The sequence below is a fragment of the Microcaecilia unicolor genome, chromosome 6 (assembly GCF_901765095.1).
Source record: "Microcaecilia unicolor chromosome 6, aMicUni1.1, whole genome shotgun sequence".
Classification (NCBI taxonomy): Eukaryota; Metazoa; Chordata; class Amphibia; order Gymnophiona; family Siphonopidae; genus Microcaecilia; species Microcaecilia unicolor.
Window position 1 is genome coordinate 122,578,009 of NC_044036.1, and position 288,358 is coordinate 122,866,366.

The 288,358-nt window shown below is 42.3% G+C and overlaps 1 protein-coding gene and 1 long non-coding RNA gene across 2 annotated transcripts; one reads left to right on the top strand and one right to left on the bottom strand.

Annotated features, from left to right (window-relative positions):
- Positions 1-15,921: 15,921 nt before the first annotated feature.
- LOC115472744 lies at positions 15,922-149,586 on the top strand. The gene is made up of 3 exons (XR_003942554.1): positions 15,922-15,991; positions 120,056-120,226; positions 149,363-149,586. It is a non-coding gene; the product is annotated as an uncharacterized LOC115472744 (long non-coding RNA).
- A 40,291-nt stretch (positions 149,587-189,877) lies between these two features.
- Positions 189,878-201,826, bottom strand: PTGS2 (prostaglandin-endoperoxide synthase 2). Its single transcript, XM_030205935.1, has 10 exons — positions 201,649-201,826; positions 199,052-199,168; positions 198,795-198,938; positions 198,530-198,673; positions 197,941-198,122; positions 194,820-194,903; positions 194,353-194,599; positions 192,839-193,125; positions 191,696-191,843; positions 189,878-190,794 (listed from the first exon to the last, which is right to left on the bottom strand). The coding sequence occupies exons 1-10, from the start codon at positions 201,722-201,724 to the stop codon at positions 190,385-190,387; spliced, it is 1,839 nt and encodes a 612-aa protein (XP_030061795.1). The 5' UTR covers positions 201,725-201,826; the 3' UTR covers positions 189,878-190,384.
- Between the last annotated feature and the right edge of the window lie 86,532 nt (positions 201,827-288,358).

The window sequence follows — 288,358 nt, forward strand, 5'->3', positions numbered from 1 at the left end:
ATGTGTAAACGATTACTCCCGTTAAAAGTGACTTCATCTTTTCAAACATCAACCTTTTAATTTGGCTATCTCCCGCTGAATATTGCTGGATAGCCGATTATGGGACATTTAACTGGCCAGGTGCCAATCCTGGCCAGCTAAATGCTTTTGAATATCGGGGGGGGGGGGGGGGGTGTTTTAATGTGCACCTTATAGTAAATCTTATTGTAAGCACTATGGGAATAGAGAAATGCTTGCCGTATCTGAAATGTAACTCACCTTGAGCTATCAATGAAAAAAGCACAAGCTTGATCCAGATACAAACTGATGAAGGGGGTTATTTACTAATAATTAATGCATGCTAATGGTATAAAGGGGATGGAACTCCTCTCACATGAGGAAAGACTAAAGAGGTTAGGGCTCTTCAGCTTGGAAAAGAAACGGATGAGGGGAGATATGATTGAGGTCTACAAAATCCTGAGTGGTGTAGAGCAAGTAGAAGTAAATCTATTTTTTACTTGTTCCAAAAGTACAAAGACTAGGGGACACTCAAGGAAATTACATGGAAATACTTTTAAAACAAATAGGAGGAAATATTTTTTCACTCAATGAATAGTTAAGCTCTGGAACTCTTTGCCAGAGGAGGTGGTAACAGCGGTTAGTGTATCTGGGTTTAAAAAAAGTTTGGACAAACCTTGGAGTGTTGCCATGATTTGGGTTTCTGCCAGGTACTTGTGACCTGGCCTGGCCACTGTTTGGAAAACAGGATACTGAGCTAGATGGACCATTGGTCTGACCCAGTATGGCTACTCTTGTTCTATGTTCTTATTGATGCATACTGTCTGCCGCAGTGTCTATAGGAATAAAATAGTGCAGGATGACACCATTAGTGTGGATGTGAAGGGTAATCCTATAAAGGATACTCAAGTTGGGAGATGGTTATGGCACCTATTTAAAGCTTATTCTATAGAGAAAAGTAGGCATCTAAGTTTCTTTATAGAGTAATGGCTCAAATGTCTGAAAATATGTGCACTTTAAGGTGCGATCCTAATGGTGTAAACGCTTGCACCGTGATAAAAATGAGGGCCTATGTTCTGGCACACTCACCGGCACAGTATACACCATCAAATCATGGCACAGACGTTTACCACAAGTTCCATAAAAGTTCATTTACATGTGTAAGTGAACATGTGTGCAAAAATGACTAAAATACTGCCATTTATGTGCCTCCCTGCAACCTAAATCTAGGTGGCTCTTTATACAATTACTCCCTAAGTGTGAGTAAATGCTCCCCCATTAGAATTATATTTCCTGAAATTGAAGGCTCAATGCAATATTGTCTATGGAGATCATGAAGGAGAAGATTTTTATATTGCTCATACAACTGTAAAGTTCGCAGGAAATTTTTTTACCACACACTTTGTACCGAGTTTCAAAGAGAAAATATACATGTATTGTCACTTTACAAATTGCCTAAGGAAAATGTCCCTACAGAAACTTGCACCTCTTTTGTCTTTGATTATTCTAGCCAAGACAACACCAGTATTTTTGGCATGTTGTAATCAGGCCTTGAATCCTGCTTTCCTGGAAAGGCTTTTGCTAAATGTAGTAGGAACGCACAAAAGTCTCTGGTAAGGCCCCATTTAGAGTACTGTGTGTAATTCTAGAGACTGCATCTACAGAAGGGTATAAACAGGATGGAGTCGGTCCAGATGGTGGCTATAAAACTGGTCAGCAGTCTCTGTCATAAAACAGACAGGGACAGGTTTATGAACCTCAACATGTATACATTGGAAGAGAAGTGGGAGAGAGGGGATATGATAGAGATGTGTAAATACCTCAGTGGCATTCATGTACATGAGGTGAGCCTTTTTCAAATGAAGGAAAACTCTGAAATGAGAGGGCATACAATGAGGTTAAGAGGAAATAGACTTAGGAGGAAACTAAGAAAATAATCTTTCACAGAAAGGGTGATGGATTGCTCTAGGTTCCGGAAGGTGTCCAAGGGAAGATAAGATTTCACTCGTTTCAAAATCCACATTATGTTGAACGTTTTTTTAGTGATGGATTTAGCATGGTTTTCGAATGATAGATGGTTATCATAACCATTCACTCAAACTAAGGGGCCCTTTTACTAAGCCTCAGTAGAGGTACCACGCAGGTAGCATGCGCCAAACCCCTACTGCATGGGTGCCCAGTGGTAGTTCCGAAGTTAGCACATGCAAGTTCTCACGGTAGAAAATAATTTTCTATTTTCTACTGCAGGGGGCATTCCTGGTGGTAATCAGCAGCATGGACACATTGCCGCGCGCTGCCCAATTACCGCATGAGTAGCGCACGAGCCCTTACCGCCTTCTAAATAGGTGGCGGTAAGGGCTCAGGCAGTGAGTAACCACGTGCTAATTTTAATATTAGTGCACAGCCATTTACTGCCCCATTTTTTAAAAAAAGGCCTTTTTCCCTCCACAGTAAAAAATGGCTCAGAATACGCCAATTTCACATGCCAAAACCAGTGCAGGCCACAATTTACCGTGGCTTAGTAAAAGTGCTCCTCAGTGAAGAACAGAGATTGAGAGACTGAGAGAGGGAGAGAAGGGAAAAGGGAGAATGGGAGGGTCAGAATAAGATAATAACAAATAATAGACAGAATAGGAAGTTACTACAGTAAAGGAGGGAGAAGCCAGAGAAACTACCGCCAAGTCCTCGCCATTATATTGTGGAGTTAAATGCTTGTTTGAAAAACCAGGCTTTTAATGCTTTCTTAAAGCTTTTGAATGTAGACATTTTCCTGCACCCTGGTACATAGTTTAAAGAGACTATTTCCATGTGTTATCATGTCTGAACCAATGAAAGCCATTTCAAATTTAAGGGCCCTGTTTACTAAGGTGTGCTAGCATTTTTAGCACGAGCTAATGCTAGAGACATCCATAGCAAGGCTTAGTAAACAGGGCCCTACGTGTTGTAATGAAAGGGCAAGGGAAGAAAGCACAGAGAGCTTATTTTAAATCCCTCACATCCAGCCTATTGCCACTTATTACATAGAGATTAATCAATTTCCTATTTTGCAAACCACTCAGAATGTGTAAATAATATTGTGCTAGATGGTGAACTGCATAAATTAACAAACATGTAAAAAGAAATACAAGCTACTACGGCTGAAATAATGGGGAAGGGGGAGGGGTAGAATTTGAGTCATCTCCACAATTTTTCAATTTTGTTTTAAAAATAAAGCAACTTGTGGTCTGAGGATTAGGCAAAGAGTTTTGACTCATCTTGCTCAGTATTACCACTTTTTAGGTAATTTGTTGCATAAACAGGAAGTTTACTTTTCACTCACACTAACTTTCTCTTTGGAAATTTCCCTTTTTTGAGTGAGGCACTACTTTTTACCTCAGATGCCATGATTCAGCATATTCATAATATTTTGTGGCATGCTGGAAAACAGTCCTCAAAAAGTGATGTTCTACAGGAAGGGATGAGATGCTTATTAGTTAATCAATGTGTAATTAAGCTCTGGGATTCATTGCCAGGGAATGTGGTAAAAGCAGTTAGCTTAGCAGGATTTAAAAAAGGTTTAGCTATCTTCCTAAAAGAAAAGTCCACAAGCCATTATTAAGATGGACTTGGGAAAATCCACTGCTTATTTCTAGGATAAGCAGCATAGTAACATAGTAACATAGTAGATGACGGCAGAAAAAGACCTGCATGGTCCATCCAGTCTGCCCAAGACAAACTCATATGTGTATACCTTACCTTGAATTTGTACCTGTCCTTTTCAGGGCACAGACCATATAAGTCTGCCCAGCAGTATTTCCTGCCTCCCAACCACCAGTCCCGCCTCCCATCACCGGTTCTGGTACAGACCCTATAAGTCTGCCCTCCCCTATCCTTGCCTTCCAACCACCACCCCCTCTTCCCCCCACCTGCTCCGCCACCCAATTTTAGCTAAGCTTCTGAGGATCCATTCCTTCTGCACAGGATTCCTCTATGCATATCCCACGCATGTTTGAACTCCGTTACCGTTTTCATCTCCACCACCTCCCGCGGGAGGGCATTCCAAGTGTCTACCACCCTCTCCGTGAAAAAAATACTTCCTGACATCTTTCCTGAGTCTGCCCCCCTTCAATCTCATTTCATGTCCTCTCGTTCTACCGCCTTCCCATCTCCGGAAAAGATTCGTTTGCGGATTAATACCTTTCAAATATTTGAACGTCTGTATCATATCACCCCTGTTCCTCCTTTCCTCCAGGGTGTACATGTTCAGGTCAGCAAGCCTCTCTTCATACGTCTTGGAACGTAAATCCCATACCATCCTTGTAGCTTTTCTTTGCACCGCTTCCATTTTTTAACATCCTTCGCAAGATACGGCCTCCAAAACTGAACACAATACTCCAGGTGGGGCCTCACCAACGTCTTATACAGGGGCATTAAAACCTCCTTTCTTCTGCTGGTCACTCCTCTCTCTATACAGCCTAGCAATCTTCTAGCTACGGCCACCGCCTTGTCACACTGTTTCGTTGCCTTCAGGTCCTCAGATACTATCACCCCAAGATCCCTCTCCCCGTCCGTGCCTATCAGACTCTCCCCGCCTAACACATACGTCTCCCTTGGATTTCTACTCCCTAAGTGCATCACTTTGCATTTCTTCGCATTGAATTTTAATTGACAAACGTTAGACCATTCTTCTAGCTTCTTCAGATCGTTTTTCATGTTTTCCACTCCCTCCGGGGTGTCCACTCTGTTGGAAATCTTGGTGTCATCCGCAAAAAGGCAAACTTTACCTTGTAACCCTTCGGCAATGTCACTCACAAATATATTGAACAGAATCGGCCCCAGCACCGATCCCTGAGGCACTCCACTACTCACCTTTCCCTCCTCCGAGCGAACTCCATTCACCACCACCACCCTCTGGCGTCTGTCCGTCAACCAGTTCCTAATCCAGTTCACCACTTCGGGTCCTATCTTCAGCCCGTCTAGTTTATTTAAGAGCCTCCTGTGGGGAACCGTGTCAAAAGCCTTGCTGAAATCTAAGTAGATGACGCCCATAGCACGTCCTTGATTTAATTCTCCTGTCACCCAGTCAAAGAATTCAATGAGATTCGTTTGGCATGATTTCCCTTTGGTGAAACCATGTTGTCTCCGATCTTGCAACTTATTGTATTGTACTGTTTTGGGATCTTGCCAGGTACTTGTGACTTGGATTGGCCCCTGTTGGAAATAGGATACTGGGCTTGATGGACCTTCAGTCTGTCCAAGTATAGCAGCACTTATGTTCTTATGTAAATTCTAGCTTCGCATCTACATTATCACAAAATACTGTGGAGTCAGTATTCAAACACACTTCTGTTGGAAAACAGTGCTGTATGCATGCAAATGTGAATTTTTAAAAACTGGCCACCTGCTATACAGGGAAAAAAACACTAAATTCTATAAATAGTGCTGAAAAATCTGGGCTGAAACGCTATTCTCTAAACGGCTTATGCTGGGATCCAAGATTATCTTTAGTCGCGAGGATTTACAGCAACTGAACCCTGGTATAAATCCTCATGCCTAAATTGGATGTGGATCCCAGGAGTGGCCTAGTGGTTAGGGTGGTGGACTTTGGTCCTGGGGAACTGAGTTCAAATCCCACTTCAGGCACAGGCAGCTCCTTGTGACTCTGGGCAAGTCACTTAACCCTCCATTGCCCCATGTAAGCCACATTGAGCCTGCCATGAGTGGGAAAGCATGGGGTACAAATGTAACAAAATAAAAAACCACTTGTAAACTGAAGAAATGCCCCAATCCACCCATGATTCTCCCATAGTTGCACCCCTTTTTTGGACCCACACGTATATTTTACATGCAGATCCTAGCATGTATAAATCCAAATGAAGTCCAATTAGCATTGATGATTGTTGAACATGAAGAGACAGTCCCTGCTCGACAGAGCTTACAATCTAATTAGGACAGACAAACAAGAGACAAGGGAATATTAAAGTGAGGATGATAAAATAAGGGTTCTGAACAAGTGAATAAGGGTTAGGAGTTAAAAGCAGCATCAAAAAGGTGGGCTTTTAGCTTAGATTTGAAGACGGCCAGAGATGGAGCTTGACGTACCGGCTCATGAAGTCTATTCCAGGCATATGGTGCAGCAAGATAAAAGGAACGAAGCAAGTTGCAGTAGTCTAAACAAGAGGTGATAAGAGTGTGGATAAGGGTTTTGGTAGTGTGCTCAGAAAGGAAGGGATGAATTTGATGATATTATAGAGAAAGAAATGACAGGTTTTAGCAGTATGTTGGATATGTGCAGAGAAAGAGAGCAATGAGTCAAAGATGACCCCAAGGTTATGAGCTGCTAATGAGGTGGGCTTCAGACCTGGGTACAGAACAGAGACAGTTTTTGTGTCCCTTCTTGATGATTTGTGCAGAAACCGTGACAGGAGATCTGCCTCGATGCTACTATTGCTGGATTTCTCAGCAGCCTTTGACACTGTGGATCATAGTATTATGGTTAAAATACTGACAGAAACAACAGAACATCATTACCTTGGGCACTGAATTGTGGGGTGCCTCAGAGATCCGTACTGTTTTATTTAATATCTACCTCAAACCTCTGGTCGATGGACACAGAATTCTACATCTATGCTGATGATGTGCAACTACTCGTATCATTGAACCAGATTTACCCACAATTCTGAGTAAACTGACTGCATGCCTAACCTCAACTTAGGTATAACAAACAACAACAAACTCTGCCTGAACCCAAGCAAAACAGAGATTCTTTGGGTACCAAACACAAGTGGACAAATACCTGACTTCAAAATATCTTTTGGGAAATATGAACTCCCCTGAAATCACAGGTCAGGAATCTTGGGATACTGCTAGACTCATCACTCACTCTGATCCTGCAAATTCAAACCACCTTTAAAAATTGTCTCTCTTGCCTACAGTAACTACGAAATCTCTCTCCATATGTTGAAAAGACGAGTCTGACCACAGTGATCCATGCTATGATAACATCACGACTAGACTACTGTAATGCCCTGTACACTGGTCAAACCAAAAAGAGTTTGCATTAGCTCCAACTAATTCAGAATGCTGCAGCACAACTGATAGAAGGCTGCAAATGGCACGGCCACATCACACCCTTCCTGCAAAAGCTACACTGGCTACCAGTACCTTACAGTGCTAAATTGAAAATTCTATGTTTGATTTTCAAGGGCCTCAGACAAAATGGGCCAGAGTACTTAAAGAATAAGCTATCCTTTACATACCTTAAGACCTCTAAGGCAGTGGCGTAGGAAGGGGGGGAGACGGTGGGGCGGTCCGCCCCGGGTGCATGCCGCTGGGGGGGGGGGGGGGGGGGGTCGGCTCCGCTGGTTCTCTGCCCTCTGCCCCGGAACAGGTTACTTCCTGTTCCGGGGCAGAGAGAGCAGGGAACCAGCGGAGCTGACACAGCTCCCAGAGACGTGCACTCGGGGGCGGATCGGCCCTCTTGCCCACCCCTCGCTTCCTAATTCAATGTAAGAATGCGCTCCGGGGGGGGGGGGGGGGGGAGGGTGCACTCCAGAGGGGGGAGGGTGTGCACCGAGGGGGGCGCAGCGGCGACCCGCCCCGGGTGTCAGCCACCCTTGCTACGGCACTGCTCTAAGGTCCTCTCAGGGATCTGCACTAACTGTTCCCTCATAAAGAGAAATTGTACAATGTGATACCCGCCAACGAGCCTTCTCAGGAGTAGCCTCCACACTTTGGAATTTACTCCCATAGGGGCTAAGTATAACTCAAGACTATCTCTACCTCAGGAAGCATGTGAAAACCTGGCTCTTCTCCCAAGTCTTTAATACATGGGGTGACTGACTATGCACTCATTCTGTGCCTAGATTAGCTTGCTACACACACTGTAACTTAGATCAGTTCCTTATATCTTGATTAACTTGTCTTAAGTTTAGCCACCCATCTATTTATCCCAGCTGACTCTGTATCACACATCTTGTCCCCATCTATATATCTGAAGCTGGTCCCTCAGCTATATGGTAAGCTGTATTGCAGAAAAGTATTAGCATCATATCTATGTTATCTGAATGTTCTAAAGTGTGCTTATTAGATGTTTCATTAGTATTATGCTAACATCATATCTTTGTTATTTGAATTTCAGGGCTATTAAACGTGTATATTTTTGATACTGTTTCATGGTAGTCCTATTATTAGCTCTCAATTTGCTGTTTTCAAGTTTACCTCATTTATGTTTATACTTTGTCATTTTACTATTGTTAAGCTGTAAACAAAATTGTAAGTTTTATATTTAAACTGCACTTGCTGTACATTATATTGGGTGAATCTCTGCATAAAGGTGGTTAATAAATCCCACTAAATAAATAAAAGCAGGTCTCAGCGGTTTACAGACTTTAAAAAAATTGTAAACGTAAAGAATAAAGAACTATAGTTTTGGATAGTAAAGATAAATAAATGTTCAAGCACTAGAGAGGATAAATTACCCCTTTATTTTGACCATTGTGGAATCCAAAACTCGTTTCCTTTTTACTCTTAGCAGGTGATATGTACAGGGAATCAAAGTAAACTTGCTGGCTGAGAGCTGGAGAAGTCGCCCCTGAAAACGAATCCAATAGCCATGCTTTTGGACCATCAGGGGTTGCCATGTTTGTGGCAGCTACATTCTTTCCCTCCATCATAACTTTAAGCTCAGGCACATCACCTATATGTCATACCGAAGCCATGGACAGGACTCGTGGGCCTGGGTGGCATAAAGTTGCTGGTCAGTCTGATCTAGACCCAATGTGACTTGCTTGGGCTTGTAAATCTGCTTTAGTTTTGAGAAATCAGAATTAGAAGTTCATGCATACAGAGGGATAAAAGTGGGACTGGAACAGGCTGAGCAGCTGAAACATAGCCAGTTGGTAAACCTAGAAAAAAGATTCCTGAACCTCAGAGCTATAGCCAAGCCACAAGAAATCAGAAAGGCACTCGGAGGGATTTCTCGTGGGTGGGCAGCTGTTTCCAGGAAAGTTTGCTAGCGATGTAAATGAGCTCTGAATCAAAGCTTCACAAAAAATTTAGATGCCTTATTACTAAACCTTAGTGTACGCTAATGGAAGTAGCATACTCTAGATGCTAAAATGCTTCTTACAGGCAGGGCCGCTGAGAGACTAGGCCAGGCTTGGGGCAAGGGTGCTCTGCCTCCACGCCGCTGCCGCCCCGTCGCTCCCCCCGCCGCTGCCGCCCCCTGTCACTCTCCCTGCCGCTGCAGTCCTCTGTTTCACCTGCCTGCCTCCATGGCTCAGGGCCCCCTGCATTCAAAGCGGCAGTCATAGATCGCCTCCCTTCGGGCCTTCCCTCCCTGTGTCCCGCCCTCGTCTGATGTAACTTCCGGTTTCTGTGAGGGCGGGACACAGGGAGGGAAGGCCCGAAGGGAGGCGATCTGTGACTGCTGCTTCGAATGCAGGGAACCCGAAGCTGAGGAGGCAGGCAGGTGAGACTGGGGACTGCAGCGCCGGCGGCCTGGCCCGGGCCCGGAGAATTTTGTCCCCCCTGCCCCCCACTCTCGGCGGCCCTGCTTACAGGTATAAAATGGGCTTCTTAGAATTTACTATACTCAAATTCCATTAGTGCACGGTAAGCTTTAGTAAAAGGGCCACTTAGCTAGGGGCCCATTTTCACTGCATTCTGCAGTAAAGAATTGCACTGCCTCAGTTCATTAATTCAGAATTTCAATAAAAGTGTAGAGCACTGAGATCCGATGAGGTGCATTTGTTGATTGTTCCCTCTATTATCAATTTCCATCTGGCAGAGACAAGAATGGATATTTCGTTTGCAGGTCCTGAGAGATGGAATCAACTCCAGGGCAGTGGCGTACCTAGGGTAGTTGACACCCGGGGCCGGTCATTTTTTAACACCCCCCCCCCCCCCCCAAATCCAGTACTAGGCATACTGAGAATACAAAACACTCAGGACCTATAGAGCAATTCTACCATACCATAAGCAGTAATTTCTACGAGTCACACAAGGAAAAGGAAAGCATCTTAAACACTACAGTGAGCACTAGAACATCAATTCACCTATTGTAAAACGAAAACAGACAGATTAGTACAGATCGTCGATCCTGCACAATCAATGCCAACCGAAAGCCATGTCTTTTTCACAAACACAGATACACCCTAATCCACTATAGAATAAGTAATCATAAACTTTCTATTTAGACAAAAATTAAACTGAACCCCCGATGCCAGACTCTGCATACAATGCAACACCACAGAAACAGAAAATGTCCCCTAGTACTGTGCAAAATATAAAGACAGCAGATATAAATTTGAAAAAACTAACAAATACCAATCACCACTTTACAAATTAACAAATAGAAATAAAACAAATACAGAAAATAAAATAATTCCATTTTACTGGACTAATACATTTAGCTTCCAGAGGCCAAAATCTCCTTCCTCAGGTCAGTACAGTATAGTGCTGTTACAGTATCTTATCCTGACCTGAGGAAGGGGGTTTTGTTCTCTGAAAGTTGTCAAAATGTATTAAAATTAGTCCAATAAAAAGATTACCTTATTTACATGTTCTATTTATAAACAACACAGCTACAATACTATATCCTAAAGCAAAATAATAAAAATATATATTTACAGTTTGTTGTCTCTCTGGTTCCTGCTTTTCTCATCTTCTTTTCACTGTCTTCCTTCCATCCAGGATCTGTCTTTGCTCTCTCTCTGCCATCCAGTGTCTGCCCTCTCTAATGTCCCTTCCATCCACTGTCTGCCCTCTCTCTCCCTTCCATCCACCATTTGCCCCAGTCTGCCCTCTTTCTCTCTCCCCCTTCCACCCACCATCTGCCCTTTCTCTCTGCCCCTTCAATCCGTCTGCCCTCCCTCTCCCATCCATCCAGGGTCTGCCCTCCCTCACGCTCCCCACTTCCATCCAGGGTCTGTTGTCCCCTCTCTCTGCCCCCCCTTTTCAGCCCCCAGTTCCACCTGCCCCTAGTTCCAGCCCCAGCCCACATCTCCCACCTGCCCCCCTTTTCAGCCCCATTATCCCACCAGTCCCCAGCCCTTTTCTCCCATCAGTTCTGAGCTTCAGCCCCCAGCCACTTCTCCTTGTCCCCTTTTCAGCCCCTCGTTTCAACCCCAGCCCTTTTCTCTCACCAGTCCTGAGCTTCAGCCCCAGCCAGTTCTCCCTGTCCCCTTTAAAGCCCCCAGTTTCAGCCCCTGCCCCGTTTCAGCCCACAGTTCCAGCACTAGCCCCCTTATCCCAAATACCCTCCTTTTCAGCCCCCAGTTCCAGCCCCCTTCATCCACCACATGCTTTGCATCCCCCCTTTTCAGCCCCAGACCATTCTCCCACCTGCCCCAGGCATGGACCCATTCTCCCTCCTGCCCCCTTGTCAGACCCCAGTTCCAGCTTCAGACCCCTTCTCCCCTCTGAGCACCCCCACCCCTCCCCAATCCCCTTCTCCCCTCTGAGCACCCCTCTCAGCTCCCCCACCTCTCCCCAGTTCCCTTCTCCCCTCTGAGAACCCCTCTCAGCTCCCCCACCCCTCCCCAGTTCCCTTCTCCCTTCTGAGAACCCCTCTAAGCTCCCCCCACCCCTCTCCAGTTCCTTTCTCCCCTCTGCGAACCCCTCTGAGCTCCCCCACCCTCCCCAGTTCCCTTCTCCCTTCTGAGAACCCCTCTGAGCTCGCCCCACCCCTCCCCAGTTCCCTTTTCCCCCTCTGCGAACCCCTCTGAGCTCCCCCACCCCTCCCCAGTTCCCTTCTCCCCTCTGCAAACCCCTCTGAGCTCCCCCACCCCTCCCCAAATTCCCTTCTCCCCTCTGCGAACCCCTCTGAGCTCCCCCCCCCCTCCCCAGTTCCCTTCTCCCATCTGCGAACCCCTCTGAGCTCCCCCACCCCTCCCCAGTTCCCTTCTCCCCTCTGTGAACCCCTCTCAGCTCCCCCACCCCTCCCCAAATTCCCTTCTCCCCTCTGCGAACCCCTCCCCCACCCCTCCCCAGTTCCCTTCTTCCCTCTGAGAACCCCTCTCAGCTCCCCCACCCCTCCCCAATTCCCTTCTCCCCTCTGCGAACCCCTCTGAGCTCCCCCGCCCCTCCCCAAATTCCCTTCTCCCCTCTGCGAACCCCTCTGAGCTCCCCCACCCCTCCCCAGTTCCCTTCTCCCTTCTGAGAACCCCTCTCAGCTCCCCCCACCCCTCCCCAATTTCCTTCTCCCCTCTGAGTTCCCCCACCTCCTTCTCCCATCTGAGCCCCCCCCCCTCCGTGGAGAGCGACAGAGCCCTCTTCTCCTGCCACCACCCTGCGTTTTTTTTAAAATCCATGCAGCGACGCAGGCAGTGCCTCCTGTCTGCCCTGCTGTGTGCTTTGAAAAAAGAAAATCGCTTTGCTGGCGTCGGGCCGGCCTTCTCTCGCTACCTATGTCCCGCCCTCGAGGAAATAGGAAGTTACCTCAAAAGTGGGCGGGACATAGCGAGAGAAGGCCGGCCCGACGCCAGCGAAGCGATTTTCTTTTTTCAAAGCACACAGCAGGGCAGACACGAGGCGCTGCCTGCGTCCCTCGCTGAATGGGTTTTTTTAAAAAACGCAGGGTGGTGGCAGGAGACGGCGGAGCACCCCCCCACCCGCCGACACCTGGGGTGGACCGCCCCCACCGCCCTCCCCTTGGTACGCCACTGCTCCAGGGAACCTAAGACTGATGTCTGATACATTTAGGAACAGATTCAGTAAATGGCACCGAAAAAGAGGCACTATGAAAAACCAGCACTCAGCGCTATTCTATAAAGGGTGCTCCAGGGTGATCTCAGGAATAATGTCAAGAAGTATTTTTTGACAGAGAGGGTGGTGGATAGATTTGGATGGGACAGAGTGGAGCTTCAATGACAACTTCAGAAGTTTTACAACACAGCCAGCGCCGGGAGAACGTCTACTGAAAATGGCATTGACAAATCAAGATCAGGTATACATATGAAGTATCACATCATACCTTACACTGAGTTTATATTGTTGTATGGACTGGATGGACCATACAGGGTTTATCTGCCATCATCTACTATGCTACTATGACTAGTACCTTGGGGGATTCCCATATCCAATTTTGGATATGAGGACTTATGCCAGCTGAAACCTGGTGTAAACTCTGGCGTGCAACTCGGGTGTGTATCACCCAAATTCTATAACACTGAGCGTAAGTCTTTGAAATGCCCCTGATCTGCTCATGCCCCCTATAGCCATGCCCCCTTTAGGCTTGTGCACGAGAGGATTAGGGCACAGATTATAGAATTGTGCGCAGTCAGATCTGCGCGCAAATCCAAATTGGAGGAAATTAATGTCAATAATTGAATGCTAACAGCTTGTTAACTGCGTGTGGATCTCAGGATCACACATACATTTGGATGCCTAGCTGTGGGTGCCTTTTACAGACTCCAGGAGTTAGTTTTAAAATCCTGCTTAAAACTTTGTTATTTATGCAAGCATATAGTATAGATGTTTATAGAACTGCAGTTGGTTACGAAGGGTCCCTTTTACTAAGCCTCGTAGGCGCCTACACGCGACCAACGTGTGCCAAAATGGACTTACCGCCCGACTACCGCATGGCTCTTGTGGTAATTTCAATTTTGGCATGCATCTGATACACGCATCTGAAAAATGGAATAACCAGTAAATTTTGGGAGGAAGATCTAAGAGTGCGAGCAGGACTATAAGGACTATAAGCTTTAGGATGTATTATAAGTTAGTGGAGAAGTATTTTTTTTACTTGTACTTGTTATTGTAATATGTAGTTTTTGAATGTTTTTTAATGATTGTGAATATTATTTGTATCCTCTTTTAGACATAAGTGAGTTCTAAATGTGATGCATAAATAAATAAATAAATAAATAAGGGGCCCTTTTACCAAGTTTTGCTACAAAATGGCCAACGCTGTTGTTATCACGTGTGTTTTCTGCATGCTGTGGCCTCTTTCGCAACTGGCAAAAACATACTACTTCTAGAATTTGACATGTCCAGTGCTTTCGATATGGTAGATCATAGTATTCTACTACATCTCCTTGAATACTTCGGAATCGGAGGTAACGTTCTTAATTGGTTCAAGGGATTCCTAACCACAAGATCTTACCAAGTGACATCTAACTCGACTACATCCGCCACACGGACACCTGAATGTGGAGTTCCACAGGGATTCCCCCCTCTCGCCGACTCTATTCAACTTAATGATGATACCCTTGGTTAAACTACTATCTAACCAACACCTCAACCCATACATATACGCAGACGACGTAACGATCTGCATCCCATTCAAACAAGATTTACAGGAAATCTCCAGCGACATTAACCAGAGTCTTAATATCATGCACTCATGGGCGGATGCATTCAAACTGAAACTTAATGCAGAAAAAACCCAATGCTTAATACTTACCTCTCAACACAATACGAGCAAATTCACCACCATAAACACACCAAATTTAACACTCCCTATCTCGGACACCCTAAAAATTCTTGGAGCAACTATCGATCATCATCTAACACTTGAGAGTCATACGAAAAACACAACCAAAACGATGTTCCACTCAATGTGGAAATTAAAAAGAGGAAAACATTTTTTCCCAATGACAGTCTTCCGTAACCTGGTACAATCAATGATGCTCAGTCACCTAGACTACTGTAATGCACTATACGCTGGATGCAAAGAACAGACAATCAAGAAACTTCAGACAGCCCAGAACACTGCAGCCAGACTTATATTCGGAAAAGCAAAATATGAAAGTGCCGAACTGCTACGAGAAACGTTACACTGGCTCCCACTCAAAGAACGCATCACATTTAAGATTTGCACTCTAGTTCATAAAATCATCCATGAAGATGCCCCAGCCTATATGTCAGACCTGATAGAATTACCGACTAGGAATGCCAAAAGATCAGCCCGTACATTCCTTAATCTTCATCTCCCAAGCTGCAAAGGTCTAAAATACAAACTTACGCATGCAGCAAACTTTACCTAACTGAGTGCCAAGCTATGGAACGCACTGCCGCACAACCTAAGAAAAATCTACGAACTAACAAACTTCCGAATATCATTGAAGACCCATCTTTTTAACAAGGCATACCACAAAGAACAACATATATAAATGCGTGCGTCTCCTCTACCTTTACACAGACCTATTTTTATAATATCTGTTTGTTCTAAACTTCTACTATGTTACTCAAAATCTCTATGTAACAATATGTAATTATTTTATAATATCTGCTTGTTTTAAACTTCTACTATGTTACTCTAATTCTCCATGTAACAATAAGTAACTATGTTCTAATCCAATACCACCAAGAATGATACATTGTAAGCCACTTTGAACCTGCAAAGAGGTGGGAAAATGTGGGAAACAAATGCAATAAATAAATAAATAAAAAATAAATAAATATGGTTTGTATGAAGGAGAAAACGCATTCGTTAGCTGCTGTCTGCCAGTTGTAAACTCTAAGCACCACTTCAAAAACAGCTGCTCATCTTGAATTTATTAAATCATATGTTCCAGAGACTAGACGGAAGGGAATTCCTTTCCTTTCTGGCATCATAAAAGATCTAATTTATTTTCTTATGCTGAATGAGCGTTGCCTGCGCATAAGTGTCGTCAGTGCTCTCTGTGTAGCACTGAGGCTGAGTCACAGCTTTGTCAAAAACAAAATTTGGATTTTCTTTGCACGCACCACAGCTTAAATTGTTTTAAGGCATTTTTGTTCACAGCAACCCGTGATGGTGTTACAAAACACAGGAATTCTATTGAAAAAAATCTTTAAACAAAACAATCATAACCCTGGAGGCCATGTGATTTCACAATCCAAATCAAATAATAATAACAAAATCCTAGTTGTCCTTTCCTCCTCAAGTGAACCTTTAGAGCAACATTTCCTCTCTTCTTTCAGTTTAAGGTCAGTAACGGCAGCCCTTTTCCAAGTGCAATCACAAGGGCAGGAGCGAGGGAGCTTTGTTTCTGCCCCAACGACCCCACTAGGACCACCAGGGACACAGGTAGGCCCAGGGGGTCTACCTAGGCCTTAGTGGGGGTTGAGGGGTAAGGGGGCTTGTTCAAGGGGGTAGGGAGGTGCTTTAATGCTTTTGGGCTGGGGGAGGAGGGAGGGGGAGAAGGGAGGGGGAGAAGGGAGGGGGAAATTTCAGGACCATGAGGGGGATAGGGAGGGCTTTTAAAGATAAAAATAGTTATGTGGGTTCCAGCTGATATTCAGTGCCAGGCCTCATATAACTAAGCAGGTAAAGTTAGGACAGCATTTGAGCTGTCCTAAATCCACCCACTTAGCTATCTGGGTACTGGCACTGAATATTATCAGCACCCACATAACCCCCAGATCCTTCCCAACGCCACCCCAGTGCTTCCCCTGACCTGCACATTTTTTTGTTGGGTGATCTATCTGTCTGTCTGGCACTGTCTGATTAAGTGCCATTGAATATCCCCACTTAGAAAGTGGTACGCGATTCTTAAATCATTGAGGGGTCCTTTTACAAAGTTGTGGTAAAAGGGAGCCTGTGCTGGCATTGGCGTGTGTTTTTAATACGTGCCGAGGCCCCTTTTTACGGTAGCAGGTAAAAGGCAGGTTTTAAAGAAGAAATGGAGTGTGGTAGCCGTGTTAGTCCACTCTTAAGGTTAGAATATCAATGATATGCTTTGATGTCCCCATGCATACTTCCTACCCACCCCCCTCCTCCCACCCTGTCAGACTGTCATAGTAATGCTTGAATGTTTTCACTTATATACACTGTCAGCTAGCACATTTGCTTATTTCCGATCTGAGGAAGAAGGGCAACCTTCGAAAGCTAATCAAGAAATGTATTAAGTTATGTCCAATAAAAAAGGTATCATCTTATTTTCTTTTCCATGTTTTATTTTGTTTGATTTCTATTGATAAAGAAGAAATGGAAATGCAGTAAGTGAAGCAGTTGCCGTGAGCCCATTTTGGGTGGGAGCACTTACCGCCACCCATTGAGGTGGTGATAAGGGCTTTCAAGCTACCCTGGCAGTAACCAGGCAGTGTGCGGCATTGCCGGATTACCGCCGGGTACACACCAGCGCTACAAAAATAAAAATATTTTAGTAGCGCTAGAAATGGCGTGCACTGAGGGTGGGAAGTACCACCGGGCTACCGCTGCTTTGTAAAAGGGCCCCTTAGAATATCGGCTGGTTAATGCCTATTTTCTATAGCACGCAGCTACAAGGGGGGGGGGGGCATGGACATAGGAGGGTCTGGCTGAATCAGGGCATTTAGGTGCACTAATTTACACCAGCCATTGACAAGTGCTCATGACTGAATTTAGTACTAAAATGCCAACTCATGCTGGTATTCTATTACGGCAAGTACATGCATAACTGTTGATATAGAATTTGCACATAGTGCCCCATATTTTAGCACCTAACTAAGCAACCTTTATAAAATTCCTCCTTTGTGTGCTACTGTCCCTGGTCTTTAATGGTATCCTACCCTTATAAACCCATGATTAAGAGAAAATTAAAGTATAAGCTGCCTGCTTTGGGTGAAGGGTTGCAATGGCTCACTGCTAATTAAAGGTTAAGATACTTACATAAGTACATAAGTAATGCCATACTGGGAAAAGACCTAAGGCCCATCAAGCCCAGCATCCTGTCCCCGACAGCGGCCAATCCAGGCCAAGGGCACCTGGAAGCTTCCCAAACGTACAAACATTCTATATATGTTATTCCCGAAATTGTGGATTTTTCCCAAGTCCACTATGTTTCTATGGCATTTAACATCAAGATGGTTCAGCAAATGGTTTCCCTAGGGGTATGGCGGAAACACTGGAGCAAGATAGGTCATAAAGGCCCCCTTTTACAAAGCTATGCTAGCGGCTGCCACACAGCAATGCTGAAACAGCCCATTCAATGTGAATGGGCTGTGTCAGCATTACCATACCAGCAGCTGATAGTGCAGCTTTCTAAAAGGGGGTCAAAGTTAGGAAATTACTAATTTTTGCTATTTTATAGAACTTAGCAAACCATTGACCATACGCATCCATCAACAAGAAAAACAGTGCTGAAAGTTTGTCAAAACCAACTAAAAGTTCAGACTTACAAGTTCTGACCATGACACCCTTTTTTAATTGAACACAGTCTTTTCATACGTGATTAAAAGGTATAAGTTTAATAATTCTATGTTTCTTGAGATACAGTAATGTGTACAATAGAATGTCGGCTGCCTACATTTTGGCTATTATAAATGTAGAACATCTAAATTTTTCTACAGAGTATTAGTTTTACTTCTACCAAAAGAACCCTGTAGATTATCGTTTATCGTTTATTTATTTACTATACTGTTACTTATTGCATTGGCAACGCAGAATGGTTTACATTGTAAAAATATACATTTAGAACACAACATACAAACTAAGAAATCCAGTAATTGATAGGAAAGCACAGCAAAACAGAAACATTCATACTAAAGAAGTGAGTGGACAAAATAGAATAACATTCATACTAAAAACCAAGATTATAATGCTGCATATTGAAATAACACATCCATTATGTCTGTTTTTTCCCTTTATCCTGCGATGTTTTCAAAACGTACTCTGGAAAAAGTATGTTTTTAAGGCTTAACGGAAGCGGGTATATGATTCTTCTAATCTATTTACTTTTGGGAGGCAGTTCCAGAGTGTGGGAGATAAGAAAAAGAAAGCTGATGCTCATGTAGATTCCCATCTAGCCCTCAAGGGTGATGGAATTACTAATCTATTACCTGTAAGCGACCGGAGTGTACGTGTCGGTGAGCATGGTATGGTGAGATTGGCTAAATATGATGGAGTTGATAAGTGTAATGCTTTATATGTCAGAATGAGGATCTCAAATTTTATTCTGACTTCAACCGGAAGCCAGTGAAGATGGTATAAGAGCGATGTAATCCTGTCATACTTTGAGGCCCGACAGATAACACGGGCAGCCGTGTTTTGAATCATTTGTAGACGTTTTAAATTGACCTTAGTGAGCCCTGCATAAATGACATTGCAGTAGTCAAGACGTGTTATGATATAGGCATTTGTTAGTGTACACAAGGAGTCTTTGTCTATCGAGTTTCTGATTGAACGCAATTTCCGTAAATGATAAAAAGATTATTTTACTACATCAGATATTCTTTCGTTAAAGGATAATGCAGAGTCAATAATTACACCTAAGTATTTGAAAGATTGTACCATAATTATCTGCTTACCAAACAGAGTAGGTATTAAAGATGGTATTGATCCATGACCAGTTATCCAAGATGCTATTGTCTTATCAGGATTTAATACTAAATGGTGCTTTGTAAGCCAAGTGGCCACCTCATCAAGGCAGTTTTGAATTGGTATCAAATCTATGTTCAATGGCTGCACTAATGAATAAGAAGACAGTCATTCGCATATGAATACGAGTTAATACCCAGAGACTGGATAAGTAGCGAAAGCGGACTGATATATAGATTAAACAATATTGGAGATAGAACTGATCCTTGTGGTACCCCATAGGAAATGGGGTGGGATTTTGAACAACTTTGAATGAACGGTTACTGAGAAAAGATGAAAAACTATTATAGATTGTGCCAGAGATACCAATTTCTTTCAAACGATTGAGTAGTAGATCATGTTCTATTAGATCAAATGCAGTGGACAGATCAAGTGAGATAATCAATGCAATCTAACCTTGTTCCAGTTTAGAATGTACTTCACTTAGAAGGGAAGTCAGAACCGTCTCTGTACTATGGCCTTTCCTAAAACCTGATTGTCTTGGATGTAATACGTTTTTTGATTCTACGTAAGATTGTAACTGTGTAAGCACAACCGTTTTCCAATATTTTGGATAAGAATGGAAGATTTGAAACTGGACGATAATTACTTGGGGAGTATGGATCGAGTGAGGATTTCTTAAGATTTGGCTTTACCAGATTACAATATAAGTTGCTCATAGGCTCTTAGTATTCATAATTTATCTAAAAAACAAAAGGAGGAAAAGACCTCAAAAGACCCAGGTGCTCAAGTGAACTTGTCACTGACATACTTTCAGCACTCAATGGGCCATTATGTCATCAATGGCCAAAAACCTCCTAAAAAACAAAAAACAAAAAACTATATATATAGAGCACTCCATTTAAGTGCACGTTGGATAAGCGCATGCTCTGTTTAACTGCATGCCGTACTTTGGTCCCATTTTCGGCACCATCAATTTCTATGGGGACAAACTTCGGTTTAGCACACCCCTGATAAGTGCAAGATTCGCTTATATGCATGGTTTAAGACCGCTCCTCTGCAGGAAAGACTCCGCATAAGCGTGCGCATGGAATATGGAAGCCGATTAGCGCGTGACAACCAACGAGATTTCAAATTTCCCACCCTTTAACTGTCACAGGCAGAATAAGCGAAAGAATGTTGTTAGAGTGTACACTGGGGTTGTCGTTGCGGTGGAACTGTAAGACTTTAACACTGGCTGAATGAATAGAAGTTCTTAAAAAATTAGAAAACAAACAAAGTCAAGCATCAATTGCTAAAGAATATGGTGTCAATCCCAGTCAAATTTCACGTGTCTTGAAGCAGAAAAACCAGCTTCTGGAAGACTGGCAAAACAATACAAATCCACAACGGAAATTGAAATGAAACGGGCAAGAAAAGCTGAGGAGGTAGAAGATGCTCTTCAGTGGTTTTCTCGAGTCAGAAGCAGACAGTTTGCTGTCAGTGGTCCACTGCTTATGGAGAAAGCTAACCAGCTAGCTGAAAGTCTTGGACTAACTGAATTCAAAGCCATTGTTGAATGGTTGGAAACAACATAAAATTCAAGAAACAGCATGGTGAGAAACAAGATGCTGATGACTTTGGTGCTGAAAATTGAGTTGTTTCAGTTAGTCCTACCATCTTGAACGAGTTTGCACCTCGTCACATTTTCAATGCTGATGAAAACGGTCTCTACTGGCGAGCGATTCCTGATGGAACACTTGCATTCAAACATGCCGAAACTACTGGAGGTAAAACGTCGAAGGACCGACTGATGATCCACTTTTGCTGCAATATGGATGAGAGTGAGAAGTTGGAACCCCTCATCACTGGAAAGAGCAAACAGCCCCGTTGCTTCAAGAAAGTTAAGTGACTTCCTGTGTCATATGAGGCTAACACAAATTCATGGATGACTGGGGAAATTTGGAAGCAGTGGCTAAAGAAGTTAGACACTAGAATGCGAGCACAAAAGCGTCAGATTTTGTTGCTTTGTGATAATTGTGCCGCACACAGGGATGATGTTAGGCTGTCTAACATCAAGGTGGTCTTCCTGCCACCAAACACTACCTCTCTGATCCAACCTATGGATCAGGGCATAATAGCCAATTTCAAACAACATTATCGGGCTCTTGTGCTACGTCGTCTGATGAGCATTATGGATGTCCAGACTGGCAAGGATAAACGTGCTGTTGAACTGGCTCGTAATCTATCACTGTTGGATTCCCTACATATGCAGAAAGAAGCTTAGAATCATGTTACACAGGCAACCATTGTGAACTGCTACAAGCGGGCAAGCTTTGTTAAGGATGTGGAGAGGGATGAAACAGATGCAGCTGTTGCAAACGCGTCAGATGAACAGGTTATTGACATCCCAGCCGGTGTTACTGAAGAGGAGTTTCATCGCTACGTAACTGTTGATTACGATCTACAAACAGCTGACGACAGCACTGATGTTGAGATATGCCCCTACACGCAGGCAACAACGGCTGATGATGAAACAGATGATGAAATGAGCAGCGAGGCACATGCTGATGAAATTCAACAACCTCCTCCTGTCACTTTTACAAGAGCAGTGGAGAGTCTCAACACCATGGAGGCCTGTCTGGAGGCCACTGGATGTCAGTGCTATGACAGTTTTTACCGTCTGGCAAACGTAGTCTATGGAACTCACAGACCCAATAGTGTACAGAGAGCTATAACTGATTACTTCAAGTAAGCCTAACGTCAGTTAACGGAGACTGTATACTGTACGTATAATAATAAACAGTACTGTACATATGTTTATCAGATGTCAAGCTTCTTTGGGTCACAACGGTTAAGTGCACGCTCCGGTTAACGACATGCATTTCTTTGGTCCCAGACCCTTGCACAAGCAAAACAAAAATAAAAATCAAATAACTATTTTAGAGTGACAGCTTCTTATTTAATTCAGCTTTGAAAAACTCCCAATAGGGACCTATTTTACCCTCTGGTTTTTGTCAAGGGTGATAATAGAAACGCTTTGTCCTCTTACTTAGGTGCTGCAATTATGCCAGTTAAACCCAGAATTATTTTGAAATGACTTTGGTTAGCATTAAAAATGTTACATGGCCTAGGTCTTTCTTATATGATTGATGTTAGCTTTATCTCTTTGGCAAGTGGGCGGGCTGTTAAAATCTCAGAATTTATATCTTCCTTCTCCAAATAACTTTTTCAGGAAGACTATTTTTGACAGAATTATTACTTATTGAGCACCTTATCATTGGAATGCACTTCCAGACAATAAAATACTATTAATAACTCTTTTGCCCTTCACAGAACTTTAAAAACATGGTTATTCCACAGATTTCTTCAGCGACGAAAGCTTCAATAACATACTATATCAAGGACTGATTGCGTCTGGACTTTGTTTTTTTAGTTCTAATCATCTTTATTGATTTTCCATAACAATATAAGCAAATAGAAAACATGAATGAGAACAAGATCAATGTGGAGGGAATTAACATCATTATCATCATATAGACTAATAGCCTAGGCATGTTACAGGAATAGGTATAGTAGATGCTTCCTATAATGCCACCAAGCCTTCTGAGGTAGAGCAAAAAGCGTTAAGAAGTTCCCAAACCTGAAGAAAACTATTGATGTGATTGGCTCTCTGAGCTAGGCAAGTCTCATATTTGTATATAAGTTAAACAGAGTTCCACCAAAATGTGCAAGAGACCTTGAAGTTATCCTTCCATTCACTTAATACAGTTTCAAATCTGTTGTTATTTGTACTATGGAGTGTACTAGAATTAGATTTGTTTGTATTACACTGTACTCTGTCTTGACCTTGTAAGTTTAAGCAGATTAAAAATGCACTCACTCTCTGCCCCCCCCCCCTCAGACATACTCCGCTGTGAAAAAAAAAAATATTTTAGTGCATTGAATTAATTGAGGATATCCTGAAAACCTTGACTGGCTGGGTGAGTCCCAAGGACTGGGTTGAAAGATAGGCAGGATTGGTCTTCTATGACAGTGTTTCCCAAGTCCAGTCCTGGAGTACCCCTTTGCAATCAGGTTTTCAGGATATCCACAATGACTATGCATGAACTTGATTTGCATACACCGCCTCCATTATATGCAAATCTATTTCATGCATATTCATTTTGGATATCCTGAAAACCTGACTGCAAAAGGGTACTCCAGGACTGGAGTTGGGAAACACTGTTCTATGAGAGGCAAGGCAATACAGCTGTAGTAGCATGGTCATGTCCCATCTGAGTCAGCCTCTTGAAGCAGGGGTGTAGTTAGGTGGGGTCACGGGGGCATGGACCCCCACAGATTTAGCCCTGGCCCCTCTACTTTTGACCCCCCCGCTGTCACTTTCAACCCCCCTCCCGCTGCCGCTGACCCTTCTCTGCTGCCACCAGGTACATTTGCTGGCGGGGGTCCCCAACCCCCACCAGCTGAAGTCTTCTTCAGCGCTGGCCTCTGGCCAGAAACAGATCAGCGAACACGCCAGAGACTGGCGCTGAAGAAGACTTCGGCTGGCGGGGGTTGGGGACCCCGCCAGCAAAGGCACCTGGTGGTGGCGGCAACAGGGGAGGGTCGGCGGCGGCAGGGGTTGAAAGTGGTTGGGGGAGGGCCATTGGTGACGGGGGGATCAAAAGTGGCGGGGGGGGGGTCGTTGGTGGGCTAAACTGTGCCCCCCACCTCGGGCTCTGGACCCCCTCCCACCAAGGTCTGGCTACGCCCCTGTCTTGAAGATGCAGGAATTAGAGGATCAGAGGCACTGGAATTGCTACTGGTCCATGATCCTTAGTGCCTGTAAGGGGGCTGACTTGGATGTCTTAGACCAGTAAAGGTCTCAGTCTTCCTGTTGATGTTTGGTGGACAATTATTTATTCTTCCTTTCCCCCAGTCCCTTTAAAGTTCATAAATGTAGGGGCTGGTTGAAAACTGGTTTACATAATTTCTGTTCAGCAGCCTGAAACATAAACACTTGTGTATCTTTAGTTAGGACTATGTATATTTATTGCCAGCAGCCAGTCTCTCACTAGGCATGACTTGCTCCAAGCAAAGAAGGAATGAATTAAAAGTCCTCAACCAAGGGCACATGAAAGAACTTATATGTTGCATCAGCTCTATGTATGTGCTCCGTGGGTGAAGCTTTGGCCAATTAAGATGCCAGGTTTCACAGCGAACAAAAACTGAAGCATGACTAGACAGAATTCAAAAAATGAAAATAATAAAAATAAAACGTGAATGTGATGTGCTCAGAACCACTACATGACTTATATAAACGTGAAAAAAATATCACATCTGCCAGTCGTTGTCATCCACCATTGGACATCGTAAGTCCTTCTTATCTCGGTTATTAAGAATTATAATGTTCTAGTAGTCACTGACAATCCAATTCCCAAAAGTCTCTAACAAGTTCACTAATGAAAGGACTTATCTGTGAAATAACTGTCACACGATGTCAAACTCCACACTGATCATATCTTCCTTCTTCAAAAGTATTAATCCATAAAGGTACAAGAAATATCAAGAAAATTAGAGGTAGAGAAATAGCTAATACATATCAGGTATGCAAAATGTAGGATAAAGTATAGCGTTAAATAATAACCAAATAAAGTAACCATTAGACTAACTTAATACATTTTTTGATTAGCTTTCAAAGGTAATTCCTGGCACCAAATTTGGATGAATATCTCCGGTGTCCTATAACACTGTGTGCAAATTTTAGGAATGCCCATGATCCGTCCATGCACCCCCCATGTTCATGTTCGCTTTTGGGTTACACACTATGGGATTTGGGAGCATATTGTTATAGAATAGCATGTAGCAAGATGTGTGCGCAAATTCAAATTAGTGCCAACTGGCACCCAATTATTGAATGTAGCCAATCTAGTTGGGTGCACATCTTGAATCGGCACCCAAATATCAGTGCCCATTTTTGGATACCATATATAAACCCCGGGGGGATAATTGATAATGTAAAACTTACCACACTTTAGTAAAAGGGCCATTAGGTTGATCTCCTAGTTTGCCTAATGGTTAAACTGGAGTCATCTGGATACCCTTTGAATAATTGCTTTAGACTGGCCAATTGGAAGAGTTCCCGACAGGGATATGGTATATCTTTTTGACCACTATTGATTGGTTTGTGCACCCCTGAAGCAGCCTTAGGACAAAACATAGCCACGCTGGGTTTTATTTTGTGTTTGATTTTTTAAATTAATTAATATTAAAAGTTTTTATGTATTTATGGTGGTTACATTTTTGAACAGGTAGTAAATGAAATTGCCCTAATTGCTCAAGTGTCAATGCTCAGTACGTACCATGCATTAACTGCAATATTCAGTCCATGCCCATTTTCCACTCATATCCCGCCAAGTTCCTGTGCTCTAACACAGCATTCAACATGTCAGTTACTGCGCTCATGTGCTAACAGTGTGTGTTACTGAGGGGCCCTTTTACAAAGGCGCTTAAGGCCCTATGCACATCCATGTACAGTGGTGGAAATAAGTATTTGATCCCTTGCTGATTTTGTAAGTTTGCCCACTGACAAAGACATGAGCAGCCCATAATTGAAGGGTAGGTTATTGGTAACAGTGAGAGATAGCACATCACAAATTAAATCCGGAAAATCACATTGTGGAAAGTATATGAATTTATTTGCATTCTGCAGAGGGAAATAAGTATTTAATCCCTCTGGCAAACAAGACCTAATACTTGGTGGCAAAACCCTTGTTGGCAAGCACAGCGGTCAGACGTCTTCTGTAGTTGATGATGAGGTTTGCACACATGTCAGGAGGAATTTTGGTCCACTCCTCTTTGCAGATCATCTCTAAATCATTAAGAGTTCTGGGCTGTCGCTTGGCAACTCGCAGCTTCAGCTCCCTCCTTAAGTTTTCAATGGGATTAAGGTCTGGTGACTGGCTAGGCCACTCCATGACCCTAATGTGCTTCTTCCTGAGCCACTCCTTTGTTGCCTTGGCTGTATGTTTTGGGTCATTGTCGTGCTGGAAGACCCAGCCACGACCCATTTTTAAGGCCCTGGCGGAGGGAAGGAGGTTGTCACTCAGAATTGTACGGTACATGGCCCCATCCATTCTCCCATTGATGTGGTGAAGTAGTCCTGTGCCCTTAGCAGAGAAACACCCCCAAAACATAACATTTCCACCTCCATGCTTGACAGTGGGGACGGTGTTCTTTGGGTCATAGGCAGCATTTCTCTTCCTCCAAACACGGCGAGTTGAGTTCATGCCAAAGAGCTCAATTTTTGTCTCATCTGACCACAGCACCTTCTCCCAATCACTCTCGGCATCATCCAGGTGTTCACTGGCAAACTTCAGACGGGCCGTCACATGTGCCTTCCGGAGCAGGGGGACCTTGCGGGCACTGCAGGATTGCAATCCGTTATGTCGTAATGTGTTACCAATGGTTTTCGTGGTGACAGTGGTCCCAGCTGCCTTGAGATCATTGACAAGTTCCCCCCTTGTAGTTGTAGGCTGATTTCTAACCTTCCTCATGATCAAGGATACCCCACGAGGTGAGATTTTGCGTGGAGCCCCAGATCTTTGTCGATTGACAGTCATTTTGTACTTTTTCCATTTTCTTATTATGGCACCAACAGTTGTCTCCTTCTCGCCCAGCGTCTTACTGATGGTTTTGTAGCCCATTCCAGCCTTGTGCAGGTGTATGATCTTGTCCCTGACATCCTTAGACAGCTCCTTGCTCTTGGCCATTTTGTAGAGGTTAGAGTCTGACTGATTCACTGAGTCTGTGGACAGGTGTCTTTCATACAGGTGACCATTGCCGACAGCTGTCTGTCATGCAGGTAACGAGTTGATTTGGAGCATCTACCTGGTCTGTAGGGGCCAGATCTCTTACTGGTTGGTGGGGGATCAAATACTTATTTCCCTCTGCAGAATGCAAATAAATTCATATACTTTCCACAATGTGATTTTCCGGATTTAATTTGTGATGTGCTATCTCTCACTGTTACCAATAACCTACCCTTCAATTATGGGCTGCTCATGTCTTTGTCAGTGGGCAAACTTACAAAATCAGCAAGGGATCAAATACTTATTTCCACCACTGTAGATACCCGCTAATGCATGCCTTGGTCGTTAATTCTGAATTTTCTATTTTCTACTACAGGGGCGTCCCCAGCAGTAATCGGCAGTTTGCACAAGCTAGATGGTTACCGTGTGGGTAATACATGAACCCTAACCGCTAAGTCAATGGGTGGTGTTAAGGGCTCAGGCCATAAATAGACACACATTGGTTTTCATTTTGCCTCATGTCCATTTCCCGGCCCAATCCCCCCTTTTTTTCCAGATGTGGTGGAGAAATGGTCCAGCGCGCGTCCAATACATGCGCCCACACTACTGCAGGACACTTTTTGGCGCGCCTTTGGAAAAGGGCCCCTTAGCATATTAAGAGCAGTATTTTAGAAAGGATGTGCAAATTGGAATTGAGTTGTCCAGTTCGGGACATCTTAAATTCTGCTAATATTTTAGAACAGGATCTGCCCATGGTAAAATAGATGCTTCAGTAGCAGTTACGTATGGCAGGAGTATCTATTTCAGAAAAAAAGACATCTTAAATATCAACAGTCACAACATGGCAAAATAAACATGTATTTGCTGGTATTTCAGAACAGGAAAGCTGGTGTACACAGAAGAAACAAGGTCATCGCAGACTTGAGAACACTCAGGAAAACAGCGAAGATGACTCAAGAAATGCACAGACAATGCTCCAAAGGCTCTAAAAGTTTGTTGTTCAACAACCAAGATGCGATACAGCTGTGTTTTGGTCAAATAGGCCTGCCTCAGGAATTTCCTATGATTGTCTGCAGATTCCCAAAGGAATCTGACTGTATAATCCACTGTAAAAAATGTCTGTCACGAATAAAAGTCTTGGCAGGACGCACTGCATGCCAAGGAAAACAATATACTTTCTAAAATTCATTCTCAAGACTTTGAGTACCTGCAGACAATCATAGAAGACTCGTGAGACAGGCCTACTTGGCCAAAACACAGCTGTGTCGAGTCTTGGTTGTTGAACAATGCCTTTGGAGCATCGTCTGTGTATTTCTTTGAGTCATCTTCGCTGTTTTCCTGGGTATTTCAGAACATACACGTGTATGCTAGGCAATTAAGGGCCCCGTTTACTAAGCCATGCTGTAGGTGTGCTAGCGTTTTTAGTGTGCGCTAACGCTAGAGATAACCATATATTCCTATGGGTGTCTCTAGAATTAACACATGCTAAAAACGCTAGAGCATCTTAGTAAATAGGGCCCTAAGAAACATACATATCTATGTTTTCCAACATTGTCACAGAGCTCACTAAACTTGGCTGGCATTACATTTTTTGAGGGGGGCAGGAAGGGGACAAGAAACAATGGCGGGTTAAGAGAGGAACTCCTCTAATCCCTCCAGTGGATCACTACACAAAACAGGCACTTTTCTGAAACCCAGATAACCTGGGGAGCTGGTGTAGATCTTGGCGTCCATCTTTTTGGAAATAGACGTGCATTCCTTTTTTGAAATGGAGACTAGAAACATAGAAAGATAGAAAAATGAAGGCAAATAAGACCATATGGCCTATCCAGTTTGTCCATCCATGCCATCTACTATCCCTTTCTTTCACCAAAGTTCCTATATACCTGTCTCAAGCTTTTGAATTCAGCTACAGTTTTTGTCTCCACCACCTCCACCAGGAGTCCATTCACCATCCTTTCCATGAAGAAGTATTTCCTTAGGTTACTTCTGAGTCTGTCCCCTTTCACCTTCCTCATATGCCCCCTTATTCTACAGTTTCCTTTCAATTTAAACACTCAGCTCCTGATGCATTTATCCCATCGAGGTATTTAAACATGTCTCTCCTCTCCCGCCCTTCTTCCAAAGTATACATATTGAAATCTTAAGTCTGTCCCCATAAACGTTTTGCCGAAGACTGCTGACCATTTTAGTAGCCCCCTCTGGACCAGCTCTAAACTGTTTATATCTTTTTGAAGGTGCGTTCTCCAGAATTGTATATAATATTCTAAATGAGGTCTCACCAGAGTCTTATACAGAGATACCGTCGCCTCCTTTTCCCTAGTGGCCATTCCACTTGCTGTGCACCCAAGCATCATTCTAGCTTTCACCGTCGCTTTTTCTACCTATTTGACCACCTTAAGATCATCACACCCAATTCCTGACCCTCTTTTGTGCACAAAAGAACTGCATTGTTCCCTTGGGTTTTTGCAGCCCATATGTATGATCCTGCATTTTTTAGCCTTAAATCTTAGCTGCCAAAATCTGGTTCATTCTTCAAGCTTTGCTAGGTCCTTCTTCATGTTATCCACACCATCAAAGGTGTCTACACTCTAGCAGATTTTGGTGCCATTTGCAAAGAGGCAAAATTGACCAGACAACCCTTCAGCGATATCACTTACAAAAATGTTAAAAAAACGGCCCAAGAACTGAACCTTGCAGCACAACACTGGTAATATCCCCTTCCTTAGAGTGACCTCCATTTACTATTACCCTTTGTAGCCTTCCACTCAACCGGTTCCTAACCCAGTCAGTCAGTTTAGGGCCTATACCAAGGGCACTCAGCTTATTTATTAGTCATCTATGCGGAACCATTGCAACGATTGTACTAAAGTACACAATATCTAGCGCTCTACCTCTGTCCAACTCACTGGTCACCCAGTTAAAGAAATTAATCAAATTTATCTAACAAGACCTGCCTCTAGCGAAACCATGCTGCTTCGGGTCCTGCAATCCATTGGATTTCAGCAACTTAACTATTCTTTGTTTTAAAAGTGTTTCTATTAATTTACTTACCAACAGTGGCATAACTACATGGAGCCACGGGGGCCTGGGTTCCCTCAAATTTCCTCTGGGTCCCTGATTTTCCTGGTGGGGGTCCCCAACTCCCACCAGCTGAAACCTTGTCCGGTGCCGCCGCATTGCCTGCCCCGCTCTTCCTTCCCCCTAATGTCCTGCATGCTCCTGTTAGTGAAATTGAGCAGTTTCACTTAAAGGAGCGTACAGGACGGGAGGGGAAAGAGAGAGCAGGGCAGGCAACATGGCGGCGCTGGAGACCAGCGCTGGACAAGGCTTCTGCTGGTGGGTGATGGGGACCCCTGCCACCTAAGATACTTGCTGCAGCAGTGGGTGGGGAGCGGTAAAATAACATCTCATAACATTAGACCACGATGATAATTATAAACCTTAGAGAAGTATATCTCAGCTTTGTAAAACTGGGATTTGATATTTTTCTCTGCAAATTTCCCCAGTGACTTACAGGGAATGTGAAGGATAAAAGTGGATTCAATAAAAACAGAGTTTATTTCTCTTTCATGTCTTCTTTCATGTTTCTATTTATGCAAGTTTTGGGAATTGACTTGTGGACAAAATCTGAACACACATGGAAACCATTTCACTACATCCTGGAGTAGTTTTCCACATGCTGGAGAGAACGGGGAGTGAAGCCAGATTGATTCAGAACTGAATACTGTATTCACTAGTCCAGGGCCTGTGTGTGAAAACAGGAGCAGACATAATATTTTTTCAACAACCTTTGCATTTCACGTTATAATATGTTCAACTGGTCCCCTTCTTAACCTAAAAAATAGCACATCAGAAAGAAACAGACATTTGTTTATGAGCCAGTGCAAAGCCTTTGATCAAATTTTATTCTCAGTTTCACAATGGACTTCTGCGATGTGGACAGTTGTACCTTATGAGGGGAGTTCAATTAGTAAATAATCTCTCTCTCCCTTCCACTGAAAAACATAAACAGAACTATGAGGTCCTTTTACTAAGGTGCGCTGACAATGGGCTGCGCTATTGTAGGTGCATGTTTTGGGCGCATGCAGATCCATTTTTCAGCGCGCCTGTAAAAAAGGTCTTTTTAAAATTTTTGACGAACACGGACGTGCAGCAAAATAAAAATTGGCACGCGTCCATTTGGGATCTGAGACCTTACCACCAGCCATTGACCTAGTGGTAAGGTCTCTCTCATTAACAGTGCAGTAATCGCCTGCGCAAGACAAGTCAGAGTTACCGCCCGATTTTCGCTGTGCGCCAGAAAATAAAATATATTTTCTGCTGCGCGTAGCTGACGCGTGTCAAAAATAAAATTACTGCATAGACCACGGGGTAGCCAGGTGGTAACTCTGAATTGACACGTGTTGGGCACGCTTAGGAACCTATTCGGCTTAGCAAAAGGATCCCTATATATTCTCCACACCCTATATATTCTCCACACCAGACATCACCGCGGAGACCCAGGCCAAGGTATCGGCCTGCTTATCCGACATTGCTGCAAGGATGTCCAACCGCCACCTGAAACTGAACATGTCCAACACCGAGCTTATCGTCTTTCCACCAAAACCCACTTCTCCTCTTCCTCCACTCTCTATCTCAGTTGATGGCACCCTCATCCTCCCCGTTTCATCTGCCCGCAACCTCGGAGTCATCTTCGACTCCTCCCTCTCCTTCTCTGCGCATATCCAGCAGATAGCCAAGTCCTGTCGCTTCTTTCTCTTTAACATCAGCAAAATTCGCCCTTTCCTCTCTGAGCACACCACCCGTACTCTCGTCCACGCTCTCATTACCTCTCGCCTTGACTACTGCAACCTACTCCTTACTGGCCTCCCACTTAGCCATCTATCCCCCTTTCAATCTGTTCAGAACTCTGCTGCACGTCTTATATTCCGCCTGAACCGATATACTCATATCACCCCTCTTCTCAGGTCACTTCACTGGCTTCCAATCAGATACCGCATACAGTTCAAGCTTCTCCTTCTTACCTACAAATGCACTCAGTCTGCAGCCCTTCATTACCTCTTTTCCCTCATTTCCCCTTACGTTCCCGCCCGTAACCTCTGCTCACAGGACAAATCCCTCCTCTCAGTACCCTTCTCCACCACCACCAACTCCAGGCTCCGCTCATTCTGCCTCGCCTCACCCTATGCTTGGAATCAACTTCCTGAGCCCATACGCCAAGCCCCCTCCCTACCCATCTTCAAATCCTTGCTCAAAGCCCACCTCTTCAATGTTGCTTTTGGCACCTAACCTTTATACCTTTCAGGAAATGTAGACTGCCCCTATTTGACTGACTGTACATTTGTCCTTTAGATTGTAAGCTCCTTTGAGCAGGGACTGTCCTTCTATGTTAAATTGTACAGCGCTGCATAACCCTAGTAGCTCTTGAAGATGCAGGAATTAGAGGATCAGAGGCATTGGAATTGCTACTGGTCCATGATCCTTAGTGCCTGTAAGGGGGCTGACTTGGATGTCTTAGACCAGTAAAGGTCTCAGTCTTCCTGTTGATGTTTGGTGGGCAATTATTTATTCTTCCCTTCCCCCAGTCCCTTTAAAGTTCATAAATGTAGGGGCTGGTTGAAAGTAGTTAAAGGAGGGGTGCCAGTTATCTTTTTTAGCTTTAAAATTCTTATTCCTTAAAAGGGCAGTACCTAAAAAATAGAAAAAAAAGGAAGATTGTTTTTTGTTTGTAAAGATCAGAGATCATGAAACTAAACCCAGATTCATTTAGAGGCCATAGAATTTCTGACAGTGATTGGTGATGGCTGGGCTTGAATCTGGGTTTCATTTTTTATAGGGTCTTTATGTTCCAACCCCCAGCTGTTCACTAGCAGATGTAACCAGTTCAACGTCTTTACCAACAGAGCTGCAACTGAACTGCAACTTGCCCTTTTTTAAACTCTGGATTTGCTTTTCTAACTTATGAACTTTGGGAAGTTTTCCCTAATTACAGTATCAAGTTTCAAGTTAGCTGAAAAGAAAAATATCCAGGATTGCAGTTCCTTTCCTCTTTCCTCACCAATAATAATGAGCGAAAATAACATCATAATGTTGAGTGTACGTGATACAGTATTGCTACGTGCAATTTGGAGCAAATTGACATCTGCTTGGTCTGTGAGCATAGTTTATACATCATAAAACTGAGTGACTTGTGAAGGAAGTAAATTGTGGGCTGGGTTTTTGGTCTCTTTTATCCTAGCAGAGCTGGGCAGAAATTGTCAAAGAATTAAAGCTCCAGAAGCATGTACTTGTACGATGGTTTTCTTCTGGCAGCAGACTTCTTTCTTATACCCTAGCTCCAGATTCAATATAGTTGCGTGAGCAAATCTGTACTTGCTCTGATTTGCGTGCAGCTGGAGTGCAGCCAGATGGCAAATTTAAGGTGGGCCTGAGCCCAAAGAGAGTGGGTCCAAAAACTCATCTCTTCCCCACCTTCCGGGGCCCCCCTCCAGTGCTTTTCCCGCCCTCCTCGGGCCTCCCCTCCGATGCTCTCCCAGCTTTCATCGGACCCCTATGGTTCTCTTCCCCCCAATCAAACCAAAAGAAGTACTTGAGCTGGCGGGGATCTGCAAGCAGCACCCAGCCGAAGACTTTCTCCCAGCAGAAAGAACATTTAAACCCTGCACAGCCGGTGGCAGTGTTTCAGAGCCACAGACATGGCCAGCCTCTGCACATGTGCGCAAACTGAGCATGCAAGAGGAATGGGGCAGCAGTGGCTCAGCAACACCGCTGGCTGCACAGGATGTTAAGTGTTCTTTCTGCTCGGAGGACATCTGCTGGTGGGGCTTGCAGACCCCCGCCAGCCATGCCTACGGAGCACTGATTTCAGGTGGGCATGACCCCCAAGGCCCACCCAGACCCGTGTGCAACTCAACTGGTTAAGAAGCCAATCAACACTGATAATTGGACATTAACAAGCAATTATCGGCACTAATTGGCACTAATTAGAATTTATGTGCACTACTTGCTAAACGTATTCTATAAAGTAGTCCATATAAATTCTACCGTGCGAATCTCAAAAGGGGGCATGGCCATGGGAGGAGTATGGGTGGGCCATGGGTGTTCTGAAAATTTATGCACAGTGCTATGGTAACCTATTCTGCATCTAACGTTAGGCACGGGCATTTACACCAGTTTTCCATCGGTGTAAATGGCTGTGTCTAAATTTTAGTTGCATGGATGGTGCTATGTGTATTCTTTGAACTGCACTTAACGTTTAGGCGCGGTTTATAGAATATGCGTAGGTGCATTTTCCATCTGCTTTGATTTTTTCATCACCAAATATAGAATCTGGCCCCTGATGGATAATATTCAGCACTGTTTTAGACTCTGGCTCCCATGGGCTGAATTAGACTTGAATATTCAGTGCTGGCCCATTTGGGCATGAAACCCAGCGCTATATGCTATTCTACAAATGGCGCTCAACTTGAAGCAGAGAATGCAATACAAGCTTCAACACAGGGATGGTTGAACAAAATACCTTGACCAACACGGGACTGTGTTTCAGTGGGAAAACCCGCCTGCCTCAGGGGTCAAAGAATACACTGCTGGTAGGACAAGGTAGTTTATGATGCTTGAAGTGAAGTTATCCTGATATAATTACATGTGATAGGATCACACGGATGTGAAAACACTAGATAAAAGTCACCTTGGCGCTAAAATTCACCATTGCTTCAGTATCTTATCACATTTAATTACATCAGGATAACTTCACTTCAAGCACTATAAACTACCTTGTCCTACCAGCAGTGTATTCTTTGACCCCTGAGGCAGGCGGGTTTTCCCGCTGAAACACGACTCCATGTCAGGTGTCTGTTTAGTGCCAATAAAGGTTGTTTTGTTCAACCCTCCCTGCGTTGAAGCTCATATTGCATTCTCTACTCTTCTGCTTTCCTTGCACTTTACTTAGAGGTGTTTTCATGTTCATTGTGGGCCCAACTTGGAGCGCCATTTATTTTATTTTTGTTACATTTGTTCCCCGCACTTTCCCACTCATGGCAGGCTCAATGCGGCTTACATGGGGCAATGGAGGGTTAAGTGACTTGCCCAGAGTCACAAGGAGCTGCCTGTGCCTGAAGTGGGAATTGAACTCAGTTCCCCAGGACCAAAGTCCACCACCCTAACCACTAGGCCACTCCTCATTTAGAGAATAGCATTCAATTTTTTTGGTGCCCATTTACAGAATCTGTCCCTTTCTGATCCTACTTGCCTTGGATAGTTATCCTGGCACTAAATATTGGAGATATGGAGATAACTTCTGGCCCTGCCTCTGCTCGGTCCCTGGACCACCCCAGCACTAACCAGTTAGTGCTGTGGCGGTCACACATAATATTCAACAGCACTATCCAGTTAAATGCCACTGAATATTATGTGGGGAGCCAGTCGGCAGGAGTCAACCAGGCAGGAACTGCTCCTGCATAGTATATTCTATCAGTCTGACATTGGGAAAGACTTCAGATTAACTATCCAACTTATTTTCGATGGAGAAGGGTGGCCATCTTCCGACACAAATCAGGAGATGGGCGCCCTTCTCCTAAGGGCGGCCAAATCGGTATAATCGAAAGCTGATTTTGGCCATCCTCAACGGCTTTCCGTCGCAGGGACGGCCAAAGTTCAAGGGGGCGTGTCGGCAGTGTACTGAAGGTGGGATGGGGCATGGTTAAGAGATGGCCGTCCTCAGCTGATAATGGAAAAAAGAAGGGCGGCCCTGACGAGCATTTGGCTGACTTTACTTGGCCCCTTTTTGTTCACGACCAAGCCTTGTAAAGGTGCCTGAACTGACCAAATGACCACTGGAGGGAATCGGGGATCACCTCCCCCTACTCCCCCAGTGGTCACCATCCCCCTCCCACTAAAAAAAAAAAATTAAAAACATTTTTTGCCAGCCTCTATGCCAGCCTCAAATGTCATACCCAGCTCCATCACAGTACTATGCAGGTACCTGGAGCAGTTTTTAGTGGGTACTCCAGTGCACTTCAGGCAGGCAGACCCAGGCCCATCCACCCCACCTGTTACACTTGTGGTGGTAAATGGGAGCCCTCCAAAACCCAGCAGAAACCTACTGTACCCATATGCAGGTGCTCCCTTTACCCTTTAAGGGCTATGGTACTGTTGTACAGTTGTGGGGAGTGGGTTTTGGGGGGGGGGTTGGGGGGCTCAGCACCCAAGGTTAGGGAGCTATGCACCTGGGAGCAATTTGTGAAGTCCACTGCAGTGCCCCCTAGGGTGCCCGGTTGGTGTCCTGGCATGTGAGGGGGGATCAGTGCACTATGAATGCTGGCTCCTCCCAAGACCAAATGGCTTGGATTTGGTCGTTTTTGAGATGGCCGGCCTCGGTTTCCATTATCGGCGAAAATCGAGGCTGGCCATCTCTAAGTCTGGCATTCTCAATATTTCGGTCGCCCGAAATGTTGAGATTTGACCGGCTCCGACCGTATTATTGAAATGAAAGATGGATGCCCATCTTGTTCAATAATACGATTGGCTCCGCCCCTTCCTGGGGCCGTCCCCGGAGATGAGCGACCTTAGAGATGGGCACCCCCATTCGATTATGCCCCTCTATATTATAAAGGATAATTCATGAACAGCATGGGTGCAATTCTACAACTGGGTGCCTTTATTTTTGGTGCCCTGATGCTGCATGGTGGGAGCCTATTCTGTAATGGCATCTGGGTTTTAAAATATTCTGCAGTTGCAAGAATCCACCATTGCAAGAATGATAAGAAACAGATGAGACATTGTGCAATATCATCCCAATATGCAGTATTGTCACGTCCATTTTTAATAGGCACAATTGTAAAACAAGTATTGTACATAAACCTGATTGCAGGCGGCCGTGTTTTGGCTAGCAAGACGTCATCAGTGGTCCTGTGGCACGCTGTATTAAATATATACAATGAAGTGGGATTGTACAAAAACAGACAATATGATAAGAACCTGCACTAGCACCACAAGAACCAATCCCAAATTATTGGGACAATACAATAGTGAGATGACAAAATCTCATTTGAGAGTCTAAGCCCAACATTTCACCTTTACATTTCCTCCTGAACCTGTTTTGTGGGTTTCTCCTGGGCTGTTTCTTCTCCTTGTTTCATGTGTTCTAGTCATCTCTCTGTTGTACCATCCCAATAATTCGGGATCAGTTCTTGTGGTGCATGTGCAGGTTCTTATCATATTGTGTGTTTTTTGTACAATCCCAATTCATTGTGTATTATTTGTTACATTTGTATCCCACATTTTCCCACCTTTTTGCAGGCTCAATGTGGCTTACATATAACCGTTAACGGCGTTAGCCGATTCCGTCTGAACAAATGCATGGTATGAATGAATACAAGTGATATTGTGGTAGAATGAGGTACATGTATGGTAGGTACAATTGGGGGGAACTTAGAGAGGGAAAGGGGGAAGAAGAGGCAGGTAATGTCCATTATGGTCTTTGGTTACATTGTGTCGCAAGTGTCCAGGTATTTTTATGTTGGGTTGGTGGGGTATGCTCTTCTGAACAGGTCTGTCTTTAGTGCTTTCTGAAAATGTAGGTGGTCGAGCGTAGTTTTTACTGCTTTTGGCAATGCATTCCATAGTTGTGCGCATAGTTGTCGTAAATAATTTTATGAACAGTCATTAGCTTGATAGCTGAAACACGGCCTGTGTGGGGTCTGCCTTCAATCAAGTTTATGTACAATTTGGGATTGAGTGCCTGTTAATAAAGGACTTGTCAATATTGCTCTGGGACTATCTGTCTGGTCATTTTCACTCTTTGTGTTTTCCATTGGCACTCTGTGGGCTAACTGCATGAGCCCAGGGCTCCTCACCTAGAATCTATATTGATGGTCTGAATATGTGCTCTGTATGATTGTTTTTTCCTATTATTTTTATGGAGCTCACTTCACTCTTTTATTTGATTTTAATTGTATTTTATATATTGTAAACCACCTTGAATTGCTCCATGAATAAGACGGTATATTAAGACTGAATAAACAACGAACAATACTATTCATTAAGCAATTAGCAGGAATTACTAGAAGTGAATCTGTACTGTCAAATGACATCATTTGTGTTGATTAATTTTTTAATTTAGTTGAAGCTACTTCTTATCTTTAGGGAATTCATTTTCAAAATGCAAATGCTTCTAAAAGTGTCTGACAGCAAACGCAATAGGAATTTCCAGCTGAATGTTTACAACCAGTGAAGGCTTCATTTTATCATGTTGTCCAAGTTTTGCAAAACTCACACATCTTATCAAAGATGCTGATAGCATGAACATGCATGGTAGCTGTTTTGTCACGAAACTGAACAGTCTGTCCATGAAAACCTTTAACAGAGGAAGCTCACAATCTATCTGATTTTTTTTTTGGTTCACAGTGGTCAAAGGAACTCTATCTCAATATGCTGAGTAATGTTAACCAGTTTGGGTGATTCAGTCAATCAATTTGCTTGATCAATGGCATCATCTGAGACCATGGTGGAATTATTTGGCAATAATGATGCATACCAATGGTAATGTTTCATGGCAAATAATGGTTATAAGAACTGTTAATAAGTTAGTTCATATTTTAACATTTATTCTTTTTATTTTTATACACACATTGGAGGAGTAGCCTTTTGGTTCGAGCAGTGGTTCTCAATCCAGTCCTCGGGGCACATCCAGCCAGTCAGGTTTTCAGGCTATCTACAATGAATATGCTTGAAACAATGAAACAAATTTAATATCCTTTTCATGTGATATAAAGATGATGAGATAAAATATGATATATGTAGATACCTAGCAAGTGCCGCATCTCAAAAAAGATATAGTGGAATTAGAAAAGGTGCAGAGAAGGGCGACGAAAATGATAAAGGGGATGGGACGACTTCCCTATGAGGAAAGGCTAAAGCGGCTAGGGCTCTTCAGCTTGGAGAAAAGACAGCTGAGGGGAGATATGATAGATGTCTATAAAATAATGAGTGGAGTGGAACGGGTAGACGTGAAGCTTCTGTTTACGCTTTCCAAAAATACTAGGACTAGGGGGCATGCGATGAAGCTACAAAGTAGTAAATTTAAAATGAATCGGAGAAACTTTTTCTTCACTCAACATGTAATTAAACTCTGGAATTTGTTGCCAGAGAATGTGGTAAAGGCAGTTAGCTTAGCAGAGTTTAAAAAAGGTTTGGACGGCTTTCTAAAGAAAAGTCCATAGACCACTATTAAATTGGACTTGGGGAAAATCCACTGTTTCTGGGATAAGCAGTATAAAATGTTTTGTACTTTTTTGGGATCTTGCCAGGTACTTGTGACCTGGATTGGCCACTGTTGGAAACAGGATGCTGGGCTTGATGGACCATTGGTCTTTCCCAGTATGGCAATACTTATGTACTTATGTAGGTGCATCTGGTATCTATCTATCTATCTAAAGACAGCCCATAGGTTAGCTGTGGGCATGATAACACTGGCTTTGCTACTGTAGTAAATTCATTTAGATTGGTGGTGGGGTATGGGAAAAAAGAATTTAAAGAAAATAATACTAAGGGAGGGTAAAAGTAGGCTAGTGCAGTGGTTCCCAAACCTGGTCCTGGAGGCACCCAGTTAGTCAGGTTTTTAAGCTATCCACAATGAATATGCTTGAGACTGATTTGCATATTTTGCCTTCTTGGCGTGCTAATCTATCTTATGCACAGTCATTGATGATATCCTGAAAAACCAACTGGCTGGGTGTTCCCTGAGGACTGGGTTGAAAACCACTGGGTTGATAGGGAAGCCCAGTTCAAATCCCACTGCTGTTCCTTGTTTTCTTGGGCAAATCTCTTAACCTTCCATTACCCCAGGTACAAAAATTAGATTGTAAACCCTCTGAGGACATGGAAATACCTACTGTAGCTGAATGTAACTGACCTGGAGCTAGTACTGAAAAAGGTGTGAGCTAAAACCAAATACATTTTTTAAAAAGCTTACTTATTACATGACTGGCAGTAAATGAAAAATGTTGGTTTCTGCAAATCTGATCAGATGGAATGCATATTATTTCAAGCTTTTATGGGAAGAATTCTGTATTTTCTTTTTTTGTTTTGGGGAAAAAGGAGGGTATTGGCTGCAACTAGCTACAGGGAGGCAATTCAATGCACTCAAGTTGTTTACTGCACTGTTAGCAGATTGCTCAAGCATATTTGTGAAAGGAAAACACAACCCACGCATATTGGTCACATTATCTATATAACATATATCACGTTTTTATGACCCAGTTTACTAGTCATCTGATAATACTTACAAGTGATAAAACTAATGTTATCTGCTACTAATGTAATAATGGTGGTGGGGGGGAGGGAGGGAAGGAGTAATAAGCAAAACTGTTGACATTGGTGCAAACTGCAAAAACTAGACTATTTTAGGGGAGAAAGCTAGTGGTTAGTGAAGCAGGGAAGGCAAAGTTCAAATTCGGCTTCTCTCACTGATATTTCTTGTCATCTTGGACAAGCTATTTAGAGGTGAATTCTATATATGGTGCTGAAAAAAAATCAGTGCTGAAAAAAGCGCTATGCCCGGGAATGGAATCTAACTTTAGACATGGCCATTTGCACCATTTGAAATGTGGTGCAAATGCACACGCTTAAATTAGGTGTGCATTCCTCCTTAGTCTATAACAATGTGCATAAATGCTAGGATTGCCCCCCGTTCCACCTTTGACCCTCCCATTTCTGTGCCCCCTTTTTTAAATCAAACCTAAATTTATGTGCACAAATTCCAATTAAATCTAATGAGTACCAATATTAGCTTGTTAAAAAGCCAATTATTGTGTGTTAATTAGCTCATTATTTAATTAAATTTCACATGCCCAAATTTGCACATGCAATTTTTGGCGACTTTTACAGAATTAGGCGGTTAATCCTCCATTGCCTCAGGTGCAAAACATAGAGGCCTATTTATGAAAGGCCTTCTCCCATAATTCTATAAAGGGAGTGCTTAATTGGAGCCCATGCTATAAAGGAAAGTAGGTGCCATAGAGCTGGTGTAAATGCTTGACCTAGGGCAGGGGTAGGCAACTCCGGTCCTCGAGATCCGCAGGCAGGTCAGGTTTTCAGGTTATCCACAATGAATATGCAGGAGATTTGCAAGCATTGCCTCCATGGTATGCAAATCTATCTCATGCATAATCATTGTGGATATCCTGAAAACCTGACCTGCCAGTGGCTCTCGAGGACCGGAGTTGCCTACCCCTGACCTAGGGGGTCTTTTCTGAAGCTGTGGTAGCATTTTTAGCTTACGGTAAAAATCAGCTGGCGGTAAACAATGAGACACCCATAGGAATATAATGGGCATCTCAGCATTTACCGCCAACTGATTTCTATTGCGAGCTAAAAATGTTACCGCAGCTTAAGAAAAGACCCCCCCTAGATTGCTAATAAAAAGTATGTATAGAATGCTATAACTTACATGAGTAACTGTGTGCCCCATCCATGCTCTGTCCAGACTCTACCTATATGTACACCCACCTTCAAACCATGTGCCATTGCATTTAGGAGCCATTTATAGAATAGCACATAGCTGGAGTATTGGCATTTATACATATATGTACACAAATGTGACCATCTCTGGGAAAAGGAGACAAAAAATGAGGCTTTTAAGAATTCTGTTACAGCAAAGAATTTGTAATTCATTAGCTCAAACCCCATTCTTTTATGTGAAAAAACAAAAAAGCTACAGAAGTTCAAAAGTGTAATTTTTGCAGACTGCCTATGAAACCATGACAGCTGCAGGACGTCAGAAACAGAAGGAAGCCTTTTGTGAGAAGAAGAGAACCTCAGCTGGCAGGGGTTGGGTTCCCCCGCCAGCAAAGGCAGGCGATGGCGATGGCGACGGCGGGTTGGTGGCAGGAGGGGGTCGGGTGGGTCATCAGCAGGGGGGTCCAGGGCCAAATCTACGGGGGCCCAGGCCCCCCTGGTCCCACATAGCTACGCCACTGATTCTCATTAATCAAAACCAATTTGTGGGCAGTGTTATAGAATACCAAGAGATGTGCACCCAAATTTGGTGCTGGGAATTACACCTGGTTTCCGCAGGGATAAGTCCTGGGACCCAAATTTGTGTGTCAAAATTGGCATCAATGCTATTCTTATCATAGGAGCTCATCCTCGAATGCCCATTGTATATTAGCATTGATCACTGATTTAAAGTGCTGTTTATTGAATTTAGCCCTGTGTGTCTATGAGGAATGTGGTTAGTAAAGACAGCTCTTAGTGGGACTTTTACTAATCCATGGGCGTCTCAGTGTTTACCACCAGTTGATTTCTACCATGAGCTAAAAACGCTACTGTAGCTTAGTAAAAGACTCCCTTAAATTCTAAACCCTCTTGGGAGGGAAATAGTTAGTATACTGGTTTATAAGTTGCCTTTACCTCAGGTTTGGAAATATGAGTAATCAAATCCAAACTTTGTGGGAAGTTTTTTACCATCAGGGTTTACACTAACATTCAAACCACAAGTCCACACTGGCTTTCACACCGATTGCTACACTGGAAAACTTGTACACAGATATTATATTTGCCTCTTCTGTGTATAATTTTTCCATTTGAAAATTCACATGAAGGTTTGATTATCCAGAACTCTGTACTGGGTCTCCACCTCGATCTAGGCCAGCACAACTTCTTTCCTTTGCTGGTAAAGATACATGATTTTATATCAGCAGGTCAAATACAGTTTTACCCACGGAAGAGGCTTTGATTATTGCACTACCCATTTTTATCTCTTTTTTTTAAATCAAGAAGATAATTGATTTTTGCTGTTATTTAATTTTGCTATATTCTCATTTGGAGTCTGTTTCATGACAGCTATAAGCACCAAACCAGGAATTTCATCTCCTTGTTTAATGACCATTTGCAAAAATACATAAAACATACAAAAATTATCTATCTATCTATCTATCTATCTATCTATCTATCTATCTATCTATCTATCTATCTATCTAGACCGGCCACCCAGAAATGCCAAAAGATCTGCCTGCACTTTTCTTAATGTACACTTCCCCAGCTGTAAAGGATTAAAATACAGACTAACACATGCGACTAGCTTTTCCTACATGAGCACGCAGCTGTGGAATGCACTACCAACTCACTTGAAAACAATTAACAAAATTACTAACTTTCGCAAATCTCTGAAAACCTGTCTCTTCAACAATGCCTACCATAACTAACTATAACACATCACCACTCCACCCTTATTCTGACTGTCTTCTTCCTTTAACTGTTTGATCAGCTTTCTTGTCATCCTTAATATCTTTGTAACACCAACTGTATCTTTTTATCCTGGAATGGCGATGCCATAACAGGTCTTTGTACGCCACATTGAGCCTGCAAATAGGTGGGAAAATGTGGCCTACAAGTGCAATAAATAAGTAAATAAATAAATACATAAATAAATAAATAAATAAATACCCAGTGTACCTGAATGTAACTCACCTTGAGCTACTACTGAAAAAGGTGTGAGCAAAATCTAAATAAATAAAATAAAAATATCTATCTATCTATCTATCTATCTCTGCTCAATATTCAGCCCATGGCAATCAGAGTTTTTATAAATGCTGACCACTGTGGGCTGGATTGTGTCCAGTAATGAATGCCAGGCCTAACCTCAGCGCCAGTATTGAATATCTGGGCTTGACCGGCTGCCAAAAGTTATCAGGGTGGTGGCTGAAATTGAATGCTGGTACCTGGATATCTATCCAGGCAAGGATAGGCCTCCTGTGTTGCCATTTGCTCCATTTTTAATTTCCTCTGAGTCTGATCATGATCCTTCCAAATACTCTTTAGAACACAGAGAAAATACAGCAGTGTTGTTCTGCCCATACCTTCTCACCAAGTCTCTCTTAGGCAGGAGTGAGTACGAGGTAAACCAAATGATACCATTACTTCAAAGATGAGGAATATAAAATCTCCACTTTCCCTTCTTGCCTCCCTTGCTGAAGCATATGAGAACAGAAGAAAGAGTTGATATTGAGTGGGTGCTATATTCCCAGTAGAGAGAGTATGTGCCAAAGGGATGAGGGTGGAATGAAAATGAAGAGGGCGGATGTGCATTCATTTGAAACAATATGGGAGATGCTCATTTCCCATGTTATTTAATGTGGGGTTAATAATCAGCGTGGTTACACCTGCTCACTTAAATCACACTGAGTGGGCCAGCCGTTGATATTTATCAGCACTTAACTGGGCAGTGCCACTAAATATCGTCTCTATTGGCCCGGGTTGAATCCAGACAGTACTGTGGCAGTCCAGGGATGGAGTAAATGAGGAGTCAGTATTTATGTGGAAAGGGCCATATTCAATGCTGGTGCCTGCATAGGTAAGTGGCCAGACTGGAATACACAAAAGGCTGTCCTATTTTTGGATGTTTACCTATGTGAGTGCTGGCACTGAATATTGGCACCTGCAGAGCTAATCTGACCGGTTATCTAGTCCTTCTGGATCTCCTTTCAAGCCCCCTGATTCTGATTCTCCCCTCCTGCCTGATACTTCTTCCAAAACCCCATTTCTAATCCTCCTTGATCCTTCTTTCAAACCCTCTACTTCTGATCCTCCCTTCCTGCCCAAATCTTCTTCTAAATCTTCCCCATGTCCAATCCCCCTTCTGCACAATCCTTCTTCCAACCCCCCTCCATTTACCCATTTACAATTCCCCCTTCTGCCCAATCCTTATTCCAACCCCGGCGGGAGGGGGGTCTTCGGCGGGGGAGAGGGGGGGGGCAAAGTTGGTGGCGGGGGGGGGGTCAAAGTTGTTGGTGGTGGGGATTCAGCAATGGTGGGGGGGTCAGCGGCGCCGGGGGGAGCTAAAATGTGCCCCCTCACCTCGGGCTCTGGACCCCCCCGCGCCGAAGTCTGGCTACGCCGCTGCCACCACCCCCAGAAATTACCTAAAGGTGATCCTTGGTGGTCTAGTGGGACAGGAAAGGAACAGTGCCTCACCATTCCTGCCCAATCTGGCTCCAGGATCAAAAATGGTAAGCCCTTATATAGAAGGCAAACCCTTAGCAGTAGTAAAGCAAGACTTCTGCTAGGGGACAGTGCTGCCATTTTTGAACCTAGTGCCAGGTGGAACAGGAGCAGTGGAGGAGCACTCTTGCCCATTTCCACTTACCACCAGGGATCATCTCTAGGAAAGTCCTAGGGGTGGTGGGGGAAGGGTTGGATTGTGACGGGGGATGGGGAGTCAGGGTGGATCAGAAATTGATGTATTTAGAAAAAGGATTAGGCTGGAGGGATGGGAAATTGGGGGGGGGGGGGGTTGGAAGCAGGATTGGGCAGGAGGAGGGCTTGGAATCGGGTAGAAGAGATTCGGGGAATTGGAGAGATCGGGAACAGCAAGGGGGGGCATACTGAATATCAGCTGGGAACTGGATAAGTGCTAGCAGCTAGATCCTGGCTGGTTATGCCCAGATATTCAATGCCAGTGTCCAGACATGGCCCAGCGTTGAACATTTGGTCTAATTAACTGCCAGCGATCTGCACTTTAAAAAACAAAGACCTCCACTGGCAGAATATTGCTCCCATTATTTTTAACTGAAATGACAGGCAAACAAATCCCAAATTTCAGGTTTTTTCCTGTGTTGTTACTAGCGTGCATTATTTCACAATAGTGAGCATTATTTTACAATAAGAATGTTATTTTTCCCAACTTCTATCACATGTTGAAGTCAGTCTGAAATTACATACTTGACAATCTGGTTTCAGAGCAGGGTTTAATACCGAGATGGTTTTGATGTTTTTGCAAAGAAGAGAGACCAAAATGATAGAGGGGATGGAACTCCTCTCATGAGGAAAGGCTAAAGAGGTTAGGGCTCTTCAGCTTGGAAAAGAGATGGCTGAGGGGAGATATGATTGAGGTCTACAAAATGACCCCCAGAGACTCTGAAGCACAAAACTTTCTGCCAGGGGCGTAGCTACGGGTGGGCCTGGCTGGGCCCAGACCCACCCAATTTCAGCCCATGCCCGCCCAGCGCCAGCCCCAGCTCCCATTGCCGGCCACTGCTGCTTTTCCTGTTGAGCAGCAGGGCCGGCGCTACAAAAAGAAGAAGCGCTAACGCTAAGGACAAAAAAATGTTTTAAAAAAAAAAAAAGCGCGGCACCGGCAGGCACTGTCTAGGCAGCCTTGAGGCATTGGCTGCTAGCTCGCAGGCTCCTCCCGTCTCCTACGTCACTGCCCCTGGAGCGACGCAGGGGCAGTAACGTAAGAGACTGGAGGAGCCTGCAGAGCTAGCAGCCAATGCCTCAAGGCTGCCTAGACAGTGCCTGCCGGTGCCGCATTTTTTTTTTTAAACATTTTTCGTCCTTAGCGTTAGCGCGTCTTCTTTTGTAGCGCCGGCCCTATTGCTCAATAGGAAAAGCAGCAGTGGCCGGCAATGGGAGCTGGGGCTGGTGCTGGCATGCAGGGCGGGCCTCGAGGAAAAGAGAAAAGAGGGAAAACATGGAAGGATGGGGAGAAAGAGGGAAAACAGATGGAAGGATGGGGAGAAAAGAGGGAAAACAGATGGAAGGATGGCAGAGAATGAGGGAAAACATGGAAGGATGGGGAGAAAGAGGGAAAACATGGAAGGATGGGGAGAAAGAGGGAAAACAGATGGAAGGATGGGGAGAAAAGAGGGAAAACAGATGGAAGGATGGCAGAGAATGAGGGAAAACATGGAAGGATGGGGAGAAAGAGGGAAAACAGATGGAAGGATGGGGAGAAAAGAGGGAAAACGGAAGGGTGGGAGAGAAAGAGGGAAAACAGATGGAAGGATGGGGAGAGAAAGAGGGAAAATGGATGGATGGGGAGAGAGACTCTGGATGGAAGGATGGGGAGAGAAAGAGGGGAGATGGATGAAAGGATGCAGAGAGAAAGGGGAGAGACTGGAAGGATGTGGAGAGAGAAGGGACACTGAACAGAAAAGGGTAGAGAGATACAGAGACACTGGTTAGAAAGAGGGAGAGAGAGACATTAGATGGAAGGATCAGGAGAGAGGGTAGATAGATGGAAGGATGGGGAGAGAAAGATGGAAGGGTAGGGAGAAAGAGGTGACACTGGATGGAAGGATGCAGAAAGAAAGAGGGGAGACTACTGGAAGGATGGGGAGAGAGAGGGGAGACTGGAAGGATGGGGAGAGAAAGAGGAGAGCTGCTGGATGGAAAAGGGGAGTAGTGAAAGACTGGAGAATAAGAGGAAGGGGCATGGGGAGAACAAGGGTGAGAAAAAGATGAAAAGCCATAAGTAGATGAAGGAAATTAAAGAATGGATAGTAAGAATGAATTAAATCAGGACAGAGAGAGAGAGAGAGGCAGAAAAATATTGAAGAAAGCAAAGAAAAAGGAGAGAAAAATGACAAATAGCCAGGAAAACCTGGCAGAAGAGTTAAGCGAATATGAAGGAAAGCAGAATCTAGAGACTGGGAGCGACACAATGAGAAAAAGTAAATGGCCATACAAGAAAGGTAAAGAAAATAATTTTATTTTTAATTTAGGATAAAGTAATATGGTACCTGTGTTAATGAAGTTTCAGAGACCAATACTTCCTTCCTTAGGTCAGGTGAGGATACCGTAACAGCATTATACTGACCTGAGGCAGGAGGTTTTGGCCTCTGAAAGCTCACTGAAAAGGGTGTTAGGCTATTAAATAAATTTTCTGAAATCTGATGCACTGAAAAGCAGCACTTTACCCTGTGTGACAAATGGATCTGATTAGTGTGACTAAATTTTGCTGGGGGAGGGGGTAGAGAGAAAATTTTGTGCCCACCCACTTTGGGTTCAGGCCCATCCAAAATTGGCAGTCTGGCTACGCCACTGCTTTCTGCAGCCTGAAAACCATAAGGGGATATTCGGCAGGAAGGTTCTCTTTCCTCTGCAGCCTCCTTTGTACATGTCTCCCCCTGAAGGGTATATCACTTGCTTTTTATGCAGCAAAAGCCATGGTAGATATATTGTCCCCCAACCTCAGAGGTCCTAGACAAGCTAAGGAACCAATCAGCTTATACCTGGATATGTGCGTGCATGCCGGGGGCCAGTAAGTGGCCTATCCCCAAGTAAGTGCTGGCATCTGCCATCACTGTTTTTCATACATATTCATAGTTAAACAGTTATTCTATCACACAATAATGAGTACTAACTGGCTTGCACCATAAACGGTTAGTGGTGACATTCATCAACAAACGTTTGGAACAGTGGCCATCTGGATTTTGATCGGCATCACCTTGGGGACATTTATGGGGACATATTTGGACAGGTATCTGGATATTTATAAAAAATATATTTTTGTCTGATTAAAAATCCTAGCTTATTTTTGCCTGGTTATTTTTTATCTAGGTATGACAAAAAGCAGCTTATCAGGGTTTTTAAAAAGTCTGGATAATTTCCTAAAAGAGTCCATTACCCATTATTAAGATGGACTTGGGAAAATCCACTGCTTATTTCTACGATAAGAAGCATAAAATCTGTGTTACTCTTTTGGGATCTTGCCAGGTACTTGTGACCTGGATTGGCCACTGTTGGAAACAGGATGCTGGGTTTGATGGATCTTTAGTCTGTCCCAGTATGGCAACGCTTACATTCTTATGTTCTTATGTACTGCTCACTGGTTTTGAAAATTAATTTGTCCGTGTTTATCACATGTTTTTGTGAATTTTGTTATCTTTTCTTTTTCTCCACCTCCTCCAAGCATCATCCACCTTTTTTGTAGGATACAATCTGAAGCAATGTGTAGAAAGAGTAGCAGAAAAGGGAAATGAAATCTTACCAGAGGAAGTAGACACTGATTTTTCCTCTCTGCATAAGTTAAATACTCTTCCCTTACATAACTGCCTTTGACACAATGAGTTACACTAAAAATAGCTTTAATTTGCATACTGATCAATATATCAACTACAGACTTTCCCTGGGAAACATAGCATATCCTTATTTGCAGTGCATCCATTTTTTAATGCATTGGTTTATGCGTAAATACATTTGAGCTCATGGAAAAAGTATGGACTGACTGCATAATTTCTCCCTCACACGGTCTGTGTCTGAAGGAGTGCTCAAGCTTTTGTGCAACACTAATGATAACCATCATTACGCAATGCTGCAAGAGTTTATAAACTGACCTATTCCTGGACTTTCTCAAGCACTGCAAAAGCCGATAACTGACAGATGATCAAAACCCCGCGCTGTTCCAAACAGCGCTCCAAAAATAGCGCTGGAACAACGTTATTAGACCTAAGATCAGAGATAATTGCTTGCAAATTTAAGCACGCAATTATCTCTGATCATGGGGTAGAAGTGCGGGAGAATTGTGCCTGTGCATGCGCTCAGCACAATCCTCCCGCACTTGTTTGACAGGTCTGGGCTGTCAAAAGCCCAAACCTGTCAAACACAGGGGCTGGAGCTCTATGGGACCACCAGGCCTGAACTACCCCTGCCCCGAGCAACGGGGGCTGGAGGTCCAGCGGACCTCTGGTCCCCCCGACAATCCCCCCCAGGTTTAGGAAGGGCTGTAGATCTGGTGGGTCTCCAGCCCCCCTAACTCCCCCAGCAAAGGGTCCCTGGTGGCCTAGTGGGTGACCAACCAGCCCCCCCCCAGCAACAGGGGGGCTGGAGGTTCGCTGGACCTCCGGTCCCCCCCCCCCGATGATCTCCCCCAGGTTCAGGGAGGGCTGGAGATCCAGTGGGTCTCCAGCCACCCCTAGTCCCCCAGCAAGGGGTCTCTAGTGGTACAGTCCCAACTACCTTGTGCGTTGGAGGAGAAACTCCCTTATATGGTGTATAGCCCCGCCCAGCGCATCACAGGATACACTGGGCAGGGCTGGGTGCCGCCATTTTGCGGCGTCACAGGAAGAGGAGGGAGGTAGGCTACCCTCCCTCCTCCAACGCACAAGGTAGTTGGGACTGTACCACTAGAGACCCCTTGCTGGGGGACTAGGGGTGGCTGGAGACCCACTGGATCTCCAGCCCTCCATGAACCTGGGGGAGATCATCGGGGGGGGGGACCGGAGGTCCAGCGAACCTCCAGCCCCCCTGTTGCTGGGGGGGGGGGGCTGGAGACCCACCGGATCTCCAGCTCTCCCTGAACCTGGTGGGGGGGGATCATCGGGGGGGACTGGAGGTCCAGCGGACTTCCAGCCCCCCTCTCGCTGGGGGGGGGTTGGTTGGTCACCCACTAGGCCACCAGGGACCCACCGGATCTCCAGCCCTCCCTGAAACTGGGGGGGGGGGGGTGGGATCGTCGGGGGGACTGGAGGTCCGCCGGACCTCCAGCCCTCTGTCGCTGGCAGGTTTGCTGTTGGGGGGAATGGGGGCCTGCCAGCATGCAAATGCATGCTGGACAGGGCTCACCATTCCTCCCCAATGATCTGCAAACCCTAACACCAGCTTGGAGCTGGCGTAAGGTTTGCCGCAGCCAGTGACCCAATCTTTGACGCGCTGGTGGCTGATCATTGGGGATGAATATGTTTGGCCCTGTTTAGCATGCATTTACATGCTAGTTGCGTTCAGAGCCCTCGAGCGCATTGTTTCACGCGCTTGAGGGCTCTGATCATGGGGTGTTAGGAAATGCTGGTGCAAGTATGGTGCTAACAGCCTCTAGTGCTGGCGTTTGCTTCTGACCATCCCCCTGTAAGGGCGATGAATGGTAAAAGGAATATCTTGATAAATAGCTTCTCATTAGGTTTTCCAGACAGACAAAGAGCCAACTTACTCTGTATCATACATGCCAGAACAGAATGATTTGGACCTGATTAATGTGAGAAAAGTGTTATTATTGAATCACTTATAAGTTCAACTAATTCAGTGCATGTATATCAGTTCCACTGTCAAGTAATCAGCCAAGGGACAGGCAGGAGACATAGAGGGGCATAATCGATCGAAAACGTCTATCTCCATGGGCGTTTATCTCCGAGAACGGGTCCATGAAGGGGCGGACTGAACCGTATTTTCGCAAAAAACAGACGTCCATATTTTATTCGACAATTTGTGAGCTGGGCGTTTTTGTCTTTCAGCGATAATGGAAAATGAAAGCGCCCAGCTCAAAAACGAATAAATCCAAGGCATTTGTTCGTGGGAGGGGCCAGGAGTCGTAGTGCACTGGTCCCCCTCGCATGCCAGGACACCAACCGGGCACCCTAGGAGGCACTTTTACAAAAACAAAAAAAAAGGTAAAAGAGCTCCCAGGTGCATAGCACCCTTCCCTTGTGTGTTGAGCCCCACAAATCCCCCTCAAAACCCACTGCCCACAAGTCTACACCATTACTATAGCCCTAAGGGGTGAAGGGGGGCACCTACATGTGGGTACAGTGGGCTTGGGGGGGTTGGACGACTAAGCATTAAGCAGCACAATTGTAACAGGTAGGGAGGGATGGGCCTGGGTCCACCTGCCTGAAGTCCACTGCACCCCCTAACAACTGCTCCAGGGACCTGCATACTGCTGCCAGGGAGGTGGGTATGACATTTGAGGGTGAAAATAAAAAGTTGTGAAACATCATTTTTTGTGGTGGGAGGGGGTTAGTGACCACTGGGGGAGTCAGGGGAGGTCATCCCCGATTCCCTCGGGTGGTAATCTGGTCATTTAAGGCACTTTTTGGGGCCTTATTCATGAAAAAACAGGGTCCAGGAAAAGTGCCCTAAATTCTAGCTACAAACGCATACTTTTTTCCATTATCGGCGAAAGGCGTCCATCTCTCCTCGGCCGATAGCCACGCCCCAGTTCCACCTTCACCACGCCTCCGACACGCCCCCGTCAACTTTGTACGCTTCCGCGATGGAGTGCAGTTGAAAACGTCCAAAATCGCCTTTCCATTATACCGATTTATTCGTTTTTGTGAGATAAACGTCTATCTCCCGATTTGGGTCGCAATATAGGCGTTTTTCTTTTTCAATTATAAGCTGGATAGTCAGGCAAATTTTGGGGGATATTTAGTTTGATCCTTCTGAAAATTATTACAGTCCATAATATTTTTGTAATGCCCCTGTGCCCAATCAGATTGCTGGGACATCCCTGGTTTGGGACTAACCTGGTGTGAGTTCCTAGTGGTGTCTGTCAATCCTTGAAAATTTGATGCCTGGTGCTTCCACCAATGAAACAAGGATGTTAGCATCCCCTCCTTCCCTCCAGGAAACCAAGAACAACAGTTGTGACAGTGAACAGAGCTGCTGGCAATACTGTATTTATAAGTTTTTATTAAATTATGCAACTAGAGGTTCATAAAAAGTACTAACATTGCACTTAAATTGTTCCAACATGAACCCCCCTGAAGCCTAAATATTCAAAAAACAGAAAGAATCCACTATGTATTTCTACAGAGTATCAGATAACCTTTTAGATAATTGGCATGTAATCCCTAAACAGCATTACCGTCTCAATATAGGGTAGAACCTCTTGTTTTCTTCATGCTCCATAACAAGTATTGTCTCCCTTTTCCCTTCCCCCTGTACACCACATCTCATTCATGTGATGTGAAGGAGTATGACGAGATTGATAGATGATGTCAGTCAGATAGGGTTAGATTCTATGTATATGTCACATCTAAAAAATCGGTGCAAAAAAAAAAAAAAGGCCTAGCTGTATTCTATAAACTTCGCCTAAATTTAGGCATGGTTTATAGAATAAGCCTAAATTTACGAGTGATTTATAGAATATGCCTAGCACTCAGTTCCTGTGACTAAATCTAGTCATGGCTATTTACGCCAAGTAAAACCTAGTATAAATGCCGATGCCTAAATTATGTGCCGAACAGGCATATTCTATAACACTGCATGTAACTCCAAGGAATGCCCATGACCCACCCATGCCCCTCCTATGACCACATCCCCTTTTCAGATCCATGTCTTAGAATTTACGCGCATCACTTTATAGAATACACTTAGACAGTTATGTTTGTAAATTCTAATTAATGCCAATTAGTGTCAATAATTGTTTGTTAAGTCCAATTATCTGCGCTGATTAGCTTGCTAAGATAATTAAGTTGTGCTTGCAAATTCAGACTATGACCGGATTTTCATGTGCACCTTTAGTTGCCATATATAGAATCTGGGGGATGGGGGATCTGCCATGTTTGGCCTCACTTCTTTGGTATTCTTTTAGGTCCCAAAGCTCTGCTTCTGCCACTAGATTTTCTTCTTTTGGGGTGAGGGTGGGGGGGGGGGGGGCAGTTGATGTCTCTCAGTTTTTTGGCTTTTCTCCTCCTGGAGAGGGTGGGGTGAAGAGGGGTTTCATACTCTGTGGTCTCTCAGCTACTGCTCTTTCTGGGGCCAACAGACTGCCACATCTCAGCTGCAGGGTCCCAGTCCTCCTGGAATGATGATGCTCCATCACCAGACTTCTAATGCTGTTTACACTTTGGGAGGGGTTTCTGTCTTTAGGGTTTGTAGCTTTGTCTGGGGTCTGGCTTGCCAGATTTGCTCAGTGATTTTAGTCTCTACCCAGTTATTTAGATTTTCCCAGTTAGAAGGAAATCCTCTTTCCCCAGCTACAAGACAAACAGCTAGGCATGAGGAAGCAGACAGATAGAAAGAGAGAGAGAGAGAGAGAGAGAATACAAACCTTTCCCTCCTGTCTAGTCTTTGTTACAATTAATAAAATGGTTGGATTTTTCCCAGAAACATCGCTAACTATCTTCTCTAAAATGAGCAAGAGCATGTGCATGCTCCTATTTGTTTCTCTTATTGTGGAATACAATTCATTCAGTTTATAGGTCAATGGGAGGGAGGAAAAGGCAGAGAGGTGCCACAGTTAAGACATCAGTGATATATGGGGCAACAGAAAGATAGGGAAGCACAGACATAGATCAGGAAAGGAGAAGAGACAGAGTGGGAACATAGGAGGAGAAGGAGTAGATTACAGCAGAAAGAGCATGAAGTGGAACGGGATGGACAAATAGGAGTCTCTACTCTTTCCCTTTCCTCCCCCATAACTGTCCAGCATCTCTCCTATAGTCCAGCATCCCATTTCCCCCCTACTTGGTTGTCATGGATCTCTTGTTTCTCCTCCTATCCCTTTTTGGTGTGTCAGTTCCGCGGCAGGAGGAGCAGCAGCAGGAACAAATGGGCAGCTGAATAATAAGGAAGTTCAGGTCTTCAGTGTATGCACACACACTGCAGATCCCTCTTTTTTCTTTGTCTTATGCTATGACTTTTTCCTTTGTTTCCTTTCTATTTATGAATAACTTGACATGCCTTTTCTATAATTTGTTTTTATTTGGACTCTCTGAAAGGTGGTATATTAAACTCATTAAACATAAACAAAAGGGACAGGGCAGAGTTGAATGATGAAGGAAAGAGAGTAAGGGAAGGATGAGCTGCAAGAGGTAGAGGAGAAATGCAGATGGGACACAGCTGGAGGGAGATACAGAATGATATAAGAAGTATAGAGTACAGGGATGCAGGAGAGATGGGGCGAGAGATTTGACAAATGAGACTCAAAGGGAGAGGGAGAAGGAATAAGGAGGGTCAGAGATAGTATAAGGGAGATAGAGAAGAATAGATAGCTGGGTGGAGGTGAGAGGGGAGGAAAGACTGAGATGGGATGATGGAGGAAGATGATGAGAGAGGAAAAATAAAATATTTAAAGTGCTAATAGAAGAAAGGCAGAAAGGAGAGACATGAGGTGAAGTGACAGAGAAGAGAAATAATGTTAGCTGGGTGGGCAGAGACAGTGAGAAAAAGTAGTCATACAAAGAAAAGCAAAATCAAAAGAAAACAGGAAGAGGATTTACATGAAGCCAGAAAACAAAAGGAGAGGAAAGGAGACAGTATGATGTGGGGAAAAAGACAAAGAAGGCACCAAATGTATAGAACAGCTGCATTTATGCGTGTGATGGGTGCCATGAATGGGCAGTTACGTGTATAAGTGTGAGGTGCTATTCTGTAAACTTGATGTGTATGTTGCTTAGCGTGTAACCACAAGTGGGCCATACCTATGGGTGAGCATGGGCGTGTTATGCGCATTCTGCTTAGCAGCACACACAACTCGTAGAATATTATCAGTTGTGCTCATTGTAAGATGCACATAGGTGCATCAACTTAAGGCAGTCATTGACCTGGCATAAGTGATCACACCTAAATTTTGATGCGCCAAATCAGATTAGTGTTAATACTCTTAACACTAATCTGATTTCCCTCACAGAATCGGTGCTGAATGTGCCCTTTATAGCACCTTAATTTAGACACTACTGTATAGAATTGCACCCAAAGGGAGTTTTTAAAATTTGTAACTCAGATATCTAATTATGTAACATTGGAAGTTTCTGACATTGACACTTCCTGTGATCTTGGTCAAATGCAAGGGGATGGGACTTGATATTCTGCCTTTCTGTGGTTACTGTCAAAGCAGTTTACACACTATATACAGGTGCTTACTTTGTACCTGGGGCAATAGAGGATTCAATGATTTCCCCAGAGTCACAGGGAGCTGCAGTGGGAATTAAGCATAGTTCCCTAGGGCTCTCAAGCTACTCCTCCTTTCCTCCACTCTCCCACTTACCCTCCACTCATCCTCTACAAAAAGATTTTTTTCCTTGCTTGTGTATGGGAAACTGCTTAGTAAATAGAGCTCTTTATATGGAGGAAAGGAAGGTGAGTAGTGGAGCGCTTCAAGGGTCTGTGCTGGGTCCAATTCTATTTACTATATTTGTGAGCTACATTGCTGAAGGGTTAGAAGGAAAAGTTTGCCTCTTTGCAGATGACATGAAGATAGCCAATAGAGTGGATACCCTGGAGGGAGTTGAAACCATGAGAAGGGATCGTCATAAGTTGGATGAATAGTCAAGGGTCTGGCAGTTAAAATTTAACAGGAAAGAATGTATGCATGAGATAATGGTTTGATCACTGCACTTTTGCACTCACCAATGCCGGATTTGGGACAGACACTGTTTTGAAGAAGTACACCACCTGCATTGAATATCAGCCTGATAACATCACCATGCAAGATAACTGACATTAGATCTGATTTTCAGCATTTCTATGGACAGCTTTTCAAAATTGGGTAGGCAGGCAGGGTGGTGCTATGATGTGTAGTAACAAGTGTCTGATTTGTTGCTGAGGCTTAATCTTTTAGCATGAGGCATGGCGTCACTTATATACTGAGCACATACAATATATTAATTATATAAGTTTGATTATTTGGGATATCAGGGTTTAAGGGAAAAACATTCGAGTTAAAATTTAATGCCAAGAAGTATAGAGTGATACACTTGGGGTGCAAATATACAAGTAACCTACGTCAGAAGGAGGCGGGCCTAGGCCAGGGAAGAAGAGACGTCATGGAGACTCTGCGACCAACACAACAGATCTTCCTGCCCGTGCAGCACTTCAGAAAGAGGTGAGAGGCGCTGCTCGGGTCGGTAATAGGGAGGGGGGTCTCGGTGGAGGGGGGGAGCGGCGTAGTCGACCTCAGGGGGGGCAGCGGGGGCGAGGCACAGGGCGGAAGAATGACGGGAGGCGGAGTTAGCTTTGCAAAACACAAGAACAGGAAGGGAGGGGGACCGGGGCTGCTAGAATTTCGCTTTCTCATGTGTGTGTGTGTGTGGGGGGGGGGGGAGTGGCAGACAGTGGGGAGCAGCGGGGGGGGGGGGCATGGCCGTCCATACAGGACGCTCCTGATGAGCGCCCTTGCCCCCTCCCGATCCTTTTTTAATTTTTTTTATTTGATGTGTTTTCTGACGTCCTTTGGACCAATCACAGCGCTTTTAGCTCTGCTAATGCGCTGGGATTGGCTCAAAATTTCACTTTACGATTTTTCCTGGCACAGAGCTGTCCTAACGAGAGGTCCAGACCTCTCGTTAGATTTCCTGCCTTTTTCCTGCGTAAAGGCAATCGGAAAAGGTTAGTGCATCTTGTTTCAATGGGGTTTTTACACTAATTGCTCATCTCCATTCCGTTTTCATTAGCTGCTAGCTTCCTCGGTAAAAGCCCTTTGATGCATGCAACGGATCAAATTTTCCTCGTTGGAGGGTCATTAAAGGCTCATTAAGCTTTAGTGTATCTGCCTCATAGTATTTTTTCACCAAGAGGGTGGTAGATATCTGGAATGCCCTCCCATGGGAGGTGGTAGAGATGCAAATGGTAATGGAACTAGAAAATGCATGGGATAAACACAAGGAATCCTGTTTAGAAGGAATGGGTCCAAAGAAGCTTAGCAGAGATTAGGTAGGAAAGCCAGTGCTGGGCAGACTTCTATGGTCTGTGTCCTGATCACTGCTGAATAGATTTGGATGGGTTGGAGTGGAGCTTTTCAGGGGCTTTGACAACAACTTCAGACATTTTTGAACAAGGCCAGTGCCGAGCAGACTTCTACGGTCTATGCCCTAAAAATGGCAAGGAACAATCAAAATCAGGTATACATATGAAGTATTGTATCATACAATACATAATGAGTTTATCTTGTTGGGCAGACTGCATGGACCATACAGGTCTTTATCTGCCGTCATTTACTATGTTACTATATATCCTGTTGCCTCAAGTAACCACAGAATGTATACTCCCTCGGGCATGAACCTGTTGTGTCTGAATACTTATCACCATTGTACAGCACTCATACACCCAAGGGTTCTATAAAATACATCTCACTATTATTATTTCATCCATACTAGACAAGAAAGTGCATTTAGAGTTTCTTCCAGGTGCTGGTGTGAACCAATTGGTGCACCCCAGCTCCTCACTCTTGGCCCATTGCTGTGCCAGCTCTCCACTGCTGTTCTGTTCCTTACTGCCATACTGGTCAGCCACAGATCAATCTATAGGCAGCATCAGGATCCCAATCTCTACCATGCCACAAACCCACCTCCTCCTGTTCCTGGACATTCTTCCAAAGCAAGGGGAGGGACAGGGCCATATGGCAGTCCAGAATCCTGGAATTCAGGCTACTGCCTGGTGTATTTCTGTGGAGCTAAGCAAATGGGCTCTCAGAAGTGGGGTGGAGGTGGGCACATGTCAGCAGCAGTGGAGACCAATAAGAAACACCAGCAGCAGAATGGGGGAAATGAAGGAGGGGCATCATCAATAATTGATCTGGCAAGGGAGGAGATACCAAATTTCAAAGTTGCTCATGATGACAGTTACATACATTGAGTGACACTTGATACAGTCATACTGGTGGGCCACCTATTTTATCTCTCCCCTCCTTTTTTTTGTTTTTTTACTTCATGCGTTGTAAACCACTTATTTTAATTTTATTGTCTGTATATCAAATAAAGATGAAATATGAACTAACTACAGCTATATAAAAAGACCCTCGCTGAGGAAGGGGTTGTGAAGGAAGGCACATACTGTAAGTTTGCTGTGATCCAGCCTGAACATGGAAACTATCCAGCTGTGTTACTTAACCAGGGTAATTTTCAGTGTTAACCTTTAGTGCCACTTGAACAGGAAGTGTACTATTTCTCAAGTCATTTTCTCAAAATATACACAATTACAGACCTTAATATTTATATAAATAATCCACAAAGTTAAAAAATAATGTTTGCTGTAAACTCGTCATAGCACAGCTCGACAATTCAAAGTTGTAGTTAGTGCATTTCAATGAGAATTGGATGAAAACGATCCTTACAAATCAAGAAAAAAATATAACAAAGTCCCTGGAACTGATAAGAGGGAGCAGTGCTTTACATCTCAGTGGGATGCAGGACCTAGTGCAAGGGTTATCAGTGGTGGATAGGGGTATGCATTCTTTAGTGCGCATTCAGTCCATTAACAAATCTTAAAATATTTAGTGCATGATAAATCAATTTTGTGCACCTAACCTAGAAATTAATGCATGTTACGTCAATTGGTACATATTAAAACTTTTTTTTATTACAATGAATATGTGAAATGAAAAGTGTTTGAAAATCGGGTGGGGGAAATCCCCAGGAATGGAAAATGCTTGTCCTGTGCATATCCTTTGTGGTGGAGCCACTGGTGTTCTGCCTCCATATTCATGGACGCAGGGCAAATTGTTATGTATATTTAGTACGAATATAATTTGTATTTAATTGTATTGTCTATGTAATAGCACTGTGTACTTGGGCTCCCCTCCCCCCTCCATAGTTTGCAGTACCTTATGATTAACTCCGTGTGAGCTTTCCCTATTGGCAGTTAGCTCCTAGCTAGGGCCAGCACTCCCTCTCTGCCCCTGCGGGTTGTGGGAGGGGCTCCTGTCTGCTTTAATTGCTTGGGGCCACCCTAATGCTGTTATTTAGTGGCACTTAACTGGGAGGTACAGTGGGCAGAGTTGGGGAGGAGCTAGTAGTTATGTGGGTGCTGGCAATATTCAGTGCCAGTACCCGCATATCTAACCGGGTGAATTTAATTCACCCGGTTAGCTATGTGGGCCCTGGTTGAATATTGGCTGGTACCCGCATAACTTTTGAAATTGTGTTCAGCCCCTTTCATCCTCCTCCCACTGACTCAAAATAGCCCTTTCCTTCTGATCCCCCTTTCCCCTGGCAAGGACAGAATACCCTCCTTCTCTCCCAGTCATGATAGCCACCCAACCAGGCCTACCAAAGATCCCTGGTGGTCCAGTGGGGGAGTGGGGATGAGATTGCGGCAGTCATTTTGTTGTAGCAGCTGCTAGTAGTAGGAATAAGTGGGGTTCACTCTTGCCCCCATTACTCCCACTGGACCTCCAGAGAGTTCCAGTAGGCCCGGGGGAGGGGTCTATCGTGACTAGGGGTGGGAGGCGACTGTTTGGTTGTGGGGGAGGGGGATTAGAAGGGGGATGCTTTTGAAGGGGTGGGAAGGGGATCAGAATGGCTGAACCGAATATCTAGGGGTCATTTAGCCAGTGACCACTGCCGGTTGAATATTGGTCAGATAAATTTCTTGCATATTATGAGAAAGGGGAAACATGGGAAAAACTGGGAATAAGTTGAAATATATACACTGAAGGCATGACACTATGGTGTCATTCATAAACTAAGGCATGTTTGTGAGGAACTCAGTTGAAACCGCCATGGCAAAGTGTGTCTCGTTAGGTTTGCAGTGGATGTGTGAGTAGTTGACTGGGCATAGTGTGCATAGTGACTGAAGGTATATGTAAGGTGCATATGTGTGTGTAAATCCATGGTATGATGTACACAACTGTTTCCATGGGGAGAGATCAGTTGTTAATATATGAAGATGTGAGGGTGGGATGTCAGAGGGCAGGGGAAATATATGACTGTGTGTTACGAGTTTGTATGAATGTGTTGGAGCAGGGTGTGTGCATGTTAGCAACATGTATTACAGCAGAGTATGCCCATGGTGGCAGTGTGCTTCGGGGATGTAAGTGTGTGTCTGATGCACAAGATTATATCGAAAGCAATTCTAAAAGTAAATAAATATAAAATGTACTTTTGTAACAGGGTGTTAGGCTATGAAAATGTTTTGTTGCAACTCTTAAACGTATGTTTGACATGACCCTAGTTAAAAGTGTTTCAATGATATGAATACTATGGAGTCCATATTCTGTGGGAGTTAACCAGATAGGAGTGGGTCCAGCACAGATATTCAGTGGCAATTAAAAGGAAAGTACTACTGAATATCTACTCTGACTGCATCAGCACTAAGGGCCAGATTCTATATAAAGCATCTTAAATGTAGACACGTCAGAATAAGGCACATAGCACTATTCTATAAACTGTGTCTACAGTAATACACAGTTTATAGAGTAGCAGATATACCATGGGGACGTGTGTACATTTAGGTGCGGCCATTTATGCCACGTGGTGTAAATGCCCGCGATTAAATGTATGCGCATTCCCCCTATTTCTATAACAATGTGCGTAAATGTGATTGACACCCCTGACATGCCCACACTTCTCCCATGGCTACATCCCCTTTTCAGCTACGTGCATTGGAATTTACACATGCCTCTTTTTAGAATACGCCTAAATTCCAATTATTGATGATAATTGGGTGTTAGCTGATTATGATAACTAACTGGCTCATTACTCAATTGAGTAGCACATGTAAATTGACTACACACACAATTTAACATATGCTACTCACGGCACCTTATATAGAATCTGGCCCTAACTGGCAAGTGCCGAGGTGTCTGGGTGCTAATTTAGGGTAGAGCTGGAAGATATATATAGGCATCACTGTTATTTAGCACCAGTGCTTGGATAACTAGTTTATCCAAATATCAACTCTGATTATCGGCGGCACACATAAGTACATAAGTAATGCCACACTGAGAAAGACCAAGGGTCCATAGAGCCCAGCATCCTGTCCACGACAGTGGCCAATCCAGGCCAAGGCACCTGGCAAGCTTCCCAAACGTACAAACATTCTATACATGTTATTCCTGGAATTGTGGATTTTTCCCAAGTCCATTTAGTAGTGGTTTATGGACTTGTCCTTTAGGAAACCGTCTAACCCCTTTTAAAACTCTGCTAAGCTAACCGCCTTCACCACATTCTCTGGCAACGAATTCCAGAGTTTAATTATGCGTTGGGTGAAGAAATATTTTCTCCGATTTGTTTTAAATTTACTACACTGTAGTTTCATCGCATGCCCCCTAGTCCTAGTATTTTTGGAAAGCGTGAACAGATGCTTCACATCCACCTGTTCCACTCCACTCATTATTTTATACACCTCTATCATGTCTCCCCTCAGCCGTCTCTTCTCCAAGCTGAAAAGCCCTAGCCTCCTTAGTCTTTCTTCATAGGGAAGTCGTCCCATCCCCGCTATCATTTTAGTCGCCCTTCGCTGCACCTTTCCCAATTCTACTATATCTTTCTTGAGATGCGGCGACCAGAATTGAACACAATATTCAAGGTGCAGTCGCACCATGGAGCGATACAACGGCATTTTAACATCCTCACACCTGTTTTCCATACCTTTCCTAATAATACCCAACATTCTATTCGCTTTCCTAGCCGCAGCAGCACACTGAGCAGAAGGTTTCAGTGTATTATCGACGACGACACCCAGATCCCTTTCTTGGTCCGTAACTCCTAACGTGGAACCTTGCATGACGTAGCTATAATTCGGGTTCTTTTTTCCCACATGCATCACCTTGCACTTGCTCACATTAAATGTCATCTGCCATTTAGCCGCCCAGTCTCCCAGTCTCGTAAGGTCCTCTTGTAATTTTTCACAATCCTGTCGCGAGTTAACGACTTTGAATAACTTTGTGTCATCAGCAAATTTAATTACCTCGCTTGTTACTCCCATCTCTAAATCATTTATAAATATATTAAAAAGCAGCAGTCATAGCACAGACCCCTGAGGAACCCCACTAACTACCTTTCTCCATTGTGAATACTGCCCATTTAAGCCCACTCTCTGTTTCCTATCCTTCAACCAGTTTTTAATCCACAATAGGACATTTCCTTCTATCCCATGACCCTCCAATTTCCTCTGTAGCCTTTCATGAGGTACCTTGTCAAACGCCTTTTGAAAATCCAGATACACAATATCAACCGGCTCCCCTTTGTCCACATGTTTGTTTACTCCTTCAAAGAATTGAAGTAAATTGGTCAGGCAAGATTTCCCCACACAAAAGCCGCGCTGACTTGGTCTCAGTAATCCATGTCCTTGGATGTGCTCTGTAATTTTGTTCTTTATAATAGCCTCTACCATTTTCCCCGGCACCGACGTCAGACTCACCGGTCTATAATTCCTGGATCTCCCCTGGAACCTTTTTTGAAAATTGGCGTTACGTTGGCCACCCTCCAATCTTCCGGTACCACACTCGATTTTAAGGATAAATTGCATATCACTAACAGTAGCTCCGCAAGCTCATTTTTCAGTTCTATCAGTACTCTAGGATGAATACCATCTGGTCCAGGAGATTTGCTACTCTTCATTTTGCTGAACTGCCCCATTACATCCTCCAGGTTTACCGTGAAGTCAGTAAGTTTCTCTGACTCGTCCGCTTGAAATGCCATTTCCGACACCGGTATCCCACCCAAACTTTCCTTGGTAAAGACCGAAGCAAAGAATTCATTCAATCTCTCCGCTATGTCTTTGTCTTCCTTGATTGTCCCTTTTACCCCTCGGTCATCCAGTGGCCCAACTGATTCTTTTGCCGGCTTCCTGCTTTTATAAAAAAAAAAATTTTTACTATGTTTTTTTGCCTCTAATGCTATCTTTTTTTCGTAATCCCTCTTGGCCTTCTTTATCTGCACCTTGCATTTGCTTTGACACTCCTTATGTTTCTTCTTGTTATTTTTAGACGATTCCTTCTTCCATTTTCTGAAGGCATTTCTTTTAGCCCTAATAGCTTCCTTCACCTTTTGGACTTCCGTCTTTCTTTTCTAATTAGTGGAATATGTTTGGCCTGGGCCTCCAGGATGGTATTTTTGAACAGCGTCCACACCTTTTGTACAGTTTTTTTTTTCACCATTCTTTTCATTTTATCATAGTTTCCTTTTTTAAAGTTAAACACTAACATATTTGACTTCCTGTGTATAGTTACTTCAAGATTGATATCAAAACTGATCATATTATGATCACTGTTATCAAGCGGCCCCAGTACCATAATGTCCCTCACCAGATCATGCACTGCCAGTTTCTAGGTTTGGCCCAACAGTGAATATCTGGGTCTAAATCAGCCTTGGGCTAAATCAGCCATGGGCTGATCAGAAGCCCCGTGCTGTTCCAAACAGTGCTCTAAAAATAGCAGCGGAACAGCACAGGGCTATTCCACCCCTATGATCAGAGCTAATTGCATGCAACTATAGGCACACAATTAGCTCTGATCATAAGGGGAAAGTGCAGGAAGTATTGTGCCTGAGCACACGATCAGGCACAAACCTCCCACACTAGTTTGACATATTTGCCTCTAGCTCCCGCATTTGCTTTTGATCACCGGGGCCCAGTGTTTCAAAAAAAAAAAAAATGCTGAGTGCCAGTATTGATAGGTATATAGTTTGTACCTTGAGGTATTTTATTTTACACAAGAGGAAAATAACTTTCATTATTTGTATATTGTATTAACATGTATCTACTGTTAATTGTATTGGTTCAGATATTATTCAGAAAATAGTTTTAGGAACATATTTACTTATGCCTATGTTTACTAAGGTGCGCTTTAGGCATGTTAGCATTTTTAACGCATGTAAATGGTTTTATACGCATTAAACATTAACACGCCCATAGAAATGTATAGGCAAGTTAGCAATTAACGCACCTAAACTTTAAAGGCACGTTAGAAAAGTTAACGCACCTTAGTAAACATACCCCTTAATGTCTTCTGATGCCGATTCAAACAATATCAAAAATATCATTAATAAATACTGGCCATTGTTAGGGATTATGCCTGGGTTTGAGGATAGACCTAGATTTGCTTTCTCACGGGGTCGCAATGTAGGAGAGCGTTTAAATACCCATTACACTACAAATATCAAAGAGCAAGGTCATTTCAGATGTAAGGGGTTCCCTCTTCCCTTCCTTAATCGCTACACATTACTAACTGTATCTGATATGCTGATATGACAATGTTAACAAATCTATGTAAGCCACATTGAGCCTGCAAATAGGTGGGGGAATGTGGGATACAAATGCAATAAAATAAATAAATAAACTACATGGATTCCTATCCCTAATCAACCTAATAAGAAATACTATCTTCAAAGCAGAACAGACTTTGACTCTGATATGGTTATTTATGGTATCACTTGCCCATGTGGGAAGTGGTACATTGGTCAGACGGTGAAAAAAATGAAGCACTGCCTGGCGCAACATCTTAGCAATATTAGACTATGTAAATCAGAAGCTCCCATAGTAGAGCATTGGCTGTCTGAAAAACATGAGGTTTCTTCACTGCAGTTCGTGGTTCTTCACCAATTTGACAGGTCCAATGTAGGAAATATATTACATAAAACGATGAACAGGAAGCAAAGAATGATTTATGAATGGGACACAGTATACCCTGGTGGTCTCAATAAGGAAGTGGAGTGGGCTGGGTTGTGAGTTCGTAGCATTGATTGGCAGCTCTTGTTCTCCCCTGCAAGATAAAATAAGAGCGCATGCGCTGGCGTTTTCAGCAGCAGCGCCATTTTCCAGGACACCTGTGTGGTCAATTCTGTGCAAGCAGCCATTATAGGGATAACAGGTATGCATTTTAAGAAATTGAAAAAATTATTATAAAAATGTATTTAGAAGAGAGTATGGTTTAGCTAGTATTTGTATCTATCTTATTACAGTTAAACCTCTGAAGAAGCCAACAGGAGAAACGCTTTGCAGGCGTTGGGTTTGATGTACGTTAATAAGTAGGTGCTGGCTACAGTTAAGGTCTACCATTCAGAACAGCAGTGGAGATCATTAATTTGTAAGGATTACAGCTATCCAAGGAAGGACTGTGGTATTTGTCATCAGAGGTTGTTACAGCCCACCGGAGGTTGGCGGGGCGAGATCTGAAGAATTATTTGAAAGAGTTTCGCTGGAAGGAATTTTCTTGAAGAATCTCTCTGAGGACGTTTTTGCACACGGGATATTGGTTATAATATCTAAAGACATTTCATGAGACTTTAGAAACTCTGGAGTCTCCAAAGAACTTGAGTTCCAACTAAAGTCAATATTCATGTGTATATATATAGAGAGCTCATTATTGGGTTCTATTCAGAAAGTATCCAGTTCTAAACTTGGTATCATGTGACTCAAAGAGTATTAGTTAAGGAATAAGTGGAGTGAATGGATGGAAGAATGAATTTGTATAATAGATACATGAACATCTGATACTAGTTATATTTGAAAGTATACATATCAATAAAGTAATTTGTGTAATACACTTAAATGATTAGCCGTCATGTGATTGGAGGAGTGGCCTAGTGGTTAGGGTGGTGGACTTTGGTCCTGAGGAACTGAGTTCAATTCCCGGCACAGGCAGCTCCTTGTGACTGTGGGCAAGTCACTTAACCCTCCATTGCCTGCCGCATTGAGCCTGCCATGAGTGGGAAAGCACGGGGTACAAATGTAACTAAAATAAATTAAATATCAGACATCTGGTTCTGCCTGGATTGGAATACGGAGATCTCGAGTTAGTTAAATATGTAAATTCATTATAAATATCCTGAAAACTTAAATGATTTGGTCACAAAATTATGATGGTCTTAGCTTAGGAAATGACTGTTTAAACTACAGGTTTCCACATTTGGCAGGAAAGCCCTGTGGTTAGGGCTGTCTCACAAGTCAATTAATGATTTTGCAAGCTCTGAAGTAAATTCCTACACTGACCTGAGCGAATATCTGATAGTAGCTGCTTAGACTTATGTAGCAAGAACACATACAAATGCTGGTATTCTAGTCATATAAGTGAGGAAATGATCATTTTTTGGCTACCTGTTATTCTATTTATTTATTTTATTGCATTTGTATCCCACATTTTCCCACCTATTTGCGGGCTCAGTGTGGCTTACAATACATTGTAAATAATGGAAATGCAGTTTGTTACAATCAGTTATGGATTCCATTGTGAGAAGTTAAGCGAGACAAAGTCAAGGTGTCGTTAGGGAATAGGTCAAGGAAAAGAACAATGGAACAATGGAAAGAGACAACTGGAAATTGGTAGGGTGATAAAACCTTAACAAAAGAACATTCGGTATAACATTTTCTGTGAGTGAAGGTTTAAGTGTGATAAGATTACGGGGGATTAGAGTTCAGAAAAGAATGTATTGGTGTATTTCTGGAATAGTGAGTGTGGACTTCATGTGTATTGCTCCTTGCAGTAAATTTTATCGAAGAGATGAGTCTTCAGTAGTTTGCGGAAGTTGGTTAGTTCGTGGATTGTTTTCAAGTTGCGTGGTAGTATATTCCAGAATTGCGTGCTTAAATAAGAAAAGGTTGATGCGTGCAGCGTCTTGTATTTTATGCCTTTGCAGTTAGGGAAGTGGAGGTTAAGAAAAGTTCGAGATGATCTTTTAGCGTTCCTGGGTGGTAGGTCTATTAAGTCAGACATGTAGGCTGGAGCTTCACCGTGGATAATTTTGTGGACTAATGTGCATATCTTAAAGGTAATGCGTTCCTTGAGTGGGAGCCAGTGCAGCTTCTCTCATAAGGGTTTAGCACTTTTGTATTTTGGTTTTCCGAAGATGAGTCTGGCTGCAGTGTTCTGGGCTGTTTGAAGTCTTCTTAGTATTTGCTCTTTACAACCTGCGTATAGTGAATTGCAGTAATCCAGATGGCTGAGGACGAGGGATTGCACTAGGTTGTGGAAGACGGATCTTGGGAAGTATTGTCTTATTCTTTTCAGTTTCCACATGCAATAGAACATCTTTTTGGTTGTGTTGTTTGCATGGGTTTCGAGTGTTAGATGGCGGTCGATAGTGACTCCAAGGATTTTTAAAGTTTCTGAGATTGGAAGGTTTAGTTTTGGTGTGTTTAAGGTTGTATATTCATTCGTGTTGTATTGGGAGGTGAGTATTAGGCATTGAGTTTTTTCCGCGTTTAGTTTCAGTCGAAATGCATCTGCCCAGGTGTTCATGATGTGTAAACTTTGGTTGATTTCATTGAATATTTCTTTGATATCTTGTAAGTACACATCAGAATTTAATGGTGTGTATTTTGGAATGAGACAAAGCTATGACCCATCTCTCAGGGGAAAGTATGACACAGGCCTTTAGATAATGGCACTAAATCTAGGAGGAAGCACATCTTAAATAAAAGGCCCCAGGATTCAGATTTCCCTGTTATTATTCACTGATCGGCCACATGGACCACTCAAAGCACATAGAGTAAGACAGATGAAGTGCAAGAACAAAATGTTAACAGAAGTAAAGTTTAGGTCAGAATTACAAGTCTCTAATATAAGCACTGAAGATAATAAAATAAAATCAGATGGAATAACACCCCCCCCCCCCCGCCACAGGCAAAGAGCAACCTGAAAAGCTCAGCTGTTAGTGATCACAGACCTTAAATTATAAGTTATATGATCTCAATCTGTTAGTATTGGTTCATTTCCTCTCTCTAGAGATGGGGGTAACTTGTGAGGTAATCAAATTTGCTGATGACACAAAGTTATTCAAAGTAGTCAAATCGCGGGAAGATTGTGAAAAACTATAGGAGGATCTTACGAGACTGGGCGTTTAAATGGCAGATGACGTTTAATGTGAACAAGTGCAAAGTGATGCACAAACCCAAACTATAACTACGTCATGCAAGGTTCAGCGTTGGGAGTCACGGACTGAGAAAGGGATCTAGGTGTCGACATTGATGATACGTTGAAAACTTCTGCTCAATGTGCTGCTGCGGCTAGGAAAGCAAATAGAATGTTCGGTATCATTAGGAAAGGAATTGAAAACAAAAATAAGGATATTATTTTGCAGTTGTATCGCTCCATGGTGCGACCGCACCTTGAGTATTGTGTTCAATTCTGGTCGCTGCACCTCAAAAAAGACATAGTGAAATTGGAAAAGGTGCAGAGAAGGGCGACAAAGATGATACAGGGGATGGGACGATTTCCCTATCAGGATAGGCTGACGAGGCTGGGGCTCTTCAGCTTGGAGAAAAGGTGACTGAGGGGAGATATGATAGAGGTCTATAAGATAATGAGTGGAATGGAACGGGTCGATGTCGAGCATCTGTTTACGCTTTCCAAAAATACTAGGACAAGGGGGGCATGCGATGAAGTTGCAGTGTGGTAAATTTAAAATGAATCGGAGGAAATGTTTCTTCACTCAACGCATAGGGAATTTGCTGCCGGAAAAGGTGGTTAAGGCAGTTAACTTAGCGGACTTCAAAAAAGGGTTGGACGGCTTCTTGGAGGAAAAAGCCATAGAATGTTATTGAATGGACGAGGGAATAATACAGTATTTCTAGAATGGGCGGCACAAATTGCTTGTTCTTTTGGCCGCTGTCGATGACAGGGTACTGGGCTCGATGGACTCTTGGTCTGTCCCAGCATGGCGATGCTTATGTACTTACGTACTTATCAGTGCATGCTGTGGTCCTTGAGACATTGATCTCTTGATGCTCATGTTGCTTATGCCTCACAAATACTGGAAAATGCGCTAACAGTATTGGTACATTGGCATAAGACCCCAGAGGCTTTAGGTCAGGCATATAGATTGGGGGAGGTGCACTGTTGGAGGGGTTGTGGGAAACGGGGCACTTACTTACATATGTGGTGGGGTTGTCCTTTACTCCGGGAATATTGGAAAGATGTTATTTGATATGTTCACCAATTACTGGAATATAATATGTCTATCTAGGTGGAAACAGTACTATTGAATGCTCCTATGGAGAGCCTTGAGGTTCACCGGGACAAATTGCTGCTGTTGGCATTTACTGCAGCCCAAGTGGTTATTGCGCAACAGTGGAAGCAGCAGCAACCACCTACACTCTGTCATACGAGGTTACAGCTGGCTCTGCGAGCAATTTCGCCTCACAGCGCTTCAAAATAGGACATGGTATCACTATCAAAGTATGTGGAGGTATTACTTGGAACTGGAGAAGGTTGGAGTGTGCAGCCATTCGTACTTCTATCTTTGCGTTCTGTATATACTTGTGTTTTTGCTACTACATGTTCTCGAAGTTATTGTTTATTATGCTATGGCTTATGAGAGCTGGGAGTGTGTACTTGAGGTGTGGAAGAGGATGGGGTTTGAGGGTAGGCGGGACGGTGTTCATGATGACGGGACTGATTGCGAATGTTGAAAGAGGGGTGGCAGTGTGGGGGTGGGGTACCGGGTGTGGGACATTGTCTATGTGTTTATTTCAGTGCAGTGCAAAGGTGATGAAGAGCATACTTTGCTTCTTTATTGGTGTATTATGATGTTCCTTAAACTTAAATAAAGAGTTACAGGCCTGCGATGCACTGGTTATATTGTGGCAGGGGCTTTAACTGCCATAATTAACTGCCACTTACCCACAGAGAATCCCTTTGAAAATTATCCTCTGTATTCTTATCATACTATTTATCTACACTTTTTTTTTTTAATTATTTATTTATTGATTTTTCATTACATTTATATCATAAACATAAATTGGAATTACAAAAGTCTAATTTTCATAGACATGTATCAGAAGAGGAAAAAAAAAAAGAAAAGGAAAAAACAATATATTATATTAGACCACAATGTTCTATCACATTATATAACGCCCAAAAAGTGCTAAATTTAACTCAGTTCTTGGAAAACTCAATGGAGGTTATCACAGAGAGGACGACATTGCTGGTAGCTTTTGCTCTGGAACTGGACCGCAATAATATCTTTAGGTTGTTTTTCCGCCATATTTCCACACCTTTTCTGGGTTCGAAAATTCATGTTTTTCCTGATCTCTCCCGAGAGACACAAAGAAGAAGAAAAGATTTTCTACTATTAAAAGCAAGAGTCCTACAATTAGGTGGGACCTTTACTCTTAAGTTTCCATGTAAATGTCATATTTCCTTACAATCCACTAATTATATTTTTTTCGAACCTGGAAAACTTAAAATATTTATAGCTAGTAAGGAGTAGTCTGGCGTTAACTTGAACTGTATTTATCGGCTGCCCCGACTTGAGTCCTTGCCCTTTCCTGATTAAGATTTATTTGTATTTTGGTAGATTGAGGTGGGATACCACTTCATTTTTGGTGTTTATACATGTACCTACAGTGGTGGAAATAAGTATTTGATCCCTTGCTGATTTTGTAAGTTTGCCCACTGACAAAGACATGAGCAGCCCATAATTGAAGGGTAGGTTATTGGTAACAGTGAGAGATAGCACATCACAAATTAAATCCGGAAAATCACATTGTGGAAAGTATATGAATTTATTTGCATTCTGCAGAGGGAAATAAGTATTTGATCCCCCACCAACCAGTAAGAGATCTGGCCCCTACAGACCAGGTAGATGCTCCAAATCAACTCGTTACCTGCATGACAGACAGCTGTCGGCAATGGTCACCTGTATGAAAGACACCTGTCCACAGACTCAGTGAATCAGTCAGACTCTAACCTCTACAAAATGGCCAAGAGCAAGGAGCTGTCTAAGGATGTCAGGGACAAGATCATACACCTGCACAAGGCTGGAATGGGCTACAAAACCATCAGTAAGACGCTGGGCGAGAAGGAGACAACTGTTGGTGCCATAGTAAGAAAATGGAAGAAGTACAAAATGACTGTCAATCGACAAAGATCTGGGGCTCCACGCAAAATCTCACCTCGTGGGGTATCCTTGATCATGAGGAAGGTTAGAAATCAGCCTACAACTACAAGGGGGGAACTTGTCAATGATCTCAAGGCAGCTGGGACCACTGTCACCACGAAAACCATTGGTAACACATTACGACATAACGGATTGCAATCCTGCAGTGCCCGCAAGGTCCCCCTGCTCCGGAAGGCACATGTGACGGCCCGTCTGAAGTTTGCCAGTGAACACCTGGATGATGCCGAGAGTGATTGGGAGAAGGTGCTGTGGTCAGATGAGACAAAAATTGAGCTCTTTGGCATGAACTCAACTCGCCGTGTTTGGAGGAAGAGAAATGCTGCCTATGACCCAAAGAACACCGTCCCCACTGTCAAGCATGGAGGTGGAAATGTTATGTTTTGGGGGTGTTTCTCTGCTAAGGGCACAGGACTACTTCACCGCATCAATGGGAGAATGGATGGGGCCATGTACCGTACAATTCTGAGTGACAACCTCCTTCCCTCCGCCAGGGCCTTAAAAATGGGTCGTGGCTGGGTCTTCCAGCACGACAATGACCCAAAACATACAGCCAAGGCAACAAAGGAGTGGCTCAGGAAAAAGCACATTAGGGTCATGGAGTGGCCTAGCCAGTCACCAGACCTTAATCCCATTGAAAACTTATGGAGGGAGCTGAAGCTGCGAGTTGCCAAGCGACAGCCCAGAACTCTTAATGATTTAGAGATGATCTGCAAAGAGGAGTGGACCAAAATTCCTCCTGACATGTGTGCAAACCTCATCATCAACTACAGAAGACGTCTGACCGCTGTGCTTGCCAACAAGGGTTTTGCCACCAAGTATTAGGTCTTGTTTGCCAGAGGGATTAAATACTTATTTCCCTCTGCAGAATGCAAATAAATTCATATACTTTCCACAATGTGATTTTCCGGATTTAATTTGTGATGTGCTATCTCTCACTGTTACCAATAACCTACCCTTCAATTATGGGCTGCTCATGTCTTTGTCAGTGGGCAAACTTACAAAATCAGCAAGGGATCAAATACTTATTTCCACCACTGTATATCTTGGATCAATTATCTACACTTTTTCTGGATATTTTTTAAAAATCAGTTTTGGATTAGAATCCCCTAAATACCATCCTGTATGAAATACTTGGACAAAACTGCATTCTTTTTCCTTATTTCTGCTAACAGAGCTCCGCTACATTTGATGTTTCTTTCTGGCAATTTGAAATCTTGCAATGTATCCTACAATGAATAAGGGGACATTTTACTAAACTGCATTAAGCTCTTAACACAGGAAAAAAGACTTACTGCAAAACACGTTAAAACATTTTGAGGTAATTTGCCTAATGGTACATGCTAATTGTGTGCTATTCATTTTTTTTACATTGTTTGGGAGGGGGCACTTCATGGGCAGGGAATGAGTATGGAAGCTTTATCCAGTTAGTGCACACTAAGGCAAGGCTGCTGAGAGATGGTGCCACCCCCCCCCCACTCGCGCCACTGCTGCTGCCCCCTACTTGGGCTGCCACCACTGATGCTGTGCTCCCCCTCAGACTGGTTGTCTGTCTTCTCTCCTGCTGCGCTCATCGGCCGGGACTGTGTGCCATCGGCCGTGACTGAGTTAATGCATTAACTCTGAGTGCTCTCTGCTGCCAAAGATCCTTCTTGCTATGGTGCCAATGGAAACAGGAAGTAGTCACAGTCAGGAGGAGGCGGGACAAGTGAGGCAGGAAGAAGGACCTGCAGCGGCAGAGAAGACAACATGTTAACGTGATAACCCGTGAACAGGAGACCAATGAATGCCACCTTCTTCTGCCTGCTTAGCTATCTGCACCAGCGCCACCACCGGAAGCCTTGCCGATGCAGGGCAGCACTGGGTCCCCTTTGGAGGCCCAGGCCTGAGGGAATCTTACCCCTGCCCCCTCTTCTTGGCAACCCTGCACTAAGGACTAGATTTAGTAAATGGCACCCAAATTTGAGCACCGAAATAAATGTGCATTGAGTTCTAATCTATAAACGTGACATTTATGGAATAGCAGGAGGTGCTGGGATCTGCACCCAACTTTGGGCATGAGGATTTACAGAAACTGAAACCTGGTACAAATCCTTGAGTGTAAGTTAGGTGCAGATCCCTCAAATTCTATCATACTGTGCACATCCTTAGTGAATGCCCCTGATCTGCCCATGCTCCTCCCATGACCAAGGCCCCTTTTCAGTTATGCGCTAAAAGATTTGCATATACATCTTTATAGAATAGCACTTAGCAAGATGCATGCAGAAATTCAAATAGTTGACAAGTAGTGCCAATAATTGTTAGTACTCGATTATTTGCATTAATTGGCTCGTTCGTCAATTAAATTGCTCACGCAAAGTAGGCTCATGTCTAAATTTGCATGTGCAATTTTTAGCACCATTTATAGAATTTAGAGGTAACTGGATAATGTTGGCTTAATGCTGGAGCACTTAGTACTGCCTAATAAGGAGTTGGAAAGTGCTCCCATGTTAATATTTTTGCAGATCTCATGCCTCTAATGGAAAACTAGTGCAGGACCTGCAAAAATAAAAAAAGAAAAATGTTGTATTTTAGGGCACAGTAGAAATGGGCTTACCCCCAAATTCTATATATCGTGACTTAATTTCCACATGGAAATCAAAGCATATTCTATAACAATGCACGTAACTTAATTGGTTAAATAGCTAATCAACTCTGTTAATTGAATGTTGAAAGGCAATTAGCACAAATTGGCAATAATTAAGATTTAAGTGCACAACTCGCCAAGTGTATTCTGTAATGTGGTGCGCGTAAATTCCAAGTCACATAGTTGAAAAGGGGCCATGGTTATGGGCATGAAATGGGCAGGTCTTGGGTGTTTTAAAAAACTATATGCATTATTATACAATACACCCACTCTTCACTTAATTTAGGTGTCAGGATTTACGCCAAGTAAAACATGGCCTCAATGGACGTGACCAAATTTGGTCACGTGGAGAGGTGCTTGGCGTATTTTATATACCATGTAGAAATTTAAGCCTATTCTATAAAATTTAGGCATACTTTATAGAATACACTTAGGTGTATTTTTTTACTGTGCGGGTTTTTCAGGTGCCATATATAGAATCTAGTCCTTACTGCATAGGAATGTCCAGTGTTAAAATGCACTAAGCTCATTTCTTAGCCCATCTTAGTAAGAGAGTCCCTAAGTGAAAATTAGAGTTATATAAAGTTAGATTAAAATTCTGTTTCAGGTTGTTCCCATACTTTTTGCATAGTCAAGAGCTTCCCAAATCTGTTTTAGTAACCCCATAACCAGTTGGGTTTTTAAGATAGATTTACAAGCATTGGAGATCCACTGTATTGAAATTAGCTCATGTATATGAATTGTAAATATCCTGAAAACCTAAATCACCGTGGGGTCACTAGGAGAGGTTTGGGAAGTCCTGGTTTGGTCATGACATTATGATGGTCTTTGCTTTGGAAATGACAACTGGTTTCTACATTCAGAAGGAAGAACCTGAGGTTTTTTGGTTAGACCCTATTACAGAACTCCGTCAATGATTTTGCAAGCTCTGAAGTAAATTCCTACAATGAACTGAGCAAGTATCTGAAATGATCTGTTTTTTTAGAAGGTTACCTGACAATAAGAAAATAAATATAATGACACAGTATTGTGTTAATTTACAGTTACTGAGTTTGGGACTGAATGCACTTTTGGAGGTTAATTCAGAAGAACATAAGAATAGCCATACTGGGTCCGATCGATGATCTAACTACCCCTATATCCTGCTTCTAACAATGGCCATTCCAGGTCACAAGTACCTGGCAGAAACCCAAATAGTAGCAACATTCCATGTAGAACCCAAAGAACAGCAAAATTCTGGAATCCTAAAAAGTAACAAGATTCTACGCAGAATCTCAAAGAGTAGCAACATTCCATGCTACCAATCCCAGGGCAAGCAGTGGCTTCCACCGTGTCTATCTATCTCTAATGAGCTGCCTAGATTTAGGTGGCAATACCACATTCAAATGCTGGCATTCTAGTCATTTATATGTGTAAATGTCCACATGTGTGCATAAATAACTTTTTTCAACTACAGTATATGCTATTCTGTAAGCATGCACCAGAATTCAATGACTTGTGCTTTGGAGATAAGTGTTCATATAGGTGAAGTGTGGGTGGGATTCACATTTATGCACATAATCTTATGTATAATTGTAAAGTGAATCTTGGTACAATTGATACAGCAGTGTACAGGTTTCTTTTATATACTACAACTCTGGATTATATCAGACTCCTGATGCAGACCAGACAGCGAAAACACGGCCATATCAAATGTTTTCTGAAGTGAATAAAGGTTGCTGTACGTGATTGATGGCTTCTTCTTCTTTTTTAAATCATCTCTACTGTGTCTTTTTGTGCTATTTATACAGACACCAAATTACCCAGTTCCAGGTTGGAGATTTTGGGACTTTCCTGGATTTCTGGCCATCCCATCCTAGTGTACTATGGTACTTGCAGCACTGATTTTAATAAACAGGATTGGGCACTACAAATCCCACACTGCTTTGTGATGTAAGTTCAAAACCAGGACTGTCCCAAATCTCCAGTCTGGAACTGGGTAACTTGGCATCTCTGTAGTTACCAGTTTCAAACAAATGCTAATTCACTTCTTTTGTGGGCCTTATATCACAGGCTCCATATACATATTTTTGAATAATTATAGTTAGAAGTACATTTTCTATGTGCCAAGAATACTATATTTACAGTTTTAAGGAAATAGGCCTAATGTAATACATTTTCTTCACTAATTTTTACAAGCTAACACTGCTTTTGTCAGGTCAAAACCAAATACGAAACTCGGAGCAACAGGCAATAATACTCGGACTTACAAATGAAACAGACAATATATTGCAACCTCAGCTCTTAGTTTTATACAATAAAGTAGGGGAGGAGAAGGAATGAAGACTGGGATAGAGAATAGGAACAGGAGAAGAGAAGACAAGTAAGGTTTGGAGGTCTTAGACAGGGATATAAGTGTGGGAAAAGGAGGTTCTGGGATCTTAGTGGAATCTAGAGACAGTAGAGGAGAGGGAGGTATCTCTCTCTTGATTCCCATTCTCGGCTCTCGTCCCAATATTCATTTTCTCTGTCTCTCCCAGTGGTGTGCTGGAGCAGGCTCTCACAGGTTCGCAAGAATTTTTAAGAATTGTTAAGTTTTTAAGAATTTTGGGAGCCGGTTGTTAAAGTAGGGCCCTCCATGTCTACTTTAACAACTGGCTCACAAAATGTGGGCTTGGGCCCCCTGCTGAATTATCTTTTACTTTGCTGATGGGGATGCTGAGCCCTGCCAGCCAAGTAAATAGAATACTGCTGCTCCCCGTCCCTTGTTTCCAGCTCTGGGCAGCAGGCTGGGACTTCTTGAGCATGTGAGAAAGAGCCTGTTGTTAAAAATTTACCAGCACACCCCTGGTCTCACCCTCCAAAAGTACACACTCCCCTGTGTACAAACCTTGTCCACTCACACAGGGGAGTGTGTACTATTGTAATTTGGTTCACTATAATATGGAGGGCCTTTCTAAGGGAAGTGGGAAGGTATTGGGCATGAATATGTCTATGGTGTAGTCGAGGGTTTGTGCATTTGTATACTTAAACATGTGCAATTAAGAAAATCTATCAATATATGTGCCACCATTGACAAAAGATTCGCAGCACTTTTTGAGCGTTATATAATGTGATAGAACATGTGTATACTATAACTATAATAATGATGTGTACTGTAGGCAAGTACTCGTGTAAAAAGATAATGAGCTATTAGGTTTAACAACTGTATGAGATATTGGGTTTAAGAACTGGAATAACTGGTGGACTTGTCTATTGTCATAGTATGTACATACTTCATTAGAAACACCTAATGTGCAGTGATGGTTCCTCTGATTCTACCACATATTCCCTTGGGGATGTCATGGTAAGAAAGGATAGAACTGAGCAGATTAAAAAATATTTTATGTATATGTTCATTTAATATTGAGTATATATTAGTGAAATAGAATATCCAGGGTCAGCACCAATTCTGGCATTTATATGGGCTTCCTTCCACAGTCTGAATATCGGGCCCAAACTGTTTCATGGCCATAAGATCCGTATTGTCCTTGATATTTCTCGTGAAACCCAGAAGCGCAGAAAGCAGTTTTTGTTTCTATATCCTGAGTTCTTCAAAGGGGACCCATTTTTTTTCTTCCCATGTAATTCTATTATAAATTATCAGTCAACAAAGTATATATTTTGGAAATCTTCTCATTTGATTTCTTTTGTGGTTACAAAAGATGGGAGACTCCCTCCAGTTGAGGGAACCACATAAGGAGGTGATGGAATTGATGTTTTTCTCTGATCATGCTTCTCTAATTTCTTTTCTTTTTTTCTTTCCTTCCATTACTGTATTGGAATCCATATCTATCTATCTATCTATCTATCTATCTATCTATCTATCTATCTATCTATCTATTTGTGACATTTATATTCCACATTATCCCAAACAAGTTTGAGTTCAATGTGGCTTACAATAAACAGTATGTGACACATAACAAAGAATAATGCATAAGAAAGTAATTTCTTGTAAGAATCCAAATTTACAATACAATATCATAAACATACTGGCATCTATCTATCTGTCTATCTATTTATCTATCTATAGCTATAAGAATTCAATTTAAATTTCTTTGTTTAGTAATTTCCTGTTGGAGAAAGAAGGGAATTTTTCTTTCTCCTAAATTTCTTATTTGGCTTTGCTGTACAAGTGTTTTCCTTGGTTTCTAATTGATAACGCTATAAATAAAAAAAAGAAAAGAAAAGAAAAGTAACCAGAGACATGCTCTTTACAGGAAATGCTATAGTAATTAATTTTATTTGCATATGTGAAGAAATCATTACAACACTCTGTGCAAATAATGATATGCAATAAGTTATGGGGAAATACAGATGCTACTAACGCTCTCGGAAACAGCAGATGTTATTTAACATACAGGTCAATCATTTCACACTAGTAGTCCAGAAGGATGGAGAGAATAGATATTAACAATGTAAAGGAGATTCACATATATGTCATTCTCAAAGCCAAAGTTCAGGATGTCTATATAGCACAATTACAGTAACCATGTAAGTCTGGCAAGGATTTATTGTTCATAAATCTTGTTTTATTCACATGAAAAACCTCAAAAAATTACCCCATGGGCAACATGCCTTGAAATATGCACATTGGCGTAAGCATGTTCAGAGATGACTAAGTGGAGTGTAACGGGTAGAGGTGAATCGCTTGTTCATTCTTTTCAAAAATACTAGGACAAAATATTTCTTCACTCAGGGCTAGATTCTATATACGGCACCTGAAAATTTCACGCAGAAAAAAAATGCCTAGATGTATTCTGTAAAGTACTCCTAAATTTTATAGAATAGGCTTAAATTTCCCTCTGTACCCCTACTTGTCCTGTCCAGCATTTCCCTTCTGTTTCCTTCAGTGTCTTCTGTTCCACCTGTTTTACAGCATCACCCTTCTGTGTCCCCATCATTCCCTTTCCAGCATCACCCCTCTGGGTGCCTACCTCACCCCTTTTCTAGCATATCCCCTCTATGTCCACATCTTGCTTCATTTCTAGCATCTGTAGCCGTTCTCTGTTTCTATCCCCCCCCCCCCCATGTTCACAATCTGCACTCTGAATCAGTGACGTAGCTAGGGTAGTTGACACCCGGGGCCGGTCATTTTTTAACACCCCCCTCCAAAATCCAGTACTAGGCATACCGAGAATACAAAACACTCAGGATCTCTAGAACAATTTTACCATACCATAAGCAGTCATTTCTACGAGTCACATAAGGAAAAGGAAAGCATCTTAAACACTACAGTGAGCACTAGAACATCAATTCACCTATAGTAAAACGTAACCAGACAGAATAGTACAGATCGTCGATCCTGCACAGTCAATGCCAACTGAAAGCCGTGTCTTTTTCACAAACACAGATAAACCCTAAACCACTATAGAATAAGTAATCAAACTTTCTATTTAGACAAAAATTAAACTGAACCCCCAAGAGGCCAGACTGAGCATACAATGCAACACCACAGAAACAGAAAATAAAATACCACCATTTTATTGGACTAATACATTTAGCTTTCAGAGACCAAAACCTCCTTCCTCAGATCAGAACAGTATAGTGATTTTACAATATCCTATCCTGGCCTGAGGAAGGGGGTTTTGTTCTCCGAAAGTTAGTCAAAATATACTAAAATTAGTCCAATAAAGATTACCTTATTTCCATGTTCTATTTATTAACACAGCTACAATACTACTTTATCCTAAAGCAAAAAAATAAAAATATATATTTTACTTGCAGTTTGTTGTCTCTGGTTTCTGCTTTCCTCATCTTCTTTTCACTGTCTTCCTTCCATCCAGCATCTGCCTTCTCTCTCTCTCCCTGCCATCCAGTGTCTGCCCTCTCTCTCCTGTCCCCTCCATCCAAAGTCTGCCCTCTCTCCCTGCCCCTTCCATCTAGGATCTGCCCTCTCTCCATGTGCATCTCCTTCCTTTGTCTTTCCTTCCCTCCATCCTTGTCCAACATTTCTCCTCTCTTCTCTCTTCCATCCATGTGCATTTCCTTCCTGACTTTCCTCCCCTCCATCCATCCATGTCCAACTACTCTCCATTCTTCCCTGCCGTCTCCTCCATCCACCCATATCCTTCAAATTTCCTCTCTCCCCTGCCCCCATTCATCCATCCATATCCAGCAATCTCCATCTATGTCCAGGAACTCTCCATTCTCTCCTGCCATCTCCTCCATCCACCCATATCCTTCAAATTTCCTCTCTCCCCTGCCCCCATTCATTCATCCACATCCAGCAAATTTCCTCTCTCCCCTGCCCCCTCCATCCATCCACCAGCAATTCTCCTCTCTCCCCTGCCCTCCCCTCCAGTGATCTCTTCTCTCCCCATGCCCTCCCCTCCCATCCATGTCCAGCGATTCTCCCTGCCCTCCCTCAGCTCCCCCACAGCCCTCCTCTCCGTTCCTTCCTGCCCTCCCCTCCATCCATCCACCCACATCCAGCAATTCTCCTCCCCTGCACTCCCCTCCAGCAATCTGTTCTCTCCCCCTGCTCTCCCCTCCCATCCATGTCCAGCATTCTCCTCTCTCCCCTGCCCTCTCTGTTCCTTCCTTCCCGCCCATGGCAGCCCTCCTCCTCCTCTCTGCCCCCCCCCGTATCATAACCCTTTACTTCCCGTGGTGGCAGCGGCGTCAGTTCCGTTACGAAGAAGGCACTGCAGGCTCCCTTCCAGCTTCAGCTTCTCCCTTCGCTCTTCACACAGTGAGTGTCCCGCCTTCACGGAAACAGGAAATGCGTCATCGCGAAGGTGGGACACTCACTGTGTGAAGAGCGAAGGGAGAAGCTGAAGCCGGAAGGGAGCCTGCAGTTTTCTTCGTACGTAACTGATGTCGCTGCCACTACGGGAAGTAAAAGGTTATGATACGGGGGGGGGGGGGGGGGGGGAGAGGAGGAGGAGGGCTGCCGAGGGCGGGAAGGAAGGAGAAAGATGGTTCTATGAGGCGCCCATGGGGGGGGGGGCGGATTTTGGGTGCGGGGGGGGGGTGCCTGGAAGCTGCGGGAGCGGCGGAGCACCCCCCCTTGTGCTGACACCCGGGGCGGACCACCCCCTCCGCCCCCCCTTGCTACACCACTGCTCTGAATCCTTATCTCCCCCCACCACTTTTTCAGCACTGCTCCTCTGTATCTCTATCTCACCTCCCCCTTTTCAGCATTGCCCTCCTCTATGTGCCTATCTACCCCCTTTTACCCTATCTCCCCTTTTTCAGCATTGCCCCTCTCTGTGTACTTATCTACCCCCTTTCAGCATTGCCCAATTTCCCCCTTCCATTTTTCAGCATTGCCATCCTCTGTGTGCTTATCTAGCTCCTTTCAGCATTGCCTCCCCATGTCCCTATCTCCCCTTCCTTTTTTCAGCATTGCCTCTCTCTGTGTTCCTATCTACCCCCTTCAGCATTGCCCCTTGTGTCTATATTGTCCCTCTCTTTCAACATCCTCTTCCTCTGTGTCCCTATCTCAACCCCCATTGAGTGGAGGAGTGGCCTAGTGGTTAGGGTGGTGGACTTTGGTCCTGAGGAACTGAGTTCCATTCCCAGCACAGGCAGCTCCTTGTGACTCTGGGCAAGTCACTTAACCCTCCATTGCCTGCCGCATTGAGCCTGCCATGAGTGGGAAACTGCAGGGTACAAATGTAACAAAAATAAATAAATTTTTAGCTTTACCCTCCTCTGTATGCCTATATACTCCCCTTTTTCAACATTGTTCCCCTCTGTGTGCCTGTTCTCTTCCTTTTTTCAGCATTACCTGTCTTTGTGTACCTATCTACCTCCACAGAAGCCATTTTATTCTGAGATGGATGCACAGAAATATGCCACAGGATACAGGGCTTTGCTAATTCTCTGTTGGTTCACCTTTAGATGTTATTTTGAAGTCATGTTGTTTGAGTTGGACCTAGAAAGGCTCACCTGTCCAGGAAGAACCGAGGCCAATGTTCACTTTTGGGCAGACATGTTCAAAAATGTCTAGTTAGCTTGACAATCTCCTTGAAGGGAGATCATGTCAACCCAGATAAGCTAATGAGAGTAATGAAATGGAGCAATGCAAGGTTCTGAAAAGATGGCTGAAAAGTGAAGCCACTGGAAGTAACCAATGGTAAGCTGACAAGATGTCAGAATAAACTTTCCTCCCTGGAAGTTCACTAGAACTCTCCTTGGATGGTTTATGGCCACATCATCATCACAGGTCTCAGAACACACAAGGGTACAGGGGTGGAGCTTTATATTGAGGTCCATAATCAAAGTTTGCTGAGATCTTGTGTGCTGGTGAGTAGATGGGGGAAGAAAGTCTCATTGACTGACTTTCCTGCATTCAGGGAAAAGCAGGTAAGTTCTCATTCCTGTGTGTTGGGCTTGCCTTTGTCATTTTACTGAGAGTAAACAGGCAAGTAGGGAGATAATTAGCTAAATAAACAATCAGTATGGAGACACTAGTGTTCTCTTTAATTTGGCTAGGATTGACTCTGCAAATGATTAACTTATTCTTTAAATGTAGCTAAAAAGAAAGCATGATCTCTTCCTAAATGATGTCTGAATAAAAGAGCTTAATTTTCAGAGAATAGTTTCTATATATCACCTCTCGGTTAAAGCATAGCTTTGGGAGAGCTAAACATATCATAGGCACTTTTCCCATAACAAGCATTTTTTTTTTGTTATATTTGTACCCTGTGCTTTCCCACTTATGGCAGGCTCAATGCGGCTTACATGGGGCAATGGAGGGTTAAGTGACTTGCCCAGAGTCACAAGGAGCTGCCTGTGCCTGAAGTGGGAATTGAACTCAGTTCCTCAGGACCAAAGTCCACCACCCTAACCACTAGGCCACTCCTCCCCTCCATGTCCCTATCTACCCCCTTTCCGCATTGCCCACATCTGTGTCCCTATCTACCCCCTTTCAACATCCCCCAGAGCCCTATCTCCGGAGAGGAATGCGTTGCCCCCTAGTCAGGGCTTTTTTTGAGGGGGTACTTGGGGATACTGAGTACCAGCACCTTTTCCATTGTCTGCTAAAATGGACCCATGGTCCCCAAGTTTTAATGAAAGAGCTCAGGCTCTACACACCAGTTCTACCTTGTCATACATTCTGTGACTGGTTGCAGGAGGCCTGGCTATTGTGAAGGGGGGGGGGGGCTGGCTATTGTGGGGTGGGTCCCTCAGTGATCACCCCACCCCTGGAAGATGGCCTGGCATTTGAGTAATGGCACCCTTTTCACTAGAAAAAACACACTGCCCCTAGTCCACTACTGGGCCCCCCAAATTGCAGGGTTGGCTACACCCAGAGAGAGAGAGAGAGAGAGAGAGAGAGAGACCATTGTAAAAAATTTACCAGCACACCACTGGCTAAGCACTTTACTTTAGGCCTGCTATATGTATAGATACTGGGGGGAGGGGGCAGAATTTTACATATATATTTAGCAGTGCTAACTATGGGGCCCTTTTACGAAGGTGCGTAGGCACCTACGTGCGTACAACACACATCAAATTGGAACTACTGCTCGGCTCGGCCAGTAATTCTAATATTGGCGCGCATCCAAAACGCGTAGCAGAAAATAATTTCTATTTTCTACTGCATGGCACTAACCTGGCGGTAATCGGCATTGTACGAATGCTGACGATTACCGTCTGGTCAACGCGTGAAACCTTACCGCTAAGTCAATGGGTGGTGGTAAGGTCTCAGGCCCAAAATAGACATGTGCCAATTTTTATTTTGAAACTCCAAAACCACAGCTTCACACTCACTGTGTATAGCAATGGATATAGGAACCAGTACCACTCTGAATTGAGTAAGAAACAATCAATATATAAAGTGGAGAAAAAAGGGAATTCAGTAATGCCACCCAGCCAGCCCAAGATCATCAGACTATAAGGCATGAGACCGACGCAGCATCATTTGACCCAAAAAACTCCACACTTAGTTGAATGTCCAAAAACATCAAAGTTGAACCAGTGCCTATATCCAAAGTAATGAGATCACAGAATCATTCGATCTCTCAAAATATAACTCACATGTTACAAGTTAGTGCTCTAATGACGCTACCGATCACTTACCAATTTTTATTTTGCCATACATCCATTTTTGGCCCCCCAAAAGGCCTTTTTTGCCTGCATGCTGAAAAATTGACCTGTGCGCGTCCAGTACGTGTGCCTACACCAGCGCAGGCCATTTTTCAGCACGCCTTAGTAAAAGGGCCCCCCATATATGTGTAACGTAATTAGGGCCTTCATTTTATAAACCCTATTCCCATTTGATATGTGCATAAACTGTTATCTTGCATAAAACCTCAAATAACAAAAGATGTTGTCACTTGCAGTTACCCCTTCTCCATCCTGGCAACTTGACCACTCTTACAGCTGGAAAGTTCTTATTCATCTATAGTAACCTTTGATTAATATCAAACAATGATGCAAACCCTTTTCAGTTCTACTAAAGTGACATTTGATTTTCACACTATTTAAAGCCACAGTGATAACTCATCTTTTCTTGGACACAGAATGAATCTGTCTCTCATTCATGAATAGTCATGGTCAGTAGCTACTTTCATTACAGAAGGTGTCAGAAAGGTTTCCATTTTGTGTTTTCAAGCCTTTATGTTTAATTTCCTTTTAAAAATAAATGAACAGGTCTTCTGTTATTTATGTGAGGTCAGAGTTTTTGTCTAAGAGCAGCACAGGTGACTAGCTTTTCACTGTTAATAGCACAAAGTTCTGAATGATGCAAATCACCTAATATAGCTCTAGATTTACTAAACCAAGTTGCCATGCTAATATATACAAATGCACGTTAATGCATTGTATATAATGAGATGTATGATGTATAATATGCTTGAATTCATTTTAGCACATGGTAATATGGTAGCACCTTTTATTAAATTAAACCTATGATTTAGTTTGGTTATTTCAATACGGGCCAAATTCTATAAATAGTGCCTTAAAAATCGGTGCCAAAAAACCATACACTTAGTCTGATTCTATAAACTACTCCTAAAGTTAGGAGTAGTTAATAGAATATGCTCATGTGTCGTTCTTGTGCCTAAAATTTAGACACACCCATTTAGGCCACCTAAAACCAGGCCTAAATACTTGTGCCTAAGTTAGGCATAGGTTCCATAATAGCGCACATAGGTTTCTGAAACGCTTACAACTCTTCAATTTTTTATTTATTTATTTATTTGTAGCATTTGTATCCCACATTTCCCCACCTATTTGCAGGCTCAATGTGGCTTACATTTGCCGTAATGGCGATTGCCATTCCGGACTACAAATATGCACATGGTTTTACAATCAAGTGTGTACAAACATGGTGAAAGAATACAGTGTGATCTTGCGTATATATTAGTACATGGTTTTACAATCAAGTGCGTACATACATGGTAGAAGAATACATTGTGATCTTGTGTAGGTGTCGGCATTGTATAGTTGCTCAGGTGAGGACATTAGGGTGAGAGTATTAGTGTATGGTGGTAAGGTTAGTCGGCATTTTGTGGTTGCTTAGTAGTTGATATTAGATTAGAAGTGGTATTATTTGTTCATTAAGGTCATTGAGTTTGCTCGGTCGCATGATTGGGGTCAGACCAATCTTAATCTTCATTCTTATTGTTTGGTAATTAGGACGGTTGTTTGTTGTATGCCTTCTTGAATAAGTCAGTTTTCAGTAGTTTTCGAAAGATGGTTACCTCTTGCGTTGTCTTTATGGTCTTCGGAAGCGCATTCCATAGCTGCGTGCAAATGTAGGAGAAGCTGGTTGCGAAGGTGGACTTGTATTTTAATCCTTTGCATTTGGGGTAATGGAGGTTGAGGAACGTACATGCTGATCTTTTTGTGTTCCTAGCAGGCAGGTCTATAAGGTCTGTCATGTAGGCCGGAGCATCCCATGTATAATTTTGTGGACCATGGTACATATTTTGAACGCAATTCTTTCTTTTAGAGGAAGCCAGTGTAGTTTTTCTCTTAGGGGTTTGGCGCTTTCGTATTTTGCTTTCCCGAATATGAGTCTAGCTGCTGTATTTTGGGCTGTTTGCAGCTTCTTAATGATTTGTTCTTTACAACCTGCGTAAATTGCGTTACAATAGTCTAAGTGGCTCAGCACCATTGATTGTACTAGGTTGCGGAATATGTCCCTTGGGAAGTAAGGTTTGATTCTTTTAAGTTTCCACATGGCGAAGAACATTTTCTTTGTTGTATTTTTCGCATGGTCTTCTAGTGTGAGATTACGGTCAATCGTAACTCCCAGAATTTTCAGGCTGTCAGAGACCGGGAGAGTATAGTTTAGAGTGTTTATAGTATTGTTTTTATTTGAGTTGTATTGTGAAGATAAGATGAGACATTGTGTCTTTTCTGCGTTTAGTTTCAATTGAAGTGCATCCGCCCATGAATTCATTATTTGGAGGCTATGTTGGATTTCTTTTGTAATTTCTGTTAGGTCATGCTTGAATGGGATATATATCATGACATCATCTGCATAGATGTACGGGTTAAGGCCTTGGTTGGATAGTGATTTAGCTAGAGGTGTCATCATTAGGTTGAATAAGGTTGGTGACAACGGTGATCCTTGTGGAACTCCACATTCTGGTGTCCATGGTATTGACGTTTTTGAATTTGAGATCACTTGGTAGGTTCTAGCTTCTAGGAATCCTTGGAACCATTTTAGTACGTTTCCTCCAATCCCAAAGTAGTCTAGGATGTTCGAGAGTATTTGGTGGCTGACCATGTCAAACGTGCTGGACATGTCGAATTGAAGGAGCAGCACACTGTGTCCAGTTGCTATTAGTTGTTTGAATTTGGTTATGAGGGTAGTTATCACTGTTTCCGTACTATGGTTGGATCGGAATCCTGATTGTGATTCATGTAGTATTTTGAATTTGTCTAAATAGTTGGTAAGTTGTTGTGTTACCATACTTTCCATTATTTTGACAATCAGGGGGATGGATGCCACTGGTCGATAATTGGTCGTGTCGTTTAATTTTTTCTTTAGGTCTTTGGGTATAGGTGTGAGTAATATGTTTCCTTTGTCTTTGGGAAAGAGTCCATGTTGTAGCATGTAATTCAGGTGTGTTGTGAGTTCTGTTATGAAGTGTTTGGGGGCGGACCTTACTAGATAGCTAGGACAAGTGTCCAATTTGGAGTGGGTTTTGGAAAATTTGTTGATTGCTTGAGAAATAGTGTTTTCGGTTAATAGATCAAAGCTATTCCAAATTCTATCCGCTGGGTATTCGCTGGGGGTTGGGTCCATGCAGTCCATAAATTTTTCGTGGTCAGTGGTGTTGAGTGGTAATGTGGACCGTAATTTTATAATTTTCTTGTTGAAGTACTTGGCAAGGTCATCTGATGATGGGATGTCTGTGCTGGTTGTTGTAATTGGTGTAGTGTCTATTAGTTTATTTATGATTTGGTATAGCTTGTGTGCGTCTTTGTAGTTAGGTCCTATTTTGGTTCTATAGTATGCTATTTTGATTTGCTTTATTGTGTATTTGTATTTTCTTTGTTGTTGTTTCCATTCATTTAGTGTCTGTTTTCTTTTCTTCCACATCCGTTCAAGTCTTCTAACCTGTGTTTTTAATGTTTTTAGTTCTTCATTGAACCATGGTATTGAGTTTTTTCTTCGTGTGGTCTTTTGTTGTAATGGTGCAATTTTGTCTAGTGTGTTCTTACATCTGTTGTCCCAGTTTTGAAGGAAGTGTTTAGAGTCTGTCTGCGTTGTCCATTCATCACTGTATATCTTTTGCCAGAATGTCGTAGGGTCAATTTGGCCTCTCGACATATAGGTTGTGGGTTCTTGTTTGGGTTGTGTACCTTTTTTCCGCCATTGTAAGTTAAAGTTTAATTTGTAGTGATCTGACCATGGTATCTCTGTCCACTTTGTGTCTGATATTGTGATATTTAAGTCTGAGGATAATTTGTATGTGATAAGATCAATTGTGTGTCCTTTTTCGTGGGTGGCTTGCATACTGGGCCATTTAAGGTCCCATAACTGGAGGAAGTCTGCATTCACGTGCATTGGTTGCGTTATGGTCTTCTAGGTGTATATTTATCTCTCCGGTTATTATTATATTGGCATTAGATACACAGGTATTCGTTATGAAATCCGTAAATTGCGACTGACTTTCTTTCCAGTTGCCAGGTGGTCTGTGGAATAGGATAATATTTAGGTTGTCAATCAGATCTATGTGGTTGATCCTAATTGAGGCAATTTCGAGTATCGGTGTTATAGACTCGGCAGTTGTTGTTACCGTAAAGTGAGATCTATAGTGCTATTCCTCCTCCTCTCTTTTCTTTCCTTGTCCAGTGGATGATTTTAAAGTCTGGGGGACAAAGTTCGAGTATTATGGGATCTTTTTGGTCGTGGATCCAGGTCTCGCTGATGATTAGTAGGTCGAGTTTTTCTATGGTGATCCAGTCTGTTATGTTAATTGTTTTGCTAACTATAGATCTGGCGTTTGTGTATCCCACTTGGATTTGTTTGTATGGGTCTGTTTTTGGTGTTGTGTGGATTTTTATTAGTTGACGTTCCTTTGTTTTGGTTGTGCCTGTGGTTCCCTTCTGTTGTTGTTGTCCGCTTGTTGTTGTTTTTTCCTTGTTCAGGTATTTGTCAGGTTGGTGTGTTATTTTGTTTCCTGTCGGCCTGCTGTGGGTGTGTAGTATGGGTATCATGTTATTATCTAAGAGTGGAGTGTTTGGGGTGTTGTGATGTGGTATTAAGGTTATTAGGAACAGTAATACTGCAGAATATTGTGATGTTGCAAAGTACTTATCTGGCATTTCAGTTCAGGATAATTTAGAGCTACTGTGCTTAATGATGTTATATAGTGCTAAACAATCATGATGTTATATAATACTAAGCAATCAATTATAGTTCCAGTTCAGGCTGCGATGCAGTATAAAGATGTTATGTAATACTAAGTAGAGGAGGAGTGGCCTAGTGGTTAGGGTGGTGGACTTTGGTCCTGGGGAACTGAGGAACTGAGTTCAATTCCCACTTCAGGCACAGGCAGCTCCTTGTGATGCTGGGCAAGTCACTTAACCCTCCATTGCCCCATGTAAGCCACATTGAGCCTGCCATGAGTGGGAAATCATGGGGTACAAATGTAACAAAAAAAAAATTTCAGGTATCTCAGTTCTGCGATGCAGTGTAAGCAACTACCGGTCAGTATGATTCAATGTTGCAAGACGTGTTGTTATTGTTAGAAACAATTTCAGTCTAATGCAGTGCAAGCAGTAAACATTCAGTATTATTCAATGTTGCAGGACTTGTTGTTGTTGTTAGAAACCAGTTTCAGTCTGATACACATGTCCACTCCCCTTTTTGGCTTCACGTATTAGAATTTACATGCACTGCGTTAAGAATATAACTAGAAAGTTGTGTGCATAAATTCTAGTTAAAGCCAATTAGTGCTGCAGGTTGGATGTTAAGTACCAATTATCGGTGCTGATTGGCTTGTTAGTGCGCGTAACCTAAGGCTCCATTTAGGGGTGAGTATCTAATTAGGTCTGATTCTTCCTCTACTGGTTGACTCAAATGTCTGAATATCCCTAATTGTTAATTATTGTTAAACAAGTATTTATTGTTTCAGATTTTCTCAATCTCAATTATTCTAAAGTTTGCAGGAAGCAATGATGTATTGACTAAAAGATGGCCATTGTATTATAGGTGATGATCTCACAAGGCTTAGATAGACATTAATCTCAACTAGAGACAAAAGGTTAACATGGCAATGGATGATGTGTGCTACCCGTCGAGGGTCAAAATAGTCTGCATTTTACCTAGAATTCCTATTGTTGATAGTCTGCTAGCAAAGTGTTTTTCTTTGTAAGTGTCACTGGTACTATAGAATTAGGTGAAACATGCTGGTGTCATCTTTCTCGCTAATCACCTCTGCTTTCACCATCACAAACGTGTTTCCTTTTATCTGACACAATAACATCCTATGAAAAGTAGCAAGAGGGCTGGGCAGACTCTCAACCTAGAATTAGTTCTGGTTTTACCACTTTACACTGCATTCATTGTGGAACATTTCAGGATGAGAAGTTCTAGAATGATAAGGGATTGAAAAATAAAATAACAAACCCCAAACAAAAGTGACAATAGACCGACTTTAGCTGGAAAATATGAAGGTGAGGATGTTTCACACATTCTGTTTTTCTGGAATAGAGATTACAGTTGCTGAATCACTTTTGTTTTCTTCAGTGTGTACAAAGAGTTCTCCTTTGTACTGAAAACCACCAGAGCTGCTCAAAGATAGATAGAGCGAGATAATGGCCAATACAGATAATAGAGGCCATCTATTCCAACAAGCTTCTTTGCATCTCTGATTTTTAACTTTACTTCTGTGCAATTAAGGATCCTTTATTTTTACTCTGTCCTTTCTTGAATTACATTACTGATGCAAAGGTTAATATTATAACAGGATTTCCTAACTTGTGCGCTTGGAATGCAAAGAAGTAATATAAAGGAAAAGTAAGCGTAAACTTTCCCTTTTACCCATGGGAAGAACATGCACACATGCATGTGCAAATTTCCAGTCTAATTTTATGCTTTTAGGCAGTATTTTATAAATTACATACATAAGTGCAAACTCCACCAAAATCCTGCTCCCAGCAATGCCTCTGGCCAGGTTAAACATATGTGCCTACAGGGTATATGTGAATACATATAGGCCCCAGTATCAAACTACCTCTATAGAAATGAGATCACCTCCTTTTTTCTACTTCATTCACAAATTTTATTCCCCTGTCTATATCATTCCATTGGGTTGGTTTCCACAGTTTCCAAGCTGTCTGCCCTGTTGCAAGCCTGCAGGATAGCATAGTAGCGTGTTACTCTCTTCTCTGAGGAGAAAACCAGTAAGAAGATGCTGTCCAAAGCAAAAGAGATGAAGAACCATACATCCTTTTAAAAGTTTATTGATGTCAAAAGGCAAAATGGAATCCTTCCACTCAGCAACAGAGTCACTATCTAAGCACCACTTGACATGAAAACATATATGAAATCCTTTAAGTTTTTGTTTTTTATATCATTCATTTTCTAATTGTGTCCATCCCATGCCTTAATTCTGCCACCGTTTTTTTACCACCACCTCCCTCAGGAGGTCATTCCACCACCACTCTCTCCATGAAAAAGAATTTTCTGACTGTACTCCTAAGTCTATCACTCCGCAACCTCAATTCATGTCTTCTAGTTTTACCACTTTCCCTTCTCTGGAAAATATTTGTTTCTATATTAATACCTTTCAAGTATTTAGACGTCTGTTTCATATCTCCCCGGCCCTTTTTCTCCTCTAGGGTATACATAGAGGAGAGGAGGGACAGGGGAGATATGATACTTTATATGTTCATCGATAAGTACACACATTAGCCCTAAAACCTTTGTGAGAAGGTTTAAAAGTAAGAGCCTAGTTTTTCTGGAATAATTTTTCAAAGGAGAAATACATTTATAGCTTTGCTTTGAACATCTGACAGAATCTACACAGACAGAATTATGAGTATACTAGTAAAAGAGGCCCGTTTCAGAGCAAATGAAACGGGCGCTAGCAAGGTTTTCGTCGCCACCCCCTCCCTCCCTGGCCAACCCCTTCGTTGTTCTGCCATTGCTCCGCCCCCAATGTCATGACATTTGACGCGAGGGCGGGGCCCGGAGCAATTTCCCCCCCGCCTCCCTGCCTCCCTCCCTGCCAACCCCTTTCGTTGTTCTGCCATTGCTCCGCCCTCGAGGGCGGGGCCCGGAGCGATTTTGGTGGCTTCACCACCACGAACCTTCGAACCTTTTTGAAGGAAGTCAGGGCTTGGCTTCACTGACGTCAGTGTCCTCAGAACGTTGAGGGTGAGTTTTATTATAGTAGATATTTTACTTATGCATGCAAACAGAACAGCATCCAAATCCTAATAAAGTGGTGTGGTACCCATGTTAATCCACTTGGGGATAGTAAACCTCTTGAACAATCAATCATCAGAGCATTTGATCTCTGAACTGTCTAAAGGACTTTAATTTTGTCCTTGCAGCAAACTAGATGAAATTGAACTATACTCAGACCTTGAAGAATTCTTTAGAAAACTCTGTGCTTGAAAGTACATTTCCACTAAAGAGAGACTCCCAACAGACTGGAATATAATTTTAAACACAAGAACACATATTTCACCCCACATGATGGGCAAAACAAGAAACTAGACGACTACATAGAAAACTTCAGACAGAGTGAAATCACAACTTTCCAACAAATAAAAGAAAATTTTGTACAACCTTTCTCCACCAGAATTAGCTGCCATAAAAATCCCCACAAAATAACCAAAATATTGTAGTCAAACCTGCAGACAAAGGAGGCTCTGTAGTGATTATGGACACAAAAATACATCGAACAAGGACAAAGATAGCTCTTAGACAACGCATACAGGAAACTGACGAAGAACCCACTCAGGATTATACAAAACAGTTTAAAAATCTTATCAAAACACTTCCAAAGCAAGCACAGCCCTATCTAAAAAAACCTCATTCCAAACCATCTTTCTGAGGGCACATTCTACATGCTACCTAAAATCTATAAACTTGGAAACCCTGGCAGACCAATCATACCTGGTGTTGGCACACTTACAGAGGACATATAGAGGGGATTCTTAAACCCATCATGCACCCATCATGCACACTTACAGAGGACTTACAGAGGGGATTCTTAAACCCATCATGCACAAGACAAACAGCTTCTTACAGGACACCACAGACAAATGAAAGAATATCAAGCAACTACCAGCAGGTGCTCATTTGGTCACAATGAATCACTATACAGCAACATTCACCATGCAGGTGACATAGCTGCATGTGATAAATTCCTAATAAAATCCACCCTGGACCACCAATACTCACCAAAAACTATTACAAAATTAATCAATTTCATTCTAACTCACATCTATTTCTGCTTTAACAATAATATCTTTTAATACTTAACATCCTACAATCAAATTCAAAATTGACTACTCCTCAGAAAAAGTCAACTTTCTAGACACCACAGTTTCCATCAGCAATGGCTATATACAAACACCTATATACAGGAAACCTACGGACAGATGCAGCTACCTCCACAACTCTATTTTCCACCCTTTACATACAAAAAAAATCCAATATACACAGCCAAGCCATACAATACCATCGTATCTGCTGTGACCCAAGAGACAAACACCTCAAAATCCTGGCTGATTCCTCCAAACAAAAAGGCTACAACCCCAAATTAATCTCCAAGAATATTGCCTCTTCCCTTTAAATACCCAGAGAGAACCCATTGCAGTACAAAGAAAAGAAAACCACAGAGAGAATCCCCTTTGAAGTGACATAAAATCCAGAGCTAGAAATATTGAGAAGAATCATAAAAGATCTACAGCCACTACTCTAGGAGGATGGATCACTGAAAAAGATATTCCTAGCTCCACCAGTGCTGGTCTTCCAATAGCCACCTAATTTAAAATACAAATTAGTGAAAAGCAAGCTCCCAATACACGCTCAAAAAGAAGAGCATGGCACACATCCCTGCAACATACCAAGCTGCAAACTGTACCAATATATTTCACAGGATCCTAGTCACTCATATGGGAAAAACACTCAGCATAAGGGGATCCTTCACAAGCACATCTTCAAATGTGGTATATATCATTCAATGCAAAAAGTGTGAAGAAAGGTGCTATATTGGAGAAACAAGCCAGATACTAAAGATGAGAATAAATTTACATAAACATCATATTAAACATCAAAATGCCAACCAGGATGTCACCTCTTTGGGACGGCACTTTACAAAACCAGAACACTGAATCAATGATTTTACGGTGAGAATACTAAAAGGAAATTTTAAGATAACCCAGGAATGTAAGACCTTTGATTTCCAAATGCTGAAATATTTTGACATCAACCAGACAGGACTCAACAACTCTCCCTGTTTCTCACCTAACCCACTCCACCCTCTTTCTGTGAAACTGTCATTGGAATGCTTTTGTGTTTCACTTATATATTCTGATATTTGTCAAGATTTGCTCATTTCTCATCTGAAGAAAAAGGTTTACCTTTGAAAGTTAATCAAAAAATGTATTGTTATTCCAATAAAAAAGGTATCATCTTATCTTCTTTTCTCTGTTTTGTTTCAAATCCTAATAATAAATGAGTAAAAAAAACAGAGAATGTTAGAGACAGAATCTTCATTTTAAAAAGCCTTTCATGGCCATGTTCCAATAAAAATGGCTGCATCAAGGGTAATAAATAGGTCTAACACATGAGTAATATAACTCACCTTCCAAAAATAATGTCTTCTCCAATAAACAATACTGTTACAGAACGCCTAGCACTCACCTGGTGCTAACCCTTCAGTCACTTAGAGGGTCTGCCCTCAACACTGCTCAGGTCTGCTTGCATCTGCTGCTCGTGCTCTACACTGGCATCCTCCTCCCACCGACTGGGTCCCGCTTGCCTCTGGGTGAGTCTCCCACTCTCAAGTTATTCCCCGGTGATTTCTAGGATACTGGAGCCACACTCCTAGAAAGCACCCACAGACCCAAAACACAACCCACCAGGATTCTTAATCAGTCCAGAACAAGCAGAGCTAATAAACAAATTGGTTTATTATCATAAAAAAGTGAACTGAGAAAAAATGAGAAAATCAGCAAGCAATAACAGGTAACTGAAGCAAGGATCAACATTAAACTGTCTAAACACTTTGTTACTACCTGGGTAGCACTAGGGGAGTTTCAGGAAATTAACTGTTCACAAGTCTTGAACAGAGTCTCAGGACAGAGATGTTTCTCCTCTGTACCCCCAAGCTGAGACTAAGACTGGCTAGATTTGAACTCTAGGGTCAATCAGAGCCTAGGGCACCAGCTTTGAAAGTATCTGGTCAATGGTACTGCCTTTCAACATGCCTAATTTGGAAAAGAAAAAGTCACGTAACATCTTTAAAACTCAACAAATGCCTTCTGCTGGTCATTTAGGAGAAATACACTATCATGAAATAATATAGTTCACAGGCTTAGGAACCCACTGTTTCGTCAAAAATATCATCAAACACCGATAAACTGCAGGACAGTTCTATTCAAGATTCTGCCTCCAATCTAGACTCTGTTTTAGATTCTATTGTGCTGGTCTGTTTTCTTTTTAGAAAGAGAACTAGTCTCCTTCTGTGGTTTTCATGTATGCAGTTATAAAACTACCACTAAAATAATTATTTATGTATCTCTACCCTACTATGGGATCACTGGCAAATACTGAACATTCTAAAATGATACCATCATTCCTTAGCCCAACCACCTTGACAAAGTGGAACTACCAGTATTATCCTACATGAGCGAACAGCTGTAAGGGTTGGAGGAGGTTTATGATAACTTAAAAATATGTTGATGTAACATTCATCACAAATCTTATTTTGTGTAGAGCTATTAAGATAAGTTTTACTTTCCTCTTATGTTGAAAGAACCTGAAAACATTTTCAGGTTTTTCAAATCTGTTATTGAACAACATAAAGGCAAATTTATTTATGGGAAAATCTTGAATCCTGGAGACACCTAAACTGGACTTCTTTTCAAATCAATATTTCTCTTTGGAGTTTTTGGATCTGTTTGGGTTGGGATTCCCTAGATTTGCTATGGAAAATCTGATGGATATCCCCAGGAACCTGAAATGAATATTATATATATAATTGATAGCTGAATGATTTGTAAATTGATTTGAGGAACTAAAAATGAGTCAATCCCTAAATAAAACAAATAATTACATAATACCATTGTTATAATTCATGAGTGGCTTAATTTAATCAGCAGTTAGGCCCTAACTTCTTCAAGGTGAATATGTCACACCAAAATCCCAAGTTGTTCAATTTAAGAAGTAGCATATTCACGTTATGCAATCAACATACACTTACTGAGAGGTTGTACAGTTTCATTTTATATTTGTGTGGGTGATATATCTCGTAGTTTTAAATAGCTCAATAACCTTGATCTTGGCAAGTGCCTACTCTGGGGATGCAACATTATCAGGCTTGCATTTCCTCATCTTCAGCTTTTATTGCTTAATAAATTCATTAAGGGGCTCATTTTCAAAAGAGAAAAATGATCAAAAAGTGGCAATAATCTGCATTTGGACATTTTTCTCACAAAAATATCCAAACTGCTATTTTTGAAACCAATTTTTAAACATTTTTCTATGAAGTCCCTCAGAAGTCAAATCACTAGGGGGCGTGGTGGCATCTGGGCGTTCCTAACACTTGGATGTTTTTCTGCCATAATGGAACAAAGCAAAAACATCCAGGGCTATAAGTTGGACGTTTTAGTCTAGACCTGTTTTATTAACAAATAAGACACAAAAAAGTGCCCTAAATGACCACTGGAGGGAATCAGGGATGACCTCCCCTTACTTCCCCAGTGGTCACTAATCCCTCCCAGCCCCCCCAAAATGTGATTAAAAACATTACTTGCCAGCCTTTATGCCAGTCTCAGATGTTATATTCAGGTCCATTAAAGAAGCGTGCAGATCCCTGGAGTAGTCTAGTGGTGAGTGCAGTGCACTGCAGACAGGTGGACACAGGCCCATACCTCCGTAACTTGTTACACTTGCGGTGGAAACTGTGAGCCCTGCAAAACTCACCAGAAGCCCACTGTACCCACATATAGATAAACCAAGCTTAATTGAGCAAAACATCTGTAGATATATAATGCTTGTTCATTTCTGCTTGTTTTTTTTACAAAACACCCAAGAATATAATTTTGGCATATTACAGATTGTATATAAGTTCTTTTTATATTTACCCTAAATGTTTACTATTTTTGGGCTTCTTTTACAAAGCCACACTAGCGATTTCACAGTAAATGGGGGAGGGGGGGGAAGCCCATTCAATTTCTATGGCCTTCCTCTCATTTACTGAGCAGGAATTGCTAGCGTGGCTTTGTAAAAGAGGCCCTTATGTATTTATGAGCCCATATTGTTATTAATTTATCTGTTATTGTTGTCATTATTATTACGGATAGCGCTCAGCTATTTAAGCAAGAAGAAAGATTTACTGACTAGTTTGTTAACCTAAGTGTTAAGAAAGAGTTGACTATCAAATTCCACACCTAATATTTTTGAGACTGAATCAAGGCCTTTTCTGATTCTTGGACTCTATCCTGCTTATAATCGAACGAGAAAAACGCCCAAGTTCCGACCTAAATCGGGAGATGGACGTTTATCTCACAAAAACGAATAAAGCGGTATAATCGAAAGCCGATTTTTGGACGTTTTCAACTGCACTCCGTCACGGATGCGGACAAAGTTGATGGGGGCGTGTCAGAGGTGTGGCGAAGGCGGAACTGGGGCGTGGTTATCTGCCGAACAAAGATGGGCGCATGTCACTGATAATGGGAAAAAAGTATGCGTTTTTAGCTAGAATTTAGGACACTTTTCCTGGACCCTGTTTTTTCACGAATAAGGCCCCAAAAAGTGCCCTAAATGACCAGATGACCCCTGGAGGGAATCGGGGATGACCTCACCTGACTCCCCCAGTGGTCACTAACCCCCTCCCACCACAAAAAATGATGTTTCACAACTTTTTATTTTCACCCTCAAATGTCATACCCAGCTCCCTGGCAGCAGTATGCAGGTCACTGGAGGAGTTGTTAGGGGGTGCAGTGGACTTCAGGCAGGTGGACCCAGGCCCATCCCCCCTACCTGTTACAATTGTGCTGCTTAATGCTTATTAGTCGTCCAACCCCCCCAAACCCACGGTACCCACATGTAGGTGCCCCCTTCACCCCTTAGGGCTATAGTAATGGTGTAGACTTGTGGGCAGTGGGTTTTGAGGGGGATTTGGGGGGGCTCAACACACAAGGGAAGGGTGCTATGCACCTGGGAGCTCTTTTACCTTTTTTTTTGGTTTTGTAAAAGTGCCCCCTAGGGTGCCCGGTTGATGTCCTGGCATGTGAGGGGGACCAGTGCACTACGAATCCTGGCCCCTCCCACGAATAAATGTCTTGGATTTATTCGTTTTTGAGCTGGGCGCTTTCATTTTCCATTATCGCTGAAAAACAAAAACGCCCAGCTCACACATTGTTAAATAAAACATGGGCGTCTATTTTTTCCCAAAATACGGTTCGGTCCGCCCCTTCACGGACCCGTTCTCGGAGATAAACGCCCATGGAGATAGGCGTTTTCGTTCAATTATGCCCCTCTATGTGTGGCAGCTTTCTAGTTCAGGCTCTCTTGATGTATTATCATTGAGAAGTGTTTGTTAGATTTATATGTGATTTTGCAATTTTATGAAAGTTTTTATTATGTAGGTCACTTAGTGATAGACGGGATATAAATTTTAAAAATAAGATAAATAACTAAATACGCTTAATCATCAATTAACAAGAAAAAGTGAAAAAGGAATTGTATACTACCAAAGCTAGAATTCGGGAAACATTTTCTATAGAACTGTTGTGGAGATTCCCTCCCCCCAGGGAAGGACTGATTTTAAAGACTAACTAATGGTTAGAGCAGTGGGCTGGAAATTAGAAGGGCCCAAGTTCAAATCTCACAGCAGCTCCTTGTGACCTTGGGCAAGTCAATTTGTGGTCCTTTTACTAAGCGGCGGTAAAAAGTGGCCTGAGGTAGTGCAAGCACATCTTTTGGGTGTGCACTGGGCCATTTTTTTTTTACTGCATCTAGGAAAAAGGGCCCTTTTTAAGGAGCTGGAAAATGGACATGTGCTAAAATTGAAACCAGCGCGGATCCATTTTCGGCCTGAGACCTTAGTGCCACCCATTGTTTACTGTTTACTGCTGGGTAAGCGGCCCGAAGTAGAAAATAGAAAATTATTTTCTAACGTGGGATTCAGCGCATACCAAATTCGGAATTACTACCCGGTTCATGTGCTAGCTGGGCAGTAGTGCTGATTTGGCATATGCTGTAAGTGTGTAGGCCCTCCTGCGCCTTTGTAAAATGGCCCCTTAATTCTCCATGCTTCTGGAGAAGGCAATGGCAAACCATTTCTGTATCATGCCAAGATAGGAAGGGTCCCAACTTTGTGGTCACAGGAGTCAAATCTGACCCAAGGGCCAACTTTCTATCATATGAGACAATTGTGACTGCTTAGGCCCTATTTTTCGGAATCACATTTTTCTGTACTGGTCTGGATGATTTACTGTCTCACTTGGACTTTTGTAATTCTCTTTATGTTGGGTTGAGTGCCAGACTGTTATACAAATTACAGATGATTCATAATACTGCTGTACATTTGGTTATTCGATTGAAAGAGTATGACAGTGTATCTCAAAATGCTAGAAAATTACACTGGCTTCCTCTTAGGGCTCACATTATTTTTAAATCAGTTTGCTTGATTTTTCAATGGTAGTTCCTCTGAGTTGTTCATTTCATCCATTTCAGATTTATTTTTTCTTTCTTCCCGGCTAAGGAATAATATTTTATTAAAACTTCCTGCTTTTACTGGCGTTTGATGGAAATGTCATTTTGAGGCTATGTTCTATTTTCGAGCTATTACATTTTGGAATGCACTCCCTTTTAGTATTCGTTCTCAGTTTAATTATATTCAACTGCGTAAAAAACTGAAGGCATTTTTATTTGACAAATTTTGATTGTTTTATTTTTAATTATGTAGCTCCTCATGTTGTTTTCAGTTTTCTTTTTATAAACTGCCTTGAACCTCATTCTGGGACTAGCGCAGTCAATGCATTTCAGATTAGATTAGATTATCAGGTTCATTTTCGAAAGAGAAGGACATAAAACGGAAGATGGATGTCCTTCTCCCAGAGACGTCCAAATTGGTATAATGAAACCCGATTTTGGACGTCTCCAATTGCAGTCCGTCACAAGGATGTCCAAATTTCAAGGGGGCGTGTCGGAGGCATAGCGAAGGAGGGACTTGGGCGTGCCTAACACTTGGACGTCATTGAACCATAATTGAAAAAAAGCAAGGACGTCCCTGACAAACACATGGATGTTTTCACCCGGACATGTTTTTTTTTTACGAATAAGGCACAAAAAGGTGCCCGAACAGACCAGATGGCCACCAGAAAGAATCGGGGATGACCTCCCGTTACAACACCAGTGATCACTAACCCCCTCCCACCCTCAAAAAAATCTTTAAAAATATGTCATGCCAGCCTCTATGCCAGCCTCAGATGTCATACTCAGGTTCATGACAGCACATGCAGGTCCCTGGAGCAGTTTTAGTGGGTACTTCAGTGCACTTCAAACAGGTGGACCCAGGCCCATACCCCCTACCTGTTACATTTGTGGAGGAAACAGCGAGCTCTCCAAAACCTACCACAAACCAACTGTACCCATATATAGGTGTCCCCCTTCACCCATAAGGCTATGGTAGTGGTGTAAAGTTGTGGGTAGTGGGTTTTGGGGGGGCTCAGCACACAAGGTAAGGGAGCTATGTTCCTGGGAGCATTTTATGAAGTCCACTGCAGTGCCCCCTAGGGTGCCCGGTTGGTGTCCTGGCATGTCAGGGGTACCAGTGCACTAAAAATGCTGGCTCCACCCATGCCCAAATGGCTTGCATTTGGACGTGTTTGACATGGATGTCTTTGGTTTCGAAAATTGCCAAAAGTCAGAAACATCCATGTCTAGTGACGTCCAAATCTAGGGACGTTCAAATTTAAAGATTTGGATGTCTCTGACGGTATTTTTGAAATGAAAGATGGACGTCCATCTTGTTTCAAAAATACAGGTTTCCCCTGCCCCTGGATTTCACCATTTTGCAAGGATGTCCAAATCATAACTTGGACGTTTCTTTTGAAAATGCCCCTCTTAGATATCTAGATTATATATATATGTAAAGCTCTATCTATCTATCTATGTGTGTAAATGTAGATATATAATTTGCCTTCCTGAATCTGAAGTGGTCCTTAACAGCACAAGTTTACCCATACCCATGGTAACTGCAAAACCTCCGAGTGATGTTTTTGAGGCATTCCCAACACTTTGTGGAAGGTGGCCATGTAATTAATGCAGATGAATGATTGTTACCATGTTACAGAATGGCCAATACTGTGGAGTTATCATGTTAGCAGATAATGCTTGGTAGTGACATGCATGCTAATTTCAAGTCACAGTCCTTGCTGATACTATAAGATGGTTAACACAGCACCAGCTACCAATGTGTTAAAAGTCACATTAACCACCTAATGTAGCTTAGTTAATAGTGGTCTTAATGAAAATGGAATGGTCTTTATTGTACTTCAGATATCCTGAGGGCATAAGGGTGGGTGGTAACTGATTATAGCAGCAAGGAAGGAATAACAGAGCTGCTTCTCAACTGAGACAAGCGGCACCAAGCACCTACCTGCGTCCCTCCCTTTTCCCTCTTCCTTCCCCCTCCATTTTCCTTCTTGTAGCATCTACTCATTGAGACCAGATATTCATGTATAAGAGGGAATGGGTTTTATTGTAGCTGCAGCACTGTAAACTCCAACAATACAACCCTTCAGTGGGAACAACCATTTAACAAACAACATTCTTAATTTTATTTTCCCATAACTTCAACTCTACGATCTGGTGGGCTAACCTTTGAGACACACAGCCTGTAGATATGACATCATATCAATCAAATTTTGCATATGTACAGACTGTAAAAATGTCAGTACTTTTTAACATCAGCTCTGTCTTGGATGGCCATGCAGGTTCTTTACCCTAATCTATCTGTGCAAGACCTTTGCTTGCCATCTGATCCCCATCCCGTCAAAGTGTGGGGTTGCATACTGCTCAAATGTCTTCCAAGTTCTCATTGCTGTCCCCTCCGTATAAGAGGGAATGCACATACCGTATTATCTTTACCACCACATATACTTATTTTCATAACAAAAATCTGTTTCTGTATCCAAACACACACTTTTTTATGTATGCCTTGCTGTGTGTTCCATTCAAGGCTAACCAACTGCCACAGCATGCGGCAGTGATCTCTTGCTTGTTGCAGGCTCCTCCTCCAGAAGCCCATAACATCAGGTTGAGTTGTGGCATTATTTTAAGAGCAAAATTTCTCTGATGTTTCTAGTGAACTATTACATATATCCAGACTAATGTCAGACAGGTGAACTCCATGCCTCAAACATGCTTCAGAAATTAAATCGCATGAAACTGTACAATGCCCTATCCCTACCAAAAATCTACACATCCACTCGTTGATTTTTTTTCCTAGTCTTCTCTACAGAACAATGAGATCTTTGATCTTTCCATACCCTCCTGAGGATAATAAATACTAAAGCAAATAAGACATCAGGAAAAAAATGTGTTACCACCATAATATCTCTCTGCATTTTTTCATACCAGTTCAATGCTATGCATACTGGTAGTGTAATTTCCCCGAAGGTGAATGTTCAATGCTCATGGGACCTTCCAAGAAGGTAACCTTGTAAGTAGGGTTGGTAGAAGCTTGTTTTTTTGCCATGCTGTTTTTTGAACTTGATGTTGTGTCTTACTTTCCATCACTCCAACCACCCAACAGTTGCACCAAAACCTACCAATCCAAGGTTTTTGGCCAAATGATTGGCTTTCTCCATGAGCTGAGGACCTCTGATAGGAAGCTGTTGGCTTCTTGCTTGTGAAGACCATGGCCTGGATTGGCCGCTGTCGTGGACAAGATGCTAGGCTCGATGGACCCTTGGTCTTTTCCCAGTATGGCATTACTTATGTACTTATGTACCAACATAGAAGAGCTTCTTCTACGTCTTTTGCTTTTCCAGCTGTCTTGTGTTTTCTTTCTGGATTGGTATTGTTCTGCTAATCCTTGAGAAGCTTGTCCTTCTGCTTGTAGATATATGAGATTTGGCTTGATGCACTCTTTTGCAATGGAACCCTGACTTTCCTTATTGTCCAGTCATTTGATAATGTCTATCCTATCAGTAAGTGAAGGAGCCTTACACATGTGTGATGACACATCCATTTCCAATGCCTTGCAGGTGATAAGGAAAGCAAATTGAACTGTTCCAAATAAGATGCACACTGTCTATTTTCCTATGTCTTTCAGGTAATGAGGAAAGAAAATTGAACTGTCCCAAATGAGATGCATGGCTGTTCAACTCTTGAGCCCACCTGGTTTCCTTTCTGTTTGTGTGCCATGCCACCTTTGAGCCCCTTTTAATCTGTGTGCCACCACCACTGCAGCCGCTCAATTGCACGGGCAATGAAGGAAAGGTTGGGGAACCAGCACCCTCCATCGTTCACCCCCACAGCTGCATGACCCAGGCAGCTGCATGCCAATGAGGGATAGAGAAGAGTGAGGCAGGACCACCCCTCCTACCTCATTGACTCTCAGCTTTGTGATGTACAACTACTATTACTACTACTAATTTCTATAGTGCTACTAGACATACACAGCGCGTACACATTATAAGCAGGTACTTTTTCTGCACCCTAGAGGGCTCACAATCTTTTGTAGCTGGGCAGTGGAGTATTAAGTGACTTGGCAGTGGAGGGTTAAGTGCAGTGGGAATCAAACCCAGGTCACCAGGATCAGAGCATTCTGCACTAACCATTAGGCTACTCCTGCACTATGCAGCAATTATATATCACGAAGCTGGGAGCCAATGAGGTTGGAGGGGCAGTCCTGCTTCTCCTCTCTCTCCTTCATTGGCTTACAGTGTTGTGATACACAGTTGTCTGAGACATGCGACATTTGGAGTGAATGAGGGAAGGTACTGGTTTCCTGCCATTTTCTTTGGAGAGTGCACCTAAATAGAGTGATGATGTTGAACAGGCCCATTGAAGCATTGCACATAAATGGAGCATGTGCTTATGGTTGGTGTGCCAAACCAAAGTAAGTTGACATTACACTGGATGGGGAAAATTTGGACTGTAACTTTCCATTGCAGATAAGTGGAGTATGCGCTTATCTGATATGCAGTTAAATGGAGGGCACTGTTCTAGCAACAATCTGGGTCTATGAAGTTAAATTGCAAGAAAGTTATTTGGATTCCCCACCAAGCATGTGATGAAGTGTGAGTGTCTGACCACTCATCAGTTCTAAACTTATGAATCCTAAATATCCCCATAGTGCAGTTCAGATGGGATGTGAGAGTGAATCCTTTTGGAACTAACTTTCCTTCTCTGTGCAGCAAAAAAAATACTAAGGAAAATGCACATTTTAATAACAATATTTTATAACTGTTCCAATAGAAATCTGTCAAAACCTGAACAAGTTGGTTAAGCACTCGTGAGTTATTGGACACCTCTTGTGTGGGATTCTTTTAGACAACAAGGCCCAACCTTTCATAATGTGCTTTACCAGGAAGCTGTTAATAGGTTGGACTATCCTCATTGTTTTTATGAAGAAAACTATACTTACAATTTTAGATTGCATCACTGAAATACTCCACCCTATGTCCCTCCCCCCCCCCCCTCTATCTTATTTTAATCTTGTGGCTCTCATGTCACTGACCCTGACCACACAACTCATGGTGCTACATCCATGAAGTGTATTCCATAATCACACCACCCATTATCCTATGTTGACTGCTGGTCCGATGTGGGGATGAACATTTACACTCATGACCTGGTAGTGGACATTACCCTCAGCTGGATATTGATTCTAAGGGTCTGCTCCATTGATAAGTCCTGGCAGTATAAGACAAAGAAATGGGAGTGGTGGTGATGATGGGGAGTTTATATACCTGAGTGATATCGTCATTGTGAATCCTCTCTTCTCTCTGGACTGTTTTGCCACTCTGCCAGAAGCCTCTGAAGCTGCCATGGGGACCATTGCAAATCCTGGTGTCCTGAAAGTGGAATGGAATATCAGATTAGCAACAGTGTGGGGCCTGGTGTGGTCAACCCAACTTCTTCCCACCTACATTTCCTAAAGATGACCCTGTTCAAGTGACAGCCCGTTGATAAGACATTGACAGAACATCATTGGTAAAATTGCTTTTTCTTTTAACTGTCCTCTAAAATATTGTTTAAGTACAGAGAACAGAAGCCACAATGCAGTTTCAAGGGGCAGGATGTGCAATTTCTCAAGCTAGGTGTTTCATGTGTATTGGTCTGTCAATGTAGACTCATTAAATGTTTCACATAGTTAAGCTGCCAGATCATTTGGTAACTGGCGGCAATCATGATTGAGTATTTGAACATTACTGTTACTCAGAGCAGTGATGAAACATTTCTTGAATCTGGAAACATCAGAAGGAGGAAGTCAAGTTCTGTAAGAGAATTACCAGGCATAGCTAGAGCCCTTGAGTTCATCAGAAGAATGACAAGGCTTCTTACAAGAGAGGGTTTTAAGAAGTACAAGTGCTATGATAATAAACAGTTTGGATAGCATGTAATATATTTTAAGTAAAGGGAGAGAGGGTTTTGTCCCGTAAAAAATTTCCTGCGTACTATCCAGCTGGGGCTGCAGGAAGTGACTGACTTTGATACTTCTTAACTCTGTCTATGAACACTGAAGAATATTTTACTGAATATGAGTCTTTCTGAAATATCCTTGACATTCAAGGACTCATAATGCACAAACATTTCCCTATTCTCTAATATTGGGATGCCTTAGCCAGGGCTGGCGTTAGGGGATTGCAAACAGGGTGACTGTCCCATGTTACAAGGGACCTCAAACTTACCAGTGGTTGAAGGAGATGCAGCTTGCTGATCAGCTCTGGGGCACTCTCTCAAATTTGTGCTCTGGGCTCATTGGCATTAGCCTTATCCACTATCTGAAGGATGTTTGGAAGCTCCTGCTCATTTGGCTGTGAAAGGTTTTAGTTATATAAGTACATAAGTATTGCTACACTGGGACAGACCAAAGGTCCATCAAGCCCAGCATCCTGTTTCCAACAGTGGCCAATCCAGGTCACAAATACCTGACAAGATCCCAAATAAGTTCAATACATTTTATGCTGCTTATCCCAGAAATAAGCAGTGGATTTTCCCCAAGTCAATTTAATAATGGTCTATGGATTTTTCCTTTAGGAAGCCGTTCAGATCTTTTTTAAACCCTGCTAAGCTAACTGCATTTATCACATTCTCTGGCAGCGAATTCCAGAGTTTAATTACACGTTGAGTGAAGAAACATTTTCTCCGATTCGTATTAAATTTACTACTTTGTAGCTTCATCGCATGCCCCCTAGTCCTAGTTCTTTCTGCTGTTCTTTAGGATTGTCTCTACATTTGCTACTGAACTTTCCAACTGTATCTTTGGACCTAATCCACTAATTAGCTCACCAGCAATCACTCTCTAAGGCTTCTTGTCCTCAGCCAGCTACTAAAGCTGCACCTCATTCGCTTCCAGAATCGGTGAGTGGTACATTCAGAACTCAGCTAATCAGGAATTACAAGATCATAATCCATCTTGAGTGCTCTTTTACTACTGGGGTGTGCATCCAAGTTTTCTTTTTGTTTTGTTTCCTGTGTAATTTGCAACATTTTGGACTAGATTCTATATAACATGCCAAAATGAAATTTGCCTAAGCACATTCTATAAAGTACACCTTCATTTATGCGTACTTTCTAGAATAAGCCTAAATTTTCACGACATATATAGAATACAGCGCGTGGCCATGACAGTGCCTAACTCTAGGTGTGGCCATTTACACCAAGTAAAATTTGGTGTAAATACCGGCTCCTAAGTTAGGCACAGAGCAGGTGTATTCTATAACCTTGCACATAGTTTTCTAGAATGTCCACAACCCACCCATTCCACACGCATATCCACGCCTCCTTTTTGGAAATGCACATCAGAATTTACATGCACCACTTTGCAGAATACACTTAGAAGATAGTGCACGTAAATTCCAATTAATGCCAATTAGTGCAGATAATTGCTTAACATTCAATTATCAGCGCTGATTAGCTTGTTAGCTAATTAAGTTATGCACATTATTATGAAATGCACTTCGATTTCTATGCAGAAATCTCGATGTGATCTATAGAATCTGTTTTTTTTCCTGCACCTATTTATCATTTATATGTTATAATTACATTGTATTTAAATTATCATTCCCTTTGTGCTTTCCTTTTGCTTTATCATTTTTGTTTCTTATCCTTGTCTTCATCTTTGTTGTCTTTGCATAAGTTATTTCATCCTCCCTTCTTTTAAAATGTTGCTAACCACTTAGACACATTTTGATATGATTTGCAGTATATCAAAAGTAAACTGAATCTTGAACCATGAACCTTTGTTTTGTTTTGATTCATCTCAATTTTTATTTTGGGAAGTAATATTGTTAAGAGTGCACACTCTTTTTCGAAAGGGTGCACATGCGTGATGAATCTACTGTGCATTCTTCCAAAAGAGTGCAGACTCTGCACATGCGGGAATAGTGCGCATTAATGGCAGAAGTGCTGGAGAGTTGGTGAAATTTTTCTCAACCTGTTACTGCCCTGTCCTGCCTACCAGTGCCCACATTGCTCTAGTGTTGCCTGCTATCAGTGCCCAGTGTCCAGCCTGCCACCAGTGCAGTGTGTGGATCAGAAAAGGGGGTGTGGTCATGGGAGGGGAATGACATACACTGTTATGGAATACACCAATTTATGTCTAAGTTAGGCATAGGCACTTATACCAGATTTTCATTGGTGTAAATAGCTGTGCCTAAATTTTAGTTGCAGGGATGGGCGCTACATGTATTGTATAAACTGTGCCTAACTTTAGGTGAGGTTTATAGAATAGTACTAAGCTCAGTTTCTTCTGTGCCAATTTTTTTAGGTGCCATTTATAGAATTTGGACCTACGTGCATAAACTTAGTCCACTTTAGTAAACAGGCCCCTTTGTCTCTTACTCTGCAATTTATTTTAAGTTTACAATGCAGTTGGTGGTCACGGAAAATAAGACTCTTGTCATAGCTATATAAAAGATTAATCCTAATAAGAAATCATAGTAAGGGTTACAACTAGAAGACTGGGCATTTAAATGGATAATGAATTTTAATTTGGACAAGTACAAAGTGATGCACATGAGGAAAATAATCAGAATTACAGGTACAAAATGTTGGTGCTAGACTCAGGAGTCACCATTTAAGAAAAAAACCTTGGAATCATAGAAGATGAGAATTTCAAATTTTTAGCCCACTGTGTTGTGGCTGCTAAGAAAGCAAATAGAATGGTAGGGATTATCCAAAAAGGCATGGAAAGCAAACCTGAAAATTTCATTATACCTCTGTACATAGGAGCCAACTTTTCAAAATTATTGGGGGTGCTAAGCCCAATGAAAGTAACCCCCCCCCCTGGACACATACAAGGAATTTTCTCAATATTGGGGGTGCTTAAGCACCCACAGCACCCACAGAGTCGGCTCCAGTGCCTCTGTATAGGTCACTGGTGTGGCCATCACTTATCCCTGGCAATGAGCTATGAGAAATTTGATCCATGTTTTGGAATCTGATGGGTATGTGTGACCAGTACTGGCCTCTGTCAAAAACAGGATGCTAGACTTGATTGACCTTGGCCTGACTCAGCATAGCTTTTCTTATGACCTTGGTTGAGCTGTATGCCAGTACATGGAAAATGTTTATGTTTAGAGTTAGAATGTTCTATTTCCATGGGTTCCTCATTATCGTGGTTTATTATTATTGTGCATTTATGTCTGCATATGTTATTTTTTGTTGTTGTTCTGACTCATTGCTGTACAACTATTATTTCTCTACCATAATTTGGATCCAGTTTTGATTCATAACTGCCTGCATCACCCATAGAATCAGTGATTATTTGCCATACTCAGGGGGAAGGTTGAATCTGGTTTCTTTGTGGGTTGCAGTCCTTGACCACTCTGGGAAAAGGTTCTTAATCTGTTCATTATTTTAGTGGCATACAAAAAACCCAATTCATTTAAATCTGACAATCTTTTCCCAACTTTAGAAACAGAGAAATGAAGGCAGATAAAGACCATATCTGCCCATCCATGCTATCTACTCTTCCTTTCACTCCCATAGAGAACCTATGTACTTGTCCCAAGCTTCCCTGAACTCATATACAGTCTTTACCTTTCCATGAAGAAGTCTTTCCATTGGTTACTCCTGAGTTAGCCCCCTTTCACCTCATCCTATGCCCTCTCATTCCAGAGCTTCCTTTCAATTGAAAGAGACTTGCCTCTTGTGCATTTACAAATGTCTATTATCATATCTCCCTTCTCCTAATTTTCTTCTAAAGTATACATTTTGAGATGTTTAAGTCTATCCTTATACGCTGTATGATGAAGAGGGTCAATACTGAGGGAGTGTGGTGACCGTATTAATTTAAGCACCAATTGTGGGGCCTCTAATACTTATAAGCAGCTGAACTGAATATAAGTATAATGCAGTCACCACGCTGGCATTATCCATTTCATTTAGGACTGCCATTTAGCAGACCTAAACTAAACAGACAAGCTATCTGGATAGCTTCCTAAATTCATTGCTAGCTGGATAACTTTAAAAACCTTCCTTGCTTCTCCACAAACCCAGCCACTTATGATATCAATGGCATCAGGCTGTTCAGTTAGACTTCTGGTTCTATATCATTTATCTAATTTTTATAAATAAATGGATAGTGAAGTTATTTTTTTACTGGCTGCTGGTAAATTTATAAGCTATGCAGGCTGAAGGGATTATGGCACCCTGAGCCAACTTTTGCTTTGTGGCACCCCTTCCCCCCAAGCCAGTTTTTGCTTTGTGGCACTGCCCCCCCCCCCCCAACACAGCCAGCTTTGAGTTTGTGGCACTCCCTCCCCCATAGCCAGCTTTGACTTTGTGGCACACCCTTAACCTGCAACCAACTTTTTTTTTTTTTTTAATTTGTAATTTTAATGAATTTTACAAGATACACTTGTACAGAAAAGGAGTATTATCATACCATACAGGAGAATATTTTATAAAAAAAAATCTATTAAATGATAATTACTGCTAAAGTCCACAATTATAGGCAAGGCACAATTCAAAAATTGGTTAACATAGGAAAAAATGAGTAGAACATATTCCCACTTATCCTATCACGGAGTAGATACTAATGGAGGAAGCACAAGAGAGTTTACGGCTGGTTCTTGTCTGGAGTCCAGGAATTTTGCTAACTGATCACTCTCAAAGAAAACATATTTAATTGATTGAAATTTAACAACACATTTGCAAGGAAAATTAAGCCAGAAAATTCCCCCCTGTGACAATACACGATCACGAAGTTTCAAAAAAGACTGACGTCTTTTCTGAGTTTGTCTAGCAATATCAGGAAATACTTTGACTTTGCAATTCAGAAAAACTTCATGTCTATGTTTAAAGAAAGTTTTCAAGATCCAGTCCCGATCCGGCTGTAGAACAAAGTCTATAATTAATGTAGCAGGTTGTACTCCACATAGTTCATCTTCAATTGTTTGTGATAAATTCAAATTTAGCTCCTCAAATGGGGTTTCCATAGATGGCACACCCTTAACCTGCAACCAACTTTTGCTTTCTGGTGTTCCCCCCCCCTCGAATTCAACTTTTGCTTTTTGGCATCCCCATCAGTCATTTAATAAAAAGGAGCATGTTGTTTTGCTGTTGCTGCTGTGTTCTCCTCCCTTCAGGGTGGTTGGCATCACTGCAGTTTTAAATGCAAGAACAGGACGCACCAGTTCTTGCATTTAAACCTGGGGCAGTGCTGGTGGCCATGCAGATGTGTTTTTGAAGCCATTTGTACTGTCTTCACCTTTGTACTTTAGAGATTCAGCTGATATTATCAGTATTTTGGACAATTTATCGTTTTCTTACATTGGTTTGACGTGTAATATTGAATTACTTTGGTTTTACAATTGTTAAAAAGAATTTGATAGTAATTATTCTTTTCAGAGAAAAAGTAAAGCTGTGTAGACCACTATGGCCCCTGATATTGCTAATATTTATATCAAGTAAACAATAGTAGAAGGATCACCATACAGGACTCCAAGATACAAGATCACCAAACATATAAATAGGAATCCAATAAAATTTACATGGAAATATATTTGATTTTAACAAAATATTTCTAAAAAGCAAGGAAAAGACCTCAAAATGCCCGACCGCTCACTTTCAGTTTTCGGCAGCTTTAACTGGGGGCGTGGTGTTCATCACTGGTCATAAAAACCTTGCTTGGAAAGAATTATTTTAACTTTTAATTTATTTCCAAATTTATTTCCAAAAAGATTTTAACAATTTTGCTCTTTTTAACAAAACAGTTTTTTTTAATATATTGACAATATCAATGCTAACTTCAAAATTTATTTAGTTCATAAAAACCTTCACTGATTCTCATGAAGTGCTATAAAGCAGCTTTACAAAAATAAAGTCGAGCACTTATCTGTTGCCCGACGGTGGCCCCATCCATTTCGCTTGTAGGCCTTTTCAAGGGCTGTGCTTCGACAGAGAAAGCATTGAGAAAAATGTTTTCCTCTCTCTCGATCTGATCATGGCTTAGTGCAGCTTTGATCAGATCAAGAGAGAGGTCCCTTTTGGTCAATTTTCCTTATAAAGATCATATTTTATTACAGAAATCTTTTCTTAATGATGCCAGCTTTTAATGGAATGGAACATCAGAGAGTAATCACAGGAATTTTTGGAAGATATTGAGGAAATGTGAAGTTATTAAAGGTTTAATATAACTAAAAGTCAAAAATTAAAAAAATTCAGGAGGTTTTTGCCAACGATTGGTCCTAGTCAATGGGCAGCTGTGGTCCTCCTCAGGGAGTGCTTGAATGACACATGAATTCCACAGCGAATAGCCTTTGACTGCTGAGGCTTTCTTTCCTTCTGTGGGCACACTGATAAAGTTTAAAAAACAATATTTTGCAAGTGAATATTGGACTTGTTATTTTGGAAAGGTGGTTTGAAATTTTGATTTTTGAAGCTGAGTCTTACATATGTTTGTTTGATTGATTGTTTTGAATAAGTGAAAGGCATGGCTTGCACAAAAGGAAATATATCAGAACCATAAGTTATAGCAACATTTAACTCCACAAGAAAGGTATCCTGTTCAACAGTAGCACTAAGTCAGAGGCATCATATATAGAATAATGCCTAGAGCCAGGATCTGCATCCTCCTGTTAGGCACAACCTTTTACACCAATGAAAACCTGGAGTAAATGCCCACGCCTAGCTTATGCCCCATGGCTGATGTTACTGTGGGTTCCTAAATGTTAGGCGCACTGATACAGGATTACTCCAGTATTCTGTAATGGAACTTAGGCTCCTAGGTTCTGTTGTAGAATAGGTACCTACTATCTACCATGTGGCCTTGACTTACCTAAAGGGAAGGGCCCAGGTATAGAATTTCCTATTGCAGCTACAAATGGTGGACTTGTTCTGGTTTGTACACACTAGATTGTCTGAGTTAGGCCCCTACGTTATAACCACCTTCATTTTGGCCCTTGATGAGTTGAATACTGGCCTAAGCTGGCAGTTTCTCGGGGGGGGGGGGGGGGGGAGGGAGGGGCAGCAAATAGTAGCTGCAGCAGTCACTACAAACTGCAAGTCTTGACAGCCACACAAACTCAAAGAACTATCAGTATGTATTTCTACTTGCAAAACAAAGTTTAATATTTTAAAAGTATGATATCCAGTTTAGCATGATTGTAAAGTTTAATTATCAAAATACTGGAGTGGGGAAGCTGACAGGCTAAGGACCTGAAAATAAATTGAGGTAGGGGCTTAAGGCTGAAAGTTTACCTAGAGTGCCCAATACTTTTGCAGAATGAATACAATCAATTTCCCCCTCCCCCCACCCCTCCGTACATAGCGTCACCAAAAGTACTGTACTAAAATTTAGCACTAAACTCTTTTTGCCCTTCTTTCTGCCTGAGAGTTACTCTGCCTTTCATACTCCTAAAATATTTCCTGCTTGTTTAAGATCAATCAATGCCAGCCAGATGAATGGAAGCAGAAAGAGGGAGAGAGAGAGCAGGTGACAGGGTTTTTTGGCAAACTCTGCCAAGTATCCAGTGAGCGCCTTATATAGTTGGTTCAGCAGCTGAAACACAGGATGATATCATGAAAGAAAACAATTCAGCCATGGAAGGAATCTGTGATCTGCTTTTCTGTTACAGAGAATCCCCTTACTTATTTTGTGAAGTCCAGCAATGATCTGAAGAGCTGATGAGCTCTGAGAGACTGGAGGTTTAGAAATACTTTACTCATCTTTTCCAATTCTGCCCTGAAATTATTATTTGTAAAACTATAATTGTTTCATAATCTCCCTAGCTCTCACTCACTCACATTCCTATTCATGACAAAACTATCCATGTTCTAATGAGATATATTAGTCTATTTTAAATCTCGATAAATACAAACACCTGCCTGCCCCTAAGTATCTTGCTTGACACTATATGAAGTGGTCAGGAATTGGCATCCTTAGCATAGGACTAGTTAATATGGGCTCCTTTTACCAAGCTGTGGCAAAAGGGGGCTGGCACTGGCGTCTGCGTGTGTTTTACATGCGCATCGAGGCCCCCTTTTACCGCAGCTTGTAAAAGGGAAGGTCTCGCTTTCCTGCAGGAAATGTCTGGGTGGCAAGTAAATCTCTGGCCACGTGGCCATTTTTTTGGGGGGGAGTCCTTACCGCCACCCATTGAGGTGGTGGTAAAGGCTCCTGCGCTATCCCGGCAGTAACCGGGCAGCGCGCGGCACTGCCCAATTACTGCCAGCTAGTGCTACAAAAATAAATTCATTTTTGTAGTGCTGGAAATGATGGTAGGGGTGGGAAGTACCGCCGGGCTGCTGCTGGGCCGTGGTTAGTGGGCAGAGATTGATCGGAAGACTGGTCAGCTGGAAAGATAAGTTTCTTTTCATATTTTGGTTCAAGAGCAACTGTGAATAGTTTATATGAACATTCAAGAACAATAAAGACAGGAGGTTTTTCTGCCAGTGATGAATGTGTGGGCCTCCCTAAGGTTGATTGAAAAATTGGCAAAGGAGTTTCCTGACATTTGTTTGAGGCTTTTCCTCCTTTAACAATAACAAATACATCGACACTTGTAGATATCTTATATATGATTAGTTTATAAACGGAGTGATATTCTACAAGCTCTGGTCTGTGATTTAGATTACCCATTTTTAAAAATGTTTTATTTCCTTTTAGTTTATTTCTATTATTCTTAGATCTGTATTTCTTTTCCTGTGGGCTATAGTAAGGTTTTACTATTGTATTGATATTTTGGATTATAATTTTTCTGGATTTCTATTTATCTCATCTTTTGATGCGTACATTATTTGAAAATTCACTAAAGACAAAATATTTAAAAAAAAAAGAAAGAAAAAGAAAGAAAAAGAAAAATTGAGTTTTGGAGCTCCTTTTTAGGTGCATTCTTGTGAAATCCAGTACTTGTACATGTAAGCAATGGCATTTACATGTGTAGTTTGCAACATTTGTGGCTTACACATTTAAATACCACTCTTTACATGTATAATGGCCCAAGTGATGCCACTCTGTTTCTGAACTTTTTTTTTTCAAATGTCTAGAAAGCATCACTATAATGCACATTTTTTCCTATGTCTTTATATATATTTTACATAACACTTCATGTTCAGTAAGCCATTTTGTAAAATACTATGCACAGTTGGAACATTCCAACTTGGGTATTTCTTTTCCCATCTAGACAACTAATTCGAAATTGGGCTATAGCTCTTGTACTATCTCCATTATCACTTAATGTCTTGTGCCTGCAATTTTGTAAAATTCCTGAGTGATTGGAATGTTTGTTAAAAATCCAAAATATGTGTCCTACTGGTGGGGTATTCACTTTAACATACAGAGATGAACTCCTATGCTTACACAACACTGACTGGACAAAATTTCCGTTGACCATGAGTGAATGATCATAATCACTGATGGAAGATGAATACCAGTTTCATTTCAGGAGAGCATCATGTCCTTTGCTGTATTTTTTCAAGCAAACCACATTATAAATGTACTTTAATTTAAGATAGGTATTTACAAACCTCTTTACTTCTACAGTTTTAAAAGGGGCCCTGGCACGAGGCAAAAATGGCCACCGCTGCTAGCTCAAGGACCCTTTTACTGCAGCTTAGTAAAACGGCTCCTAAGTGCTCTGCAAATACACCTCCACGTAACTTTGTAAGTCTATGGGGTCCTTTTACTAAGGTGTGCTGAAAAGTGGCCTGTGCTGGTGTAGAAGCGTGTACTGGATGCGCACAGGCCCATTTTTCAGTGCACCTGCAAAAAAGGCCCTTTTGTTTTAGCTGAGAATGGACACGCGGCAAAATAAAAATTAGTGTGCATCCATTTTGGGCCTGAGACCTCACCGCCACCCACTGACCTAGCGGTAAAGTCTCACGCATTAACCGGGCAGTAATTGTCAGCATGCATACAATGCTGATTACTGCCTGGTTGGCGCTGTGTGCCAGAAATTTTCCAGGGGCGTGTAGTGGGCGCGCATATAAAATGAAATTACCACCCAGGCCAATCTACTGCATTTTTTTGAGGGGGTGAACAAACATGTGGACAATGGGGAGCTGGTGGATATTGTGTATCTGAATTTTCAAAAGGCGTTTGACAATGTGTCTCATGAAAGACTCCTGAGGAAACTGGAGCGTCATGGGATCAGAGGTAGGGTATTACTATGGATTAAGAGCTGGTTGAAAGATAGGAAGCAAAGAGTAGGGTTGAATGGTCAGAATTCTCAGTGGAGAAGGGTAGTTAGTGGTGTCCTGCAGGGGTCTGTGCTGGGACCGCTGCTTTTTAACATATTTATAAATGACTTAGAGATGGGAGTAACTAGTGAGGTAATTAAATTCACAGATGGCATTATTCAGGGTCGTCAAGTTGCAGGAGGAGTGTGAAAGATTACAGGAGGACCTCGCGAGACTGGGGGATTGGGCGTCCAAGTTGCAGATGAAGTTCAATGTTGACAAGTGCAAAGTGATGCATGTGGGTAAGAGGAACCCGAATTACAGCTATGTCATGCAAGGTTCCGCGTTAGGAGTCACAGACCTAGAAAGGGATCTGGGAGTCATCGTTGATAAGACGTTAAAAAATTCTGCTCAGTGTGTTGCGGCGGCTAAGAAAGTGCACAGAATATTGGGTATTATTAGGAAAGGGATGGAAAACAAACACAAGGATGTTATAATGCCGTTGTATCACTCCATGGTGCGACCGCACCTCGGATATTGTGTCCAATTCTGGTTGCCGCATCCCAAAAAAGATATAAAGGAATTGGAGAAAGTGCAGAGAAGGGCGACAAAAATAATAAAGGGAATGGAATGACTTCCCTATGAGGAAAGACTGAGAAGGTTAAGGCTCTTCAGCTTGGAGAAAAGGCGGCTGAGGGGTGATATGATAGAAGTCTACAAGATAATGAGTGGAGTAGAGCGGACAGATGTGAAGCATTTGTTTACACTTTCAAACAACAATAGAACCAGGGGACATAAGATGAAGCTAGAATATGGCAGATTTAAAACAAACAGGAGAAAGTTTTTCTTTACTTAGTGTGTAGTTGGACTCTGGAACTCGTTGCCGGAAAATGTAGTGACAGCAGCTTACCTTATGGAGTTTAAAAGGGGTTTGGACAGATTCCTGAGGGAAAAGTCCATTGAACATTATTTAAAATTATTTTTTTAAGGGTTTTGCCGGGTTCTTGGGGCCTGGATTGGCCGCTGTCGGGAACAGGATGCTGGGCTTGATGGACCCTTGGTCTTTTCCCAGTATGGCAGTGCTTATGTTCTTAGTAGCCGGGCGGTAGTCAAAATTGATGCATGTAGGACACGCGTACGCACCTACGCGGCTTAGTAAAAGGGCCCCTATGTGCTTTGAAAATGAGCACCTCAGAAAACCTATATGTGCCCGGCAGCAGCAGGTAAGACATCCACATGCATTCCCTTTCTGAAATAGAGAGTACATGTGTAGATTTTGGTCCTACCCAATCCCTGACCCCTTGTCATTTACACATACTGCAGATTTTCAAATGTGAATACCGTGTATTCTATATGTATATGAAAGATATGTGTAAATGCCAATATTTACACATACAAATTGCTAGTAGGATATCTAAACTAACCACCCAAGTGTAGATCTAAAATACTTAGTGCAAGATTTGTAGGCTGATGGTGATGGGGTGTAAACTGGTTATCAATCTAAGAGGTCTTTGGAATTTTTCCTCTAGTGGTTTTAGTGATCAAAACAGAGATTACCCAGAATTTATATCTACAATAAATTTGTTTCTATGATAATGACTCCAGGGAATACTTAAAGCCTCCCACTGCATTTTTTAAACAAATATGTTTATAACCCAGCAGCTTCATTTTTACTGCTCATTTCTGGGCATTCAAGCAAAGGCTCTATAAATCATCATTAATAGCTTACAATGCCCCTCCTCCAAAGGCCAACCATTACAGTGACAGTTCTAAACTGAAAGGCATGAACCATAATTATCTCTGAAGCATGACACTAACATCGTGTAATGTCAGGAAGTATTTTTTCACAGAGAGGGTGGTGGATACGTGGAATGCCTTCCCACGGGAGGTAGTGGAGATGAAAACGGTAATGGAATTCAAATATGCGTGGGAGAAACACAAAGGAATTCTGTTTAGAAGGAATGGATCCACGGAATCATAGCGGAGATTGGGTGGCAACGCTAGTAATTGGGAAGCAAAACCGGTGCTGGGCAGACTTCTACGGTCTATGCCCTGATCGTGACTGAATAGATATGGATGGGCTTGAGTGTAAATTTTATGGGGCTTCCACGTTAGCTTCAGAACTTTTAGTACAAGAAGAGTGCTGGGCAGACTTCTACTGTCTGTGCCCTGAGAATGGCAAGGACAAATCAAACCTGAGTATAAACATAACGTATTGCATACCATATAAAATGGGTTTATCTTGTTGGGTAGACTGGATGGACTGTACAGGTCTTTATCTGCTGTCATTTACTAAGTTACTATGTGCTTTATGGTCAGCTGCTATAAAAATGTGGTAGCCAACAATCCTGAATTCCCAAGCCCATCCAATCCAGAGAGCAGGATCTGAATCCAGGAATAAAATCTGTGCTTTATACAAGACAGTGATGTTGGGCTATCAGGCTGGCTCCATGAAACACACTGTATAACTGCTTGAGCCACACCAATTTTTATAATGAGCTTAGCTAGGAATCAGAGGATTTTGACTGCAGAAGCTTTGCAAAAGGCTTCTTTGATCCTGGGGAACTGGGTTTGATTCCCACTGCAGCTCTTTGTGACTCTGGGCAAGTCACATAACACTCCATTACTCCAGGTACAAATAAGTATCTGTATATATTATGTAAACCGCTTTGAATGTAGCTGCAAAAACCACAGAAAGGTTGTTGTTACATTTGTACCCTGTGCTTTCCCACTCATGGCAGGCTCAATGTGGCAACGGAGGGTTAAGTGACTTGCCCAGAGTCACAAGGAGCTGCCTGTGTCTGAAGTGGGAATTGAACTCAGTTCCTCAGGACCAAAGTCCACCACCCTAACCACTAGGCCACTCCTCCATTCCCATTCCTTTTCCCTTTACTCACTCATCACAAACTAATACGCAGCATGCCTCAGATCATTTTGTGATGGGAGCTGGACAATTCTCTGTTGATGTGATAGATGCTTCTTCCAACAAATTCTTTGACAGAAAGACACTGACAGCATCAAGAGCACAATTCTATGTAATGGATGAAATAAAGTTCCATTTAACTAATTTTATATTTCAGTCTTAAATATCAGCATTATAGAATACCAGTCCTTATATTTTATGTATATGTATACATGAATGCATTTATTGCTATTTTCACACCTCCATGAGGGAAGTTTTAAACAATAGAGGTTCATGTGCTGAGAATGATTTTGCAAGATCAGGGGAAACACATTCTTTGGCCTATGAATGTATTTAGAATTTAAGCAACAGTGCCTTTATGCACTTCCTTCCACATTGAATTTCTCAGTAACCCTTATACATCTAAACTGTCTGTAGTTGATTTGAGCAGTTTCTTGTTCTTTGATTTGCATATATTTTTGCTTGTCTTCAGTTAGATGATAATTTCAGTTACTGAGGGAAACACCTACATAGTAACATAGTAACATAGTAGATGACGGCAGAAAAAGACCTGCACGGTCCATCCAGTCTGCCCAAGATAAACTCATGTGTATACCTTACCTTGATTTGTACCTGTCTTTCTCAGGGCACAGACCGTATAAGTCTGCCCAGCAGTTTTTCCTGCCTCCCAACCACCTGTCCCGCCTTCCATCACAGACCGTATAAAAGTCTGCCCTCCCCTATCCTCGCCTCCCAACCACCAACCACTCTTCCCCCCCACCTGCTCTGCCACCCAATTGTAGCTAAGCTTCTGAGGATCCACCTCAGTGGTGAAATTCAACCTCTCCATAAGGGAATTTTGAAATTGCTCTTAGACATTCATTTATTTGATTTTTGCTCACACCTTTTTCATTAGTAGCTCAAGGTGAGTTACATTTAGGTACAGTGGATATTTCTCTGTCCCAGGAGGGCTCACAATCTAAGTTTGTAACTGAGGTAATGGAGGGCTAAGTGACTTGCCCAAGATCACAAGGAGCAACAGTGGGATTTGAACTGGCCACCTCTGGATTTCAAGACCAGTGCTCTAACCACTAAGCCACTCCTCCACTCTATGGTGGCCACTCTAGGAAAGTTCCAAAAATATAGGTTCAAGTGCCTTGAATGATTTTCTAATGATTCCACTCTGTTGGACAAACAAATACATCTTAAGTTTGGAAAGTGTGAGTATATTGTTGACGCAAAATCAAAATTTAAAATTTAGGCATATTTCATAAATGCCTATAACTTACCCCATCCAGACTGTGCATGGAGCTGATCTACACATGTAAGTAGCAGCTTTCTTAAATCACTATACGCATGAGCAAGACATTTACATATATGAACTACTATTTATACAATTACATAACATGCAAGTCTTCTAGTGATCTTCACAATGTGATAAGGAAGCCAAAACTAGAGGAATACTAGGGTATATAGGAAGAGATTTAACGGGTTGGAAAAAGGAAGTGATAATGTGATTGAAAATGATCTTTCATTAGACCTCACCTAGAAATTGTGTCCAATTCTGGAGACCTTACAAAAAAGATATATTAAAACAACCATAAAGCAAATTATACAAAATACATACAAGCAAAAACTATTCCACTTTGCAGCAATCTGCCACCTTATTATCCATCTATCTTTGCACCCTCTACCCAAGTCACTCTCCCAAAGAGCATTCCTAACAACCTTCAGAGTAAAATTTCAACAAGTTTTCAGACTACTTCAAATGCCTGCCCAAATAAACAAGCTGTAACGGACTTCTTGAATCTCAGATAGTTCTTATCTTCTTTATCCTCTCTAGGGAGACTATTCCAAAGTTCTGCATCAAAACTCCTGTGAGATGAGACTAAAATAACTAAATACAAAGCAAACCATTACAATAGGGAGGAATGTTCTGGAATAGAAACCACAGTATGATGCATCAATAGGGTAGATTCAGTAGTAAAATTAGAAAATATCTTTTTTTTCTTTTGCAGAAAGCATGGCAGATAATATGAAGCAGCCTTATAGTAAAGGTGCTGAAAACCAAAATGGTACCAAAATTCAAATACACCTGAGATAAAGACCAAGGACCCCCAACTGTGAAAAGTGAAGGAAAAGCCAGCTATCTACCAGGGTCTACAGCACTGGACCAGGAATGAAATTGGGTAGGTTATTTATCTGCCATCATATTCTCTGTTTCTCTGTTTTGTTATTTTCAGAGCTTCTGATATACGGAATGAAAGACTCAGTCTAAAAATATGGCTAGTATGTTATACTACCCCTAGGTAAAGGATAAAGGGTCATGGATTTGATATACCACCTTTCTGTGGTACAGCCAAAGTGGTTTACATGTATTTTAATAGAAGAACAGCAAAGATGACAATGGAGAAAACACAGTCAGTGTTTATTGAATATGGCATGACTCGACATGGGCCTATGTTTCGGCCAACTGGCCTGCCTCAGGAGTCAAATGCCGCTCGCAGATCTACAAGCAATATTCATGGGCACTATGAAACACCGTCAATAGTATAGCAAATGATGAGCATATTCCTTGCACTCTCAAGGGTATGATTGCTTGTCGAACTACTTCTGAACTCTCTAGTCAAAGATATTTTCTCTATCCCTAATGGGTTCACAATCTAGGTTAGTGGTCTTCACTCCCAGTCCTTGAGGGCCACCAACAGGTCAGGTTTTCAAAATATCTGTCATGAATCTGCATGAAAGAGATTTGCATACAATGGAGATAGCACTCATGCAAATCTATGTCAACATATTCATTAGGTACTGGGGACTGGGAATCCTCAACATAGTCTAATCAATATATATTTATTGCACTGTTAGTATTGATAGCAAAAAACATATATGGTACACAGCAGAATTGTCTTTTGACACTCCTAGAAATAAGTTTGAAATATGCTTCTTGTTTTGACGTCAAACATATTTGAACGTATCTCTATAAAACTCAAGTGGAATGTATTTATGAAGTTCATTTGTGGGAGGCTGGACTGTGGGATAAATGTAATTGCTGGCAAACATTTACAAAATAAGCCAAGAATGTATGATGTTTGAAGCCAAATTCTACAGGAATTTTTCAATTAAGATTTTATTTGACAAATTTATGAACTCCTCCTACCCTGCTTTATTACCAAAAAGAAATCTGCCAAAAGGGTCATAGTACTTCTCTAATATATTTCATAATGTAAACTGTATAGGAATATACATAATAATGATAGCAACATGGTAAGTGTGAAGCCCAATTTTGCATTGGTAATCTAGGTAGGAAAAGAAACTTCCAAGTCTGGATTTTCACAATATGTGGAGCCTTCTGTAAAATAACTATAAGGGGGCAGGAAATGCATATTTATTTGGTGGCATGTACAGCAAGACCACTTATTTTATAAGCAAACAAATTCATAAACAGAGCAACTTTTCATGGATCTCTGCATGTGTGTAAGTATACAAATAAATGGATGATTTTGCAACCCACATGCGTAAGAGCTGCTAATTTAGGGGTCCTTTTACTAAGGTGCACTGAAAAATGGCCTATGCTGTTGTAGGCACGTGTATTGGATGCGTGCAAGCCCATTTTTCAACATGCCATCATGCCGCCCGGTTAGTGCCACGCTGTAGAAAATGAAAAATATTTTCTGTCAAGTGTATCAGACACAGTAAAAAATGGAATTACCACTCAGGGCTCTTGTTAGTAAAAGGGCCCCTATATTTGTAAATTCTGGATTTAAAAAAGTGGATGTCCAAGAGAAACAAATTCAAGAGATGCACTTCAAAACTCTAACTTTTGTGGGGCTTTTAGAAGGTGTTTTACATACCAGACAATTAAGCATAATTGTCCTTTCTAATCCACGTCCTGCCATGCAGAAGGATCTCTCATTATAAAGGAGATTGTAGTAAAATTCTACCTGTCTAGCTGACAGTCTAAATTAATATGAAAGAAGTCAGTTAAACGAGCCTACTCCAGGCGAAGCCATGGAGAAATTTGAACAAGCAAGGCTTGAAGCTTAGTAGGTCCCGTTTTTACTGTTCATTCACACTGAGGGTGAGAGATAAAGCGCAAGTTATTTTATATGATTATTTTGCAATACGTTTATTAAAACATTTGGTAATCCTTCTTTCCATGGAAGTTATTCTTCATATACATACATCCCAGGAAGATACAAATTATTTCCTAGCAGCCTTTTTTGGTATGCAAATTAGTTTCTCAGTTGCTGCTAATGCTGCCCCAACCTTCCCCCCCCCCCCCCCCCCTTTGCTTGTTGTGTCACTGCTGCCTTAATCCCAAAGGCTTCTTAGGTACTTTCCACTTCTTCCTATCAGGTTTTAAAACATTCAAAATGTCCTTCTCATCTTCTAAAATGTGTGTCCTTTAATTCAGCTGCTTTACATCCACACAACCATTCAATTAAAGGCAGCATATAACACACTTGATGCTGAGCCTGAATATTCAATGCTGGGTCATTTTTGGTGACCGGCACTGAATATCTGATTTATTTTTAGCCGGTTCAAATTTAACTGACCAAACTGATATTCAGTGCTGGCTGGTTAAGTTTGAACTGACAAACTTTCACTGAAAAACAGTGGATAGCTGGTTATATTGTGTGATATAATTGGCTAGCTACTAGCCTCTAACCTTTAATTTTCAATAGGTCATGGCCGGCCTTGTCCTTCTGAAAATTTGCGGATAGCAGGTTATAGTGCATTTAACCGGTCAAGTGCTTATCCTGACTGGTTAAATGCTTTTGAATATCGGGGGGGGGGGGGGGGTGGGATGTCCTTTTCTTCTGTCAGCATTTTGCTATACCCCTTTTTGATACCTTTAATGTTCAAGGTAGAAGCAAGAAAAGGGGGAAGGTCCCATCAAATGGCTTCCTTTTGCCAAACCTCCCCAAGAACTTTCCCAAACAAAAAGTGCAGTCAAATTACCAGATCATTTGCTCCCAAAGAAAAATTAAATACAGTTCATTTCAACTGTCTTTATCTAGATGAGGTTTCAACCAGAGTTGGAACCAGCATTCTCAGGGTTTCTGGCTCAAAACAAGGCGTTACTTTTCTTCTCTTATTTCCTATGGTAAAGTGTCCTCTCAGGGCTTGGGTAGGACTCTTCCTTTCCTTCCCTCTCCCTCCTTCTCTTGCTCTCAGCCTAAAGAAGTTTATACCCTATAGGGGAACTAACATATCTCCTCCACTTCCTCTGTGATTGGAGCATTAAACCTTCTGGGTGGAGCTAGGGAACCCAACTTGCTGGAATGTTCACCAACTGTCTGCTCGATGCCTCTCCCCCAACCTTTAAATATACAAACACATAGGCTTAAGGGCTTCTATCTCCCCTTCCGCTTTGCTCTACACTGCCAGTATGCTGTGGGAAACAAAGCTACATGTACTTCTTCTTTATCATAGGTTCTAGGGACCACTAAAAGTTTCTTCCCCTCCCCTCCTGAGCTCTAACCCCCCTCCCTGCCCAAAACTCCCTTGTAGTAATCAAGTGGGAAGAGGGCAATGGGTGGGCACTACTACTCTGAGCTCTGCAGCATCCTAGTAACCCTGTCCACATGACATCACTTCCTCAGCAACACACTGGGCCACAGGAGCACCAGCACACAGGAGAAAAGTTGGTGCTGGTGCTTATTACCAGCATATATTAAATAAGAGTTTCAATGGCCTTGATGCCAAGGTGGAGGGGAGAGTGTGGAAGGAGGGATATCACATTGGCCTTTTGATCCTGCCTGTGATCATGAGATCCTGAAAGTAAGGGTGGAGATGCCAAAATCAACACTTTCCCAGGGGACCTGTATGGTCAAATGACTGCCCTGGCAGAACAAAATAATTAGCACAATCTTTTTGAGTACTAGAACAATTCCACCTAGATTTTTATGTGCATCTTCTCCACCTATATTTTTCTAACACAAATGGGTTTCCACTGGCAACAAAGCAATTTAAATGTGGATGTATAGCAAGTGTAGGCAGGTTTTACTATTTCTGAAACGTTTGGAGAGTTTTACATTTTTTTTTCCTGAGTCTAAAAGTAATTTGACCTAGAGGGTTTGAACCTCATTCACTCCCACTTTTTTTTCAACTGAACATCTGGACTTGTAGTCTTCTTTTCCTTAGGAAAATCACAACAAACAGTCATTGCCTGCAGTGAGATAAAACATGGGTGGAATTTAATGTGTTGAAAATTGGGCGAGTTGGTAAGCTTGTCAGTGCTCTCTGGGCAAAGTTAACTACAGCTGTTGAGGTATGGTCAACCTTCTGACAAAGTTTAACATAATCTATGTGGTCTTTTTAATATTAATCAGCTGCTTTGCATGCATTTAAATGTATGCAACTCCTTCATATTTTCCCAGTGTTTGCCAGAATTGTCCAGCATTTTTAGTAATGTTTATATAAGTGTTACCAATTACTCTCATCACTACATTTTCTCACACATTTAATATCAAATTAACCATTTTGCATAGATTAATAGAATTTATTCCAATTATTAGATGTCTCCCAAATTTTATCTTGTTCTGATGATGATCTAAAGAATTTCCTGATTAAGGGGACCTTTTACTAAGCTGTGTTAATGGTCCAACAAGGACATGCTAAAGCATCCTCTGCTAGTTTTGCTGTTTGGACATGCTAAGCATGCAGTATTTATTTTTAAAACATTTTGAGGGGAATGACCTGGCAAGGGGTGGGGAATGGACGGAGAATGGGCATGGAAGTGATAGCCAGTTAGTGCATGCATAATAATGCATTAAATGGTTAACGTAAGGTTAAAGTGAGAGCCCTTACTGTCTCCTAAATAGGAGGCAGTAAGTGCTTCCCCGGTAGTTCAACGGCTGCACATTAATGGCAACTGCACACAGTCGTTAATGAAATAAATATAAAATAGACCATTTTATGGCCATGTTTAAAATAGCTTAGAATGAAGGAAAGACACATATAAAGGCATGCTAAGGCCATTTGCTACCAAAGCTTAGTGAAAGAACCCCTTAATTCACAAAAATCTATCATTCACTTCCTTATGCAGTGCTATGTCTGCTAAAAGTGTCCTTCCAGCACGCAACAGTAGTAAAAACATCTTTATTAAGCACCTCAGATATAAAAGACCCGACACAGAATTGAGTTTCGGCAGAAGGAGCTGCCTGCTTCAGGGGTCACAATAAATAAAATAAAAATACAGCCATAAGTATGCATGCATAAAGCTAAGCTCTAAACATCAAGGTGATATATTAAAATGATATATTCCTTCTAATAATGTATGGTATCTGTAAAAAATGCAATAATGAAATAACTGGCTATCTCCCACTGAATGTTCATTGATAGCCTTTTAAGCGCTATTTAACCAGCCACGAGCCGTTCCTGGCCGGTTAAATAGTGCTGAATATCGGGGAGGGGTGGTGCGGGGAATAATGTTTTTCTGAATGACAGATTTTCATTGGGTATGATAAAGATTTGTCTTGGATGGCTAGGTGCAATGGGTTTGGCCTAGAAGCAGGGACATGAAGTAGGTATGCTTTTTTTTAAATATAAAAAACCGGTATCTGTAAAAAATGCGATAATGACATTACTTCCACATATACATGGAAATGAATATGTCAAAACTAACTTATAACAAACTAAATTATAATATCCTCCTAATTGCATACAAGCATATATACAGTGGCAAACATTGCTATGAACCCATAATAAACATGGGGCCCTGTTTACTAAGGTGCGTTAGAGCGTTTAACGCGCCTACAATTAATGCGCATGCTAACCATGTAGGTGCCTATAGGGATATTGTAGACGTGTACACGGTTAACACGCGTACATGGTTAACATATGTCAAAGACGCTCACGTGCCTATAATGCGGATTAGTAAACAGGGCCCATAGTAAATCTAAGAAAGCTTCAAATAACTATAAATACATAAATATTCCTAAATGCATAAAAAAGAAGAGATAAAATCAGACATTCCCAAAAGAAAAGGAAAAATTACAAAGACACATTATGTATCACAAAACAAGATTTCTCTGAAATATAAAATAATAACATTTACTCTCACAAAATTGTATGCTGCTGAAATCTCTCTTCCAGAAAGGTTTTGGCACACACACACAATATATATCTTGTGTGTGCCAAAAGGAAGGTTGAATACAATGTAAATTTAAAAAAAAAAATGATAGCCTGGGAAGAGGCACTCAAGCCTCTGAAATAATGTAAAAAGCAACAAAAACAAACTATTTTTTAAAATGACGCCATCAATAAAAAAGAATTAGAGGGTCAGAAACCTGTGTGTGAGCATGATTGCTATTCAAAATAAGGTGCAGGGTCAATGGAGGTCTGAGAATAAAGACAAATCCACCGTAGAAATGCTGCTGGCAAATCACTATGAACGCATGCAAAATCATATATGAAACACCCAGGATCGATGCCATCACTACTTTTAAGCCCCCCTTAGAATCAAATTAGAAATTGTCCACCGATGCATAGCACCATAAACCATAAGGATATTATCTCTGTATAGGTGCGGTGCACAATTTAAACAATAGCTCCATGTTACCCAAACATCAAAACAGTCTTACAAAGATGCCAAATTCAACACATATATATGTCCATGTTTTTTTTCTCTTGGATGTTTGGTTTTTTAAGCATCTCTCCTTTTTTAAGCATTTAGGAATATTTAAGCATTGCAGGTTTTTTTTTAGATATACTATCACGTTTATTATGTGTCCATAGTTTATACCATGCATATTAACTGATTATATTTTTCTTAAAAAAGAGTTGTAGTATTATAACGATTTTGTTCAAGGTTTTAAACTGTTATTTACAAAACAATTTTGTATTATTTATTCATTAATTATTATGTTTTTATACAGATTGATCAAGACCCCTGAGGCAGGTCTTAGGGCCGAAACACGGCCGTGTCGGGTCATTTTTTTGAAAACCCTAAATAAAGTTGTTTGGTATTCCTCCTTGGTTCATCCTCACTTTTTTTTCTACATCTCACAGTGCGTGAGGTTTTTTTTACCTCCTTTTTTGCTGATTTAACATTTAATATTATACATAATTTACATATTCTTGGAAGTAATTTGGGAGGATATTATATTTCAGTTTATTTTGAGTTAGTTGTGATGCATACCTTTTTGTGCATCTGTCTATGGGAGTAATTGTTATTATTCTATGTTTCAAAGAAATCTTGTTTTGTGATACATGATGTGCCTTTGTAATTTTTCCTTTTCTTTTGGGCATGTCTGATTTTATCTCTCCTTTTTATACATTTAAGAATATTTATGTATTTATAGTTATTTGCAGCTTTCTTAGATTTACTACATTTATTATGGGTTCATAGAAATGTGTGCCACTGTATATATTCTTGTAAGCAATGAGGAGGATATTATAATTTAGTTTGTTTTAAGTTAGTTTTCACACATTCATTTCCATGTATATGTGGAAGTAATGTCATTATCGCATTTTTTACAGATACCGGTTTTTTATATTTAAAAAAAAAGCATACCTACTTCATGTCCCTACTTCTAGGCCAAACCCATTGCACCTAGCCATCCACGACAAATCTTTATCATATCCAATGAAAATCTGTCATTCAGAAAAACATTATTCCCCGCACCCCCCTCCCCGATATTCAGCACTATTTAACCAGCCAGGAACGGCTCGTTGCTGGTTAAATAGTGCTTAAAAGGCTATCAATGAACATTCAGTGGGAGATAGCTGGTTATCTCCCACAGAATATTCCCAGTCAGCACTTATCTCCAGATTCTATATAGCATATCTAGAGATCCGTGCTGACATCACAGATTCTGTAACAATGCATGCAACTCAACTGGCTTAATAAGTTAATAAGCACTGATAACAGCACTTGACAAGCAATAATGAGCACTAATTGGCACTGATTAGAATTTAGGTGCATAAGTCGTTAAGCGCATTCGGTAACAATGTGGTTATAGGTGGGGAAATGGGCATTCTGAAATTTATATACCTAGCTATGGAATATGGCCAGTGTACTTTAATCTATGTGTTGGGATTTATGCCACATTTTTGTTGGTGTTAATGGATGCACCTAGATTTAGGCGCTGAAATATTAATTAAGTGTATTCTATAATTGGTGCCTAAATCTAGGCACCAAATGTAGAATACACATAGTTGGCACTGATATCAGCACCGATTTTTTTAGGCACCATATATAGAATCTTCTCCTTAGTGACTAACCGGTTATATTGCACAATATAGCCAGCTATCTGCTAATATTCAGCGTATCGCTGGCGAAGTTTGACAGCCTAATCAGGCTGCTGAAATAGAAGGCCTATCTTTGGCTGGTTTAAACTTAACTGGCCAGCGCTGAATATTAGCTTGGCTGGTTACGTTTAAACTAGCCAAAATTAAACTAAATATTCAGTGCTGGTCACTGGAAATGACCCAGCATTGAATATCCGGTCACACTGTCGACCGTGGGAGTTAACTGGGCTGCCTCAAGTGGTCTCAATATTGGCTTATATATGCCTACGAATTTCTAGGAAACACTATTAACTAAAAAAATATGACTAATATTTTGTTTCCTGCTTGTCACCTGTGTAATTATGTTATGCAACACAGCTTCATTTTAATAATGTAATGTACTTTACCTGGAATTCTTCCCAAAATTCCCTATTGCATGTCTCTACCTTAAACATAGTATATCTTTTTAATTGCATTTTTGACAATTATTACATCAAAGAGATACTTTGAAAAGGAAATAATGCATTACATCTACTGAAACAAAATAGGAAAAATATAACCAAGAAATTTAACATAAGATATCATTGCTAAGTAGCCCACATTGGGGACAAACAAGAGGAAGAATGCAAAGGAAGCTGGACTAAAAGGAAATAATGATCATAATACTACAGTCAGGCTAATTCTATAGTAGCTAAGGCACAGCATCAATCTTGACACATTCTATGGATTTTCCTTTAGTAGACCCTTATTTTCCAAGAAGAAATGAAATTGTGAGGGTTCATAAAAGACATAGGAATAATTCTCAAAATCCAATACATATTTACAAGGTTATCTTAAGGTAAATTTAACTCCCTTGTCAAGCAAATTCTTCCGATAAGACAAGAAATTCTTTCCCCTGGATTGGGTTGACTTAGAAACATAAGGAAAAATAGAAAATGTTCCCATCCATAAATTCACATGGACTCATGCATAAAAACAAATGAAGAACCACTTCCTTATTAGGCAGGAACACAAAGGAAACAGGAAGCGTAGCTCTAGCAGTAACCTCATCCATTGAACTTTCCAGTATATGAGTAACGTCCAAGTTATCAGACTTCAGGTTCCATAGTTTTTGATTCCTGCCTAACTACAGAAGATGGTAGGAAATATATCTTTTATAACAGCGGAAAAGCTTCTACAGAATAATGCAAAATCCCTTTCAAAAATCTGTAAAGCAGGTGTTTAGGTGGAACAGTCAAAGTCTGTGAAAAATTCAAGAGTCTTAAGAGATCTTATATAATTCTCAAAATATTCTATTTTTCGATAGCTAACCAATTTGTCTTGCAATACAGCAACCTGAGATTGTTTAACCTGAGTTATTTCATTTTTTTAGATCTTCAACATTCTTGTCCAAACCAAGACATTCTTTCTCACAATCCTGTAAATGCTCAGTGGTACCTTGTATATTCAATGTTATTGTAGAGCATACTTTGTACACCATTTCCAGGGCATTCTAAATTGCCTCTAGGTTTATGTCCTGAGGCTTCACCAGTGGGGGTATGCTTACCACAGACCCCAAAACCTCTGGTCTCTCTGTGTCTCTCACTGGCTTGAGATTTCCAGTAGCTGTCACCAACTTGACAGAAGCTGCAGCTCCAAGCGACAGAACTGGTGATAGCTCACCTCACCCACTGAGAGCAACATAGGATATCCCGAAGCTGACTGCAGCTAAGCAGGCATCTTCCACCGCAAAGCCGCTGGAACAGCTGGGCTGAGAGGACTAAGTGAAACATTGCCATCAAGTTCTGGGCTCTTCCTTCTGCCCAGAACAGCTGAGACACCTGAAGGATTAGCCTGCATAAACATTGATATCTGAGTCTGCCGAAGTGGAGCTGGACAAGCCGGGTGCGTAGGACCCTGGTGATCCCCTCTCCTCTTCGGTATGGAACAGGCAACTCACACCTTTTAAAAGAAGAAAATGCTCCTAGGTAAGAAAAAACCCAACGAATACGTCTTTCTGCTAAGCGGGACAATTCAAGGAGGAAGTTCTGGAGCAGGCTGCAGGCAGGCTTTGAGTGCTGCTACCGCTGCCATGTGAAGACGCAGAGATTTTAAGGTGGGGGTGGCAGTGGAGAAAGGAGCGGTGGGGGGGGGGGGCAATGGGAGACACATCCCCTGTAATAAGTTCTTAGCTATGCTATTTATTTATTTATTTGTTGTGTTTGTATCCCACATTTTCCCACCTATTTGCAGGCTCAATGTGGCTTACAATGTTCCCTTATGGCATTCGCCATTCCAGAGTAAAAGATACAATTAGTGTTACATAGAGAACATGGATGACATAATAGAATTAAGCAAACAGATATAGAAAGAAAACATTCAGGATTTAAGGTAAAGTGGTGATGTGTTACAATTACAATTATTGATTGTTGTGGTATGCCTTGTTGAAGAGATAGGTCTTCAGAGATTTACGAAAGTTAATTAGTTCGTAAATTGTTTTTAAGTTAAGTGGCAATGCATTCCACAATTGCGTGCTCATGTAGGAAAAGCTGGACGCATGTGTTAGTCTGTATTTTAGTCCTTTGCAGCTGGGGAAGTGAAGATTAAGGAATGTGCGGGCTGATCTTTTAGCATTCCTGGGTGGAAAGTCAACAAGGTCTAACATGTAGGCCGGGGCATCTCCGTGAATGATTTTATGAACTAGAGTGCAGACCTTGAACACGATACGTTCTTTAAGTGGAAGCCAGTGTAACTTTTCTCTTAGGGATTTTGCCGGGAATGTTCATTTTATTCGTTTCTGTTTGGTCATTTTGTCTTCACACGAACAAAGTCATTGAGTATGTGCTCTTTCAAAAGAGAGTGCACTATTTACAAAGAGGACACTCTCTTTCGAAAAGAGTACACATTCCTTTCCCTATAGTGTGTGCATGCCCAGTGGTTCAAGCAATCACAAATGTGTAATGGTTTGAAAGGGTGCACCACAGGAAAACAAACACAAAAAATGAAATGTTTTTCTGCTTATTTTCATTTGTTAACAACATACAATGACATTCAGTGCCAGCCAGTATCCAGATATTAGCCCTTAATATCCCAGTATGGAACTGCCGCCAGAAGTTATCCAGGTACTGCTGATATTCAATGCAAGTACCCAGATAACTATCCAGTTGTCTTAGGTTAACTAAATAGCTATCTCGGTCCATAAGTACATAAGTATTGCCATACTGGGAAAGACCAAAGGTCCATCGAGCCCAGCATCCTATTTCCAACAGTGGCCAATCCAGGTCACAGATAGACGGCAAGATCCCAAAAAATGTACAAAACATTTTATACTGCTTATCCCAGAAATAGTGGATTTTCCCCAAGTCCATTTAATAACGGTCTATGGACTTTTCCTTTAGGAAGCCGTCCAAACCTTTTTTAAACTCCGCTAAGCTAACCGCCTTTACCACATTCTCTGGCAACGAATTCCAGAGTTTAATTACACGTTGAGTGAAGAAATATTTTCTCCAATTCGTTTTAAATTTACTACATTGTAGCTTCATCGCATGCCCCCTAGTCCTAGTATTTTTGGAAAGCGTGAACAGGCGCTTCACATCTACCCGTTCAACTCCACTCATTATTTTATAGACCTCTATCATATCTCCCCTCAGCCGCCTTTTTTCCAAGCTGAAGAGCCCTAGCCACTTTAGCCTTTCCTCATAGGGAAGTCGTCCCATCCCCTTTATCATTTTCATCGCCCTTCTCTGCACCTTTTCTAATTCCACTATATCTTTTTTGAGATGTGGCAACCAGAATTGAGCACAATATTCGAGGTGCGGTCGCACCATGGAGCGATACAAAGGCATTATAACATCCTCATTTTTGTTTTCCATTCCTTTCCTAATAATACCTAACATTCTATTTGCTTTCTAAGCCGCAGCAGCACACTAAGCAGAAGGTTTCAACGTATCATCAACGACGACACCTAGATCCCTTTCTTGGTCCGTGACTCCTAACGTGGAACCTTGCATGACATAGCTATAATTCGGGTTCCTCTTTCCCACATGCATCACTTTGCACTTGCTAACATTAAACGTCATCTGCCGTTTAAACGCCCAGTCTCCCAGTCTCGTAAGGTCCGCTTGTAATTTTTCACAATCCTCCCGTGATTTAATGACTTTGAATAACTTTGTGTCATCAGCAAATTTAATTACCTCACTAGTTACACCCATCTCTAGGTCATTTATAAATATGTTAAAAAGCAGCGGTCCCAGCACAGAACCCTGGGAATCCCCACTAACTACCCTTCTCCATTGAGAATACTGACCATTTAACCCTACTCTCTGTTCTCTATCTTTTAACCAGTTTTTTATCCACAATAGAACACTACCTCCTATCCCATCACTCTCCAATTTCCTCTGGAGTCTTTCATGAGGTACTTTGTCAAACGCCTTCTGAAAATCCAGATACACAATATCAATCGGCTCCCCTTTATCAACATGTTTGTTCACCCCTTCAAAGAAATGTAGTAGATTGGTGAGGCAAGATTTCCCTTCACTAAATCCATGTTGTCTTTGTCTCATTAATCCATGCTTTTGAATATGCTCTGTAATTTTGTTCTTAATAATAGTCTCTACCATTTTGCCCAGCACCGACGTCAGACTCACTGGTCTATAATTTCCCGGATCTCCTCCGGAACCTTTTTAAAAAATCGGCGTTACATTGGTACCAGTGCTGAATATCAGCTGTAACAGGATAACTTCCAGCTCCTCCTTTGCTCCTCCCCCAGATCATCCCGGTGCTACCCACAAAGCACTGAAGTGGTCAGAAATGATTTTCCATGGTATTATCTGGATAATACTGCTGAAAATCCATGACTGGCCCTGATAAACGGTATTTAGAACATAAGAACATAAACATTGCCATACTAGAACAGATCGATGATCCTTTAAGCCCAGTATCCTGTTTTCAACAGTGGCCAATCCAGGTCACAAGGACCTGACAAGATCCCAGAACAGTAAAACAGATCTTATGCTGCTTACCCTAAAAATAAAGCAGTGGATTTTCCCCAAATACATTTTAATAATGCCTTATGGACTTTTATTTTAGGAAATTAGCAAAACCTTTTTTAAACCCTGCTAAGCTAACTGCTTTTACAACATTCTCTGGCAACAAATTTCAGAGTTTATCTATGTAGGAGCTACTGCTTCCTGGGTAAGAGCTGCTGAATATCAGGTCATACGTAAACACTTTAACACCATTGTACCTCAAAAACACTGTAATCATGACAGAAAGGAGGAGACTTAAGAAGCTGTGGTTTTCTAGGACATTCCATTTCCTTTTCACTCCAAGGAAACACTTCTCAACTTATATATAGCCAACATGTCCCCACTCCTCCAAAAAAGACACTTCCTGCTGCCACATACCCCCACACACCCCCTTCACAGTCCTCAAAATGAAACACCCACAACCACAGCCCAGTTGCATACAAGCATTTATACCCCCCCCCCAAAAAAAACACATACCCGACAACCCCCCACACTTTCCTGCCACAAACAATCCCCAACTCAACACCTGCACTCAAATCCCCACATACCCCCCCCCCCCCCACACACACACACACTCCTATGGTCCACATACCTCACATACATGCATACAACTGATGTACCTCATACATTCCCACATTTATACCCACCACCTACATACACAGCATGCCCCTCACAATCTGTCACAGAAGCCTCTCTTAACACTGTCACACACACATACCTCAACATGCGTCCATCCTCTACATACCTCATATACAGTGGGGGAAATAAGTATTTGATCCCTTGCTGATTTTGTAAGTTTGCCCACTGACAAAGACATGAGCAGCCCATAATTGAAGGGTAGGTTATTGGTAACAGTGAGAGATAGCACATCACAAATTAAATCCGGAAAATCACATTGTGGAAAGTATATGAATTTATTTGCATTCTGCAGAGGGAAATAAGTATTTAATCCCTCTGGCAAACAAGACCTAATACTTGGTGGCAAAACCCTTGTTGGCAAGCACAGCGGTCAGACATCTTCTGTAGTTGATGATGAGGTTTGCACACATGTCAGGAGGAATTTTGGTCCACTCCTCTTTGCAGATCATCTCTAAATCATTAAGAGTTCTGGGCTGTCGCTTGGCAACTCGCAGCTTCAGCTCCCTCCATAAGTTTTCAATGGGATTAAGGTCTGGTGACTGGCTAGGCCACTCCATGACCCTAATGTGCTTCTTCCTGAGCCACTCCTTTGTTGCCTTGGCTGTATGTTTTGGGTCATTGTCGTGCTGGAAGACCCAGCCACGACCCATTTTTAAGGCCCTGGCGGAGGGAAGGAGGTTGTCACTCAGAATTGTACGGTACATGGCTCCATCCATTCTCCCATTGATGCGGTGAAGTAGTCCTGTGCCCTTAGCAGAGAAACACCCCCAAAACATAACATTTCCACCTCCATGCTTGACAGTGGGGACGGTGTTCTTTGGGTCATAGGCAGCATTTCTCTTCCTCCAAACACGGCGAGTTGAGTTCATGCCAAAGAGCTCAATTTTTGTCTCATCTGACCACAGCACCTTCTCCCAATCACTCTCGGCATCATCCAGGTGTTCACTGGCAAACTTCAGACGGGCCGTCACATGTGCCTTCCGGAGCAGGGGGACCTTGCGGGCACTGCAGGATTGCAATCCGTTATGTCGTAATGTGTTACCAATGGTTTTCGTGGTGACAGTGGTCCCAGCTGCCTTGAGATCATTGACAAGTTCCCCCCTTGTAGTTGTAGGCTGATTTCTAACCTTCCTCATGATCAAGGATACCCCACGAGGTGAGATTTTGCGTGGAGCCCCAGATCTTTGTCGATTGACAGTCATTTTGTACTTCTTCCATTTTCTTACTATGGCACCAACAGTTGTCTCCTTCTCGCCCAGCGTCTTACTGATGGTTTTGTAGCCCATTCCAGCCTTGTGCAGGTGTATGATCTTGTCCCTGACATCCTTAGACAGCTCCTTGCTCTTGGCCATTTTGTAGAGGTTAGAGTCTGACTGATTCACTGAGTCTGTGGACAGGTGTCTTTCATACAGGTGACCATTGCCGACAGCTGTCTGTCATGCAGGTAACGAGTTGATTTGGAGCATCTACCTGGTCTGTAGGGGCCAGATCTCTTACTGGTTGGTGGGGGATCAAATACTTATTTCCCTCTGCAGAATGCAAATAAATTCATATACTTTCCACAATGTGATTTTCCGGATTTAATTTGTGATGTGCTATCTCTCACTGTTACCAATAACCTACCCTTCAATTATGGGCTGCTCATGTCTTTGTCAGTGGGCAAACTTACAAAATCAGCAAGGGATCAAATACTTATTTCCCCCACTGTATATATATATATATACATCATATTCTCAACATACCCCCTATACTTCAAACACTTTCCAACAACCTTCTCTGCATTCACATATGCACAACTCTCCACTCACCCAAGCATAAATATACACACCCCACATAAGCATTCTCTCTATAAAATCCTTTAACCTCACACACCCACTTTTCCCTCAAAGTACCCTCAACATAGCTTCTTCCCCCCTCATATACCCCTTCTATATGCCTATGTCAGAAGCATTCCTGAAGCCATGCCTCTACATGGTTTCCGTACTTGTATCTGTCCTACATCCCCATCTGTCTGTGACCTCTACTTCCAATGTGTTTGTCCCTCAACTTTAATTTATGTTTGTCCCTTTCCCAGATATCTATAGGATGTCACTTAATCACACTCCCATCTCTTTCACTCCTCCATCTGCTCCTTCTTCTCAGTCCTCTGTTTTCCTTGACATTCCTCTCATCTTGCCGCTCCCCTCATCCTTGTTACAACTCACATTTCCTATACTCCCATCCAAAACATCTTACCTTCTTTCTGCCCACTCTTTCTCTTACTATATTCCCTTTTCCCATAACTTTCCCCATGCTTCATGTCCTTACTTTCTCCTTACTCCTTTCTCTTAGTTTCAGTATCTTTCCTTTCTATCTTATCCTCTCCCTTTCTTAGTGTCCAGCCAGTTGTCTATACCTTCTTCTTGCTTCTAGTCTTATCCCTCCATATTCTCACCTCATTTTTCTCCATCTACCACTTTCTATCTTACCTTCTCTCTGTCACCCTTATTGTCCCCTTCAGCTTTTCATATCTCTCTCTGCTCCTTTCAGTGTTTTGCTTTTTTTTTTTTCAGACCTCTTGGTGTCTCAATCTCATTACCTTTCAAATCTCTTTCTTTACATAAGTACATATGTACATAAGTAATGCCACACTGAGAAAAGACCAAGGGTCCATCGAGCCCAGCATCCTATCCACGACAGCGGCCAAATCCAGGCCAAGGGCACCTGGCAAGCTTCCCAAACGTACAAACATTCTATACATGTTATTCCTGGAATTGTGGATTTTTCCCAGGTCCATTTAGTAGCGGTTTATGGACTTGTCCTTTAGGAAACCGTCTAACCCCTTTTTAAACTCTGCCAAGCTAACCGCCTTCACCACGTTCTCCGGCAACGAATTCCAGAGTTTAATTACACGTTGGGTGAAGAAACATTTTCTCCGATTTGTTTTAAATTTACTACACTGTAGTTTCATCGCATGCCCCCCAGTCCTAGTATTTTTGGAAAGCGTGAACAGACGCTTCACATCCACCTGTTCCACTCCACTCATTATTTTAAATACCTCTATCATGTCTCCCCTCAGCTTTCTCTTTTCCAAGCTGAAAAGCCCTAGCCTCCTTAGTCTTTCTTCATAGGGAAGTCGTCCCATCCCCGCTATCATTTTAGTCGCCCTTCGCTGCACCTTTTCCAATTCCACTATATCTTTCTTCAGATGCGGCACCCAGAATTGAACACAATACTCAAGGTGCGGTCGCACCATGGAGCAATATAATGGCATTATAACATCCTCACACCTGTTTTCCATACCTTTCCTAATAGTGCCCAACATTCTATTCGCTTTCCGAGCCACAGCAGCACACTGAGCAGAAGGTTTCAGCGTATTATCGACGACGACACCCAGATCCCTTTCTTGGTCCGTAACTCCTTTGTCTTGTTCCATTCTAATGCAACATGCCTTTCATAGAACATCTCTTCTCTGTAGCATGCTCATCTCTCCCTCTTTTCTTTTCTCTCATCCATGCCCCTTCACTGCACCTTTGTATTGTCTCTTCTTCAAATACTACTTTATCTTCATTCCCTCTCCGTTTTTCCACTTGACTCTCAACTTAACTCTAACCCCTGTCTTCCCTTTCCCCTCATTCAGCTTCATCCCAGTTCCTATCTTCTTCCATTTTCTCCACTTATCCTCACCTGCTTCTTTGATCTCTGCCCTTCCTCTCATTTCTGCCTCCATTTAGGTTACCACCTCATCACAGGTCAATTGAATAGGCTAGTTTTGTGCCATAGCATTCATAAATGTTTATTTTCAATTTTCCTAGGGGAATAAATGAGAATATTAGAACCAGAGTCATAGGATAGAAGACAATCTGGATTGCAAACTGGCTATAAGGAAGCAGAGTAGAACTAATTGATCAGTTATCCACATGGAAAAGGATCACTAGTGTAGTGCCTCAAGGGTCTGTACTGGGACCTGTGCTGTTTAACCTTTTTATAAATGATCAGGAAATAGAAGTAATGAGCAAGATGATCAAATCTGCAGAAGGCACACGGGTGGCAATTCTATAAAAGTTAGGCACCAGTTGCATGCCCTAAATCAACATACGTCAAAATATTCATACCATGTTGAAATCAGTCCTTAAGAGATTCAGACATCTAACATCTTTCAGCCACAACTCAGTTCCTCAGGACCAAAGTCCACCACCCTAACCACTAGGCCACTCCTCCACTCCACACTATGAGATTTGCACAACCTGTATGCATGCACAAATCTGAATTCATGCAACTTAACACCAATAACTGCATCTAATTATTGACTTTTTCATTGCTTGTTAACCAATTGGGCTGCACACGTAATTCAGGATTGTGCACAGTTTTTGATGCACAACTTTCAGTGACCTTTATAGAATCTGGGGATATGTGCTTTGCTTTTGGGCACTGAGTCTGATGTTGATTGACTGGTTCCATCTTTAGCATCACTTAAGGACTGATTTCAGTATTGTATGAAGATTCTGATGCATGCTTTTATAATTTGTACAGTTTTATAGATAATATACTCTACCCCAGGAGACCACTTTTTGCTTTTTTTTTTTTTGGGAGGGGGGGCAAATATAATCACCTACATTTAGCCAAATAGATATGCCTCACCACTTCTTCATTAATTTAAAAATATATGAATCAAATTTAATAAAGCATTACACTCCCATTATACATACATTCTACTTTCACAAAATGAAACCATCTTGTTCCTTACGGTACAGTGACAGAATATATCTGAAACAAAAACATTAATACACTGGTATATTCTGGCCAACCGTTATAAGCTCACTACATGAGCCACGTGTCCATACACAAAGTCTCTGACCCCAATCCAACTTCAAACAAGATCACTCCATTCACTCATCAATAAGGGGTTAATGATGCAGTAGCTCCAAATAGATACGCATATATCCAGTTTACCCAGCTCTTGTCACAGCTGAAAAAAAGCGCTATTCTGTAAGCCAAATTTAAAGTTAGGCGCAGTTTATAGGGTACAACTTACATCCAGGAATCATGCCTAACTTTAGGGTGGGCTATTTGTACCAACTGAAACGTGGTGCAAATGTATGCACCTAAATTAGGCCCATATCCCCGTTATTCTATAACAAAACGGGTTACTTTTAGTAACATCCCTGTTATGCCCATAACCCTCCTATTTCTGCACCCCCTTTTTCAGATTGTGCATAAATTTATATCTATACAGTAGATTTATAAAACACAGGCATTAAAATTTAGAAAAAAAGTATTGATAAAGCACTAAAGCTTATGCAATGGATGTGTTTCAGTGACACACATACCTAGTCATACCCTCTTTCACTTTTTGTTAATTGGTGTGTATGTATGTATATAGTGCCCAAGGGGAATGCACTAGAGAAGAATGTGCCTCACCTCAAAATATTGTATTATTCATACAAAGTCATTCTATTTTTGAATGAAGGGGAAGAGGTGTGAGTGGGATTCCACAAAGGAAAAGGCCAGCACCAGCCAGAACCTCATGATTCATCATCGATAAAGCAGACACTGTCATTGATCGTTAGACAGATTTTCTTTGTAATATAGAGAGATAATGTCCACAGCACAGAGCAGGGCAATCACACATACTTCACTACTGACACATAACTATTAATTAACTGAAATAATAGCCCAGCCCTCAGCTTAACTTTATGGCTTACCTACTGTATTTATCTATAAAATGAACTTGAATTTACATGCCTTAAAAGGTTATATCCGGAAACATTGATGTACATTAATACAGTGTCTAATGCAATCTTTGCTCCAATGAACTTAACATTGACATTCACACTTCAGGCAGCCCTTAACACATACTTAACATTTTTTAAATAATTCAAACAACAATTTCTTTTTTGGAATAAAATTTGGCTGCAGCTTTATTTCCAAATATTAATAAATTCATTTACTTAACATCAACTTAGTAACATATAATTTTCCACCAGGTTAACTTCAGAATGCGGTTAATAATGTTAAGCCCTTCGGTAACGAACTGGCTCACTTTCTCCCCACTTCACAGTGTGATTAATAATAATGTTAATCCATTCGGTAACGAACTGGCTCACTTTCTTCCCCCCTTACCCCCCTCCCCCCAGGTGACTTACGGTACCGTCAAGCCACCTCTTACTCATGGCGGTTCCGCCCACGAGTTCATTTCCATTTCATATATTTCATACAATTCCTTTAACCGCTTCTGGTGCCTCTTAAACCCCTCATCCAGGCCACAAGCGGTGACAGACTCCATCTTGTCACCGCTCCCCCATAACCAAAGCTGCCGCCAAATCCTTCTTTAAGCAATCCTCCAACAAATCTTGGAGTGCACTCAAAAAGATATCAGTTCCAATATCGGACAGATGAACTCCATCCTGCCTATACAAACCTGCACAATCTGACGAGATCAAATCATGTGCTAACACCAAACCCCCCATTCTCCCCATAAATTTTGACACTTCCCAATTCACCCTGCGCCTCAACCGCTCAATACCTTTTGGATTAACTGCCCCCCTCCACACTCTTCTGGGAATAATCTGTGACCATACAATCACTGCTCCTGGAAAATAACTCATCACCTCCAATAATTCTGCTTTCATTAAACGAATTAACTGAACTCCTTTTACAGCACATAAATCATTTCCCCCCCCAAATGAATACAAATTAGAACTGGAGAAGAAAATCGCCGAGCTTGCAGTAATGCTGGCAACAACTGCTTCCAAGTCATTCCTCGTATGGCCAACCAGCGGATTCGAATACCGAATTCCACCAATCCCAGGTTGGATCCCCACTTTGATTCCAGAGCATGCTTGTGTGCCCAAAAGACATATGAATGTCCGCAGATCCATACACATATGTCCAGAGGCAATACATCTGTAAAAGAAACTAGAACAATTAGCATAAACCTAATCACTTCTCATCCCGAACATACCCTTTATATCTATTAGACCTCCATCTTCCCACCCGCTGAATTAAAGCCACTGAACCCCCTTCTTGGGCTACATTGGAAGCAGCACAATTCGAAAGGAATGTGTCCCATACTCCTTCGGCTCCAAACCCATATATCTCAAACCTTTCTTAAGCACTGCTGCAAATTGATACCTCGTTAAAGGCACACCATTGCTATGCACCAACCAAACCTCACCACCCACCGGTCTTACACCATTGAACTCCACTGCACATTGCACTGGACAAAATTCCAAAGTCTTAGCCGCTCGCAGACTAATCCAAATGCCTTTTCCATCTTGGTCCGTTTTAGACTTCCTTAAATATATACGCAACACCCCCTTTTCCACCACCACATCCCTTCTTCTCAAACCTTCATCATCCATACTCGCGTTGATGAAGCTACCAACTCCCCAACCCTGCAAGCTGAAAAGAAGGCTACCACAAAAGCCACCTGAAATAACAATATTTCATATTTTGAAAAACAAATATTGGTTAATACCTTGCACAATTGCACTACCTGTGCATAAAATAGTGGCCTCCTCACCCTCTCCATTCGTGATTTCCCATGTTCTCTGGAAAAACCACACAATAACTTACGAATCAAATATTTCCCAGCTGGATCTCCCCAACCCAGCAATTTAGACACAAATGCTATTGCAGCCATTGTCTGAGATACCATCCCAAACGACCATTTATTATCCACTGCAAAAGCAATAAGTCGGACCACTCTCTCTTCACCAATTGGGAAAACCAAATCCCAACCTCTGTCAGCCAGAAATGATAGGAATCGCCTCCATCCAACTCCATAAGCCTTCCAAGTATTAGGAGCTAATGCTCTCATCAACAGCGCCTCACAACCTCCTGAAAATTGTGCCACAAATCTTCGGACATCCGTGTAGGCTCCCAATCTGCTGACGGAGCCAAAGCTCTGAAGCGATGTAACTGTAAACGAGATAACGCATCAGCAATCTCATTACAAACACCAGGCACATGTCTCGCTGTTAGCCATAAATTTAATTGCAGACATTTTAACACAATCAATCTCAACAGCTCCACTAACAGCAGACAACGCGAATACTGCTTATTGATTGCCCATACTACTGACATGTTATCAGAATACAAGGCAATCCTCCTGTTACACAACCTCCGTTCCCATAGCCACAAAGCCACCCAAATTGGAAATAATTCCAACAAAGCTATATTCTTGCACAAACCCATCTCTCTCCACCATTGAGGCCACTCTTCTGCACACCATGCCCCTCCAAAATAAATCCCAAATCCAATTTCTCCCGACGCATCCGTGAATAATTGTAAATCCACACTTGAAACCAATACATCTTGCCAAACACAAGTTCCATTAAACACCGACAAAAATTCTCTCCAGATTTGCAAATCCGCTCGCACTGCCTGTGTCACACGCACTCTAAAATGCGCCTTCCGCAAACCAACTGTTAACAATGCTAAATGTCTCGAAAAAACTCGTCCCATAGGAATCACTCTCGTTGCAAAATTAAAATGCCCCAACAACGACTGAATCTCCTTCAACGTCACCTTTTTCTTGATGCATACCCTATCAATCTCCTGACACAAAACCACAATCTTTTCTTTAGGCAGACGAGACTCCATTCTCACTGAATCCAACTCTATCCCCAAAAACACCAATTTGGTAACCGGGCCCTCACTTTTTTCCTTAGCCAAAGGCACACCCAACTCCTTTGCCACCGTTCTAAATGCTGACATCAAGGAAGCACACTGCAATGAATTTTCTGGACCCCCAAACAAAAAATCATCCAAATAATGAACAATAGAATCCCAACCACTAACCTGTTCCACTACCCAATGTAAAAATGTAGCAAATGCTTCAAAATAATTACAAGAAATAGAACAACCCATAGGCATACATTTATCAAAATAAAATTTACTTTCAAACTTAAATCCAAGCAACCTAAAAGCTGTAGGGTGCACTGGCAATAAACGGAAAGCTGCTTCAATGTCCGCTTTTCCCATCAATGCACCTTTTCCCAAATTCCTCAACAAATCCACCGCTTGTTCAAAACTAGCATATTGCACTGTACACAAATCCGGATCAATAAAACTATTTACACCAGAACCTTCAGGATAGGACAAATTATGAATCAACCTGTATGTACCCGGCTCTTTTTTCCGTATCACACCCAATGGAGACACTACCAAATTTTTAAGTGGCGGGTCAGCAAACGGTCCTGCTATCCGCCCAAGACTCAACTCCTTCATCAACTTCTTCCGAACCACCTCTGTATGCTGAATCACAGATACTGAATTCTTACACTTATGATCCAACACCGGTCCCTCAAACGGGATCGGGAAACCTTCCGAAAAACCTACCCACAGCAAATATGCATCACCACCACACGGATACAGACCCAACCAATTTTGTAACGCCGCTACCTTAATAGGAGAAGGGGCCTTGCCAGCCCACACCTGGGCCGCCCATAGCTCCTCCCCTCCCCGACCTTCCCCGACCTCCCAATCCCCCTCTTGGACATTTAAACACAGGGTGGAATCCCTGACAGACACTGCAACAGTGTCTGAATCTGCAGGCAGGCCTATTACATCGTCCCGCATTAAATTGGAAACAAGCATTACCGGGGCTACTCCCCTTTCCCCCCAATCCGCTTGTCCCCACACTTCCTCCTCCTGCCATTCCGAAACTCCCTGTTCAACCAACGCCCATTCCCCCGGTATTTCCAACTGAGCCACTACCATACCCGGGAAATCCAGCAGAGGCTCCCGAACGAAAGGGAGGATTAACCGAAGGAGTAAAATTAGCAATCCACAAATCCACATCTCTCACACGCCAATTCTCAGATTTGTCCTTCGCCAAACTCCGCCTAAACTGCTCATCATAATTTACCCAAGCCCAACCTCCATACATTTTATAAGCTCTCAAAATTAAATCACAGTAATTCCATAAACCCGGATAAAGAGCAGGTTTCAGACCTCCCAACACACTCGCAAAAACATGAAAACTTAACAACCAATTCATGATTGTCTTTGGTACCCTCCCTCTTTTCTTCTTTCCTTCTTCCTTACCCCCATCCTTCCCCCCATTAACATCCCTATCACGCACTAACAAGGCAAATAAATCTATATATTTTCCTTTTAAAATTCTCTGCTTCCATTTTAACGTTATATAACAATCCAGAGGGGCAATATTACATAATGTATGACCCATCCTCGAACCCATAAATATACCTGCCCTTTGATTCTCCCGCATCCCACTTACAACATTCCCCCTTTCCACCTCTACTTCATCCGAAGAAGATGAAGAAGACCCTGATGAATCCCAGGAGTCTGAAGATTCCCATACCTGCATAGGATCACCTGTTCCACCCCTCCTCTGCCTTTTTTCCACTATCCAACCACCTTACCACATGACACAAATTCCGCAAAAATTTTTTATTCCGCAGCTTCTTTCTCAAACCTTTTCCCGACACCCCTTTTTCCCAACTACCCCGATCTCTAACCCCCTCCCGTACTTCCCCTCCCCCCCGCCCCCTTCTATATCCAGTTACACACAATTCCTCCAACTCACCCATTGCTCTCCCAGCAGAAGGCCCCTCCAACGGATCCTCCGCCGCAGCATCCTGCAAAGGAACATCACCACGGGTCCGCATACCACCTGCCATCGCACTGGTTGCCGTCCCACATTGCATCCTGCTACCCCTCTCCTGCTCAATATTCAATCCCACCTGACACCCCATTTCCACACTTTGTCCACTATTCACCCCTTCTGCAACATCAGCATCTCTCCCTATATTCCCCATACCCCCTTTAGCACTCCCCCCTCCAGACACATTCATCCCATGTTTCTTTTTTCCACTCACTTTACCCCCACTTTTCACAATCTTCTTTGGCCCCATTAAACAGTATTTTTATTTATTTATTATTTATTATTAATATATATATATATATATATATATATATATATATATATATAATTATTTATTTATTTAATATAATCAATTACCCACAATCACTCACTCTCCCCACTCCCAAGCAAACACCCCTTCCATTTTGAGTCCCTTAATCTCTCCTTTTAAAAAGGTTACACTGCTGATTTAGGTCCCCTAATTTGCCCATCCAGTTCCTGACCAGGGTTGCACCTGCTTAGCTTCCTGCTTTTGCCATGTGACATACACCTAATAAAAATGGTGCTCATTATTTGCAGCTGTGATCACACTTTCTCCAGTAGTCGATCAAGGTGTGTTACATTCAAGTATTCTGGGTTTGTGTCAAACTTTGTCCCTGAAGTGACTTGCCTTAGGTGGGATTTGAACCAGCAACCTTATGATTACAAGGCTGGTGCTCTAACCACTAGGCCACAGCAGCCACAATAAAAAATTCTACCCCTAACACCTCACAAACCGGAAGTGCCTTCCCAACACACTTTAACTCACCCACCCCTTCCCAACGTAACACACACTTCAAAAAACCCCGTTTGTCCGCCCAGCAATCAAAAAACCAACCCAAATTCTCCTCACCTCCTGTTTTCTACAGACGCCAGGGGAATCGAACCAGCAACCTTCTGATTACAAGCTCAGTGCGCTAGCCAGTGCTCCACTGATTAGACATAAGAATTCCTTTCGTTTTTTCTACTTTAAACCCCCCCCCAACTTCTCTTTCACTCCCTCCTATTCACCCTAACCCTCTCCTACCTAACTAAAAACTAATTCTGAGCGCCCAAATCTTCCCTATCCTAGCACTTCCCTTCCAGCCAATCCTATCCCTTAATTCCTACCCAATCCCCTTTCTCCCTTTCCTGTTGCTAACCTAAACACTAACTACTTCCAAACTAACTCCCTCCTGCAACTCCCCCCCCCCTTTCCTTTCTTCTTCTGGCTGCCTGGCTTCAGTCAATGTTAACACCCTCACAGCTTAACTGTGAGGGCTTCCGTATATCTGTGTGACTGGGAAATCGCATAAACAATATTTTTCTTTTATGCATTTCTATCCACTCCTAGCTAAGATAACATTGAAGCACCTTTCTGATCTCATCAAACTTCCTTTGAATTAGTTTTCTTACTTCTGTTACTCTATCTTATCTATCTATGGGTCATGTTTACTAAGGTGCGTTAGCGTTTTTAGCGCACATTAACACTAGAGACACCCATTTATTCCTTTGTGTGTCTCTAGCGTTAGTGTATGCTAATTTTTAGCATGCTCTAAAAATGCTAGCGTGCCTATAGCATGGCTTAGTAAACAGAACCCTATCAGGCTTATTTTTGAAAGAGAAGGACACCCATCTTTCGACACAAATTGCAAGATGGGCGTCCTTCTGCCAGGGTCTCCCAAATCGGCATAATCAAAAGCCAATTTTGGGCATCCTCAACTGCTTTCCATCGCGGAGACGACCAAAGTTCACAGGTGCGTGTTGGAGGCATAGCGAAGGCGGGACTGAGGCGTGCCTAACACATGGGTGTCCTCGACTGATAATGGAAAAAAGAAGGGCGTCCCTGACGAATACTTGGATGACTTTACCTGGTCCTTTTTTTTCTTTTGACCAACCCACAAAAATGTGCCCTAAATGACTAGACGATCACCGGAGGGAATCGGGGATGACCTCCCCTTACTCCCCCAGTGGTCACTAACCCCCTCCCACCCTCAAAAATATTTTTAAAAATATTTTTTCCAGCCTCTATGCCAGTCTCAAATATCATACTCAGGTCCATCACAGCAGTATGCAGGTCCCTGGAGCAGTTTTAGTGGGTGCAGTGCACGTCAGGCAGGCAGACCCAGGCCCAACCCCCCTACCTGTTACACTTGTGGTGGTAAATGTGAGCCCTTCAAAACCCACCAGAAACCCACTGTACCCACATCTAGGTGCTCCCCTTCACCCCTAAGGACTATGGTAGTGGTGTACAGTTGTGGGCAGTGGGTTTTGGGAGGCTTAGCACACAAGGTAAGGGAGCTATGCACCTAGGAGCAATTTCTGAAGTCCACTGCAGTGCCCCCTAGGGTGCCCAGTTGGTGTCTTGGCATGTCAGGGGGACCAGTGCACTACGAATGCTGGCTCCTCCCATGACCAAATGGCTTGGATTTGGTTGTTTCTGAGATGGGCGTCCTCGGTTTCCATATCGCTGAAAATCGGGGACGACCATCTCTAAGGACAATCATCTCTAAGGTCGACCTAAATGTTGAGATTTGGGCGTATCTGACCATATTATCGAAATGAAAGATGGACGCCCATCTTGTTTCGATAATACGGGTTTCCCCGCCCCTTTGCCGGGACGTCCTGCAAGGAAGTCCTCAGGAAAACTTGGGCGCCCCTTTCGATTATGCCCCTCCACATGTTCCATCTTTGCTTACACCCTGTTCTGTCTCTTAAAATGTGTTATTGCATATTATGTTGACATTGCAATGTAGCATACTATGCCATACTTTGTACTGTTGTTTGAATATATTTACTGCTGTAATTATCTGTTCCTTATGTCTGACTTATTCTTGCTGTACACCGCCTTGCGTGAATTCCTTCAAAAAGGAGGTAAATAAATCCTAATAAATAAATAGTACTTTTTAAAATTGTAAACCATTTTAATGCTTTCTTGGAAACAGAGGTATATTGTTTAAGAACAACAAAACAAAGAAAAGGAACCTCTGCAGGATATGCAAAAGAAGCCTAACAACGGAGGTGGCAAAATAATAGGAGCAATACTACAGGTACAAAACCAATCCTTTATTAAACAGACCCAAGTTTTGGCACAATGCCTGCCTCAGGGGTCCTATTAAATAAAATAAAAGAATAATACTTAAAAATATAAATTATGTACATATAAATAATAATAAATATTAATAAAAATATTATAAATTATATTATAATTAATATCATAGATATTATACATTAATATAAACAGTATTAAATATTGTATCCTAATGCTCATGTTTGATATATTCTTACTGTACACCATCATGAGTGAATTCCTTCAAAAAGGCAGTAAATAAATCTTAATAAATATATAAATAAATATATATCAGCACAATGATAAAATAAATATAAATATCAAACAACTAAATAGTGAAAAATTATGTAAATCACAGATACACCCACTGAGGTGACTGGCAGAAAAGCACCTGGCCATTTGCCATGATTCCAGTTCCCATGGCTTTTTTTCAGATGTTACTTTCCTTTTGAAAGAGTACACACTCTTAATGACCTTGCCCCTGAAACAACAATGAAGACTAATCAAAACAAAACAAAACAAAATGACCTGGGAAACGAAACAAAATACATTTTTTTGGGCTGCCCATCCCTAATGATTGCACACACCTTGCTCTTGTCCCACCCTGTGACAGGGAAGCCTCCTTCCACAACCTTATATTCATAGGTGATCTGTAAGGTGCACATGGCAATTCTGAATAAGCTATGATTCCCGTATCTTGTGTCATTCTACTTTCTTGCAGTTTGAAGAGGGCAGATAGAGCCCAGAATGGCAGTACTCATAAAGCTGCACCTAAAACTTCTAAAACCTTCTAGATCTTTATTATCTGTAGTGCTGAACCTTTCATCTTATAGTTTTTCTGGCTTTCACTGATATCTTGTATCATCTTTACAGGTTGCTTCACATACTACTTGTATGGTCCATATTTCCCAAGTTTTTGGCCATGAATAAAAATGCCAGCATTGGACTTCACTTTTCCCTTAAGAAACCCAAAGGTCTTAGGGGTCCTTTTACTAAGGAGCGCTGAAAAATGGCCTACGGTAGTGTGGTTGCGTGTTTTGGGGCGCACGCAGAATCATTTTTCAGCGCACCTGCAAAAAATGCCTTTTTAAAATTTTTGCAGAAAATGGACGTGCGGCAAAATAAAAATTGCCACGCATCCATTTTAGATCTGAGACCTTACACCAACCATTGACCTAGCGATAAAGTCTCATGCGGTAACCGGGCAGTAATGATGTACATGCGTCAAATGCCACTTGGCACACACTCATTTTGTGTGTCTAAAAATAAAAATTATTTTTCAGACGTGCGTATTGGACGTGCGCCAAAAATGAAATTACCGCAAGAGTCACGTGGTAACCGGGAGGTAACTCCATTTTGGCGCACGTTGGGTGTGCATAGATGCTTATGCGGCTTAGTAAAAGCGCCCTTTGAATTACGGAAGGAACCTTTTGCCTAACAGTAAACTCAACAACTACTCAGCTTTTAGTCTTAACAGATTGGAAAAAATATAATAGTGCTTTTCGGGTGCCACAATGCATGAGCATGGAGTTCTGAAGACTTTGGGACACACTCAATGTTTCTCTCTTGTCTAGATAGTGATTTGCTGTTCATGTAGTGGAATAAGAGCTCAGTTCCAGTCAGTATTTGTCCCATGCCATGCCCACACATCTGACAGTACCTTTGGTAAGCAAAATTGAACTCCAGGATGCAATAAGGTCAAGGGTCAAACAAACCATATTCTAGGTAATATACTGTCATTTCTTTTGTGCTTTGTCTGTTACAGGTTTTGGGGAACCAAGAAAGTACCTAGGATGAAACAAGAAAGAGCAAAGTACACAGAGCCTGCCTAATTTGAAGACAATGCACACAAACATGGATACATGGATTTCCTGGAAGGGTGCAAAAAATGTTTTACTGCCACTAACACAAAAGCAATGGTCAGCCAGAAGTGGAGGAGTGGCCTAGTGGTTACCGTGGTGGACTTTGGTCCTGGGGAACTGGGTTTGATTTCCACTGCAGGCACAGGCAGCTCCTTGTGACTCTGGGCAAGTCACTTAACTCTCCATTGCCCCAGGTACAAATAAGTACCTGTATACAATGTGTAAACCACATTGAACCTGCTATGAGTGGGAAAGTGTAGGGTATAAATGTAACTAAAATAAAAATACAGTCTGATGTACTAAGGCTTCTGTTTCCCCCTCCCCCCTCCCATTCTGAAATTACAACTGACTAAAAGCAATGTAATACAAAGAACAGTTATGATCAGCATGTTTTTGAAATAAAACGTTCTAAGTTGTAACAAGACATACTCTCTCCATAAATCAGTAGGCAAAGAATTCCATATAAAAGGCAACTTTAGAAAACAGTTGTCTGCTTGTAATTTTTTTTTTTTACATTATAAGTAGCTGGTAAAAGAGTGAAATTTTCTAGCAATAGTTCAGAATTGTGATGTCGAGTTTGCATTAATCGGCAAGATGACAAGTAACCGGGGCAAATGCCATATGATATTTTAAAGGAAAGGCAAAGTTGTTTACATTATATTCAAGATTCAATTTGTAGCTTATGCAGGGTTTAAAACAGGGGACACATTTTCAAATTTACTTTTACCTAAAGATAGCCTTGGCAGCACAATTTTGAACTAGCTAGAACTTTGTTAAAACCTTATTAGAAAGGCCCAAATTCGAGTACATTACAATAACCATATGTGAAAGAATAAATGTGAGGGCCAATTTTTGGAGTTTATCTAATGAGAAATGAGAGCAAATTTGTTGGAGGATTCAAAGCATATTAAAGGTTCACCTGATTAATATGATTCTCAAAAGACAAAGAGGAATCAAGAGCAATACCTAAGCTCCGAATGCAGGACTGCATGGAAATTTTATTACCTCCTAAAATGGAGTCTTGCTTAAGGACCAGATGATTCTTATCTTCTAGCCATAGATTCAGGGTTTTACCAACAGTGCCATGCCAAAGAAAGCTTCTTTCTGGAGTTCATAAGATGGAACATTTTTATTTCTTTTTATTTCCAGCAATTTGATATACCGCAAAGGCCTCAACATAGGCCTAAAAGCGGTTTACAATTAAAAACTAAAAAGACGGGGAAGACAAAGGGAGAAAAAGGAGAGGAACAGATGAGAGACTGTGCAGGGGAGAGAATAAGGGGACTAGGAGGTGGGTAAGAGGTGTGACTATAGTTCAGAGAGAAAGAGAGGTATTATGGGGAGAGGAAAAAGTGGAGATAAAAAGATGAGTCTTCAGTGTGTGTTTGAAAGTGGCAATGGTGGGTAGATTCTGAATATGACCAGAGAGATCGTTCCAGAGTCAAAGGACTGAGGGAGAGGGAAGGGCAAGCAAATTATTTTCAGTGGACCTAAGGCAACGGAGAGGAGCCGATGGAATGAGTAGCCTGCTAAGGTATGAAGGAACGCCTGGAAGTCTAGATTTATGAACCAAAAGGAGGATCTTAAACTTAATACTTAACATGTATAGACAAGTTATCATGGTGTGATTATAAAATGCTTTTAATCAAGCTTGTGGAACCCAGTACGATGGGGAATATTTTTGTATCTTTTTGCTGCGTTTTCTTGGTCTCTGAAGGCATTTGAGGATCTTTCTCCAAATTCAATTATATGTAACTTGAACACATAAATGTACAGAATACGGTCACTTTCACAGGTAAGTGTACACTTACACACATAGGGCTAGATTCTATATATGACACCCAAAACATCAACGCTGAAAAAGCGCTATTCTATAAACCGCGCTTAAAGTTAGGCATGGTTTATAGAATAGTACTTATGCCCAGGAATCACACCTAACTTTAGGCGTGGCCATTTGCACCAATTGAAATGTGGTACAAATGTATGTGCCCACATTAGGTGTATATCCCCGTTATTATATAAAATGTGCATTAATTTTAGGAACGCCCAGTTACATCGATGACCCAGGGCCGCCAAGGGGGGGGGGCAGGGGCACAAAATTCCACGGGCTTGGGTCTCCAAGGGGGGGCTCGATGCTGGGGTCTCTCTCTATTTCTCCTGCTCCTGAGTGATTGTGTCCCCACAGGAGCAGGAGAGAGAAAACTCCAGCGCCGGGTTCCCCTTGGAGGCTGGGGAGGACCCGGAGCTTCCTCCAGCACTGCTTTTCTGCCCATTGCTGAGCGGCTGCTTTTTCTCTCAGGTGCACATGCTCGGCTTTATGAAGCAGTGGTAAACCCAACAGGGACTTACTGCTCGCGAAAAGGGAAGTATCGCTAGGCTACCACAGCAGCCCAAAAGTAGTTTCCTCTCCCAGCACATGCCATTTCCAGTGCTGTTAAAATATTTCAATTTTTGTAGCACTGGTGTTTACCCGGCATTAATCGGGAAGTGCTGCGTGCTGCCTGGTTACTGCCGGGTTAGCACGAGAGCACTTACCACAACCTCAATGGGTGGCGGCAAGTGCTCCCGCACCAAAATGGCCACCCGGCAAGTGCTCCACTAGCAGCACAGCCATTTCTTGAAAGACCTGCCTTTTACCCACTGCAGTAAAAGGGGGCCTTGGCGCATGTCAAAAACATGCACCGATGCCAGCAGAGTCCCCCTTTTTCCGCATCTTCATAAAAGGACCCCTATAAGTGGCCTCAGTGCATGGGAAAGATCTGCATTGGAGATAGAATTTTTCAGTCATCAGAGCTTTGATATTTATTTTATTTTATTACATTTGTACCCCGCACTTTCCCACTCATGGCAGGCTCAATGCGGCTTAGATGGGGCAATGGAGGGTTAAGTGACTTGCCCAGAGTCACAAGGAGCTGCCTGTGCCTGAAGTGGGAATTGAACTCAGTTCCTCAGTTCCCCAGGACCAAAGTCCACCACCCTAACCATGGCCAGATCTTTCTACAGAATGTACATGTTGAGAACCATCTCATCTATAATCCAATGTCCTGACTGCAACTATTAATCTCTCATCCTTAGGTTTCCCATGGGGAAACAGTGTTGAATTCTAATGACATATGCTTTGAAAAAAGGCTGACAATAGTGGTAGAATGTGAAAGAGGAATACAAGGTCTTAGTCTGAATCATCTCCTTTTATTTATTATTTCACATGCCTATACACACAGATCTCAATAAATAGAGATACAGATTATAATATATAGAGATACTGAAATATAAAGATGACCTTATTCTTTGTAGGAAACATACCTAGAAGCTCTCCTACTCTTCCATCCCTTAGATATCCCTAAACACTAAGGGCTCATTTTCAAAACAGATAGATGGCCCAAAAAATGTCCATCTGCCAATGAAGTCCAAATTGTGATTTTCAAAAGACAGAATTTGTACATCCTACACTGTAGTTCTTTTAAATAGCAAGGGGGCATGTTGTAGGCATGTTTAGGGCAGGACTAGCGAGGGACCAAATTTAGGATGTCCAACCATGATAATCGCATGAGAACAAAATGTTTAAATCAAAAAAGAAGGTGGCCTAAGTTAGATATGTTTCAATCAAGTCCGAGGTATGGAAAAGGTGCCCTGTCTAAGCAGCTGGCCACTGGAGGGATTAAGGCATGACCCCTCATGAATCTTCCAGTGGTTTCTATCTCTCTCCCTCACCCCGGAAAATGATACTAGAAAGGAAAATTAGGATCCCTGATAACATCACGTGTTATGGGCATTCTGAACAGAGAATCAACCAGGTCTGAAGGGTAACCTAGTGGTTGGTGCAGTGGATTATAAATCACTGGTCTCAGGTTCAAATCCCACTTCAACTGTCTCTTTTTTTAAAGCTTTAAATTGTGAGCCCTCCAGAAACAGAGATATATCTACTGTATCTAAATATTAAAGACACCTGCAAGCTTAAGGGTTATTGAGGTGGTACATATTCAAGTCATTCCCTGTCTTTGGAGAGATCACCATTTAAAATAACAGAATTGCATTGGAGCATGAACCTGGGTGTCATAGATTAAAGACCACTGCACTGACCACTAGTCTGTCTTTCTGCCCAGCAGGGACATTTGTGTGCCAATTTTTTTTAAATGCTGCCAGAAGGATGTCCTGGTCCCTTGCTGTTTGGCATTCATAATTTGGATATTTTACTTTGGAGAATGGTTGTTCATTTTGGATGTTCTCATATATTTTCCTGGTTAGTACAGTGTGCTGAGAACATGAGGGACTGGGTTCAATTCCCACTGCAACCCTAGGCAAGTCATTTAACCCTCCATTACCCCAGGTAACAAAGCTTGGATTGTGAGCACTGTAGGGACAGAGAAGGTACCTACATACAATGTATATAAACTGCTTTGGTTGTACACAGAAAGGCAGTATATCAAATCCATGACTCTTTGCTAAAATCTAAGTAAACCGCATCCAATGCAGAGCTTGATCTAGCTCTCTGGTTCTGCAATGAAAACAATCAGATTCATTTGGCATGATTTTCTTTTGGTAACACTATCCAGCTTATAATCGAACGAGAATAACGCCCAAGTTCCGACCTAAATCGGGAGATGGGCGTTCTTCTCACAAAAACAAATAAAGCGGTATAATCGAAAGCCGAACTTTGGACGCTTTCAACTGCACTCCGTCGCGGATGCGGACAAAGTTGACGGGGGCGTATCGAAGGCGTGTCGAAGGCGGAACTGGGGCGTGGTTATCAGGCGAACAGAGATGGGCGCCCTTCGCCGATAATGGAACAGTTTTGAGCTAGAATTTAGGACACTTTTCCTGGACCCTGTTTTTTGACGAATAAGGCCCCCAAAAGTGCCCTAAATGACCAGATGACCCCCAGAGGGAGTCGGGGATGACCTCCCCTGACTCCCCCAGTGGTCACTAACCCCCTCCCACCACAACAAATGATGTTTCACAACTTTTTACTTTCACCCTCAAATGTCATACCCTCCTCCCAAGCAGCAGTATGCAGGTCCCTGGAGCAGTTGTTAGGGGGTGCAGTGGACGTCAGGCAGGTGGACCCAGGCCCATCCCCCCCCTACCTGTTACAATTGTGCTGCTTAATGCTACTAGTCGTCCAACCCCCCCAAACCCACTGTACCCACATGTAGGTGCCCCCCTTCACCTCTTAGGGCTATAGTAATGATGTAGACTTGTGGGCAGTGGGTTTTGAGGGGGATTTGGGGGGCTCAACACCCAAGGGAAGGGTGCTATGCACCTGGGAGCTCTTTTACCTTTTATTTGGTTTTTGTAAAAGTGCCCCCTAGGGTGCCCGGTTGGTGTCCTGGCATGTGAGGGGGACCAGTGCACTATGAATCCTGGCCCCTCCCACGAACAAATGCCTTGGATTTATTCGTTTTTGAGCTGGGCGATTTCATATTCCATTATCGCTGAAAAGCAAAAACGCCCAGCTCACACCTTGACGAATAAAACATGGGCGTCTTTTTCTTTTAAAAAATACGATCCGCCCCACCCCTTCACGGACCCGTTCTCGGAGATAAACGCCCATGGAGATAGGCGTTTCTGTTCCATTATGCCCCTCCAAGTTGCCTCAGATCTTGCAACATATTTGATTGTAGAAAGTTCACTATTCTTTCCTTCAGAAGCACCTCTATGACTTTTCCCATCACCAAGGTAAGGCTTATTGCCCTGTAGTTTCCCACTTCTTCTCTGTTACCACTTATATGAAGAGGGACCACGTTAGCCCTTCTCAAATCCTTGGAACTTGTCCCATCTCCAAGGATTTGTTCAATACATTGTTCCAATGACTTGCTAGAACCTCTTAGAGTTCTCTCAATATCTTAGGATGTATCCCACCTGGTCCCATGGCTTTGTCCACTTTTAATTTTGCAAGTTGTTCATAGACACTTTCTTCTGAATTGTGTGGTATTTACTCCATTTCCACATATATCTTTGCAATCATTTGGGGGTCCTTCTCCAGGATTTCCTGTTATAAATGTTGAATTGAAGTGGGTTTTTTTTGTTTTTTTTTTACCAAATCACTTTCTATACATCACTCCTTAGAATCTTTGAGGTTTGCAAATCCATCTCTGGCCTTCCTCTTCTGCCCTATATATCTGAGTGCTAGATCTAACATTCATGCTCCTCTAGCGAGTTCAATCAGCATTTGCCTCAACAAAGCTCATTTAAAGGTATCCACGATCTTTCTACTTCTCTCCAGATTTGCAGATGGGATACTCCAATCCATATACAGTAGATTCAAGTCATCCAGTATTATCACCTTTCCCTTCATCCCCATTTTGATGATATCTTTGATCAAATCCCTGCCCTGTTCTTCTGTTTGAGTTGGAGCTTTGTAAACTGCACCTGTGCCACCTTCGCTTTTAAAGACTATCCACAGCACCTCCTGTTTTCCCCACACAATGCATTTCAGCTACTTTTATATATATATATATATATATATATATATATATTTTATTTATTTATTTATTTATTTATTTATTTATTTATTTATTTATTTATTTATTTTACTTAAAGAGCCATTCTTCCCTCCCCCCTTTTTTTCTTCTTTATCCCTCCTAAATAGATTATAGCCAGGTATGGCAATATCCCATTCATGAAACTCATTGAACCATGAACTAAGGAAAGACCTTTCTTTGGTATGTCCCATTGCCTACTTTTTTGGCTCAGAAGTAGCACTGAGGTCTTCCAGCAAGTCTTGAAAGACTTCAGGTCCCATCTCTTCTGCCAGCCTCTGCTCCATGGTTGTTACTGTCATAGTGCCGGATCCCCTTGCTTCAGTTCCTTCCTTATGTGCTTTGATGGTGACCATATTTTGGCTTTAGATGCATGGATCAATGGCTGATCTGCTCTGAGTGTGCATACAGGTGCCCTCTTTGCACGCAGTGCAAGCTCTTTTCTTCCTGGGATACATTCGCAAACTGTCATACATGTGCAAATCATTGTGCCTGTGGACCCTATCGAAAAGAGTACACACTATCTCCTGGATACTATAAATGGTGCCCAGATTTGGGTGCCAAAATTTTGGCACAGATCAAAGATGCGCCCGTAAATAAATTATTTAACAAGCCATTAACTAGCAATTAGTTGATATTAATCAATTTTTGCAGTTAATTGGCAATAATTGGGATTTGCATGTACATCTGCATGCTATTCTATTTATTTATTTAATTTTATTTATTTACAACACAATTTATAAACCGCACTAGCCAAGATTCTAGGCGGTGTACAAAAAACAATCATAATCCAGTAAAAACAAAATTAACAAAACACAAATTTAAAAACAAAATCTAAAAAAATCACAGGCAGTCAAAAATAAAGGTCCATACTACCCCTTAACCAAAGGCCTGAGAGAAAAAAAATAATCTTTAAGCAATTTCCTAAGTTGAAGGTAACTCTATAGACCATTATTAAAATATATAGACCATTATTAAAATGGACTTGGGGAAAATCCACTGCTTATTTCTGGGATAAGCAGCATAAAATGTTTTGTACTTTTTTGGGATCTTGCCAGGTATTTGTGACCTGGATTGGCCACTGTTGGAAACAGGATGCTGGGCTTGATGGGCCTTTGGTCTGTCCCAGTATGGCAATACTTATGTACTTAATTTTTCGTAATTCCACAGGGAGACCATTCCATAAATGTCCACCTTCCACATAGAAGATTTTTGATCTAATATCTTCTAACCCAATCTGTTTGTAAGAAGGAACATTTAATAACATTTTTATCAGCAGATCTTAGAGGACAAGGTAGACAATAGGTTGATACCCTACAATCTTTATTGTAGGGTATCAACCTAGTCAAATGCCTGACACAGGCTATGTTTCACCCAGAGGGGCTGTATCAGGGGTGAAGTGTGTGGTAGCATGCTCCTTTTCTCTGGAGAGTGTTCTAACTTTTGAGAAATAAACTGTGCTGTTTTTTCCCTGTTAAGGTACCAGGACATAAAAGACAAGCAACTCACTTGAATAGATCTTCTTACCAGCGGAGGGCAGAACAACAGCTTCAACATACTATGTAGAGGTCCTCCATCTTGAATTTTACTCATTATTTATGCTATCCCAAAGGAAGATGAACTACAAAGTCTATAGGAACCAACAAGCATAAAAAAGTGGGATAGTTCATAAGGGTGGGGAGTGGGGGTAAACTTACACAGAGTGGCAATTGCAACCTTTATGAAAGGCTTGAGAGGTAACATGCATGAAGCAGATTATATGGGTCATTTCAGTGGTCCTGTTGTTTACAACTAGTTCTAAAGCTAAGTTCTAAAGAATTAAGTTTTCTATTTTTAAGTAATCAGCTTTTAGGTCTAGACCAAAACATCTAACTTTTAGCCCTGAACTTTAAGCTTTTTTCCATTATAGTAGAAAAATGTCCATATTCTGGGAACGCTCAAATTCCATCTCCAACACCTCCAACAATTCCAACACTTCCCCGACATGCCCCCCTTGTGTTTTGGATGCACTGAAAATGAATTGCATAGAAAAATGTCTTCAAAATGTGTTTAAAAAATAGCGATTTGGACGTTTTGGACCAAAAAATGTCCATCTGCCTCTTTATGCCACTTTTTGGATGTTTTGAAAATAAACCCCATGGAATGATAAGGTCATAACAAAAATGTAGCAGACTTGTATAAAAGATATTGTGAACCAGAGTTGCATGGCAGTATGCAAACATGATATGCCTTACAAGGTGTAATAATTAGTTTGTAGCAACTGATTCCAAATATTTGCTTAATCAGAAATGGGAGCTTACTTGCTCATGCATACTTTCACTCTATCTCAAACCTGAGCTACCCCTGCTCTAAGGGAAGGAGGAACCACTGCACCAGCTAATGCTTTAGTCATCTCAAATAGATTGGTACATAGCTAGGATACCTTGACTTCTGTCAGAACATGTATGAAATTATGAAGCATCACTGAGCACCACTAGGAATGGAAAGACAATGAGGCAGATAGCATTGTAACACACAAATACAGGTAACATGAAAAGTAGTGACTTTCTTATGTTATATACAGTAGGTTAAATCATTGTCTTGCTCAAGCTCAGATGTGGATTTCTCATCACTGTACAATGCGTGGACTCACCCAGTGTGGAATACTATACAGTTATTAAATCAGACTAAACTATATGTCAGAGTTAGAAACTGTCTTCTAAACAATGATTCTCTCCAACAGCAGCTAACTGTAGCACACGCCAGAGATATATGGGCAAAGAGCTTAAATGTTGAAAAGTCATGATTATACCCTCAAACCTCCAAAAAAGTTTTAGTATTGAAGCAGAAATCTTTCCAGTTGATTCAGAATGCAGCAGCAAGACTCATAGAAGGTTGCAAGTGACGTGACCACATCACACTATTTTTGCAAAAACTTCATTGGCTACCAGTACAATACAGGGCTAAATTTAAAACTCTATGTCTGTCTTCAAGGCCCTGAAAGGAAATGGCCCCGAGTATCTGAAGAATAGGATGATCCTCCACACACCACCAAGGACGCTAGGGTTCTCCCAAGGACTTTCACTAACTACACTCTCTCCAAAAGACATTACACGATGTGATACCCGCAAGCGAGCCTTCTCCGAAGTAGCCCCCCACACTCTGGAATGCATTGCCTGAAATGCTCCGCTTAACACTAGACTATCTGTACTTCAGGAAGCAGGTGAAAGCTTGGCTCTTCAACCAAGCCTTTAATGGAAGAAGTAACTAACTTGTTAGTCTCACTCACACACACACAAGGATTGACTCAGGCTGCACATGCTGCAGCGGGACATGTTTATCCATTCCTACCCTAGCTGAGATAATATTTAACCATCTCTCTGTTCGAATATTTTTACTGCTCTAATTACCTACTGCTCATGTTTGATCTATTCTTACTGTACACCGTCTTGAGTGAATTCCTTCAAAAAGGCGGTAAATAAATCCTAATAAATAAATAAAATTTACACAAGCAGAGAAAAATTATGCTTGCATGCACACTTAAAGTGACATTGATTCACTAAGATAACGAAAAACAGTGTGTGTAGGTGCTATAGAAAGTAGCTCATTGTTTTAATGTGTATTCTGATTGGGAAATTCTTAAAATCTCTATGTTGCTTTGTGGTCACAGGTCATTTACGTCTGCAAACATATTTTCAATAGGAACTCCCTATGGAGTATCCCTTTAAAAATTCTGCAGTGGGCATTGCAGGCTCTTCTATTCCTGTACACTTCATACCTATTTAAGGAGGTACAAAATGAGTGAATTTTAAAGAGAAACCACTAAGCAGTGCTTACCAACCCCATCCCTGGCCCTTTCAGCATGGCTACTGTTACCCACAGAAGGAAAAGGCAACTTTTAGTTAGTAATTTTACTGGAGTAATCCTGGTTATTCAGCTATAATCATTAGAAAATTGAGGGATATTTTGCACAACCCTCAGAAAAGTATGAGGGCTAAACTCCAAATGAAGGCATAGGGGGATAACCTGCACAAAGTGGCATTCACTGTCCTAAATGAACACATGGGTGTGGGGGTAAACTTGCACAGAGTGGCAATTGCAACCTTTATGGAAGGCTTGAGGGGTAACATGCATGAAGCAGATTAGATCAGTCATTTCAGTCTTTTCATTAGATGGGCCATTTCAGTGGAGGTGTAACCTAGTGGTTAGTGCAGTGGACTTTGATCCTGGGGAACTGAGTTCAATTCCCACTGCAGCTCCTTGTGACCCTGGGCAAGTCACTTAACCCTCCATTGCCCCTGGTACAAAATAAGTACCTGAATATATGTAAACCACTTTGAATGTAGTTGCAAAAACCTCAGAAAGGTGGTATATCATGTCCCTTCCCTTCCCTTCCTTAATTTTCCATCATCTACTATCACGCTTATTTTCAAAAGAGAAGGGCGCCCATCTTACGACACAAATCGGGAGATGGGCGTCCTTCTCTCAGGGTCGCCCAAATCGGCATAATTGAAAGCTGATTTTGGGTGTCCTCAACTGCTTTCCGTCGTGGGGACAACCAAAATTCACAGGGGCGTGTTGGCAGTGTGCCGAAGGCGGGACGGGGGCGTGGTTAAGAGATGGGCATCCTTGGCCGATAATGGAAAAAAGAAGGGTGTCCCTCACGAGCATTTGGCCGACTTTACTTGGTCCATTTTTTTTTCAGGACCAAGTCTCGAAAAGGTGCCCCGAACTGACCAGATGACCACCAGAGGGAATCGGGGATGACCTCCCCTTACTCCCCCAGTGGTCACCAACCACTTCCCACCCAAAAAACTAAATTTTAAAAACATTTTTTGACAGCCTCTATGCCAGCCTCAAATGTCATACCCAGCTCCATCACAGCAGTATGCAGGTCCCTGGAGCAGTTTTTAGTGGGTGCAGTGCACTTTAGCCAGGCGGACGCAGGTCCATTCCCCCTACCTGTTACACTTGTGCTGGTAAATGTGAGCCCTCCAAAACCCACCAAAAATCCACTGTACCCACATGTAGGTGCCCCCTTCATCCCTAAGGGCTATGGTAGTGTTGTACAGTTGTGGGAAGTGGGTTTTGGGGGCTCAGCACCCAAGGTAAGGGAGCTATGAACCTGGGAGCAATTTGTGAAGTCCACTGCAGTGCCCCCTAGGGTGCCCGGTTGGTGTCCTGGCATGTAAGGGGGACCAGTGCACTACGAATGCTGGCTCCTCCCATGACCAAATGCCTTGGATTTGGTCGTTTTTGAGATGGGTGTCCTCGGTTTCCATTATTGCTGAAAACCGGGGATGACCATCTCTATGGTTGACCTAAATGTTGAGATTTGGGCGTCCCCGACCATATTATCGAAATGAAAGATGAACGTCCATCTTGTTTCGATAATACGGGTTAACCCGTCCCTTCACGGCACTGACCTTAGAGATGGGCGCCCTTAGAGATGGCCGTCCCCATTCGATTATGCCCTCCATGTTACAATGAGGCTCATTTTCAAAGCATATAGGGCCCTGTTTACTAAGGTGCATTAGTGTTTTTACCGTGTCTACACTTAGCACGCACGCTAACCATAGAGGCGCCTATATGGATATTGTAGGCACGTACACAGTTAATGCACATACATGATTAACATGCGTTAAAAATGTTAACACGTCTATAATGCTGCTTAGTAAATAGGGCCCATAGTCTTACAAAGTTACATAGGTTACAATGAGGGGCATTTTTGATATGATGTCCAAGTCGGAGTTTGAACGTTTTGTGCTAAATGTCCCAAATCCAAATAGCAAATGTAACCATTATCGAAAAAAGAAAAAGTCTAACTTTTTTTTCGAAAATACTATTTTGAAAAAGGTTTTGTGCTTTGTTCATTTATCTTTTTAGCACATTTAAAAGAAAACCCTGCACAAAATCAAGTCATTGGGATGTTGGAGGGGCCAGTATTTTTACTAGATTGGTCCCCCAGACATCCCAGGAGAGTAATGGGGCACCCTAGGGGGCACTGCTAAGGACTCCATATAAATGCTCCCAGGTATACATCTCAGCCAAGTCCCTGAAGAATGTTTCTGAGTGAAACCCATGGCGTCAGGCGTACTTAACAGCAGGGGAGCTTGGTGTGATCTCTTATATATCATTGGCATTTCATGTCTATTGGAGCCTTCGGCGTCATTCAATGTTCACTGTCACCGGACTGACAAGATAAGTACTCTTTCATTTATTCTTAAGAGATGCTACCTTATTGATATATTGTTAAGAAGTGATATTTTGAATTAGTGCACATTTGGTTTTGATAGCACATGCTGTCACATTATTGCACCAAAAGCAGGGCTTTTTTGTGGGGGTACTTGGGGGTACTGGGTACCGGCACCTTTTCCATTGTCTGCTAAAATTGACCCAAGGACCCCAAGTTTTAATGAAAGACCTCAGGCTCTACACACCAATTCTGCCTTGTCATAGGTTCTGTGACTGGTTGCAGGGGGCCTGGCTATTGGGGTGGATCCCTCAGTGATCACCCGACCCTTGAAGGATGGCCTAGCATTTGAGTACCGACACCTTTTTTGCTAGAAAAGATGCACTGACCAAAAGTACCACTTTTTGGTGAATTGCCCGATGAGATAAGTGCAATATTTCACTCTAGTGGTCGCTGAAGTTAACTACCACGTGGTTGTGTAAAAAGTCTGAGGTCATTCCTCCATAGTGCTTTCTCCTGGTTTTGTTTGGTATTTATATATTTTACCAGTGAGATTTTGGATTATTTGTTTGTCTAATTGATTGTTAGCACTCAATTATTGGTGCTAATTGGTTTGCTGGTTAATTAAATTGTGCATGCAAATTGGGCTTGGACCCATACTAGCATCCACAATTTTGAGTTCCATATATAGAACTTGGGGGTTAATGCACATACTAGCACCCGTTAACTGTCATGCGATGCTTGGTCCTAAATGTTTGACTTCTATAACTTTCATGTGTATATGAGCACTCTGCTCAAACCCTACCTATAGGCATGCCCAGCAGCAGTGTATATGGCATGAAATCATGGCACATACTTTTCCACTAGTTGATATTCTATGAATTGCAGTTACAAACTATGACGTCATTTATGCACTTCAGAGGCCACTTATCCTCATAAATGACTAGCATACCATTCCTGCCATCTAAAATTAGGCAACTCCTCACAGAATCCTCCCCTAAATGCGTAGCACATATTAATAAGCTGGCCCTTAGATCATTGTGTATCTTTGTATTAACAGATAAGTGGTTCTCAATCTAGTCCTTGGGACACACCCAGCCAGTCAGGTCTTCAGGATACCCACAATGAATATGCATGAGATAGATTTGCATACAATGGAGGCAGTGTCATGCATATTCATTACAGGCACTCTGAAAACCGGACTGGCTAGGTGTGTCCCAAGGATTGGTTTGAGAACTCCTGTTGGGGTTTGTTCACTATCCCTCTCATTCTACAACAGGTCACCTATATTTAAGTGCCATTTGTGAGCTTAAATTTATACAATATTGCCGTTCTTATGGGTAAGTGTACAGTTATGTGCATAAATTGCAGCACTGCACCTAACCACTGTTCTGTATTTATGTGCTCAAATGACTTAGCACATAAATGCAAGATGGGCACTCACAAGGAAGGGGCATGGGTGTGTCCTAAGTGCAGCCTTCATTTATACAGGCTACTTACAGAATAATCTAAGCTGCAAGCATAAATGCCACATTTAAGTGCACCCATTTATGCCAGACCAAGGACTTTCAATGTATTTATTTATTTTTATTTATTTGTAGCATTTGTATCCCACATTTTCCCACCTATGTATGTTTATGGTATGCCTTCTTGAAGAGATCTGTTTTCATATGAATAAGAACTTTATTTGATAGTGACTCAACACGGTTCCATGCTTCGGCACATGCGTGCCTGCTCCAGGAGTCTTGACAAAAGTGTCACAAATATATTCGGCGGTGTGTCTTTAAAATATGGTTGTAACTGGTCTTTAAAAAGGCTGTTGATGAATTTGAAGAAGTAGTGCCGCTTATAGACACCACTGACAGACACCGCCGAATATATTTGTGACACTTTTGTCAAGACTCTTGAAGCAGGCACATATGTGCTGAAACATGTTACCATTTCGAGTCACTCTCAAATAAAGTTCTTACTTATACATTGAGAGTCCTTGGTCTGTTTGTAAGAGCCTGATCCCATTCCCACTCTTGTTTAGACTGTGCTTTGTACGTGGGACTTTGGTGTTCCTTCCACTTTTGTAGTTCTCTCCCATTTATGCCAGCCATAGAGAAAGTGAAAATGTGGTCACCCAAAGTTGGCACACCAATGCTGGTTTAGGGTAGTATTCTATAAGCAACACTTGAAAAACAAGGAAGGATACCCTATGGAGAACCTATGGAGAAGTCCATCTGACAACGTAGGAAAGGGACCTAGGTCAACCAAATGAGAGGGACTCCAGAGATTGATCAATATAAGGTCTTTATTGTCAAAACACAGACACAGTGTTTCATTGTCCTGCACATTTGCAGCAGTACTTTGATGTTCTTATTAACACATGCATTGTAGCAACGGCTTTGTGCTATTTCTTTGAGTAATTATCTCTGAGAAGCCAAACAGATACCAAGACTCATGAGGCAGGCACATTGTTGCCGAAACAAAGTCCACTGTTTCTGTATTTTGACAATAAAGACCTTATATTGATCTATCTCTGGAGTCTCTTTCGTTTGGTTGACCTACGTCCCTTCCCTACTGTGTTGGATAGTGTTCCATAAGAACACTTAGAAGTGTAACTGTTCTTATGGATGAGATTCACAGCTCATAGAAATCTGGCACCTACATTTTGACAACCTGTAATAGAATTGCCTCCTATGAGGCAGTTTGTGTGTGCAAAATAAAATATTACCTTGTACCTACAAAAGATGAGAAAGACAAGAAAGAGAGGAGATATGATTGAGACATTTAAATATCTTTGAGGCATAAATGCACAGGAGGTAGGTCTCTTTCAACTGAAAGGAAGTTCTGGAACAAGATGGCATAAGATGAAGTTGAAGGAGGATAGACTCAAAAGTAATCTAGGGAAATACTTCTTTACAGAAAGAGTGGTGGATACGTGGAATGACCTCCTGGTGGTGGAGATGAGGACTGTATCTGAATTCAAGAAAGCATAGACAAGCATTTGTGATCTCTTGGGGGGAGGGGGGAAGAGATAGCGGATGATATGGATGGGCAGACTGGATGGGCCATATGGCCTTTATGTGCCATCATTTTCTGTTTCTATGTAAATAACGTGTGTTGACAAGAATGTGTGTATTTATATGCAATCTAGGTGTAGGTGTGTGCTGGGGTGGAGTTTAGACACAGCATTGGCAAAATTGCAGCTAATGTGAGTATAAAATATATGTGATGGTGCATATTATGGGGCCCTTTTACAGATCTGCGGTAAGTCCAATCTGGGCTTACCACTCGCTCTTCCGGGACTACTGCCAGCCCAACGTGGCCACCAGTGGTAGTCGCACCCTGAGTTTGCACCATTTCCGGGGAAAAGAAAACCCCCGGAAATGGCTTACGCGGCGGTAATCCAGCGGCAATTGGGCATTACTGTGCACTCCCTGGTTACCGCTGGGTTAGCATGGGAGCCCTTATCGCCACCTCAATGGGTGGCAGTAAGGGCTCCCCATCGCATGGCCATGAGGTAAGAGTTTTCTTACCGCAAGGCCATGTGTGCCTGGGACCTTTTTACTTGCTGTGGTAAAAAGGGCCCTGGCACGTGGGAAAAACAGCCCCTGCTGCTAACGCAGGGCCCTTTTTCCGCAGCTTAGTAAAAAGACCCTGTATGTGCATATGTTATTGCCCACTCTCAACTGGCATAAATGGTCACACATTCACTTCTCCACATTTTTTCAAGGTTTGTGCCAGTGCATCTTCTTGCCTATCACACGTTAGGCAACACTTCATAAAATTACCCTCTATTTGTGTTAATATTTGTTATTGCCTATTATTACATTGAAACTGTGTGCATATTGGGATTCGCTCGGTACTTCAAGGTGAGTTATGTTCAGGTACAGTAGGTATTTTCCTGTCCCTGGAGGACTTACAATCACATTTGTACCTGAGGTAATAGAGGGTTAAGTGACTTGCCCAAGATAAAAATGAGTAACTTTTTTATTTCTGTTTTATAGGTTACAGTTTTTAATTTATTCTAAACCACTTAGACAACTATATGATAGGGGATATATATAAAAAAAAATAATAAAGTATTCAAACCTGGACCTGAGGAGCCTGGACATGAGGAGCAGTGGGATTGGAACCCTAAGTACTACTCTGGTTCTCAGCCTGCTGTTCTAAATAGTAAAATTAAATCTTCTCATTGTTTTGCTATTTTTCTTATTTATCATTATGGGGTCTTTTTACAGAGCAGTGGTATGCCCAATGCGGGCTTACTGCTCACTATTCCAGGATTACCGCTGGCCCAATGCGGCTGCCGGGGGAAGTCCCGCCCTGAACATGTGCCATTTCTGGGGTAAAAAGAAAATCACCACGTGCTGCCCGGTTACTACTGGGTTAGCACGGGAGCTCTTATTCAATGGGTGGCGGTAAGGGTTGCAGGGCCATGCGGTAAGAGTAGTCTTACCACATGGTCATGTGTGCCTGGGGTCTTTTTACCCATTGCAGTAAAAAGGGCCCTGGCACACGAGAAAAACGTCCCTCAATGCTAGCGCAGGCTCTTTTTTCCTGAAGCTTGGTAAAAGGACCCCTATATATATATACTGAAAAGTAGTCTGTTTAAAGAGACTTACGAAATGAATCCTTCATAAATGACTTAACTTGAAAACTGCAGCAAAACTAACGAATACTGAACTCTTATTATTAGGTTACTTTAATCATATTATTATTACTGTATGTTATACCTTGTCCTTATCCTATACCTGATTTGTATTAGTTATTCATTTATTCCCAATTCATCTGATATTTTTATGTACCTAATTGTATAAATAATCTGAACTTTTCATTCCGTTAATGGCGATTGCCATTGCGGCATAATGTAAGCCACATTGAGCCTGCAAATAGGTGGGAAAATGTGGGATACAAATGCAGCAAATAAATAGATAAATATATTTGTCACTCCTTTGATTTTGTATCTTCTTGTTTACTTACTTTTCTCCCTATCATCCCTTCTCCTACCCACCCCCAGTACAACTATTTTTTTTTGAGTGTGTGTGTAGGGGGAAGTATCTGTAGCTGAAGTAGTCCCTATTCTCAGCAAGAATTCATGTTACTCAGCACCGCACTTCCTTCTCCAACCACTTCTCTTCCTCTGTACCCAGCTGTACCCGGATTCTGTTCTCATACTTCCTATTTTGTTCCTGCAACCTGCCAACAATTGCTCAGGCACACATCATACTAATCACCTTTCTAATGTAGATTCCCCTGTGGTGAGACTATGCAGCAGTAAAAAAAAAAAAAGGAACTTATCACCGCATTTAGGTTTCCCCACTAAACCTACACCACTTGAGAAATTTACAAAGAAAATAGCAGATTATGGGAATTTATTTGATGAAAGATCTAATACCCTGGACCTCACTGCTCAAATAGTTTAATTTTTCAGTGCAAAACCTTTCAAAGGTTTTCAAGTGTCTTTCCAGAAACTATTCCTGGTACAATGTTTTAAAATGTTATTGTGATGTGTATTATTGCACATAAACTTTAGATATTAAAATAGCATTAAATATTATTTTTAAATGACAATTACCATTAGTTAAAAGCAAAAATTTAAAAGACAGCTGTGTATTAAAAGTACAGTTCAATGAAGTGCATAAGATGTTCAAATTGCACATAACCAAGTAAAATGCATAGGGCCCTGTTTACTAAGGCACACTAGCATTTTTAGCGTGCGCTAATGCTAGAGACACCAATATATTTCTATGGGTGTCTCTAGCATTAGCACACACAAATTTTTAGCACACTCTAAAAATGATAGCATGCCTACAGCGTGGATTAGTAAACAGGGCCCATAGAGGGGAATAATCGAATGTCGCCGGCGAAATAGGTCGCCGGCGATCTATTTTGGCGGCGGCACAACAGCTGGCCAGAACCGTATTTTAAAAAAAGATGGCCGGCCATCTTTTTTTTTGATAATACGGTGTGGGCCGGTGAAATGCCTTGGATTTCGCCGGGTTTGAGATCGCCACTTTTGTTTTTCCGCAATAATGGAAAAAAATGCCGTCGATCTCAAACCCGGCGAAATCCAAGGCATTTGGCCATGGGAGGAGCCAGCATTTGTAGTGCAATGGTCCCCCTCACATGCCAGGACACCAACTGGGCACCCTAGGGGGCACTTCAAACATCTTTTATAAACAACCAAATTAGCTTCCAGGTGCATAGCACCCTTCCCTTGTGTGCTGAGTCCCCCAAATCCCCCCCCAAAACCCACTGCCCACAAGTGTGCATCATTACCCTAGCCCTAAGGGCTGAAGGGGGGCACCTACATGTGGGTACAGTGGGTTTTGGGGGGTTTGGGAGGGCTCAACATTACCCACCACAAGTGGAACAGGTGGGGGGGGGGGGATGGGCCTGGCTCTGCCTTTCTGCAGTCCACTGCAACCAACAACAACTGTTCCAGGGACCTGCATACTGCTGTCTGGGTGCTGGGTATGACATTTGAGGCTGGCATACAGGCTGGCAAAAAAGGTTTGTATTTTAATAATTTTAGTGTGGGAGGGGGTTGGCGACCACTGGGGGAGTAAGGGGAGGTCATCCCCCATTCCCTCCGGTGGTCATCTGGTCAGTTGGGGCACCTTTTTGAGGCTTGGTCGTGAAAATAAAAGGACCAAGTAAACCCGGCGAAATACTGCTTATCGCCGGGTTTTATTTTTCCATTATCCGCGAAAGCCGGCCATCTGGTAGCCACGCCCAAGCCTGCCCATGTCCCGCCTTCGCTTCACCGCCAACACGCCCCTTTGAACTTTCGCCGGTGAGGCGAAGGGAAAGCGGCGAAGCTATCACAAATGTAGCTTTCCATTATACGCTTTTCGCCGCTTTTGCGAAATTGCCGGCCATATCCCGATTTGTGTCGGGAAATAGCCGGCGATTACTTTCGATTATAAGCTGGATAGTCTGTTAAAGTCAATACTTAATAATATTCTTCAACTTTTCCAGTTAATAACCAGTGACACAGCAAGAAACTCACCTATAGTATAAAAATCCTCTCAACCGGAAGAAATCCTGAACTTAAAGTGAACATTAGATAAGTGTTTTTATACTTCTTATTCTTGAATTTAAACTTGCTTACTGTTATTACTAATTTATTTTCCAAGGATTGTGGGTTTTTTAAAAATCTGTTACTGGCTTCCCAACAACTGGACTTAGGAATTAATCACTCACACTCATGTAAGTATTTCTCCACCCTTAACACAGTCTTTTATAAGCGTTGCTTTCCCAGGCGATGCTTGTGATGTTATAGAGGACGCAACTGCAGGGCCTTGCTTGGATTGAGAGCTTTGGTCTTTCTTGACGGAGGAGCCCTTCATGATGAAGTGATGCTCTGGTGTCATTGCTGCACTCTCTGGTGCACCTACTACCTGGCTATACCAAACTTAAAGTGAAAGAAACCTTATCTTCCATATTTGTCAGATCCAATAATATCTCTAGCTGATAGTTTTTAACTTTTAAAACTCAGTAGGCTTCCTTGCTAATAAAATCAAAAGATAATCACAATTCCCTGCTGAATTGAATCCTATGCTAAAACTTTTTCCTTAATATAATAAGGAGTGCTAGGCACATACTGGTTGCATTCAAACATAGTGGCACAATCTCAGTCACTCACAAAGGTGCTGATGTGGAGTACACAGCTCTATAGCTTCAAACATCTCAGAGCCAGGGGTTAATTTACCTCACAGCTTTCAGAACAGGCTTATTAGCATTTCATCAGCTGAGCGGGATTTGGTAATACTGAATGGTTCACCACTTTTAAAAATGCTAACTCTTATTTTTTCACACCAAAAGAGCTTCTTTCACCCAAGTTTAATTATAGTCAACCAAGGCTTTCCTGGTTGAAACAACACAAATTTTTAAAAACTTACAGTGTAGATACTTCTAGGCAGTTAATCAGGCACATAACACTGCCAACTACACTGTTTTCAAACAGTTTTCACACTTTTGAGGTATGCTCTAGTAGAATTAGGCACCATGTCTTATAGAATAGCATGCAGCCAGATGCAAACGCAAATTTTAAAGAGTACCAATTGACATCAATAATTGGTTGTTAGCACCCAATTATTGATGTTAATTGGCTCGTTAACTTGCACATGCGTCTTAGATGGGCACACAAATCTGGGCACCATATAAAGAATCTGGGGGATGATGTGTACTTTTAATATGGGCATCCACATGGGCGAAAAGTTGCTGGTGTATGGACAGAAGAAACATTTGCATGCATAAATTATAAAATACTATAATTTACAAATGTTTATTTATTTATTTATTTCAGAGCTTTATATCCTGCTTTAAAATCAAAATGGGTTAGAGAAGAAAACATTCACAATATCAAAATATCAAAATATACTCAACAAATACTAACAATTACATAAAATTACAATTCTAAATCATCATTCACATAATAGGTAAACTGCTAAGAAAACAGACTCATTTTATCCATCGGTAAATGCTTTTACAAAATAAAAAGTTTTCAATGATTTCTTAAATTGTTGATAATCAGTATAGAGTCTTAAATAACCCGGATGATGGTTTACAAATTCCCCCCAGCATTTGCATTAGCCCTAGAACCACAGTAAGTGATTATGCTTTAAATCAAAACATATTAAGCAGTTATACTAGTACTTTATAAAGAAAATAAGAGCCTACTTTTCTTTATAAAATAGACTTAAGATAAGGGCCTTACATGGCTCATTTATTAGGTGCCGTATTATTAAATTACCCTCTATATGTCTTTGTGCAGTACTGTGTACATCTGTTATGGCGATACAAATGATTATATTATACAGACATTCTGCTACACATCATTTCTTGGATACTTCTTCTTTTAATAGCTTAAAATTAAATAATTTCCTTCCACATCAGCTTTCTGGAAGGTAACATGAGTATCTCCAAAATTCATTTACAGTAACTGTGCTGTTTTTCTACTCCTAATCTTTGCTCTTATTCCATGGAAAATGACTTGTTCTCCAAAGACAGATTTTGCCTGGCTTGAACTGGGTTTATTCTGGCAATCTGCGCCTGAAATGGCTCTTGTAATGCCTGATTTCCAGAGAACTTTCTTTTTCCAAAAACAGACTGAAAGTATTCAGAAACACTGCCATGGAAAACATCTATCTCGGCAGATATGCTATGTTTCCTCTTTTGCTAATAAATCTGAACTGGATGGCTCCAATTATTTTCTTTGACTGAGCTACCATTTGATATCAACTTAATAGGGTCTCTTTTACCAAACCGCGCTAGCGATTTTGCATGGCAATGCTGAAAAGGACAATTCAAAGTGAAAGGGCATTGTTGGTATTGCTGTATTGGGAATCGCCACCATGGCTTAGTAAAACAGGCCCTAAAATATTTCAACAATCAAAAATAATTGTTGTCTAATTAAAGGGCCCTTATACTAAGTCATGGTAAAATTTGCAGTTACCACCACATAACGTAGGACTTTATACACACACAAACACAATCAATAAAAAGGAGCGAACAACATACACAACGAGAGGAAAAATAGACCCCACAATATTCTGGCAACAGATCTACCAGAACGAATGGCTAACAAACGCTGACACCATCCAATTCCTCCAAGAATGGGACAATCAATGTACTACAACATTAGACAAAATCGCCCCAATCCAAACCAGAACATCACACAGGAAAAAGACAAATCCATGGTTCACCGAAGAGCTGAAAAAACTTAAAACACAAGTCAGGAAACTAGAACGAGAATGGAACAAAAAGAAAGACGAACAAACACTGAACGCATGGAAATTACTTCGGAGAAAATACAAATACACCATAAAACAGACCAAAAGACTACATTACAAAACAATAATAGGACCAAACTACAAAGACACACATAAACTCTTCAACCTTGTGAACAAACTGTTAGACACCACACCAGTCACAAACAATGGCAAAGATGTACCAGATGTGGACAACCTTGCAAAATACTTCAAGGAGAAAATTATACAACTCCGACTCAAAATACCTACTAGCCCTATTGAGTACGCCACATTTTTAGATTGTCTAGAGCCAGAAGAAGGAACATACCCTGCAGACAGAACATGGACCGAATTCGAAATACTATCAGAAGACCTCATCTCTGTAACTCTCAAAAGATATGCCAAATCCAACTGCAAACTAGACACGTGCCCAAACAACCTCATGAAATCTGCTCCTCAACAATTCATAATAGACCTAACGAGCCATGTGAACTTCATGCTACAAAACGGACTCTTCCCAAAAGAAAAAGGAAAAATCTTACTCACCCCAATTCCTAAGGACACAAAGAAAAACACAAGTGAAATAACCAACTACAGGCCAGTAGCATCCATACCACTAATAACCAAAATAACTGAAGGACTGGTAACCAAATAACTCACAAACTATCTAAACAAACACTCAATACTGCATGACGCCCAATCAGGATTCCGGTCGAATCATAGTACAGAAACAGTATTAGTCACCCTTATGACCAGATTTAAACAAATAATTGCAACGGGCAACAATATACTCCTCCTACAATTTGACATGTCAAGTGCCTTCGATATGGTTGACCATGGAATCCTATTACACATACTCGAATACTTTGGCATTGGAGGAAATGTCCTGAATTGGTTCGAAGGGTTCCTAACCCAACGTTCGTATCAAGTCACATCAAATTCGACCACATCCAAGGCATGGACACCTGAATGTGGAGTACCACAAGGATCACCTCTCTCACCAACCATCTTCAACTTAATGATGATCCCTCTGGCAAAACTCCTATCAAACCATAACCTCAACCCATATATATACGCTGATGATGTGACAATATACATCCCCTTCAAACAAGACATTAACGAAATCTTCAACGAAATCAATCAAAGCCTACACATCATGAACACTTGGGCAGATGCATTTCGTCTGAAATTAAATGCAGAAAAAACTCAATGCCTGATTCTCACCTCCCAATACAATACAAAAGAATTCACAGCCATAAACACACCAAACCTGAACCTTCAAATCTCTGAAACGCTAAAAATCCTTGGAATCACTATCGATCACCACCTAACGCTTGAAACTCATGCTAACAACACAACAAAAAAGATGTTTTACAGCATGTGGAAACTGAAAAGGATAAGACCATACTTCCCAAGATCGTCTTTCGCAGCCTAGTGCAATCCCTCGTGCTCAGCCACTTGGATTACTGCAACTCACTATACGCGGGTTGCAAAGAACAAATACTGAGGAAACTTCAGACAGCCCAGAATACAGCAGCCAGACTCATCTTTGGAAAGCCAAAATATGAAAGTGCACAACCATTACGAGAGAAACTGCACTGGCTCCCACTCAAAGAACGTGTCACTTTTAAAATATGCACATTAGTCCACAAAATCATTCACGGCGAAACCCCAGCCTACATGTACGAGTTGATAGACTTACCAACTAGAAACACCAAAAGATCATCCCGAACCTTCCTTAACCTCCACTTCCCCAATTGCAAGGGCGTGAAATACAAAGCGCTACACGCGTCAACCTTTTCTCACATGAGCACGCAGTTTTGGAATACACTGCCGCGCAACTTAAGAACAATCAATGAGCAAGATTCCTTCCGCAGGTTATTGAAGACCCATCTTTTCGAAAAAATTTACGGAAAGAAACAAAACACATAAAGGCCACACTTAATGTTCACTAGTGCATCATACATTCACCCCTGAATTCTCATTCCCGTAATATCACATCTCTCATACCTTTACTCACAGAAAGATATATACCATATGTCCTCATGCCTTTTTATCGCCCTCCTAGCTCCCAGTGCTTCCTTCCAAAGTTTCAATGTTTATGTTCCATTGTTACATTCCCTAACGATACCTCAACTGTTTCGCATAACTGTAATCCATAACCAATCTGTAACAAAATGTATTTCTAACATTTAACTCTTATTGTAAGCCACACTGAACCCGCAAAAAGATGGGAAAATGTGGGATACAAATGCAATAAATAAATAAATAAATCCCACCTAGATGCAAATTTAACACAGCAATTATTGGGGAACATGCCCAGAATCTACAGGTCCCGAATAACATAGTCCATTATCACTTGGTAATTGATGTGAGTTACTGCAGAGGCACTTAAGGTTCATTTTACTAAGCTGCAGTAAAAGGGACCCTGTGCATGTGCCAGTGGCCATTTTTGCTGCACCGTGCCCTTTTACTGCAGCAGGTGAAAAATGGTCAAAATTGAAATGGCCTATGGTAAGTTCACACTTGCCATGCAGCCATTTTGGGGTGGAGCATTGAGGTGATGGTAAGAGCTCTTGCGCTAATGTAGCGGTAACCGAGCAGCACATGATTCTAACACCAGAAATGGCGTGTGCTGGGGGTGGAACTACCGCTGGCACCCACATTGGGCCAGCGGTAGTTCTAGGTTGCCGCATGGCAACCCTTTAGTAAAAGGGACCCTTAGTTCCTCCTATTTTGGAGGTGGTAAATGGTCCTGCGTTAACTCCATGTTAGCGCATAAGTGTAGCATCCTACCAAACACTTTCCATGCCCACACTTTGCTCATGCCATGCCCCATCACACAAAAAGCACATATGGCCGGATCCAGTAAATCTCACCCAAAGTTAGGCGCTGGAAAAAAATTGATGTTAAGCACTATTCAGTAAAGGGTGCACACTTTTTATTGAATAGCACTTATCGCTAATTCCCGCAGCAGACTTACGTCAGCTGAAACCTTGTGTAATTTTGATGTCCAACTTAGGCATGGAAATGGAAGTATTACGTAACAGTGCACCCAACTGTTAGGAATGCCCCTTGCTATGCCCCTCCCTTGGCCATGCACTCTTTTCATTTGTGCGTGAGAAGATGTAGGCATGGTTCTTTATAGAATCGCACATAGGAAGTCATGCCACAAGTTCAAATGGGTGCCAATTAACACCAATAACTGATTCTTAGCACTCAATTATTGGTTGGTAATGACTCATTAACTAATTTAGTTGCACACAACTCCCTATCAGGCACAAAATTTGGTGTCCAGATATAGGCATCTTTTATAGAATCCAGGAGTTAGCATGCTATTTATCACACAGGAACTGCTAAATTACCGCACAGTTTCTTAATACGATTGTGTGCAAGCAGTTACCATTCAGTAAACTGTACATTATGGGGCCCTTTTATTGATCTAATGTGGGCCTACTGTGCGCTAAAAGAGCACTACCGTAGGATGCTTTGAGGCGTCCCACGGTAGCTTTTCATTCAGCATGCGTTAATTCCATGCTGGAAAATATTTTTTATTTTCTAGAGTGGGAGGTAAGCCCATGGGCGGAGAGTAGGCCTGCCTGCACTAATCGAGTAGTGTGGGAACATTACCGCACACTACCCAATTAGCATGAGAGTAGCATGGGAGCCCTCGCTGTCTCCTAAATAGATGGCAGTAAGGGCTTCCACAGTAATAGCCACACCCTATTGGAGAAATTAGCACATGGACAATAAAAAAATATGGCATGGTGGCCAGTTTACAGCTGTGCTAAAAGTGGCCGTAGAATGTGGAACACTCACACACTGACACCAGTGCCAGCCACTTTTTAGCGTGGCTTGGTAAAATGACCCCTAAGCGCTTAATGTGGTTTAGTACAAGGGCCCCTAAACTGTTTAACTATGTAACTAGATTTTTTTTTTGCCTTTCTATGAATCACTAATATCTGCAATGCCTAACAAAAGTAAACACAAGGTCTTACATCATATTTGGAAAAACTAAATATGAAAGTGCAAAACCTCTAAGAGAGAAACTTCACTGGCTCCCACTCAAGGAACACACTGCGTTCAAGATCTGCACGATTGTACACAAAACATTCATGTAGATGCCTCAATCTACATGCTAAACCTCGTGGACCTGCCTCCCAGAAACGCCATAAAATCATCTCGCAAATTTCTCAATCTGCACTTCCCCAGCTGTAAAGGACTAAAATACAAGCTGGTACACACCACCACATTCTCTTACATGAGCACGCAGTTGTGGAATGCATTACCTACAGCCGTCAAAACTATTGACAAAATAACTAACTTTCGCAAATCCCTGAAGACACATCTCTTCAATAAGGCCTACAAAGACATCCCATAGCCTTACAAAGCTACCCCACCAACCCACCCAGTTATTAAAGTCCACCTTCCACACTATCTTACCTAACACCTTCCTTCTCTCTTCCCTCTCTTAATCTTTGTACACTACTAATTGTATCTGATATCCTGGAATGACTATGTCATAACAAAACTCTGTAAGCCACATTGAGTCTGCAAATAGGTGGGAAAATGTGGGATACACATGCAATAAATAAATAAATCCTGGATCAGTTCCAAAATGATGCGGCATGCCTTGTGATCGTGCAAAGATGATTAAGAAACTATATTCTTTTTATTTAATTCATTAATTACATTGTGTTCCTTTCTTACCATGCCCTCCCAGGCTCATTATATCAATTATACTAAGATCAGACAGAACTTTGCTTCTATTTTAGAGACATTAATAGTGGATATGTATGATTCTTACGAGAAACTTTTCCAGAGTCAGAGCAGGCACAAATACAAAATGCAGTCTCTTCTCATATGTCTTCTGATGAAGACCTCTTACCATTTTGGTTGCTTTTCACTGTGCTGACCCTAGGTCTTTATATACTTAGGGGGTATTTTACTAAAGCTTAGCTCGAGTTATCTGCAGCAGGGCCCATAGGAATAAAATGGGCCCTGCTACAGATAACTCGAGCTAAGCTTTAGTAAAAGACTCCCTTAGACAGATATGGCCATCAAAAGTGAACACAGGTCTCTAAGTAAGGCCTTACTAGTGTCTTATACAGGGACATTATCAACCCCTCCTTCCTGCTGTTATACCCTTCTCTATAGGGTTTAACATCCTTCTGGCTTTGGCACTGCCCTAATTTTGCTACTGTGAGATCCTCAGACACTAACACCCCATAGTTTCTCTTCTGGTCTGTGTATATCAGCCTGTCCCCTTCTATCACATATTTCTTCCTTGGGTTTCTACATTCCAAATGCATCACTCTGCACCTCTTTGAATTAAAGGTTAACTGCCAGTTATTCAAACAGTCTTCTAGATTTTTAGATCCCTCCTCATTTTGCCTACTCCCTCTAGGATGTCCACTCTGTTCCAATGAAGGTACAACTTGCCTATCCATATGTGTAAAATATATATGTATAGTATTGGGTCATTTAAAATGTAAACCACACGATACTATCTGTATAAGAAGGAATTAGGTTGGTTTGGGGTGAGAACAAGTCAAACGATTATTTAGATTGTGGCAATATTCAGCCAATAACTAAGGGGTCCTTTGCTACGATGTGGTAAGCACTAATGCATGCTTACTGCAGCAAAAAAGGCCTCACCGCAGGATACACTCAGGCATCCTGTGGTAATTTTTTAATCACCATGTGCAGGGCCGTGCCGATGCGGTAAGCGAGGTAAGCATAGCAGGAGGGCGCCATCCTCTGGGGGGCGCCCCGCCGCACCATGCTTACCTCGCCCTCTTCTCCCCAGATCCTTTTTTTTTTGGTTTAAATTTACCTCTCCGGCGCGCGGCAGCGTAAGTGAGAAGGAGGCGGCGCTCCCCCGGCCGCCCCGACGTGTCTTCCCTTCGCTCGGTTCCGCCTTCTTCTGACGTCATTTCTGACGTCAGAAGAAGGCGGGACACAGCGAAGGCAAGACACGTCGGGGCGGGGGAGCGCCGCCTCCTTCTCATTAACGCTGCCTACGCTGCAAGCGCCGGAGAGGTAAATTTAAACAAAAAAATGGATCTGGGGAGAAGAGCGCTAGTAGTGTAGCGCTCGTTTTCGGGGGGGGGGGGGGGCGCCGGAGAGGCCGACTGAGGGGGGGGGGGGGCGCTGGAGAGGCCAACTGCAGGGGGGCGCCGGAGACCCTAGGCACGGCCCTGACCATGTGCTTCACAAGTACTAAAAAAACAGATGTTATTTTTTAGTGCTGGGGCAGGTTTGGGGCAGAGCCAGTGCAACCCGGTAAGCGAGGTAAGTGTGGTTGTGGGCGCCAGCTGTCGGAGGGTAGCATCGCACTGACATAAGTACATAAGTATTGCCATACTGGGACAGACCAAAGGTCCATCAAGCCCAGCATCCTGTTTCCAACAGTGGCCAATTCAGGTCACAAATACCTGGCAAGATCCCAATCACTGCAGATGTGAGAACAAAACTTTTTACTTGTTTCTGCAGTAAAAAAAATCCTTTCCTCCCTTCCCGCCTTCCTCCCAGCAGGTCTCACGTACAGGATCCTGCAGCCGGCAGCAGTTCACAGTACAAGAAGCTGTCTCCATGGCCTTCCTCGTGCCGCGTCCCACCCTCTCTACTGCCGGACAGCATCTCTTACTGTGAATCGCTGCTGGCTGCAGCAGTGGCGTTTCTAGGGGGGGGGGGGCGGTACACCCCGGGTGCACGCCACCGGGGGGGGGGGGGGTGCTGCGCGTGCCTGCCCTCCATTGTTCCATGCTTCTTCTCCGCCCCGGAACAGGTTACTTCCTGTTCCGGGGCAGAGAAGAAGCATGGAACAACGGAGGACAGGCACGCGCGGCACCCCCCCCCCGGCGGCGTGCACCCGGTGGGGGGTTCCTTCACGGGGGTGTCCTTTCACCGGGGGGGGGGGGCCGCGCTGCATCGGGGGGGGGGGGGGGGCGCTGCACCCGGGGGGCGGGGTGAATCGGCGATCCGCCCCGGGTGTCAGCCCCCCTAGGAATGCCACTGGGCTGCAGGAACCTGTATGTGAAACCCGCAGGAAGTAGAAAGGGAGGGGAGAAAAGTGCTGGCTGGACCCATAGGAAGGAAAGGAGAAGTGGGGGGGGGGGTGGACTGCACCCAAGAGAGGAGGGGGGATGGGAGGGGGTATGGGATGGGGGCTGGGGTGGGGACAAACTTTGCAGGGGGCGTCAATTTATAGGTTTACAAAGGGGCGCCAGAAACCCTTGCACCAGCTCTGGACTGGGGTGGAGAGTAGGTGCATGCTAATTGAGTGGCATATGAGCCCTTACCATCTATAAAATAGGGAAAATTAGCACATGGATATTAATTAAAAAAAAATAGAAAAACTATCATTTTACCCATGTGGTAAAAATGACTTTAGTGTGCAGGAATGACCCACATAAGGATGCGCTAAAGCCACTTTTTACCTCAGTATGGCCAAAGTATCAGCCTGCTTGTCTGACATTGCTGCCTGGATGTCTCAGCGCCATCTGAAACTAAACATGACCAAGACTGAGCATCTTATCTTTCCCCCTAAACCAACCTCTCCTCCTCCCCAATTTCTGTGGATAACATTCTCATCCTTCCTGTCTCATCAGCTCGTAACCTTGGGGCCATCTTCGACTCCCCCCTCTCCTTCTCTGCACATATTCAGCAGACTGCTAAAACCTGTTGTTTCTTTCTCTATAATATCACCAAAATTCGCCCTTTCCTTTCTGAGCACACTACCAGAACCCTCATCCATACTGTTATCACCTCTCGCTTAGACTATTGCAACTTGCTTCTCACAGGCCTCCTACTTAGCCATCTCTCTCTCCTCTTCAATCTGTTCAAAATTCTGCTGCCCGACTAATATTCCGCCAGTGTCGTTATGCTCATATTAGCCCTCTCCTCAAGTCACCTCACTGACTTCCTATCCGTTTCCCCATACAGTTCAAACTCCTCTTATTGACCTCTAAGTGCATTCACTCTGCAGCTCCTCAGTACCTCACCACTCTCATCTCTCCCTACAGTCATCCCCGGGAACTCCATTCACTGGGTAAATCTCTCTTATCTGCACCCTTCTCCTCCACTGCTAACTCCAGACTCTGTTCCTTTTATCTTGCTGCACCATATGCCTGGAATAGACTTCCTGAGCCAGTACATCAAGCTCCATCTCTGGCCGTCCTCAAATCTAAGCTAAAAGCCCACCTTTTTGATGCTGCTTTTAACTCCTAACCCTTATTCACTTGTTCAGAACCCTTATTTTATCATCCTCACTTTAATATTCCCTTATCTCTTATTTGTCCTGTTTGTCCTAATTTGATTGTAAGCTCTGTCGAGCAGGGACTGTCTCTTCATGTTCAAGTGTACAGCGCTGTGTACGTCCAGTAGCGCTATAGAAATGATAAGTAGTAGCAGTAAAAGTGCCTCTAAGTAAGGTTTACATTTAGTTTAGACCTTCTGAATAGTAAACATGAACTAAATGGATAGTGCCAGCATGGTGACTGCACTATCATCATCATTACATATACAGACAATAGTGCTAAATATGCACTAGCAATGTGCATTTGTTTGAACTGACATGGGACATTTTTAACTTGAAATGACAGAAAAAAACTAAAATTTCATTTTTTTCTTTCACTGTCATTAAATTTCAGGGTTGGTTCTTGTATTTTTAATAGCTGCTATGAATGAGCCAGCCTCAAACCAGTAATCCTTGAGTTGGAAAGCACCTGTCTTCCAGGTAAAGCTATTCTGGTTTTTGAGAGGCTGGTTGTAACCAGCCCAGTCCTAGCTCTGTCTTGTTAATCTTTGCTCCTGTTTCCTGACTGGTCCAGCAGAGACAAGCCCAGGGCAAGCTTGAGTGTTTCTGCCCTGCCTCTGGGGTTGTTCCCTGCTACTCCAGTCTTGTCCAGCCAATCATTTGGTTTCTGTTATCTCAGGATTCCAGCTTTTTGTCTAGCTCTTTGCTTTCAGTAATCATTGCCCTTTTGTGTTGGATACACTTCTTGGATACAAAGAGGGGCATTTTCGATATGATGTCTAAGTCCAATTTTAGATAGCACCAAAAAAGCATTAACAGAGATGCTAAGTTACCCAGTTCCAAAAGGGAGATGTTAGACCAGTCCTGGCTTTCTGGTAATCCTACCATGATACATTATGGGACTTGTTTTCAATCTGTTGTGCATTTGTACCTTTGGTTTTGCATTGTTTGAAAGGTTAAGCAATTGTTCCCTGTTTAGCCATTCTGCCGCGCTTATGATTTCATAAACTTCTATCGAATAGCCTCTCAGTCATGTTTTCTCCAAGCTGAAGAGTCCAAACTTGGTTAGCCTCTCTTCAAGAGGTGTTCTCTCTCCACTGTCATCATTTTTGTTGCACTTCTCTGAACATTTTATAATTCTGCTATATCCATTTTGAGATGGGGTAACTAGAAGTACACGCAATACTTAAGGTGTAATTAATCAAACTGTACCTATAACTTGTTGTTGGGATTATTTTTCTTTATGTGCATCACTTTCTACTTGTCCACATTAAATTAATTCTGCAATTTGGATGTCCTGTCTCCTTGTCCCACAAGATTCATTAAAAAATTCTCACAAAACTCTGCACTTCTAATGACTTTGAATAATTTTGTGGAAATAACCAAAATGAATCCCACATAGAACATAGTTGTCAGGATTGCTATGAAACCAACTCCTGATAACTCCCCCCTCCCTCAGGAAGCCCTGAGGATGGCAAATGTTGCCCAGCTGCCTGCTAGCCCTGTGTTTTCTTGATTACCCATAATTAACATACCTTTGTCCTCTCTAGGCATCTGGGAGCAGGGCTCTCTGAGAATAATGAAAGCCAGACAGAGAGGCTCCAAAACTAGCAACTTCAAAGAGTAGAACCTGTGAAAAGGTTCACCTTCTTTACATCAGGAAATATATATATATATATATATATATATATATATATATATATATATATATATATATATATATATATATATATATATATATATATATATATAAAGCAGAGCACATGACTCTGCTTTCTTAGGCTCTTTCTCTTTCTCTGCACACACACATCTTCAGCCCTACCCCAAGGCTTCTCTCTTTCTCTGCACCCCCCCCCCCATTCTTACTTTTCTCTCGATTCTCATCTAAACACACACTCAAATACTGCATTGCTATATTTATCTGTATTAAGTGCTGTGAACCTATATATATGCAAATATAATATACTTTCTATCCAAACCCATGTGGATTGTGCATTATTGAAAACCCACTGCCTCTACGGACTGGGCCCGGGACCATACCTACAATGGAGGCAGTGTATGCCAATCAATGTCAATCATATTCATTATGGATATCCTGAAAACCTGATTGGCAAGAGGGTACTCCAGGACCAACTTGAAATACTGGCTAAGAAAATAAGAGCACAAGACTCCTTTAATTTTACAAGGTCCTCTGGCATCTCCTCACATTCTGCTTTGATTTAACAACTTTTGAATAATTTTTGTGACATTAGTAATCTATAGGGGCATAATCGAAGGTCGCCGGCTAAATAGATCGCCGGCGATCTATTTTGGAGGAGGCGCTACAGCGGGCTGGAACTGTATTATCGAAAAAGATGGCCGGCCATCTTTTTTTCGATAATACGGTTTAGCCCGGCCAAATGCCAGAGTTCGCCGGGGTTGAGATGGCCGGTTTTGTTTTTCAGCGATAATGGAAAAAAATGCTGGCGATCTCCAACCCGGCGACATCCAAGGCATTTGGTTGTGGGAGGAGCCAGCATTTGTAGTGCACTGGTCCCCCTCACTTGCCAGGACAACAACTGGGCACCCTAGGGGTCAGTGCGGTGGACTTCAGAAAACGCTCCCACATGCATAGCTCCCTTACTTTGGGTGCTGAGCCCCCCCAACCCCCCCCCCCAACCCCCCCCAACCCCCCCCCCAAACCCACTATCCACAAATGCACAACACTACCGTAGCTCTTAGAGGTGAAGGGGGCAACTACATGTGGGTACAGTGGGTTTTGGAGGCCTCCCATTACCAGCACAAGTGTTACAGGTAGGAGGGGATGGGCCTGGGTCCACCTGCCTTAAGTGCACTGCGGTACCCACTAACAGCGCTCCAGGGACCTGCATACACGCAGGCCTCTAGGACTTGTTGCTGCTGTATAACCTTGGCACACCAGTTGACACCGGAAGACTAATGTCTTTGAAAACGTCCTTTATTTGATTAAGCATGTTTACTCACAGTTAACTGCAGATCAGAGGTTGTGCCCCACTGGCAAAGTGTCTCCCTGGTACTCAGATTAGCAGTAGGTCAGAGCTGGCAAAATGCTGTACAATGCCCTCTTTCAGCAACATTCAACGTAATAACTAAGTTCTCTAATGTGGGTAACACATGAAAGGGATCTAAAACTGGCTTACAAAAATGGCCACTACCTCATGGACTACCGGAAACAAAACAGGGCACACTCTGACCCAGTTAGCAGGGGGAAAAGCACCATGGGAGTAGAGCCCAGTATCCTACACCCACCACAATGCATTGCTGATGTGACTCTGCAGTGCACCTAGCAGAAAAGGTGTCACACTCACCCGAGAGCCACATCATACCAGGGAAAGGCTGTCAGAGGATAGAACACATTGTGCTGTCATGGAGGTGGGTACGGCATTTGAGGCTGGCATAGAGGCTGCCAAAATATGTTTATAATTGTGTTTTGTAGGGTGGGAGGGTGTTGGTGACCACTGGGAGAGTACGGGGAGGTCATCCCCGATTCCTTCCGGTGGTCATCTGGTGAGTTGGGGCACCTTTTTGAGACTTGGTCGTGAAAATAAAAGGACCAAGTAAACCCGGCGAAATACTGCTTAACGCCACTTTTTTTTTCCATTATCGGCGAAAGCCGGCCATCTGGTAGCCACGCCCATGCCCGCCCATGTCCCGCCTTCGCTAAGCTGCCGACACGCCCCCTTGAACTTTCGCCAGTGAAGCAACGGGAAAGCGGCGATGCTGTCAAAAATGTCGTTTTCGGTTATACCGATTGCGCCGCTTTTAAGAAATCGCCGGCCATCTCCTGATTTATGTCGGGAAATGGCTGGTGATCACTTTTGAAAATAAGCTGGCTGATCACCTTATACATTGCTCTCTTGTCCGTATCAGTTACAAGCATATTAAACAAAAGCAGATCCACTCAGATCCTGGGACAGTCCACTATTTACTAGTCTCTACTGTTAAAAATGGACCATTTAGAACTATACTCAATGTCCTAGCTTTTAATCAGTTACCAGTCCATGATAGGATGTTGGATACTATTCCTTGGCTTTTCAATTTTTAGAGGAGTCTCTCATGAGGAATTTTGTCAAATGCCTTCTGAAAATTTAGAAACACTATGGAAGTCAGTTTAGAATGGGTTGCCTGCTTTCTACAAGTGTAAATAGCTTCAATTGCATGTATAAATGTCATATACATATAAATAAGATTTTACAATGTCTCTATTAACATGTGTAGATGCAGGGGCAGCCCAAGGTAATCTGCTGAAGAGGTGAGGGGTGAGATGTCCCCCCCCCCCCCCCCCCCCCCCCCCCCGAGTCCACCATTTCTCCCTTCACACTCTCTCTCTCTCCCAATTCCCTCCCCCCTACTTCCCCAGCCACGGTCTGGCATCTCCCTCCTTCCTTCCTCAACCCCCTTCCTCGAGTCTAGCTTCCATTTTTGTTTTTCAAAAGTCATCATTGGCAGCGATTCCCATACACTATCATGCCGCTGGCACTGGCTTCTTCTTTCTACTGTGGCCCACCTTGGTGGTGTAGCCACAGTTGGACCTCGGTGGGCCGGGGCCTACCCACTTAGGGTTCAGGCCCACCCAACAGTAGCACACTTTTAGCGGTAGCTGGTGGAGATCCCAAGCTCAGCCAGCTGAAGACTTCCTCCTGATGGTAACAAAAACGCTACTCTCCACGATACCGGCACCTGTGCATGTGTGCTGTAGACTGCCAAGCTGAAAAGAAGCATTTTCCCGCCAGCTGAAATATTTTTTTGGTGGTGGTTGGGGAGGGGGGGGGGGGGGGAGAACACTTGGTGCCCACTTGCTTAGGCCCACTCAAAATCTGTTGTCAGGCTACGCCCCTGGCCTGCCTCTGAGGAAACAGAAAGTTACATCAGAGAGGTGGGCAAGTGGCAGGGCAGCGTAAGGGAATCACTACCACCTCACCATTTGGAAAACAAAAAAAGAAGGTAGACTTGGGGAAGGGGGTTGAGAAAGGAAATGGTGAGAAGCCAGACCACAGCTGGTGTGTGTGTGTTGGGGGGAAGGTGGAAAGGAGCGATGCTGGCCCAGGAGGAAGGAGAGATGCAAGCTGTTAATCTGGCCAGCTGGCGGCGGTGGCAAGAGTTATTTATTTATTTATTTGGATTTTGCTCACACCTTTTTCAGTAGTAGCTCAAGGTGAGTTACATTCAGGTACACTGGGTATGCTGCTTCATGAACAGTGCGGCCTGAGGACATTGCCTCAGTTGCCTAATGGTAGGGCTGCCACTGTGTAGATGCTACAGGACACAAATAGGGCAATTCTGTATACTAGGGGTTGATATTTGTCTATTCATTACATGCATAAATGTTTAGAATACCATCATTTACATGCATACAGGTGGATTTATGTGCATAAATGCCAACAAGCTGCCTAAGCACCATTCTGTTATAATACGTATAACTTGCATGCGTGTACTTACAAGGGGGCATACCCAGGGGCATGGCACTGGTGAGTCCTAAACTTAATGGCTATAACTTATAGTGTACTGTAATGTACGTGCATACCTGTGGCTGGTAAAGCTGATAGCTCCTAAATGCTGGGCACGCTTATAGCCAGTTAGGCAAGTATCCTATAAAGGAAAGTAGGTTGTTACCTTTATAGAAGGGGTTCTCAACCCAGTCCTTGGGACACACCTATCCAGTCAGGTTTCAGGATACCCACAATGAATATGCATGAGATTAATTTGCATACAATGGAGGTAGTGTATGTACCTCATGCATGTTTGCTAAATCCATGTTAAATCTTCCCCATTAAGGGGCCCTTTTACTAAAGGGTTGCCATGTGAGTTAGAACGGGAGCGCTTACTGCCACCTGAATGGGTGGTGGCAAGTGCTCCATCCCAAAATGGCCATACAGCAAGTGCAAACTTACCGCATGGCCATTTTATTTTTGGCCATTTGCACCCCTACGGTAAAAGGGGCCCTGGTGCGCGGCAAAAACAGCCATGCTGATAGCACAGGGTCCCTTTTACCACAGCTTAGTAAAAAGGCCTCTCAGCTATGTAATTTTGTTCATGTCAGAATAGGTTCTACCATTTTGCCCAACACCAGTTTCAAACTTAGGGGCATGTTTACTAAGGTGCATTAGCGTTTTTAACACACCTTTAAGGTTAAGGCGCATTAAACGCTAGCATGCCTATACATTACTATCTCAACCTTAATCTAAGACAAAATCTCTGCCTGCTTGCTGACATTGCTGCCTGGATGTCTCAACGCCATCTCAAATTAAACATGGCTAAAATTGAACTTCTCATTTTCCCCCCCTAAACCCTCCTCCCCTCTTCCCCCACTCTCTATCTCTGTTAATGGCTCTCATATCCTCCCTGTCCCCTCGGCTCGTAACCTTGGAGTCATCTTCAACTCTTCTCTCTCCTTCTCTGCTCATATTCAACAAATAGCCCAAACCTGTTGCTTCTTTATCTTCAACATTAGTAAAATTCACCCCTTCATTTCTGAACACGCCACCAAAACCCTTATTCACACCCTTGTTACTTCTCGCTTGGACTATTGCAATTTACGTCTCACTGGTCTTCCGCTCAAACATCTTTCTCCTCTCCAATCTGTCCAGAATTCTGCAGCTTGACTTATTTTCCCCCAGAATCGCTATGCCCACACTAGCCCACTTCTCAAGTCTCTTCACTGGCTCCCTGTCTGCTTCCGTATACAGTTCAAACTTCTCTTACTGACCTTTAAATGCATTCACTCCATGACCCCTCCTTACCTTTCCTCTCTCATTTCTCCCTACATTCCTCCCTGTGAACTCCGCTCTCTGAGCAAGTCTCTCTTGTCATCCCCCTTCTCCTCCACCGCTAACTCCAGACTTTGTTCCTTTTATCTTGCTGCACCTTATGCTTGGAACTGTCTTCCTGAGCCCATACGTCTAGCTCCATCTCTACCTGTTTTTAAATCTATGCTGAAGGCTCACCTTTTCACTGCCGCCTTTGGCTCCTAGCCGCTACTCATTTGCCCTTTTCCTCCCCTATTCCTCTTTACCCTGTAATTCCCTTGCCCGTAATGTCTTGTCTATCTGTTTTACCTAGATTGTAAGCTCTTTGAGCAGGGACTGTCTCTCTACGTCAAATGTTCAGTGCTGCATGCATCTGGTAGCGCTATATAAATGCTATTAGTAGTAGTAGTACTATGGGCGCATTAGCGTTTAATGTGTGTTAACCAAGCTAACACACTTATAGCGCACCTTAGTAAACATAGGCATTACTGGAGACTTCATAGATGGTTTAAGGGGTCCTTTTACTAAGGTGTGCTAATGGATTTAGCGTGCATACTTTGTATTGTCATTTGAATATTTTTACTGCTGCAAGTCTATTGCTCATGTTTGATTTATTCTTATTGTACATCGCCTTGAATGAACTCCTTCATAAAGGTGGTAAATAAATCCTAACAAATTAGTGCACACCTAAGTGCCATGCAACATTTAGCACACAATAATCGTTAGCACACCTTAGTAAAAGAACACTTAAGTTTTCATAATAAATGCCATTGTTGGCACCAGATTGCTTTGAAACCCAATCTTAAACATCTGCAAATGAAATCAGTGCACACAATATTTATCAAAATAGTTTATTTCCACATCGATTGTTCAATTACAATTTAAATAAAAGTATAAATATATATTTATAAAGTACATAAATATAAATACCTACAGTAGAAAAAAATCAAGTATAGAGACACAATTTGTTTTTACATTTTGTACCACAGTATAAACAGAATCCTTGGTGGACAAATCTGTTCACTAGTGCTTTAGTTGTCTAAAATAATTACCAGATTACAGTGAAATCTTTTAGTTCAATAGTTCATTATCTTAACTATTACATATATAACAATATAAAAAGACATATATTAATACATTATCATTCATTCCTGCAGAGCTTTCAAATAAATTAAATTATACTATATAGTATAATTTACATATATTATAAACCCAAAAGAGTGCTCTCAAAGCACTGCTTCGTTTCCCAGTATCCAATCTCAACAGGGTGTACAAATAAAAATAGATAGAACAAAGTTAAATAACACATTTTTCTGTTTTTCAAGGTTCTATTTGCACTGACTGTGCCTACGTTAAACAAATTTTCCAGTACATTAAAAATGCGCAAAAATCTCCATTTTTCTCCTACAATAGTCCAGCTTCGTTAGAGAGCAGTTCTTGGAGACAGAGTGGGCCAGTTATCATATCCAAGGCTTTACAGTGTATTCTTAAGGGCCTGCGTTAAGGAAAACGCATTGTGCGCTGAGTACCAGCATGCCTGTTTAAGATCAGTTGATCCTTTTATTAAAGAAAAAAAAGAAAGAAAGCACTGTGTGGAATATCAGTGCAGTGTATCTCAGTGCTAATGTGGGCAAAGCAGGAATTTGGTCCTGGGTGCATAAGCTGCCAGATATTTTGCCCGTTTAATTTTTGTAGTAACTGGGAGGGGCTCTTGATGTGAAGAACTGGATGGCCACTTCACATCAAAGTCCGATATGAATTTCATTACCCTGCACATACATGACAGAGTTGGAGAGCCTTGCTTTTTAAACTCGGATCCATTTAACATTCTACGAATAGTATATTAATTGGCAGCAAGACTGATGAACTAATTGCCCAATATTCAAAATGATTTAGCAAGCTGCTGACCAGTTAAATCACTTGGTGGGGGCTAACTGTTAATGTTTAGTGGCACTTAATAGGTCCATTTTTCAGCGCACCTGCAAGAAAGGCCTCTTTTTTGGCCAAACATAGATGTGCGGCAAAATGAAAAATTGGCACGCGTCCATTTTGGGACTGAGACCTTACCGCCACCCATTCACTTAGCGGTAAGGTCTCACGCGTTAACCAGGTGGTAATGGTCAGCACACGTACAATGCTGATTAATGCCCTGTTAGCACCACGCATCAGAAAATAAAATATATTTTACACGGTTTACATATTGAATGCAGGCACTTATTTTGTACCTGGGGCAATGGAAGGTTATGTGAGTTGCCCAGAGTCACAAGGAGCTGCAGTGGGCATTGAACCCAGTTCACAATTATCAAAGCCTGCTGTACTAACCATTAGGCTACTCCTCCAGTCCACAAAGCTGGCTATCTTGAGGGTGTTCCAGGGGTGGAGTCAGCACTTGGGCACTTAAGTGCTGATATTCAGCCATTAAGCAGCCAGGGTTAGTGCATAAATGGGACTGCATAAATGTCTGTTTTATTGTTATACGGTAACACAAGGCCATTTAAGTATGAATATCGACTTAAGCTGCTGTATGTTAGCTGGCTTAAAAATGACTGGATATCAAAACCAAATCTGCACAGGCCCCATTAGTGTGTCAGAACTTACAAACACCTGTTCTCCACCCCCAGACCCACCCACCCCCATTGCTAAAAAATAAAAAACTATTTTTAACATGTGAGTAGTGCATGCGCAGGCAAAATCTAGTGCAGGACGCCTGTGCATGCCCCAGTGTAGTGCATTTTAACCCGCAGAAAGCACGCGTTAGTGCTTACCACAGCTTAGTAAAAGGGCCCCCTAATGTGCAAGGACTGATTACATTACACTATAAGAAACATTTGCAGTGTTGTTTTTTTTTTTACTCTTTCAAAAAACACAAATGCTGCTTCATAATAATCCATTATGATTTCTACTTCCTAATATCATCCACCATTATCCTTTCCTTTAATATTTTTAGTCTCCTGGATTACACCAATGGTCTCTAATGTTTCTCATACCTCACGCAAACACTATCTACTTTTGTCTCACCTAGAATGTAAACCGCACTGAACCCTGGAAAGGGGATATTAGCGGTATATAAGAATTGAATGGAATTGTTCACCAGCAGGACATATATGTCATAAAATGTGGCTGAAACAAACAAACAAAAGAACAAAACCAAAAAAGGAAAAAAAAGATTTTCTGTGCTTTAGAAAAAAGTCTTTGGAATTCTCATCTCTGTATGAGAGATACTAGCTTCTGCTGCAGAAGAATTTAAGGGCTCCTTTTACAAAGGCGTACTAATGTTTTTAGTGCACAATAAAAATGAGTGTGCGCTAAACGCTAAGACACCTATTATATTCCTAACGGCATCTTAGCACACGTGAATTTTTAGCACACACTATAAAACGCTAGTGCACCTTTGTAAAAGACCCCCCTAAATGCATATAACAGATTTGCCTATGCATTAAATTAAATTAAACAATAAATAAATAGAATTAGCACAAAAATAAATAAAATATCTCTGGTGAGATTCTAAAGTTCAGCTGAGCGTTCTTTTAGTAGTAATGTAGGATTTACATCATCCAGTGCGGAATTTGAGGTGCTAGCATTAATAGTTGCTGTTTCGGTAGCCTTTGGCTTCAGAACTTGGAATGAAGTGACGGGACAGTCCTTCACGTTATTGCAGACGAGGTTTTGTAACGAGGCAGTATTTACGATTTCAAAACCAACATCCCCACCGAAGGTGCTGGGCTTCCAGTATTCGGGAGAGCAGATTGCATTTCCCATGAGGCCTTTCAAGGAGAAAGGGGCACCCATTTCCACCATGGTCTCACCAAAGATTGCCCCGGGACGCGGCTTCTCCACCAGAAGACCAGGATAAAGTTCCATTGCATCGATATCGCCATACAATTTCTCTAGTTCAGTGGCCATTTCTTCCTCCCCTGAAATAGTCAAAGACAAAAACATCTCTATTAAACTTAAGAGGTTATTTTTTTTCCCCCAACAGCTACTTTTTCTACGTGGCTAGTTTTGAAAAATAGTGAGTTCTTTGAATTTATCCAGCACTGTGCATGTTATTAGTTTAAATGTACTACTTTTAGTGATCTTTGCTTAGGCATGCAACCTTGACTTTAATAACAACCATGGTCATTTGATTTTAAATTGTCTAAAGTTTTAGATACATGATACATTATAGCACTGCAAATAACTGTATCGATATACCTAAACTAACCCTAATGATCATATGCAGATACATGCTGGTTTGGGGCTTGGAGATTGTTGAAAATCTTCTTGATTTGATGGTATAGCAAAGTATCCAATCATGGTGGCTTTTGCCCCCATCTCTACACTGCTCAGTGAAGCTGCTTTCAATAATAACAAGGATAAGGTAGAAGGCACCGGACACTTGAAAAGAGAAGCAACATCAGTGCCTAATGCATTGATAAATCTGGAGCTTGCTGCCTAATTATAACTTGCTGAATCTACATTTGACGACTTTCAGTCCTTTCTATACTGAATATGAGAAAGACCAGAAAGTTCTATTCATGAGCTGCAGAGAAACCCTCCGATGCAAATTTAGGGACCCTTTTACTAAGCTATGGTAAACACTAATTTGTTCTTACTTCAGGTTAAAATCCACTACCATGGGGTGCAATCAGGTATCCTGCGGTAGTTGTGATCGGTGCACGCTACCCATACTGATACCGCAGGCCACTTAGTAAAAGGGCCCCTTAGATTGTGAATCCTCCAGAGACAGAAAAGTACCTACTATACCTGGCTGTACACTGCTTCAGTAGCTTGTGGGCTTATAAGAAACTAAATAAATGAAATAAAATTCCTTACCTGTCAGGTCTTGAAATGAGCTGAAGGGCTTTAACTGGAAGCGTTTTCTGTATTCGTTCATGGAGTGGTATCTCATCTGCCTACTTTGCTCAATTGAGGCCACAGCTACTTTCTCAACTACAAGCGGAACGTTTCGACCCCCAGCAACCTGTTGAGAAAGGAGCAAGCGGAAAATAAGGACTCTTGCCAACACTACATGCTTCAGGCTAACAGTTCTAACAAGGCTCTTCAGTAATGCTGAATAAACAAACACATAACATTGCATTCCTGGCTCTTCCACTCACCTATGGATCTGAAAATTCTTTGCAAGCCAAAATACTATAACAACACTGGTTAATTGTTAATCTGCCTGAAGTTCACATTACTAGAAGTCAGTGCTTTCTATGAGGATACTGACTTCCTGTTTGTTTAAACTGCATTAAGCTGCCATTAACACATTACTAGGTGAAGCTGTGTAAGCAGCCTTTCCCATGTGAAGCAAAAACATCTAATCTACATGTAGGCCAACTTGAATCATTCAGTTATTCTATAAAGTACTTGGCTTCTTTTAGCAGTGTTATGGTGCAGTTTACAACTGTAGACTCCATATAACATGAGGCTGGAACCTGTTTGGTTTTTCCGATTACATATTACATTGTAGACCCAGATTAATTTATAATATGGTCAAATATCTTGGACTCCAATGTCCACGTTATATGGGGTCTACTAAAAATGGACCAGTCAGCAGCTTTATAAAAGGGGACACTTCAATGGATAATGCCCTTTTAATTATCACACCCTTTTAAAAATTATTTTAACATAAATACAAATCAATGCCTCATAAGTTCATTATTTTCTAAAGCATTGTTTCTCAAGCTGGTCCTGGCACATCAACTTAGCCAGTCTGGTTTCCAAAATATCTAGAATGAATATGCATGAGATAGATTTGCATGTATTGCCTCTGTTGCATGTAAATCTATCTCATACATATTCATTGTGGATATCCTGAAGTCAGATTGGCTAAAAGGTGCTCCAGGACCGGCCTAAGACACATTGTTCGAAAGAGCTTCTACCTGGGAAAATCTATTCTGAAAACAGAACTTCATCTGTCTGAATTATTGCTCTAACCATTATGACTAGAGAGGTCAGAGGAGAACTACTCACTCTTCCAGCGATTTGTCTAGAGAAAGACTCAACCATCTGAGATACTCCATGTTCCAGCATGACTGAGTTGTTGTACATGAACTGCTTGTAGTTGTACTCTTTGTCTTGAATCTGGAAAGTATCAGGGAGCAGAGGATGCCAGTGGTAAAGAGTGTTGAACTCTGCAGCAATTCGATTCTGGTACTGGAAGCGCTGGTTGAACAGCAGTTCTGGGTCAAATTTCAGCTTAAAATGGTAGCCGCTCAGGTGCTGTACATAGTCTTCAATGACAATCTTGATGGTCTCACCTGTTGGCCAAATAGGGCAAGAAAATAAGCATTCGCTCAAATGGCAAAGCAGGCATAGGCTTACATACACAAGTTCCTGATGCTCAATAATTTCTAAATTCTTATCTTCTCAAAATATTCAGGTCACTTTCTCTTTATGCTAGCAGAACTAAGGGACCCTTTTACCAAACTGCAGTCAGGTCATTCCTGTGCTCTAAGGCCATTTTCTGCATTTGTAAGGCGCCAGATTCTATATAAGGCGCTTTAAAAAATCCACGTGGTAAACATTTCCATCCATAGCCACGCTCCTTTTGAACTACATGCATTAGAATTTAGTTGCAGTTTATAACAGAATATGTTTAGTGAGTTATGCATGCAAATTTTAATTACTCTCAATTAGTGCTCATTATTGTTTGTTAAGTGTTGTTATCAGTGGGTGGTGGTAAGGGTTCCCTGCCATATAACCATGCGGTAAGAGTTCTCTTACCGCATGGTCATGTGTGTCAGGGGGCTTTTTTTACCAGCTACGGCAAAAAGGGCCCTGGTGCACAGGAAAAATGACCCCCACCGCTAGCGTAGAGTCCTTTTTCCCGCAGCTTGGTAAAACGACCCTTAGTGCCCAGCAATGTAGCTGCATTAACCGATTAAGATGTCTACTCTCTACCCCCAGACCTGCCATCAGCACTAGTGCGTGGGAAACACTCTCCGATCATAAAATTACCGTTGGATGTCTGAGTGCATCCTGTGGTGAGGCCTTTTTTGCTGCAGTAAGCGCACATTAATGCTTACCACAGCTTAGTAAAAAGATCCCTAAGAGTATAAAAGAAGTCTAGAAAGGAACTAGCTTGGTGGATTAAATGCAAGGTTCCCATTACATCAATTGTTTATTAGTGAATCTTCTAATAAGGTCTCGATATTATAAAAAGCACGTTGGCCAAGAGTTATTAAATCTTGTCGTCTGAAGACCTAATCAAAGATGCACTGTGACAGTGCTAGGAAGAGAGTTATGAAATGAGATTTCCTCTTACATGGTTTATTGCCATATGCAGTTCCTAAAGAAATCCTACTGCAGATTGCTAGACTGGCTGCAATTTCTGGTTCCTCTTTGAGCAACTCCATTAAAGCAATGGTGTTTCCTGTGGTTGCCTACAGGATGCCACATTTGTGTATGCAAGGTAGGACTTGCATCTATTGGTTGTGTTATCATGCAAAAAAAATAATGGTTTTAATCTGTTTCTGGTTACTCACCTGTTAAAATAAGTCGAGTGGTTTGGAATATGCGCTCATCATCCCATTCAGGGTGCTCGTTTTTAAGAACATCACAGACCCGATTGTGCTCCCTAAGCCATATTGTGGCATACATCATTAATCCTGGAACCAAACCAAACACTTCCTGCCCCACAGCAAATTTTAGATGCTGAGGAATATGGGGAGGATATATCATTTCCACTTGTGTATCTTGAACTGTTGGAGGGTACATCTCGCCATCAATCATCTGAAGTTGAAACAAATAAAATTAACACATTAATACTCGAAGTGTACATTATTGACTCAGTGTGGGCATTGCAAATTCATCCAACAGCATGGTCATCACCAATAAAGTCTACTCCATCCACAAGCCTATTCCATTGTTTAAGTAAGAAAATCTTGCACTACTGTCAAAATATTTTGAGCGTGATTTCAGTTTGTGTTAGCATTGAAGGAAGTTGTTTTACCTGGTATTTCAGCTTTCCATCTTTAAAAAGACGTAGTTTGTGCTGCCGGTCCAAAGTCTCCCCATAGACGTGACTCAAGTCAACCTGATAAATAATTGGAGAATGAAATTTAGATTTCAACTACAGTTCTGGCGATTTATATTTGAAGTCACAAAAAAGAGGGAATACAGCATACAAAAGCAACCAACCAAACAAACAAACAAACAAAGCAACACTGGGCCTTCAGGATTGAGAAAAATGTAGTCCTTTATTTATGATGAAGACCTGACACGGGCCGTGTTTCGGCGTATAAATGCCTGCATCAGGGGTCAAAGGACTCCTATAGGTCAGCTAATTGTCTAGTGAACAAGGATGTGGAATAAACAATCAGGATATATTTCTTGCTGTTTGACCAGCTCGTTAGTCGCACTTGAAGATATTTCAGTATTCTGAAGACTATTTCACTGGATAAGTATAAAGGCCTAAAGTTACTAAAAAGCACACGCTCCATTTCATACAACGGGACTTATTTAGTAATAATACGCACGAATCACATTAGTGCAAACCAGTGCAGTACTTCACTTCAGTAAATCTAGCCTACAGTGTTATTGGGACATGTAACTGATAGAGCAGTGGATATCTGGGAAGGTGAAATCCTAGCAGTAAAGGCACCATTATATTAAGTTTAAAATGTAGTTAGTTTGATCAAAGGTATCACTGGGGTCCTTTTGCAAAGCTGTGGTAAGTAGTAGTACGCACTTAGGGGCCCTTTTACTAAACGGTTGCCACGTGGCAACCTGGAACTACCATCGGCCCAATATGGCTGCCAGCGGTAGTTCTGCCTTGAGAGTTCGCCATTTCCAGCACTATGAAAAATACCTCCATAATTTCTAGTGTGGTGCTGACCTGGCAGTAATCAGGCAGCACCATACGCTACACAGTTACTGCCGGGTTGCTGTGGGAGCCCTTACTGCCACCTCTGTGATAAAAAGGGCCCTTGCATGTGGCAAAAATGGACCATATTTGTATTTTAATGACAGAGGAGGCGTGCCAGGGGGCAGAGAGGGGGCGTGCCAATATCGATCAGTTAGTTTACTACATTAGCAAACAGCGATTAATTTAAAAAAAATTGTGAAATCGTCTATTTTACTGCAGTGGTAGAAAGTGGACTTCAGGTCGTCTCTCCTTCCCTGACCTGGGCCCGCCTCCGTCTGACATAAGTAACCTATGTCAGACAGGGGTGGGCCCAGGTCAGGAAAGGAGAGAGACTTCCTGAAGACTCAGCGGCGATCAGATGTTCTTCTTGCCCGTGCAGCACCTTCACACAGAGGTGAGAGGCGCTTCGCGGGCCCAGTAATGCGGAGGGGGGGCCCGGTGGAGGGGGGGAGCGGCGGTGACGACCTCGGGGGGGCAGCGGGGGCAGGGCACAGGGGTGGAGGATGGTGGGAGGCGGAGCTGTGGGAGAGTAGAGAGAAAGGAAGAGAGGAATGGAGGGGGCCGGGCGGGGGCTGCTAAAGTTTGAATTTTTCATGCAGGGGAGCAGCAGGGACCTCGGGCGTGGGGGGCAAGGCCATCCATACAGGATGCTCCTGACGAGCGCCTTTTGCACCCTCCCGATCCGTTTTTGATTTTCGTTTTTTGTTTTGATTTTCTATTTTAATGCAAGGGGAAACCTATGAAGTACTGCATCCACCTTGTCGTTCTTTATTGGTAGCGTTTTTATTTAATCTCACTTATATTTTCAAACATGCCAGTTTGGATTTTTATGCTGCAGGGGGAATCGGGGAGCAGCGGCGTGTCTGTATGACAGCTGAGGCCTTAACAACAGCTCTGACCTCACGTTAAATATATCGCGGTAAATGATTCGGTGCAATCGTCGGTATGGTTAGTGCATTCCGAATCGTCCACATTACAATGGTAGTTACTTGTTTGTGTTAGCTTCTAGCTTCGTCGGAAAAAGGCCTTTAATGCATGCTACGGTTAAAAATTTCTTTGTTAAAGGGTCGTTAAAGTTTAGTGCATCTGGGCCTTAGAGTGCAGGACAAGGGTATGCTAAGACCACTTTTTCCCACACCTTTGTAAAAGGACCCCGCTGTCTTTTAATACAGCTATGTAAAATCAGAGTTAAATTCACTTGTGTCAGGCTTTTATACTGCTCTAATGCACAATACTCTAATTATTTGACTCTTCTGCACTAAAATCGAATGCACTTGTATGTTACCGGTCACTAGTTTTTCATTAGGGTTTTCACACCTACGAAAGGGATTTTTCAGATTTAGAAAGCCACAGTATAGCAGGGTACAGGGTAGAGGTGTGTTCAGGGTAACATTTTTGAGCCTTTTTTTTTATTTTTGGACCTTGTTTTGCTTTGTTTCACACATGCATGGCAATAACATTTTTCATGTTCAAAAATTGACTTTGCACATGTCAGTTGTTAGGTTGACATGTATTAAATTGATCCAGTGTGTCCTAGATTTCATAAAGCACATGTGTGAATCAAATATGCTAAGATATATACATTCCTAATCCTACAATTTGTAGGAATAATTTTTAATGCGTTTTATTTTATAGGATTTTTGGCTACTTTAAATAATTCTTGTAGTTCAAAATGTGCCCATTTACTTTTTTACCTACTTGCAATGAAACAATGGAAAGAGGTATCTCCTATCTTTCTTATTTCCAACCATCACTAAGAGTTTGTAGCTAGCCAGAAGGTTTCTATGTTCAGCAAATAAGTAAACAACAGGCCCTGCTGGTACAAATTTCATCCCCTTGACTGACTGATTTAATAGCAACAGCTAAGCACCAGGAAACCATTTACTATAAATGAATTAGAGTCATTAGCTATTAAAAGCACAGGCTATTAGCACTGAAGTATTTTTGGGTGGATAGCATTAGTTTTGTAGGGCTACTGAGAGAAATGAAGTATTATATGCTTCAATAAAGACATTGGTTTGTCCATGATTAGCTGGGTAAATGCATATTTATATTAAAGAGCTTTTTATAATGTGAGAAATATACTATCCATTATGGTTTCTTTTACAGTGCAATTAAAATCTAAAAAGCCTTCACTTCCAGTCTTCTGTGATTTGTCTTCACATTTACAGTAAATTGTTAGTTTATTTTTGTTCTCCATTCTTACCCCATGACCTAATCCTTTCGTGAAGGCGGCTCCTTTCTTAGTGTCTGTCTTAAAGAACTGATGAGTAAAATGCTGAGCGAAGAAGGCGAACATGATGTTTGTACCCTGGGGATCAGGAATAAATTTCCTTCTGAGCAGAAATTTTTCCACTATGACTTTGGCATCTGGCAGTTCCTTCTTTCCTGTAAATGAAAACAGTAAAGTTGTAGCATCAGGTTTATAGGTTGGTTCTTCCTTCCCATTAGAAAACTAAGTTGTTTTAAGACGCAATGCCAGTCCACTTGTTTCCAAAGAACACAATAAATATTTTGCTATCATTTAGAAGCAAGTAAATGTTTCACTGCACTTAGAAAAGGCTACAGTAAAAATATTTGCTTAATTTGGATTTATACTGGAAAAGCTGAATTTCAAGTAGCCATGTTGGCCCAGGAGAATATAGATGGGCCAAATTTTTCGAAATGGTTATTCGTTTACTAGCGGCTGGTAAAAGTATAACTCTTAACACCGCAGATTTTCAAAGTCATTATACTCTAGCCACTCATCTGACAAAGTGGATTCTGATCGTGGTCTTTAACAAAAGACGGATTACCTTTCACTCCCATGGGGGTTGGACAGTCATGTCCTACAGGAGGAAGAGTCCTGGTGTAGTATGAGAGATTGGAATAGGCTTCCCAACTCTTGTAAGCGTAGTCACTGTTATAGGTGGGTGGACTGTCGATCAAATGTGACCTGGCTAAAACATAAAAGGAACAAGAGACTGTTATTGTCTGGGAAGTTCCTTATGTCAGCTGCCATAAATTCAAAATGTCTGTTACAGCTTCATCATAGTGCAAGATAAGGAAAGAGCTACTTACACGTCAGTACATATCGCATGATGGTGTCTCGGAGAAAAGGAATATTGTTGATTATATTCCAAACTCCTTTGAAGTGGGTCAGGATGTAGTGAACTGTGTTGGGGCTGGGCTTCAATGTTAATCTCAGCCAGGTCCGAAATTCCGCTGATAGAGAGGAGAAAAGAGTGAAGTGAGTTAAACAGGCGCAAATGCAAAGGAATGCCATGGTTTGTGCATTTTTTGACTTCAGGCTTTGCTAAGATACTCTTCATACTCACGGGTAGAGCAGGTATCTCCATAAAAGCCTGTCCTGGTGCAGTCACATTTGTACTTGTCAAAGCCCACTGTCATACACACCCCTTGATTCTGACAGGGGTTGGAGCAGCAAGGATTAGCTGAAAAACAGGGAAAGCACAGTTACCCAAACAGTAAAACGTTTTCTCTCTCTCTCTCTCTCTTTTTTTTTTCTTTTTGGCAACTCAAAAATCATTTATTCAAGGGAGATTTTATCAAGACTTTTATTTGAAATGCAAACAGCTTTCCTGCTGTGATTTTGAATCAAAGGTGATTTTAACCCTCCTGTACAATAGTTTATCACACTGAAGTAACCTGACACTAGTGTTTAAATCTCCTTAGTGACCATAAAGAAGTTAAAGAGAACCCAACCAAACATTAAAATACAGTAAAGTCCAGGCACTAGAGAAACAATTCTCTAAATAAAGTTGCTATTCCATGAACTTTTACACTAAAAATGCATTACAAGTATAGAAGATTATATATATACACATTTCTATACTCCTTCCTAGTTTTATACAATGAATGTTTAAGTAAAGTTGTCATATATGATGGTTATTAAGCACAGTGAACTAAAGTGCGTATTAGCTACCTATGGACTTTCACTCCCCAAAGATATGCAAAGTATACGCAATGCTTCATGTATACTTTCTATATACTGTCAGAAAACACTGGTCTCACACAAACCAAACCAAAATAAGAGTGAGACTAAAATAATGACATGGTTTTTAAAATAATATGTTTATTCAATAATTTTGATGTATTCCTTTGCCCCTCTCTCTCTCTCTCTAATTAAACTATCTATGGTATTATAGCCACACTAAGGGCCCTGTTTACTAAGCCTCGCCGTGTACGCGCTAATGCTAGAGACACTCATATATTCCTATGGGTGTCTCTAGCATTAGCGCATGCTAATTTTTAGAGGGCGCTAAAAGGTTAGCATGCCTACAGCACAGCTTAGTATACAGGGACCTAAGTTAGGGGGGCTTTTACAAAGGGTGTCTCTAGTGTTTAGCGTGTTCTAATTTTTAGCATGCTAAGGGTCCCTTTTATTAAGCTGCATAAGCGTCTACACACGCCCAACCCGTGCCAAAATGGAGTTACCGCCCGGCTACCGTGTGGCTCTTGCAGTAATTTCAATTTTGGTGCATGTCCGATATGTACATCTGAAAAATAATTTTTAGCTTTGGACGTGCATATTGGATGCGCGCCAAGTGGCATTTCACGCACGTAGGTCATTACCGCCCAGTTACCGTGTGAGACTGTACCACTAGGTAAATGTCTGGTGGTAAGGTGTCAGACCCAAAATGGACGCAAAGCAATGTTCATTTTACCGCATGTCCATTTTCGGCAAAAATTTAAAAAAGGCATTTTTGTAGGTGCGCTGAAAAACAATTCTGAAAAAATGTGTACCACAAGCCATTTTCAGTGCACCTTAGTAAAAGGACCCCTTAAAATGCTAGAGTGCCTTTGTAAAGGGACACCAATGTTATTTCTGACATGAGTTCTAGTGTAGTGTTAGTTCTGCTTCCAGGAGCCCTTAAGACATCATTCACAGTATGGTGCTCATAACCACTCCTTTTACTTTAATTACAACTCCTGGCAAAGAACTTTTCAGTGGCAAATGCATAATACAGTATTGGCGCTCTTTAATTACTCAGTAGAAATGTAAGGGTTTCAACTAAATAAACCTGGTGTGGGCAATTATACAGTTTCCAACAATTCCACCAGACTAAAAAGTATAAACCAACTAAAGAACTTTTTTTTTGCTATTTTTAAATTGCAGTGCTCAGTAGTGCTGTAGTGTCTTTTAAACCAAATGTCTCTGGATTGGAACTGCAGCCCTGACACTTATCTTAGCTGTTTGTCGAGAGTGCTCTGTCTGCAGTGCCTCCAGAACACCCGTGGTTAGTGCATGGTGATTAGCAGGGAGGTGTGAGCAGAGTAATCTCTCCCGTTTTATTTAACAGATTTTACATACATCCCCTTGAAAAGGCTTGAAAATGTGAAACATGGCTTCACCTTGGGGATAAGGACAGAGAGCCGGTTGTTTTAATCAGGGTGTTCTGGAGGTACTGCAGACCGAGCACTCTCCAACAAACAGCTAAGTGTCATCAGTATTACACCTTTGTTTCCCAGCAGGGAATGCTTAATGCTGTGAGAATTGGAAGGCAGGGAGGGTGAGTGCTATGATGTGTGATATTAGATATTCGGCAGTTTAAAAGTGTAGGCTAAATACACCAGAAGACCACAAACGCAATGGAAAAAAAATTACATCATCACAGAACCAAAGCTTTCCAAACTAGGATAATATTTAACTGAAGAGCAGGAAGTGGGAGTTAGTGATTATAAAACAAAAACCCAGTTTTCTAGGAAATACTAGCTAAAACACACTTCTTCATAAGCTGCCAGGGAGTTCCACTTCCACCTGAGAATTACAATGAGACCCAAAATATCCAGAACGTAGCACTAAAACGGACATTTAACTATTATGCACCCCCAAAATAAAGAAAGGAAAAAGGGACAAAGGCACATGTTCCTGATAGAAATCAATCTTGAAGGAGATGTGAACAACACTCACCTGCTTGGCTGGCAGCAATCACAATGCCCAATAAAACGCTTAGGGAAATCATTCCAGTGTTTAGAGGTTGTCGCATGTTAGTCCGGAACTGCTGTTTCTGCTAGTGCGCGTTACTGGATGCAGCAGCAAATGGAAGAGTCTCTTTCTAGTGCACCGGAGCTGCTGCAGTGCTGTAATTCTGACCCACTGGCTTCTCTTCCTTTTTATATAGGAGACACCAGTTGCACAACCTGCCCAGTTTGAAGTGACTCGGAGGTTTTCCAAAGGAAGGAGGGCGGGCTCTTGTATTGCCTAGGGGACTGGTATCATTTGCTTTCTCTCTATTGATTGCCAGATGGTTTCTATCTAAACTTTCGGAACCAGACGGACATGCTTGTCAAATTGTGAAGGAAATCAGCCGTCACGTTTAAAGCTGATCTCCCAGAGTTTATTTGTAGATGTATAGAAGCTGTTTCTTCCCCCTCCTGTCTACAAAGTTTCACCATCATTTCTAAATAGAAAGATACTGGTACATTTATGAGGGCTGACTTGTCTTTAGACTCCGTGGGTGGAGGGATTCTGTTCAGACTGTAGTTTAGTTACTTCCACAAGAACGGATTGCATATTTATGCTTCCTGAAAAACGATGCAGATGCTCTTTATGTAACAAGGATGGATGAAAAGTAAAAAAGTGAAAAGTACATGAATACATGCCAAGCAAAAGGCACACCAATAGCAGAACATACAATTCCCTCTGTATACAATACGCAACAGAAATTCACAAGAATGAAGGGGCCGAGAGCTTGTCTCGACGGACCCCGTTAAATGAGGGCCGGGACCCATCAGGAAGGTTCTGGGGCAGCGGGATGGGGGGGGGGGGGGGTGGAGGAGAGACGACGTCCACGGGTTATGGTGTGGTCAAGGAGACAGAGGATTGGCAGATAACGAAAAGCGGGCGGGTTTAACAGGTCAGACGGCAGAGGATAGGCCAGATGGGGAAAAATGGGGTAGTCCTTGAAGGGGGGGGTTAAAAAAGGGCCTGCACGAGGATCAGGGCACATTCCCTGATCCTCGGAGGTGGTTGCGGCGGCGTGAAGATGGAGGACAAAGCCAAGAGAGGGGAGGGAGAGGCAGAAGTCTCGCTGTGGGCCGGCGACTCCTTTGATGGCAGCCCAGGTACAGAGCAGGTACAGAAACGGGGGGAGCCAGTGCAGACAGGGTTGTGCCGCTCAAAAGAGATTGCCCTGACTGCTATTGCGGCAGAAGTGGCGGGAACTGGGGGGGGGGGGGCGGAAGAAAAAAGAAAAAAACCTCACCAGCAAGAGAGGAAAGGGGAAGCCACAGGAAAAGGGGGGCTCCGGAGGTAGAGCGATCCCAGGGGACACAGCACAGAGAGCGAGGGAGAAGCAGGGGGTGGTGTGCATGGTTCCTTCACGCCAGAAAGGCCCCGGCAAAGAGAGACGGGGGGGGGGGGGGGGGGCGGGGGAGGCATGTGTGACAGTGGGATGCCCAGTGGGCGTGGGAGGGCTACCGCATAGGAGGTGTGGCCTGAGGTGGGTTGTCAGGCATCGGGGCTGAGGATGGAGGGGCCGGGGAGCTTTCCCGGCGGGCCTGGGGGATACGGGGGCAATTTTCCAGGCACGGTCAGTGCAGAACGAGGTGGATCGGGGGCAGAGTGGGCCCCAGTTGTGCAGGGGCGTGGCCGCCTGGGAGTTGGGCGCCGTGGGCAGCGTCTCCCCCCCCCCCCCCGGCGTGGGCAGCCCTGTGGGGGAGAGGGCCCATAGTAGGAGATAGATGGTGGGTGCCTGCAGTGGGATACGGGGGGGCCCTCATTGGGGGTGCAGGGCGGGGGGGTGGCAAATGTGGCCAACAGTCCCTGCTGCCACTTGTGATATGTCTCTACAGGCACAGAGTCATGCGGATGGCCGGGAGCCGCCCGAGCGTGGAACCGGGCTCGGATCACAAGAACGAGCCGGACAGACCTCGACAGCAGTGGAGGGAGCAGCGGCGGGACTACCGGTGGCGGGTCCGGAGAGGACCTTGCTGAACACGGAGGCGGGGCCAAGGAGCGAGGCCAGAGGCGGGGCCCTTGCTGCGGCACTGGAGCCACACCTTTCGGACAGCGCAGCGGGAGGAGCAGGTAATATAGGCGGAGCAACAGGGGTGCGTAGTGGAGGAGGGCGGCACAAGCGGAAGGGGAGGGGCAGGTGGCACAGGGACTCTTCTTCCTCTTTCTCTAGCTCTTCTACCACCAGTTCATCCGCCTCTAGCATGCTGGCACAGGGAGCGCCACGTCTGGAAGGGGTGGGACAGTCGGGGGGCACGGGGACCAGAGGACCACTGACGCTAGTGGCCTTATCTGAGTTGTGGGAACAGGTCGATCAGAAGGTGTAAGTGCATTGACATATTTAGGTTACTGGAGGGTAGGGGGCACCAGAAGGGTAAGAGAAAGAAGAAGGATAAGGAGGAGCGACAAACAGAACGGAAGGTCGCGAAGAATGTCCTCAACTGGATGAGAGCCTTTTTGCGTCTGGCCAGCGTTTGGAAGCGCCGGGACACGGGACAGGATGGGCTTTTATTAGTGTATGCCGACTCGGTCCTCGATGCCTTCCAGCGTTTTGGCGGGTGGGCGTGGCTTAATTACGATGAGGCGTTCAGGGATAAAATGGAGGAGAACACGCACATGTCCTAGGGGTCACAAGACATCAATTTATGGTTAGTGCATATGGCACCGCGATCGGGGACGGGTGTGACGGTGGGACAAAATAGAGGTGGGTCCGCGGCGACGACCTCGGGTAAGCCCTTTCGGGTGGCAGAGGTGGGGGGGAATAGTGGTCCGGGAGCAGGAGCAGGGGCAGAAAATGATGTGTGCTGGCGGTTCAACAGAGCGGTGTGTCCCTTTCTGGATTGCAAGTTCAGACGTGTGCTCCACATGCGGGCAAGGCCATCCCGCGACTAAGTGCCCCAAAAAAGGGGCGGGGGGTGTGGCGCCCATCAAACAGCAATAGATTTGGACGTGCCCCTATGCCGGTGCGGGTCAATGTGATGCTGCCATGGCTCCATCGATATCCACGTAAGGGGGTGGCGGCCACACTGGAGCACGGGTTTACAGGGGGATTTATCGTGCCGTACTGAGGGCGGATAGAGGACAACTGGGTTAGGAACTCCGAGTCGGTGACAAGGTTGCAGGACATGGTGTGCAGGAAGCTGCAAGAGGAAATCTGCATGGGCAGGATTGTGGGGCTGTTCACCGAGCAGCCGTTTTCCCCCTTCATGCTGTCACCGCTGGCGGTGATTCCTAAGAAGGCGCCGGGAAAATTCCGCCTGATACATAACCTATCGTTTCCTGAAGGTGGGTCTGTAAACACGGGCATTCCCAAGGAGTGTTGCTCAGTGCAGTATACATCCTTCGACTGCGCGGTGAGGCTGGTGCGACGGTGGGGTGCGCGGGGGTGCGGCTAGCTAAGGTGAACATAAAAACAGCCTTTTGACTCCTACCTGTACATCCGTCGGCCTTCCCGGTGCTGGGTTTCCACTTCGAGGGGTGCTATTACTTCGATCGGTGCATGCCAATGGGATGCGCCATATCCTGGGCATACTTCGAATGTTTTAGTTCCTTTGTCCACTGGGTGACAATACAGCGGGCCGGGTTGGATAGTGTCGTGCATTACCTGGATGATTTTCTGTTCCTGGGAGCTCTGGACGGCCGTGATTGTCAGCGGTTGTTGGAGACCTTTTGCGCGGTAGCCAAAGACTTTGGCATCCCACTGGCGGAGGAATAAACGGAGGGGCCTGTCCAGGTTATCACATTTTTAGGCATTGAGATTGACACTGTACGCATGGTTACCAGGCTGCCAGTGGAAAAGGTAGCGCAGTTGGAGACCCAGATAGTTGCAGTATTGAAGGCACAGAAAGCGCTGTTGAAGACTATACAGTCCTTGTTGGGTAGTCTTAACTTCGCGTGTAAAGTCATACCGATGGGGAGAGTCTTCCTGCGACACTTGGCAGCAGCAACATCCACGGTGGCGCGACCGCACCATTATGTGCAAATTTTTGCAGGCATGCGCAAGGACCTGCGCATGTGGTTAGACTTCCTTTCGACGTTCAATGGTACGTTGGCCATTCAGGGGCAGGAGGAGTCCATGATCGACCTGGAACTGTTCACAGATGTGGCTGGGGGGTTGGGTTTTGGAGTATATTGCGGGGGGGGGGGGGGCCTGGTGTGCGGCCCCTTGGCCTGACAGCTGGGTCAGAGCCGGGATCACTAAGAACATCACCTTCTTGGAATAGTTTCCGTTAGTGGTGGCCTGCGAGCTGTGGCCTGAGAGGTTGCGCAATCACAGTATTGTAGCCTGGTGTGACAATCAAGGAGTGGTAGACGTGGTTAATAAGCAGGTAGCAAAGTGTCTGCAGGTGAACGCCTTGATGCGTGAGCTAGTCCTACAGTGTCTTCGATTAAATATACACTTGAGAGCCCGCCATGTCCCAGGAGTTAAGAATAGGCTGGCTGACACCCTATCTCGTTTCCAATTCCAGATCTTCCGGACCCTGGCCCCAGAGGCGGACGCGGTGGGGCAGCCGATGCCGGTTCGGCTCTGGTAATTAGGAGACCTGAATTATGGGAGTTGCTGAAGGCCTCTGTGGCGCCAAGCACATGGTCTGCGTACATGATTGGTTTTCGGGCTGAGACGGATTTCTTCCAAAGCCAATGTGGGTCACAGGGCGTGGGTACAGACGAGTTGTTAGCAGCTTACATTGCATATGAGCGGGCGCGAGGGAGTTCTAGGAGCGCGGCTATGCGGCAACTAGTGGGTTTTACATTTTTCAGTAAGGCCATGGGCTGCAGCCAACCTCAATCTCGCTTTTTGGTAAGCAGCTCACTAAAAGGATGGGCTAGGTCCACTTCGCGGGGGGTTGACACGCGTAGGCCTATCACGCATGAGCTACTGCTGGGTATGTTGCACATCTTAGACAGGATAACATCCACAGACTATGAAACAAAGTTATTTCACGCCACATACGCATTAGCCTTTTACGGGGCTTTTCGCGTGGGGGAATTATTTGAGAAGAGACGAGCGGTCGGGCCGGTGACTGGTGTATTGAGGCAGTGTGTTGAGATTGCGGAAGGGGAGCTCCGCATACGGTTGCTGCGGTCCAAAACTGACCAGTCGGGAAAGGGAAGCCTGATAGTGTTGAAGAAAGCGAAAGGTTTGCAAGCCTGTCCGGTGGGTTGCTAGAGGACTATCTGAGGGTACAACCGGAGGGCCCCCCTTCACTGTTCGTGCATGCGGATGGGTCGGTCCTGACTTGGTACCAGTTCATGGCCATTATGCGCAGGTGTCTGACTGGTTTGGGCGAGGATCCTGCGCGTTTCGGCACCCATTCCTTCCAAATTGGGGCAGCGACGAGTGCTAGTCGTGCGGACCTAGGAGCGGCAGCCATACAGGGCATTGGCAGGTGGTCCTCCGGGGCCTACAGGACATATCTTCTTCATGTTCAATTGTAAAGCGCTGCGTACGACTGGTAGCGCTATAGAAGTGATTTATAGTAGTAGTAGTATATTCGGCCTTCCTGAGGGGGGGGAGGGGGTGCTTGGTCTGGGGGCGGCAGTAGGAAGCGGATATCCGGGCCCCCCTGTCTTGGTAACGTCTTTTCTCCTGCTGTTTGCCTTTCTGCCTGTCTAGCTGTCGGGATTGTAGGCCTGTTTATGTATACCCACCTCGTGGCTGCCCATCTTCCCTAGATGCCGGCGGTTCGAAGTACAGGGTATGGATTATCGGGCATTCCTTCATACACTGGGCTAGCAGCAGAGCAGCTCTGAGGCTGGGAGGAATCCACTTACGCTTGGCGCAACGAGGGATCTGGCTTTCCTGGTGGGGACAGCGACGCATGCGGTGGCATCACTTGTTGCCTTTGTTGTATCGCCTGCGGGACCGGACCCATCACCCTCGAATGCTGCTGATACATCTGGGTGGTAATGACGTGGACAGCTGGACAGGCAAGAAGCTCATAGATTCAGTCAAGGATGACTTGCGATTGGTGATGGCCTGGTTCCCGACCATGCGGGTGGCCTGGTCGGACATTTTACCACGGCCAGCCCGTCTCCCGGCACGCAAGTGGCAAAGGGGCTTGAACAAAGTGAATAGGCAGATTGGAGTGTGGGTACTGGCAATGGGGGGCTGCCAGATCACGCACACGTGGGTGGACACACATTGTGCGGGTTTATTTGCGCCAGATTGGGTGCATTTGTCAGCGGTGGGGTTGGATCTCTTTCTAAATGATGTGCAGGAATGTATAGAAGACAGCAGTGGGGTGGGATCTCACTAGGGCGCAGCTTGTGGGGGGGAGGGGGCTCTGCGATGCAAGAGCCCTCCCCCGGTGGCAAAAACCCCGAGCTACAGGGACAAGGCTCAGGGGGTGAGCTGGTGCAGAAGTGGGTCAGGTGACCCGGTGGAATGTGTGGAGGTCCACACAGGCCTTGGCTCTTGCTGGAGTGGTGGAGTCAGATAAGGCCGGCTGGAAGAGGAGGCCACTTGCTGTCAGGGCAAGCGGCAGTGGGGGGGGGGGGGGCAGTGGCTGCTGCGGTGTGTCTGTATAATTGTAGCTCGGGAGAAGGGGTTGTTATACTGGTTAATTAAGTGATGTTAATAAAGCAAGCTGCGGCCTGTGTTATCCCACACTGGTGTGTTGTATTATTTGGACTAGCAGAAAAAGCGGAAAGGGAGTGGGGGGGGGGGGGGGGGGGGGGGGGGGGGGGGGGGGGGGGGGGGGGTAGGGGGTCATGAGGCCGGATCTAGGGGTACCGGCTCCAAGGATTATGAAGGGGCCAAGAGCTTGTCTCGACGGGCCCCGTTAAACGAGGGCCGGGACCCGTCGAGAAGGTTCTGGGGCAGCGGGATGGGGGGGGGGTGGAGGAGAGACAACATCCACGGGTTATGGTGTGGTCAAGGAGACAGGGGATTGGCAGATAACGAAAAGGGGGCGGGTTTAACAGGTCAGATGGCAGAGGATAAGCCAGGTGGGGAAAAAAGGGGTAGTCCTTGAAGGGGGGGGTTTTAAAAGAGGGCCTGCACGAGGATCAGGGTGATTTCCTGTACGCTCTGTCTTTGGGACCCTAAGAGAAGGACGCCCATCTCCTGATTTGTGTCAGAAGATAGGCACCCTTCTCTTTCAAAAATAAGCCTGATAGTGTTTATGAATATCTCTTTGGGAATTAAAAAAAAAAGACTACCAAAAAGATTTCAGTTTTAATGTCTAATTAATGTTTTTTGTAGTGTTGCTACTTTAAATCAAATGACTCCACCTACAGTTTAAACTACAAAAATTCTGCATTAAATTTATCTGTCTCTTACGCCTAACTTCTAATGTGCACAGGCGAAAAGGGGTGTGGTTATGGGCTGGGAAATGGGTGTTTCATGGGCGTTCTGAAAATTACATGCGTAGTTATAGAATATGACCCTCTTTGCCTAAATCTATGTGCTGGGATTTACACCATGTTTTCATTAGTGTAAATGACATGCATAGTTTTAGGCGCTGGGATATCAACTAAGCGAATTCTATATACCACGCCTAAATCTAGGTGCCACATATAGAATATGCTTAGACGAAAGTGTTTTCTGCATGGATTTTTTTAGGTGCCATATACAGTGGGGGAAATAAGTATTTGATCCCTTGCTGATTTTGTAAGTTTGCCCACTGACAAAGACATGAGCAGCCCATAATTGAAGGGTAGGTTATTGGTAACAGTGAGAGATAGCACATCACAAATTAAATCCGGAAAATCACATTGTGGAAAGTATATGAATTTATTTGCATTCTGCAGAGGGAAATAAGTATTTGATCCCCCACCAACCAGTAAGAGATCTGGCCCCTACAGACCAGGTAGATGCTCCAAATCAACTCGTTACCTGCATGACAGACAGCTGTCGGCAATGGTCACCTGTATGAAAGACACCTGTCCACAGACTCAGTGAATCAGTCAGACTCTAACCTCTACAAAATGGCCAAGAGCAAGGAGCTGTCTAAGGATGTCAGGGACAAGATCATACACCTGCACAAGGCTGGAATGGGCTACAAAACCATCAGTAAGACGCTGGGCGAGAAGGAGACAACTGTTGGTGCCATAGTAAGAAAATGGAAGAAGTACAAAATGACTGTCAATCGACAAAGATCTGGGGCTCCACGCAAAATCTCACCTCGTGGGGTATCCTTGATCATGAGGAAGGTTAGAAATCAGCCTACAACTTCAAGGGGGGAACTTGTCAATGATCTCAAGGCAGCTGGGACCACTGTCACCACGAAACCATTGGTAACACATTACGACATAACGGATTGCAATCCTGCAGTGCCCGCAAGGTCCCCCTGCTCCGGAAGGCACATGTGACGGCCCGTCTGAAGTTGCCAGTGAACACCTGGATGATGCCGAGAGTGATTGGGAGAAGGTGCTGTGGTCAGATGAGACAAAAATTGAGCTCTTTGGCATGAACTCAACTCGCCGTGTTTGGAGGAAGAGAAATGCTGCCTATGACCCAAAGAACACCGTCCCCACTGTCAAGCATGGAGGTGGAAATGTTATGTTTTGGGGGTGTTTCTCTGCTAAGGGCACAGGACTACTTCACCGCATCAATGGGAGAATGGATGGGGCCATGTACCGTACAATTCTGAGTGACAACCTCCTTCCCTTCGCCAGGGCCTTAAAAATGGGTCGTGGCTGGGTCTTCCAGCACGACAATGACCCAAAACATACAGCCAAGGCAACAAAGGAGTGGCTCAGGAAGAAGCACATTAGGGTCATGGAGTGGCCTAGCCAGTCACCAGACCTTAATCCCATTGAAAACTTATGGAGGGAGCTGAAGCTGCGAGTTGCCAAGCGACAGCCCAGAACTCTTAATGATTTAGAGATGATCTGCAAAGAGGAGTGGACCAAAATTCCTCCTGACATGTGTGCAAACCTCATCATCAACTACAGAAGACGTCTGACCGCTGTGCTTGCCAACAAGGGTTTTGCCACCAAGTATTAGGTCTTGTTTGCCAGAGGGATCAAATACTTATTTCCCTCTGCAGAATGCAAATAAATTCATATACTTTCCACAATGTGATTTTCCGGATTTAATTTGTGATGTGCTATCTCTCACTGTTACCAATAACCTACCCTTCAATTATGGGCTGCTCATGTCTTTGTCAGTGGGCAAACTTACAAAATCAGCAAGGGATCAAATACTTATTTCCCCCACTGTATAACCTTCTGTGTGTAAATTTAGGCACTGGATCTGTGCCTAAATTTCACACGTGATCAGAAAAAGGGTGCGCAGAAATGAGAGGGGCATAGGTGGAAAGAGGGAATTCCTAACATTACATGATTTGCACCACATTTTAGTTGGTGCAAATGGCTGCTCCTAAAGTTAGACGTGACTCCTGAGTGTAAGCGCTAGGCTATAAACTGCGCCTAACTTTAAGCATGGCTTACAGAATAGCACTTTTCTCCGTGCCAATTTTTTGGGCACCATAATAGAATCTAGCCCATAATTCACATTTTTCTTAAAGAGATTGTGCTACTTGCATGTATCCACACTCTTCCCTGAAGTTAGGTGCATATGTAAACTTGCATGGACCATTATGTATGTGCCTGCATGTGTGTAGTATTGAGAATGAGTAAGCAGTATGTGCAAATGGCATGCACTCTTTTTGAAAAGTGTGATCTCTTAACGATGAATAACATTCACTTGAAATGACTACCCATCCCTAGTATTCAAGAGCTGAAATAGGACAAAAATTGTATGACCTGGCATTGAATATCTGGGCATATTGTTGGCAGCAGCCAAAAGACTGCTGACTGCTGCCAGCTGAATGTTACCTCCTTACCCCCAAATTCTATATAGCGCAACTAAAGCTGTGCATGCAAATCTGGGTATATTCTGATTTGCATGCACAACTCAATTGGTTAACAAGCCAATCAGCGCCGATCATTGGATGTTAACAAGCAATTATTGGCACTAATTAGAATTTATATGCACTACTCGCTAAACATATTCTACAAAGTAGTCTGCATAAATTCTACCACATGGATCTCAAAGGGGGCATGGCCATAGGAAGAGCATGGGCGGGCCATGGGCATTCATAAAATCGATGTGCAGTGTTATAGAATAACCCGTTCTGTGCCTAAAGTTAGGCGCTGGCATTTACACCAGCTTTTCGTTGGCATAAATGACTGGGCCTAAATTTTAGTCACGTGGATGGTGCTATGCATATTCTATAAACCACGCCTAACTTTAGGTGTGGTTTATAGAATACTCATAGACGCGTTTCCTATCGATGCCAAATTTTTTCACAGCCAAATATTGGATTTAGCCCCTTAGTGCACAAAGGGCACGTATATTTAGGCACTAATATTACAGAATTAGGAGGATAGGGCTTGTCTTGTATAAAACCTGCCCTATTTGGTGTGACCTAAAGGTTTTGCAGATGAGAGAGGGAGGGCTTTTGCATTGTGTGGGGTCTGGTGTCATTTATTTTCTATTAGCTGCCAGATGTGGGAATAACGTGCCTTGGGTGAATCTCTTTATAAAGACGGTTAATAAATCCCAATAAATACATAAACAAAAATAAATAAATAGAACCATAGGTGTTGAAAAATTTCCCTGTTGGCTTTTGCACTTCCTCCAAGGCACAAATATACTTCTGCAAATTGCTCCTTTCAGCCAGCTCTTCAAATTGTATTTAGCAGCTCCCCTAGTACATTGAGCTTTAAAATGCTAAATTTGTACCTTTTGAGAATTTGCTGCTTAATTGACTGCAATTATGTCTATATCTATAGATAGATAGATATAATTGTCTGGTATATGGCTCTTGCATGTATAATTGTTGACATTTACATTGGAAGAAGCAAAAATTGGCACTTCCCTATATAGGACTGGATTCTATACATGGTGTCTGAAAATTCCATGTGGAAAACAAATACCCCTAGACATATTCTCTAAAGTATGCCTAAATTTTATAGAATAGGCTTAAATTTCCATGTAGTATATAGAATTATGCTGAGTGCCTCTCCACATGACCAAATTTAGTCACAGCCATTTACACCATGTTGTACTTGCTGTAAATCTCAATGCGTAAGGGGCCCCTTTTACAAAGGTGCGGGAGGGCTAATGCACAGGTAGCACATGCACATATTCTGATTTGCTTGCACAACTCAATTGGTTAACAAGCCAATCGGCGCTGATCATTGGATATTAACAAGCAATTATTGGCACTAATTAGAATTTAATGCACTACTTGCTAAGCATATTCTACAAAGTAGTCTGCACAGATTCTACCACATAAATTTTACCAGTAATTCCCAGTTTGGCATGTGCCAAACCCATGGTAGAACATAATTTTCTATTTTCTACTGCAGTGGGCGTTCCTGGCAGTAACCGGCAGCATGCCCACATTGGCGCACACTGAATGGTTATCATGTGGGTAGCACGTGAGCCCTTACTGCTAGGTAAATGGGTGGTGGTAAGGGCTTAGGCCATAAATAGCCACAAGCTAGTTTTAATAGCGCAGGCCCATTCCCGGCCCATTAACAATTAGCCTTTTCCCCAGCCACTATAAAAAATGCAGGCCACTTTTTACCACAGCTTTGTAAAAGGGCCCCTAAATTAGGCACAGAGAGGGTGTATTCTATAAAAACACATATAGATTTTAGAAATGCCCACAGCTTTTCAACAATGCGACTTAGATTTTTACGTGCAACACGCTACAGAATACGCTTAGTGAATTGTGTGCATAAAAATGCCCATTAGTGCTGATAATTGCTTGTTAACATCCAATTGACAGTGCTGATTAGCTACTTGATCAATTCAGTTACGTGCAAGGCTTTGTTTGAGGGGGTACTTGGGGGTACTGAGTACCGGCAACTTTTCCATTGTCTGCTAAAATTGACCCATGGTCCCCAAGTTTTAATGAAAGAGCTGCTCTACACACCAATTCTGTCCTGTCATAGATTCTGTGACTAGTTGCAGAGGGCCTGGCTATTGTGGGGTGGGTCCCTTAGTGATCACCCCACCCCCGAAGGGGTGGCCTGGCATTTGAGTATCGGCACCTTTTTCACTAGAAAAACTGCACTGGTTACGTGCATTATTACAGAATACGCTTTGATTTCCTCTCAAAAATTAAGGCGCGATATATAGAATCCAGCAGAAAATATCTGGCACCAATATATTAAGGCTAGCCCGTGATGTCCCTCTTGTTTTTGCATATGTAGGTTTTTGAAATCGATGCTCCTGCTATACATGCCAGGGAATACATGTTTATCGGTTTGTGTCCTTTATATATTTTTTACAAAAGGCTTCAAATTCAACAGAGCTTATTTGTAACATATTGGAGGAAATTTGAATGCCCCATCTTCGACATCCCAATTCCAACCTCTTCCTCCTATGCAAAAAGGGGCTTTGTACATCTCCTCCTCCCACCCTGTCAGACTGTCATAGTAATGCTTGAATGTTTTCACTTATATACACTGTCAGCTAGCACATTTGCTTATTTCCGATCTGAGGAAGAAGGGCAACCTTCGAAAGCTAATCAAGAAATGTATTAAGTTATGTCCAATAAAAAAGGTATCATCTTATTTCTTTTCCATGTTTTATTTTGTTTGATTTCTATTGATAACCTATATCTTTGTGGAAATTTTCTGGAAAATTTCCCAATATTTACTTTCCCAATATTTTCTGTAATATAACTTAATGGGAACATAAAGAAATAGGCAACTCCCCCCCCCCCCCCCCCCCCCCCATCCTCGCTGAAATCTACCCTTTCTGCTACATTCGTAAGGTCTCTGTCCCCTCCTCCTGGGCAAATCTCATCTGCACTGTGCATGGAAGTACTCCAGCCAAAAACATTTTTTCACAGAGTTGCATTCTTTATGGATCATTCAAGAAAGCATTTGGCATTTCTTCACTTGCACTTTTCAGTTATTCATACACTTTGACTTAACTGAGTCACATACTGTAGCAGGACTGCTAGAGCTGACTGACCTGGCCCACCCTGTCTGACCCGTCCCACCCGTCTGACCCCAGATCAAAAAATGTGCCATGAAAGCCCCTCAAAGGCATTTTACTGGATTACAAGGTTAAAACAGGACCTTCAATCCCAGCTGACACCAGCTCCTGCTCAGGGTCCAGTCAAAGCTGTTCATAGCCGGATTCTTCACCTGACTTCAATTAAAGTTTTGCTGTGACCTGAGGAGTCAAAATCAGGTCACAGACAATTCTCCTAGTCCCACCCCCTTTGCTTAGAATAGTCAGATATTTAATCGGCTTACTAAGATGGGAAGTTAATATTCCTGATGCACGCGAAGCCCTGTAACAATGAGTCAGAAAAACCCTTTCTTTTTTTTTCCATTCTCAAAGAAATACCAGACCCTGCTTTCAGGAACAGGGTGCGTGCCTCTCGTCCTGTGTGGGCAGGGAGGTAAAATGTGTAATGTTGGAACAAATCCTCTTGGTTTTGCTTTGTATCTTTGCTTGTGCGCTTAGGATAGAGGTGTTAAAATGAGGGGAAATCACCCTATGCATACTGAATTAAACAAGATTTTAATAAAAGTGACTGTTTCTGAGAGAATGGTCTTCCTCAGCTCAAACCAAAAACCTTTTAACTATCATTAGTATTTTCTTGTAGACTTAAAGCTCATTTTCAAAGCACTTAGCCTCCCAAAGTGCTTTGAAAATATGCCTGGATCATATATACCAATAGTGACTCAGTGAAAGAGAGGGGGTGGGGGGGGGGGAGGGGGGAAGAGTTGGTAAGTTGGTGGTGCTTGAAATTAAACTGAAAACTTTTGTGAACATATATTTTTCAGCATTAATTTATGCAAGACAGCAGAGGAGAAGCTTGTGAAATGGAAAAATCAAGGGATTATACTTCTGTGGATGTGCGATGAAAAATAATTCCCCCCCCCCCCCTTTTTAAACAAACCTCTTCATCCTGTTTCGTTTATCTCATGTATGAATCCTTTTGGGATATAGCCTATTTAGCAAGTTAGATATTTTTACGATCCCAGCATAAACCCAGTAGATGGCTTTATTCCAACAGATTGGATTTGTCAATGACTCCACAAATTAATTTATCATATCCTAAGAAGCTATTCTCAGCTGTTGCTCCCAATCTGTGAAGACTTTAATCAAATTATATGCATTTCCATAAACAGCTAAAAAAAAACTAGTTATTTCAAAGACATCTATGTAGAAGGAAATAGCCTGATAGTCTTTATCATTTGCAGTGTAAATTTGAACTGTGTTTTTAATGATTTTATATGGTCTCTTTTGAGATTATACTTTATTGTAAACCGTCTTGAGCTTCTGGTGGTTGACAGCATATAAGATTTATGTATTATGACTATGATTATTATTATTATTATTATCTTTCCCTATCGGCCCCCAGCTGCATAGTAGTTAAGCAGAACAGAGATCACTGTTCTGCTTAACTACTATGCAGCTGGGGGCACTGTTCCCTCTAAGCTGAGCGGGAGTCCTCCAATTGCATTGTGCGTGGGGGGGGGGGGGGGAGGAGTGCTTCAATATTATGTTTTCAATTGCTAGAGACAGGCAGGTTCCTCGAAGTCCTGTGGAACTTGCCTAGCCCTCACTATTGAAAATGTGATAGTGAAACACAGCACCCCCTACTGGCAAGAACTGTAACCTCCCACTCAGCTTAGAGGGAACAGTGGGGAAGACAGTAATTACTTACTTGATTTCAGGTCAGCTATATGTTCAAGGTTTTGAAAATCCTGGCTAAGAATAACCTCTTGTGTCTCTGATGCTGGCTCATAATTTCTGATTAAGGCAGCTAGTGATGCTCTGTCCCCAGATCAATGACCTGAAATACATAACAATATATCCTCTCCAAAAGAAGACCTCATTGAATCTGGTCATACTGGACAAGTGTCAGCCAATATCAGATATTCCCTTTCTGTCCAAAGATATTGAAGCTGCCATCTTTTGTCAACTGTAAAAACATCTACAATGCCTTAGACCCCTTGCCAACTTCTAGGGCAACTCATGGTACAGAAATGTTGCTAATGTTTTTTTATGAATGAAATTTTGTGCCAGGGATCAGAGTCTTGAGCTGCTGTGTTGACTGTCAGTTCCAACCCAGGCTAAATTAAAGGCCTAAAGGACAATTCAAGAACTGTATGCCTGTGGTTATGTACCACAAACGTATGCAAACGGCTCCTTATTTGCCACTTCCTTGGTAATCTATAAGAGCACGTGTGAGTGGCATTCCATGCATCTGCGAGGGGGCTGAACATGTGGGCAGAGTTCGAGCGGGACATGGGCCTTATGGAATACTTTAAGATATGTGTGTAGCTTGCCACAATTACACACACCCATTTACACCAGCCACTTACCTGCCCTAAGTGAGCATGTGTACACTTCAGCACACCAAGGCCAGTTTGTGTTGGCATTCTATAATGGAATCAGGATGTCCAGATACCGTTATAGAACTGGCACCAACTGCATTGATCAGAACACCCAGTTCTTAGAATTGCCACCCATATGTTCAATCTGTAAGGCTCATCACGATTTGGGACCTGTTTAACTACAAAACAAGTTTGGTTGATACTTTCTAGCTCGGTCCTTGAGATTACAGGACAATAAACTGATAATTATTCTGTCCTGTCAGAAGGTGAGCTGGGTAACAGACCCAAACATTTGGTATTTTTGTCACTTCACAGGCACCATTTAGGACTTTCCAAAAGTTGCTAAACACCTGGCTGTGTATCCAGGCTTAAGGTTCTTCACTAGACTTGCTCGCTTCTGTGTCCTGGAGGTGGTGGTTAATTTAATGCAGTGCCGTAGCGCGGGTGCCTGACACCCGGGGCGGGTTGCCGCTGCGCACCCCCCCGGGTGCAGGGTATGGCGCCCCCCCTCCGGAGCGCACCTCCCCCGAAACGCACCCTACCTTTCAGCGGGGGGCAGGCAGGAGGGCCGATCCGCCCCCAGTGCACGTCACTGGGAGCTGCGTCGGCTCTGCTGCTTCCCTGCTTTCTTTGCCTGTTCCGGGGCAGAAAGAGCAGGGAACCAGCGAGCCGACACCCCCCCCCAGCACGTGCACCCGGGGCGGACCGCCCCACCGCCCCCCCCCTTTCCTACGCCACTGATTTAATGGGGAAGGTGCAATAGTGAGGGTGATGAGCAGGGCAGGAATAATGCTTTCATAGGCCCCCTATATTTTTAAGTCCTACTGGCAGCAAAGGAAGCAGCAGGTTAAGAAGAAAAGGTACAGAGAAGGGTGACGAAAATGATAAGGGGATGGGATGACTTCCCTATGAGGATAGGCTGAAGTGGCTAGGGCTCTTAAGCTTGGAGAAAAGATGGCTGAGGGGAGATATGATAGAGGTCTATAAAATAATGAGTGGAGTGGAATGGGTAAATGTGAGTCATTTGTTTACTCTTTCAAAAAATACTAGGACTAGGGGGCATGCGATGAAGCTACATAGTAGTAACATTTTCTTCACTCAACATGTAATTAAACTCTGGAATTCGTTGTCAGAGAATGTGGCAAAGGAGATTAGCTTAGCGGGGTTTAAAAAAAGGTTTAGATGGCTTCCTAAAGGAGAAGTCCATAAACCATTATTAAATTGACGAGGAAAATCCACTGCTTATTTCTGGGATAAGCAGCATAAAATGTATTGAACTTTTTTGGGATTTTGCCAGGTATTTGTGACCTGGATTGGTCACTATTGAAAACAGGATGCTGGGCTTGATGGACCTTTGGACTTATGTACTTAAGTGCTGCTCATTGATTCCTCCTGCCAACTGGAGGACAATGCACAGTAGATGAGGAGAACAAACAGACAGTGGTGACTGTTGTCCCCCACCACCCCACCTTTCTGCCAGCAATAATTTGTCTTGGCAGGCACTGAATTACATATATGAAAAGGCTCCTCCTAAGCATGTGTTGCCAAGGCACCTGCATGGTTTGCCTGTGCCTTAATCTTGCCCTGGTGATGAGGGAATTTTGGTTTATAAATGGAAGAGCAAATAATATTTTTAGGTTTTAAGAGAACTAAGGCTATGATAAATTTAATTCAGAGTGCATGGTAGTTCTTGTTTTGTTGTATATTTTCGGTTTTAGTGTATGTTGCATACGGCATTCAAAATTAAGTGGCTTGGCTCCCTTTCTTTGTTTTCTTGTACCTCACCTGTGGAATCCTTGTGGGAGGGTAAGTAGTTAAATGATTTCTTTTGAAATTTTTTAATTAGTGGCCAGAACAACAGCCAGGAACAATGAAGAATAAATGGCCAATTCCAACTTAAACATGTTACAGACTATAGACAAATAAAATAATTGTAAAATAAATACATAAATTAATCAGATCTTAGTTTGGCCTATTGATGGTAAAAGTTATGCTGCAGAACTAAGAATAGACATGTGTGGTTGTTTTTATATACTTGGGGTGCAGTGAGAAACTGGAACCTGAAGCCTGGGATGTGTTCTTTCTGGTAGTTGATAACATCAAATCAGGGTTTAAAATGGGGAAACATGCATGGGTCCTCTCCATCCTTTCAGATTTTTTCCTTCCTTTCAAGAATTCTTGCACTGCCCTGTTCATGTCTGCTTTCACTGCATCCTTGTGGTACCGCACTTTATTTCTTTGCCATGTGGGAGCAGATGTACAGACTTGCTTCCCTTGCTACAGGCGGCTTTGCTTCTCTTCTCAGCGGGGTAGGAAAAATAGCAGCATGTGCTGTCCTAATGCAAGCCCTTTTCTAAATAAGGTGCATTCTTTTGAAAGAGTGCGCACTTTCCCTCAGGTTCACTAAATGGTGCCTAAATTTGGGCACAATACCAAGATGCGTATGCAATGTAATTGGCTAACAAGCTGTTAAAGAGCAGTAAGTGACCTCTAACAACCAGTTCTTGATGTTAATTGGCACCAATTCAGATTTGCATGCTCGCACACAAAAACCCATTGGGGTCCTTTTACTAAGCTGGGATAAAAAGTGGCCTGCGGTAGTGTAGGCTCGTGTTTTTGATGCATGCTGGACCATTTTTTACTGTGACTGGGGAAAAAAGGCTTTTTTCAATGAGGGCAGAAAAAATAAAATGCTGCCCCGCCTCAGCCGAACCTCAGCCACATAGTCACCTTGATCCCTCAAGAAAGCCAGATTCTATACGCAGTGAAAATACTGGTAAAAGTAACAAAAATGCATTTTCTTCCATAGCATGAAGGTGCACTAAGGCTAACTTTTACCGCAGCTTAGTAAGAGGACATGTCCCCTAGTCTTTCTATATTTTGAAAGAGTAAACAGTCGATTCATGTTTACCCATTCCAATCCAGTCAGGATTTTGTAGACCTCTGTCATATTCCTCCTCAGCCATCTCAGTCAGTACACAATTATTTTCTAGCTATGTACAACTGAAACTAGTAGATTTATCTCTACTATCCTAAGACTTTTTATTTTCTCACCTAGGAGTTGTTCTCACGGAGATCAATTATTATTTTTATTTTTTTTATTTTATTTATCATTTTACTTAATTACATTCACATTTATCACATAAATGTAAGGAAATACAGAAATTAATATAAAACGGAAAACATTTTCTCTCAACAATATATATTTACATAATTGTCCACAATTGGAAGATTCAAGATCAGGAAAGCAATCTTAAACAAAATAAGAAAAACTCAAAATGGTTAATCTTATACTTCACATTTTCTGAGGGAGGAAGGTTAATCGGTTATTGCAGCCGGTACAGTGGTAACTGAAGGAAGTTGCTGCAGAGGATTCTTCATCTGTTTCCACCAACTCTTATAATTTCTTAGGTTCAAACAAATAAGTAATAAGGAAATAAAACACTTACAAGGGAATCGCGCTAGGAAGGTCCCACCTAGGGCAATGATTCCTGGCTTAAAAGCCAAGACTTCACACCTCCCAGTCTGCAATTCCCTTGATGTGTCAGGAAATATATGCATCTTTGAACCCAAAAAACTATCAACCATGTATCGGAAATACAATTTCAAAACATTGTTCCTATCTAAATCAAAGACGAAAGTCACTAATAATATAACTCTATCTATAACTTCTGAATTTTCCAAAATGTCAGTTAAACTTGCATCTCTTTTCTCTGATAAAGAAGATTTTAAAGGAAATATAATTTTAGTCACCAAAAGGTGGCTATCAGAATGTATTAGCACGGAGATCAATTATTGCAAAGTGTCATAGGAAAGAGTAGTTCCATTAACCCGCATGTATTATCCATCTGCCAAAGAACTTAAATCTGTTCAGGGAAAGTGATTTCTTTGTACAATTTATGCCATTAAATACTCTTGGAAGATTCAGTCATTGTGGGTAGATTCTTTTAAAATGATTCTCTAGATCCAAGATGGTGGCGTAACAAGCTGTGTGAAGAGACGCTCTGAATCCTGACTTGGAAATACAAATTTTCCAGCGTAAAATGCCGCATACTAAAAGAAAGGGGGTGACGCGGATAGTTCCCCCACCTACCTCGACTCCCTCGATGACCCAAGCAGGCCTCGAACGTTTCTTCGCGCCAGTCTCCCAATCTATTGGAGGTATGGATCCCATAGCGGGGATCTCTGGGGAAGCAGAGACCCTGCTGGGAGAGGAAATATCTCTCTCTCCACCGTTAACTACGAAACCTCCGTGTCCGGCGTCAGTAGCGAAGCCTGATGAGGAGCGCTGCCCTACCGGAAGTGTTGCGGGCAAGGTTCCCAGTGAGGGTCGGGAGACGTTAGAGCAGACGCCGGGAGTAAAGGCAGGAGCCTCAGGACGAACGCAGGAGGTAAATCTAGCTATGATATGGACAATGCTGAATAAAATGGATGTGACGTTACAACAGACCTCAGGAGAAGTCAGCACTTTTGATAAAAAATTTCAAGATTTGAACTCAAAGATAGACCTGATTAAAGGGGAAATAGCTGAGAAAGTAACTGCTCTTCAGCAGAAAGTTGATTCTATTCAAGAATTTAAAAGTGGAGTGATAAAAGATAATCTTGAGATCCGAAGAAAAGTGGAACAAATTGAAAATTTTAATAGAAGACTTAATTTGCGACTATTGAACTTTCCTCAACTCCCTGGCATTAATCCACATGATTTATTCAAAAAATACCTCAATGAAGTTCTGAAAATTCCTCTGGATGCAATACTCCCTGTAAACAAATTATATTATAGCTCAGCTTCTAAGGGAGAACTGGAAAAAAAAACAAGATGTATCACACACTAATTTAGATCTTGATGATATATCAGCTATATTGGAACAAACTGTAGATGAGACTACGCAAAGGTCAACTTTGATTGTTTCCTTAATTTTTTGAACAGGATTTGAATAATATCATGAAAATGTATTTTAGGAATTTACAAACCTGTTTTGGTGGAGTAAAGGTGCAGATTTTTCCTGACGTTACAAAATCGACCCAACAGAGAAGGAAAGCCTTCTTGGCATTAAAAAAAAGAACGCTTGAGATAGGAGGGATGTTTTTCTTGCCTATCCCTGTAAATGTCTTGTTAGGTTGGGCCAGGTTAAATACACCTTTTATTCACCAGATAGTCTAAAATCATTTCTTGATTCTAAACAACTGTAGTAGTTAGAAATATTATGGGGGAATATATGCCGCCTTAATTACTTTTGATGAAAGATTTGTAATAATTCTTCCCTAACTCTGATCGCCCTTTTCAATATAATGGGGTCTAAGAAAGCTTAATGAATCATGTTTAAAAGAAAAAGTTTTATGTTTAGGAAGTATGTTATTACTTTCTTTGATGATTTGATTCTGAAATGTTGTTATTGTTTCTCAAATAATGTGTTATGGCTGTATTTCAAAACAAGTGTATTCTTGTTTAAATGAAAAATTAATAAACAAATTGAATCATAAAATGATTCTCTAGTCATCATTAATAAAATCATACAAGGATAGGATCTGAGCCACATTCTGTCTACAGACATGATTGAGCAGTCCTAAATTACTCCAGACTGAACTGTCTAATCTGCTTTTAATACCCTTCAATGGTGGAGATTTCACCATTTCTCTAGTTAATTTGTTCAAGTGCTTTACTGTCCTCACTGAAAGAATGTTCTTCCCATTATCTGGTTCAGATTTTCCCTGTGGCAATTTTATCATTCCACTTCAGCAAATGCAGATGATTAAAGAGCGTGATGGCAGATATAATACTAGCATTATTTTTGTACACAGATCTTAAAAAAGACAACATTCTACTGTAGATTAATCTCTTCCTCCTACAGATATCGTGCCTTGTACAAGACAACCCATCAAGAGAAATGCTCTGCTCTGCCCGGTCAATTCATTAGTGCTGTGATGCCACCTGATGGTATTGTGTGGTAATTCTTGATTTGACTGCTGAAATACTGCATGATGTTGTATGATTTATGTTGCTGCAATGTGCTTAGAGTGGCATCCTAGTTTAAAGTAAGAAACAGACCTGAAAACCAAGGGGCGTTAAGCAGTTAGAGCCAGATTCAGTAAACATGGCAGCCAAAGGCAGGCACCCTTATGATCCGCGTCATGATAGTATTTTTTAAAGGGCGCTCTTTGCAGAATGCCCTTTACGGCATGCTAACTTGGTGAGTATTATGTGCCTAACTTTGGGTGCAGGCAAGTAAACTTGCCAAAAGCTGGTGTAAATGCTTGCACCCGACTGATTGCAGTTAGATACGCAAATGCAGGTATTTCATAACATTGCAGCTAATTTCTGGAAATGCCCCTGAGCCGCCCATGCCCCTCCTAAGGACACACCCCCTTTTGAGTTGCACATTATGACATTTTAGGCATGCATGTTATAGAAGATCCATGCATAACGTCTAATTACTGCCAATTAATTACTTGTTAACTCCAATAATTGACTATGGAGCTCATTTTCAAAAGAGAAAAACATCCAAAAAGTGGCATAAATCTGCATTTGGATATTTTTCTCACAAAAATGTCCAAATTGGTATTTTCAAAACCATTTTTTAGACATTTTTCTATGAAGTCCGTCAGAAGAGTGTTCAAATCAGAAGGATGTGTGTCAGGGGCGTGTTATGGGCGGGATCTGGGCATTCCTAACACTTGGACATTTTTCAGCCATAATGGAACAAAGCAAAACCGTCCAGGACTAAAACTAAGACATTATGAGCTTGACCTGTTTTTATAACGAATAAGGCACAAAAAGGTGCCCTAAATGACCAGATAACCACTGGAGGGAATCAGGGATGACCTCCCCTTACTCCCCCAGTCGTCACTAACCCTCTCCCACCCCCCAAAAAATGTGATTAAAGACATTACTTGCCAGCCTCAGATGTTATACTCAGATCCATTAGAATAGCATGCAGGTTCCTTGAATAGTCTAGTGGTGGTGCAGTGCACTGCAGACAGGTGGACCAAAGCTCCTACCTTCCCCTACCTGTTACACTTGTGGAGGAAACAGTGAACCCTCCAAAACTCAACAGAAACCCACTTTACCCACATAGAGGGGCCCTCTTCATCCATAAGGGCTATGGTAGTGGTGTACAGTTTGGGGTAGTGGGTTTTGTGGGGCTCAGCAGACCAGGTAAGGGAGCAGTGGTCAGACATTTTATGAAGTCCACTGCAGTGCCCCCTAGGGCGCCCTATTGCTTTTCTGGGATGTCAGGAGGACCAGTCTATTAAAAATGCTGGCTCCTCCTACTACCTAATGGCTTGATCTCATGCGTCTTACACTTGGATATTTTTTTTTTCAAAAATAGACCAAAAAAACAAAATAGCATTTATCTTAGAAATTGCTATTAGTGGCAAGATATCAGTAGAAATATATTTTGAAGATAGCTAGTAACTCACCCACGTTCCTATGGCTTGCTTTTCTATGTTTTTTGAAAATGGTAATTTCAGATGGACATGTGGAGCATGCAAACGTCTAGCTAAAAGCCATGATTGAACCAGAAATTTAAACATTTTTTCTGGTTCGATTATGACTGTGAGCTAGATGGTTTTTTGAGACGTTTTCAGCAAAATGTCTCAATGCAAATTTAGATGTCAAATTGAAAATGCCCCTCTAGTGTGCACTCTTGTGAAAGTGTGAACCAGGGGCGTAGCCAGACAACAGATTTTGGTGGGCCTAGATAAGAAGTAGGTGGGCACCAAATGTTCTCCCCCCCCCCCCCCCCCACCACCACCAAAAAAATATCTCAGCTGGCAGGAAAATGCTTCTTTCCACCTTGGCAGCAGCAGCAGGCATGCATTGAAAACTGAGCATGCGCAGGTGCCAGCATTGTGGAGAGTAGAATTTTGTTACTATCAGGGGAAAGTCTTCAGCTGGCAGAGAGTGGGATCTCCACCAGCTACCGCTAAACATGTGCTACTGTTGGGTGGACCTGAGCCCTAAGTGGGTGGGCCCTGGCCCACCCAGGTCCACCTGTGGCTATGCCACTGGTGTGAACACTCAGAATGACTTTGCTCCTGTAATGACAAAATGGCAAAAGAAATATGAAAAAAAGAAAAAAAATCCTGGAAATGACACGGAAAACAACATGAAATAAAAATGTCCTATCTATCTATCTATCTATCTATCTATCTATCTATCTATCTATCTATCTGTAGAATTCAGACTGGGAGATATGACATGGGGGATTAAGGGGGGATTACTTTAATCCTTCTAGTAAAGGGCTGGCCCAAACAAGCACTTTTTTTAAGAACAGGATTTAGAACACTGGATGTTTTAATATGTATGTTTAACATGAAGACTGCATTTTCAACATTGCGTGCATGTGGGTAGATCAAGACAAGCCTGTTCTAATTAGGGACTTGCATTCAAACAGTAAGCTATGCCAATTTTCTTTGAATACCATAATAACAAGCCTGACATTTAACGATTGTCCATTGTGTTTTGACTTGATCACATTGAAGTAATGAAATAGCCATAATGCTATAATTTTACTCACATATTTAGCAAAAGAAAATAGCTCTTGCATGTGTGATAATCTACAATTTAATGACAATATATGGATTTATTTAATTGTAAACTTCAAATAGGCTTGAGATGTTGCAGAGTCTACATTTGTGGATGTAGAGGAAAATTACTGGGGAATTCAATATATATTATACATTGTCCACATATGTTGTATTTGGCACTTCATTGAAATGGAGATATTTTGAGAAAGTGCTATTGTTGAAACACTAAACCCCTCTGTATACTCCCCCCCCCCCCCCCCCCCCCCATCACATTTAAGAAATGGTTGAGGCTCCAAACTGTTACTCAACAGTAGCTGGAAATGTTTTCTCAGTTAAGACAAGCTCTCATTTTAACAATATGAATTACATTGACACTACAGTCTTAAAAGTTTATTTCAAAGTAGATACTTTTGTATAGTGGGTACATAATGTTTCAGGGAAAATAATTATCAAGTTAGTTATCTGAATGTATTAAACAGACTTCTTGTTGAAATGCAAGGGTTTCTGGCTCATTGGATGGGAAGTTCAGGCTTAAATGGTTGGATGCTTTTTAATTGCAGTTTGATGTAGTGCCAGAAGACTGAGAGGGGGTAAATGCGATGCTAGAATACCAGGAAAGGAGCATTTAATGGTTTCAAAAACACACCATTCTAGAATAGCGCAGACCTACTGAAGGCAAGCTGCCATGAGAGTGACAGGAGATATGCAGCAGTAAGGCAGCCTGGTCCACATATGCTATAAATTGAGAATGATAAGGCCGCTAAGACCTGTATTAACCCGATCCAACTTGGTGCAAGTGACCCATTCATTTGGTTACTAGTAAATTAGATTATTGTAACTCACTTTTTCAAGGGCTAACACAAATTGGTTTAAAGAGACTCCAGCTAGTGCAAAATATGGCTGCTCATGTGATAATGGGCAAGAGGAAATTGAATTCCAAAACAAAAGAAGAAAACCAAATGTTTCCACAAACAATCCAAATGATACAGTCACAAGAGTGGAAGAAACTGAAGCATCATGATTATACTGTTTTGTGAAACATGTTGCTTTTATTATATATACAGCACACACAAGTACCAGCCAAGTGACCTCAACAAAGGCTGTGTTTTGGCTGAACAGCCTTCATTAGGAGTCAACTTAAATGAAAACATTCAAGCATACTGTTAACACAATTAAACCAGATATACACCTTTATATGCCCTTTTTTTTGTTGGTGTGAGACTATAAAACAGCATTTGCTAAAAAAAATGTTGAGAAGTGGTAAAACTCAAATAACTAAAGTGATATATATTAATTGTGAAAGATAGAAGAAAATTAAAATGACCACTGTGAATAAAATATTATATTTGTGCATTCATTCGGTAATTATAATGCTCTGAAAATGTCTGCATTATAAAACAAACAAAAATACCGACTAATATTGATGTAAATTTTGATATAATATTTACCTGCTGAGTTTTCACTGAATATAAATAATTGCTACATGTAAGCTAATGAAAAAAAATGGTAAAATTAATGTATGCCATGAATTAAATATCATGTGCTCAACTTGCCTCAATATTCTAGTTATACCAATACATTTAGTTTAATTCTCCCCTTAGACAAACCTCTCTCTGATTCCTCCTATTTAAATCCCAAAATTACATTTTAAAACAAAAGACAACATGTACCCAAAATTATGGGTGAGTTACTAGCTATCTTCAAAATATATTTCTACTGATATATTGCCACTAATAGCAATTTCTAAGATAAATGCATTTAAAACAATGGAAATGGACCACTATCAAACTGTGCAGTTAGAAAGCTAGAAACCATACATGCCTTAACCAATCTCTGTATTGTGCAGATATTTGTAAGCTAAAGTGCTAAAAACATTTTTACATGTCTCATGTTGTTGTTTTTTTTATTTATGTCTTTGAGAAGCCAGCTTTTAATGATTAGTATATTTATATTTTTAGTTCACATTACCCCTGATGCAGCCAGTATTTGTTGGCAAAACATGGGCACAGATTATTGACCTGGAATTATTTTCATTTCATTAAACACTATCTTTTTATATGATCTGCCTCCTGGTTTTATATATTTTTCACGATGGATTTGGCGGATTCCTTGCCTTGTTGTTTTCTGACTACTGCCCGTACTACAGATAACATATGTGACAGGAACATGAGAGCCATAACCACTTGCAGAGAGAAATGTCATTACAACATATCTTCACACTTGTCTGCACGTGCAAAAGAAAACATTGCTATGTTTTAAAAATGAGCAACAAGAAATTCAATGTAAAATTAATGGCTCTGCACTCTGTTTAAAATTATATATATATATATTACATTTGTATCCCGCGCTTTCCCGCTCAATGCGGCTTACATAGTAATAGGAATACAGAATATTGTTAGAGAGGGTAGAAGTTAAGTATACCAGAATAATAGAAGAGATGAGTAGGTTGAGATAAGTAATGGGGAGGGGAGCAAGGTGGGATATATATAGTCTGGGTCAATGTCGTTATCATATGAGTATGTGATAGGTAGATGGGTTCATAAGATTAATCTGGGTCATTAAGATAGGCTTGCTTGAATAAATGGGTTTTTAGTGCTTTCCGGAAGGGTAGGTAGTTACTGATAGATCAGATAGATCTGGGAAGGGCATTCCAGAGTTGGCTCCCTAGGAAGGAGAAGTTAGATCCATAATAGGTCTTGTACTTGATTCCTTTGCAATTGGGTTAATGCAGGTTGAGGTAATTTCGCGAAGTTTCAGATATATATATATATATATATATATATATATATATATATATATATATATATATATATAAAAAGTACTGACTACTTACTGTGTCCAACGTTCGGTGAGCAGTTGCAGAAATGTACCGTAAGCTAACGTTCTCACCAACATTATGATAACCACCATTAGCCCCCTCTTTTTAAATGTGCAGCATATAAAGGCATATATCTGATTCAATTTTGTTAACAGTATGTTTGTATGTTTTCATTTCAGTTGACTCCTGATGAAGGTTGTTTAGCTGAAACACGGCCTGAGTTGAGTTCACTTGGCTGGGACTTGTGTGTGCTGTATATATAATAAAAACAACATGTTTCACAAAACAGTATCATCTTGATGCTTCAGTTCCTTCTACTCCTGTGGCTGTATCAAGAGGAAATTTGATCATATTTCATGGGTCTTGGCCAAGTTGCACTGGCTGCCGGTGTCATGTTTCTTATTTATAGCCTTTATGGTGAAAGTGCCTAGTTATCTTTCTGCAGTAGTAGACAAACATGCTCCTTTCAGGGAACCGTGTTCTTCACAATTGATGATGTTAGAACTTCAGGCTGACATCTACTAGGAAAAGAAAATTTTGTTACTCTGGTTCCTTGTTATGGAATCACTTGCCTGAGGATGTTAAGTGTTTGAGAAATTATCTGCAATTTAGCAAGGCAGTTAAAACAGTGTTTTTAGGATGATGTAAAGAGGAGTTTGATTTATTTCCACTGCTTAATTTGATATATTTTGTGTTTTAATTATTTTATGTTATTGCGATTTGTGAAGTCAAGCACAAACAGAAGAAAAACTCCACTGAAGGAAAACACCAGGAATTAAACAGTGGAGGAAAAAAAAAAGAAGGACCTCTTGCAGATGGTGTCCAGGAAAAATCTTTATTAACAACAGTCTTTAATAAAAGCAAAGGGGACCCGACACGACTCGTATTTCGGCCCTACCGGCCTGCATCAGGGGTCTAGGAATCTATTATCGCAAACATATTCCCAGACAAATCATGAAACAAAGTCTCCTATTGACAATCTCCTCAAATGCTAAGATCTGAGGCGCAGACTGACCGCCAGTTTTTGATTCCTATTGTGATTTGTGAACCACTTTGGCACCTTAAGGCCCTTTTTACTAAGCCACGTAGGTGCCTACGTGTGCCCAACGCGTGTCAGTTTGGAGTTACCGCCCTGCTACCACGTGGCCCTTGCAGTGATTTCAGTTTTGATGCGAGTCAATGGCTTACGGTAAGGTCTCAAACCCAAAATGGACGCACACAAATTTTGATTTTGCCGCACGTCCATTTTTTGAAAAATTTTTTAAGAGGCCTTTTTTACAGGTGCGCTGAAAAAATGGATCTGCATGCACCCAAAACAGGCGCCTACACTAGCACAGCCCATTTTTCGGTGCACCTTAGTAAGCATAAAGTGGCATATCAAGTTAATAAATCAAATCATTTCAGTCATAAGCTGCAGAAATAATGGAAAACTTAGCAAAAAAAACTTATTAGGGATGTGTATTGATTAGTATGCACTTGGTGTGTTAGTATGCCTTAAAAAATGTTAGTACATGCAAAATTGATTTAACCTGCATTAACATTGTTTGCGCATGACATAAAGCTCTACAATGCATTAACATTTTTTATTGATATGGATGTGTGAAATGAACTGAAAAAAATCAATGAAAAATGAGAGGAAAAGCCAAATTTTCTGAAACCAAACTGAAAATTTGTGGCTTGTGCACATTCTCAGAATCCATCCAACAATTCCCCAGATCACCGAAAATGTGGATTTTGTACTTGGAAAAGTAAACGTTTTTCAGCTTCCCCCTCCCATTCTGTTTACATTGAAATTTTCTGCTCAGTGTGTGGTGGCAGCTAAAAAAGCAAACAGAATGTAAGGAATTAGTAGGAAAGGAATGGAAAATAAGACAAAGAATATTATAATGTCTCTGTATCATTCCTTGGTGCAACCTCACCTTGAATATTGAATGCAGTTCTGGTTGCTGTATCTCAAGAAAGATATAACGGAATTAGAAAAGGTTGAAAGAAGAATGACCAAAATGATTAAGGGGATGAAGAAAAAGTTAAGAGGATAGGGCTCTTCAGCTTGCAAAAGATGCATTTGAGGGGGTATATGACAAAGGTCTTTTCCTGAGTGGAAAAGATCAAGTAAATGCAAAACAATTGAGAGGACTTCCAGAGAGGGAGAGAACTTCACTGGTAAGAATTTGCTGGGACACTGCTTTTAAACTTGAGGAAAAGTAGACAGAGTTAAATAGGCAACCTCTGGGCTAAAATAGTTACTCTGCTTGTGACTCTAACCCTCCATTGCCCCTGGTACAAAATAAGTACCTGAATATATGTAAACCACTTTGAATGTAGTTGCAAAAACCTCAGGCGGTATATCAAGTCCCATTTCCTTTTCTCTTATTTAGCACAGGAGTTTAAGGAATAGTGTTTTTTATCATATAAAGACGGGTATTTTCGATATGCCGTCCAAATAGCAACAACAACAAAAAAACTTTATTGGAAAACATGTAATAAACCAAGTCCATAATGGAAGAAGTAAATAAACGTTTTCTGGTATTTGAAAATATACAAAAAGAGCTTTTAAAAAAGATGCACCGCAAACTAAATAGAGGTTTTGATAAAAATATCTCCGCCAACTGGAAATACACTACGCAAACATATAATGGCGGTACTGGTCCTCACATCAAGAAAACATCCGCTGGTCCTCCTGTGCCTCAGACATAGGAGAGAGATATTCAAACACCATCACCACCACCACCTGCCACCTCACAATGTCTCCATGAGGGCAGGGCCACCGAGGGGGGGGACAGGGGGGACAAAATTCCTTGGGCCTCCGGGGGGGCCCGGCGCCACTGCCACAGTCTGGCCCGCCCGCCCTCTGTCGCTCCCTGGCACTGACCTTAAGCGTTTCCCTCACCTTCGAAAACGCAGCAGCAGACCACTCCTTCCTTCCGTGTCCCGCCCTCGCCTGACGTAACTTCTGCGAGGGTGGGGCACGGAAGGAAGGAGTGGTCTATCGCTGCTTGCTTTGCTCAGTGCGCTGCGCTTTCGAAGGTGAGGGAGATGCTTAAGGTCAGTGTAGAGGGCCCGGGGGTGGAGAGAGGGCCCGGCCCGGTGACGGGTGAAGGGGGGCCCGGTGACCTCGGGTGGGGGACCCCGGGGGCGGCCTTGTCCCGGGCCTGGCAAAGATGAATGTGAAGCAGTGCCCCCCCCCCCCAAGATCACATCACCATTCAAGTGCAAGCACCATACATAGGCAGGGTCACATATAGTGAGTTCCTTTTGCTATTGCAAAACAGTTTCTACAGTTGTCATTATACAGAGTAATAAAACATTGCTGAAATCAGAATGTCCAGAGTATCCAATGACAAGTAATCATAGGACCCCCTCCATTAAGCATAAACCTCCGGATTCTATATAGCGCACCTAGAGATTCACGCTGAAATCCAAGCGTATTCTATAAAAAAGTGCATAACTTAATTGGCTTAACAAGCTAATCAACATTGATATCAGCTCTTAACAAGCAATAATGAGCACTAATTGGCACTAATTAGAAATTGCACGCACATTCTGTAATTTAGTGCACTCAAGTTCTAATGCATGGAGGCAAAATGGTGTGATTATGGGCGGGGAAATGGGCGCTTCATGGGAATTCTGAAATTTACATGCGTAGTTATAAAGTATGGCCCAGTGCACCTAAATCTACACACCAAGATATACACCATATTTTCGCTGGTGTAAATGGAGGCGTGTAGATTTAGGCATTAATATAGCAACTAAGCATATTCTATATACCGCACCTAAATCTAGGCACCGCTTATAGAATACACTTAGTAGGCATTGATTTCCATGCCAATTTTTTAGGCGCCATATATAGAATTTCCCCCAAAATGCTGAAATGAGGGGCTGCACATGTCTGGACGCCCTTCCCTCCCCGTATTTTGCCCCATGCCTGCATACTGATGGTAACATTGCTAGCTGCTCACAAAATGACATGCAACAACCCAAAGGGACACCTGCCTTACCCCACTGCCTATCCCTACCTCCCAGCAACAGTGCACATGTTCCACAGCAAGGCCACTTTGCCATTCTTCAGTCCTCATGGTCACTTCACCTCACACAACACCTGTGTCAATGTACTGTATACCCACCCCCTCCCCCCCCCCCCCCCCCCAATCAGTCCCAAAAGTCTGTGAGGAACATTGCATGTCATGTCAAATGACATGTCAAATCTAGTTATGTCACACTAAAAAGCCTCATCATGTCACACACACATACCTGGCATATTGCAGCAGTTACAGCAGGGGAAATAAGACAGTAACCCCAAACACCCACAGTGGGAGTCAAACCAACATCCCCTGCATTCAGGGTACACAGCCCTAACTCCTAGGCTAAACACAGCCCTAACTCCTAGGCTAAACACCTATCTGACAACAGTGTTCAAGAAGGATAGTACACTGACCACAGAGGGCCGTCACATCACCAATTGCCCCCTAAATGGATGGTGTGTCATGTCCCCTAACCCACACTCATTGGATATACTAGTGTCAACTCCCATGTTTGGTATGTTGGCCTGTGAGATATTCCTCAAGGCTCAAACTGGGGGGCTCCTGAAATCTTCACAACAGAGCAGGCCCACAACTATTCGTTATGGAAACTCCCACCTATGTATACACTTCCCCCTCCTGGGCACCCCCAATGTATGGTCATGAGTCATGGGGTGATGTTCAGTCACTGCCATCAGTGAGAGCCCCAAAACACCTAGCATGAGTACCCCACAATTAGATGCCTCCGAACCTAGGTTGCCCACCTTGACATCTGTAAACTACCTTTCTCCTGGGGATCCCAGCAGATGTGGCCATCTCCCTGCTGGCTTTAAAACACATAGACATGAGGTCGCACACATACCCACATTACTGACAAAAACAGTAGCAATGGCTCCATTCTTGCAACAGCACAGTGTCATAATATATCCCAGCCAGTGCCGCTCACCAAGCGTCCTCCATCAAGGCTGGGACACATCCTGCGTACCCACAGCCAGTCAACTCTGATATCATTGCCTCTGGGGTTCATGCTATGTCATCTCGTTGGTGTCATTCCTCATCATGTCCTCCAGGTAACAACTGCTCCCACTTGTCCCTGTCCATGCTTCCCAATAGCCATCTGCACTACTATACAAGCCATGTAGGATGTGTTGATATCAACTGGAAACCTCTAAAACACAAAGGGCACCCTCCAACTGCCAACTGGGCTGCCTCAGACCAGCTTGTCCAGGACCTGCTTCTTAGGACCAGACTGCTCAGGACCAGGCCATCCCTAAGAGCACAGGAGGAAGTGGGTCATGGACCCTGGGCCCTTGGAGATGCCATTTACCCCACAACAGGCCCACAACAGGCCCACACCCTGCAACATCTGGAGGCTGAGGAGGGGAAGGATCCCTGAACAGATATGGGCCCACTGGAGGGGGAAGATGGGGTGCTGGAACAGCCCCCGGCAGCTATACTGGAGGGCACAGCAGCTGAGGGCTGCCCTGAAATGACTGCCATGCCTGCTGGTGAGCTTCCCCAAAGAAGTTGCAGGAGGGCCAACATAGGAATAATGTCAAGAAGTACTTTTTCATGGAGAATGTTGTAAATACTGTACTGCCCTCAAGCAGGAGGTGGTGGAGATGAGAACTGTAACGGAATTCAAAAATACGGGGGATGAACACTTGGAGCGGCATAATCGAACGGAGCGCCCAAGTTTTCCTGAGGACGTCCTGGTGAAGGGGCGGGGAAACCGGTATTATCGAAACAAGATGGGCGTCCATCTTTCGTTTCGATAATACGGTCGGGGACGCCCAAATTGTGAAATTTAGGTCGACCTTAGAGATGGTCATCCTTAGAGATGGTCGTCCCCAGTTTTTGGCGATAATGGAAATCGAGGACGCCCATCTCAGAAACGACCAAATGCAAGCCCTTTGGTCATGGGAGGAGCCACCATTCGTAGTGCACTGGTCCCCCTGAGATGCCAGGACACCAACTGGGCACCCTAGGGGGCACTGCAGTGGACTTCACAAATTGCTCCCAGGTGCATAGCTCCCTTACCTTGTGTGCTGAGCTCCCCCCAAAACACCCCAAAACCCACTACCCACAACTGTACAACACTACCATAGCCCTAAGAGGTGAAAGGAGGCACCTAGATGTGGGTACAGTGGGTTTCTGGTGGGTTTTGAAGGGCTCACATTTACCACCACAAGTGTAACAGGTAAGGGGGAGATGGGCCTGGGTCTGACTGCCTGAAGTGCACTGCACCCATTAAAACTGCTCCAGGGACCTGCATACTGCTGTCATGGAGCTGAGCATGACATTTGAGGCTGGTAGGGGGGAGATGGGCCTGGGTCTGACTGCCTGAAGTGCACTGCACCCATTAAAACTGCTCCAGGGACCTGCATACTGCTGTCATGGAGCTGAGCATGACATTTGAGGCTGGCATACAGGCTGGCAAAAAATATTTTTAAAGTTGTTTTTAGGGTGGGAGGGGGTTAGTGACCACTGGGGGAGTAAGGAGAGGTCATCCCCAATTTCCTCCGATGGTCATCTGGTCAGTTTGGGCACCTTTTTGAGGCTTGGTCAAAGAAAAAATGGACCAAGTAATGTTGGCCAAGTGCTCGTCAGGGATGCCCTTCTTTTTTCCATTATTGGCCGAGGATGCCCATGTGTTAAGCACGCCCCAGTCCCGCCTTTGCTATGCTTCCGACATGACCCCGGGAACTTTGGCGCGACGGAAAGCAGTTGAGGGCGTCCAAAATCGGCTTTCGATTATGCCGATTTGGGCGACCTTGGGAGAAGGATGCCCATCTCCCGATTTGTGTTGAAAGATGGGCGCCCTTCTCTTTCGAAAATGAGCCCAAAAGGATCCTATATAGAAGGCTTGGAATCAAACAAGCCTAGCACTGATTAGATAGCAACACCAGTAATTGGGAAGCAAAGCCAGTGCTGGGCAGACTTCTACGGTCTGTGCCCTGATCATGGCTGGACAGATTTGCATGGGCTGGAGAGGGGCTTTGACAACTTGAGAAGTTGAAGAACATTGATGACAACTTGAGAAGTTGAAGAACAAGGCCAGAATAGAGGTGCCCTTTTACTAAGGTGCGCCGAAACATGGCCTGCACTGGTGTAGGCACGTGTTTTGGACTAGTGCAGGTCCATTTTTCAGCATGCCTGAAAAAAAGGCCTTTTTTTGTGGCCGAAAATGGATGTGCAGCAAAATTAAAATCAGCGCGCGTCTATTTTCAGCCTGAAACCTAACTGTCACCCATTGAGTTAGCGGTAAAGGTCTCATGCGCAAAACTGGGTGGTAATTGTCAGCGCATGCAAACTGTCGATTACCGCCAGGTAAGACCAACATGGTAGAAAATTGAAAATATTTTCTACCGCATGCTTAGGACATGCATCAAAAAATGGAATTACTGACCGAGGCAAGCGGTAGCCAAGCAATAGTTCTAATATGATGTAAATGGGTTCCAGAATGTTTCACTATGAATAATATTCTTGTTGATTCTTTTTATGTGAAACACAAATATCAGAAAGTACTGTGATATTAAATATGTTACAATTTTATTTTTACACTTTGTATAAAAGTGTTCATAAATAATTAAAACCAGGAGTTAAAATACAATAAAAACATGGCTGCTTAGGTAAAGCAGTACTAGTAAGTATACACAATTTTTTATGTGTGTAATTACCAATTAATACTCAGATCTGAGATTTTGTCTTATTAAGTGAAAAAAATTGTAGAACTGCTTTTACATGAAAAATTGTTTTTGCTAGCTCAATGTTCTTACATGTCAGGTACCTTAATTTTTCTTCCATGTCTCCTCTGAAGCCAGCAATTTCAGGATCCAGGAACTCATACTGTCTTACGTAAAAAATACTCAAAGAGAGAAAACATAAGAACATAAGAATAGCCATATTGGGTCAGACCAAGTACCTGACAAACTCAAATAGTAGCAACATTCCATGCTACCAGTCCCAGAGCAAGCAATGACTTCCCCCCATGTCTACGGACTTTTCCTCCAGGAACTTGCTCAAATCTTTTTTAAACTCAGGTATGCTAACCATTGTTACCTCATCCTCTGGCAAAGAGCTCCTGAGCTTAACTATTCATTGACTGAAAACATATTTCCTCTTACTTGTTTTACATGTCAAGTACCTTAATTTTTCTTCCACTTCTCCTCTGAAGCCAGCAATTTCAGGATCCAGAAACACCCAGGAACTCATACTGTCTTACCTAAAAAATACTCAAAGAGAGAAAACATAAGAACATAAGAATAGCCATATTGGGTCAGACCAAGTACCTGACAAACCCAAATAGTAGCAACATTCCATGCTACCAGTCCCAGAGCAAGCAATGACTTCCCCCCATGTCTATGGACTTTTCCTCCAGGAACTTGCTCAAATCTTTTTTAAACTCAGGTATGCTAACCATTGTTACCTCATGCTCTGGCAAAGAGCTCCTGAGCTTAACTATTCATTGACTGAAAACATATTTCCTCTTACTTGTTGTAAAAGTATTTCTATATAATTTCGAGTGTCCTCTGGTCTTTGTACTTTTTGAAAGAGTGAAATTCGATTCACTTTTACCCATTCTACACTACCATCCTGTCTCCGTTCTCTCTAAATGTGTGCACCCAAGCTCAGTCAGTATCTTCCTTGGCTTAGGGCCCTGTTTATTAAGCAGCGCTGTAGGCGTGCTAACTTTTTAGTGCGCTAAAAATTAGTGCGGCTTAGTAAACAGGGCCCTTAGTAGCCTTAACCATTCATTAATTTAAAATCAAAGGATAATTGAGGTATTGTAACACAGTGAAAGAGAAGAGAAGAAAAAAATAATATCTTTATTTTTTTATTTATGTACCTGGGGCGTCCTGGTGGGGCTGGATGCTCTGGATGTCTTCAGGGGCCGATAGAGGCAAGCACCAGAGTTTCAGGGTCCAGAGACGAAGGGGGCATGTCCTGGGGAGTGGCGTTGGGGTTTGGAACATCCCCTAGTCGTTTTCGGGCCCCAAATTGGGCCGGCAGTGCTGCGGGCTGAAGAGGAGCGTCGCTGATTTGCGTCCTTCATGATCGCACGGGGACGCAGGAGTGAAGGGGAAAGCCAGTTCCAGCGAGAAAAGGGGCTGGTGTGCAGCCTGCTCAGGGCTGTGAAGAAAGAAAATGGCCAGCGAGAGAAGGAGAGACGTGCGGGCACATGCATGAGGCAGCGAGCCTCATGCACGAATTGGGAACGCGCGCCGACTGGAGCTCTGGCGAGGCCTAGAAGCCTGGGCCTTGATTTTAAACCGGAGCTCCAGAAAATCGGCCATTTTAGGGCAATTTTTGTTTTTGATTCCATTTTTGTCTGAAGAGCAGCGGAACTGGATCCGAGGAGGGTCATCATGTGTGGAGAAAATTAGCTTTCAGGTAAGGGGTTGTTTGGCCCGAAATTTTAATTTATTTATTTTAAATTTGTGAAAATTGGAACTTTTATTTTTAAAAATTCAGGGATTTGAGTTTTTTTTTTAAATTATGTTGTCGGATTTGAGTTCAGGGGATTTTGGGGGATTTTTCTGATGAGTTAGTTTTTGAATTTTAATATTTTTAGGGGGTCTTTTGGGGGGGGGGTTGATTTAAAGGGGTTAATTAAGGGTTAAAATTTTCTATTCGACGTAGCAGGTAGGTTTTAAATAATTTTGGAATTTTTAGAGGGGTTTTAGGTGAAATAATTGTAGGTGGGCTTTTAAAATGGGTATTTTTAAAATTTAAAAGCATAGCTTAATAGGGGATGGGGATTTTAATTAGTATGGGAAATTTGGGGTGATTTGATTAACGTTTTAAGGGGATTTTGTTTAATTGAATAATTTCCCATTAATTTCTATGGAAAGTTTTCAATTAAAATGGAGTTGGAGCAGTGCTGGCCAGAATTCCACATGTCAACAGAAAAGTTTGGAATGTGGAGAATGACACTGGATTGGCTAGCTGGGTTTGGAACCCTAAGCCAAAGATCCGTTTCCTAGGGAACAGAGCAGCTTGGCAGTTGCCAGAGGAAGCTTTGCACTGAGGGAGTGAGGATGCGTGTTTGCAAGCTCTGTGCATGAAAGAGTGAAAACTGTGTTAAAGTATTTGGGGGAAGTTTTGGGTGAAAGTGGATAGGTGAAATCTACCTTTGGGGTGATTGGAGAGTGGGTATAGAGAAGAGAGATCGTTGTGAGGGAAGGGCATGTGAAATAGGGGGATGAGCTTGGGATGAAAGAGAAGTGGGGCTGTGAATGATTTTGGCAAAGAAGTGGAAGTGGGTTTTAGTAAAAAGAAACAGATACAAACCTGGTATTAATGAAAGTGGGAAGTAAAGAGTTCTGAAGGGAAGGTGGGGTTTAAAATGATTGGGTGAGTAATTGAGGAAGGGAATGTTGCGAGACCGACTGTTTCTGATTGAATAGATTGCGAAGTCGGGGTAAACGCTTCCTCCAGCTTTACCAAAATAGGGACATTCAGTGAGAATTAGATTTGTAAGATAGAAATGCTTTATTTAGTTTTGTTTAAGTTATTTATCTGGCCACAGTAATGTAATACCCCTAAAGTCCCTCAGTTAAGATTCCTGAAGAGTGAAAGTGTTAAGCACTGAGTAGCAACCAGGTTGTTAGTCATTGGTACAAACCACACAACTAGTAGGGTATAACTGTTTATTTCCTATTATATGAAGTCAAGTGTATTACTATTAAAAGTTTTATCATTTAATTGAGAAAGAATCTAGCGTGTCTATTCCGAAATCAGGTAAAATACCTACAATTAGATTATTTTCCTCACCTATCCTTTGAGGGTAGGTGACATGGTTGCTTGCTCTTCATTCCTGTGTGCTGGTTTCCGAAAAGTTGCCATGACTACTAACATCTGGCTTCCCGGAATCCTGCTCCTATATAACATCATCCACAGGTGTGAGTGGGGCAAAGCTACAGTATCCCTTCCTAGGAAACCTACCTATTTTCTTTAAACTTAAAAAAAAATGTTCCCTGGTCTTTCCTTAAAATTTCTTCCTCATTTCCATAAAAATACATACAGTGCCATGCACATCACAATCTAGATCAGTTGTCAAAGGCTAAGGAGACCTTTTACTAAACTGTGGTAGGGCTACCATGTGGGTAGCATTTGCCAAATTGGCCCTATAGCCGGGGTTGCGTGGGAGCCCAGCAGTAGTTCAGAAGCTGGTGCGTGTAGTTTTTCACAGTAGAAAATAATTTTCTATCTTCTACCACAGGGGTGCTCCTGGAAGTAATCGTCAGTGCCACCACATTGTGGCGTGCTTCCAATTAATGAATGAGCAGCAGGTGAGCCCTTACCGCCTGATAAATAGGTGGAGGTAAGGGCTCAGGCAGTAAATAGCTGTGCACTAATTTTAATATTAGCGCACGACCATTTACTTTCCCATTTAAAAAAAGGCCTTTTTCCTAACATGATAAAAAGTGGCCTAGCGCACGCTAATTTTACATGCCAAAACTAACACAGACCACTTTTTACCGCAGCTTAGCAAAAGGTCCCTTAAGTTTCTCACAGCTTTATTAAACTTAAGCTCTTATTTTCTTAATATCAAGCTGTTCAAGCACTACTGTATCAGTTTTCCCAGTTTTAATAAACTCGCACAATTAAATTTACACAAATAATTAACATTTCTTGCATTCTGAGATAAACTGAAGAAATAGAGCAGCTCTTTCTCTTCCCTTCTCAGAGCTTCCTGTTAGGTTGTAGCACTACTGTTAGAATGCTCACTCAGCATTATATTAAACTTTTTCTCAAAGGAACCTGTATCCCTCACTATCAAGGGTCATCAGAGTGAGAACTTTTATTAATTCCTCAAAACTTTCAATTTAGTAACCAAAAACCTTTGGGCTCCTCATATACCTCAAACATTCTTTAAATACTTCTCTCCTAGAAAATGAACATTTATTCGTCCATCCATTTTATTTCTAATGCCTTCCAACATATAATTTCAGCTTTTCCTCACAAAAATTCAATCAGTTCTGAACACTTCACTTCCTCTTTTAAAAGAGATATTTACTCACTTCAAGAGCAGCTTCTCCACACCCATACACACACTGTCCATATTCTTTATTATTAAACTTAATAAAGAAAGAAAGATAAATTTAGAGGTTTTCACCAATGGCACAACTCAAATCTTCATCACATCTCTTAGCTGCTTCCCTTTCAAGCTGCTCTTTTAACTGTGCTTTAGAACTGTCACTCACTCCTGTGCTCAAGCACGCACGTTTACAACTTCAGAACTCCACATGCCCTAGAATTCCACCTATAAGCAGCAGCTTCTTAAGCCATGATGTCCTCTACTTTCCAACGTAACATGTTCTTCAGAATTCCTTCCAAACTCACATATCCACATCTACACACCCTAGAGCTCTGGCACTCACCCTCATTCACACATAAGTCAACACACTTGCTTTTATTCCATATTTTGTCCCCAATATGAACACTCAGTATCACTGCCCATTTGTACAACTTTTCATCCTTTGAGTTCAGTTTTTCATTTCAGACAATTTAAGTCAATTCAAATCAATTATTGTATACCGCTACTATCCCCTTTCCAGGGTTCAGTGCGGTTTACATTGTAGGTGAGACAAAAGCAAATAGTGTTAGTGTGAGGTATGAGAAACATTAGAGATTAAAAACATTAAAGAAAGGTTAATGGATGATAGTAGGAGATAGAAATCATGATGGATTGTTATGAAGCAGTCTTTGGGAAGAGAAAGGTTTTTAGCCTTTTCCTGAAGTTGAGGTAGCTGTTTTATGCTCTGATAGGAACAGGTAGAGAGTTCCATATTTCCACTCCAAGAATGGGGAATAGAGAACTGAAAATCTTATGATTTCGAATTGTCTTTTGAAATGGTGATGCTAGCATCAGTTCTTGTTTCAATCTGTTAGACTGGAACAGACGTGGAGGGGCATTTTTGAAAGAAATTTTTAAATCAGAATTTGGACGTTTTACAAAGATGTCCAAATTCCAAACAGGAAAGAAGGTCATTTTCGAAAAAGATGCACGTCTATCTTTTGCCTTTGAAAATACTATGGACGTCCTGTGATTTGGATGTCTTTGTTTTTTTGCCATTTCCGAAAAAAAAAAAAAGTTCAACTGTAAAACATCCAAAATCAAGCCATTGGGACGTAGAAGGAGCCAGCATTTTTAGTAGACTGGTCCCCCTGACATCCCAGGACAGCAATAGGGCACCCTAGAGGGCACTGCAGTGAACTTCATAAAATGATCCCAGGTACACATCTGACCATTGCTCCCTTACTTTGTCTGCTGAGCCCCCCAAACCCACTACCCCCAACTGTACACCACTACCATAGCCCTTATGGGTGAAGGGGTCACCTATATGTGGGTACAGTGGGTTTCTGGTGAGTTTTGGAGGGCTCGCAGTTTCCTACACAATTATAACAGTTGGGTGAGGTAGGGGGCTGGGTCCACCTGTCTGCAGTGTACTGCACCCACTACTAGGCTACTCCAGGGACCTGCATGCTATTCTGATGGACCTGAGTATAACATCTGAGGCTGGCATAGAGGCTGGCAAGTAATGTTCTTCAACACACTTTTTTGGGGGTGGGAGGGGGTTAGTGACCACTGGGGGAGTATGGGGAGGTCATCCCTGTTTCCTTCCAGTGGTCATCTGGTCATTTGGGGCACCTTTTTGTGCCTTATTTGTAATAAAAACAGGTCTAGCTCAAAACGTCTAAGTTTTAGTGCTGGACATTTTTGCTTTGTTCCATTATGGCTGAAAGACGTCCGAGTCTTCAGAACGCCCAAGTCCTGCCTTGACCACACCCCTGGCACGCCCCTTTGAGATTTGGACATCTTTCTGACGGACTTCAGAGAAAGACGTCCAAAAAGCGGTTTCGATTATACTGATTTGGACGTTTCTGTGAGATAAACGTCCAAATGCTGACTTATGCCACTTTTTGGATGTCTATCTCCTTCGAAAATGAGCCCAATAGTGAAGCAGTCTTACTCCGCAGTTCAGAGGTGAAGCCCGGTAGGATTTGAAAAACTAAACAAGCAGCTATTAACCCGAGTCTTTCTGCTATGGGAAGACAATGTAGTTTGTTTAGATGAGTTGCAACACTAGTATATCTATTCAATCTGTATATAACTCAAGCAGCTGTGTTCTGTATGGTTTGCAATTTTTTCTGATATTGACACTTAATACCATGAAATAGAATGTTACAGTAATCCAAGTGAGGTAGAACTAACATTTGGACTAGTAGTGTCAAGGCTTTTTATTTATTTATTTATTGCACTTGTATCCCACATTTTCCCACCTATTTGCAGACTCAATGTGGCTTACAAAGATCTGTTATGGCATCGCCATAACAGGGAAAAGAATACAGTTGGTGTTACAAAGAGATAAAAGAAAAGAAGAGGATCTGGTCAAGCAGTTGTAGAGTAAGACATTCTGAATAAAGGAGTTTAGGTATTGTGTTCATGTTAATTATGGGTTCTCGTGGTAGGCCTTGTTACAGAGATAGGTTTTCAGAGCTTTGCGGAAGTTATTTAGTTCATTGATCGTTTTCAAGTGAGTTGGTAGTGCATTCCACATTTGCGTACTCATGTAGGAAAAGCTGGTCGTGTGTATTAGTTTGTATTTTAAACCTTTACAGCTAGGGAAGTGTAGGTTGAGAAAGGTGCGGGAAGATCGTTTAGCATTCCTGGGTGGCAGGTCCACGAGGTCAAGCATGTAGGTCGGGGCATCTCCATAGATGATTTTATCAACAATCGTGCAGATCTTGAACGTGGTACATTCTTTCAGTGGGAGCCAGTGTAATTTTTTTCTTATGGGTTTGGCACTTTCATATTTTATTTTTCCAAATATGAGTCTGGCTGCAGTATTCTGGGCCATTTGAAGTTTTTTGATGGTCTGTTCTTTACAACCAGCGTAAAGTGCATTGCAATAGTCCAGGTGACTTAATACAAATAATTGAACCGGGTTGTGAAAGATGGTCTTTGGGAAGAATGGTTTTACTCTTTTGAGTTTCCACATGGAGTGAAACATCTTCTTCATTGTATTCTTCACGTGGTTTTCAAGTGTGAGATTTCGGTCAATGGTGACTCCCAGAATTTTCAGATTGTTTGAGATGGGGAGGGAAAAGTTAGGGGTGGTTATGGTGGTGAATCTATTTGTGTTGTGTTGTGAGGTGAGTATAAGGCATTGAGTTTTAGCTGAAATGCATCCGCCCAAGAATGCATGATTTGGAAGCTTTGGTTGATTTCGTTGGTAATTTCCTTTAGGTCTTGTTTGAACGGGATGTAGATCGTGACATCATCTGCATATATGTATGGGTTAAGGTTTTGATTTTCTAATAGTTTGGCTAGTGGTATCATCATTAGGTTAAAGAGGGTTGGTGAGAGGGGGGATCCTTGGGGAACTCCGCATTCAGGTAACCATGGGGCTGATATCGCCGTGTTAGTTGTTACTTGGTATGATCTTGTTGTCAAGAATCCTCTAAACCAGTTAAGAACGTTGCCTCCAACTCCAAAGTATTCCAGGATGTGTAGTAATATTCCATGGTTGACCATGTCGAAGGCACTGGACATGTCAAATTGTAAGAGAAGTATGTTATTGCCAGTTGCAATTGTTTGTTTAAATTTATTCATTAGGGTTACTAGTACTGTTTCTGTGCTGTAGTTCGATCTAAATCCTGATTGAGATTCGTGCAGGATTGAGTATTTATTTAGGTGGTTAGTGAGTTGTTTTGTCACTACACCTTCCATAAGTTTGGTTATTAGCAGGATAAATGCTACTGGTCGATAGTTGGTTAAGTCACTTGTACTTTTCTTTGCGTCTTTAGGTAACGGAGTAAGTAGGATATTTCCTTTATCCTTTGGGAAGAGACCATTTTGTAGCATGTATCTTCAGGTGTCTCGTGAGGTCTGTTATAAATTGTTGAGGGGCATTTCTTATCAGATTACTAGGACATTAATTTGCATTGTGATTTGGCATATCTTTTGAGTGATTGGGAGATATTTTTGATCGATAGCGAGTCAAATTTGGTCCATGATCGGTCTTCTGGATATTCCCCATGTATTGGGTCTAGACACTCAAGGAGGTTTGTATAATAAATTGTGTTGCTGGGTATCATAGTTCGTAGCTTTATGATTTTCTCTTTGAAGTAATTAGCAAGGTTGTTTGCTGATGGGGTATCTATGTTATTAGAAGTAACCGGTGTGGTATTTAGTAGATTATTTATGAGTTGGAAGAGTTTATGTGTATCCTTGTAGCCTGTACCAATTTTAGTTTTATAATATGATCTTTTGGTCTGTCTGATAGTGTATTTGTATTTTCTTTGTAGTTGCTTCCAGTCATTGAGTGTAGAGTCGTCTTTTTTCTTATTCCATGCACGTTCAAGTCTTCTGACTTGTGTTTCTAGTTCTTTTAGTTCTTTATTAAACCACGGTATTGAGTTTTTTCTATGTGAGGTTCTGGTTTGTAGTGGTGCTATGTTGTCTAATATGATTCTGCATCTGTTGTCCCAATCATGGAGAAATTGGGGTGAGTCTGTTAGTGTTGTCCATTCGTTGTCATAGAATTGTTCCCAAAATATTAGTGGGTCTATTTTGCCTCTTGTGATGTAAGTTGATTGTTCTTGTTTGTGTTGTGAATGTTTTGTTTGCCAGTAAAGAATGAGGTTCGCTTTGTGGTGATCGGACCATGGTATGGCTGTCCATTTTGTATCTTTTATTGTGATATTTAGTTCCTGTGATAATTTGTATGTAATTATGTCTAGTGTGTGTCCTTTAGTATGGGTGGGGTTTATGTTTGGCCATTGGAGTTCTCATAATTGAAGGAAGTCTTTGCATTCACACACGTTTGTTAAGTTAGTATCCTCCAGGTGGAGGTTTTGCTATAAGGAGGTTTTGGGAAGAAACACAAGTGTTCGATATGAAATCCATAAAGTGTGTTTGGCAGTCTTGCCAATTGCCTGGTGGTCTGTAGAACAGGATAAGGTTTAGGTGGTCTTGTAGGGTTGGGTGGTTGATTCTGACTGAGGCAATTTCAAGTTGGGGAAGTATGGATTCGGCTGTTGTTGTGACGGTGAATTGGGATCTGTAGATTATAGCTATGCCTCCTCCTCTTTTTCCATTCCTTGACCAGAAGGTGATCTTGTACCCTGGTGGGCATAGTTCTAAAATTATGGGGTCTTTGAGGTCATGAATCCAGGTTTCACTTATAAGTAGAAAATCAAGATTATCTGTTGTGATCCAATCAGTTATTGTCGTGGTTTTGTTAACTGCAGATCTGGCATTTATATAACCCATTTGTATTATTCGGTGAGGTTCAATTGGGTTCGGGGATGTGATTATTTTTATTAGTTGTCTGTCTTCTTGGTCTTTGAGTTTGCTGTGTCCGTTCTTTCCTTTCTGTTGGTTGTTTCCGTAGGTGATCGGTTGTCCATTCCATTTTTTAATCTTTTGGTTAGGTGTGTTGTATTTGGGTTGTGTGCATGGTTTGTGTGCTGTGGGTAGATTATTGTCTGCGAGAGGGGTTGTTAGTGCATGGTGAATTAGGTAGAGACAGTAGATGATTAGGAGTAGTTTGTTAGTGTTCATGTTAATGTTAGTGTATTTGGTGTTGTTGGGTAGTTCAGTATAATGCTATGTGAAGCATAAAAAGCATTTGAAAACAATTAGGATTTAAAGACATTAAACAGGTAATAATACAGCATAGGAATACTTCCAATGTCCACGTTTGTAGTATAGTCCTGCTGCAGCTCAGTGTCCTGCTATAAAATGTCTTGAGAGCATGGAGTCAGCCAACATGACAGTAGTTCCTACTACGATTTGGTATAATGCTATTAGATGCAAAATAAGCATATGTTAGCACCCACGACAGTAGGTTTTACTACAGTTCAGACTGTTGTTCTACGCTGCTTAGAGGACATATATTTAACCTACAAGGCAGTGAGTACTGCTACAGTTTGGCATAATGCTATCATATGCGTGAGAATCTTAGAGTTAACAACTAAGTAGTGATTCTTATTGCAATTAAATAACATCTTATCAGCTATATGGAAAGTGTGAGGTCAGCCAGCAAAAATGCTATCGTGTGCATCAAAAACTTTGAGTCAACCCCAAGACAGTAAGTACTGCTACAATTTGGTATAATTCTATCATTTGCATGAGAAGCTTAGAGTTTACCATTAAGACATTGATTCTTATTGCAATTAGATGACATATTATCAGTCAAAGAGATAATATGCAAGTGAAAAGCAAGAACCATGTAACAAGTACAAACAAGTAAAAAGCAGGTACCATCTGACAAGATCAAACAAGAAAGATCTTAGTTATGACTCTACTTAATTCCCTTTTGTATAAGTATCTTCGTTCCAGTGATTAGGGTTTAGTTTGCTGGAAATGGGTTCCACTTATCTGTGAATACTCTTGTCCATACTTCTGTGATCTATCAGGCTGTTCGTCTCTTCTGTCCTCTTGGCTTTATTGCCTCGTGTGTGGCACTCCTCTCCTTCACCTCACCCTGCAGTCGCGGATAACCAGCCGCTCGCTGCTCTCCATGCTACACAGGGTGTGCAGGGGCGTTGTTGTTAATCCGACGGTGCTGTGATTATGGGTAGGCTCCGACGTTCTGTTTGTGGTAGCGCTGAGGCCCTAAGGTTGGGTGGGAGCCACTCTCAGCATCAATCCGTCCGGTGAGGATGTCTGTAGGGCTCTCTTTAGTTGGTCTGGGCTCGGGCTCTTCTCCCTGTAGTTCCCGCCGGGGTATGGGTGGGAGTCGAGGTCTGTCTGGGCGGTTCAGCGGCCCCGGGGCAGGGAGGTGTCATGGTGGGGTGCACAGGGATGTCCTGGTTTCGGTTGTGCCTTCCTCTCTAGTTCCTTGGGAGGTCATCTGCCCGGGTCAGCAACAGCTTACTGTGAGGCTGCCGGATCTTTGAATGTGGTCGCCTGCCGGATGTTCCCGTTCTAGGTTCTTTCCTGATCGGGTTGATTCGTAGCAGCTCCGTGACCTTTTAGTCAGCAGGTCTTTTTCTGCCAGCCACCGGGTCAAGTTCACCACTGGCCGCGGGGTCAGGGTCAGGGTTGGTCGCCAATGGTGCCGTGGGGTAACCGCCCAAAGCTGTGAAGTACAGCTACGACTCACCCCTGTTGCTTTTGTTGATGTTGGTCGTTCGGGTCACTCTGTGAATTGTGGTTCGGAGGGCCAGATCAGTGCGGGAGCACTCTTGGCCTGGGAGCCCTTCATTAGTGCTCCTGTCCGTCAGCCATCTTAACTGTTTTTGGTCAAAGAATGATCTGACTAGACGTAGCTGTCTCATTTTGAATAGTGCTTTCTTCCATAGCTGGTTAATATGGGAAGATAAGGTGAGTGAAGAATCAAGCAAGACCCATAGTACTCTGGTTTCAGATTTGACTGTAAAGATTTGACCATTGGTCAAAGATATTGATGATGGAACCCAAATCCCTGATTTAAGAATCACAGGACCTTGGTTTTTTTGCATATTCAATTTCAGCTTATTGGACAGGGCCCAGGTGCTAACAGCAGTCATACCAGACTGAGTTGGATCTATGTTTGATGCTGTCACTGGTAAGAGAAGCAGGATGTCATCCGCATAGGATAATAGTAGTTCATTAGGTCCCAGCTGTATTGAGGCAAGGGATGATATAAAGAGATTGAACAGGATAGGTGAGAGGGAGATCCCTGCGGGACCCCGCAGTTGGGAGACTAGTAGTTGGAAAGTTGGTTGTTTTGCTTGACAGAATAGTTTCTATTTGAAAGGAATTCGCTGAACCATTTGAGCACAGTCTCCATTATTCCTATCTGATCCAGGCATTCGAGTAGCAATGTGTAGTCAACCACATCGAAAGCTGCCGATATATCGAATTGGAGAAGAATTACTTGGTCGCCTTTGCATAGGTGTTGTTTGGCATATGTAGTTAGAACTAGCAGCAATATTTCCATACTATGTGACAATCTGAAGCCAAATTGTGACCAGTGCAAAATATAGAATTTTTCCAGGTATAAAAAGAGATGTTTACTAATGTAGGTTTCTAATACTTTAGTAAAAAGAGGTATGCTTGCCACTGGACGGTAGTCTGCAGGTGATGTCACGTCTAGCCCAGATCCCTTCCATAGTGGAGTGAGAACAATTTTGCCCATATCAGAAGGAAAAGAGCCAGTTTTTAACAGATCATTGAGATTATCGAGTAACAAGTTTACTGTATACTGCTTCCATAGGATTGGATTTGAGTAGGTGTTTTGGGCATTGATCCAGGGAGCAGTTGGCTCAGGTGCATTTCAATAGCTGTTAGTGGTTGAAAAGATTCCCAGTTTTGGTCAATTTTGAGTCCTTGGGTGGTAGGATCTCCAGTGATTAAGGCTGAACTATGGGTTGGACTATTTTCCTCTGTTGGTGTAGCTTTAGATAGTTCGGACCTAATTTGGAGGATCTTGTTGGTGAAATGATCAGCTAGGTCTTGGTCGGTGGGATGTGTTTTCTGTGAATGTTCATACTTATTATTGGAAACTAGTGTTTTAACTAAGGAGAAATGTTTTTTGTTGTCAAGATCATCTTGACCTATTAGTCTGCTATAGTATTGGCATTTTGAGTCTGTTGCCTTCTTTTTGCAGCGTCAGAAGGCTGACTTCCATTTGAATTTATCAGTACTATCTTTGTTCTTTCTCCATTGCTTTTCAAGGTGTCAACATTCCTTTTTTAGGATGGATAGTTCTGCGGTAAACCATGACAACTTTCTGGATGCCTTGACCTTTTAGTGGTAAATGGAGCAATTTTGTCTAGTATGGCTTTCACCTTGGTGTCCCGGTGGGATTTAATTGAATCATGTGTAAGAGATGTGGTAGTGAGGGAATCTGTTAGCTTGGACCAGAAAGTGTCCTTGTTGATTTTACCTCTGGTGGAGATGAATTTGGATGGCTTGTGTCTGGTTAAGCTTGATATACAATTATCAATGGTGAAATCCAGTTGGAAGTGGTCAGACCATGGTACTGACTTCCAATTGAATGAACTAATCAAGCTATTAGGATAGGAAGTCATGAAGTCTAACATATGGCCTTTTTCATGAGTTGCATCCTTGAAGAATGTAGTTAGTTCGCAGTCTTTCAGGAATGATTTGAAGTTGTGGACATCAGTGTTTGCATCATTTTCCAAGTGTAGGTTTAAATCTCCCGGGAAAATAATCCTTGAAAACTGTGGCATGGCAGAGGACTTAATCTCTTCAAGTGGAGGTTCTGCCTTGGACCAAGTTCCCAGAGGATGGTAAAATGAGGAATAGGGCGATTTGATTTGCCTCTTTTGAATCATCGCAGAATTTGCACAGCATGTATTCCAGTTCAGGGAAAATCCCAGAAATAATTAAAGACACGTAGAAAAACTCTTAAAAATAAGAGCAAGTCTGCCTCCTTTTTTACCCTGTCTTGGAGAATGAAGAATACCATAACAAGGTGGATAGATGTGGGACATAAATTACACCTCCCAGCATTCTCTTTAAATTTTGCAAGGGTCTGTCTTAAACTTTCATGGCCACTTGCCCTCTCCTAGCTACTGTGCCCAATATACCATCAGCTCCAGCCAATAGTTCTCCACCTCTCTCTGTCCAGTATGCCTCTGCTTCCTGCCCACAGGCTGCCCCAGCTCTACCCAGCACAACGCCTTATTAAGCTGCCCAGCTGCCCACTCATACTTTACCAGGGCTCCATGCAGTTTTTCCAGACATTTGCATGTTTTTATCTTTTATATACCTCATTTACATTACCACACATGGGGTCCTTTTACAAAGCTGTGGCAAAAGGGGGTCTGTGTTGGCATCGGTGCATGTTTTTGATGTGCGCTGAGGCCCCCTTTTATCACAGCGGGTAAAAGGCAGGTTTACCTTTTCTTACAGAAATGGCTATGCGGCAAGTGAACCATTGAGGTGGCGGTAAGGGCTCCTGCACTAACCTGACAGTAATTGGGAAGCAAGCGGCACTGCCCAATTACCACCGGGTACACACCGGCGCTACAAATATTGAAATATTTTTGCAGAGCTGGAAATGGCACACACTGGGGGAGGGAATTACTGCCAGGCTGCTGCAGTAGCCCGGCAGTACTGTCCTTTTAGCAAGTGGTGAGCCCATGTTGGGCTTACCACCACTTCGTAAAAGGGCATCATATATAGTACACCTTGTGGAGCTTCACTTATGCCCCAGTCACATGAAGTATATAAGTACATAAGTATTGCCATACTGGGAAAGACCAAAGGTCCATCAAGCCTGTGTCCAACAGTGGCCAATCCAGGTCACAAATACCTGGCAAGATCCCAAAAACGTACAAAACATTTTATACTGCTTATCCCAGATATAGTGGATTTTCTCCAAGTCCATTTAATAATGGTCTATGGACTTTTCCTTTAGGAAGCCGTCCAAACCTTTTTTCAACTCTGCTAAGCTAACCGCCTTTACCACATTCTCTGGCAACCAATTCCAGAGTTTAATTACATGTTGAGTGAAGAAAAAGTTTCTCTTATTCGTTTTAAATTTACTAGGATAGAAGGAGAGTCACTAGGATGGAAGAGGTGCAGCAACAATGCTTGCCAAATAAGAGAAACAAGGCATAAACCACATTCCTGGGTGAAGCAGTACTTTGGGGAGTTGTCATTTTGGCATCACTATTCCAGTGCCACTGATAGGGTGCTGCATATATGACCACTAGATCTGTGGACACCCAAACCATAGTATCCAAAGGTACACCCCCGCCACACACAAACACACACAAATGTACTGACCTCTTCACTGGTAACGGCTACACTTTAGCCAGAGAGATCCACCCACCACTGAAGCCTCTGTGTTTGGAAAGTTGGAAATATCCTGCTCCCTGGGGCTCTCACTCATCCCTGTCTCTGACAAAGTGCTGGTGCTGAGGCTCAGTGCACTGTAACTGCTGGCGCCGACCCTGACTTACAACAGCTCAGCAAGCCCAGCTGTCTGTACTAATAATGGTGTTGCGCTGCCTCCTTGGACCTAATTCGCTCTTCTTGGTTTAAGTTATATGAATAGCCATGCTGGGTCAGACCTATGGTTCATCTAGCCCAGTATCTTCCTTCCAACAGTGGCCAATCCAGGTCACAAGTACCTGGCAGAAACCCAATTAGCAGCAATATTCCATGCTACCAATCCCAGGGCAAGCAGTGACTTCCCCCATATCCATCTCAATAACAGACTATGGACTTTTCCTCCAGGAACTTTTCCAAACCTTTAACCACATCCTCTGGCAATGAGTTCCAGACTTAACTATCCTTTGAGTGAAAAAATATTCCCTCCTATTTGTTTAAAAAGTAATTCCATGTAATTTCATTGAGTGCCCCCTGGTTTTTGTCCAATTTAAATCTTGTTCCATATCTGCTTATTTTAGTTAACTCAAGCTTGACTACTGGACAAGTTCCTGTTACATGGAAGGTTGCTTCAGTTCGACTCAGTTTTAAAAAATCCTCTTTAGCTCCGTCTCTTCCATTTCATTAATGGCTGATTTCTAATCTGTGCTCTGTGTCAAAAGTGGTTTTTCTGCAGCTTAGCCAATTTGTTGAGAAGAAACTTGTTCTGCATCCTTGTCAATTTGGGTTTTGAACTTTTTGCAGTACTGAGACTATTTTAACATCAGTTCTCAGTGAAGATTACTCTTCTCTTAACTAGCACTATGTCACTTTAGCTGTCTCTCTTGATTTATCAGCCATGTTTGATTTGATGGATCAAACACTACTGTTACCTCGTATGTAGGCCCTAGGTATTACTTATACTGTTTTGACTTGGTTTAGGTCATTTCTTTTGGATCGTACTTTTCAGGTCACCTTCAATCAATATACATCTTCAGAAAGAATACTATCATGTGGAGTAGTGCAGGGATCTATTATTTTGCCTCTTCTTCTTTTTAATATTTTTATTAGTTTTCTTGCTACTGTTATTCAGAACTTTAATATTTCGTTTCATATTTATGCTGATGACATTTTGCTTTTGTAAAAGACTGATCCCTGTTCCCCTGATTTATCTCTTCTTCATTGTTCTCTAGAAGCGGTAGCCAAGTGGCTATTGGACCACCAACTTGTTTTAAATCATGACAAAACTGTGGTCTGTTGGTTGATTGGCCATCTCACACACCCTGTTGAAACACTTTAATTAGGAGTTTGGATTCAACCAGTATCTAGTTTTCATTATTTGGGCGTACTTCTTGATTCACACCTTTCTTTTGAACCATAAGCATCTTCATTATGTAGGTCTGGTTTCCTACTTCTGGTGCGACCTTTCTTGAACACTGATGCTTTCCATTCATTAATTCTAGCATTGTTCATGACTAGATTGGATTATTGTAACGGTGTTTTTCAGGAGTTTCTGGAGCCTTGTTTAAAAGGCTTCAGACCCTCCAAAATATGGCCATTTGACTTTTGTGTCACTTGCATAAATTGGATCATGTTATCATTGGTTACCTGTGGTATACCGTGTCCAGTTTAAGGCTTTTTATTTGCATTTAGGGCTTTTTGTAAAGGTACACCATATTTATCAACAATGACTATTCCTTGTTCTCCAGTTCGGGTTTTGAGATCTGTAAGGTTTTACCAGGCCTCCATCAAGCACAATTGGAGAGTACTCGGCATAGAGTTTTTTTTTTACTGCTCCAGTACTGTGAAATTCCCTGCCCCTATATTTATGAAGTGAACTTTCATTAAGAAAGTTCAAATCATTATTGAGGGCTTGGCTTTTTGAACAAGCTGATCCTGCTTGATCGTTCTGGTGCCATTGCCCTAAGAAGTACATATTATTAATTTTGGTTGATCTTGTGTGTATATGTTCTTTCCTATTTACTTTTGTAGTTCCTTTTCTTTTTTCTTGTATTAGCATGTAAACCACTTTGCTCTGAGTGAGGTATAGTAGCATAAATAAAATAAATAAGAAGGGCTGCACCATGGTGTTTTTGCCAGTACCGAAGGGATTCTCTTCAACTGGGAGGATCTTTGCTGCTCATGTGAGTAGTGCCATTCGTGCTTTTGCCCTGTTGGGGTGCATGTGGATGGTTTGGCTCTAGTGCTTTCGGTGCTAGTGCCACAGATGTTATATGTGCTGGCCATTGTGGTGCTGCATGAGGTCAAGCACTTCAGCACTGGGAGCTTCCCCTTATGGATGACCCCACACAGTGGTGACTGAGCCCACAGGTGACTGAAGGATCTGCTCAAATGTACCAGTACTGAGGGTCTCTTCAATCCCCAGTACATAACTGAGCAGTGCCAAAGGTGTGTACTGTTCTCAGTGCAGAGCTGCCAGCACAGCACGATGGGGCACAGCATAGCACATTTACAATCACTGTGCCAAGTATTACCTCCACAGAGCTCCACCCTGTGTTCAGCACCAAAGCTCAGCGGAGCTGACAGGGGCAGCAAGGCTGGTCCTAACAATGCTGATCTATGTTGCCATGGGCGGGAGACGCAGGAAGGGAAAGAAAGGGTGAGGGTGGACCTTTGGATGTCACCATTTGGACTTCTACAATTCCAGTGCCCCAAATTCCTACGGGCATAAGTCCAGTGCTCTAATAATAGAGCTGAAATGGCAACGCCAAAAACGCATCACCCAAAGTTCACGTACCCTTTACTGGGAGAACTATCACGAGGCTAAAGGAAATGCTGTATCATGCTGAATGGGTTTACTGTGTGCTTATATATCACACGCTGCTTTGTGCTGTATGTCCCAAACCTGGAGAATCCAAACCTATCCCAACCTCACTTGAGTTACCTGCCAGGTACATCACTGAGGTGGGTGGTGCACTGCTGATATCCTCAATGAGGTTCAAGAACACTGATGTTTCTAGTAGTGCACAACCCCAATGTGCAACAGTTATTGTGTGTTCAGTCAGATATCATTACATTAGAAGGTGACTTTTATGCATCTGTACTGTAAGAGCACTCCACAAAGCCCATATATGAGTTGAACATTGTGCCATTGTCCACTTTTCATAAACCATAGGCCCATATGCTGATTGTAACCTATATATACCATATGAATGGTGTCTTACCATAAATTCCGCTGAACTCCCTCTTTTCCCAGTCATGTACAAAAATGGATAATGTCAACATTATTATTAGTCTTGCACATGTCCAGTTAACATGACAAAAAAGAAATCTAAAAAAAATGTATGTAAAGAATGTAGATTTTAATTTAGATGAGTTGCCTTATATTTTTTAGTATGTAATTTAATTTGTACTACATGAAGGGAGAGAAATTCAGCATTATATACCACTCCTGTGGTCAAGAGCTAGCAAATATGAAAATGTCACTTTGTCAGGCTAATCAGTACATCATGAGTATTGGGGAGGCTCTGAGACAGGACCTGCTGAGGGGAAGAAAACTTCACTACTTTTAGCCTACAGGACTGCTGAGGAAAAGTTGCTCTGGTTAGATTATGTAGAGCGAAATATACCTTCAGAACTGTCTGTTTCTGATGAACTTAAATTAAAGGTGGATAATAACTCTAAGATACTCGGGGCCCTGTTTAGTAAGGTGCACTAGTGTTTTTAGCACGTGCTAAAAATTATCAGGTGCTAATGCTAGGGACACCCATAGGAATATATGGGTGTCTCTAGCGTTAGCATGCACTAAAAATGTTAGCGCGCCTACAGCGCAGCTTAGTAAACAGGGACCTTGGTGTTTATTTGGATGCATTTTTATCCTTAAAGTTTCACATTGATACTTTCATTAAATCTATTTTCTGCAAATTATACTTTCTTCGAAAAATTAGCTCCCTTTTAAAAGAAAACATTTTTTTGTTTTGGTTCAGGCAGTGATTTTGTCAAAACTAGACTATTGTAATGGTTTATATTGCCTTCTTTTGACTAATTAAGTATCTAGATTACAGGTGATACAGAGTACTGCAGCTAGGATGATTATGGGGCAAAAGAGATTGGAACATGTTGCTCCTACCTTGAAGGAATTTCATTGGTTGCCTATTAAGGCCCATATATATATTTTTTAATTTGCATGTTGGATTCATAAGATGTTTAAAGGTACATGCCCAGAGCATTTATTTTTCCTATTTTCTTTTTCTCCATCTTCATCACAAGCTATAGAGTTTTGTCTCATTTACTATCCTTCCTTTGTGAAAGTTATATATAAAAAGCTGTGTCACTCTCTTTTCCTTATCGAGCAGTTTCAGCATGGTGCTCTCTGCCCACAAAACGTAGTACAGCTTCTTCATATTTACTATTTCATAGGCGTTTAAAAGCGTATTTGTTTGAAAAAGGTTTTTTTTAGGTTATAAATTTATGCCATTTCCTTTCTTTATTTCATCTAGTCTGTTATTCTTTAAGATTATATCTGGATCTTATGTCATCTGTTTTGAACCTGTATATGGAAGTTAGTGGAATATAAATACCATTACCATTACTATTTGAAACATCATGACATCAAGGCTGTTGCCCCAGCTACAGCTTCTGCCTCTGTGCAGACAGAAAATGTGATCCCAGGACCCATGTGCAAGATGTTTTCAGTTTGAATCCCTCATGAAAGAAGTAAAAGAACTGAGAGAGGAGGTGGCATGGTTGAGAAACATCCATGAAAATGAGAAATACATTGATGAATTGCTTCATGAAGCATCAATGATTTTCAGCAGTGGGGAAGAAGAAACTGTGCTGAAAGAGGACAACTGGACTCAGATAATGAGACCCTGCAGGATCAATACCATGACTCCACCTGTAAGTATCATAGCAGGATCATAGGTATTTTACACACACATCTGTCACAATATCTGAAGCATTCACGTGTATTATGGCCACTTAATGATCATAATCCTTCTCCACAACCAAGCAGCGTTACTCCTGCTGCTATTTCAGGCCCAGGCACACCGGAATCGCCGCTTCAACCCCCCTCACCCTTTTACAACAGCGGCTCACAAACGCCGCCACCATTGCCAATGCCACCACTCCCTTCCCGGATCGCTGCTGCAGCTCGCCCACCTCCCAGCACCACGACGGCAGCGCCCCAGGTAAGTTTTATTTAACCCCTTATGGGTTACATTAAAATACCATGTTGGAAGCTCAGACCAGTTGTATTCCATGTATCAAAAAAGGTGGAATTAAACGTAATATAATGCAATGTGTCATTTACAGTCCACCAACTCCTAATAAGGCTCAAAGTGGATTACAGTCAGATGAGATGCAATCTAAAGAAACAAAAAAAAATACTTTACAGTAAATACTTTTTAAACAGGAGTAAGTAGGAGACCTTATGGATAATAAATGTGACTTGTGACTGCATGGGTATTGAGTGACTAGATACAATGTGCGAATCACCATTTTCTCACCTCTCTCATGCCATGTTCCCTTCCATCTCAACCTATGCACCTACCTTTCCTTACCTTGTATCCTTTCCAGCTTATCCCCCTCTCCCTTGCTCTCTTCTCAAACTCACACCCTCTCTTTCTCACCCCCTACCATAGACTCACCTGTCCTAGGCTCAGCCACTCATCCTCTCTCGCTCTGGCTCACTACCTTTCTGTCTTACAGCCCAGATTCATTCCCTCTCTCTCAGTCCCTCTTTCTCTAGTTCTCTCCAACTATTCTTCTTCTCCTCTCCAGGCTTATGCCCTCTCAACCACGACCAGAGGGTCATTTCCCTCTTTTCCCCACTCCAAGACTCATCCATTCTCAGCTCCCAGGATCACCTCACCCAGTGCAACCACACATCAATTTTTACCTTTTTTGTACCCTCACTCTCAGCCATTCACTCTTCCTGTGCTCATCCCTTTCCCCTCAACTCTCAGCCCTACCTCTGCCAAACTTAGACATTCCACCATGACTAAACCCTTGTCTCTTGCTTCCTGAATGCTGACACTGCCTCCTCCTCCTCCCGATTTCATCACCTTATTCTTTCACCAGGATCACTCCCATCCCTTTAAACCCTTTTTCATCACTTCTAGTTCCATTTCAAAACTGTCAGCTCTGCCAGATGAGAGCCAACAGGAAGAGAAGGAAAAAGGAGGAGGAAAATGAGAGTGTCTCAGAACATGTTCTCTTATTGTTGAATGGCTTTAGTAGTGACCATTGTGAGGAGAGGCATGGGGAGAGGAACTGCATGTCTGGATCAGCAGTAGCAATTGACATCAGAAGTGAAGGAGAGAAGGCTCTGGTTGATGATGGCAATTTGTACTGCAAGCCAGAGAGAGAGAGAGAGGGGGGGGGGGGGGGGGTAGCAAGCCCTGGAGATGGTCAGGGGATTGAGAGCAGGTTTGGCCAGGTCTTTTGGCAATGATTGTCAGAAGCAGTGATGGTAAGTATCCTTTACCTGGACCGCTAAGAAAAGTACAGGCTTGTTGTGTACATTTACAGACAACATGTGTGCTTTTCTTTTCCTGGTAAACATACTTGTGACTCCATTTGGGTCCTGACCCACAATTTGGCTAGAGCTGCACTATAAAATTTGTGACAATAATAAAAATTAGTTGCTGATATGCTGTATGTAAGAAGACAAGTAAATTTATATGTCTCAATATTCCTGGTTAAATTAAGTCTATTTTATTTTTTCTGTTCCTGGAATTGCGGTGCAATTTTAATTCTGCTTTCTAAGGGAGCCAATGCAGGTCAGATGAGGTCAGGTTTCAGAGGACTATGATCTGATTCCCTAATTAAAAGTGAACTAATTTAATGAGGCTAGAGTACCTGAAGGGCATGATGCATAAACCAGGTGACAAAAATCTTACTTCCTGAGTTTAACAACCTTTAACATTTAAAAACAGATGGACACATGATGGGAACACAGGATGCAAATAAAAAAGTTAAATAGCACCATGTTGGCTGGCGATGCTTTGGAGGCTGTATTCACAGCACCAAGCTGGAGGGTGGACACAGGGTTCATGATCATTGCTTTAGGGCAGGGATTCTCAACCCAGTCTGTAGGATGCACCCAACCAGTCAGGTTTTCAGAATACACAAAATGAATATTCATGAGATAAATTTGCACGTACTACCTCCATTGTATGCATCTCATGCATATTCATTATGGGTATCCTGAAAACATGACTGGCTAGGTGTATCTTGAGAACTGGGTTGAGAACCACTGCTTTAGGATGACATAAACATAAGAACATAAGAGTAGCCATATTGGGTCAGACCAATGGTCCATCTAGCTCAGTATCCTGTTTCCAACAGTGGCCAAGCCAGGTCACTCTATGCTACCAATCCCAGGGCAAGTAGTTGCTTCCCCATGTCTGTCTCAATAGCAGACTATGGACCTTTCCTCCAGGAACTTGTACAAATTTTTTAAAACCCATATACACTAACCATTGTTACAATATCCTCTGGCAAAGAGTTTCAGAGCTTAACTATTCTTTGAGTGAAAAAATATTTCCTCCTATTTATTTTAAAAGTATTTCCATGTCACTTTCTTGAGTGTCCCCTAATCTTTGTACTCTTGGAACATGTAAAAAATCGATTTACTTCTACTTGTTCTACACCACTCAGGATTTTGTAGACCTCAATCATTTATCTCCTCATCAGTCTCTTTTCCAAGCTGAAGAGCCCTAACATCTTTAGCCTTTCCTTATAAGTGTTCCATCCCCTTTATCATTTTGGTCACTCCTTTTTGAACCTATTCTAATTCTGCTATATCTTTTTCAAGATGTGCTGACCAGAAGTGAATTCATTGCTCAAGGTGAGGTCGCATCATGGAGCGATACAGAGGCTTCCTGTTTGCTTTTTTGGCTGCTGCCACACATTGAGCAGAAGATTTCAGCGTATTATCTACAACAACACCCAGATCTCTTTCTTGAGTGCCAACCCCCAAGATGGACACTAGCATCAGGTAACTATGATTCGGATTATTCTTTCCAATGTGCATCACTTTGCATTTGTCCACATTAAATTTTATCTGCCATTTGGATGCCCAGTCTTCCAATTTCCTAAGGTCTTCCTGCAATATTTCACAGTCCACATGTGTTTTAACAACCTTGAGTAGTTTCGTGCCATCTGCGAATTTAATCACCTCACTTGTCATTCTGATTTCTTTATCATTTATAAATATGTTAAATAGCACCGGTCCCATTACTGATCCCTGTGGCACTCCACCCAAAATGGTAGAGAAAAGGACCTCAGTGTAAACAAATATACCTCAATAAAATATAGGGAAAAAAATCACACTCATAGGTAAAAAAAAAAATGACTCAACAAATATCAGTAAAGTATCAAAATTGGCAGTGTCCAAATACTCAAAAACAAAAAATGTTTTAAAAGAAAATATTTATATCATCAACTATTCAGCAGAAAATGAAAAACATTTATCTGATGAGTTCCATCAGTGATACATTCAGAAGCCTTCAACTTCAGTTTGAATCCCTCAGCCAGAATCCATCCAAAATCTGCTGAACTGGCAGATACAAAATCCAAGTTATTATAGTCCTAACAAGGGCTGCTTGTTTCGCCAATCTGGATCCCTCAAATGATATGCTCAGGCACCTCGAGTACATACACAGGCAGTAAGCATTCTGGTTCGTGGAGCTCCACAGGAAGAATTCAGCCCTGTCATACTCCTTCAGATCAAAGTAGGACTTTGCAAATGTATAGGAATCTAGAACATATAAGTCATCCCCTCTGTGAATGCTGGGGAAGGAGGCAGCTCATTTCTAGGAAGAGGATCCAGAGCAAATGCTGGCTCAGTTATTCATTTGAAGTTTTGCAGTAGCCCATGCTCCTGACACACAGTGACACAGCAAATGATGACAGATAAAGACCTGCATGATCCATCCAGTCTGTCCAACAAGGTGGCCAGAACCATGCCCACCACCCATACTTAAACACTGATTGTCAAGTCTCCACTATGCCAACCATATAGACAGCCAAATATGATGGAGTTTTGGATACAACCACATATCATCCCCAAGTATTGCTGACAGTATTCAAGATGTCTTCCTCTCCGCCCCCCTGAGCTGTACAGCACTCTTCTCACTCACAGTACATGACAATAAAGTGATCTACAACATTGGAGTTGCCAGAGCTTCACCTATCTTTGCCATTTGTGGCACAAAGACAATAAAAGTCTGTCTGGCATTGGCCTCAGTTCCCCCAATGCTGGAGTTGCCAAATCTTTTTTCAGTCTTTTGCCATTTGCAGATCACAGACTGTAGAAGTCTGACTGGTGTAGGAGCAAACTAAGCACTATGAAGCACTATGAGGGGCAGTGCCGACTAAGTGCATTCTATAAGCAGTACCTAAACTTAGGTGCGGTATATAGAATATGCTAAGTTGATATCTCAGCACCTAAAATTACGTGCCTCCATTTACACCAACCAAAATATGGCATAAATCCTGGTGTGTACATTTAGGAGCACTGGGCCATATTCTATAACTACATGTGTAAATTTCAGAATACCCATAAAACACCCATTTCCTTTTTGCCTGCACACATTAGAATTTAGGTGCACTGCATTACAGAATGCGCTTAGCGAGGTCTGCACGTAAACTCTAATTATTGACAATTAGTACTCATTATTGCTTGTTAATATCTGTTATCAGCACTGATTAGCTTGTTAAGCCAATTAAGGTATGCACAATGTTAGAGAATACGCTTGGATTTTGTCGCAGATCTTTAGGTATGCAATATAGAATCCGGGGGTATATGTGTTCCATATATTAGAAAGATATATGGGATTATAATACATGGCTGTCACAATGGTCAGGAATAAAGTGAGCCCTTGTGCTGATCCGAGGATGAACAGTCAGAAATCCCAATGCTTCACCCGTGACGACCACTGTTCCCCAGCGGTTGAGCCCCTGGGTTCAGATGGCCAGCAGGACTTGGATGTGGAACGAGAGAAGGACTCAGGAGATGACAGAGATGGGCAACAAGTCATCAGACAGGCAGCAATCAAGCAGGAGTCAGGTCTAGGCACAGAGTCAGGGCAGGCACTAATCCAGAAGAAGTCAGGACTAGTAGAGTAAACCCCAAGTAAATCAGACGTAATCACAACTGGAATGCATCAAGTACTAGGAAGATGTAGATGAGGCAAAGAGAAGAGGGAATCTTCTGGTTTTAGAATGAAAGCGTCTGATGTCAGGATAAGTGCACCCAAAGTGTAGGCACACCCAAAGTGTAGGCACGCCAAAGAGTAGGCGCACCCAAGTGTAGGCACATCAAAAATGTAGGCACATCAAACTGGAGCTGGACTGAAGTGTATGCTAGGTGGGAACCCCTGCCTCCATGTTTGATGTTCTAGGTATGTGACAATGGCACTATCCAGCATTAATAACCTGACTTCAAAAAATGCAGACTCAAGCTTATGCTGCCTTTCAATGCAAAGCCTATTATTTGCTGAAGCTGCAACCCTGCATACAGATGAAGACTGCTGACAAGGGTCCCAACGTGCTAGAATAACAAGGTTGTTATCAGCATCGACATCATAGGTAGACAGCCAGGGATTCTTAGAATTGCCCTTGCAGCTGAAGAGTTGCTTTGGGTGAAAAATTGCACATTGTTCATAAAACCCCGGCTTCTTGTCAAGGTGACTCCTTCAGTGTGGTGCCAGTTGTTCCCTGTAGCCACAATATTTGGGGTAAACAAAGTTATATGTATGGCACCTCCAAGGACAGAATGTATATCATTAGCACAGTTGCAACCCATGATTTCTATATAAAAATGGGCTCTTATCTGAGGTAAATGGGCTGCTGTGCTGATATTTTCCTTCAAGGAGAAGACTGCGCTGAAGCTGCTTGAACATATAAGGAACACACTGCCACTGGCTAGAAGTCTGCATCAGGTTGTATGTGTGCCATGCACTTTTGTATAAGTGCTGTGGGCTCAGTATGACTCTTTTACTTCAGAGTCTAACTTAGGGATTGAGGTACATTTACTCTGAGCTGTTTCTATGATAAGACTTCCTGTGTCTTTATTCTTGCCTTCTTTGCACATTATCTTTGCTGCTATTGTAAATAAATGCACACTCTATTTTTTATAATACTTGGTTGTGGAGTTAGTTCTTTCTATTATTTAGGGCATAGTGAGTTGGATCTAAGGATAAGATGGAACACATTTGCTTCTGACACCACTCACTAAGACCTATTCCTGTTAGAATTTATGCTAAGGGTCAGGTACCGTACAAATACACCACAATGGGTTGTATCTTTATGCGCTCACATCTGGTATCATCCTCAGTTCCCACTAATCTTGCCCAAGATAACACCTCAGCGGAAATGTTATGTTTCCATCCTCTTTCTATTTAGGCATCCCCTTTGTCCATCCCATGCATTTTTGAATTCACTCAACATTTTTGACTCTACCACCTATACTGGAAAGGTGTTCCAGGCATTTAATACCCTCTCTGTGAAAAAGTATTTCCTGATGTTATTCCTAAGTCTACCTTCCTGTAACCTCCATTCATGTCCTCTAGTTCTACTACCCTTTCATCTCTGGAGGAGGTTTGTTTCAATATTAATACTTTTCAAGTATGTAAGGACTAAATTCTACAAATGGTACCTAAAAAATTGGCACTGAAAAAAAATAGTGCTTAGCACCATTCTATAAATAGCACTTAAAGTTAGGCACTGTTTATAGAATATCGCTTAGTGCTGTGAACCATGATTATATTTAGATGCAACCATTTACACCAATGAAACCTTGGTGTAAATTCCTACGCCTAAATTAGGTGCAGATTCCCTTTATTCTGTAACAACATGCATAAATTAAAGGAATGCCCCTGATCTGCCCATGACCCTCCCATGTCCACATCCCTTTTTTGATCCCTGCGCAAAATGTATGCGTGAATCTTGCTGCATAAATTTGCATACATAAATTTTAATGAATACCAATTAGTTCTCTATTATTGATTGCTCGGTATTCAATTAAATTGTGCATACAAATTGGGCATATGCCCAAATTTGTGCATGCAATTGTCTTGTCCGCAAGTAAGGTGAGCCCTTAGGTCCCGTAAGGCCCCGAAGGACCTCAAAGGACAGCCGTGCAACCCCAAGTCTTCACCCGCGGCGACCGCCGTTCACCAAGGGTTGAGCCCCCAGCTGCAGGCGGTCAATGGGACTTCAGGAACCGCGGGGTTGACGGACTGACCTGGACTGGAACCAGGAGAGAAGCGGGCAGGTGGAATAGAGACGTCCACAAACAGGCAACAGATCAGGGCAGGCAGCTAACAGCATAGTCAGAGTCAGGCAAGAGGTCAAGGCAGGCGGCTAGCAGAGTAGTCAGAGTCAGGCAAGAGGTCAAGGCAGGCAGCTAGCAGAGTAAACCAGGAAACAGTCCAAAAGTCCAAAATCAGCAATACCAGGAAACCAACTGAACACAGGAACCACGGAGACTGGCCTCGGGTAACAGAACCTGAAGCAATATCCTATCTCAGGCTCATTCCTTAAATAATGTTCGGCAATCAGCCGCCCAGCCCCCGTAGACATAGCCGGCCAATCAGAACTTGGTTATCGACAGAACCCTTCTGATTGGCTCTGACCGGTCTCCCAGGCGGATCTATCGTGCTGGCCTTCCAGTCTAACTCCTCTGAGGCGGAGCTTTGGGTTCCCGCGCCCGAGAATGAAGAAGACGCCGGCCATCGCGCCTCGGAGCCATTTCCCTTACTGGCGCAAACACAGCCCCCGTAGCCGGCGATCGAGAGTCCGGTAGTCACGATCGCCGGCCTCCGGCCTCGGCCCCGGACTGGGCGGCCATCACCACGGCGAGCCCCGGCTCCCCTCTGTGGCCTCAAGAAAGCCGGCCTTCGTCGTGGTGGACGCCGGCTCCCGCTTCCCGCGGAGGAGCAGCCGGAGGGAGCGACGGATGTGACAGCAATTTTGTAGCAACTTTTATAGAATTCAGGGGTAAATGTTTGTATCATATTACCTCTCTCTCCTTTTCTCTAATGTTACATATTCCAGTCTCTTCTCATATATCTTATGACACAAGCCCTGTACCATTTTTGTTGCTTACCTCTGAACCAAATTCATTTGGAATAATTTTCTTTTGGTGAAACCATTTTGCCTCAAATCTTGTAACCCCTTGGACTCCAGGAAACTCACTATCCTTTCCCTGAGCAACGCCATCCATTACCTTTCCAACCACAATAGTTTCCCACTTTTTCTCTGTCTCCACATTCGTGGACCACATCTGCTCTTTTCTAATCCCATGGAACCTCCCCCATCTTCAGATCTTTGAGGACCTGCCAGAAGCTCTCTATGTTCCCTCAAGATTCTGGTATGGATTCCATTTAGCCCCATGGCTTTGTCCATTTTCAGTTTTTCAAGTTGTTCTTAAATACTTTATTCTGTAAATGGTGTAATATCAACTTCTTTTTCATATGTACCTGTAACAGCTGGCTGAGGTCCTATGCCAGGATTTTCTCCGGTGAAAACAGAATAACTTGTTAAGCACATCTGCTCTATCCTCATCACTCTCCACATAGTGGTTCATAGCATCTTTCAGCCTCACAACTCTATTTCTAGCCTTCTTCCATTCTAGTCTTTTCACCCTTCTTTATGTTTTTTTGCCAGAAAAACATCAGCGCGTAAGCTGGATGCTGCGTGAAGGTGGTGTTGGAGGGAGGGGTGCAGCAGTTTCTGGTAGGCCAGGCGGTAGACTGCTACATTGGGATAATACAGCTCTTTTGATCCCTGGGAGATGGGAGCAGCTTCCCAGAGATCTGGCTGAGTCCTGGCACAGGGGCGTGCTAGATGCATATGTGCGTGCATTGTGGGAGTTTCAGGCATCCTCAATAACAGTAGGTAAAGACAAGATACTTGTAGTAGAATCCAAAGCTAGAGTCCTAGGAGTACTTCTGGGTTCCTTCTTAACGTTCTCCTCCCACATCAATCAGCTCTAGAAGAAAACTGTGTTCATAATTCCATGTACTTGGAGTAGCAATATGCAACTCGCTACCTATTTCCATCAGAACAGATACTGTCTACCTTAGCTTCTGGAAGAGGCTAAAAACCTTCCTATTCCCTAAGTCTGTTTCATAACAATCAACACAATGCCTGTCTCTTCTCATTATTTGACTTTCTTATAAGATTCTTTTGTCTCATGCATTCACTCTAACAGTTTCTGCTTTGTTACACCTATTATGTAAACTGCACTGAACCCTAGTGAGGGGATTTTAGTGGTATACAAGACCTGATTTGATTTGATAATGAGGCAGCTATGACTAGTGAAATCACTGTTCAACCAGAAAACCTTTACATTGTTGATCCAAGTGCTAGTGCTGCCACATCTTGACTACTGTAACATTCTATTTTTTGGCATTAAGTTACCATATCTAAAGAAACTGCAAATAATAAACAACACCACAGTAAGGCTGATTTTTAAACTAAATAAACACAACAGTGTCTCATTATATCTGGCTAAACTGCACTGGCTCCCTGTATGTGACAGAATCAGGTTTAAAGCTGCTTGCATCATCTTTCAAATTTTATATGGCATCACGTCCAGCCTGCTGATTAAAATATCATCACTATACCTGGCCCAATCTAAGAGACTGAAAGATCAGCTGTTCCTATCCTCTCAGTCTTACAAGGGCACTAGATCTCAGAAGACCTTCAACTCACTTTTCCCTGTGACTGAAACTTGCCTATGGAATCTGCTGACCATTGCTATTAGATCAGATACGAACTATCTTAGCTTCAGGAAGAAGTTAAAAACCTTTCTTTTCCCCAAAACTTCTGCTTGAACTACCATCACCACACTGTACTCATGAGGCCTTTTTGGAAAACAACCAAAGCAGATACGTGGATGATAAAACAATATTTATTAAAAATAGGTGGAAATAAAATCAGAAAGCCCAACACAGGCCGTGTTTCACCCAACTGGGCTGCATCAGGGGCTACAAGACAAACAATTATATACACATTAATAACTTAAAATTTAAAATGTAATCTCAGCTAATAACACTAAACACCATGAAAAGACATATAAATCAAAATAAGGAAAATATCATCAAATCATATGTACATATATACCACAATGAATATGATTATATTGTGGTATATATGTACATATGATTTGATATTTTACTTATTAATGTGTATATAATTGTTTGTCTTGTAGCCCTTGATGCAGCCCAGTTGGGCGAAACACGGCCTGTGTCAGGCTTTCTGATTTTATTTCCACCTATTTTTAATAAATATTGTTTTATCATCCACGTATCTGCTTTGGTTGTTTTCCATATTGGAGTTTGCAGATCGGTTACCCTGTTGTTCTCATGAGGCCTTTGGTCATATTTTATCTCTTTCCTGTTTATGTCTCCATCCCCTCTCATTGTCTTCTACCTGGCTTCTTCATGCAATGTCTAACTAATGTAATCTAATTGTTGTAAACCACACTGAACCCTGGAAAGAGGATTTTCGGGCATATTAAACCTAATTTGAATTGAATTGGTGCTGTAGTCTGATAACTGTGGGAGGGTTATCTTAGGGTAAATGAATTATCTGTTCTTTCGGGGTAGCTATAAAAATGAAAATTTATTTGGTCCCTACTATTTTCCACTTTTGCAAATGTTAAATCCACATGCTAGGGAAGTAGGCTTTATTTTTTATTTAGTACAGTCAGGATAGTAGGTCTTCTTCAGCAAGTTTCCTGGAAGCAACTTAGAAGTACACTGGTACCCAATGAAAGAAAGGTGAAGAAAGACGAAGAGTTCTCTCTTCACCTTTCTTTGTAAGAAGAGTTACAAGAGAGCCTGGAACCCAAGCTAAGTGACATCAGAGCCCAGACTGGAACTCTAGAAAAGGAAATATAGAAAAGAAAAACAGAAAATTCAGTAGAAAGGAGTGAGTAAAGAACAGTATCATACTTACCTGATCCTGAGCAGCTGAGTCCTGAAGGACCTGTAAAACATAGCAGTAGACAAAGTATCAAATTCAGTGTTAACATTTATACTATACTACTATTTTAGGTGAGTTAAATGTTGATTGTACAGGGATACTTATCTAATATTTTGTTATTTTGAACATATTGCTGATGATGTACAGATTTGGGAGGTTTATTACTCATGAGTTGGCTAACCAACTGGAAGAGAAACCCCTCAAACTGTTAATTGTTATTTTAGTTTGCCCCTAAGTTAAACTTCTGCAACAATAAAACTTTTTGCCTCTACATAGAATTGTAGTTGACTCTATTTTAAACAAAATGTTTGCATAAACTGTAACACCTGCCTTTGAGCTGAACATTACTTTTAACACATTTTCCTCCTGTTATTTCCAGAAATAACAGGATGAGGTTAGTATTTATGTGTTTCAATCTCCGTTATGATTCAATTTCTGCCTGAGGTGATAAGCTACTGTGACAGCTCAAGGTAAAGTAAGGCAGAAGTTGAGTTCTTGGGTGTAGGGTCACATAATTAATTGTCATCGCAGGCAGGATAAATTAATCCATTTTCTAGAATTTCCTGTGGGGATGTGTGAAATAAGTTTGTCTAAATTTTAGAGTGTGACTAGGGTTGCTGGTGGTGCCTGGTTCAAAGCAAAAGAAGTTAACCTGAGTTTTAAACAAAAGCAGTTAACCTCAGTTTTTATTAATATAGAGGGCCATATATTGTGGGTAAAGACAATGTTTTGAGAACCTTGTTTTCAGTTACCACATTCTTTGGAGAGAAAAAGAAAAATGGAGGAAATGTGGAGAGAAATGGATGAGCTGAAAGCGATTGTGCAGTGCCTGAGATAAGTACAGCAACAACAGCAGGTTACCACCAATACAATTGTTATGAAGAAGGATAAAGAAATTCCTGATTTTCACTGTTTTACTAGGAGGTCTAACAGTGGAGGAATGGATATAGAATACCAGATCTGCATTGAAGATTCTTAGAATTCCACAATGAAGATCAACTAAAGATTTTTTTTTGTTGTTGTTACATTTGTACCCCACAGTTTCCCACTCATGGCAGGCTCAATGTGGCTTACATGAGGCAATGGAGAGTTAAGTGACTTGCCCAGAGTCACAAGGAGCTGCCTGTGCCTGAAGTGGGAATTGAACCCAGTTCCCCAGGACCAAAGTCCACCACCCTAACCAGTAGGCCACTCCTCCATTTAAAGGAGCAAGCCCAAGTATTTTATTATTATTATTATTATTATTATTATTATTATTATTATTATTATTATTATTATTATTATTATTATTATTATTATTATTATTATTATTATTATATTGCATAACCTACTGGTTCTATTACCTTCAATTTCTGGAGAGTGGCAAGAATCTTCATCCCCCAACACAAAAGAATAACATAAACCACAGCCTTATGTCACTTGGGAGCTTGACTGCTCATAAGTTGCCCAGCAGAGAGTATTTATGTCCTAGCTCCAACTGTTTTAATGCATTCCTTACAACAGTGAGAGGTAGAAAAGTCCAGGAATAAGACTTATATAGTGCACAAGGAAGTATATAAAAGATGGAAGTTCAAAGCTCAGCAAAACAGCATGTCAAAAATACATTTTAGGGAAATGGTCTTTGTTGATCAGGTAGGATTATTTTAAAACATTTCTCCAGAAACTTTTGTTTCAGATTCAATCTTCTTTGGTCCATGCAGCATAGAGCTCTCTCAATATGTCTTCGGCAGTAGTTCCTATATTCTAGGATTCAGGCTTTTCCCAAATGTTATTTAAACTGGCCTTGATCCCTTCAGCCTTCCCCTCACTTTCTTGGTTAAAAATTTCATATCTGTAAAAGGTTAATTGAATAATCCAATTTCCAAAAGACTACATATCTCATCCAAAGTAACTACCAATGGTGTAACAAGAGGGACTTGAGAAATGCTGGCACCAGCAACACTCATGTCAGGCTCACTTTTGAGATCTTCAGAACTCCTTCAGCTTCTCCTCCCATCTCTAAGACTCCTGATGGTGCAGCTTCAGTCTCTTGTCCCACAGCATCTTCAGCACAAGCTGCTGAGCGCAGAGGATCTGTACATCCATGCTGTGTCTGATGACATCATCTCACATTGTCTCACTCTCTATTGCAGGGAGCCAATAACCATCAAACCAGTAAAAGGTGTTCTGGGATGCTCAGAAATGCCTCATCTCACAGCATTATTAACCCTCCCTTGACTGAAATTGCATCCAGAATTAGTTCCTCCTGCTGTCAGATCTGACTATAAAATAACTTCTCAATCTTCTGTTGTGAAAAGTTAACAACAGCTACTTTGAAAGGGTAGGGTAGTGTACTCTTCCTCTTTGCAGGCATTATGAATAAGAAAACACATGCAGAGAGCTTCAGAATTTGAGGCTAGTCATGCTGCCAACTTCACTCCTCCCCCCCCCCCCCCCCCCCAATGTCTTGATTGATCATTTTCTTTAGAACAAACACTGAATTGTACTTATTATGAAGGGAAAAAGAAAAAAATGTAAACTACTTCTAACAGGTCAATATTCAAAGCAATTTCAGTGGACAGGAGAGCCTCCTGCCTGTTTCCATTGCTTGTACCTGCTTAACCACCGATATTCAGTGACTCTTAAACGGACAGTGCCGCTGAATATCGACATTCACTGGCTATGTTGGAAGTGGGCAAGTGAGAGGTGGTACAGAGCCAGGAGTTATACAGATACCAACAATATTGAGTGCCAGTGCCCACATAGCTAACTGGGCAAGTAGAACTGCATAAAAAGCAATCCTAACTTTGCCTGCTTAGCTATGTGGATGCTAGCTACTAGCCAGCACCTGCAAGCCTTCTGGGTCCTGGCCTACAGAGTATAGTGTCCTCCTTATTTGTCTTTCACCCACCATGGCTAGCCCCGATCGTCCTTCCCCCTTCCTGACACAATCACTGATCCCCACCCAAACATTTACTGATTCTCCCGACATAATCACTGATCATCCTGACACATTCATGGACCCCGTCACACCCCTCCAACACAATTGCAGAGTTCCCATCCCACACCCTCCAAACAAACAAGTTATAACAGCCCTCCCCCAGATCTGCCATAGACCCTATTGGTCTAATGGGGTGATGGGGCAGAAGCAAACCCCACTTGCTCCTGTCCCTAGCGGCTTAATTGTGAATATGACTGCCACGACTTACAGTGGTAATCTTGCAGTACTGCTACTCTTAAATGTTGTCTTCAGACTACTAGATTTTGTGTTAGTAGTTTCCCAGTTTTGTTGGCAAAGTTAGGATTGCTTTTTATGCAGTTCTACTTGCCCAGTTAGCTATGTGGGCACCGGCACTCAATATTGTTGGTATTTGCATAACTCCTGGCTCTGTACCTGGCTCAGTTTTGTTGGATCTCATATAGTGTCCAGACTTATAAAACACTATGTCCTGCCTTCTTGTCTGGCCTGTTTACTTCATAATTTATTGTATTCATATTTAAACAGAGGAGTTGTCTTAGATCCTGTGAATTCATAGCCTATATATGAATCTGTTTCAACATTATATTTCTTTTTTGCTTGAGATTCCATTTAACCATTTTAACTTGTGACATAATAAGTACACAATTCCTCAAAACAGAAGATCTGTGGAAACTTACGTTCATGATCATTCCCTGATGTCACCTTTCAGTGTAAGATACAATTATTCACTCTTCCTCTGGCCACATGAACACATACAACCATCTGGTGCAACAGACACTACACCAGCAAAAGAACTCACTCCCACAACCACTTGGGTCTAGAGCTATTACACTTCTCTCACTCAGAGACCCCCCCCCCAAACCTTGTTTCTCGCTCACACAAACACACACACATACACATCCTCCCTTACACACACACACACATACCCCCCCTTGCACTCCATCTCACTCAGTTATTCGAAAAAGAAAACCATAATTCAGTTTCCAGTAGCACATTTTATTTATTTATTTACTAGTGGGAAAGGCCCGTTTCTGGCGGTGATGAAACGGGCCCTTTGTTGTATGTCTTGTTAAAGAGATGGGTCTTCAATAGTTTGCGGAAGTTGGTTAGTTCATGGATCGATTTTAAGTTACGCGGTAGTGCGTTCCAAAAATGTATGCTCAAGTAGGAAAAGGTTGACGCGTGCGTTAGTTTGTATTTTAGCCCTTTACAGTTGGGGAAATGAAGGTTAAGGAATGTGCGGGACGATGTCTTAGCATTCCTCATTGGTAAGTCTATTAGCTCTGACATGTAGGCTGGGGCATCTCCATGAATGATTTTGTGGACCAAGGTACTTATTTTGAACGTGATGCATTCTTTAAGAGGGAGCCAATGCAGTTTTTCTCGTAGGGGTTTAGCACTCTCATATTTTGTTTAAATGAATATGAGTCTAGCTGCTGTGTTCTGGGCTGTCTGAAGTTTCTTGATTATTTGTTCTTTGCATCCAGCGTAGAGTGCGTTGCAGTAATCTAAATGACTGAGTACCATTGATTGTACCAGGCCTCGGAAGACAGTCCTTGGGAAGAAAGGTCTTACTCTTTTTAGTTTCCACATTGAGTTGAACATCTTCTTGGTTGTGTTTTTCGCGTGATTCTCAAGTGTTAGGTGTCGATCAGTGGTGACTCCAAGAATTTTTAGAGTGTCCAAGATTTTGCTTAACATGCTCAGCAGTTACGACTGTGTATAGTACCAAAGTCATGACAATGATACCTCAGATACACAATAGGCCTAAAATGTGTCTTAATTGTGTAGTTGAGAGTAGATTGTCATTGCTGTTGTTCGCTTACTGGATGCATAGGTTTGCACAAATTATAAACAGTATCTAACTTTTTGCAACAAGTGTTCCTTCATAGTTTTGTTCTTTACACAGTGTTGGCAGCGTATAATATGCGTTATCATGGGGATATTGTTATTTGCAAGTGTTCGCAAATCACACATATGGGCTTGCACAAATCACACATGTCTACTTTTGTTTTTTACATGAATCATTTTTCACATTGATTTTTACATAAATCATTTTTCACAATATTTTTGTTTCTGAATTTTTTTTACTGAGGCACTGTCACATGTGTCTATTATTTTCATAGTTCATTGTTCTCACAGTTTCTTTATCACAGGACAATTGGTATGCCACACTCTTTTCAAAATCACTTAACGCATAAGATTGCACTGTTAGATTTATTATTACAAGTTTTTGAATGCCTTAATCTCATTTCTTCATTTTTCATTGTAGAAGCCACACAGTTATATTCCTCTTGGTTAAGCAATTAGCCACAACACAAGAGGTTTATGTATATATATATATATTTTATTTTACGATACGTTAATTGTTAGTTTTTGGAAACATTCACATATTTGTGTACATATAAAATAATACCATCGGTACATTTACAAGCCATAAATTTGTTAATTCATAGATTTATTTATTTATTTTATCATTTTTAATCAAGTATATAACCACAATTTTTAAAACCATTAATCATCCATACATCATTATTTATCTGTTTATTTTTTATTTTTAGTCCCAAAGTGGACCTCATGATAATAACACCTCAGATACTCAATAGGCCTAACATGTGTCAGAGTCACTCAGATTATTCCATTTTTTAATGAGGCCAAGAACTCTTGCAGCCAAGCTGGATGTAGTAGATTTATTATAATAAGTGATCTCCATTTTGGCAAAGTACACTAATCCATACTTGGCCTCCAGATCTTTCAGGGGTTGACACATCATTAGAAATGCTTTCCCCCATAATGTCAAACTTTTAGCCATATTAGGCACCATTAGGATCTTCTACACCAATACAGCGTGGATGATTTACCACTGGCTGTCATTAACATCTGCAGAGCCTGAGGATAGCACAATATCTTAGCAATGATGGGTCTTGGGTGTTTATCACTAAGTAGATGCCAGAAGGGAATTCTTTGAGCCTTTCTACTTAAAAGGGCTAGTGAATATAAGGTCCAGTAATGAGAAAATGACTGTGTCAATAAACCTTCCCATATTTGCTCCTTTGAAAACACCCAATATTCATGAATTATTCCTCCAATTACAATTAGACATATCCTCCATAACCTCACTCAGTTTTCAAAGTACCACGGGTTGTTTACTCAGTGCTTCTTCCTGCTTTTCCAACCAGTTCATCTAGATCTCCAAGTCATCAAGCCTATTCCGTGAAATCATAATTTGAGTTGTGAGTACATAAGTACATAAGTAATGCCACACTGGAAAAAGACCAAGGGTCCATCGAGCCCAACATCCTGTCCACAACAGCTGCCAATCCAGGCCAAGGGCACCTGGCAAGCTTCCCAAATGTACAAACATTCTATACATGTTATTCCTGGAATTGTGGATTTTTCCCATGTCCATTTAGTAGTGGTTTAAGGACTTGTCTTTTAGGAAACCGTCTAACCCCTTTTTAAACTCTACCAAGCTAACCGCCTTCACTACGATCTCCGGCAACGAATTCCAGAGTTTAATTATGCATTGGGTGAAGAAACATTTTCTCCGATTTGTTTTAAAATTACTACACTGTAGTTCCATCGCACGCCCCCTAGTCCTAGTATTTTTGGAAAGCGTGGACAGACGCTTCACATCCACCTGTTCCACTCCACTCATTATTTTATATACCTCTATCATGTCTCCCCTCAGACGTCTCTTCTCCAAACTGAAAAGCCCTAGCCTCCTTAGTCTTTCTTCATAGGAAAGTCGTCCCATCCCTGTTATCATTTTAGTTGCCCTTCGCTGCACCTTTTCCAATTCTACTATATCTTTCTTGAGATGCGGCGACCAGAATTGAACACAATACTCAAAGTGCAGTCGCACCATGGAGCGATACAATGGCATTATAACATCCTCACACCTGTTTTCCATACCTTTCCTAATAATACCCAACATTCTATTAGCTTTCCTAGCTGCAGCAGCACACTGAGCAGAAGGTTTCAGTGTATTATCAACGACGAGTGACTAATTCTTTCTATATATTGCATGTTGCTTTGCCTGAACAGCAAGCATGTCCTTAATCACATGCAATTCTTGCAGTAACACATTTGTTACCTTGGAGTGTTTGTACACCGATGCCAACTTTTCAGGGGAAGCTGGCTCTGTTTTGTGTCATTTAAGCCTGGAAGCAACTGAGTATTGCATGTCAGCCTTCCTCATTTTCAACCCCAACATGTTCACTGTGTAGTAACAGGTCTGGAGTTGGTACACATGCCTGTGGAAGTGGTGCATTGCTGATTTTGACTTCTTGTGGACGGAGCTTATGACTTTGGCCACCATTTTATGAGTGCTCTGATTTGCTATAGTCTTACTTCATCTTAGTTTGCAATGCAAACATTGAAGTCATTTGAGAATTCATAAGGTAGCTCATGTCTTACAGTTCCACTTAGTGAAACATTGCCCCTTTCTTGATTAATCACAATTGTAGCCCACCTACTTTAGATTTTCCCTACATTTCCCTTTCTATTTTACCTCAAAGCCTTTTGTTTGTTTGTTGTTGTTGTTGCTGCTGCATGTCTGTCTGTTTGAACTAGATTTAAACTCCAGTGTGATTTCAGCACTAGACAAATAATAAACAGAGAAGACCAAAAGACTCAACCTAGGAAATAATGAGTAGCCAAGCAAAGAAAACTTGGATGAGGTCCCAAAATGCAATTTCAAAGTGCTAAAAGTATTTTCAGTACATGATAGCTGTTATTTTGTACACTTTGGGGAAAGTTATCAATGTGGATTATTGATTATTAATATGGGTTATTTTACCACAAGTCATGCTATTTTAGCACAGTGTACCATTTTATGCAACGACATTCTGTGCTAAAATAGCATGACTTGTGGTAAAACAACCTATCTTAACAGTATCATATATTTATAACGTCCTCCCTTGTTAGCATATATTGGAAATAGAAAGCCATACCCAGCAAACCTCTGAGGTATCATCCAACTTTATCTATAGCCAGAGTCACTAAGCATTTTCCCATAAAATCAAATTGTGAAAATCCTTTGACTACTTCGACATCATCACAATATTCCTGCAATGGATGGCAGAGTGGCAGGATGTTCTTGTTTGAGTTGAGGGTCTTTTCATGCTTTCTTGGCAGGATGCAGTATAATGATATAGCATGGTTAAGATGCAGATCATTTTCCATTACATATAACATTCTTTAAAAGTTCCTCAGTTGATTAACTAGCTAGAACAAACTTTGCTGATGAATGTGGCAATTTTCTAGTAATTTCCATTTTTCCAGGACTGTGTGTATTTTTCCACTACATGTCAGTTACAAGAGTACATTTCACAACTTTTGTGCCTTTACTTCCTCTGTTTTGCATACGACTTTTTCTTCAAATATATAAGGAATACCACTGGAGAACATCTGCATCTTCTTGAACAGTTTTACAACTATGTATAAACATTTTGAGATCTTTGCCCCATTACATTTCAATATTAATAGCCATACACATAGAAAATGATCCAACATAAAGGGGTTTGTACTGGAGAGAAAGCCAGTAGGTAGTAACATTCATTTTTTCAAGCCAACTGCCCAGAGATAGAGTTTGAAGTCTTGGAAAAGGGTGAGATGTTGGATGTGTTTGGCATATGAAAGGACACACAAATTAATAGTAAAGTATTAAGAAAGAAGGATAGGCAGACAGAACATTTTTGTTTCATGTCATTTCCTATGTTGTCCAAGAAAACAAATAGGCAGGCGCTTCTCAAGATCCAGCACGGAATAGAAAAAAGATGCGAATCGTCAATGGCAATGTTGAGAAAAATAATTCATTCACCACAGTATTTAAAATAGGCCCGACACAGCCGCGTTTCACCCTCCTAAAGGGCTGCGTCAGTGGCTACCATATAACAACCCAATGGTGCAGTAAAACCAATTCCACAACTCTTCTCCTGAGAAGCAGCAGCAGCATTTTGTGGTGAACCTCTGTACCACTGGGTTGTTATATGCTAGCCCCTCCTTTAGGAGGGCAAAACGCGGCTGTGTCGGGCCTATTTTAGATAATGTGGTGAATAAATTATTTTTCTCAACATTGTCATTTCCTGTGTTGTTTCTGGGAATGTTCATTTTCCTCTTATGTCATTACGGAAGCACTATTGTTGAGAATGTTTGTTGTTTTCAAATAGTACATAACTGAGAGAGTGTACATTATTTGCAAATAATTATTTTGTGCAAGTTTATTCCGTTTAATGAAGGAGCACAGTATAATGCACACTACTCAGATTTAAAATTTTAAAATTAAAATTGCTAATTTTTATTGCCAGTAACTTGTTTTATATTACTACTACTACTACTACTATTTAGCATTTCTATAGCGCTACAAGGCATACGCAGCACTGCACAAACATAGAAGAAAGACAGTCCCTGCTCAAAGAGCTTACAATCTAATAGACAAAAAATAAATAAAGTAAGCAAATCAAATCAATTAATGTGAACGGGAAGGAAGAGAGGAGGGTAGGTGGAGGCGAGTGGTTACGAGTCAAAAGCAATGTTAAAGAGGTGGGCTTTCAGTCTAGATTTAAAGGTGGCCAAGGATGGGGCAAGACGTAGGGGCTCAGGAAGTTTATTCCAGGTGTAGGGTGCAGCGAGACAGAAGGCGCGAAGTCTTGAGTTGGCAGTAGTGGAGAAGGGAACAGATAAGAAGGATTTATCCATGGAGCGGAGTGCACGGGAAGGGGTGTAGGGAAGGACGAGTGTGGAGAGATACTGGGGAGCAGCAGAGTGTATACATTTATAGGTTAGTAGAAGAAGTTTGAACAGGATGCGAAAACGGATAGGGAGCCAGTGAAGGGTCTTGAGGAGAGGGGTAGTATGAGTAAAGCGACCCTGGCGGAAGACGAGATGAGCAGCAGAGTTTTGAACCGACTGGAGAGGGGAGAGGTGACTAAGTGGGAGGCCAGCAAGAAGCAGATTGCAGTAGTCTAAACAAGAGGTGACAAGGGTGTGGATGAGGGTTTTGGTAGAGTGCTCGGAAAGAAAGGGGCGGATTTTACGGATGTTGTAAAGAAAGAAACGACAGGTCTTGGCGGTCTGCTGGATATGAGCAGAGAAGGAGAGAGAAGAGTCAAAGATGACCCCAAGGTTCCGAGCTGAGGAGACAGGGAGAATGAGAGAGCCATCAACAGAAATAGAAAACGGGGGGAGCGGGGAGGTGGGTTTGGGGGGGAAAATGAGAAGCTCGGTTTTGGTCATATTTAATTTCAGGTGGCGTTGAGACATCCAGGCAGCAATGTCAGACAAGCACGCTGAAACTTTGGTTTGGATGCAAGGTGAGATATCAGGGGTAGAAAGGTAGATTTGGGAGTCATCAGCATAGAGATGGTAGGAAAAGCCATGGGATGAGATTAATGAACCAAGGGAAGAAGTGTAGATAGAAAAGAGGAGGGGACCAAGAACAGAACCCTGAGGTACGCCGACAGGCAGAGGGATAGAAGTAGAAGAGGATCCACCAGAGTGAACACTAAAGGTGCGGAGGGAGAGGTAGGAAGAGAACCAGGAAAGGACAGAGCCCTGGAATCCAAGTGAGGACAGGGTATCGAGAAGTATGCTGTGATCGACAGTGTCAAAAGCAGCGGAAAGATCAAGAAGAATGAGGATGGAATATTGACCTCTGGATTTAGCCAGTAATAGGTCATTGGAGACTTTAGTAAGCGCAGTTTCGGTTGAGTGGAGAGGGCGAAAACCAGATTGTAATGGGTCAAGAATAGCATGTGAGGAGAGAAAATCAAGGCAGCGGCGGTGAACAGCACGCTCAAGTAATTTGGAGAGAAAAGGAAGGAGGGAGATGGGTCGGTAATTAGAGGGACAAGTATTTGGGCATAGTATGATTATTATTATATGAGTATGCACTGATGATTGTTGTTGGTCTGTGTTGATTTTGTGTATGTTTTTTTTATTGTAATCTGCTTTGGATTTAAAGCGGAATCAAAATGTTTAAAATAAATAAAGAGTGTGTGGTCTTTTCTGATGATGTATGCATGTGTACACTATTTGCCCATATGTACACTATTGGGAAAGAGTGTGCACTCTTTCCAAAAGCGTGCATACTATTATCAGCAAAGGAAAAAACACAAAAGGGTCAATTAAAGAAAGATCACCTAAAGTTGGGCCCCAAAATTCCATGCGCTAAGCACAAATTCTGTAATGGCAAATACATGCATGTTCCACTCAATGTGGAAACTCAAACGCGTGAAACAATTCTTCCTGAGGGAAACATTTTTCAACCTGATTCAATCAATGGTACTAAGCCATTTAGACTACTGCAATGGAATTTATGCGGGATGCAAAGAACAAACATTAAAGAAACTTCAGACCACACATAACACGGCAGCTAGACTTATCTTTGGAAAAACACAATTTGAAAGCGCAAAACCCCTCCGCAAAAAACTACACTGGCTCCCAATCAAAGAACGCATTGCTTTCAAAATCTGCACTCTGGTTCACAAAATTATCTACGGTAAAGCCCCAGGATACATGACAGACCTGATCGACCTACCAACTAGAAACACATCCAAATCAACATGAACGTACCTAAATCTGCACTACCCAAGCTGCAAAGGACTCAAATACAAATCAACTTACGCATCCAGTTTCTACTACATAAGCACACAACTGTGGAACGCATTACCAAAAGCATTGAAAACTACGTACAACCACCTAAACTTCCGGAAAAAACTAAAAACTAACCTGTTTAAAAAGGCATACCCTATTGATCCAACATAAATGCCTGATCTCTGCAACACAACAAAACTAAAGTACGTAATGGACATAACACAACTCTTCCGTTGTACGACTCCCTAATGTGGCTGTGCCACATGAACTTTATCTTACTACAATATTACTTTGTATTTGTTTACACCGAAGTCTGCAAACACCTCTCCGGTACTATGTAAGCCACATTGAGCCTACAAATAGGTGGGAAAATGTGGGATACAAATAAATACGTAAATAAGTAAATAAATAAATAATTGCTGTTATAGAATACTAGCTTAAGTCTGCATTTACCTGAGCAACTTTAAGCACACATATATTCTAGCTCTATGGCAGGCATAAATGCAGGCACCTAAATTTGTCAGTTACATTCATAGCTGGCAGTATTCTAAAAGCTTGCCGGCCGATATTCGGCATTATTTAATTGGCCAGGAACAACTCCTGAAATAGTATTTAGCTGGCTAACCACTAATACTCAGTGGGAGATAGCCGGTTATCTCTGATGTATATTCGCAGTTAGTGCATAGCGGCTATTTGGCTACTCATGAATATTCAAGCACTGGCCAGCTAAGTTTAGTGGCCAAATCAGACTGCCTAAATAGCAGTCCTATCTTTGGTCACTATTGTAGGAGCAAAGCTACTGAAGAACTACGGTGGCACTATGAGCATTATGCCCTTAAACGGCCAACACTGAATATTCACTTAGCCGTTTAAGGGGTCCTTTTACTAAGGTGCGCTGAAAAATGGCCTGCGCTAGTGTAGGTGTGTGTTTTGGACACGAGCAGATCCATTTTTCAGCACACCTGTAAAAAATGCCTTTTTAAATTTTGGCCGAAAATGGACGTGCGGCAAAATGAAAATTGGTGCGTGTCCATTTTGGGTCTGAGACCTTACCGCCACCCATTGACTTAGCAGTAAGGTCTCACACGTTAACCAGGCAGTAATAGTCTATGTGAGTAGAATGCCTTTTATGCCACATGCCGGAAAATAAAAATTATTTTCTGGCATGCGTAGTGGACGCACCTAAAAAATGAAATTACCACCCGGGTCACACAGTAGCTGGGCGGTAATTCCAAATTGACGAGTGTTGGGTGAGTGTAGGCGCCTAGCGGTCTTATTTTTGAAAGTGATCGCCGGCCATCTTCCGACATAAATCGGGAGATGGCTGGCGATCTGTCAAAAGCGGCGAAATCGGTATAATAGAAAGCTGCTTTTTTGACACCATTGCCGCTTTCCAGTCGTCGAGCCGGCGAAAGTTCAAGGGAGCGTGTCGGTGGCGTAGCGAAGGCGGGACATGGGCGGGCATGGGCATGGCTACCAGATGGCCGGCTTTCGCGGATAATGGAAAAAAAAAGTGGCGTTAATCAATATTTCACCGGGTTTACTTGGTCCTTTTATTTTCACGACCAAGCCTCAAAAAGGTGCCCCAACTCACCAGATGACCACCGGAGGGAATGGGGGATGACCTCCCTGTACTCCCCCAGTGGTCATCAACCCCCTCCCACACTAAAAAACTAAAAACCTTTTTTGCCAGCCTGTATGCCAGCCTCAAATGTCATACCCAGCTCCCTGACAGCAGCATGCAGGTCCCTGGAACAGTTTTTGTTGGTTGCAGTGGAATTCAGGCAGGCAGACCCAGCCCCCCCCCCACCTGTTACACTTGTGGTGGTAAGTGTTGAGCCCTCCAACCCCCCCCCCCCAAAACCCACTGTACCCACATGTAGGTGCCCCCCTTCACCCATAAGGACTATGGTAGTGGTATAGAGTTGTGGGGAGTGGGTTTTGGGGGGGATTTGGGGGGGCTCAGCACCCAAGGTAAGGGAGCTATGCACCTGGGAGGTATTTGTATATATTTTTTAAATTTTTAGAAGTGCCCCCCTAGGGTGCCCGGTTGGTGTCCTGGCATGTCAGGGGGACCAGTGCACTACAAATGCTGGCTCCTTCCATGACCAAATGCCTTGGATTTCGCCGGGTTTGAGATCGTCGGCATTTTTTTCCATTATCGACGAAAAAACCGGCCATCTCAAACCCGGCAAACTCTGGCATTTGGCTGAGCCAAACCGTATTATCGAAAGAAAAGATGGCCGGCCATCTTTTTCGATAATACGGTTCGGCCAGCTGTTTACGGCTCCGCCAAAATAGTTCACCAGCAATCTATTTCGCCGGCGCCGTTCGATTATTCCCCTCTATGTGGCTTAGTAAAAGGGCCCCTAAGTTTGAGCCAGCCAAAAGAAACACCCCGGATATTCAATACCAGTCACTGGAAACGACCCGGAACTAAATATCCCGGGGCAGTGCTGATCTCAGAACTTACTCAGGCTGCCTTCTGTTGTCTGAATATCAGGCCCTTAGTGCCTAAGTGCATGGAGCACTCCTTCCCTGCCCCTGCCCCCTCCCATGTCCACACCCCTCTTTTAGTTACTCGCTATAGAATTTAGACACTAATATTATAGAACTGTGCCTGTGAAGTTACTTGCGCAACTGCAAATTAGTGCCAATTAACTCCAATTATCAGTATTTATTGGTTGGTAATGTCAATTTGCACATAAGTAATTACCTTTCTCACATAATCTATGCATGCAAATGCACACCAAGGCAAATAAATTTGCATGCAAGATTACAAAATGGGGGGGGGGGGGGGGAATGTATTTTTTCTGCTTGTTTTCATTTGTTAAGTACCGCTGATAAAAGTCTTGGTAGCCATTTTGAAAAGGCATCCATGACAGGCAGGAGCAAGTGGCCATCATTCCTGCCTATTTCTCCGCTAGACCACTAGGGATTGGCAGGTAGGCCTGGAGAGATCCTGGGGGGGGGGGGGAAGAGGGTGCTTTGTGATGTTCAGGGGGATGTGAAAGGGGAATGTTGTGTTGTTTGGAGTATGGGAAGGAGGGGGATTGGATGGGAGCTTTAGTGATGTTCAATGGGAGGGAGGGAAAGGGGAATGGCACACTTTCTTCTATGTTTGTGCAGCGCTGCGTACGCCTTGTAGCGCTATAGAAATGCTAAATAGTAGTAGTAGTAGTACCCAGAAGCTATGCAGGTGCAGGCTGAATTCGGTACTAGCACACGCCTACTGCTATTTATGTGGTCCTATTTGGTTGATTAGTTGTGTAGACACCAGCACTGAATATTTCTGGCACCTGCATAGTTGTCAGCTACTCCTCAACTCTGCCCTCAGAACACCCCTTTCTGGCCCACTTCAAAAATGACTGACCAGAGCTGATATTCAACGACACTTCCCAATTAAGTGCCGTTGAGGGGGAAATTATCAACTTAGGCCTCTGTTAAGTCAGATTATTTTACCACAAGGTTAGCACTGATTTTCAGCACTAGGCTCATTAACTATTATCCTAAATTTAGGAAAATGAATGGCAGCCCTAAATTTACAAGCATAACTTAAGATCCTAAATTAAGATGAATTTTCAGCTAAAACAAGTTTGGCTGAAAATAGAGCACAAATTTAGAAGCATAACTTGGGAGGGTAAAATTAGAAGCTCAGCTTTTTTTGAATATTAGATGTCTCCTGTAAAGTATCTTATAACAATATGTTTTTTTAAATTGTTTTGAATGCTGAATGTTAATCAAAGTATGGTTTGTTTTATTTAGGAAAGAGTATCCAAATAAAACGATCTGTTGACAGGGGCAACAATGACTCAGCCAAACTAAAGGAAATGTACAGAAGAAGTTTACACATCACAAGCAAACATAGCTGTTAGCTATTTCCATGTTTTCCTGTGATACCAGCTTATTTGAAAGCTCAGTAACTGGACAAAACAATTGCAAATTATTAGTCCCTTAATAAACAATTCAAAGTCATGCTGTGCAAAGGTAAAGGAAGTCTTAATGAGTTAGGGGCTGTGTGAAGATAAAACGTAAGCAACTCATAAAAGAGCTAATGTTCTTGTTGAGGTACGGAAGTCCTTTCAATTTAATGAATTGCTAAGTAATGAATTTTGATTTCTTGCCCACCCTGTGGAGTGCCGCTTTCATTAACTTAGCAGTCTCCTACATTTTTGATTCTTTATCTCTACCTACAATATAAACATCAATTTAAAAGTTTCACTAAGGCTGTCATTTTATAAGCGCTATTTGCATTTTAAATGCTGATAGGCCGATACACAGACGTTTAAGCCCCCAAATGTCTAAAGTGGCATTTTACAAAAGGCTGGAGCAAAATATTTAAGCCGTGAAAATGTGTAGGACTGCTGGAGGTGTGTTGGGGACAGGGCCACTTTAACCATTCATGGGGCCCTCAGCAAACTTTCGCACCCCCCACCTCTCCAGGTCCAGCAGGGCCCTGCCCGCCAAGCTTTTTCCTGCAGAAACAAAAGAGGGTTAAAGCTACATAGCCGCTATCTAGGTCATGCCGCTGATTGCTCTTCACCTTTTAAACAGGAAGCCCATGTTAGAAGGGGTGGGCCAGCAGAGCCATCAGTTGTACAGCTTAGATAGCTGCCCATACCTTTATATACTGCGTATTAATATTTTCTTACTGGAAGCAGCGGGGCTGGGGGGATAGTGGGGGGAATAGGAAGCTGCTGGAGCAGGAGAAGGGAGGGGAGGGAAGTTGCTGAACCAGAGTGTAGAGATGGTAAGGGTGTTCCATCCGAAAGTGTGACATCAAAGGCCAATGACTGAGGGTTTTCTCCTGGTACATTTGGAGTATAAATTTGACACAGCTTTTATTAACCAGTAATACCTTCATGTGAACCTAAAAGTTGATTTCTGTATCATGGCATGTTACATATTTTAAACTCAATTATTTCAAGCACTTATCAACACATTTATAGAAACAATTCAACTGTATTTAAAGATCCCTAATGGGCCTGTTAGAAAGGTGTGCTAGCGTTTTTAGTGCACGCTAAAAATAAGCATGCGCTAAATGCTAGAGACACCCACTATGGGCATCTCTAGCGTTTAGTGCATGCTAATCAGTAGTGCATGCTAAAAGCGCTACTGTGCCTTTGTAAAAGAACCCCCTAGAGAGGCAGTGCCTCAAAATTTAAACCTGGACAGACAAAAGTCTGCTATAAGACAGCCACCTCAACACACATCAGATCCTGCAAAATCTTCTAAAACCGTATCTGATATTATAACAAACTAAAATTATATTAATGTTTTGATGTGATCTCAGTAAGACCAACACCCAATCTCTCCACCGCAACATACTATGCACAAACGTGAGCAAAAACACACTCAGAATCTTACCAGACCTTAACAGCACTAACTCCCAGGACTCAAAGAACAACAACTTGATCTCTGAAATGGCAGAAATATAAATATTACACTGGGCCCTAAAACATCAATACACCACCTACTGAGAAAATAGGACAAATGGGACTGCTACAGATCTCTACACAAAAACTGTACGCTAGCAGAATACTTCTTCTCGGTAAAATGCATAAAACACAGACAGATCCTCAGTAAGTATGAAACAAGGAACCACAAATCAGTAATAGAGACGTGAAGGCAAAAAACTGAACTGGAACATCAAGACATACTGAGCCAAATCAACAAATTAAAAAGTGGTAAATCACCTGGATCGAGTGGCATGCAGCCTAGGGCACTGAAAGAACTCAAACATAAAATTGCTGATCTGCTGTTCGTGATTGTAACCTGTCATTAAAATCATCCATAGTACCTGAAGATTGGAGGGTGGCCAATGTAATGCCGATTTTTTAAAAGGTTCCAGAGGTATTCTGGGAAATTACAGGTCGGGTAAGCCTGACTTCAGTGCCAGGCAAAATAGTAGAAACTATGATAAAGAATAAAATTACAGAACACACAGACAAACATGGTTTAATGGGACAGAGTCAGCATGGATTCAGCCAAGGGAAGTCTTACTTCACCAATTTGCTTCATTTCTTTGAAGGCATGAATAAATATGTTGATAAAGGTGAGCGAGTTGATGTAGTAGATCTATATTTTCAGGAAGCTTTTGGCAAAGCTCTTCATGAGAGACTTCTAAGAAAATTAAGGAGTCATGGGATAGGAGGCAATGTTCTGCTGTGGATTAGGAATTGGTTATTGGACAGAAAACAGAGGGTATGTGTTCTGCCCCCATTTGCATGGATGAAGGGAATTGGGTCGTGCCCTTCAACTACAAATGTCTTCAATCCTGTAGCTCTCTGTAATAGGCTCTTTCAGGACACATGTTCAGTTCCCTGTGTCTTATGGGACTCTTTCTGTTGGCTTGCCTTATTCTCTGCTCTTGCTGGGATAGTTGCTCCCCCTTTCTCTCCCCATCAGGTCTGTAGAGTTAGTCTGCAGCATGTCTCCTCTATGAACTGAAAATGCTTATGGTGTATTTTGTTAGATGATCCCCTTTGAGCTACCATGCTGCTATCAAGATTTTACCAGTGTAAAAGTATAAACAGCATTACTCTCAGTGTGTTGTTGAATTATTCCCAACTTCTCTCTTGCATGGAGAGAGAGCTGGTGGAGAACAAACTCCCAGTTTGCAAGACAAAAAAAAAACTCTTGTCCAGCACTACAGAATGACATGGGGACAGGGGCCCACAGTAACTGCGGGGCTAGGGATGGGGACAGAGCTTGTGGGGATGGAGCGGGGACAGGGACAGAGCCCACAGGGACAGGGCGGGGATGGGAACAGAGCCCATGAGGATGGGGACAAACTTTATCCCTGTGTCGTTTTCTACTTTGAAGCATTTTAATGAACTGGACTGTTATTTATGTTTGAGTGATGCAGACAACAATATTTTGATTTTTGGAAAAACAAGCAAAATTTGCTGGCCACAACTAGCAAAATTTGCATGGGGGATCCTGTACATCCTGCTACCAGCACATCTTCTAAGAAGACATCTTCCATTTCAGGAAGGACTGTGAAAGACAGGAGAGCTAGACTGAATCCTGAGATTGTTGATGACTTCTTAGTCATCCACAAATTAAAAAATCATAACAGTGTTACATAGGACATATTTCTCCCCTCTAGGGCATACATAACGTTTTATATTTTGTACCCCTGGACATTTTAACAGGGTGGATTAGGATTCCTTGGAATAGTAGGAATCAGCTATTGTTGGGGTTGGAAGGATAGAAGGTGATGGTGAGGAGGGTTATTATAGCTGCTTACTGTTATTATTGTTTTCTATTTGTAATGTATACACAATAGTTGTACAACATATTACTCCTTTTTATACTTTAATAAAAAGATTTAAACATAAAATCATAATTGTTTGAGGCTTCTGCAGATGAGGGCAGAGCCCATGGGGATGGAGTGGGGACGGGGCAGGGACTGGGACAGAACCTGCGGGGACGGGGCAGGGACAGAGATAGGGCGGGGATGGAGACAGAACCCACGGGGATGGGGTGGGGATGGGGACAAACTTTGTCCCCGTATTCTCTATCCAGTATATCTGAACTTGTTTCTTTACTGCATTAAAGAAGATTTTGGTTTAAGAGTTTTGAGTCTCCTCATAGTGATGTTTTATACTCTGGTTTAAGCTGCATGCCAATCACATCCAGTAAGAGAGCAGAGCAGTAGGGTTAAATGGACATTTTTCTCAACGTAGGAGGGTGAATAGTGGAGTGCCACAGGGATCTGTACTGAGACCAGTGCTGTTTAACATATTTATAAACGATCTGGAAATTGGAACAACAAGTGAGGTGATTAAACTTGCAAATGACACAAAGCTATTCAACGTTGTTAAAACACAATGCAGGAAGACCTTAGGAAAGTGGAAGACTTGGCATCCAAATGGCAGATGAAATTTAATGTGGACAAATGCAAAGTGTTGCGCATTGGGAAGAATATCCAAATCATAGTTACCTGATGCTAGGGTCCACCTTGGGAGTTGGCACCTGCAAAAAAAATATTTAGGTGTCATTGTAAACAATATGTTGAACTTTTCTGCCCAGAGTGCATTAGCAGCCAAAAAAGCAAACAGGATGCTAGGAATTCGTAGGAAAGGGATGGTAAATAAGACCAAGAATACTATAATGCCTCTGTAACACTCCATGGTGTGACCTCTCCTTGAGTACTGTGTATCTCAAAAAAGATATAGCAGAATCAGAAAACGCTCAAAGAAGAGTAACAAGAATGATAAAGGGGTTGGAACTCCTCTCATATTTGGAAAAGCTAAAATTTAATGCAAAAAAGTGATGCATTTGGGGAGTAGAAACCCAAGGGAGGTGTATGTCCTAGGAGGTGAGAAGCTGACATGCACAGATGGGGAGAGAAACCTTGGAGTGATACTGCCCAGAGACCTTAAAGTGAAAAAAACAGTGTGACATAGCTGTGGCCATAGCCAAATGAATGCAAGGCTGCATCTAGAGAGGCATAACAGCAGAAGAAAGGAGGTGTTGATGCTCCTGTACAAGTTGCTGGTGAGGCCCCATCTGGAGTATTGTGTTCCGTTTTGGAGGTCATATCTTGCTAAGAAGGTTATAAAAAGACTTGCGGCAGTCCAGAGGAAGGTGACAAAGATGATACGGGGCATGTGCCATAAAACGTACGAAAAGAGACTGGAAGACCTGACTATGTATAGCTTAGAGGAAAGAAGAGACAGGGGAGACATGATACAGCCATTTAAATACTTGAAAGGTATTAATAAAGAAACAAATGTCTTCCAGAGAAGGGGAAACGGTAAAACTAGAGGACATGAGCTGAGATTGCAGGGTGGTAGACTTAGGAGTAATGTCAGGAAATTCTTTTTCATGGAGAGTGAGGTCAATGCCTGGAATGCCCTTCCAAGGGAGGTGGTAGGGGCAAAAACAGTGACAGAATTCAAAAAGGCAAGGAATGAACACAGAGGGGGAAAAAACTTAAATGACTGCAGGGGGTGGATGTGTGAGTGATGCTTGGATGGCTACTCTGGCAGTAAAGAACTAAGGTTGGTGCCAGGCAGACTTTGTAGGTCTGTGTCTGTATATGACAATCCAGTTTAGGATAGGCTGGAAAGGGCTTCAATGGCAACTTTAGTAGCTGGAACTGAAGACAGTGCTGGACAGACTTTTATGGTCTGGGTCCCGCAAATGACAAGATGGATTCAGATAGGCTGGAGTAGGCTTTGACGGCAAATCCAGTAGGTGGAACATAAGGACAGAGTCAGGAGGACTTCTACAGTCTATGTCCCAGAAATGCCAAAGAAAGAATCATGATAAAGTATATAATATCATATTCATTATTGATTTAATCATGAATTGATAATGAATATGACTGTTAGGCAGACTGGATGGACTATTCAGGTCTTAATCTGCCGTCACTTACTATATTACTAGGTTAACCATGGTTTGATGGCTTTTAGTCAAATACCCTCCCGTGCCTCATCTGATTCATTTACAGCAAACATATTAGTCTGCCTTGTGTTTCCCTGCAGCCCAGAGACATCAGCAGATACATCATTGTCGTATGTACATAAACATTACCATACTGGGACATACCGAAGGTCCATTAAGCCCAGTATCCTGTTCCCAACAGAGGCCAA

Excerpts from the sequence above, each read along its gene's own strand:
- PTGS2 (XM_030205935.1), bottom strand. The coding sequence starts at position 201,724 with ATGCGACAACCTCTAAACACTGGAATGATTTCCCTAAGCGTTTTATTG. Across the intron at positions 198,939-199,051 it reads TGGAGATACCTGCTCTACCC|CGGAATTTCGGACCTGGCTG; the intron begins GTGAGTATGAAG and ends CCTCTCTATCAG. Across the intron at positions 190,795-191,695 it reads CTCATTTCAAGACCTGACAG|GGGAGGAAGAAATGGCCACT; the intron begins GTAAGGAATTTT and ends TGACTATTTCAG.